Genomic DNA, 279,959 nt, shown 5'->3' with positions numbered 1-279,959 from the left:
ATAACTTTCAGTAAGTAGAGGGTTGAAAAGGAGATCTACAGTTTCTGTTTTTGCATGCTCTGTAAAGGCATTTTGAATGAACAGTTGGTAAAAAAATAAGCAGAATTACAGCAGATGTCGAGAGATCCTGTTTACATAAGGTGTGAGAGCAGTTCCGGGTGTTCCCCATGTGACCTTCATTTGCTTCTTGTTATCTGTAACAGCAGAAGCTTTGGAACCTTGGCCCTTAGAAAATAATTTGGCTACGATCAGTGACTTACACAGATGTACTGCAATGGACATTAAACAGCACAAGAATTTGCTCTCTAACAATCATTAGCACTGTCAAGCAACTCAAAATTGAAAGGCTAGATAGAATGGCTAGGGAAATGGAAGTATGGATCAACAGGGTATGAAATACTGAGAGTGTATTTTGTGATTTATTACTGAGAAAGCCTTAAACAAGCTGTTACATCAAGAGTTCACAATGTATCGGAAGCAGCCTGGCCTCGATGCTGTGCTTCCTCACAGTGATCTGGTCGAAATCAGGAAGTCAGTGAAGTGAAAATCTTACATTTTGTGAGGTTCTGCTCAGGATGCAGTCTTGCTTAATGGGAGTGCACATTCTGGCATCCAGCTTTGCGAAGGCAGCAGGAAGAGGGGGCGTTTAAAATTAAAGATGCATTGCCTGAGTGCAATCGCCTGTGATCGATTGCGCCAGGCAAAGCAGGAAACTTTTTTAAATCTTTTTTTTTTACCCGGTACCACTAAAGAAAGACTTGCATTTATATGGCATCTTTCACGGCCACTGGACATCCCAAAGCGCTTTACAGCCAATGAAGTACTTCTTGAAGTGTTGTCAATGCTGTAATGTAGAAAACGCAGCAGCCAATTTGCGCACAGCAAGCTCCCACAAACAGCAATGTGATAATGACCAGATCATTATTTTTGTAGTAATGTTGAGGCGTAGTGCTAGTAGGCTATTTGACTTTGGGCGCCATTGCACCTAAACCTGATCCTATCTTCATTCAATGTCAGCACACCTATACTTTCCAAGATGAGTTACTTCCTAGCCAACAGGAGTGGCGACTTATTTTACATTGAATCTACAGCACAAACAGGCCATTCAGCCCAGCTGGTCTTTGATGGCATTTATGCTGCACATGAGCCTCCTCCCATCCCTCTTCATCTAACCCTATCAGCATAGCCTTCTATTCCTTTCTCCCTCATGTACTTATCTAGCTTCCCCTTAAATGCATCTATGCTATTTGCTTCAACTATTCCTTGTCGTAGCGGGTTCCACATTCTCATTACTCTTTGGATGAAGAAGTTTCTCCTGAATTCCCTATTAGATTCATTAGTGAAATATGACCATCTCCCATCCCATATCGTAACAATGCTTATCGGTGAAATAATACTATTCCCAAACACTAGCAGTACTTGTGCATGTTACTATCCTCCATATCCTGGCAGTACTTAATGTGAAATCCACCACAGTAACAGGAGGCACCGCTGAAGGAAGATGATGATGAGGAGGTCCTGAGTTTATTCTCCCTCGTATCGTATGATGATGACCAGCCCACTCACCGTTTCGATCTGCTTCATCCTGGCGTGTCTTCCTCTGCCCCAACCCCCGCCACCTTATCACCTGCAGCACTTGCTTCCTCTCCCCCAAGTACCAGCTCAGATACTTTTCCTGGGAAGCAAATTAGATAGTGGTAGTGAGGAATTGGCACCAGGTGATTCATTTGGAGAAGTGGGCGAAGATGTGTCTTCTTCCCAGAGGAGGCTGCTCCTGGCTTTGGAGCAGACCCGAAATCCTGGTAACTCATCTTGATAAAAGGATTTTTGAAGAACATTATACCTACGTGCAAGCTGTCTCCCAGGATGTGCTGCAACTGACAGGTGTGCTTGTTGCATCTTTTGATGTCCGTTGTGACATTATGGAAGCTTTACCTTGCTTGCAGGCTACAATCCAACAAGTTATGTCAGCCCCAGCTAATCGCTGCAGGAGTTCCTCACAGCAACATCCTCGGCCCAACTATGTTCAGCTGCTTCATCAATGACCTTCTCTCCATCATAAGGTCAAAGTTACTCGCTGATGGTTACGCTGTGCAGCTCCATTCGCAACTCCTTATAATTAAGCCATCCACACCCGTTTGCAGCAAAACCTGAACATCCAGGCTTTGGCTGGTAAGTGGCAAGTAATAATATATGTCCGACACAAGTGCTAGGCAATGACCATCTCCCATCTCCAATAAGGGAGCCCAACCACCTCACCATGACATTCAATGGCATCACCATCGTCGAATCATCCACCATCAATATCCTGGGGGGGTCACCATTGACCAGAAACTCAACTGGACCAGCCACATAAATGCCATGGCTACTAGAGCAGGTCAGAGGCTGGGTATTCTGCAGCATGTGACTCACCTCCTGACTCCACTACCTACAAGGTTCAAGTCAAGTGTGTGACAGAACACTCACCATTTGTCTGGATGGGTGCAGCTGCAACAACACTCAAGAAGCTCAACACCATCCAGGACAAAGCAATCCATTGATTGACAGCCCATCTACCACTTCGAACATTAACTCCCACAAAACCCTGAAACTCAAACCACCTAGAACAGGGGCAACAGATGCACGGGAACACCATCACCTCCAAGTACCACTCCAATTCACACACCATCCAGATATCAACTGCACACGGACTGCAGTGGTTCAAGAAGACACACCACCACCTTCCCAAGGGCAGCTTGGGATGGGCAATTGTTGCTAGCCTATCCAGCAACACCCACATCCCGAGAATGGATTTTTAAAAATTGACTGCTTTGAAATCTGCAGATCCCCAGCCACGGACCTCCACCTGCATGGAAGCAGAGATTGCCTCGAAGGCGTCACTAATTGACAGATTGGAGCACAGCATGGAAATAAGACTTGGATTGGTTTTCATTACAACAGAGATGAAGGAGTGATTTGATTCAGGTGTTTAAAAACATTAAGGAATGGACCAAAGTAGATAGAAACAGATTTCCAGTTGTTAATGGGTCATATCTATAAGATTAAATGCGACTTAGGCAAGATCAGGAGCAACTTCTTAAGAACCTAAGAAGTAAGAGCAGGAGTCGGCCATACGGCCCCTCGAGCCTGCTCCGCCATTCAATAAGATCATGGCTGATCATCGACCTCAACTCCACTTTCCCGCCCGATCTCCATATCCCTTGATTCCCCTAGAGTCCAAAAATCTATCGATCTCAGCCCTCTGGGGCAGAGAATTCCAAAGATTCACAACCCTCTGAGTGAAGAAATTCTTCCTCATCTCAGTCTTAAATGACCTACCCCTTATCTTGAGACTATGCCCCCTAGTTCTAGACACTCCAGCCAGGGGAAACAACCTCTCAGCATCTACCCTGTCAATGCCCTTCAGAATCTTGTATGTTTCAATGAGATCACCTCTCATTCTTCTAAACTCGAGAGTATAGGCCCATTCCACACAATCTCTCATCAAAGGACAGCCCTCTTGATATACCTATCAATTCAGTTCATGAAAAGCGACGAGTTAAGTTAGTAACTATAGGTTTTTATTGGCTAAATAACAGAGCCCACCCTCGTGGGTGATCGGATCCAACAAGGAGGAATACCAGCCAGTCGACCACCTTTATACCTGGGCAAGCAGGCTGAGCCATGGGCGGAGTCAGCTGTGGTCAGCCCAGGTATAACAGCGTGGCAAGAGGTGACCTTGTGTAGTGATACAACAGTGTAAACAGTGATAACCATAGTGTAACGATATAAACAGTGATAACCATAGTGTAACGATAGTGAACGATAAAAGTGGTTTACCACATTCACCCCTTGTTTAAATTTGAGTCCGTCTGTCCGGAGGCCTCGTAAGCCTTTCTGATCGGCGCAGCAGCGGCGGCGGTGGTGCAGTATCCGATGTTAATGCTGGTGTCTGCGTGGTCGGCGAAGGCTCGTGGGGTTCCGGCATGCCGTCTACCTGGGCTGGATTTGGGGGGGTGGTGGGGGGTAACGGTGGTGTCTCAGGGGTGCCCGAGGGTGCGAGGTCTCATAAGGAGACTGTGTCCTCCCGCCCGTCTGGGTATGCCACATAGGCGTACTGGGGGTTGGCGTGCAGGAGGTCCACCCTCTCGACCAGGGGGTCCGTTTTATGGGCCCTCACGTGTTTTCGCAGCAAGACGGGCCCCGGAGAAGTCAGCCATGTTGGTAGCGAGGTTCCCGTAGTCGACTTCCTGGGGAAAACAAACATTCGTTCATGGGGGGTGGCGTTAATGGCTGTGCAAAAGCAGTGACCGGATGGAATGCAGCGCTGCCGGGAGGACTTCCTGCCAGCGAGAGGTTGGGAGGCCCTTAGACTTTAAGGCTAAGAGAACGGCCTTCCAGACAGTCGCGTTCTCTCTTTCCACCTGGCCGTTCCCTCGGGGGTTGTAGCTGGTGGTCCTGCTTGCAGCAATACCTCTCGCTAGTAGGAACTGGCGAAGTTCCTCGCTCATGAAGGATGAGCCCCGGTCGCTATGTATATAGTTCGGGAACCCGAACAAGGCGAAGAGGTCGTTCAGGCATTTGATGACCGTGGTACTGGTCATGTCTGGGCAGGGGAAGGCAAAGGGGAAACGGGAGTACTCATCAATAATGTTGAGGAAGTACACATTACGGTCAGAGGACGGGAGGGGCCCCTTAAAATCGATGCTCAAGCGCTCGAAGGGGCGGGTGGCCTTGATCAGGCTTGCTCTGTCCGGCCTAAAGAAATGCGGTTTGCATTCGGCACAGGTTTGGCAGTTCCTGGTCATGGTCCTGACCTCCTCGATGGAGTAGGGCAGGTTGCGGGCCTTAATGAAGTGGTAAAGTCTGGTGACCCCGGGGTGGCAGAGGTCGTTGTGGAGGGTCTGCAGTCTATCAATTTGCGCGTTGGCGCATGTACTTCGTGATAGAGCATCTGGGGGTTCGTTCAGTTTACCAGGCCAGTACAAGATATCATAATCGTAGGTGGAGAGCTCGATTCTCCACCTCAAGATCTTGTCGTTCTTGATTTTGCCCCTCAGCTTGTTATTAAACATAAAAGCGACCGAGCGCTGGTCGGTGAGGAGGGTAAATCGTTTGCCTGCCAGGTAATGCCTCCAGCGTCGTACTGCCTCCACGATCGCCTGGGCCTCCTTCTCGACCGAAGAGTGTCGGATCTCAGGGCCCTGGAGGGTCCTTGAGAAGAAGGCCACAGGTCTCCCCGCCTGGTTAAGGGTTGCAGCTAGGGCGAAGTCGGATGCATCGCCCTCCACTTGGAAAGGGATAGACTCATCCACCGTGTGCATTGTGGCCTTAGCAATGTCTCCCTTTATGAGGGAGAAGGCTGCGCATGCTTCTGCCGTCAGGGGGAAGGAGGTGGACTTCATGAGGGGTCTGGCTTTGTCCGCATAATTGGGCACCCATTGGGCATAGTAGGCGAAGAGCCCCAGGGTTCTCTTCAGCGCCTTTGGACAGTGGGGGAGGGGAAGCTCCATGAGGGGGCGCATTCTTTCGGGGTCGGGGCCGATGACTCCGTTCTCTACTACGCAGCCGAGGATGGAAAGAAACACACATTTCTCCTTATTGTAGGTGAGGTTCAGCCGTTGGGCCGTACGGAGGAATTTCTCCAGATTAACATCATGGTCCTGCCGGTCGCGGCCGCAGATGGTGACGTTATCTAGATAAGGGAACGTGGCATGCAGCCCGTTCTGGTCAACCATCCGGTCCATCTCCCTTTGGAAAACCGAAACCCCGTTGGTGACGCCGAAGGGAACCCTACGGAAGTGGTAGAGGCGGCCATTCGCCTCGAAGGCGGTATACTGGCGGTCCTCAGGGCGGATAGGGAGTTGGTGATAGGCCGACTTAAGGTCGATGGTAGAGAATACCCGGTACTGTGCAATCTGATTGACCATATCAGATATGTGGGGAAGGGGATATGCGTCCAGCTGGGTGTACCGGTTTATGGTTTGGCTGTAGTCGATGACCAGGCGGTGTTTATCGCCGGTCTTAACGACTACGACCTGGGCACGCCAGGGGCTGTTGCTTCCCTCGATGATGCCCTCCTTCAGGAGTCGCTGCACCTCGGAGCTAATAAAAGCTCTGTCCCCGGCGCTGTACCGCCTGCTCTTGGTAGCGACGGGTTTACAGTCGCGGGTGAGGTTAGCGAACAGGGAGGGGGGCGGGACCTTGAGGGTGGATAGGCCGCAGGTGGTACGCGGTGGGCAGTTTAAAAGCTGCTGGTTGTAGACTGTGAGTGGGGGGAGGGGTCCACCATATGCCAAAGTGACACTTTGAAGGTGGGATTGGAAATCCAGCCCTAGTAGGACGGCAGCGCAGAGCTGGGGCAGGACGAGAAGTTTAAAATTTTTATACTCCGTGCCCCTAACCGACAGGGTCACAACACAGTAGCCGCTGATATCTGTAGAATGGGACCTCGACGCCATCGAGGTCCAGTTGCGCGTTGGCCGGACAGTGAGGGAATAGTGGCTCACCGTGTCTGGATGGATGAAACTCTCCGTGCTGCCGCTGTCGAACAGGCAGGTCGTGGCGTGGCCGTTTACTTTGATGTCCATCATGGACTTGGACAGGTGATGCGGGCGAGCTTGGTCAAGTGTGACGGAGGCTAGTGTATGGCTGAGCGAGCTGCTGTAGTCTGCGGGTGAGGCGGTGGACAGGTCTGGAGACAAGGTGGCGGTCGAGTGTGGTGAACAAAATGGCGGCGCCCACGACGTTGAGTAAAATGGCGGAGAAGATGGCCACCCCCACAACTCACATGAGGCACTGCCGGCGTCGGTGGCCTTGATCAAAGATGGCCACCCCCACGACTCACACGAGGGGATACTGGCATCTGTGGCCTTGATGAAAGATGGCCGCCCCCACAACTCGCATGAGGCACTGCTGGCGTCTGTGGCTTTCCCCCTGCAGGCCTTCGCGAAGTGGCCTTTCTTGTGGCAGTCGGAACAGGTCACGTTTCTTGCAGGGCAGCGCGCCCTTGGGTGTTTCGCCTGGCCACAGAAGAAGCAGCCGGCGGCCCGATCGCGGGGCTCCGATGTCGCAGCCGGTACCGGGGGTGGCGGTCCTGATCGGTTCCGGGACACCGACGCTGTGGTAGGTCCCAGAGGCGGCGGTGCGAGGGGTATTGCAGCCGGGGTCGGGCCCGAGTCCCAGGGTCGCGCAGCACAGTGCCTGGAGTACGCCTCGAGGTCCCGATGGGCCACTTCCAAGGAGCGAGCGAGGATAGCAGCTGTTTTCAGGTCGAGGTCCTTTGATTCCAGCAGTCTTTGCCGTGAGTAGTCTGACCGAAGGCCTTTCACGAAGGCATCTCGGATGTTTCCATCTGTATGTTCTGCAGCTGTTACGGCTTTAAAGTCACAGTCCCTGCCGAGTATTTGCAGCGCCCGTAAGAAATCATCAACCGACTCTCCTGGCTGTTGCGAGTGGGATCTTAGGAGATGCCTGGCGTACATTGAGTTTACAGGGCTCCGATACTGTTCTTTTAGCAGGTTGAGGGCGTCCTCGTATGTGGCAATGTCCCGGATGAGTGCAAATACTTTAGGGCTCACCTGAGCGGTCAGAACTCTTAGTTTGGATGCCGGAGGCACGCCGGATTCTCCCAGGTAGGCTTCGAAGCAGCTCAGCCAGTGTTCGAAGTCGAGGGCTGAATTCGCAGCCTGTGGGTTTAGATCCAGGTACGGCGGCCGGAGGGCTCGTAGCCAGGCCGGCTGCTGGGGCTGTTGTGGATGGCCGTTTGGCTGGGGCTGTACGTCTGACTGGTCGTTTGGCTGCTCCGTTGTAGACATTTCAAAATTTAGCCAATAAAATTGATATACCTATCAATTCAGTTCATGAAAAGCGACGAGTTAAGTTAGTAACTATAGGTTTTTATTGGCTAAATAACAGAGCCCACCCTCGTGGGTGATCGGATCCAACAAGGAGGAATACCAGCCAGTCGACCACCTTTATACCTGGGCAAGCAGGCGGAGCCATGGGCGGAGTCAGCTGTGGTCAGCCCAGGTATAACAGCGTGGCAAGAGGTGAACTTGTGTAGTGATACAACAGTGTAAACAGTGATAACCATAGTGTAACGATATAAACAGTGATAACCATAGTGTAACGATAGTGAACGATAAAAGTGGTTTACCACACCTCTCATCCCAGGAATCAATCTAGTGAACCTTTGTTGCACCGCACCCAAGGCAAATATATCCCTTCTTAGATAAGGAGACCAAAACTGTACAAAGTACTCCAGGTGTGGTCTCACCAAGGCCCTGTACAATTGTAGCAAGGCTTCCTTACTCTTATACTCCAACCTCCTTGCAATAAAGGCCAACATGCCATTTGCCTTCCTTATTGCTTGCTGTACCTGCATGCTAGCTTTCTGCGTTTCTTGCACGAGGACACCCAAATGTCTCTGAGCACCAACATTTGAAAGTTTCTCACCATTTAAAAAATGTTGTTTTTCTATTCTTCCTACCAGTGAATAACCTCACATTTCCCTACATTATACTCCATCTGCCACCTTACTGCCCACTCAGTCTATCTACAGGAAACTCTCGTTTAAACGGCACCTAAATATCCAGAATTCTCTATTAATCGGCAAAATTCTCACTCCGAAATCAACACCTCAATAACCGGCAATGTTGCCGAGTCCGAGTCTCCCGCGGTGGCCGAGTTAGTCAGTGGGGGTAGTTCTCCAAACTGCCACTACTCGGCTTCTTGGCGCTGTCAGAAGTCGGAACACCTCAATAACAGGAGTCTGACTCTCCCGCGCTGCTGGTAGCCTCTTCTGATCCGCCATTTTACAGGGGGTACGGTGTGTCTCCCACGCTGCTGGTAGTCATTGCATTGCATTACCCTCAACTGGCAGTACTGTACTTAATCAAGCATCTTCCACCATCCATTTAACACAACATTCTGTAGGTGAGTACCCAATTACTGTATACTGCACATTTCTTGATTTTTTTTTACTTTTCTTTGTTAAAAATAGCTTCGGTAGATAACCCTTTCCGTCATCCAGAATTTTTGATCAACCGGCAACACGCCGGTGCCGGATACCAGTTTCCTGTATATCCCTTTGCAGACAACTTGTGTTCTCCTCACAGCTTACTGTCCCACCTAACTTTGTATCATCAGCAAACTTGGATACATTTACACTCGATCCCTTCATCTGGGTCATTTAGATTGTAAATAGCTGAGGCCCCAACACTGATCCTTGCGGCACCCCACTAGTTAGTCTGCCAACCTGAAAAAGATCAGTTTATCCCTACTCTGTTTTCTGGCCGTTAACCAATCCTCTATCCATGCTACTATATTACCCCCAACCCCATTAGCCCTAATTTTGTGTAATAACTTTTATGTGGCTCCTGATCAAATGCCTTTTGAAAATCCAAATATACTACATCCATTGGTTCCCCTTTATCTACCCTGCTAGTTACATCCTCAAAAAACTCTTAATAAATTTGTCATGTGAAATGCAATACTGGAGTTATTGATGGTAGCAGACTATGTCAACATTAAATACTTAGGTAGAAGTCTGAAGGAAAGGAACACCTTATTTCCACATTAAATAGTAAATCATCTTGGCATTTCTGGATGTCCTCTGAATATACGGAGAATACCGAAATGGCATACAAACCATATACCAAAGCCCTATTGATACTAGAATGCTATTCCCATCATTAGTAACTACCGTGGCATAGAGGCCATTCGGCCCAACTGGTCCATGGGGTTTATGTTCCACACCAGCCTCCTCCCATCTCACTCCATTGTTTAAAAAGGGGGAAAGGGATAGACTGAGTAATTACAGGCCAGTCAGCCTAAACTCAGTGGTGGGCAAATTGTTGGAAAAAATTCTGAGGGACAGCATTAATCGTCATTTAGAAAGGCAGATTAATCAGTCAGCCTGGATATGTTAAGGGAAGGTCGTGATTGAATTTTTTGATGAGGTAACGGAGGGTTGATGAAGGTAGTGCATTTGATGTAGCAAGGCTTTTGACAAGGTCCCACATGGCAGACTGGTCAGGAAAGTAAAAGCCCATGGGATCCAAAATTGGTTCAGTGGGAATGGTTGACAGATGTTTTTGTGACTGGAAAGCTGTTTCCAGTGGAGCTCCAAAGGGCTCAGTACTAGGTCCCTTGCTTTTGGTGGTATACATCAATTATTTACACTTCAATGTAGGGGGCATGATTACGAAGTTTGCAGATGATACAAAAATTGGCCATGTTGCAGAGAGGAAGAAAGCTATAGACTGGCTAAGTGGTTAAATTGGCTAAGTGACAGGAAACATTAGTGGTGAGCGGTTGTTTTTCGAACTGGAGGAAGGTATACAGTGGTGTTCCCCAGGGGTCGATTCTCGGACCACTGCTTTTCTTGATATATATTAATGACTTGGACGTGGGTGTACAGGGCACAAATTCAAAATTTGCAGACACAAAACTTGGAAGTATAGTGAACAGTGAGGAGAGTGATAAGACTTCAGGAAGACAGACAGGCTGGTAAAATGGGCAGACATGTGGCAGTTGAAATATAAATGCAGAAAAGTGTGAAGTGATGTATTTTGGTAGAATGAGGAAAGGACATTTAAACTAAATGGTACAATCCTAAAGGGGCTGCACAAACAGAGAGACCTGGGGGGTATGTGTGCATAAATCGTTGAAGGCGGCAGGGCAGGTTGAAAAAGCAGTTAAAAAGTCTTACGGGATTCTGGACTTCATACAGGTATAGAAACATAGAAGATAGGAGCAGGAGTAGGCCATTCGGCCCTGCTCCGTCATTCAACGAGATCATGGCTGATTATCCAAACCCTAGCACCCGGTCCCTACACCGACAGCCATCCCACCCAAGCCCTATCCCTGTAACCCCACGTATTTAATCCCCCCTTAACACTAAGGGTCAATTTTATCATGGCCAATCAACCTAACCCGCACATCTTTGGACTGTGGGAGGAAACCGGAGCACCCGGAGGAAACCCACGCAAACACGGGGAGAATGTGCAAACTCCACACAGTCACACGGGTCCCTGGCGCTGTGAGGCAACAGTGCTAACCACTATGCCACCGTACAAAAAAGTGTGGAAATTATGAACAACCTGTATAAAACACTGGTACAACCCCAACTGGAGTACTGTGTCCAATTCTGGGCACCACACTTAAAAAGGATGTGAAGGAGAGGGTGCAGAAAAGATTTATGAGAATGATTCCAGGAATGAGGGACTTCAGTTACGTTAATAGACTGGAGAAGCTGGGGCTGTTCTCCTTGGAGCAAAGATTGAGAGATTTGATAGAGATGTTCAAAAACTGTTCCCATTGCCAGAAGGGTTAAGAACCAGGATAGATTTAAGGTGATTGGCTAAAGAGCTAAATGCAACTTAAGAAAAACCTTTTTTTACACAGCGAGTGGTTAAGATCTGGAGTGCACTGCCTGAAAAGGTGGTGTAGGCAGACTCAATTTCATCTTTCAAAAAGGGAGTTGGGTATCTAAAGTAAAAAAAATTGCAGTGCTACGGGGAAAGGGACTAGCTGAGAGTCGACAGAGGCTCTATGGGCCGAATGGCCTTCTTCCGTGCTGTAACCATTCTATGATTCTACTGCAGGATATCAATGGATTGGTTAGCTGGGCACAAAACTGGCAAATGGAATTCAATCCAGAGAAGTAAGGTAATGCATTTGGGGAGGGCTAAGGCAGCAAAGGAATACACAATAATAGGGTACTGAGAAGTGTAGAACTTGTATTTATATAGTACCTTTAACATAGTAAAATATCCCAAGGTGCTTCACAGGAGTATTAAAAGACAAAAAGACACCAAGCCACAAGTATAAATTAGGACAGGAAACCAAAAGCTTGGTCAGAGGTAGGTTTTAAAGAGTGTCTTAAAGGAGGAGAGAGATTTAGGCAGAAAATTCCAGTTCTTAAGACCTAGGCAACAGAAGGCACGGCCACCAATGGTCGAGCGATTATAATCAGGGATGCTCAAGAGGGCAGAATTAGAGGAATGCAGATATTGAGGATTTGTGGGGCTCAAGAGGACAATAGGGAGGGGTGAGGTCATGGAAGGGTATCAAATAAACATTTAGGACTGAGATGGGGAGGAATTTCTTCACTCAGTGTGGTGAACCTGTGGAATTCTCTACCACAGAAAGCTGTGAAGGCCAAGTCACTGAATATATTTGAGATAAGATTTCTAGACACAAAAGGCATCTAGGGGTATGGGGAGAAAGCAGGAATATGGTATTTAGATAGAGGATCAGCCATGATCATACTTAATGGCAGAGCAGGCTCAAAGGGCCTGGTCCTATTTTGCTATGAAAACAAGGATGATAATTTTAAAATTGAGGCACTGCTTAACTGGGAGCTAATGTAGGCCAACATACATGGGTGATAACAAGTGAATGGGACTTGGGTGCAAGTTAGGACTCAGTCATCCAAGTGTTGATGACCTCCAATTTACATAGGGTACAATGTGGAGTGCATTGGAAGAGACTTTGGAATGTATGTCCAGATCACTGAAGGTAGCAGGGCAGGTAGATAAAGGTGGTTAAGGCATAAATACTTCATTAGCAGAGGCATAAGACCAGTGAGGTTATGATGTAACTGTATACTAGTTAGGCCACAGCTAGAGTACTGTGCACAGTTCTGGTCACATTACATGAAAGAAGTGATTGCACTAAGAGGGTTTGGCGGTCCAGACTGAGAACTTTAGCTACAAGGAATGACTGGATAGATGGCAGTTGTTTCCCTTAACAGGAGGATGTGGGGATGACTTGATTGAGGTGTATAAAACTGAGGGGGTCAAGCTATTGAATAGGAAGGACCTATTTCCCTTGGAGGTCAATAACCAGGGGCATAGATTATGGGTAAATCAGTAGAAATATGAGAGTTGTGGATAACTTTCAACTAGTATGGACTCTGGAACTCACTGCTGGAGAGGGTGGTAGAATCAAAAACCTTAGAACACATTGAAAAAGTACATGTAAGCTACAAGGCTATGGACCAAGCACAGGAAAGTGGTGTGTTAGGCTGGATAGCTTTTTTGGCTGGCACAGGCAAAGTTAGTTGAATGGCTGGCTGCCTCTTGCACTGTAAATTTTTGTGATTCTACTGCATCCAACTCCAGCATAACCTAGCTTTGCCTCAGGTCACAAGGAGTGAAAGACATACATGTATAATTGCATCTTCCACTCACTGTCCCAAAGCAATTTATAGCCAATTTAGAACCTTTGAAATGCAAGTCAAAATATTGGAAATCCAGCAGCTTTTGTGCATAGTGAAGTCCCACAAACATGTGATAACCAGATGAATCTTTGTGATGCTGGTCAAAGGTTTTCAGGATTTTTTTTTTTTTTTTTTTAAATAAAACATTCACCTTGTTAGCTAAACTGCATGCACAACAGGCAAGAATGCTACCACTGAGCCACAGCTGACAGTTTCAGGAGTAAAACCAGTTCAGGTCTGCAACAAGCTGAAATTTTGGCTCAGTTTCAGACTGGTTTCCAGCATATGCTGTAATTAAACTGCAAGATTTCCAACACCTTGCAGTATTTTTTTGTTTGACTGGGGTACTCTGGTGACCATCACCCACTGGCACCATGCTTGTTGACTGACACACCTAGTAATCTACAAATGTTTGTGTATACAGCAACTGGAACATGGGGTGCTGTAGAGTAAAACAGCCAATAGCCATTGATACCCCAAGCAAGTTGCCAATTGTGTAAGTTTCCAGATACAAGCTGTCACAACTAGCATGGGTTCAATGAGAATTTGTCAATACATACCATTTTAGGATTACCAAGTGACCATGTCCAGAGGGAAAAGGCCAAAAAAGTACCAACCCTGTTTATGAAACTCTTACCAACATCTTCAAGGTTGGTTGGTTTTTTTAACCTCCAAGTTTAACAGAAAAAGGGCTATCATCCATCACATCTTAACCTGCATGCAGCCAAGTTTAGCATTGAACTAATTCAAACATGTAAACTACATTTAGCTTTCCACAAAAGAGGCACAAGTGGTTATTTCTGGTCATAGGCTTTATTTGAGACCGACAAGTATTCATTCAAAGATTTGGCACTTAAAACTTTACCAAATTCAGTTCCTTAGGTCTTAAATCAGTTTACAGGATAGATTTTAAGTGCACTTATTAGCCAATCCTAATGAAACACTAATGACCAATAGACATGCTGTGTATTTCTTCAATCAACCTCCTCAATTGTTGGACCAGATGTTGCACCTGCACCAGAAGGAGCACTACCAGCACCAGGAAAGCCACCTGGTGGTCCACCAGCCCCCTGATACAACTTTGTGATGATGGGATTGCAGATTTTCTCCAGTTCTTTCTGTTGGTGTTCATATTCATCCTTTTCAGCAGTCTGTGGGGGGGGGGGGGATTAAAAAAAAAGTCAGGCACACTGGAGAATCAAGTTTAACTTTCACTAACTAAAAACAAAACGCTCAGACATCCAAGGAAGATTTGCCATCATAACCCTCAATGGGATTCTGGTGGAAACTACGAATGGTTATTGGTTTCTACTTCATCATAGCGAATGAATCACAGGATTGCCATTTTAAGTTAGAAACACTAACTTGAGAAAATTCTGCCCTGGTAATTTACCTGGTTTTTGTCTAGCCAGCTGATAACTTCATTACATTTGTCTAAAATTTTCTGCTTGTCATCATCACCAACTTTTCCCTTTAGCTTTTCATCCTCAATTGTGGCCTTCATGTTGAAAGCATATGACTCCAAAGCATTTTTTGCAGAGACTTTCTCACGTTGCTGGTCATCTTCAGATTTGTACTTCTCTGCTTCCTGGACCATACGTTCAATATCTTCCTTGCTCAAGCGACCTATTGAAGAAAACTACTATTAGTACAGCACATTGATGAAAAAGGAAGTTCTTATTTGGGGAAAAAACCCTCGCTCAGACATCCAAGGAAGTGTTTTTGCCAACATTGGTCTCAAGACTTCTGGTGGAAACTACGAATGACTTTTGGAATCTATCATCACAGCAGGGATAAATTTCATGAGCTGATTCTAATTAAACTTGAAACAAGACACCTCTACCTTTGTCATTTGTGATGGTAATCTTGTTTTCCTTTCCAGTGCTCTTATCCACTGCAGACACATTCAAGATACCATTGGCATCAATATCAAATGTCACCTCAATTTGAGGCACACCCCGTGGAGCAGGTGGAATTCCAGTCAGCTCAAACTTGCCCAGCAAGTTGTTATCCTTCGTCATGGCTCTTTCACCTTCAAACACCTAAATTGAAACAAAGATGTTCATACTTAAATCAATTTCCATATTTTGTATTTGTATTGTGAGGTCAATTAGTATATTAGAGAAATTAATTGAAATAGAAGTGGCAGGGTTACAAACAGAAACAAATTACCATGAATAGCCTATGCTCTTGAGATTAGACAGTTTACAGGAAACTGATATCCAGCACTGGCAGTGTTGCCGATCAAAACTGCCAGACATACAAAGTTAATGTTGAAGCATACGGAGGTTTTCATCTCTATCAGACAACACTGTTGCTTAGCAACAGCTTCTAAAGAGCTGGCTGCAGCTGCAAGCGTCTCTAGCTGAAGCTGTTGCTATAGCTACAGACCTTGCAGTGCCTGACTGGGGGGGGGAAAAAAACTAAAGTTTTTTTTAGAAAACAGCTCCTGATGTTTGCCGTTAGATCGCGTATTCCGGACATACAACCTCCAGATAAGCCAAATTTCCTGTACTTGGACCAAGCTAGTTAAATGGAAAGCCAAAATTTGAACTTACCTGGATCAGCACACCAGGCTGGTTATCAGAGTAGGTGGTGAAGGTCTGCGTTTGCTTTGTTGGAATGGTGGTGTTGCGCTTGATTAATGTAGTCATAACACCACCAGCAGTCTCAATGCCCAGGGATAGAGGAGTAACATCCAACAGCAGAAGATCTTGCACAGCCTCAGACTTGTCACCAGCCAAGATGGCAGCCTGCACAGCTAAAAAAGTAAATTAAAATGTTATTTCTACTAGGTGAGAAATTCAATGTAGCCAATGTACTGCATGAAAGGGTGGTGGAAGAAGAAATGAAACACCAGATTAAGTTCATCTAAATTGATTCTTCCCACCCACCAAAGCAAGATATTAAACTCAACTACCTGCACCATATGCAACAGCCTCATCAGGGTTGATGCTCTTGTTCAGTTCTTTGCCATTGAAGAAATCCTGCAACAACTTCTGGATTTTGGGAATGCGGGTGGATCCACCAACCAGCACAATGTCATGGATTTGAGCCTTGTCAATCTTAGCATCTCGCAAGGATTTCTCTACAGGGTCAAGTGTGCCACGGAAGAGGTCGGCATTGAGCTCTTCAAATCGTGCCCTGGTGATCGAGGTATAGAAATCAACACCCTCATACAGAGAGTCGATTTCAATGCTAGCTTGCGTACTGGATGACAGGGTACGCTTGGCACGTTCACATGCGGTGCGGAGACGGCGAACAGCTCTCTTGTTGTCAGTAATGTCTTTCTTGTATTTTCGTTTGAATTCAGCAATAAAATGGTTGACCATACGGCTGTCAAAGTCCTCACCACCAAGATGGGTGTCACCAGCTGTAGATTTGACTTCAAAAATACCATCTTCAATGGTTAAGATGGAGACGTCAAAAGTGCCACCACCCAGGTCAAAAATCAGTACATTTCTTTCAGCACCAACCTACAGAAGGAAGGCAACAATAGTCATCAAAAGTTATGATGCTCTGAAGCCACTGATAATTGAACATGAGACAAATGATTGGGGGATCTGAGCAGCTTCTAGCAAACATTATCTTGGTTGTCAAGTTAGCTAGACAGCTCTGGCAAATTAAAATCTCAGACTTCATGAAATACCAATTTTCCATTAAATTTAAATGTAGCTTCACTGCTGTAAAAGATTATATATAGCAGTTAGGGGGTGCAAATGGACAAAAATGGCTATTGGGCCAAGGAAGTTTTAGGCATTGTGACAAAGCTGGGATTCAAAGGGGGTAGAGGTACAGGAGTTTAGGAAGGGAATTCCAGAGTATGGGCCTAAACAGGAGGCACAGCTGCCAATGCAAGTACTGTACAAGAGATCATTCGAAACCAAACAGCACTGGGCTCAGTTGAGGCACAACTGAGATTCCTGCTGAATGTGCCCAGTCACATGCTAACAGATCAGACAGGCTGAAAAGCTTCCAGTTTAAAGAGAAAGCAGGGCTTTTCTCACAGGAGGTCAAGGTGGCCAGATAGGAGCAGAAAAACCAAATACAAATTTGATAATATTAAATGAAACTATTCAGCTGGTCAGTGATTAGATGGCACATGGTACCATATCAAATAGGAAGTGGAAGATTAAGTGGTGGTCTAATTGTGTAGGTGAAAAATTTACAAGTTTACTTTCTATACTCAATACATCCTGGAAACACTACAATTGCTTGCATACAATCAGCACAAGTTGTTCACCATCACATACCTTCTTGTCCAGGCCATAAGCAATAGCAGCTGCAGTTGGTTCGTTGATTATACGCAGCACATTGAGGCCAGAAATAGTACCGGCATCTTTTGTAGCTTGCCGTTGAGAATCATTGAAGTAAGCTGGTACTGTGACGACTGCACTTGTAATGGTCTAGACGAGGAGAAAATTGCATTTAGACAAGATCAATTTTAAATCTCAAAACATTCAAGTCAGTGAAAAGTTACTGTACCTTCCCAAGATAGGCCTCAGCAATCTCCTTCATTTTAGTCAACACCATGGATGATACTTCTTCTGGGTAAAAGGACTTCTTTTCAGCTTTGTACTCAACTTCGACCTTGGGGCGACCACTATCATTGATAACAGTGAATGGCCAGTGCTTCATGTCAGACTGAACGACAGCATCTTCAAACCTGCGGCCAATAAGGCGTTTGGCATCTGTAATAAAAAGGTTAAATCAAAATATTTGTCTATTTAATGCACTGGGAAAACTAGTGTTCACTACTCCATCGTCAACAAGCATCCACATGCCAGCAATACCAACTGCAATTGAGCATAAATCTTAGTTGGTTCTTCTTCCTCAGCTTAAATCTCACATCTTCCTTGATCCCCATAACAATTGCTATCAAACAGAATAATGAATTTTGAAACAGCAAATATTCCAACTGTATTCCAGAATCACAAATTGTTGCATTTATAGAATTTTCCATACAAGTAAGTCCAACTATTAAGTGCTGGTGAATGATAAACCCAACCTTTACTAAAATGGGCTCAAAGATCAACTGGTCAATTAAACTCTTGATTTTCTTGTTCCATAGCTTTCCCCCTCCAGAATTCTATTAACAACTTGGAAGTATCAAATACAACTTTAAACTCAAACTCACCAAAGACTGTGTTGGTTGGGTTCATTGCCACTTGATTCTTGGCTGCATCACCAATGAGCCTTTCTGTATCAGTGAAGGCAACATAGCTCGGTGTGGTTCGGTTGCCTTGGTCATTGGCAATAATTTCAACTTTTCCATGCTGGAAGACACCTACACAGGAGTAGGTTGTCCCAAGATCAATACCAATTGCTGGTCCCTTAGACATTTTACCTAAAAGGAAAAAACAGCTCAATTCTGTGACGGTCCCAGAACCAATGATAATTAAACATATAATTGAGCACAAAGTCCACAATGACAGTCATTTAACTTTTTCCCATTCTGACAAAGGTCATCAATCTGAAACATTAACTTTCTCCACAGATGGTGCATGACTGCTGAGCATTTCTCAGAATTTCAGCATCCACAGCATTTTACTTTAGTACCACATGACAAATCATTGAAATTCTGTACAAGGGAAGCTTCCACAACCAGGATTATATAAAAATATCCAATGAGTAATGATTTCCACAGGTTAGCAATTCATGTTGCAACGTGACTAGTTAAAGCCAACAGCCACACCTTGCTAAGTTCCCTCTAGCCTTGTGCATTGTTGGTTTGAACTGCTACCTAGCAGTCCAGTTACAAGCTGGAATTTTTGCTATAAATATCCAGGCAAGATGAAAAGTAGTTAGAAAAGTTTTTGCAAGCAAAGTCACTTGAATCACATTGGAAGCTCAACTTTGTTCCCCCCCCCCACTATAAGCACGTGTGCCCACACATTGGAGGCTCAACTTCCTTTACAAAAAAATTTCCTTGTCCAGAACCAGGGGTCACAGTCTAAGGAGTAAGCCATTTAGGACAGAGATGAGGAGGAATTTCTTCACCGAGTGGTGAACCGGTGGTACCACACAAGGCAGTTGAGGCCAATTCATTAAATATATTCAAGGAGTTGGATATATTTCTTACAGCTAAAGGGATCTGGGGAGAAAGCAGGGACAGGGTACTGAATTTGGATGATCAGCCATGATCTCATTAAATGGCGGAACAGGCTCGAGGGGCCGAATGACCACCTCCTGCTCCTATCTTCTATGTTTCTGTATCTCTAACATGACAATATATACTACTTTTCACCTAAGTATCATCCTATCCTTCCTATCTTCTATATTTCTGTCCCTCTTAACCCCCCCAAAAAAGCACGTGTTGGATGCTCAATATTGCTCATCTCCCCCCTCAACCACGTCTGAGTCCCCATGTGTTTCACTTGCAACAATACTGAATCACATGGCGTAATAAAAGGAAGTAGAAACGAAGGAAGATTTTTTGGGCTGGGAAGTCTGCGACTTTCCGCCTGGCGAGCGGGTTTCAGTTTCGAGCAGGCCTGCCCGCTTGCTTCTGCTTTCTGGAGAGCGGAGAAAGGCTTCCTGCAACACCCCTTCGCCCCCTCCCTGCAACACAACTTCGACAACTCGAACACTCTCGCTCGATGATGCCGGACCGGCTGTGAGTATCTGCAGCATTTCCTCAGGTTTCTGGGCTTCTCCAGAAGCAGCGTCCATTCCGGTGGGGGGGGGGGGGGGGGGGGGTGCGTTAATGGCGCTAACGGACGGTTCGAAAGCCCATCGATCATAACCCAGATTTTTGAGGGGGGAAATCCGCGTGGAATCCTCTCCTCACACTTTGGACCCGGGGCTGATTGGAGATGCCTCCATTATCACAAAAGTGCTGGGAAGCGAAGATAATTTTTTTTTTAAATCGCCCGGACCCCAAAAATAAAAATGACCGCCAACACTCGGACAGGGGGCCGGGACTGAGCAGCGACAAACTCTCAACCCGCGGCTGGAAGTTAAGAAAAGGAGCGAGAGCGCGCCACAAAAATACATGAAGCAAGGCCTCAAATTTTTACCACTCCGAATGAAAAAAAGTGAGGATTTTTTAGAAAATAAAAGACGCCGCGTGACACCGAGCGATTATTTTATTTTATATATAGAGCGGTTTCCTTTACCTTGTCGGGAGAGGGGGGGGAATGCGTCGGCCGGGAGGAGTAGTGCTGCTGCACGGAGAGCTGTTGGCGATGTCCGCAGCGCCGCAATGAGGCCGGGCCGCGCCCCGAGCCCGGCATTTATAGCTCGGCAGAAAGTTCTAGAAAGCGTCCTGCGTCACCGCCACCCCCGCCGGCCAATCAGCGCCGTGCCCCGCGCCCGCCGGCCAATCAACGCCGCACCCCGCCCGCCGGCCAATCACCGCCGCCTCCCCGCCGGCCAATCAGCGTCGCCCCCCGCCCGCCGGCCAATCACCGCCGCCCCCCGCCGGCCAATCAGCGCCGCCCCCCGCCCGAGCGAGCGGCGGACGCGTCATCCGGGAGAGAGGCGGGAACCGAGGCCAGCCGCTGATTGGCAAAGAGTCCAGGGGATTTTTGTCTGTGTGAAAGAAAGAAAGACTTTTTTTGAATTTTTTTTTGCCTTTATCTTTTTTTTATTTAAAATTTAAACATTTTTACAGTAAATCACATTGACAGAGCCCAGTCTCTACAAATTGATGATGTGACCTCCAAGCTTCTTTTTTTTTTTGTTTTTCTTTTATTTTAAAATTGAACATTTTACAGTAAATCACATTGACAGAGCTCAAGTCTCAGCTCTTTGTACAAAAGTCACAAGCCCTCATGCCAACAAGGCAGGGGTCCCGGTCTCTGCAAGCTTCTTGGTTGTCTTCACTTGTTCATCCGGATAGCGGGCCTCCAGGAATTCACACAGATGAGGGTCGGCGCTCCCAGTGGAGGGGTTGTGCAGATCCGGCAGACTCTTGGTTGACACTCTTCTCCATCTGTGGGGCTCTCTGCATCGCCGAGCGGAGCCTCTCGCTCTCCCGACCGAGCAAGTGGACTGTAAAAAAAGCTTAAAAAAAGAAAGACTTACATTGCGACATAGCGTCTTTTGCAACCACCGGATGTCTCAAAGCACTTTACAGCCCAATGGAGTATTTTTGAAGTGTTGTAATGTGGGAAACGCGGCAGCCAATTTGCGCACAGCAAGATCCCACAAACAGCAATGTGATCATGACCAGATAACCTGGTTTTTGTTATGTTGGTTGAGGGATAAGTATTGGCCATCTTCCTTCTTAGGCAGTCCCTCGGAACCGAGGATGACTTGCTTCCACATTAAAAAAGAGTTCGCAGGTGACTGATGAGTCCAATGCGGGACCTGCCGTCTCTGTCACAGGTGGGGCAGACAGTGGTTGAAGGGAGTGGGTGGGTGGGGTGCTTGGGTTGACGTGTGCTCCTTGCGCTGCCTGCGCTTGGCTTCCGCCAAAGAGACTCGAGGTGTTCTCCTCCACTTTGTGCGGTCTTGGGCCAGGAATTCCTAGGTGTCGGTGGGGATGTTGCACTTTTTCAAGGAGGCTTTGAGGGTGTCCTTGAAGCATTTCCTCTGCCCACCTGGGGCTCTCTTGCCGTGCCGGAGCTCCGAGTAGAGCGCTTGTTTTGGGATTCTCATATCGGTCATGCGGACAATGTGACCCGTCCATCGGAGCTGATCGAGCGTGGTCAAAGCTTCGATGCTGGGGATGTTGGCCTGAGCAAGAACACCGGGGATAACTCCCCCTGCTCTTCTTCGAAATAGTGCCGCGGGATCTTTTACGTCCAACCGAGAGAGCAGACAGGGCCTCGGTTTAACGTCTCATCCGAAAGACGGTACCTCCGATAGTGCAGCGCTCCCTCAGCACTGCAGTGGAGTGTCAGCCTAGATTTTTGTGCTCAATTCTCTGGAGTGGGACTATGAACCTTCTGACTCAGAGGCGAGTGTGCTACCCATTGAGCCACAGCTGACACTGGTGTGTGTGGGTGTTGCACCCTGTTAGCTCCTCCCTTTATCTATTGGGGACTTGGACTTGGCATGGAGGGTGTTGCGCGAGGCAGTTCCGTGCAATAAGGTTTTAAGTAGGTTCACGGACTCCCAGGCCGCCTGCCTTTTCTGCGGCCTGGAGCAGTCCGTGTTCCACGTTTATATGGAGTGTGAGAGGTTGCAGCCCCTCTTCCATTATTTGAAGGGGCTGCTCCTCGATTTTTGGCTGCACTTCTGTCCCACGCGCCCCGATCTATGGTCACCTGGTGCGGAGGGGAGCGGGCAGGTCGGGGGAACCTCCTCGTAGGTCTGCTCCTGATCCTGGGCCTGGCTAAAGTGGCCATCAATTGGTCCAGGCAGCGGGCGGTCGAGGGGTTGTTCGGCCCGACTGCCTGCCTCTCTTCTGCGGCCACGATTGGAACCGGCAAGTCAGCTGACCCGCTCCCAACAATGCACAGACGCTATTTTGCAGCAATTGGCCTTGTTAAGCCCACCCTGCGGGCTTGCCGACCAATTAAGAGAAGGCCGGTGTCAGTTGATGATGCCGGTTTTCTTAAAGGGGCCATGCACAATTTTTTTGACAGCTGATTTTTCAGTGTTTGACAGCATTGAGGTGCTGCAAACACTGCCAATCACTGTGCAAAGGTGAGCCCTTGCACTCAGGCTCTCCAGAGACTCTCTCCTTAGGATAAAACAGATGGCAGCTGCAGGTGAGGTTACAGAAGCGATCTGTTACTGGTGAGAGAGGTTCTCCCAATGAGGCGGGACTACACAAACACTTCAAACCTTATTACCTACAGAAAGGTCTAAATACATTAAAAATGATTTTCCCAACATTTTCTTATGTCTGAAATTCACCAGTGTACCATTGGATCCTTCACACCACTTCTGCAGCTGTCATCGATGAAGAAACATTACAGTAGACTCACAACACACCACACTTACCTGGCGTGTCCGGACGTCGGGAAGCCCAAAGTTGACCTGGCAAAATTGAATAAAGCCTCTTAACTGCCTGTTAACTACCTGTTAACAGGCAGTTAAGTGCCTATAATCCTCTTCCCGCCGCTAGGTGTCAGGTCTCTGCACAAATCGGGGACCCAACACTTGGGAAGATTGTATGGAGGCGGGTTGACAGCAGTCCTGCCTCCAAACCCGCCCCCTGAGCGCCGGCAAAATTCCCCCCTTTGTGTCTGTCTTCACGGAAGAAGATGCAAAAATCTTCCCGGAAATAGTGGACAACCAAGGGTCTAGCGAGAATGAGGAACAGAAAGATATTAGTATTATTAAAAAAGTAGTACTGGAGAAATTAATGGGACTGAAAGCCGATAAATCCCCTGGGCCTGATGGCTTACATCCTAGGGTTTTGAGGTTTAGAGATAGTGGATGCATAGGTTGACATTTTCCAAAATTCCATAGATTCCAGAACGGTTCCCGCAGATTGGAAGGTAGCAAATGTAACCCCACTATTTAAGAAAGGAGGGAGAGAGAAAACTTGGAACTACAGACCAGTTAGTCTGACATCAGTAGAAGGGAAAATGTGAGAATCTATTATTAAGGACGTGGTAACAGGGCACTTAGGAAATAAAAATAGGATTGGGCAGAGTCAACACGGATTTATAAAAGGAAAATTGTGTTTGACAAATCTGTTAAGAGTTTTTTGAGGTTGTAATTAGCTGAATAGCTAAGGGAAACCAGTGGAAGTGGTGTATTTGGATTGTCAGAAGGCATTCGATAAGGTGCCACACAAGAGGTTATTAAACAAAATTATGGTTCATGGGATTGGGGGCAATATACTAGCATGGATTGAGGATTGGTTAACGGACAGAAAACAGAGAGTGGGAATAAATGGGTCATTTTTGGGTTGGCAGGCTGTAACTAGTGGGGTATCATAAGGATCAGTGCTTGGGCCTCAGCTATTCACAATCTACATCAATGATTTGGATGAGGGGACCAAATGTAATATATCCAAGTTTGCTGATGATACAAAGCAGGGTGGGAATGTAAGTTGTGAGGAGGTTGCAAGGAGGCTTCAAGGAGATATAGACAGGCTAAGTGAGTGGTCAAGAACATGGCAAATGGAACATAATGTGGAGAAATGTGAAGTTATCCATTTTGGGAGGAAAAACAGAAAAGTAGAGTATTTTTTAAATGGTGAGAGATTGGGAAATGTTGGTGTTCAGAGGGACCTGGGTGTCCTTGCGCACAAATCACTGAAAATTAACATGCAGGTACAGCAAGCGATTAGGAAAGCAAATGGTATGTTGGCCTTTATTACAACAGGATCGATAAGGGGGAACCAGTGGATATAGTGTATTTGGATTTTCAAAAAGCATTTGATAAGGTGCCACACAAGAGGTTATTACACAAAATTAGGACTCAGGGGATTGGGGATAATATATTCACATGGATTGAGGATTGGTTAATGGACAGAAAACGGAGAGTAGGAATAAATGGGACTTTTTCAGGTTGGCAGGCTGTAACTAATCAGTGCTTCGGCCTCAGCTATTTACAATCTATATTAATGACTTAGATGAAGGGACTGGGTATAACGTATCCAAGTTTGCTGATTATACAAAGTTAGGTGGGAAAGTAAGCTGTGAGGAGGACGCAAAAAGGCTGCAGAGAGATATAGACAGGTTGACTGAGTGGGCAAGAACATGGCAAATGGAATACAATGTGGGGAAGTGTGAAGTTATCCACTTGGGTAGGACAAACAAAAAAGCAGAACATTTTTTGAATGGTGAAAGACTGGGAAATGTTTGTATTCAGAGGGACCTGGGTGTCCTTGTACATGAATCACAGAAAGTTAACATGCAGGTACAGCAAGCAATTAGGAAAGCAAATGGTATGTTGGCTTTTGTTACAAAGTGATTAGCGTATAAGAGTAAAGAAGTCTTACTACAATTACACAGGGCATTGGTGAGGCCACACCTGGAGTACTGTGTATAGTTCTGGGCTCCTTCCCTAAGGAAAGACATACTTGCCTTAGAGGGAATGCCATGAAGGTTCACTAGACTGGTTCCTGGGATGAGGGGATTGCCCTATGAGGAGAGATTACATAGAAACATAGAAGATAGGAGCAGGAGTAGGCCATTCGGCCCCTCGAGCCTGCTCCGCCATTTAATGAGATCATGGCTGATCATCCAAACTCAGTACCCTGTCCCTGCCTTCTCCCCATATCCCTTGATCCCTTTAGCCTTAAGAAATATATCTAACTCCTTCTTGAATATATTTAATGAATTGGCCTCAACTGCCTTCTGTGGTAGAGAATTCCACAGGTTCACCACTCTCTGGGTGAAGAAATTCCTCCTCATCTCTGTCCTAAATGGCTTACCCCTTATCCTTAGACTGTGACCCCTGGTTCTGGACTCCCCCCGCCATCGGGAACATCCTTCCTGCATCTGGTCTGTCTAGTCCTGTTAGAATTTTAAGATTGAGTAGACATAGCCTATATTCCCTAGAGTTTAGAAGAATGAGAGGGGATCTAATTGATCAACATATCAAATTCTTAAGGGGCTTGACCAGGTTAATGCTGAGAAAATGTTTCCCCTGGCTGGGGAATCTAGAAAACGGAGCACAGTCTCAGAATAAGGGGTCGGCCATTTAGGACTGAGATGAGAAGACATTTCTTCACTCAAAGAGTTGTGAATCTTTGGAATTCTCTACCCCAGAGAGCTGTGGATGTTCAGTTGTTGAGTATATTCAAGACAGAGGTCACTACATTTTTGGGAACTGAGGGAATTAAGGGATACGGGGATAGTGCTGGAAGGTGGAGTTGAGGTAGAAGATCAGCCATGATCTTGTTGAATGGCAGAGCAGGGCTAAATAGCCTACTCCTGCTCCTATTTCTTATGATGCTATGATGAGGATTGTAGGTTTTTCTAGATGGATGATATAAAATGGGCCAAATAACCTTGCTCAACCATATATATTCTTTTGCATTTTCCCTCTTTATTATGAAGATAATTAGTATTTCAACAGATCGGTATCAATAGTTTCCATTTATGCCATGTCTGGGAACATATCCCATTATATTCCTGGGCTGGCAGCTCCCGAGAGAGCTCCTTTGCTGTGCAACTCTATCCCTTACCATTGTAGGTGGTTTGCTCTGGTGGTTCGAATCACCTCTCCTACTTAGTTCTAGACGACAGGAATTACGGTGAACAGGATTGGAACACAGACAAGCTTTTCGGACTCAAACATAAGGTTAACACACACACCCGCCTCCAGTACTTAAAATGCCTGGTGGCGTAAAACAAACAGTACAGCAATACAATTTGGCCCATCGAACAGGCCCCTGTCTCATACTAAGACGCCTAAAATCACACTGTGTTGCTATACAGAGTATAACATGGACTTGTCTCACAAACCCCAGAACATACACTATATAATACACACAGAACCTCCCCACTAAGCCCTCTGGATTGGTTGGGACACACAACACCCCCTCACACAGTACCGGTGGTCTTAAGGATGCGTGGGCTTGGACAATGCTCACCCTGATTGTCCGTTTTCTTGCTCGCTGCTTCCCTGTGTAGAGCGTGTCTCCTGGTTCCGTATCGCCGATGCAGTATCCAAGTCCCAGTTTCGAGGTTCGTTCCTACAGTCGTAGAGCAAGGCGAGGCTCTTGTCGCTCATGGTGGTTTCTTCTCTCCGTCTCGGACGGAGTGCTCGGCTCTTGGTTCAGAGATGAGGGCACACGAAGGCGAGAGCAAGCGAGAGAGAGCGAGAATGGCCAAAGCTGCCTTCTCTTATACCCTAAAAGTTCATTAAGGTCTGTGTATTGCAGTGATGTCTTTTTAATCACCCTTCTTTGTCTGGTTTCCTGCCTTTCGGGGCTATCTCATCTAGGTGCTGGTGTTAATGGCAGATGATGGGCCGCACTTCTCACCCGACCCTGGGTTAAGTGGTTTCCCATTACTTTACAATGGCCCTCCATCTTCTGCCCATTGTTTCCCAGAGAACTCTGTCTGCTCAGACATTCTCCGTAATCAGTTTGTAGGCCTGGCTGGAATCACCTGTCCATCATGAACACCTGGGCCCCTCCCATCTTCTCCAAACAGGCTGCTGGTCAATCAGCAGTAACAATCATACAAAATGTCCAATACAAAAAACAATCCTTGGGGCCTGCGCTGATGCTTACACCATTTGTTGTGTCTCCTTGTGTTCTTATTACTATATATATTATAGACACTTGGTATTCGGCGTCTTCTTTCAATAGCTCTCTGAGATTTGTTGTATGTTCCGATATGTGTGGGATGAAAGAACTCATGTATTGGACCAAGCCGAGGTAACTCCTCAGCTCTTTCTTGTCTTTGGGTGGTTTCATTTCAGCAATCGCCGCAATCTTCTCTGGATTTGGCTTGACTCTGGTGTATAAATCATACCGAAGAATTGGCATTCCTTGACTTTAACTATGCACTTATCTGCATTTAACTTGATGCCAGCCTTCCTGGTACTCTCCATGGCCTCATGTAGGTGCATGTCATGGTCTCTTTCATCTGCTCCATAGATCTGAATATCATCAGCTATTCCTATAGCTCCTTCACAGCCTCTGTATGTCTCGTCTATTTTCTGTTGAAAGATATCTTGACTGACCTTTAGCCCGAATGGTAGCCGCAGGAATTTGTAATGCCCAAATGGTGTGTTGAATGTTGTCAGTGTTGTTGATTCCTCATCCAACTTCACGTTCCAATATCCATTTCTGGCATCTAGTTTTGAGAAAACCGTGGCTCCTGCCAGTGATGGCATAATCTCCTCTAGCATTGGGGTGGGATAGTGGTCCCTCTTTATCGCCTGGTTTAGATCTTTGGGGTCCAAACATATTCTGAGATGCCCGGTTGGCTTTTCTCGTACCACAATTGAGTTTACCCAGTCTGTGAGTTCAGTGACCTTTACGATCACTCCCTTTTCTTCCATCTCCTTTAGCTCTCTTTCAAGCTTTGCCTTCAGCTCGATGGGTACTTTTCGTGGAGCATGGATAACGGGCTTTACCTCTGGGTCGATGGTGATGTGGTATTGGAAATCTCCGAAACATCCCACTGTATCATCGAAACATTCCGGATACATGTCTATCAAGTCTTTTTTACTCTTGATTTGTGGGCGGTTCTCCAGTGGGGTGTTGCTGTCTATCTTCAGTGGCGTTTTCGTCAGCTCGTGATGCACTGAGATCAGTCTCAACTTCTCGCAGCTGTTTAATCCCAGGATCGCTGGCCCCTCAGTGTCGGTGACATAGAACATGCAGTTGATGTTCTTTTATGTGTCCCTTATATAAAGGTTATTCCGAGTTGTTTAATCTCACTCCCCCCGTATGCTGTCAGCGTGACATTACTTGCCTTTAAACATCCATTTTTCGGGTAGCCATCTTCTCTCAGGTTTTCGGGAAAGATCTGCTGGTACAGTCTCAATGGGAGAATGTTGCTCTGAGCCCCTGTGTCCAGCTTCAACTTTAAGTTGATGGTTGTGGGCCGACCTTTTACCTTTTTTTTTTATTTGGATGATGGTGTGCAATTCTCTCCTCGGAGTATTTTCCGCTCTGGACATCTTGTGAAGCTGTATCTTTATGGTTTCGATGTTTAGTGCATTGTTGTGATCATCATCATCATCCTGCTCATCCATGGCATGGATATTGTGTTTCTTTCTCTGGTTCTGCTGTCCGTCTTTGTTTTTGACGTATGTTCCTTCTTTCTTCGTTCTACACCTCTTTTCCCAGTGGTTTAGTTTGCCACATGCATTGCAGCTTGTTCCATATGCTGGACACTTCCTCTTGTCTGTGTAATCGTGCGGTCTTCCACAATTTCTGCACATGTTTCCCCCGTTGTCGTGTGCATGTCTTTGTGTGTTGTACTTTTCTCTCACTGCATCCACTCTGTTGTCCGTCTCAGAAGCCGTCCGCATGTCAGCCGTTTGAGAAATCAGCGTTTTCATTTGCTGCTTCATGGCTTCATGAGCTCTCGCAGTATCTATAGCCTCTGTTATTCCGAGCTTTTCTTTTCCTATCGGGGCTTTTTGTACCTCTACATGCGCTGACCCCCATATTAGCTGGTCCACAAGCCTTTCCTCCATTTCCTTAAATTTACACTTGCTGGCTTCATTTCTCAGCCTTGTCAGAAAATTGTCAGCTGTTTCACCGGATTCCTGTCTTAGACTCTGGAATTTGTATCTGTGTATACGGTGATTGGATTTAGGCTCTAGATGGTTGCTGAATTTATCAAAAATTGTTGCAGGGTTTTCCTTTTCCTCTTCAGTCAAACTCCAGCTATTATACAAATCTAGACCTTTTTCTCCTGTCCACAACAGAATGTAACTAACCTTTTCCTCGTTGGTATTACCCTTCAGGAAGCTTTTGAATGTGAGCTCACATTTCTGTTTGAACTTGCGGAATGCTTCTACTATATCGACGGCTTCCCAGTTCATGAGGGGTTGCATTTGCACAGTCAGTGCTGTCATTTTAGTTTCCCGTATGATTCACTCTCAATCACCGCATAAAATCACTTTTCGTCTTATTCGTAGTTCGTATAGCACAATTTTGTACTCACTTATACCGCTGCCACCATGTTGTGTCTCCTTGTGTTCTTATTACTATATATATTTGTAGCCAAGTGGGGAAAATGCAGTGAATATGACTTTTGAAATGAACTTATTCTGTGTTTTCTTGTAAGATGTAACAAGTGATAACGGGACATAAGAATGTATTGTACTATTTGTTTTGTTTTGTATAATGAGTGTTAGCTAACTAACTAACTGCACCTGTGGTTTGCCTCGTGTTCTGTTCTACAGCAAGCCACTGCCGTATTTTATCAACTGTGTTTTCTTGTATTTGCTGTTTTTCCGTCTTTTCCGTATTTTATACAATTAAATGTGGTTTTATGTATTTACAACTACATCCTAAGCCTAGAACCCAAGTTATCAATTCAGAATAAAAAACCCCAGAAAAAAGAAAGTTCTGTGTCCTGTGCTGCTCCATTTCGCCAGGCTACACATTTTGGTACCAGGAGTGGGGTCTGTTAGCTTGGAGTTTCTCAGGCTCGGTAAAGAAAAAATACATAAAATACGGCAGTGGGGGAAGAGCGGTGTGGTGCCAAGTGGACCTGGAGACGGACGGAGAGTGCTGCCTGGGGTTGCTAAGGAGGACCAGACCAGACAGACGGGATCCAGAGGGTGCCAGGACCAATCTGGGAGAGGACCCATCAAGGCACCGAGGAGGGACACCATTGGAGAAGAATCGTCGCAGCTGCCATCCCATTCAGTGGCTTTCAGGGACTTGTGAACTGAGTCAAAATGTTAGAGTCTCCTGATGAGGAGGTTGGAGCTCACACTTCGGATGGCGAGGACAATACCTCTAGTGTGGGTGAGGGCAACCGGATAGATGAACTCAAGTCAGATTTCAGAGTTGAAAAAAAACCATGACCAAGCAATGGCAATTATTGCCACTCTAGGTAATGGGGCAACCAAGTCATATGTGTATGTACCTAGAGAGCGTCAGATCCAACCATTCAGTGGTGAGGTATCTAAAGATAGTCGTTCAGTTGATGAGTTCATTGAAGAGGTTGAATGTGTACTACGAGCTAGAGATCAGACTCCTGCAGAGCAGGTAGATTTCATTCGATCTTTGTTGAGGGGGGCAGCCCTACAGGAAATTAGGTTACGGTTGGGTGGAGAGTCTAAGCAGCCCAGTGACCTGTTCAGTTACCTAAGGGGGGCTTTCACCGAAAAACGCAGTGAGTCTCAGCTGTTAGAAACTTTCTATGGACGCAAGCAAGAAGAGGGTGAAGATTTCCTAGAATACTCACATGCACTCTCTCAGATTATTAGAGCTGTGGTAAAGCAATCACCAGATGCTGTGCCGAACACAAAACGGGTTGTCAGAAACAGATTTGTTGATGGTGTTAGAGATCCCTCACTCCGGAGAGGGTTGCGCAAGTTTGTACGAGGCAACCCCCAGTCTACCCTGTTTGATGTACGTGAGGAAGCTGTCTTATGGTCCTTAGAAGACCAGCCCTGTAGCACTAAAGTTGCAAAGAGCAAGAATGTAGTGTGTGACAGTACGGGGAGGGATCTTCAGTGTTCTGCCATTGGGGTACCAGGCAGCCAGGCTGTCACTTTACAGGATGTTCTTAAAGTGGTGGCGGAGCAGGGTAAAGCTATCGGGGAACTAACAGAGGCAGTACGGGGTCTTGCTCTACAGAAGGAAAACACTGGTAATGACAAGGTTGGGAAACCTAGAGCCAAGCCAAAGTTCACTGATGAAGGTCAGCCTATTTGCTTTAAGTGTAACGGGGCGGGACACATTGCCAAACAGTGTCCTCAGAAGCACAAGGTAGCAAACACATCCACCGATACCGGCTGGGGTGCAGGAAAACTAGCTCCCTCGATTGTCATGAGCCGGGCAATGCGAGGAAAACCTGCAGGCTCTCAGAACAGTACTTGTATTCGTGACAGATTTCTTGACCGTGCAATAGGTAAATGTCCAGTAGTAGATCTCAAGATTGGGGGGTTACTGCTAACTGTTTACTGGATACCGGGAGCCAAGTCAGCACTATTTCTGAAGGTTTTTTCAGAGAGCACCTACTTGGGAGGGATGAGGATATGCTGTCTACAACCAGGTGGCTTAAGATCACTGCCGCCAACGGGTTGGACATTCCCTACTTGGGCTACCTTGAGTTAGACGTTGAAACTATGGGCATAACCTTACCCGAGTGTGGTTTCCTGGTAGTCAAAGAGCATCAGCAGTCACAGCCTGCAGCACCAGGTCTTATTGGTATGAACATCATCAGCCGATGCAGACAACTAGTTCATGCTGAGTTTGACACTACTCTAGGGGGAAAGTTAGATTCAGATTGGAGGGAAGCATTTCAGCAAGTACAACAGTGTAACATCACTCAAGTCATCTTCTGTCCGTGTAGCTGGTAGGGGTTCTGTACATCTGCCTGCGTCTTCCATAGCTACAGTCTATGTAAAGGGACTTAAAACTCAGTCAGGTGACAGCACTAAAATGCTGTTGGAGCCAGGTAACACACCATTGCCCGGTGGCCTGGTAGTTGTCCCCACTCTAGTTGAATCAAAGGGACATTTATTTCCAGTGCAGGTGGTAAATTTCTCTGAGGAGGATGTGTGGTTAAGCCCCAGGACCAGGCTTGGTATTCCGACTCAGGCAGAGTGTGTAGACAAGGACTCCTGTGAGGTGCGATTTCAACGCATCTCCGCTGACACAGAGGAAGTAACTGTTGGCAGAAAAGAAGGACAGATGACAGACCAAGACATTCAGTTGCTTTTGGACAAACTACACATAGGTGGCACACAGGGCCAACAAGCAGAGTTAGGTGCACTTTTAGCCAGGTATTCGGAAGTATTTGCTTTTAAGGATGAGGACCTAGGCTACACTGATAAAGTTGAGCATGAGATTAACTTGGTAGATGACGCACCAGTTACAGAGCCATACCGTCGTGTCCCACCTACACTGTACAAAGAGGTGAGGGACCACATCACTAAGCTTCTAAGAAAGCGTGTCATCCAGGAGAGCAATAGTTCATACGCTTCACCCATAGTGGTAGTTCGTAAGACTGATGGAGACATACGACTATGTGTTGACTTTAGGAAACTAAACTCAAAAACCAGACGTGACGCATTTCCTTTGCCCCGCATTGACGAGAGTTTTGATGCCCTTCATGGTGCAAAGTTCTTCTCGACCATTGATCTTGCAAGTGGGTACCACCAGGTTGCTGTTCGTGAAAGTGACAGGCCTAAGACTGCTTTAACAACTCCTTTTGGCCTTTTTGAGTACCTCAGAATGCCTTTTGGTGTCTGTAATGGACCTGCGACTTTTCAACGACTTATGCAAGCGACTATGAGCGACTTAGTGTTCCACACCCTATTGGTGTATTTAGATGACATCCTTGTGTTCTCTCAGACCTTCCCGGACCATTTAGAGAGGCTTGAGACAGCTCTAAGACGACTGAAAGAGACAGGCTTGAAAGTAAAGCTTCAAAAGTGTCACTTCCTGCAGCAGGAAGTCAGGTTCCTTGGGCATCAAATTTCAGGGGAGGGTATAGGGACAGTGATGCGCTATCAATTACTCATAAAAGACTGAGAGTTAGAAGAGTAACTAAAGGCTTTTATTAACAACAGAATGGAGGTCTGCCTCGAGTGGTCGACCGGTCCAGGATACCAAGGGCTGGGGAGCAGTCACCTTTATACTAGGACCTGTGGGAGGAGTCAGCCGAGGCATGTCCAGGCATGTACACAGTGGAATACAAACAGGACAAACAGGAATACAAACAGTGGTTTACCACATTCACCCCTTGTTTAAAATTGAGTCCGGCGGGGTGAAGTGTATTAAAAGTTAGTGTATTGGAGTCTCTCCGGAGGTCTTGTCTGCCGCTGTGATCGGCGTGGCGATGGCAGGGGTAGTGAAGCTTCCGGCGTCGAGTCCAGCGTAGGCTGTGGCACAGGCGTGTCGTCCTCGTAGATGTCGAGCGGGTCGCGGGGCCCAGGCCTGCCGTCTGCTGGGGCTGGATATCGGATCGTGGGGGGGGGGTGGTAGTGGGTAGTGGGTTACTGTGGTCCCCGAGGGTGCAAGGTCTCTTATGGAGACTGTGTCCTCCCGCCCGTCCGGGTATGCGATGTAAGCATACTGGGGGTTGGTGTGGAGGAGGTCGACCCTCTCGACCAGGGGGTCCGTTTTATGGGTCCTCACGTGTCTTCTCAGTAGGACCAGCCCTGGGGACGTCAGCCATGGCGGTAGCGATGTCCCTGATGTGGACTTCCTTGGGAAGACAAACATTTTCTCATGAGGGGTGGCGTTAGTGGCAGTGCAGAGCAGTGACCGAATAGAGTGGAGCGCATCGGGGAGCACATCCTGCCAGCGGGAGGTTGGAAGGCCCCTAGACTTTAAGGCTAGCAGGACGGCCTTCCAAACTGTCGCATTTTCTCTTTCCACCTGTCCGTTCCCCCGGGGGTTGTAACTGGTGGTCCTGCTTGTGGCAATACCCCTAGTTAGCAGGTACTGACGGAGTTCGTCGCTCATAAACGATGAGCCCCGGTCGCTATGGATATAGCTGGGGAAGCCGAACAGGGTGAAGAGGTTGTTCAGACATTTAATGACCGTGGCACTGGTCATGTCCGGGCAGGGGAAGGCGAACGGGAAACGGGAGTACTCATCAATAATATTGAGGAAGTACACATTGCGGTCGGAGGAGGGGAGAGGCCCTTTAAAATCAACGCTCAGGCGCTCGAAGGGGCGAGTGGCTTTTATCAGGTGGGCCCTGTCTGGTCTATAAAAGTGTGGTGTGCACTCAGCGCAGACTTGGCAGTTCCTGGTCATGGTCCTGACCTCCTCAATAGAGTAAGGCAGGTTGCGGGCCTTGATGAGGTGGAAGAACCTGGTGACCCCCGGGTGGCAGAGGTCATTGTGGAGGACCCGTAGTCTATCGATCTGCGCGCTGGTGCAGGTGCCACGCGATAGCGCATCCGGGGGTTCATTTAGCTTCCCGGGCCGGTACAAGATCTCGTAGTTGTAGGTGGAAAGTTCGATTCTCCACCTCAAGATCTTGTCATTTTTGATTTTGCCCCTCTGCTTGTTGTTAAACATAAAAGCAACTGAACGCTGGTCAGTGAGCAGGGTAAATCGTTTTCCGGCCAGGTAGTGCCTCCAATGACGCACAGCCTCCACAATCGCCTGGGCCTCCTTCTCAACAGCGGAGTGTCTGGTCTCCGGGCCTTGGAGGGTTCGTGAAAAGAAGGCCACGGGTCTCCCCGCCTGATTGAGGGTAGCGGCCAGGGCAAAGTCGGACGCGTCGCTTTCCACCTGGAAGGGGATGGATTCGTCCACTGCGTGCATGGTGGCTTTGGCAATGTCCTCCTTGATACGGTGGAAGGCTAAGCGGGCCTCTGCCGTCAAGGGAAAAGAGGTGGACTTGATCAGCGGACGGGCCTTGTCCGCATAGTAGGGGACCCACTGGGCGTAATAGGAGAAAAACCCTAGGCACCTCTTCAGGGCCTTGAGGCAGTGGGGCAGTGGAAGTTCCATAAGGGGACGCATCCGGTCGGGGTCGGGGCCGATGACTCCGTGTTCCACAACACAGCCAAGGATGGCGAGGCGGTTTGTGCGGAATATGCACTTCTCCTTGTTATATGTCAGGTTTAGGAGTTGGGCGGTGCGGAGGAATTTTTCGAGGTTTGCGTCATGGTCCTGCAAGTCACGGCCGCAGATGGTCACATTGTCCAGATATGGGAAAGTGGCCTGCAACGCATTTTGATCTACCATCCGGTCCATCTCCCTTTGGAAGATGGAGACCCCGTTGGTGACGCCAAAGGGAACCCTAAGGAAGTGATAGAGGCGGCCGTTTGCCTCAAAGGCAGTGTACTGGCGGTCCTCAGGGCGGATGGGGAGCTGGTGGTACGCTGATTTCAGGTCAATGGTCGAGAAGACGCGGTACTGCGCGATCTGGTTGACCATATCAGCTATACGGGGGAGTGGGTAGGCGTCCAGCAGGGTGTAGCGATTTATTGTCTGGCTGTAGTCGATGACCAGGCGCTGCTTCTCGCTGGTCTTAACGACCACAACCTGGGCTCGCCAGGGGCTGGTGCTGCCCTCAATAATCCCTTCTTTCAGGAGCCGCTCCACTTCGGTTTTAATGAAAACCCTGTCCCCGGCACTGTATCGCCTGCTCTTTGTGGCGATGGGCTTACAGTCGGGGGTGAGGTTAGCAAACAGTGGTGGGGGGGTGACTCTGAGTGTGGAGAGGTTGCACCTGGTGCGCGGCGGGCAATTTGGAAGCTGCTGGCTGCGGACTGTGAGTGGGGGTAGGGGTCCACCGTACGCCATCGTAACACTTTTAAGGTGGCACTGAAAATCTAACCCCAGCAGGACGGCAGCGCAGAGGTCAGGCAGGACCAGAAGTTTAAAATGATCGTACACGGTCCCGTCTACTACGAGTGTCACCACGCAGTAGCCGCCGATGTCCGCCGACTGGGACTCGGAGGCCATAGAAATCCGCTGTTGCGCAGGCAGGACTGGGAGAGAGCAACGCCGCACTGTGTCGGGGTGGATGAAGCTCTCCGTGCTCCCAGAGTCAAAAAGGCAGATTGTATCGTGACCATTTACCTTAATGTCCATTGTGGAACTGGCCAGTTGGTGCGGTCTCGCTTGGTCCAGTGTAACGGATGCCAGCGTAGGGGTCGGTGTGTCGCTGCGGGTATCAGATGAGGCGGTGTCGGGGGCCTGCTGCGTCCCGGCTGTCGTCCAAGATGGCGGCGTCCATGATCCCCATGTGGCTGGAGGCGTCCAAAATGGCTGCTGTACCGGTGATTCGCACACGGCCGGGGAGGTCCAAAATGGCGGCCCGCATGGCCCACACGCGGCGCTGCTGGGGTTCGGGGTGGCTTTGGCCCTGCAGACGCTAGCGTAGTGTCCCTTCTTCCCGCAGCCCGAGCAGATCGCGTTTTTCGCCGGGCAGCGCGCTCTGGGGTGTTTTGCCTGGCCACAGAAGTAGCATTTCTGGCCTTGGGGCACTGCTGTCTGGCCTTGGGACACTGCTGCGGTAGTTGGGCCATTGTTGGGGTGTGGCTGGGGTGGCACGGCGCTATGAGGCGGTCCTACCGTGTCCCAGGCTGTCATTCCCCGTGGCGTCCACGGTGCAGAGGAGTAGGCATCCATGCCCTGGTAGGCTGCATCCAACGATAGTGCGAGTTCAGAGGCCTTGTTGAGGTCGAGGTTACTCTGCTCCAACAGTCGCTGTCGTGTGTAATTGGATCTGTGGCCCGCTACAAAAGCGTCCCGGATAAGTTCCTCTGTGTACACGGCGGCCTTTACATCCTTACAACCACAGGCCCGGCCAAGCACAGACAGTGCCTGAAGGTATTCCACGGTCGATTCCCCAGGTTGTTGTTTACGACTCCCCAGGAGGTGCCTGGTGTACACTTCGTTCACTGGGCGCGTGTACTGGTCCTTGAGGAGCTTGATAGCATCCGCGTACGAGGTCGCGTCTTGGATGACCGAGTACACTCGGTGGTTCACTTTGGAGGTCAGGACATCCAGTTTGTCCTCGTCCGATTTGATTGCTTCGGAGGTGGTCAGGAATTTTTCGAAACACTTAAGCCAGTGAGTAAACTTGGTGGATGAGTCCGCCTCCCGATGATCTAAGTCCAGGCATGCTGGTGTGAGGATCTTCTCCATTATAAAAATGTTGTTAATAAAATTGATGCGCTATCAATTACTCATAAAAGACTGAGAGTTAGAAGAGTAACTAAAGGCTTTTATTAACAACAGAATGGAGGTCTGCCTCGAGTGGTCGACCGGTCCAGGATACCAAGGGCTGGGGAGCAGTCACCTTTATACTAGGACCTGTGGGAGGAGTCAGCCGAGGCATGTCCAGGCATGTACACAGTGGAATACAAACAGGACAAACAGGAATACAAACAGTGGTTTACCACAGACAGATCCAGAGAAAATTGCCGCCGTAAAGAAGTGGCAGGTCCCCAGTACAGTCAAAGATCTGAGGTCATTTCTTGGCTTCTGTAGTTATTACAAGAGGTTCATTGAGGATTTTTCTAAATGAGCTGGCCCTCTCCATGACGTAGTCAATGCATGCCTTAGGGAAGACAGCCCAGCAAAAGCAAAACGGTTGTTTGAAGGTTCATGGACAGCTGAGTGCCAAGCTGCTTTCGAACAGTTGAAAGAAAAGCTGATCAGTGGTCCAGTGTTAGGTTACGCAGATTTCACTCAGCCTTTCATTGTAGAGACGGATGCCAGTAACCTAGGATTAGGTGCCATCCTCCACCAGCAGCAGGGAGATAGGAAGAGAGTGATAGCATATGCCAGTAGGAGGCTCCGTAATGCTGAAAGAAATGACAGAAACTACAGCAGTATGAAACTAGAGCTCCTCGCCCTCAAATGGGCTGTTTCAGAGAAATTTCGAGGTTACCTTCTAGGTTCCAAGTTCACTGTCATAACAGATAACAACCCCCTGTGTCACCTTTCTACAGCTAAGTTAGGTGCTGTTGAGCAAAGATGGGTGGCTCAGTTAGCTGTTTTTGACTTTGACGTCAAGTACCGCCCAGGCCGCTGTAATGCAGCAGCAGATGCCCTCTCTAGGCAGCCATTAGCAGGGGAGCCCGAGTCAGACAGTGGGGATGCAGACTATGATGATTGTGTGGCCATATGTAATGTCATTCACAAGGGAACAGCTCTAGGACCAGACTTAGTGACAGCAGGAGTCAAGTGCTGTAAAGTCAGACAGATCCGTGTTTCGGACGCAGAAGAAAGTACTGAGCGTAGTGAGTCGCAGGGTAACACACCAACACTTCCCGGTTACTCTAAAGAGGAAATACGTAAGTTTCAGGACACAGACCCCACCCTCAGCGTGTTTAGGAAGTTTTGGGGTGAGCAGCGAAAGCCAACTTACAAGGAGAGGTCGCAGTTATCCAAGCTAGTATTATCCACGTTAAAGCAGTGGCACCGTATTTGTGAGCAAGATGGCTTGTTGTACCGTGTAATCGAGGATGTCCATGTTGGTGAATGTCACCAGCTACTACTGCCCTCTTGTTTGAAAGAAGTCATGCTTGAAGGTGTGCATGATCGTATGGGCCATCAGGGAATAGAGCGCACACAGAACCTTTTGAGACAGAGATGTTTTTGGGTTGGGATGTATGAGGATGTGGAACAGTGGGTCAAGAAATGCGAGAGGTGTGTTTTGACAAAAATGCCCCACCCCAAGATACATGCCCCTATGAAATCATTTCTAGCCTCCCGGCCCCTTGAAGTAATTGCTGTAGATTTCACCATGCTGGAACCGGCCTCTGATGGTCGTGAGAATGTGTTAGTGGTGACAGATGTTTTCACTAAATTCACACAAGCCTTCCCTACTTGGGACTAAAAGGCTGATACCACGGCAAAAGTCCTTCTCAAAGAGTGGTTCATGAAGTATGGGGTCCCAGAAAGATTGCATTCAGACAGAGGTCGAAATTTTGAGAGTGAAATCATTGCTGAGCTGTGTAAGCTTTATGGTGTAAAGAAAACCCGCACTACCCCACACCACCCGGAAGGAAATGCTCAATGTGAGAGATTCAACAGATCTTTACATGATCTTTTGCGTACACTGCCTCCAGAAAAGAAACGCCGCTGGCCTGAGCACTTATCTGAGTTGGTGTATGCCTACAATGTAACACCCCATGCTACGACTGGCTACTCACCGTACTATCTGCTTTTTGGGGTTCATCCACACCTTCCTGTAGATGCTTTATTAGGTCAGGAGCAAGTGTTAGACAAGAAACATGAGTGGTTGGTTGTCCACCAAGCGCGTTTGAATGAGGCACATGCAAGGGCAAGAGAGTACACTGAAAAGAAATCAGCTCAAAGAATTGAACTTAACAAAGACAAAGTGTACTGTCCAACCATTGAGGTGGGTCAGCTGGTATACTTACGACACAGGCCTTTGGGTAGGAACAAAATTCAGGATGCTTGGGGTCCTACTGTGTACAGAGTGGTGGAGGTACAGGGCACTACACATGCAGTTGAGCCTTTAGAGGGCGGTCCTTTAAAAAGGGTCCATAGAGTTAATCTTAGGCCATGTGTTACCCCTGTCCCTGAGCCTAGGCGGATGAGAACCAAGTCCCCTGTCACCGTACCCCCTGTCACTCTTTTGACAGAATCGTTGCCAGAGCCCTCTGATACTGAGTTTGTTGTGGTAGAGGAAGTCACCTATCCAGAGTTAACTCAGGAGGAAAAAGTAAACAATGATCCTGTTGGTAACGCCCAAGAGGTACAGGAATCAGAGGCTGTTTCTGAGCCAGAGCATTCAGATCCTTCTGAGTGTGGGACTGAGGTTGAGGTACCCATTCCGGCTCCTCGCAGAACTAAAAGAGCCAATGCTGGGGTAAACCCTAACCCGTACCATTTGCCTCAGTCAGCCTGTAATGCAGTCTCACTCAGTCCTGAGGTGTTCTCTCATGTTTTATCTAGTCTGGGTGCTGCATTTTTTTGAGAAGCTGTAAAAGAAGTGAAAAACTGGTGCTAAGTCACTGAGGACGTTGACTTTAAAGCAGGGGAGAATGTAGCCAAGTGGGGAAAATGCAGTGAATATGACTTTTGAAATGAACTTATTCTGTGTTTTCTTGTAAGATGTAACAAGTGATAGCGGGACATAAGAATGTATTGTACTATTTGTTTTGTTTTGTATAATGAGTGTTAGCTAACTAACTAACTGCACCTGTGGTTTGCCTCGTGTTCTGTTCTACAGCAAGCCACTGCCGTATTTTATCGACTGTGTTTTCTTGTATTTGCCGTATTGCCGTCTTTTCCGTATTTTATACAATTAAATGTGGTTTTATGTATTTACAACTACATCCTAAGCCTAGAACCCAAGTTATCAATTCAGAATAAAAAACCCCAGAAAAAAGAAAGTTCTGTGTCCTGTGCTGCTCCATTTCACCAGGCTACATATTACAGACACTTTAGTTCATTTTTAGTTAGTGCTTTTACTCAGCTGTATTTCTGCTTTGTTTCTGTGCTGCCGCATGGTGCGGAGTGATACAAGATGTCCGATGCTGCACTGTGCACTGCCCGTGCACAGTGTGCCACATAGCAATATAACTACACCATACTAAAGTAGTTCCATACCAAAGTAGTTCCATTTAACGATGTGATACTATAACAATGTAACACCATTCTTTGCCGTTTCTCCCCCAATCTCCTCGCTTTCACTGTTTAAGTTCCCCATGTGCTAATAGTGGATGCATTTTAGCCCTAACTACAAGATCAAGCTGCATTTTTAAAGTTACCTTATCCAACTTCCCATCCCCTGACCATGTATGCTCTTTGTTTTCATCAGTGAGCTCTGGATTGTTGCTCAAATTTGACTTCCAAATTCCTGGACTTCTCTGCTGTCAAGACTACACTGCTCCACTGGCCTACACTGTAAGACTCAGCTGCTGTGACTCTGATCTTCTATTCAGTTGCTTAAGTTTTAAGGTAACTTTGTCTAGACAACAACCTATTCCCCACCTCTGTTGTTTCCTGGTGAGCTTATGACTGTCCTACTGGTCTTTCAGCTTTATTTTGCTACAGTGTGGTTCGTGGCCATAAATTCACTATCCTGGCTGAATTCCATTTCTCTGCCGCTTTGGATCTTATAGTGACCTCCAACTTCATCACCATTTTTCTGCCCCGCAATCAATTCTGCACAATTTCTGCTTTTCCTTTCCACGGAAATACCTCCATACTCTCCAATACTCTACCTTTCAGATAGCTTCTGTATTCAATCGCCCTCCACACCTGTCTCTGAACCTGGCCAACATTTTGTCAATGCTCCAAGCTGACTCCACCCTATCTATGTCAGCTTTATCCTTGGGGGATCAAGCAGGAAGAGAAGCCATTACTGCAGATCCTCTGACTATGATCAGATAGTTAAGAGTAGAATCAGGTTAGGACAATCCCACCAAGTTGGAGGATGATGTAGTCGACCATGTCAAAGGCCGCAAAAAGGTCGAGGAAGGATAATGCGCCATGGTCACAATTCCAGAGTATGTAATTTTAATTAGGACTGTTGCAGGGACTTGCGAGCGGAAAGTGATTGGGCAAGAAGGTGGTAGATGGAGTATAATGTGGGGAAGTGTGAAATTATCCACATTGGTAGGAAGAATGGAAAAATAGAATATTTTTTAAAAGGTGAGAGACTAGTTAATATTGGTATTCAGAAGGATTTGGGTGTCCTTGAACATGAATTACAGAAAGTTAACATGCAGGTACAGCAAGCAATTAGGAAGGCAAATGGTATGTTAGCCTTAATTGCAAGGGCATTGCAGTATAAGAGTAAGGAAGTGTTGCTGCAATTATATAGGGTTTTGGTGAGACCACACTTGGGAGTACTGTGTACAGTTTTGGTCTCCTTATCTAAGGAAGGATATATTTGCCTTGGAGGAGGGTGCATCGTAGGTTCACTAGATTGATTCCTGGAAGAAAGGGCTGTCCTATGAGGAGAGATTGAGTAGAATGGGCCTATATTCTCTGGAGTTTAGAACAATGAGAGGTGATCTCATTGAAACATAAAAAAATTCTTAGAGGGCTTGACAAGGTAGATGCTGAGAGGTTGTTTCCCCTGGCTGGAGAGTCTAGAACTAGGGGACATAGTCTCAGGATAAGGGATCGGCCATTTAGGACTGAGATGAGGAGAAATTTCTTCACCCAGGGGGTTGTGAATCTTTGGAATTCTCTACCCCAGAGGGCTGTGGATGCTGAGTTGTTAAAGCCACACCTGGAGTACTGTGTACAATTCTGGTCTCCTTACCTAAGGAAAGACATATTTACCTAAGAGGGAGTGCAGCGAAGGTTCACTAGACTGGTTCCTGGGATGAGGGAATTGCCCTATGAGGAGAGATTGCGTAGACTAGGCCTATATTCCTTAGAGTTTAGAAGAATGAGAGGTGATCTAATTGAAACATATAAAATTCTTAAGGGGCTTGACAGGGCTAATGCTGGGAAAATGTTTCCCTTGGCTGGGGAATCTAGAACACGGAGCACAGTCTCAGAATAAGGGGTCAGCCATTTAGGACTGAGATGAGAAGACATTTCTTCACTCAAAGAGTTGTGAATCTTTGGAATTCTTTACCCCAGAGAGCTGTGGATGCTCAGTTGTTGAGTATATTCAAGACAGAGGTCGATACATTTTTCTGAATGAAGGGAATTAAAGGAAATGGGGATAGTGCGGGAAGGTGGAGTTGAGGTAGAAGATCAGCCATGATCTTGTTGAATGGTGGAGCAGGCTTGAACAGCCAAATAGCCGACTCCAGCTCCTATTTCATATGTTCTTATATTCAAGACTGAGATCGATAGATTTTTGGGCACTAAGGGAATCAAGGGGTATGGGGATAGGATGGGAAAGTTGTGTTGATGTTGAGGTTCAGTCATGATCTTATTGAATTACGGAGCAGACTCGATGGGCTACTCGTATAGCCTACTCCTGCTCCTATTTCTTATGTTCTTTAAGGCAGGTTGGAGACGGGCCAGTATTTTGCAAGGACAAAGGAGTTGAGTGTGGGTTTTTTTTTTGAAGGGTAATGATGCCAGTTTTGAAAGGGAGATAATACCCGAGGAGAGGGAGCCATTTGCAATGGTCAGCCAGCATGGGGGACAGAAAGGGACGTTGGAGTGGCAGCAGGGGGTTGGGTCAAAACAAGACAAACATGGACAAAATAAGAACTTGCATTTATAAAGTGCCTTTCATGATCTCAGGATGTCCCAAAGCACTTTACAGCCAATTAAGTACTTTTAAAGTGCAGCCAGTTGTAATGTAGGGAAACGTGGCTGCCAATTTGCACACAGCAAGGTCCCGCAAACAGCAATGTGACAATGATCAGATGAAGTTTTATTGTTATTGTTTGATGAACAAGCTTGTTAAGTGCATAAGGGGAGAGAGGAGAAAAATTGAAGATGCAGATTCAGGTATAAGCAGGGGGTTGGATTGATAGGCAAGGGGATGAGGAAAACAGACAGCTGAACAAAGTCTCAATCTTAATGATAAAAATCCATGAGCTCCTCTCACTTGTTAGAGGCAAGGGTGGAGAGGGGGTTAAAGAAAATAGCTGGTTGTGGAGAAAAGCAGCTGGGGGTTTACCTCTACTCTCCAAGTAGTGGGCAGTTTTGACAGGTGAAAGGCTACATAGCCCTTTATGTGGACTACTAGATTTGGTGATGGATGGCTAAACCAATTGTGCACGAGATATGCTGAAGTCAGCACTCCTTGGACTTGAAGCAAGAATGGGGCTGTGCTCAGAATACCGAATAAGATGCAAGATAGTAAAGGTTTTGCTGTAACAAGGGTGTTAAAAGGTGGATAAGAGTGGTTAAGCAGATCAATAGCTGCATAAGTATTGTAGCAAACGTTGAATAAAAAGTTTGGCAGTTACAATTTAAAAATGGCAGTTTTAAGTGACGCAGTATTTTTAACCCCTGCCGCCAAGTCAGATACCAAAGTGGGGTTGGAAAGGGGAACAGGCATGCATTTGGAGATGGCCTTTGTGAAATTAAACGCATATCTTGTATTCAAAGAAAAGCCCTTCCTCTTCTCGGCCAAGATTCAAATTCAGGTTCCAACAATGGAAGACACTTGCACTATACTATGGGCCTGAAATTAGTGGTTTCGACAGCTTACTCACAAACCGCGTGCGCCCTGGGATCCATGGGCCTTTACACAGGCGTACGCCTGCAGGCCTGAAGGGAACGCTCTGTCGCCAGGAGGTAAGTACGGAAATATTTCACAGGTCGGAGGCATAATCAGGAGGTACGCTTCCGACAGCAAATTCAGAGCCTATGCTATTTGGTTTATCAGGTTTAAGCTAATCCTTGAATGCATCAAAGGATAAGGGTGTCACAATACAGTGCAATGAACTATCCACAGCAACAAGTTTCTAAGTTTGATTTGTGGGCTGTGGTAAATTATTCTATTTGACTGGGCTTAAAATTGCCCATAATACCCACAGGTTGCAGGCAGAAAGGAAGAACATGTCCCGAGCTCCAATTCTTGATTGGGTTCAGTAAATTCTGCAATAAGTGTACATATGGCATTAAGGGAATACAGGATTGGGCTCAGCTGTAATGCTTTTACAGTCAAATAGCCAATTGCTCACTGTTCAAGCTCAAATATGAAAAATGGCCACAAGGTACTAAGGGCCTTAGGATCACACTGTTGTGAGATTCAAGCCACCACCTTTAACCAGAAGGGATCTCAAGGCTAGGAGTGAAGGAAGAAAGACAACTTTTGGTATATGTATTGCTCTTTTATTAGAAGACGAGGAAAAGTTTTCAACTAGAATTTATTTAACAAGATGCTTTTCAGTCTCATTAAACGTCACACCACATTTAGTTACAGGGCAACAGTACATTTTGCATTCTTAAGTTACAGTACACAGATAACACCCAGTTTTCTATTATTGATGCATTGTACATGAACATTTTTAGTCAACTTCTTCAATGGTTGGTCCAGAAGATCCTCCTCCAGGAGCAGCTCCAGCACCAGGAAAGCCTTCTGGCATCCCACCAGGCATGCCACCAACACCCTGATACAACTTGGTAATGATTGGATTGCAGATCTTCTCAATTTCTTTCAGTTGATGTTCATATTCGTCCTTCTCTGCAGTCTAAAAAAAATTGACAAGTCAGCTTAATACCATGGGTATACATAAACACCATTATCTAGTGCTTTTACTTGCTAATTACATTAAGACTTGAACTGTTTAACTTGATTCTTAAAAAGGATCGGTCAAGTCTGACTCCAGAATAAAGATCCTCAATTCCAGGCAATAGAAAAACATCACAAGCATTTCTATTCACAAGAACCAATGGTCCCTCCTTCATTAAAACCCTTCTCTTCCTCTTCCCCACCGGTCACACAAAATAATTTCCACCAATGTCATTGAACCAAGCAGGAGCTAAGACTCACATTTGTTCAGTGCCTTATTGGAAAAGGCCCAGCTAGATTACTGCAGCTCACTTTGCTCAATATCTTGTGCTCAAGGCTGTTTCATAGCAATAGGCCATTCAGCCCCTTGAGCCTGCTGCACCAAGTGCATCAAGGCTGATATGTACCTCAACTCTATTTATCCGCCTTGGCTCCATATCCGTTGATACCCTTACTTAACAAAAATCTCAATCTTGAAAATTTGAACTGACCCAGCATTTTGATAGGGAGTTCCAAATTTCAGCCACCCTTTGTGGGGAAAAAAAGCAGCTTCCCATTTTCAATCCTAAATGGCCTAGTGCTAATTTTAATATGTCCTCTTGTTCTGAATTCCTCCACTGGACAAAATAGTTTCTCTGTACCTATTCTATTGAATCACTATCATTTTAAAACTCAATTAAAATCATCCCTCAATTTTCCAAACTCAAGGGAATACAAGCCAAATTTATGCAGCCTTTTTACCCTCAAAGCCCTACTATCATTGTTGAATCTGCACTGTACCCCCTTCCAAGGTCAATACATCCTTCCTGAAGTTCGGTTCTCAAAACAGAACGCAGCAATCCTGACGGGGTCTGACCAATCCCCTGCACAACTGAAGCATCACTTCCTCACTTTTGAATTCCAACCCCCTTGACAAAGGCCAACATTTCATTAGCATTTTTGAGCATCTTTTGTACATGTGCACAAGCTGTTAGTGATGTGTGTACCTGGACACCTTTTGTCAGTTAATTTTGTAAGTTGCATTCCTTATTCCTCACTTATCTAATTCTTCCTGAGGGAGACAATCAAAACAACTTTTTTTCCTAACTAGCTCAGTAGTCAATTGCATCATCTGGTATGGTACTGAGCCATAAACAGCAAGAGGGTTCCCAGTTTGAGCCCATGTGTCTGCCAAATTAACACATGCACTACAATTAAAATCGGTCTCAACGTCCTTGCGTGGGACAGGGAGGAAAAAAGCCAGGGTTTTCAGTCAAGATTCCCATCAGCTGACTCCGACTCCAAAGGAGACGTGTACACCTAATTGAGCAGAGACCAATAAGCTTGTGCTTTACTCTCCTCCCACAGGGACTAACTTGTCAACACTAACCTTATGAGCTGGGCAAGCAACAGGAGGGCTGCTGGCACCAATGGAAACATTTTCCAGCAGGAATCAGAAAACAAGAACATTGGGGACAAACAGCTTTGAAGTTCTGTAATATGGGACAGCCAGTGGAAGTTTTGACCCATCATCCACACGGTCAAATATATTTTACGGTTCAAGTTTTAAAAAAAATTCAAGTGTTCCACGTGATGTGAATACAATAATCATCCTATAACAGAATAACCTTCATGAATTTTATTTCTTGTAATTTACCTGGTTCTTATCCAGCCAGCTGATAACTTCATTACATTTTTCTAAAACTTTCTGCTTGTCATCATCACTTATTTTGCCCTGTAGTTTATCATCCTCAATGGTAGCTTTCATGTTGAAAGCATAGGACTCCAGAGAGTTCTTTGATGAGACTTTGTCACGCTGTTGTTCATCCTCTGATTTGTACTTCTCAGCTTCCTGGACCATACGTTCAATGTCTTCTTTGCTCAAACGACCTGTTGATTTAATCCAAATGCTATTTACATTATTCTATATAAATGCTGAGCTACACTTAATCCCTGTTTATGTCCAGCTATAGTGATATCAAACAACACACATAGGATGATTTAAACATCTGCAAGGCCTCAACCAATGTTCTGTATAACGTTTCCGGAAAGAACTGTAAAATAGCTCGGGTTGCTTCAAGGAAGCAGTGGCCTTTTGTCACCAGTCCCCAGGGTAGCACACGCCGTATTCTTGCACTATATCGTGCGGTCATAGTGACACTTTACACTGTAGTTTCAAATCATACAGCATTTGGCAAATGTTTGATGATTTGGATTAGCACAATGTATTTAGTCCATTTATAAACCAAAAGTGAGGAGATTTTTGGCTGTAAGTTTGCTGCAGGATGGCATGAGGCATTTCAAGGTGATATATAAAAGCAAGTTTTCACACCAAACAAAAAGTTTCCAGCGGCAACAGCTGTTGGGCCTGTGCAGGACCTCCCGATCAATGCACAGCCGCGCACCTTAGCGGAAACATTGGTTGTAGGACCATGGTGGGATTTGAACACAAAGATGAGAATTTTAAAATGGAGGCATTACTGGACAGAAAGCCAGTGTAGGTCAGCGAGCATAGGGGTGATGGATGAATGAGTCTTGGTGCGAGTTAGGATACAGGCAGCAGAGTTTTGGATGAGTTAAAGCTTATGGAGGATGGGAGGCCGGCCAGGAGAACAAGGAATAGTTGAGTCTGGAGGTGACAAAAGCATGGACGATAGACCGAGGCAGGGGCAGAGACAAGCCGACCGAGGCAGGGGCAGAGACAAGCAATGTTCCGGAGGTGGAAGTAGGCTGTTTTTGTGATGGAGTGATATGGAGTTTGAAGCTCAGCTCAGGGCCAAATAGGATGTCAAGGTTGCAAATAGTTTGAGGCAGTGGCCATGGAGGGGATGAAACACTAGCTAAGATACTTCAAATACAGTGATGCACCTTTGTCATTTGTGATGGTAATCTTGTTTTCCTTTCCAGTGCTCTTATCCACTGCAGACACATTCAAGATACCATTGGCATCAATATCAAATGTCACCTCAATTTGAGGCACACCCCGTGGAGCAGGTGGAATTCCAGTCAGCTCAAACTTGCCCAGCAAGTTGTTATCCTTCGTCATGGCTCTTTCACCCTCGTACACCTATATTAAAACAGGGATAGTCTTAATTGAAAGTTAATATAGACACACTTCAACTTCCAGCTACATTTTCTACATGGTATACAAATGCTTCCTTTAGTTGGTTCAACAGCTAAATGACAAAGTGTACAATTGTCACTTGGCTCAAGACCAAGAGTTAGAATTGGTTTAATGCATTTTTAAGGGAGAAAGACAAAGTAGAAAACTCGCCCACAGTTGTTCAGGTCAATGTTGGGACTATTTTCATCTTATTCCTGACAAAGTTGTCCCAAACATGAGTGAACCTCTCCTAATGTAAAAGGAACCACCAGGCATCTTGGTAAGCCATGCAGGACGGAAACTCCCAGGTTCACTCCCCAGTCATGCTACATTTGCTCACAGCAAGGCAGCAGCTCAAATGTTAAACCTGGCTTCACCCAGAAACTTAAGGGAGTAACCAAATCAGACTTCCTGCGCTCGATTGCTATTGAGGAATCCCTCCTGTAAAGTGCAACTGTGTGGCTATTAGGCAAGACCAGCTCCAGCTCAGCTGCAGTGCTGGCATTCTAATCACAAGTCCAATAGTCACAGCCCAGGAAAGAGCGACATGGACAAATAACTGGAACACTAGGACTCCATGTGGAAACACACATCAACCTTCAGAAGATGGGGAGGAAACTATTAAAAACTTATTGCCTCACATTAAAGAAATGTACTGTTTTCTAAATCATTACACAATCTTGGCGTTCAATTTCAACACGAGCGGAGTTCAGCTTCTGACCCCATATCATCACGATCACAAATACATACATATTTTCATCGCTGTAGAATCGACCGCCTCCACCTGCCTCAGCCCATCTGCTGCTAAAACACTCATCCATGCCTGTGTCACCTTCAGACAAAACTATTCCAGTGCTCTCCTGGCCAGCCACCTCTCCTCCACTCTCAGTAAACTTAAACTCATCCAAAGCTCTGCGGCTTGTATCCTATCCAGCATCAAGTCCCACTCTCCCATTAGTATGTCTCCCAAGCACCGTGGGATGTTTTGCTACATTAAAAGCACTATATAAATGCAAGTTGTTGTGGTATGGTGCTTGCTGACTTACATTACCTTCTGGTCCCCCAACGCCTCAAATTTAAAATTCTCAATCAATCCCTCCATGGCCTCGCTGCTCCCTTTATCTGTAACCACCTGCATCTCTACAACGCCCGCCTCTACATTCCTCACTGTCTTCTTGTGCATCCCCCCTCCTATCACCCCACTATTAGCGGCCATGCCTTCAACAGTCTGGATTTCCCTCCCTGAACCCCTCGGCTTTGCTACCTCTCCTCTGAAGCATCTCTTTAAAACCCACCTCTTCCACCAAGATGATCAATCAATCCTCCCCATCTTTCTTTGGCTCAGTGTTTCTCTCTCTCTCTCCACCCCCCCCCCCCCACATATATGCCTCAAAGCACTGCAAAATGTTTTTCTACATTAAAGGCACTATGTAAATGCATATTACTGTGGTAGTTAATATCCTGCACATTTATGTGCCCAAACATATTAATGTTTTCCAAAATTTAGTCACACCAAGCTTGAATGCAAAGCAAAAATTAGGTTCTCACCTGGATCAGCACGCCAGGCTGGTTGTCAGAGTAGGTGGTGAAGGTCTGTGTTTGCTTTGTTGGAATGGTGGTGTTCCGTTTGATCAGGACAGTCATTACACCACCAGCTGTCTCAATGCCCAGGGATAAAGGAGTGACGTCCAATAATAGCAGATCCTGTACATTCTCGGACTTGTCACCAGCCAAGATAGCAGCCTGCACAGCTGAAGGCAAGGTCATCAATAAATACAATTACGTTGCCATTACCAAATCAATGACTTGAAAAGTAGATGTTTTAGAACACCAGAAGAGCAACATTTCCCAGTTTCATGATTACAAAAAAAAAATCCCACACCATTCTCCAACCAAAAGGAGATGCCCGCTGATAGACCTCTACCATTATATTTAAGCATCAAGAGAATGGAAAAAGGGAGTGAATACTTCCTGGTACCAGCCGTTGCCAAGAAACTCTAATGTACAAACTTGCATTTTCCATTCATACTAGTTTCAACATTCTCAGATTGCTACAGTCTAAAAATCAACTCAAATATCCTATTTAAGTACAGAAATAATAGCATCATGAGATTTTGCTTCAGGGAACCAAGCATTTCCCCCCCCCTCTACAAAAATAAACTTGGTTACCTGCACCATATGCAACAGCCTCATCAGGGTTGATGCTCTTGTTCAGTTCTTTGCCATTGAAGAAATCCTGCAACAACTTCTGGATTTTGGGGATGCGGGTGGATCCACCAACCAGCACAATGTCATGGATTTGAGCCTTGTCAATCTTAGCATCTCGCAAGGATTTCTCTACAGGGTCAAGTGTGCCACGGAAGAGGTCAGCATTGAGCTCTTCAAATCGCGCCCTAGTGATCGAGGTATAGAAATCAATACCTTCATACAGAGAGTCGATTTCAATACTAGCTTGCGTGCTGGATGACAGTGTACGCTTTGCACGTTCACAAGCAGTGCGGAGACGACGAACAGCTCTTTTATTATCAATAATGTCTTTCTTGTATTTTCGCTTGAATTCAGTAACAAAATGGTTGACCATACGGCTGTCAAAGTCCTCACCACCAAGATGGGTGTCACCAGCTGTAGATTTGACTTCAAAAATACCATCTTCAATGGTTAAGATGGAGACGTCAAAAGTACCACCACCCAGGTCAAAAATCAATACATTTCTTTCAGCACCAACCTGCAAAAAGACATTTGTTTTTATGGTGCTTTATCTCAAACATCCAATTAATTACTTCCAAATGCAGTGCCTCATACTGGCAAATTCTGCAACTATTTAGTATACTGCAAAATCCCACAAACTGCATGAGGTAAATGACCATTTAATCTGTTCTTGGTGGTATGTTTTCAGTTGATCACAATGACCAAAGCCATCGTTTTTGGCCCCCTCTACTTCCTTATGATGGATTCCATCTCGCTCCCCAAGCCTCAGGCTAAACTGGAAATCCCACATCCCATCCATTTGCACCTCAACATTTCCTGCCTTTGAAATCTTTATCCATATATTTTGTCTTGTTTAGACTCGGATATCCTCCTCGTTTAAAACTCTAATTCCTGTACCTCATCCCACACCAAATCCCAGTCATCCTTTATCCAGGTCCTCACTGACCTACCCTGGCTCTCTGACCATCAAAAACACATGAAGTTTTAAATTCTCAAACCCCTCCACTCTCAATCCCACCCTATTATAGGAATTTGCTCCAGCCTTGTATCCCTTCCCATCTATTTCAGTCTCTGACTCTGGCTGTCTATGCATCACCCCGGGCAAGGGGGGGGGGGGGGGGGGGGGGTGGAGGGTGAAAGAGAAAGACACCCTTCAGCTGCTCCGGCTCTACTTTCGAAATTCCCTTTGCTTCTCCACCTTTTAAATACGTATCTCTTCTGTTTCTTTTATTTCTCATTTTTTCTCCACCTTCTGTAAAGTACTCTAAGATTGGTTGTTGGTTTTGTCTCATCTGAAGGATGGCAATTCCAATACTGCAGCATTCCCTCACTGGAGCAGAGTGTCAATCTAGATTAATCCTGCAGTAGGGCACAACCTTCTCACTCAAGCAAGAACACCATCAACTGAGCAAATACACAGTTAACTAACAGATGGTCTTCAAGTTTTGCTGCGGGAGGTCCCTTGCAAATATGGACATTTCCTGGAAGCTAATGCGCCAACTTCTAAAAGGCAGGTTGGATACCCAAAATAAAACAATTACTGCAGAAAGTGTATTCAGCAACAGAAATAATCTATTAAGTCAAAAATACAGAAAAAAAAGCAACTGATGGACTGAAGTCTGCTGCAAGGTGCCTCATAGCAAAGGACGTGATTTTGAAAACCTGTGCATTACATATTAAAAAATTATGTAAATACTACTTTAACGGTCATAAATAGAACACATTCTGCTTTGACATACCTTTTTATCCAAGCCATAAGCAATAGCAGCAGCCGTTGGTTCATTTATAATACGGAGAACATTCAGACCAGAAATTGTTCCAGCATCTTTAGTTGCTTGGCGTTGAGAGTCATTAAAGTAAGCAGGTACAGTAACAACAGCATTTGTAACAGTCTGTAAGATACAGAATATTTAAATCCAGCAATGCAGTACGCTTTAAGATATTGCTCAAGCATAGTCATGCACATGTACTTCAGTATCTGTGTGTTATCTTCAATACTGCCGTGGACCCAAACTCTACCTCACCCCTGCTCCATTCCTACCCAAGCACTTTGCTGTCAATTGCCTTCTGCACTCAGCCCCTCCTCTTGATCTCTCAACACTTTTACATCATGTCCAACCGGTTGGCTGCTACTATTTCTCCTCAATCCTGGGGTGGTAAGACAGGTTAGAGTCCAACAGCTTCCCTCTATTTTAGCCTAGGCATCATCCACTGCATTCATGGTTTCTACTGTTAGCTCTCCCAGGGCAGCAACCTGCATGGTTCTTATTCCCTCATCACAATGCAAAATCATCCACCTTCTCATCCGTGGGCAAACCTCCTCAATCCTCCTCTTCTGTCCCCACTGCTCCCTTACCGTTGCAGGTTTCCTATTATCCATCTACATTACCCTGCAAAACATTTGCTTCTTTGCAAATAAGTTTCTAATCACAATTCCGGATGAAGACCTTGGTTCATCCATCCAGAAAGCCCCTAGTCTCCACATTACTGCAACATACAACTGCTTGAAATAATTTCAGCATTTGTCTCCAATACACTCCATTTATTGGTCACTGGATGGAGAACTGCCTCCATTATCATCAGGTTGGGCAAGTCCAATCAATCTCCTGGGCTTCAACAACACTTGGCACCAACAACTCCCTTCCTCTCAGGTTAGGCTGCTGCATCAAGCTACATGTTACATTATACACCCTTTCCTAACAGGATGATAGCTGCTTGGCTCTCATGTCCCATCTTGACATAACCCCCTTTCATTTAAATACCATCCCCTCTACCATCTTTGCTTCAAAAGTTATTTACCACCCTCCAAACTTGACCAAAATCTCCTCCCTTCCTTGAAGAGTTGCCGCTCAGTATAAACACATTGATTTTTAACTTTTAACTACCTTGCTCAGGTCTTTATCCTCCAATTTCGCTGTAATCCTGGCATCACAATATTACCCTTCAGATCAAGTCCCCCATCGACCTAGTTATCCCATGAGGGTCATCACTGACAAAACCAGCTCCAATTTTTTATTTCTCTCTGCTTGCCTCCAAAATCTATGAATATCATGCCCCCTGGAAACTCCTGTTGGCTCTCAAGCTTCTGCTATCTTCAATCCACCTGAACCCTGCTTCAGCTGTAGACCTGCTCAGCAGATCTGCCTGTGACGGTCTTGAACCCTCCAAGTCCCTCATTCTTTTCCAAACCCAAGATCCATGTGGTACAATTAGCATCCTTTAAATCGGTTTTAGTGCAACTGCCACATGACTGGTCTGGTCAGTTCACTCAACTAATACACCTCCCTCTCCATAGGGAAATTCTCGACCTACCTGGTAGGTAAACACAACTCAGACTCTTTCTCTATGACTAGCCAGCTCCTCGGAGCCCCTAATCAAGTGAGGGGAGCTTGAGGGTGGGTTAAATAATCCACTCAGCTGTCTCCACCTCTGCCTGATCCACCCTTCTTTGACTCCCCTATCTCAATTCAAGCTTCTCGCTTGCCTTCACCAAGCTCATTTCCCACACAAGACCCACCTGCTACAACCTTGTTCCCCTACCAATCCAGTGCTCAGTCACTGGCTCCCTTTCCTCATTCTGTCCCTTCACCAGTCAGGAATGCCTTCAACAAGTTAATTTTCAATTACCCAAGTTCCTCCAATATGCTATTTTCCAGCTTAGTGCTCGGGTTTCCCATCACTCCCCTTTCAAATTTCTTCTGTCCAGCTTCCACCTTGACCATAACAAAACATTGCTTTGATAGCAACAGATGGCATTAGGAAAAAATAGTTCTGAAAAGCCTAAACAAACTTTCCTGCAACATTACTTAACTGCAATACTGGTTGATCTACCATAGTATTGTACACAGAGTCAAGACAAAATATTGTCTTCAGGTGAATTGGTGTATAAGCTCGGGAATAACTGGATCAAGATTCTCAGATGTAATTCAGTCCCCATTTCAAAGTCGCACATTCTGTCTATTTTATATTATAAATTCCTATATCCACATTTATTATAGAAACTGTCTGTAAACTAACCTACGCCTGTTCCTATGTTCCCGATTGTTAGTGCACAGATCAACCATATGAAATACAAAAGTAAACATTTAAAAATTCAGGATCTTGCAGAAGAGGCAAAGGCTCACTAAAGATATCAAAAGCATTACATAGATAGGGTATGGGCTTATCACATAAGTGTTATATACCTTTCCAAGGTAGGCTTCTGCAATCTCCTTCATTTTTGTGAGCACCATTGAAGAAATTTCTTCAGGGTAAAAAGACTTGCTTTCCCCTTTGTATTCCACTTGAACCTTGGGACGACCTCCATCATTTACTACATCGAAAGGCCAGTGCTTCATGTCAGCCTGAACCACAGTGTCTTCAAATCTGCGTCCAATCAGGCGCTTGGCATCTGCAAAATTCAAAACAAGTTTTAACTCAATTAAACAAAAAGTAGTTAACACACATAAAAAACAAGTAATACAGAAAAATAATCTCTCCTGCCACAAGACAGGGCCTTGTACTAGGGTACAGTTCTACAGGTGAAAGCAGTGTTCCAGTACCACTTTACCCCCATGTGAACCTGGACACTGGTCCGTGCCAGCCAGCCAATCATTGTGGGATGCGGGGGAAATTAATCACAGCCAACTGCTATCCTTTCCTCAACCAATGTCCACACATATGCAACAAGGATTCTTTCTGCTCCCCTTCCCCAACCCCTCTTGGGGCACTGATGCCAAATATAGTAATCCTCCACACTCCATCAGCTGCAATCAGTCAACTTAACTCAGACAAGGAATCAAAGCGTGGGTGGAATTACCCAATCTGTATGGCTTAATATTGGCAAGACCAAAGCCATTGTCTTGGGTCCTCGCCACTGACTCCATCCCTCTCCCTGGCAACTGAGGCCAAACCAGACTGTTTGCAACCTTGGTGTTATATTTGACCCGAGATAAGCTTCCTACCACATATTTGTGCCATCACCAAGACCGGCTGCTTCCACTTCCACATCACCACCCATCTCCGCCCCTGCCTCAGCAACCCATATCTATAACTTTGTTACCTCTAGCCTTGACTAATCCAATGCACTCCTGGCCCACATCCCTAGTTCTACCCTCCGTAAACTGGAGGTCATCCAAAACTCTGCTGCCCGTGTGCTAACTCGCACCAAGTCTCGCTCACCCATCACCCCCGTGCTCGCTGACCTACATTGGCTCCCAGTTAAACAACGCATCAATTTTAAAATTCTCATCCTTGCTTTCAAATCCCTCCATGGCCTCGCCCCTCCCCATACTCTAATCACCTGGCCCCATATATCTGTGCTCCGCCAATTCTGGCCTCGAACATCCCAGATTTTAATCACTCCACCATTGGTGGCCGTGCCTTCAGCTGCCTAGGTCCTAAGCTATGGAATTACCTCCCTAAACCTCTCTGCTGCTCTACCTCTTTCCTAGTTTGAGATGCTCCTTAAGACCTACTTCTTTGTCCAAGCTTTTGGTCATCAGCCCCAATATCTCATGCGGCTGGGTGTCAAATTTTGTTTGATAATGATCCTGTGAAGCACCTTGGGACGTTTCATTACGTTAAAGGTGCTATATAAAAGTGTAACTAGTTGTTGGCTCAATACCACACAATATATTTACCCAGTAAGCTGTAGTGTTAATTCGATTAACAGGCCTTTGTGTACTTAAGATCACACCAGCTGTTATCTTAAAAGGCACTGAAATAAAAGCACACTCCAACCCTCATTTTTGGATGCAGTAGATATAAAAGCAGAGGAATTAGTATATCTTATGTTGAAAAACCAGAAATGTGTACTAAAATACCAGAGCAAGAGTATACTTATATGGTATCAGAACTTATTTATCTACACAGCAAAGAATTTTATGTAACTCACCAAAGACGGTGTTGGTTGGGTTCATTGCCACCTGATTCTTAGCTGCATCACCAATGAGCCTTTCTGTATCAGTGAAGGCAACATAGCTTGGAGTGGTGCGGTTGCCTTGGTCATTGGCAATAATTTCGACTTTTCCATGCTGGAAGACACCGACACAGGAGTAAGTCGTCCCAAGATCAATACCAACCGCTGGTCCCTTAGACATTTTGCCTGCAAAAGAAAAAGCGTTTAAACATTAAAAATTTGTGCTTTGTACCTATTCATTAACAAAAAGGTTGGACTTTATATATGATTTGCAAGGTTGTATTAATTTCCAACAGGGAATCTTTGCAACCATCAAGTAGTATTGATGTTATATTTATATAATTGGATGCTATATAACTTAGAATTAGGATACATAATTACCTCAACCCCCTCCCTGCTCCCAATAACAAAAAAATTAAGTCTAAGGTATATTCATGTCAGCACGATCAGGCTCCTTCTCTAACAGTCACTGCCCAGTCAAAAGGAATTACTGAGCGTGAACAAACCACTGTACCAGACCTTGACTGACCTCCAATTAGAGCAGTGTTGGCCAATACATTAGCCACATGTGGCCAATTGGGAATCCAGATGTGGAAAATCACATTTCTTATCAGTTAATTTAAAAGAATGAGCGACAGAAACAGGTCATTGGATATGATTGCAATACCCAGTGTTTGCATCTGTACTTCAACCTATGTGCATTTGTTGGTTAAATGGCAAGACAAAAAGCAGAATGCGCAAGTGCTTTTTGATCAATAGGAGTAGGACATTCAGCCCCTCAAGCCTGTTCCGCCATTCAATGGGATCATGGCTGAATAGATTTCCGTGGCTACTGAATGGTGATGTTTGTTAAGTAAATATACACGTGACATACATTTACCTGTACATCAGTGTATACAAGGCATTTTCTACTAAAATTAGTGCACATGGCTAGTCAGCAATTTCTATTGGACAGCACTGAGCTAGAAAACATCCTATATCAAGAATGGAATACATTTTAAATATATTCCAAATTTTGTGAAAGATGTTTAATTTCTGTAATTTATTTGGGATTGTAATTCTTTAAGTGCAGCCTGAATTGCAAATATACCACCTCCAATCGAGACACATCACATTCCTGCTGATAATGTTTAATAAGTAATTCTTTTATTAACAATCATTCAAATATAGCTACTTAAAAAACAGGGGTTGAAAGAATAGGGGAGCTGAGGCAATTTCCCACACCAAGTTTAAACCATCTGCAACACCGTTCATTAACTAACAAAACAATGAGTAAAAAAAGGGAACAATTAGGGCACCATATGCAATTTTTATTCCATTCATTTAGACATTAAAAAATTGTGCTACTTTGTACCTATTCATTAACAAAAAGGTTGGACCTTATGATTTGCAAGGTTGTATTAATTTCGAAAAGGGAATCTTTGCAACCATCGAGTAGTATTGATGTTATATTTATATAATAATTGGATGCTGTATAACTTAAAAGAATTACAATTCACGAATCACTAGTAGCAATCTTAATATAACACCCCCCCCCTTGTCTAAATCCCTGAATGGACATTATTTGCTACTTAAAAGACGTGTGATCAAAAAACATCTATTGCGTTGAAAAGCCCCACTTCCCCAACCTGCCAGATGCCACTATTTCTGTACGATAGCAAAATACTGCAGATGTTGGAAATCCGAAATAACAACAGAAAATGCTGGAAAAACTCAGCAAGTCAGGCAACATCCGTGGAGAGAAATTTGAGTTGACGTTTTCTGTAGCCTGGTTTCTGAAAACTTGCACGGGGGGGGGGGGTGGGGTGGAAATACAAAACTCCAAATATCTATTGCTAAAATTCACACAGCTCGGGTCCCTCCGCCAGTGCGGATTAAACCCCACCCGACCCGCCGGTTTAATCAAATGGGAAAAGCCACATTGTGAAGAAAGGACAATGGCTCAAGATGCGGAGATGGGCATTGGGTCCAAACAATGTCACCTTGATGTGTCGGCCAGTTTAATTATTTAAAGCCCCAGCCAGATAAATCCGCTCTCCCGGCCAAAATCATCACCGGCCCATTGAAAGCGAAGGAGCAGAAAAATCATCATCTCCCCAACAATAAAAGTATTTTAAACCGGGACATTCGTTCTTGTAATAAATTAGTAGGGGAAAAAATAAAAGTACTTACTTTTTTATTGAAAGAGTCCGAAGGTAACGACAGGCTCTGTTATAATATAAAAAATAATTTGAATAAAAAATCTCCCCACAACCGCTCACACCGAAGACTCAGAAATCGCCGGCTTTCCCTGATCACCGCAGAAGCTTCTGGAAAGAACTCGAAGCTTCCCACCAATCAGAAGCCGCCGCCGCACTCGAAGCTTCCCACCAATGAGAAGCCGCCGCCGCTGCTGCCGCTGTGCGCGCGTCATCCGGCCCCGCCCCTGGCCCCCCTCGCCCCGCCCCGCCGAGCCCAAGCCACCAATCCCAGGCCAGCGTGAAGCCGCCGTGTGCGGCTGACGGTCTCGGGCCGGCCGAGCTCGCTGGAAGCATCTGGAACCGAACTTCCATGTTTCACAATAACAACAGAAAATGCTGGAAAAACTCAGCAGGCCAGGCAACATCGGTGGAGAGAAATTAGAGTCAACGTTTAGGGTCTAACCCTTTTTCAAAACTGGAAAGGAAATAAAATAGATGGAAGGCAGGGCTGTGATAGAACAAAAGAAGTAAAAGAGACATTAAGAGGTATTCAAAACCAGACGAGATGGTAATAGGATAGTGGAGACAAAAGAAGGCTCAGATTAGGTGTGAAGTGTACTGGCAGGAAGAGAGACAGCTGCCATGTGGGAGAGAGAAAAAAAAAGGAAAGGGGGGGGGGAAACCAAAACAAAGGGGTGGAAAAAAATATAAGTAAAAATGTAATAGGGGCCGAGGTTATGATCTGAAATTGTTGAACTCGATATTGAGTCTGGAAGGCTGTAAAGTGCCTAAGCGGAGAATGAGGTGCTGTTCCTCGAGTTTACGTTGAGCTTCCGTGGAACAATGCAAGAGGCCGAGGACGGTGAGGTCCGAGTGGGAATGGAGCGGTGAATTAAAATGACAGGCGACCGGAAGCTCGGGGTCACCCTTACGGACTGAACGGAGGTGTTCCGCAAAGCGGTCACCCAATCTGCGTTTGGTCTCCCCAATGTAGAGGAGACCACATCGTGAGCAGCGAATACAGTATACTAGATTGCAAGAAGTACAAGTAAATCGCTGTTTCACCTAGAAGGGGTGTTTGGACCCTGGACAGTGGGAAGGGGGGAGGTATAAGGGCATGTGTTACATCTCCTGCGCTTGCACGGGAAGGTGCCAGGCGAAGGGGAAGGGCTGTTGGGGGTGATAGAGCAGGAAACGGCCTTTAACTCCACTCATTTCCTCCAAATCAAAGGTGTTGCTATGGGTACCCGCATGGGTCCTAGCTATGCCTGCCTTTTCGTGGGATATGTGGAACACTCTTTGTTCCAGTCCTACTCAGGTCCCCTCCCTCACCTCTTTTTCTGATACATTGATGACTGTATCGGTGACGTTTCCTGCTCTCGCCCCGAACTGGACAATTTCATCAAATCAAAATCAAATCAAATCAACTTTTATTGTCATTGTTAGTGCACAAGTGCAGTACAACGAAATGTAGGCTTGCGGCTCCCGAGAGTGTACAATTTGGATTAGGACACTTAAACATTTCAACATACATTTGTACATATATATTAGCATAAATATGACCATAATAAAGTGCATTGGCAGATGTGCAGGCTTTAGTGTTTATTTGTGGAGTTCAGTAGGATGACAGCCCTGGGAAAGAAGCTGTTCCTAAATCTGGTCGTACGGGTGCGAATGCATCTGTAGCGTCTTCCAGATGGTAGGAGGGCGAACAGACTGTGGCTGGGGTGGGTAGGGTCTTTGATGATGGACCGTGCCCTCCGTAGGCAGTGTTTCTGATATATATGTTCTATGGTCGGTAGCCGGGTGCCGGTAATGCGTTGGGCAGTTTTGACTACCCGCTGCAGGGCTTTCCGGTCATGGGAGCTACAGCTGCCGTACCATACCGTGATACAGTTTGTCAGGATGCTCTCTATAGTGCAGCGGTAGAAGTTAGAGAGGATCGGGGGTGACAGATTACATCCCTTCAGCCTCCTCAAGAAATATAGGCGCTGCTGGGCCTTCTTCACCAGAGAGGAGGTGTTGAGGGACCAAGAGAGGTCTTCCGTGATGTGGACTCCGAGGAACTTAAAGCTGGCCACCCTTTCCACCTCCGCCCCATTGATGTGGATGGGGGTGTGACTTCCGCCTTTGGACTTCCTGAAGTCCACGATTATTTCCTTTGTTTTCTTGGTGTTGAGGGCCAGGTTGTTGTCGGCGCACCACTTCACGAGATGCTGGACCTCCTCCCTGTAGGCTGACTCATCGTTGTTGGTGATCTGGCCTACTACCATGGTGTCATCTGCAAACTTGATGATGGTGTTGGAACCATTAACAGCCACACAGTCGTGGGTGAAGAGGGAGTAGAGGAGGGGGCTCAGCACACATCCTTGTGGGGCCCCCATGTTCAGGGTCGGGGGGGGGGAGGTGTGGTTACCTAATTTGACAGACTGGGGTCTGTTTGTTAGGAAGTCCAGGGTCCAGTTGCAGAGGGAAGTGTTCAGGCCAAGAGTTTGGAGTTTGGTGGCCAGCTTGTTGGGGACGATAGTGTTGAATGCTGAGCTGTAGTCTATAAACAACATTCTGATGTAGGTCTCCTTACCATCTAGGTGATTCAGTGCCGAGTGTAGAGCAGTTGTGATTGCATCCTCCGTTGATCTGTTTGCCCGATAGGCAAACTGGTGTTGGTCAAGGGAGGCAGGAACACTGGCTTTGATGTGGGCTAAGACCAGTCTCTCGAAACACTTCATTATGATGGGTGTGAGTGCGACAGGTCGATAGTCGTTCAGACACGTCACAGCCGCTTGTTTAGGCACAGGAATGATGGTGGCGGTCTTGAAGCATGTAGGGACTACTGCCTGGGCCAATGACAGGTTGAAGATGGCGGTGAAGACATCAGCCAGCTGATCAGCACATTCCTTGAGTACCCGTCCAGGGATGCTATCCGGTCCAGTAGCCTTTCGTGTGTTCACTTTGCGTAGAGCGCCCCTTACGTCGGAGGTCGACAGAGTGAGCACCTGGTCTTCCGGGGGTGGCAAGGCTTTGGTAGCCGGCTCCTTGTTGTCCCTGTCGAAGCGAGCGTAGAAGTTGTTAAGCTCCTCCGGAAGGGAGGTGTCGCTGACCGGGGGACTGGTGTTTTTGCCCTTGCCACATGCGCCGGGGGTCCGAGTTGTTGCGGAAGTGATCCTCTATCCGCAGTGTCTGTTTCCATTTGGCAGTCCTGATACCTTTTTTAGGTTGGTCCTAGCTGCTCTGTAAACCGCCGCGTTGCCAGATTTAAATGCTGCGTCGCGTGCTTTCAACAGTGAGCGAACCTCTCCGTTCATCCAGGGTTTCTGGTTGGGGTATGACCTGATATTTTTGTGGGTCGTGATGACCTCGACGCAGCTGTTGATGTAGAATAGCACTGTGGATGCGTATTCCTCGATGTCATTGTGGGCAAACATGCCCCAATCAGTGCGTTCGAAGCAATCCTGAAGCTCCGATACTGCCCCCTCTGGCCATACTTTCACTGCTCTCATTGATGTTCTCTCTCTTTTGATGAGCGGTTTGTATGCCAGGGCTAGAAACAGGGAGAGGTGGTCAAACTTCCCAAGGTGGGGGCAGGGAATGGCCTTGTAAGCATCTACAATGCTCGTGTAGACTTGATCCAGTGTGTTCTCCCCTCTTGTGGGGCAGGAGACATTCTGGTGGAATTTCGGTAGTACAGTTTTTAGGTTTGTGTGATTGAAGTCCCCCGCGACGATAAAAGCTCCGTCTGGGTGCGCAGTTTGTTGTTCGCTGATGGCCCTGTAGAGGTCCTTCAGTGCTAGTTTGGCATTAGCGTGTGGTGGGATGTAGACCGCAGTGATGATAACATTCGTGAATTCCCGAGGCAGGTAGAAGGGTCTGCACCTTACCATGAGGAATTCCAAATCAGCTGAGCAGGATCTATCAATTATATCACTGTTGGTGCACCAGGCATTGTTGGTGCACCAGGCATTCACTTTGCCTCCAATTTCCACCCTTCCCTCACCTTCACATGGTCCATCTCTGACTCTTCCCTTCCCTTCCTCGACTTCTCCGTCTCCATCTCTGGGGATAGGTTATCGACCAATATTCACTACAAGCCCACTGACTCCCACAGCTACCTGGACTACATTTCCTCCCACCCCGCCTCCTGTAAGGACTCTATTCCATTCTCCCAGTTTCTCCGTCTCCGCCGTATCTGCTCCGACGATGCCACCTTCCACACCAGTGCTTCCGACATGTCTTCCTTTTTCCGCAACCGAGGATTCCCCTCTACCGTGGTTGACACGGCCCTCGACCGTGTCCGTTCTATCTCCCGCACTTCTGCCCTCACCCCTGCCCCTCCCTCCCGGAACCATGATAGGGTTCCCCTTGTCCTCACCTTTCACCCCACCAGCCTCCACATTCAATGGATCATCCTCCGGCATTTCCGTTACCTCCAAAGTGATCCCACCACCAAACGCATCTTCCCCTCCCCTCCCCTTTCAGCATTCCATAGGGACCGCTCCCTCTGAGCTACCCTAGTCCACGCCTCTATCACCCCCAACAGCCCTTCATATTTGAAAGAGAGAGAGAAAAAAAGAGAATGCTTGCAATTTGAAATAAAAACTGAAACCGCAGCAAATGCACAGCTGGTCTGGGAAAGACAAGTTAGCGTCCCATTATTGAGAAAAGCTGCAATATTTAATTCACAATTTGTTTATTGGTTAGTTCACGATTTTTAAAAATTTGGATAATGAATCTTTCTAACTCAGAGATGAAGGGTGGATTATAAACTGCGACAATGAGAAACCGTGGTGAAAAAAAACAAAGTGGGATAAATGATGTTCTAATTTATATGTTTTAGAAATCTTTTCTTTTTGCCTGAGGGGGCTTACACTTGTATTCCTGCAGCTTTTAAACCTCCACCCGCTGGCGGGCGGGCTTTGAACTGACGACAACCTGTGAAACATCGAAATAACAACAGAAAATGCTGGAAAAACTCAGCAGGCCAGGCAACATCCGTGGAGAGAAATTAGAGTTGACATTTCAGGTCGAAACCCTTTTTCAAAACTGGAAAGGAAATAAAATAGATGGAAGGCAGGGCTGCGATAGAACAAAAGAAGCAAAAGAGACATTAAGAGGTATTCAAAACCAGACGAGATGGTAATAGGACAAGTGGAGACAAAAGACGGCTGAGATTAGGTGTGAAGTGTACTGGCAGGAAGAGAGACAGCTGCCATGTGGGAGAGAGAAAAAAAAAGGAAAGGGGGGGGGAAGGGAAGACCTAAAACAAAGAGGTGGAAAAAAATATAAGTAAAAATGTAATAGGTGCCGAGGTTATGATCTGAAATTGTTGAACTCGATATTGAGTCCGGAACACTGCAAAGTGCCTAATCGGAAGATGAGGTGCTGTTCCTCGAGTTTACGTTGAGCTTCCGTGGAACAATGCAAGAGGCCAAGGACGGTGAGGTCCGAGTGGGAATGGAGCGGTGAATTAAAATGACAAGCAACCGGAAGCTCGGGGTCACCCTTACGGACTGAACGGAGGTGTTCCGCAAAGCAGTCACCCAATCTGCGTTTGGTCTCCCCAATGTAGAGGAGACCGCGTCGTGAGCAGCGAATACAGTATACTAGATTGCAAGAAGTACAAGTAAATCGCTGTTTCACCTGGAAGGGGTGTTTGGGGCCCTGGACAGTGGGAAGGGGGGAGGTATAGGGGCAGGTGTTCCATCTCCTGCGCTTGCACGGGAAGGTGCCAGGCAAAGGGGAAGGGCTGTTGGGGGTGATAGAGGCGTGGACTAGGGTAGCTCAGAGGGAGCGGTCCCTACGGAATGCTGAAAGGGGAGGGGAGGGGAAGATGCGTTTGGTGGTGAAAAGGAGACTTTATTATTAAATAAAATACTAAGTGGAATAGAAAAAGAAAGTAACACTACGTGTAGCTATTGAGTGAGAACTGCATTGGACTTAAATGTGATCTGCCGCATTGTTAAATAGCTTGTCCCATTCAAAGTAAAGACTCAATTCCAAACTGGGAGTGCTGCGCATGGAAGTGTATCCCAGTCGTAAGTCAGCAGCTTCTGGAGATGAAAGAACTTGAGAGAGGCAAAAAAAAATGCTTAACACTATCGTAGAGCCTTACGTTGGAGCATTCTATTCTGTTTAGTGCCATTTGCAAGTCCGTTTTGTCATTCCAGCTAGAGGCAAGCAGCAGCTGCCTGTCTCAGAATCCCAGACAAATAAAATGTAAATGTTTTGGGTCCTCTGTGACCTGATGGATGGAGAATTGCTGCCTGCTAAAGGGACATCCATTTCCCCTGTCAGTGTCAGTTCGCTGATTGGTCTAGATGTCCCTTTAAAGCTGAAAAGTCTTGTTTTTCTTGACTTTCCTTGTTAAAAATTCAGGTCTATTATAGATAGATACCTTCATGGGTCAGTGGCATCAGTCGAACAGCCTACTTTCATGTTCGTTCACTCACACTGTCCTTTATCTACTAATAATGTAACCTGGAAGTGTAAAAATAATACCGGTTGAGGTCACCTGAACCGCACATTGTGTTTTGAATATGTGCTTCTTGAATCTCTTGGTGAGAGGAGACCAGGCGCGAATAGGCTACTTTATTTCACAGAAAGGTGAACGTACAGAACAGCAGTTATGATCGGACTCAGTTAATTCGATCTGTACACAATATTATCACAATATACACAATACAAAATAAAGAACATGCCGTACAAAATAATGCTTAACGGTCTTCCAGCAATTCTGACCTCTTAGTTTCAGCGAAAGCCCTTTCAGCTTTCTCTTTAGAAATGCAATTGATTTCTTGTGTTTCTGTCTCTGTATTTTATCTCCCTTTGTTCACGGCTGGCAGGAATCAAAGGCTTCCCAACGCTATGGGTGTGAGATGTTTTCTAATTGGTAAGATAGGTGAATCAATTACTTATTATTTACTGTCGAAGGGGAACATAGGAGTAGGCCATGCAGCCTCTCGAGCCTCTTCAGCCATTCAAATAGATTATGGCTGATCTATACCTCAACCCCATTTAACCACTTTGGTCATCAACACAAAGCTATCTCATTGGCATCATAACCACGTCTTGTCTCACAGCCTCTTTTAATTTAATTTGTGTTAATTCAGTACGTTTAAAAACACAACCAGGAGGGTTGGGCTTCCACCAGCTGCACTCAGGAAAAATAGGCCTACATATGGCCTAACAGACAGTGCTTAAAGGAACCGCTTGTTAGGCCACAACCAAAAAGTTAACTTTTTAAAATATACTTACCTGAATGTGGAGCCGGGAGGGGGAAAAAACACTTGCATTTATATAGCGCCTTTCATGACCTCCTGATGTCCCAAAGTGCTTTATATCCAATGAAGTAATTTTTGAAGTGTAGTCACTGTTGTAATGTAGGAAACGTGGCAGCCAATTTTCACACAGCAAGGTTCCCACAAATAGCAATGAGATGATGATCAAATAATGTGCTTTAGTGGCGTTGGTTCAGGGATGAAGATTGGCCAGGACACTGGGGAGAACTCACCTGATCGTCTTCAAAATAGTGCCATGGGGACCCAACAGGGCAGATGGGGCCTCGGCTTAACTTCGCATCCGAAAGACGGCACCTCCCAACAGTGCAACACTACCTCAGTACTGCACTAGATTTTGTGTTCAAGTCTCTGGAATGGGAGTTGAACGCACCACCTTCTGACTCAGAGGCGTGAGACTCAGCTACCAACTGAGCCACAGCTGACATGAGAGCTGATAGAAGCATGAACGCGGGCCACTGCCGAACACCACATCTTTCCTCTCCACCATTACTTCCCTCCACCCCAGAACATCGCCGCTACTACTCCCATTGCCACAGCTACCCCTCCCTCGATTGTCGCCACTATCTCTCCCCACCCCGGCCACTGCTGCCTCCCCTACCCGTGCCCCCCCCAAAACACCCCTACCTGACAACCTGGTCGCCCTGCTTCCCAACTCAATGTTCCCCCTTCCCGGTCAACCCCTTCCTCACTTACCTGAGGGCCCCTGTGACATCAGCAGCTGCCTGATTTTCAATCATATGAGCTGCCTGTTGCTCTCTGCAGCTCGCCGGCTCGATGGAAATCATAGACTGATACAGCACAGAACACCGGCACGCTTGAGACCTTCCGCGACCAGTGGGCACCGGAGGGACTGGTGCGCATCATCACCCCCTCAAACAGAACTTTAATTTAATTTGTTCAGTGTCCTTTTAATTTGTTTTTGTTAATTTACAGTCTTTATTTGTTGTGCCCTTTAAAAAGGGGGCATATGCTTGACTCTAAATCGGCAATTGCCGGCATTAAGAGTCAGCACAGAAGGAGGCCATTTGGCCTGAGGCCCAATATTGGTAGCCCTTTGGGCTCACCATTCAGGTGCAATGATTGTTACCTGTGCCCCCATGCACCCAAAAATTCTAGGCCATGATGTATACCTACTCTTAATTTCACTAAAGAAGTATGTACTCACTATGCAGCCTCTTAAAATGGTAGGATATTCTTTTCCCCTCAGTGCCACTCCAGAGTGCTGCTGCTGCCAATAGACTGACTCCTCTTGCCTCAGTCCTGCCCCCCCACTGTTGCTGCTAATGGAAGAGTTTTTCGCTTCAGTAAACTCTTGAGTGGAGGCTCTTGCAAGAAAGAAGTAATTGTCGCAGATGCAGGGGTACCTTCCACAAGCAGCAGCAGCACTGAGGCAAAACCTCCCAAAGATGTCGGGGAACATAGGGTCCGATGAAAGGGAGGAACTGATAGAAATCAGTATTTGTAGGGAAATGGTGTTAGGGAAATTGATGGGATTGAGGGCCGATAAAGCCCCAGGGCCTGATAATCTACATCCTAGGGTACTTAAGGAAGTGGCCCTAGAAATAGTAGATGCATTGCTGGTCATCTTCCAAAATTCGATAGACTCTGGAACAGTACCCATGGATTAGCAGGTAGCTAATGTTACCCCACTGTTCAAAAAGGGTGGTAGAGAGAAAACGGGGAATTACAGACCGGTAAGCCTGACATCGGTAGTGGGGAAAATGCTAGAGTCCATTATAAAGGATGTAATAGCAGAGCACTTGGAAAACAGTGACCGGATCGGACAAAGTCAACATGGCTTTACAAAAGGTAAATTGTGCTTGACTAATCTACTGGAATTTTTTGAGGATGTAACTGGTAAAATAGATAAGGGAGAACCAGTGGATGTGGTGTATTTGGATTTTCAAAAGGCTTTCGATAAGGTCCCGCATAAGAGGTTAGCGTGTAAAATTAAGGCACATGGGATTGGGGGCAAGGTATTGACTTGGATAGAGAACTGGTTGGCAGACAGAAAGCAAAGAGTTGGAATAAACGGCTCTTTTTCTGAGTGGCAGGCAGTGACTGGTGGGGTACCGCAGGGATCGGTTCTTGGACCCCAGCTATTCACAATATATATTAATGATCTGGACGAGGGAACTTGATGTAATATCTCCAAGTTTGCAGATGACACAAAGCTGGGTGGGCATGTGTGCTGTGAGGAGGATGCCGAGAAACTCCAGTATGATTTGGACAGGTTGGGTGATTGGGCAGAAGCATGGCAGATGCAATATAACGTGGATAAATGCAAGGTTATCCACTTTGGTGTCAAAAACAGGAAGGCAGATTATCTAAATGGCAATAGATTGGGAGAAGGGGAAGTGCAACGAGACCTGGGCGACCTTGTGCACCAGTCACTGAAAGTAAGCATGCAGGTGCAGCAGGCGGCCGAGAAGGCAAATAGTATGTTGGCCTTCGTAGCGAGAGGGTTTGAGTACAGGAACAAGGATGTCTTGCTGCAGTTGTACAGGGCCTTGGTGAGGCCACATCTTGAGTATTGTGTGCAGTTTTGGTCGCCTTATCTGAGGAAGGATGTTCTTGCCATGGAAGGAGTGCAGCGAAGATTCACCAGGCTGATACCTGGGATGGCAGGAATGACGTATGAGGAGAGATTGGGTCGATTGGGCTTGTACTCGCTGGAGTTTAGAAGAATGAGAGTGGATCTCATTGAAACTTATAAAATCCTAACAGGACTAGACAGACTAGATGCTGGAAGGATGTTCCCGATGGTCGGGGAGTCCAGAACCAGGGGTCACAGTCTAAGGATAAGGGGTAAGCCATTTAGGACAGAGATGAGGAGGAATTTCTTCACCCAGAGAGTTCGGTGAACCTGTGGAATTCTCTGCCAAAGAAGGCAGTAGAGGCCAATTCATTAAATATATTCAAGAAGGAGTTGGATATATTTCTTAAGGCTAAAGGGATCAAGGGATATGGAGAGAAGGCAGGAACAGGGTACTGAATTTGGATGATCAGCCATGATCTCATTGAATGGCGGAGCAGGCTCGAGGGGCCAAATGGCCTACTCCTGCTCCTATCGTCTATGTTTCTATGTAAAAGTAGCCTGTTCCCATGCATTAGTGCCAGCAGTGAGGTAGGAATGGTCCAAAAGGAAGTGAAAATGGATGGCAGTGAAGGGTAGAAAGAAAGACTTGCATTTATACCACGTCTTTCACGACCACCGGACGTCTCAAAGCGCTTTACCGCCAATGGAGTACTTTTGAAGTGGAGTCACTGTTGTAATGTGGGAAAGTGAAGGACTCGGATAGCAATGGAGAGGAGAGGGAAGGAGCTAGAAGCTGGGATTTGTGCTTTGGGGAGTGAAATGCTGGAATAGCTGTGAGGGGTACTTTGGAGGTGGAAGAGGCAGGAGAGTGCTAGCATTAACTGAGATGCAGTGGAGAGGGAGAGTGCCAGCCTTAAATAGGGCGGGAAAGGTGCTAACATGAATTGGGTGTGGCGATCTTCACATCCAACTCTCCAATCCGCACTCCCATCACGCAAGACTGCTCTGAGTCCAAAAAATTACCCCGCAAAGAGTCATAAAAGTGTTGCATTCCCTAGTACTGACATCTGTCACTTAAATTAGGACAAAAAAACATTCAAAATAAATGTATTCCAAAAAGGAGAAAACTTGTATTTAATGTGCAAATAGCAATAAATATAGATGCAACTCTTACGTACAACAAAACCATTTAAACACATATACATTTCACAGTTTGGAAACAACATTTTAAAGAAGATGCATTTCTGATTCACATTCAGTCAACTGTTGTAGTTTTTTTATATATTACAATTTTTCCTAAAATATATGTTGAAATAAGTGCAACAAAGACAACTATTTGCAAAAATGCTTCTAAAAATTACAAAATAGATACAAGTTTTGCATTATAACAAAACAATTTATACTGCGCTCTCCCTTTTCAATGTATTCATTTGATCTTCAGAGATATAATTAGTATATTGCTTCATTTGTTCCTCTGAATTTATTTGAATTGCGTTATGCATGCCAAAATTGGGTTCTGTACAGGAGCAAAAACAAACAAATAGTTAGAACTTCAAATTTGCAAAACTTAACTCAGACTTAACACTAGTGACAATTCCAGCACTCATCACTGTTATGAAGCATTTGTACAATTGCGAGTGAGCAAATTTAGTGCAGTTATCACAAGGCTTATTAAGAATATTAGTGCCAGTAAACTGAAGCAAAAGCCTCATTTAGGCCTACAAGCTTTAGTGTTGTGGTACAGGAAACTTCGCGATATCCGGCACCGACGGGACCGGCGTGATGCCGATCTATGAAAACTTCCGGACAGACCAGCGCTAATGTTGAAGGATACGGAGGTTTTCATCTCCGTGTCTGACAACAAACACTGTTGCTTAGCAACAGCTTGTAAACAGTCGGCCTGTACCTTGGAAGTGTCTCTGTAGCTTAGCAACAGCTTCAGACAGGCTTTCCAGAGACTGACTGTTTAAAAAAATGCTAGGAGAAGAAAAAAAAAGAAAAAAAAACTAACAAAACGGCTGCTGATTTCTGCCGTTAGATCAAGGTTTCCGGACATACAATTTCCAGATAAACCAAAGTTTCCTGTACTGTTCTTGTGATACTTTTAATTCATCACCTCAAATTGGTCCCATCACTATCAGCACCAGTGGCGGATCTGTAATCACCTCAGTGTTACCCAGCAGCTCAAGATGCTCTCTCCAGAAACAAGCCAAGTTGATAACTGCAGTGATTGTATGTTTCACAATCCTGCTATTAATCTTCAATGAAACTCTAATGAAACACTAATGAGTGCAGAATAGGGAAATAGATGGTATTCAATAGTTTAGATATTTCAAATTGAGGTGCATTGTTGCGAGAATAGGTGACCTGAAGTCCTATCATTTAAAGAACTTATGGAAAGAGGCACAAAATTTTCACTTGTAGATGTGCGTCATGAGTAAAGATAATTATAAACAGGAAACTGTACTTGGAAAAAATAGCAAGGACAGTTTCTGCAAGTTGAAAAGAGCTGTGCTGATAAGTACTGGATTATGAACAGAGGAATAATTGTTTTGTCAAGAACACTGACTATAGTAACCAATTCAATTACATTATAAAAAGTATACCAGAGTTTGATTACTCATGTAAAAATAATGTGTATAGATGAAAAGTAGCTCTTTTGAAATTGTCTATTGTTAGATGAATACCAAGGTACCAATATCATTTACAACTTTCATTGCCTAACAACTTTGGAAACGGATTTAATGTTATTGAACAAAATTAAAATTGATTTAGTTTTCTTTCAAAGTTTGAGGTCTACGGAAATGATTTTTTTCAAGTATAAGGAAATGTTGTAATCTTAATGTCATACATGCTAACAGACATGGACTATACCGGTCTCTTTAAACCTTTTGAAAATGAAAAGCTGGTCTTCTGAGAGGCAATCGCTCTCTTATCAATAGTTTTCAATCCCTCCCTCCCCTCCTCCATCTCTTTCTTCCTCTCTCTCCCTTTGTTATCTGTTGTATCAATATTACTATGGTCAGTGCTTCTCTGAAATTTCATTTCTTGTTCCATCCAAGGCCTAAACATGCAATCCTATACACTCTTCCTCCCCTCTACCTGCTCACTGTTTTGAAACAAGACTCTTTACAGCCTCCTACGTGATGTAATTTTCTCCGGAGCTCAAAGCCTTAGAACTCCTTCCCTTCCAAAGGGCCTGAAATTGCTGGAATGGTGTGTTTGGCAGCGCAAGCTGTTATTTGGACTTTTCATCTTCCTGTTCATATCAATTGATATTTACACCGTAATTTGCTGGAACGTCGATCCATCTACGACATGGCAAGGACAGTGGTGAATCAGGGACCTTGTGACGGCACAGCCAGTGGCTTACCCCATAGACCAACCACATGGCACTATAAATACTTGGGAACAGATGCCATAAGTCAGACTGAGGATAGTGGCACTGGGAGGTAAGTGAGCTGCATCTTCTAAAATCAACCTAACTCAACTTTAAAATGTTAATTACTGTTAAAAAAAACCCACATTAAAAGGCTGTAAAAAGTAATCTATAGTGTCCGCACATCCCCGTCGTGAGTGCTTCCCCGATGCTGAGTGGGGTGAGGCTTCACAGTTTTAATGGTCCTTTTGTTGGCCTCCCAGGCTGAGAGTCATGTGTTGGCCATAAATCACGTAATTACCAGGTCACCCATGGCAGTATTTTTCAGTCTAACTGGCTGTGGTCCGAATAATAGCGTAAATCCAGCAAATTGGCGATCACCATTGGCTACAATGGAGGGCTGAGCGGTGAGAAAGGACTTTTATCGGCTTTGGCAAGGCTAACGATGGAGCGCCGCAAATGTGCCAGCAAACTGTGGGCAACGCACCTCATGGCATAACTCGCTTACTCCATTATTTCCTGGAATTTTTACATATTAAACATGGTGCACACCATTAATACATAATTACTATCCAGTTTGCAGCAAATTCAGGCCCATTCTTTCCTTCCTTCAATAATCTATAGGCTTTTGAAATCCAAGCTTGTCATCACTACTCGTTGCTTTGCTTTGTCTTCACTTTATAACTCCATTCAACCTTAGTGATGTTTCATATTATGGGCCTTGGTTTTTCTCCTGATTCCTCAATTTCAAAAGAATAAAGTGTGAATTTAATATATGTATCTCATTTCTTTTTTAATGCTACTTTTGTGCAGAATTTCAAAGACTAAAGCTCCAAATTAAAATTGATCAAATGGAGTAGGACAGTCAATTCATAGTTTTCATGAAGCAAGCCCTAAATGATGTTACATTTGAAATGATACCAAAGTTCTCAGGAGATAATCTTCCCTAGCTTACCTCGATTATTGTTTTCTGGTCGACCATTTTCTTCATTACTTGACTTGTTTGATCTGTTACTTTCCACCGTTAAATCAGAGTCTTCCTTTTCTGAAATAAGTGAAAGCAAATTGTAAATATTTACAGTGGTATCTATAAGTGCAGTGACAAAGTCTTCAGGGTTCTTTTCGTTCTACCATGCATTAGTCCTGAAAAAATAAATTATCCGATCCTGTGCTCTCAGTGGGGGCCTCGCTTGAAAAATGCAGAGGTGGGAGATAAAAGTACAATTGTGCCGAAACTCAGCCCCTTTGAGCAAGACTCCCCTTTGGCAGTGCAGGATCTGTGAATCTATTCATATTGATGGTATTGAGCTTGGCTGTGATGTTCTCCGCAGTTGGATAGCCTGCCAATCCTCACTGTCAAGGCTCACATGTAAAAAATGGGCACCTGGGTGAGGTATTGGAGGGCAACCGCAAGTGGAACTGTATTTCAGCAAGAAGTCAGTACTTATCGTGGGGGTGGGGGACAATAGGAAATTTTCAAAGCTGAAAATTGTATTAAAAATAGACTTACGCTTTCTCCATTTTAAATGCTCCTTCCTTAGTTTCAGCACGAATAATTGGACCACAATGAGTAAACCACAGATCAGGAAAGCTACGAGTATCAGTAATAGGGCACCACTCTGCTTCATTTGTTGTTTCTCATTCTTTTCATTATTTTCCACTGTAAAAGATACAAGCAAAGTTAATAATGATTGCCCGCAAGTAGAAAACATAGAGAAATCCATTTCTGAATTGTCTTTATATTACTGACAATTACAGTAAATAATCCAACACAGAATTCTTTCCCTGCCCCTGCACTTGCTTAAAATCTGTTACATCTCTAACTTTTTCCAGTTCTGAGGAAAGGTCATCGACCTGAAAGGTTAACTCTGTTTCCCTCTCTCCACAGCTGCTGCTTGACCTGCTGAGTATTCCCAGCATTTTCTGTTTTTAATTACAGAATTATTTTATATATATCCCTCCGTCAGCATAAAAACACAGATCTTGCATTCAGCCACCACTTCTGGGTCTATATGAAATGATTTTCTAATATTCAGATCGCTGCACATTTTCTAAGGAACAGATTTGTTGGATTGATTGATACATTTTGAAATATATCTTCTTTATAGATTTTATTTGCACTTTGATTTATTTAGAACCTTGGTTGATTAATTCGCCAAATAGTTGTAAACATGTTTTTATATAATACAGATAAAAAGATACAGCAAGTGCTGAAGAAAAAGCAGACATACACAGCTGATCCATCAGCAGTCACCTTTTTTCCAACTCTGCTGGGAAATTCCTGATCTTTCCGTTTTCAGTTCTGATGAAGGGTTTTCCCGAAACATTAACCTGTGTTTTTCTCTTTACCAGTGCTGACAGGTCTGCTGTGTAATTCCAGCATTTTCTATTTTAGTTTTGTGTTTTATATATATATATATCCCTATTCTGTAAGATCAGTTTTGATTCTTTTATCACCTCGATATGACTACTGCGCTCCTTCATCTAGGAGGGAAAAGCTAGTTGAGGGGTGAAATTGGACTTGGCTGGGGACGCAAAACAGGCGGAATCGCTTTTGCCAACCATTATATCACACGCCCAATATTCAGTTTTATTGAAGTTAATGGAACTGAATATCGGGCGGGGCGTATAACGGGTGACCGATACGATACCGCCTGCTTTGTGTCCCCAACCAATTTCATCCCCTCTGTGCTGTAAGCTTCTTTGTTAATCCCATCAATGCTAAAAGTATGGGTGACAGAACATGAAATTTCTTTGTGCTGGACAAGACTTCCACCAGTTTTCTTCCACTAACTGCTCAAGAGGACATTCTCCATTGTGAAAGGCAACACGTTCTTGTTCACATAAAGTGCAATCAACAGATGAAATGGTATTCTGGACAAGGTAATGGAGGCAAAAATAAAGCTGCTTTTATATTGCATCTAATGAAGTAGATTCGCTCCCGCCGACGGTTGGAAAGGGGTTGCCACTGGTTACATCAAGCACGTGTGTTGGGCTGGCATTTCTAGCACTCCACTAAACCCAATAGAAAATCAGCTTAAGAAACAGTTGAATACTGTCATGAGAAGGGGAGGGAACCTTAGATTTGTTGTGATGGATAAGTTAGGATGGGCCAGAAGGTTTTCCCTGCCCATATTTATCTAGTGATCTTGTGAATCTTGTCGAGGCTTTGCCTAGCAGCCTGGGTGAGCAGTGCTGTCACTCACCCATTCAGGATAGTCAAGACTGAATGGGGATGAAATCGTAGGCAGTAGCGAATCGCCAGCCTGTTTTATACCCTGCCCAATTTCATTGAAGTCAATGGAAAAATAGGGCTGGGTGTAAAACAGACTGCCAATTCGCCATTGCAGGTTTTGTGCCACCGACCAAGACCAGTCTCACTCTCATTGCTATTTGAGGGTAATATTGAAACTTTAAACGCTCTCTGAAAAGGAATTCAACTCTGCTGGTAGAGACAGTGAGCTGCCCCAGGTATCACTCATTACAATTAATAGTTCTTTCTTAAATATAATCTTTCTTCCAGTGTCTTTTTGACTATTTCACTCCTATGATTGTGGATTTTATAATAACATAAAAGTTAGTTTGCAGACCGACTTACTGATTTGATTGTTTTCACATTTTGCTATGGCAGTTGTATTGTCATGTTCCAGTGATGAAGAGTTTGTTATACTCCAGGCAGCTGTAGAATTGAATATGCTCCCTTCTGGAAAATAAATGCAGAATTGCATTTTGTATTATTGCATACATCAAAGTAAAATAATTATTGATTCATGGATACTTAGAATAAATATAAAAATATTGTTCTATATAAGGAGTATTCAGGTTATGCTGTGAAGTAAGATTTTTGGGGGCTTACATCAGCTGAATCAGGACAGTAAAGCTTGAACAGTTTATAACATGATCTGAAGCGCAAGGTTAAACTCATCACTCCATGGAATCTGTTCTTCATAAGATGCACGGTTTTAATTTCCTGTGTTTGTGGTTACAGTCTTCTAATTTGAAGTCATTTTTGCTTGAATTTTTTTTTATCATTCATTAGTTTGAATTAAGCATTTTCATAAAACGGCACTTTTTGCACAATTTCTATGAAATAACATGATATTCTGAATTGAGAAACTTCAAGTTTGAGGAGTAAGCTTTATTTAATGTGTTACGAGGGATTGTCAGCCAATGTCAGTGATTGTTTGCTGTATGATGTGTGATGTCCATTACACAAGAGTATTGTAGCTGTGACTTCTCACTGCAGATATACTGATGGTCACCAGTTAACCAGGAGTAAATTCTACATTCAGCATTTAAAGTTGAAGAGTTTTCTGAAACTGATCAGTCCCTTAGTACGGTTAGCTGCAACCCTTTAAATATTTTATTACTGATAGTTTGAAGATCCAGTATGTTCAAAGGCAAATACAACACTACTGTATATTATGTAATGGTTTTCAAACTTTTCTGTGTGAGGATCCCTTGAAAATATTGACATACTCCCAAAGATCACAGGTCCTAATTTCTGAAAGATAATGTCAGCTACCCAAAGGAAAACAGTACTATCATTGCAGAAGAGGTACCAGTCTCAGACCAGTTGATGTAACACAACAACAACTTGCATTTATATAGGACCTTCAACATAGAAAAAGTCCCAAGGCGTTTCCGAGGTGTAATCAGACAACAATGGATGCAGAGAGAAAGGAGATATTAGAAGGGGGTTGGTCAAAGAAGTGAGTTTTAAAGAGGGCCTTAAAAAAGGTGAGAGAGGCGGTGAGATTTAGGAAGGGAATTCCAGAGCGTCAGGCCTAGATGGTTGAGGACATGGCTGTCAATTGTGAAGTGAAAGGAGGGAGGAATGAACAAAAGATCAGTAAGAGGAACAGAGATTTGGAGGGATGATGGGTAAAAGAAATAGGGAGAGGCAAGGCCTTGATGGGATTTAAACACTAAGATGAGAACTTTAAATTTGAAGTGTTGTGGGACGGTAGCCAATGTAGGGCAGCCATGACAGGGATGATGGGTGTGTGGGACTTGGTGTGGGATAAGATACAGGCAGCAGAGTTTTGAATGAGCTGAAGTTTAGAGGGTGGAGAATGGGAGGTTGGCTAGGAAAGCATTGGAATAGTTGAGTCTGTTTTTGCCATTTCTCTAGAGTTTCTGCCGATTTTCCATTGAAGCAATGGAAGGAGATTGAGGCAACCCTGTGGAATTTCTGGGCCAATATATTTAACAGGTACATATTTAAATCTCCTTTATTAGTCCATGCTTGTCCAAGTGGCTGTTAATTTTCTCCCAGATTATTGTTTCTAAACATCTCTAACTTTTTCCAGTTCTGACAAAAGAACATCAACCTGAAATGTTAACTCTGTTTCTCTCTTCTTGGATGCTGCCTGACCTGCTGAGTATTTCCAGCATTTTCTGTTTTTATTTCATTGTTTCTAAAAGCTTCCCCACCACCGACGTTAAACTGACTGGCCTGTAATTGCCAGGTTTATCCTTCTCCCCTTTTTTGAACAAGGGTGTATCATTTACAATCCTCCAGTCCTCTGGCACCACCCCTGTATCCAAGGAGGATTGGAAGATTGTGGCCAGCACCTTCCGCAATTTCTACCCTGACTTCCCTCAGCAACCTAGGATGCATCCCATCCGGACCGGATGATTTATCCACTTTAAGTACTGCCAGCCTTCCTAGTACCTCCACTTTACCTATTTTTATCTCATCCAGTATCCTGACAACCCCCTCGTTTACCGTAGCTTTGGTGAAGTCTTCTTCCTTGGTAAACACTGATGCAAACTACTAACTTAGTACCTCAGTCAGCCATGCCCCAGCTGGAGTATTCTGGACAGCACACTTTAGGAAGGAAATGAAGGCTTTGGAGAGAGTACAGAAGAGATTTACTGGCATGGTTCTGGGGATGAGGGATTACAGTTATGTGGATAGACTAGAGAAGCTGGGGTTGTTCTCCTTAGAGCAGAGAAGGCTAAGAGGAGATTTGATAGAGGTATTTAAAATCATGAAGGGTTTAGGCAGAGTAAATAAAGAGAAACTGTATCCAATGGCTGAAGGGTCGATAACCAGAGAGCACAGAGTTAAGGTGATTGGCAAAAGAACCAGAGGTGACGCAAATGGTATGTTGGCCTTTGTAGTGAGAGGGTTTGAGTACAGGAACAAGGATGTCTTGCTGCAGTTGTACAGGGCCTTGGTGAGACCACATCTTGAGTATTGTGTGCAGTTTTGGTCGCCTTATTTGAGGAAGGATGTTCTTGCCATGGAAGGGGTTCAGCGAAGATTCACCAGGTTGATACCTGGGATGGCAGTAATGACGTATGAGAAGAGATTGGGACGGTTGGGCTTGTACTCGCTGGAGTTTAGAAGAATGAGAGGGGATCTCATCGAAACTTATAAAATTCTGACAGGACTGGACAGACTAGATGCAGGAAGGATGTTCCCGATGGTCGGGGAGTCCAGAACCAGGAGTCACAGTCTAAGGATAAGGGGTAGGCCATTTAGGACAGAAATGAGGAGGAATTTCTTCACCCAGAGAGTGGTGAACCTGTGGAATTCTCTACCACAGAAGGCAGTTGAGGCCAGTACATTAAATATATTCAAGAAGGAGTTGGATATATTTCTTAAAGCTAAAGGGATCAAGAGGTATGGAGAGAAAGCAGGGACCGGGTACTGAATTTGGATGATCAGCCATGATTGCATTGAATGGCGGAGCAGGCTCGAGGGGCTGAATGGCCTACTCCTGCTCCTATCTTCTATGTTTCTATGTTTCTGTGTGACATGAGGAAAAACATTTTTACGCAACAAGTGGTTAGGATTTGGAATGCACTGCCTGTAGCCTTCAAAAGGAAATTGGATAAATACTTGAAGAAAAAATAATTGCAAGGATATGGGGAAAGAGCGGGGGCATGGGGCTAACTGGCTTGCTCTTCGAAAGAGCTGGCTCAGACTCGAGCTGAATGGCCTCCTTCTGTGCTGTACTATTCTATGATTCTATGAAGTGGAGAAAAGCACGTTGGGGAGGGACATTATGAACAATATTGGGATTTGGTGAGGGGGACATATTGCATTCAAAAAATATTTAGGAGAGAGATACATCGTTCTCCTGGCCCGATTGATTACTACAATGGATTAGAGTGTATAAGTAGATGTTAAAGAAACAATTAATTTTACGGTCACCTATGTGTTGAAAATTACAGAGCACGTTACTGTCATTCACATTTATAAATATTGAGGAAATATATTTTATCAACATAAAGAATGTAACAATTGCATACCATTTGCCTCTGTGTTGTTTTCAGTTGATTTGAGGGGATTGCTGTTACTTGCTGAAAAATTTAGAAAATCAAGTTAAAAAGATATCAGGCCAGAAGAATTACACTTTTTAAAAGAAAATATTTTGTTTTGTAAACAGCTAACTCACAGGCGAATGAATCTGCTTTATTCTGGAAGGTACTTTGTTGAATCTCTGTGACAGGTAACTCCATGCTGGGTGTTGAGTTTAGACTCGATGCTGTCTCACTTACTGCTGGTGGGGAAAAATGTCAGGTTTTAAAGGTCAATCCAAAAAGAGGTGGAAAATGTTTTTAAACAAATAATCTCTTCTTGGTAACAAGTTTATGTAAATATTAGTTTGGCTCGGTTGGTAGCACTCTCGTTCTGGGATTAAAAGTTGTGGGTTTATGTCCAATACCTGGTTTTAGCCCAGAATCTTGGATGACACTTCAGTGTTGTACTGAGGGATTATTGTCAAATGTGCCATTTTTTAGATGAGATGTTAAACCAAAGTTCCACCTGCCCGTTCAGGTGGATTTAAGAGGTCATGCTGCTCTTTTTCAAAGAGCAGGGAGTTCTCAAAGTATCCTGGCCAGCTTTAATCCCTCAGCCAACACTACTAAAAACAGATTATTTGGCATTCATCTCATTTTGTTTGTGGGACCTTGCTATGCACAAATTGACTGTATTTGTCTACAAAACAATAGCAACTACAGTTTTGATAAAGGGTTTTGACCTGAAACATCGACTCTAATTTCTCTCCACGGATGTTGCCTGGCCTGCTGAGTTTTTCCAGCATTTTCTGTTGTTATTTCGGATTTCCAGCATCTGCAATATTTTGCTATAGCAACTACATTTCATGCATAAGACGCTATTTAAATGCAAGCCTTTCTATTTTTAAATTTAGGCTGATACTTTAATGCAATACTGATGGAATGCTGCATTGTTATCCTTTGGATGAGATAACTGCCTGTTCTGGAAGTTCAGGTGGGTGTTAAGGATCTCAGTGGTCTATTCAAAGCAGAGCAGAGAGTGTTCTCAGCATTCATTCCACAATCAGCAATCTGGCAAAAGAACAGATTTACTGAGAGCTCATCTCATTAATATTCATGAATCATCCTTATGAAGAATGGCTGCCTTGTGTGCCTACATAACAACAGTCACCACATTGCAAGAGGTTTTGCCAAGTGCTTTGTGGGAAGTGATTTGTGATGTTTGAGCAGAAATGCTAGTATTACTATTAAACTGTTTTTCCTCTGGTATCAGTTACCGCTCCAATACAATGAAAAGAGGCTGTCCCCTGATACTGCTAACGTGAACACTTCATCAAAAGAGGTTTAAAACAATGTATTAATTTGTACTTGAAACCCTTGAGATCGCCAGCTTGTATTTTTTAGTGCTACTCTGAGTTCTTTTCAGTTAATTCTTACTTTAGATGTGCAAAATGATGCACTATTTTGAAGCTAGTGATGCCATAGGTACAAAATTTCAACAATATTTCATTACTCTGACAAGAGACAGTGCATTGAAGAGTTAATACAATACTGCATTACAGCTACAACTAAACACAAAATAGGACTACCATTGCGTAAGAAAGAAATAATTGCTCAACTTTTTTCTAACTTCACCCAAACATATTTACCAAGGAGGGTAAATTCCTGTTTTAATGAAAAAACAGGAGGATGCCTTTTTTTAACAGAGAATAGGGGAATCCCCGTTTTTCTCAGTAGATAACAGCCCCTAAACATAAGAACATAAGAAATAGGAGCAGGAGTCGGCCATTCGGCCCCTCGAGCCTGCTCCACCATTCAATAAGATCATGGTTGATCTTCTACCTCGTCTCCTCTTTCCTGCACTATCCCCATATCCCTTGATCCCCTTAATATTCAAAAATCTACCGATCTCTGTCTTGAATATACTCAATGACTGAGCCTCCACAGCCCTCTGGGGTAGAGAATTCCAAAGATTCACCACCCTCTGAGTGAAGAAATTTCTCCTCATCTCAGTCCTAAATGGCCGACCCTTTATTCTGAGACTGTGACCCCGTGTTCTAGACTCCCCAGCCAGGGGAAACATCCTCCCTGCATCTACCCTGTCAAGCCATGTAAGAATTTTGTATGTTTCAATGAGATCACCTCTCATTCTTCTAAACTAGAGAATATAGGCCTAGTCTACTCAATCTCTCCTCATAGGACAATCCCCCCATCCCAGGAACCAGTCTGGTGAACCTTCGTTGCATCCCTCTATGTCAAGTATATCCTTCCTTAGGTAAGGCGACCAAAACTGTACACAATACTCTAGGTGTGGTCTCACCAGGGCCCTATATATTTGCAGTAAGATGTCTTTACTCTTATACGCAAATCCTCTTGTAATAAAGGCCAACAAAATTGCAAGAATGAATGGTTTTGAAAAGTGCAATTTCTTTTTTGGACTATTTATTATAGAGAAAACCAGGAGTTCTGCTGTGCTGCATTAAACAAGTAACTTCACTCCTTGAGTCTTTATTTTTATTTTTATATATAGGTCATTGTAATTTGGGCATTGCTTAACACGAGTGTTACAGATAATGCAAAAATAGCCATTTTTAGTTCAGATCTGTGATTTGTTTTCCTCCTGCATGCTCAAGAGAATTCCAGTTTAGATCTGAAGACTACATTCAGACAGGAACTATTACAGTAGGTACATGGTATTCTATAAAAACAGCATTTCAAATGTCATAACTGTTTCTACATTTCTGGAACCCTTCCCCAGCTCTTTATTTGTTCTACATCCTAGAGTACAGTTGGTTCCTGATTGAAGCCAACTATAATTTAAAAATAAAACATTTGTATGTAAAATCATTTTTGTTTCAGATTCAAGCCAACCTGAATGAAAAAAAACTCTACACAAACTAATCTTGTGCTTGATTTAATTGCTTTACATACGGGGGTGCAATGACAAATCTGGTATTGACACTGACACTCTTTGGAAAGTTGGGATACCTGTTGTCTATATGATTTGATGCCTTAATTTTCTTGTTTCGGTTTAGCTTATGAACCAGTCAGGATAATCTGATAGCTGTATCACTTTAAGTGAACTTTTCACCGTAAGTATAATTCAATCCACAAATCCTTCATCATTAATGAGAGGTGAGGATACAATTTCAGATGATCAGAACTGCTTGTTTTAAAATGATCATAACAACAACAACTTGCATTTATATAGCGCCTTTAACATAGTAAAACGTCCCAAGGCACTTCACAGGAGTATTAAAAGACAAAAAAATCTGACACCGAGCCACATAAGGAGAAATTAGGGCAGGTGACCAAAAGCTTGGTCAAGGAGGTAGGTTTTAAGGAGCGTCTTAAAGGAGGAAAGAGAGGTAGCGAGGTGAAGAGGTTTAGGCAGGGAATTCCAGAGCTTAGGGCCTAGGCAACAGAAGGCACGGCCACCAATGGTTGAGCGATTATAATCAGGGATGCTCAAGAGGGCAGAATTGGAGGAGCGCAGAAAACTCGGGGGTGGGAGGGTTGTGGGGCTGAAGGAGATTACAGAGATAGGGAGGGGTGAGGCCATGGAGGTATTTGAAAACAAGGATGAGAGTTTTGAAATTGAGCCGTTGCTTTACTGGGAGCCAATGTAGGTCATTTTAAAATGATGAGATTGGACATTGCATTGGAGTGCCATTGTGCATTGCCATCGAGTTATAGAACATGGGCTTTACATGGAACATGGAACCTGTTTTTTTCACATGGTTAGTGGCTTGCTTTCAGGAAGAGGTGCAATGTGGAGTGCCATTACAAGCCACGGGAAGAGGAAAAAAATATCAGTGTGTGAACCATCAGGGTTATCTCGTGCACCACCTAGTGGCCAGTTACAGAGTAAGCATACAGAAGCCTGGTAACAGGCTGCCTGTCACGTCCAGTGAATGATGGGTGGCATATTAAGACTAGCCAAGAGGAACGGGAGAAAAATGTACAAAATAATTGAAGCCCATGGCCTTAAAGTGGCAGTGGCACCATGGATACGAAATTGGCTAAGAGACAGAAAGCAGATAGGTGAACAATGTTCCCTCTAATTTTTCAGGCCCGCACGGCCCCTTTAATGGGCTATGCGGGACATTCAAAATTCCGTGCATGTGCGGTTTTTCTATTTAAAAGCCAGCTCACCGGCTGCGCGGGACCTCCAGAGCGGCCGCACAGCTTAAAGGGAACATTGGTGGTGAACAGTTCTTTATCAGACTGGAGGGAAGGATGTCAAGGCCTTGGAGAGGACGCAGAGGAGATTTACCAGAATGGTACAGTGGTGTCCCCCAGACGTCGCTGTTGGGACCACTGCACTTTTTGATATATAGGAGTTATCCCCGGTGTCTTGGGCTAATATTTATCCCTCAATCAACATAACAAATAACAGATTATCTGGTCATTATCACATTGCTGTTTGTGGGAGCTTGCTGTGTGCAAATTGGCTGCCACGTTTCCCACATTACAACAGTGACTACACTGCAAAAGTACTTCATTGGCTGTAAAGTGCTTTGAGACGTGTGTTGGTCGTGAAAGGCGCTATATAAATGTGAGTCTTTTTTTATTTATATTAATGACCTGGACTTTGGTATACAGAGCATAATTTAAAGGTTTGTAGATGACACAAAGCTTGGAAATGTAGTAAACAATGAGGAGGATCATAGCAGACTTCAGCAGGACATAGACAGAATGGAGAAATGGGTAGACACATGGCAGATGAAATTTAACGCAGAAAAGTGTGAAGTGAGGCATTTTGGAAGGGAAAAATGAGGAGAGGCAATATAAACTAAATGGTACAATTTTAAAGGGGTGCAGTAACACAGAGACCTGGGGGTCACGTACATCTTTGAAGGTGCCAGTACAAGTTGATATGGCTGTTAAAAACGTATACGGGATCCTTGACTTTATAAATAGAGGCGTACAAAAGCAAGGAAGTTATGAGAAACCTTTATAAATCACTGGTTAGGCCGCAGCTCAAGTATTGTGTCCAATTCTGGGAATTACACTTTAGGAAGGATGTCAAGGCCTTGGAGTGGATGCAGAGGAGATTTACCAGGATGGTACAAGGAATGAGTAACTTCAGTTATGTGGAGCAACTAGAGAAGCCAGTATTGTTCTCCTTAGAGCAGAGAAGGTTAAGGGAAGATTTAATTGAGGTGTTCAAAATCATGATGGGACTTGATAGAATAGATAGGGAGAAACTGGTTCTACTGGCAGGAGGTTCGGAAACCAGAAGACACGGATTTAAGGTCATTGGCAAAAAAAATCCAGGGGGAAAATTAGGAGAATTTCTTTTTATGCAGTGAGTTGTTATGATCTGGAATGCACTGCCTGAAAGGGTGGTGAAAGGAGATTCAATAGTAACTTTTAAAAGGGAATTGGATATATACTTGAAAAGGAGAAATTTGCAAGGATATGGAGAAAGAACAGGGAGTGGGACTAATTGGATAGCTCGTTCAAAGAGCCTGCACAGACACGATGGGCCGAATGGCCTCTCTCTCTGCTGTATGATTCTATAATATTTTTAAACTCTAAAGTAACATCTATTGTGAACCTTTCATCTACTCAGTTTTAACTCTGTATACTGGAGACTTCTGATTTCCGGATCACATTGCATCAACACTCAAGGGATTAATGAGTTTGATGAATATACAGTTAATGATAAAGATGATCCTAGAAGATGTTTTGAAGACACAATCAAAATAACTATTTTTGTAATTTTTTCACAAATATTGACCTGTAGTTTCAGATGCAGGTAATGGCATCGGGGTAAAGTTCTCCATACATCTGCTTGCAGCTTTTGATTGAAAACAGTGTCTTACCCCATTTATGGGACAAAGTCAAATCAGTTTAGATCTATCCATTGTCTTGTATCCCGTTCAAGTAACAGTTTTTGCCTTCAACAGAACAGGGCTCAAACTGAGTTGTCAGTTAGATAATTTTAATGATGCTCTCCTAAAAGGGGCACTTGCAGTACTGATTTCTGTCCAATGACACAGAAGTTCCCAGTGCCACCTCTACTGGTTCAATTAAAATTGGCATGTTTCATATTATGCGGGAGTGGGGGAGGGGGAAATGGAAACAGTAGGGAATTTAATGCAAGCTATTAGCAGTTAAAATCACTAGCATTAGTAGCTGCTTTGCAAAGCCAGCGTGAGATGTGCATGTGTGAACCACAGTAATGGCAAACCCATTAATAGCTTATCACCACACACACTACTACTTAGTAACACCTACTAATGAGAAGGTGGAGAACAATACAACTTGACTTGGACAGGGTCACTTTCATATGAATACTCATGTATTATTATTTCCAAAGCGAGTACTAGAGCTCTGTTTTCCCTGGTAGTACTGTGAGGTGCTTTTATATTATAGGAGTACACTTGATGGGAGATGTGCAAGTTGCACTTCATAATATAGAGACCCCCCACACTTGGTAAACTGACAATCGTGGCAGCCCGTGGACATTTGGGTCTACATATGTGCCATCAGATTCAGCTTACTGGTGCCCTGCATGTCCACTGATACAGCAACTCAGTCCTCACATTCCGCAGAAGAGTCCAGCATGACTAAAATCTATCATTAAAATTAAAAAGAAGAGAGTAACACATGGAGGCCACTCTCTCCAAGCAAGAAGGAAACAATTATTAGGCAAAATAAAAGCATGCTTTGGTCTGTCTGCCCTGCAGCGCTTGTCAAAAGCTAATGGTCTCAGACAAGTAGACACAGTAAAACAACAGCTCAATAGAAATGGGTGAGCAGAATGATGGCTTCTATAAATAATACATTTAACAGGTACACATTTAAGTGGAGGAGAGTCAATAAGTAGATGTTAAACAATTAAATGTACTGTCACCTATGTGCTGAAACTTACAGAGCATGTTACTTATAATACCATTAATATTCTGCTGCTTTTCCACAAAATTCTTTGCATTTATAAATATTGAGAAAATACGTTTGGTTAAAATGAAGATTAGAACAATTACATACCATCTGACTCTGTGGTACCTTCAGTCGAATTGTGGGGATTGCTATTATCTGCTGAAAGATAAGAAAATCAGGTCAAGGAGATGTCAGAGCAATAAGACAATTACATTTTTTTCTAAATAAAATATTTTAACTTACAGGTGGATGAGCCTTCTGCAATCTGGAAGGTGCTTTGTCCTGCCTTTGTTGTAAATAATTCTGTGCTGGATGTTGAGTTCAGACTGGATTCTGTTTCATTATCTGTTGGTGGAGAAAAAGTCAGGTGTTGGAAGTTCATTAAAGGGATCTTACAAATTTTAAAAAAAACAAACAATAACCTTATTTTGTATAAATCTTTATATGTATTGGATTGACTCAGTTAGCGGCACACTTGCCCCTGGATCTGAAAGTTATAGGTTGGAGCTCATAATCTAGCCTAACGATCCAGTGCAGGACCCAGGGAGTGCTTCATCGTTAGAGGTGCTAATCAACAACAACAACAACTTGTATTTATATAGCACCTTTAACGTCGTAAAACGTCCCAAGGTGCATCACAGGAATATTATAAGATAAAAAAATTTGACACCAAGCCGCATAATGAGAAATTGTGGCAGGTGACCAAAAACTTGGTCAATGAAGTAGGTTTTAAGGAGTGTCTTCAAGGAGGAAAGAGAGATAGAGGTTTAGGCAGGGAATTCCAGAGCTTAGGGCCTAGGCAACAGAAGGCACGGCCACCAATGGTTGAGCGATTAAAATCAGGGATGCTCAAGAGGGCAGAATTAGAGGAGCGCAGATATCTTGGGGGGTTGTGGGGCTGAAGGAGATTACAGAGATAGGGAGGGGGCGAGGCCATGGAGGGATTTGGAAACAAGGATGAGAATTTTGAAATCGAGGCTTTGCTTAACTGGGAGCCAGTGTAGGTCAGCGAGCACATGGATGATGGGTGAATGGGACTTGGTGTGAGTTAGGACATGGACAGCTGAGTTTTGGATCACCTCAAGTTTACGTAGGGTGGAATGTGGGAGGCCAGCCAGGATTTCGTTGGAATAGTCAAGTCTAGAAGTAACAAAGGCGGAGATGGGCGATGTTATGGAGGTGGAAATAGGCGGTCTTAGTTATGCTGCGGATAAGTGGCCGGAAGCTCATTTGAGGGTCATATATGACACCAAGGTTGCGAACAGTGTGGTTTAGCCTCAGACAGATGTTAGGGAACGGAGTTTGTGGTGGGGACCAAAAACAATGGCTTCGGTCTTCTCAATATTTAATTGGAGAAAATTTCTGCTCATTCAGAACTGGATGTCGGACAAGCAGTGTGTCAATTTAGAGACCATGGAGGGGTTGAGAGAAGTGGTAGTGAGGTAGAGCTCGGTGTCATCAGCATACATGTGGAAACTGATGCTGTGTTTTCGGATGGTGTCGCCAAGGGGCAACATGTAGATGAGAAATGGGGGGAGGGACCAAGGATAGATCCTTGTGGGACACCAGAGGTAATGATGCGGAAGCAGGAAGAGAAGCCATTACAGGTGATTCTCTGGCTACGATTAGATAGATAAGAATGGAACCAGGCGAGTGCGGTCCCACCCAGCTGGACGACGATGGAGAGGCATTGAAGAAGGATGGAGTGGTCACCCGTGTCAAAGGTTGCAGACAAGTCAAGAAGGATGAAGAGGGATAGTTTACCTTTGTTACAGTCAAAAAGGATGTCATTTGTGACTTTGATGAGAGCTGTTTCGGTACTGTGGCTAGGGCGGAAACCTGATTGGAGGGATTCAAACATGGAGTTGGGGGAAAGATGGGCACGGATTTGGGAGGCGACAACATGTTCAAGGACTTTGGAGAGGAAAGGGAGGTTGGAGATGGGACAGTAGTTTGCAAGGATGGAAGGATCAAGGGTTGGCTTTTTGAGGAGAGGGGTGAAGACGGCAGATCTGAGGGAGAGGGGGACAGTACCTGAGGAGAGAGAACTGTTAACAATGTCAACTAACATGGGAGCCAGAAAAGGAAGTTGGGTGGTCAGCAGTTTGGTGGGAATAGGGTCGAGGGAGCAGGAGGTGGGTCTCATGGACAAAATGAGTGCGGAGAGGTCATGAGGGGAGATCGGAGAGAAACTGGAGAAAGATGTGACTTCAGGGCTTGGGCAGGGGGCAATCTTAGAGGAAGTTTGGCCCGGTGGGCTAGGGGAAAGAAGGGAAGTGGCAGAGGCAGCTGAACGGATGGTCTCAATCTTAGAGACAAAGAAGTCCATGAGCTCCTCACACTTGTTGTTGGAGGTGAGGGTGGAGGAGACAGGGGAGAGGGGTTTAAGAAGACGGTTAACAATGGAGAAAAGAAGCCGGGGTTTATCTTTGCATTCCGGAATGATTCTGGAATAGTGAGCACTTTTGGCAGATGAGAGCAGGACCCGATAATGGTTTATCTTCAAATGAAATATGAAACTGAGGTCCTGTCTCTTGGTGCCTTGGGATATTTAGCATCCATGTGAACTGTTTGAAAAGTAGCATGGATTTCAACCAGCCAACCTTCCTCCCTTATTCAGGCATTTCAACCAGCCAATATTCCTCCCTTAATCTAAACTGCCAAGAAACCCATTTGAACTGGTTTCATTGCCTATTTGTGGGATGTTGCAGGTGCCGAATAGCTGCTTTGTTTACCAATATAGCAACAGTCACTACGACAAAAAGTGGTTTTGTGCAGCACTTTGACTCACTTTGACATGATAAGGCGCTATGTAAATTCAATTATTATTGTATATAATCATGAAACAGGTTTTCCTACAGCTGCAATAAAGTGAAAAGAGGCAGTCAAATGTCTGAAAGATGAACTGACTTAAAAAAAATCCCTTCGCAGTAATAGGGTTTAACTGAACAAAGTAAAAAAAATTCAGGAACAATTCAAATCCTATTCTTTGATAATCCTATTTTATGATATTAGGAGCATAAAAATATTTTTACAGAACTTATGGGTTGAAACAAATGTAATAAAAATGTTTTTTTAAATTAACTTTTTTTGGTACAAATCTTTTTATTTAATTACATTAGATGTACAGCATGTTTTGGGCTGAATACCCACTTAAGTCAATCGTTATAATTTATACCAAATTCAGCAAGAGGACGGGGTCACCAAAAATTGAAAGGCATTTCTAGTGATTTTAGAAATCTTACTGGATACAGATAGTTTCTGACAACATAGGAGCAGGAGTAGGCCATTTAGCCGCTTGAGCCTGTTCCGCCATTCAGTGAGATCATGGTTGGTCTGTGACCAAACTCCATATACGAGTGACATTTTGCAGTGCTGTTTCTTCTGGTTTGGATCTAAGGCTAAATGGGTTAACTTTCCTTTCAGTGTGGAAAGACTAAATTGGTGACATCTTCCTAGATACTTCTTATATGGGAATCCTTAAAAAATTTGCTCTATACGTAATTACTGCCAACTGTTTAACTTAATCACAATGAATTACCATTTGTAAGCAGCGTAGAATCTTCTGTTGATGTGAGGAAATCGTCTATTAAATTAGAAGGAAAATTAATAAGTTTACACACTTTTTCCAATAAAATTCTATTTCTATTTAAATTTTGTATTACAAACCTACAAGTTAGACACATTGCGTACATTATATCTCTTTTTACAAGCAGTTTGCAGAATATATTTATTCATGGGTATCTCCTCTTTGGATTACATTCTTGCTGATGTTCTAGAAGTTTCTGAGTATCATTCTGTCATCACCTAATTGGTATGAATAAATTTGGCTTGTCCAAGTCTGTAATATTACCATCATTAGCAGATCCTAGTGTGACAAGGGTCAATCTTTACAGCGGACCAAATTTGATTTTGTGAATTGTATTCAAAACTTGAGACTAGAATTCTTGAACTCGCCTGCCCTCCCACAACACATATATACAATAATAATGCCCCCTTTATTTATATATACAGCCCCACTGCTTATAGTTGGTGTTAACTGATTTGCCCGCTCTACACGGTGGACGGTAAAACCAAAAAGCGAAGTAACCAACATATTTTTTTAAAACAGGCAATCTCCATTTAGCAACTGCATTTCCTAATAGTTAATAGTCGCAACCGGGGTCGCATATCTAAGGGATAACGAGGTGCGAACAGCTCACTGAAACTGCTTGAAGACCTGACTTTGCCTGAAATCAGCAGAGCTTTTTAACTGGTAAATACAGGGTAAGTATTTATTTAACTGCCCAAAATAGTCAACACGCTTAAATACATAAAAATACATAGAAGTTTATAGCACAGAAACAGACCATTCGGCCCATCAGGTCGACACCGGTGTTTATGCTCCACACAAGCGTCCTCCCACCTTACTTCTTCTCACCCTATCAGCATATCCTTCTATTCCTTTCTCCTTCATGTACTTATCTAGCTCCCCTTAAATGCATCTATGCTAATCGCCTCAACCACTCCATGTGGTAGTGAGTTCCACATTCTCACCACTCTTTGAGTAAAGAGGTTTCTCCTGAATTCCTTATTGGATTTATTAGTGACTGTCTTGTATTTATGGCCCTTAGATTTGGATTCTCCCACGTTATAATACTCACAATTGGTTTTAGTGGTATCTTGGGTGCTTTCTTCCTCTGTGCCTGTTTCAGGTTGCTCACTGTCAGCTGTTGAATCTGGGATGAAGGTTGTGGCAGGGTCTGATCATAAAAAAATGGATTCAAAGATGAGGAAAACTGAAGCAATATCATTCATAGGTTGTTTAAAAAGCTGCAGTAGTGACTTGCTAGTACAGTGAGTTAGTGAACTAGTACACTGCCATGCAGAAGGAGACTGATTCCTGCAATTCCACAATACAATTTTGGAGGATAAGCCAAACAGAATGAAGGCAGTTCCCAAGAAGGATAGTGATCAGAGTGAACATGAGAGGACAGGCCCATCTGCTCCATCCTGGAACACCTTCCAATTGCATTTTAAGAACATCAGTGTCAGAGACCTTTCATTGTCTGTCACTCTCGATCGAGAAATGATAGGAGGACCTCAAGATTTTACGGTAAAGAAAGGCACAAAATGGGTTAAATTAAAAAAAAAATGGAAACGTTAGTATAAATCCTGGAAATTATGGTTTGACAATTAATGGGCAGAAAATACAGGTCGCTCCTTTCTGTTGCAAATGTGATGATGTTGATTAACTCTGTTCAGCCACTAGGTGGCGCATCTTAGGCGATGGGATAGTCTCAGCTCAGGAAAATGCTGTACAAATAGCTCAAATGGGCCGAGGACAAAATCACATGGCCAGTGGGAGTGGAGCATCCTCCTTAATGTTTTGCCTGCGTCACCCTTACAGCCAGTAATCAGCCCAGAGTGGGACGAGTGCTATAGAAGTGGGAGTACAGTATTAACTGCACCCACATTAACACGAGGCTATTTGCAATTCAACCACATTAAAAAAAAAAAAATTTCAGTTCTGTTAAAGTCATTTTAATCATTCATTTGGTCCAAGGGTATTGCCTGTGCCGAACATAATATTCATTATATACAGGTTGAAGAGCCTACATTTTTTTAAATGATATTTGATAAACATATTTAGCTCACAAGTGACACTGAGGTGATGTTTTCATCCACCTCAATCATTTCTGGGGATGCTGTGAGGAGAATGAGAGGGGATCTCATCGAAACTTATAAAATTCTAACAGGACTAGACAGACTAGATGCTGGAAGGATGTTCCCGATGGTCGGGGAGTCCAGAACCAGGGGTCACAGTCTAAGGATAAGGGGTAGGCCATTTAGGACAGAAATGAGGAGGAATTTCTTCACCCAGAGAGTGGTGAACCTGTGGAATTCTCTACCACAGAAGGCAGTGGAGGCCAATTCATTAAATATATTCAAGAAGGAGTTGGATATATTTCTCAAGGCTGAAGGGATCAAGGGGTATGGGGAGAAAGCAGGGACAGGGTACTGAATTTGGATGATCAGCCATGATCGCATTGAATGGCGGAGCAGGCTTGAGGGGCCGAATGGCCTACTCCTGCTCCTATCTTCTATGTTTCTATGTTTCTATGTACAAATATTTGTCGCTGTGAGAGAGGTGACAGTATCAAATAACGCATTGAAACAGATTGAATGTGACCTCTCACTGAGTGCTGCTTTTATTGAGCATCAATTGGTACAGCATTTCTCTTTCCTCAGCCATTAGGTGGAGCATCTGAGGCAAATGTCTCAACTCAGGAAAATGCAGCAATGGTGGCCAAAAACAATCTTAGGGGCGCTAAAACTCAGAGTAGACTCCACATAAGATTCACCTATCCTGAAGGAAGGATGATCAACAGGTTGCTGTCATTATGGAAACTTTTTGAAAAAGGACATAAGGTATTGTTTTCTGCACTAATTCTGACACTGGCCTTAGTGCCAATGAATTAAATTGTATTGCCAAATAACTGGGCTTCAGATTCCTAGTTACTGCACCTACACTTCCTATTTTGGATAGCACTGAGAAAAAATGTCAGTGTACATTCACTATCAGTAGTTTCAAATGAGACAGAATGAATTATTATTGACAATCTGTCACTTGTAAAATCAACAGCAAAAGAAAAATACTTGCATATTGACATTTGAAAAAAAAATTACTTCTACCCCTACTTTTTTGTGAATTTTATGGTCAAAGTTAAGTGATGTTAGTATTGGGGAATGGGACACTTTCCATTTTGTTATCCTGTATCAGTTTCAAGCATTTTGAGGTCAGCTATAGCAGTTAGATGGAAGTAAAGTCTTTGGGCAAGATTGCCAGTTAGTGTCAAATAAGGGGTAATTTGTGCTGTGGGCCCAATACCCACTTGGAACCAAAGATAAACTATCCAAACTCATTTTGCTTTTACAAGGCTGTAAACTCACAGTTGGCTGTGGAAGTATTTTGTGTGCTGTTTTCCTGCGTGACTGATTCAGATAATTCACTGTTGGTTTCTGATTCTGGCATGGAGGTTGTGTTCATTTCTGATCATAAAAACAGGATAAGAAATTAATGTTTAGCTGCCCATCACTAAAATTAGGTATAAACAGGAAATATGCTTGTGGAAACAAAATGCACCTACAGAATAACCCAATGCTTTAACTCAACTATTTAAAAAACAATAGTTAAAATGCTGTAATTATAGAATACATTCTATTCTTTATGAAACATTTTGGCAATGCTTATTGCAATGTAGTAAACAAGGAAAGTGCAAGTAATGTGATTACATTTTTAAAACTCAAGCAGAAAATATATTTTGCTTAGATTTAGCTTAAGTTTATTTTAAATATGCAAATAAGCACTGCCAGGGGGCAACACAGTTCGCTTTGAGCCTTTTAAAAATATATAGTACATTGTTACTAGTGGGCACCAATTATGTTTAAGTCAATCATATGCCGCTTGAGTTATAGTCTTAAGTTGTCATCTCAAATTGCTCCCTCCACGACCACCACCAGTGACAGATCTGTAATCATAATTATTTCACCCTGTGTTAGGGAGCTCAAAATGCCTTCTTCAAACACAGCCAAAGTTTGGAAAGACATGGGCCTAGAAATCCTGCTGACCCTTTTGAAGTGACAGAAGTGCAGGAGGTTGGAACTTTGGCCTGCCGCTGTCCCGATCCAATGGGATGGGATCATTTAAACATGCAGGTTAGGTGCCCATGCCTGTCAAAGGACTGCAGAGCTGACTACCTCACAGGGAATGGAGGGCCACTATGAAAACTATAATTTGGAATCATTCATTTTCTTCATTCATGGAGCCTTCTTAAAGCCCACAGCAGGACCTATGCCTGCTCTTTTATAAGTCGTGCTTGCCTAGTGGTTATGGTACTGGACTAGCAATTCATAGTTACGAGTTCAGATTGCAACTCAGCAAGTTATGAAGCTAAATTCAATACCTTGTGGACAGGAAAAATGACCATGAAAGCTGGTGGATTGTCATAAAAAACCAGTGGTTCACTAATGTCCTTCAGGAAAGAGAAACTACCATCCTTACCTGGGCTGACCTACATGTGACTTTAGTCCTACACTACATCGTTGTTTTCTAGTGGCACATGAGGCAAGCCATTTCTTCTGTTGCTTTATATCTAGGAGATCATGCTCTGGGTCATTTCCGACCTGCCCACGTATCAAAGTCCCTTTTACGTGGGCAGGGCGTTAGCCTGACTCATAACCTCCTACCAAGAGAACTAGCTAGATGTGGTGAGGGGTGTCATTGCCACCTCAGTCCTATTTTACGCAAGTACACTGCTGGATAACCTTCTGACTCAGCCAAGGCTCACTCCCTTACACAATGTGATTGACTCAATCCCCTAAGGGTGACTAGGGATGGACAATAAATGCTGCCTTGCCAGTGCTGCCCACATCCCAAGAACAAATTGGAAGAAAAAAGATCCTGCTGAGTCTAACGGGCCAAGCGTAGTAGAATTACCAGGATAGTCTGGGAATACCCCCCAGAACCCAGTGCTATCTGCGATGTAATGGGGATAGGCTTAAGCAGTGCCTACATGCCCTGGAGTGCAATTTGTGGGGCAAATTCTGAGGGGGGAAGCTGGAGAATTCAGGTTTTGCCACAAATTGTACCCCAGTTTACCCTGCTGTCAGAATTTCTGCTCCATGATCTATAATTGTACCCTTGGGTGTTTATACAATCAGAATTTTACAACACAGAAAGAGGCAATTCACCGCATCGTTCTCTGAAAGAGCTACTTATTTAGTTCAATTCCTTTCCTCATTCTATATTCAATTTTTACTTTTCAAAATGGTTATCCAACTTATTTTTAAAAGCTATTATGGATTTTGCTTCCACCACTAGTAGGGCATTCCATGTCCTAACAACACTTGGCATTAAAAAATTCTCCTAACCTCTCCTTTTGTTGTTCTGCTGATAATCTTAAATTTATGCTTTCCAGTTACTAACTCACTGACCAATGAAAATAGTTTTTCACTATTTACCTTATCAAAAACCTCTCCCCTCTCCCTCTTCATATCCACCAACCCATTCATCACCCTATCCTCCTTTTCCCTCTCTACCCTGATCTCCCCTTCTCTCCCTCTCTCCCCCTTCCCTCTGCTTCCTTCTCCAACGTCCCTCCTCGCTCCCTCTCCAGTCGCCCCCCCCTCCCCATAATACCTCCTACTACAGGATTATAGCCTATGAAACCCAGGCAGAGAGGACCTGCGGGAAGGAGGGAGGAGGACAGTAGGAGTATGTTTGTGTGTGTGTGTGCTCGGCCGATGTAGCAGAGCCTGGTCTCCAATCGTCTTGGATCCCCTTGCCATTGGACCAAGACCTTGCTCTGTCAAGCCCGTGTGGTAGCTGGTGTGCAACGGCCACCCCACGTTAAAAGAATTCACACACAGGCATCTTCCACCCTTTAAAATGAAGTTCGGGACCTGGAACGTCAGGACCCTCATGGACAACCCCAACAGCGACAGAGACTGTAGGTCCCACATTGGACTCATCAGTCACCTGAGAACTCATTTTTAGTGTGGAAGCAAGTCATCCTCGGTTCCGAGGGACTGCCTAAGAAGAGGAAGATGACCTCCTCGACTCGAATCTCCTTCCTTCTACTCCTCCCTTGCTCCCACCCCCTGCCCCACCATCTGGGTCCAGTTATCCCCAGCTTGATCTGAACTGCAGTTGATCTTGATTCCCCATGTGCAAAACCCCAGGAAATAATCTAGTATTTGAAAAAAATTAAGTCATATTTTCTTCCGCACCCTTCAGCGAGTGTGTGGCGTTTTTCGTAAAGTTTACGCGGGGTTTGGCAAGGATTGCAACATACGAGTGGATTGTCTCACTTGACATTTCCCCTGCGTCACTCTTGCAGCCTGCACCTCAAAGCAACTGAGCTCAGAGTGGGCTAGATGCTGTAAAGAGGGTGTGCAGGCATACAGCTTCAATCTGCATCCAGGTTACCACAGGTGGAGGAGGATGTGTGCAGTTCAGTCACATTGATGGGAGGGTGAAAACGTCATTGTGTTAAAGTCTTTGTATACCAGTCTTTCAATTTGAAACAAAAACTCACCATTTGCAGTTTGAGTGTACGACTCGATTGGTCCAAGGGAATTGTCTGTTACAAACAAAATATTAATTATACATAGGCTGTAGAGATAAAAATGCCTGACAAATTTTTTTATTGGATATTTGGTAAATATTTAATTCACAAGTGACAGAGCTGATGTTTTCATTGGTGTTGGTTTCTTTGACATTTGAAAACATTTTGTTGAATCTCACAATGCTTTTGCTAATTGTACCCAGTTCTGGAGTTGGCATATATGTTGCTGTGAGAGAAGAGATGTCAACATGATTGTGTGGCCTGAAACAGCACACAGAGTATATCTGGTCCCTCACTAATTGTTGCACTTACTCTGCATCAATTGGTAAAAACATCTATTTTTATAGATATAAATATAAATCTAAGCACTGTTGATACAATTATGATGATAAAGATTCTACTCACAGTTGTTATCAAATCTGAAGGTTGCTCTAAGCGTCTTGTTCATTAGACTCTCATGACGAACCAAACAGTCAACTCTGGATCCCTGGTCGTGTGCTTTGATTTTCAACGTACTGATTGTTGTAAACTTTGCCCCTTTTTTTCCTGCTTTATATTCTGTGTGTCCTGTGTTTAGAAAAAAAAGATGGATTTGTTGGAAGAGGTTTAGTGAAAGTACAGATCACTGAGAAGTTCCCACAGTGAGATGGCAGGTAACCTTTACTTTCTGCACTTAGAATCCATTCATTAGCAGGACTTGTGCTGAACCTGTAACACCCCCTAGTGTCATGTTCTTTATATTTATTCTTTATTTTGTCAACAGGAATTTGTGGCTTACATCAGTTGGAAAATTAAAGCTGCCAGCAGGCATATAAAACAACAGCAGCTTTTAAAGTGCACACATATGTTTCTGAGTCGTCAAAAAAAGTCCCCGCACAAATCTTTTAAACTATTGAAACAATCTTTATTCTAACAATTGAGCTTGGCTCAGTGGCAGCACTCTGAGTCAGAAGATGGTGGGTTCAAACCCCACTCCAGCAAATAATCTAGACTTCAGTGCAGTACTGAGGGAATTCTACACTGTCGGAGGAGCCGACTTTCGGATGGGACGCTAAACCGAGGCCCCGTCTTCCCTCTCAGGTGGATGTAAAAAACTATTTCAAGGGCTGTGGTACCCTGGCCGATATTTATCCCTCCACCAATATCACTAAATAAAACAGATTATCTGGCCATTATCTCATTGCTGCTTGTGGGAGCTTGCTGTGCGTAAATTGGCTGCCACGTTTCCTTACATTACAACGGTTTATACTTCAAAAGCACTTAATTGGCTGTAAAGTACTTTGGGACGTAAATGCAAGTTCTTTCTTCTGACTCAAATGTTGCTGTCATCTTTAATTCTCTGAAGTACCTCTTGGTTATATAATACATGTTTGGCTTGCAGAAGACTGAAGACATATAAGTTCAGAAAAGATTTATAAGGATGTTACAAGAATTGAGAGGATACAACTATCAGGAAAGATTGAGCACGCTGGGGCTCTTTTCTCTGGAGAAGAGATGACTAAGAGGAGACTTGATAGAGGTCTTTAAAATTGTGAAGGGGTGGATGTGGAGAAACTGCTTCCACTTGTGGATGAGTCTCCTTACAGATGCTGACTGACTAGCGTATTTCGATTTTTGTCTGTATTTCAGATGTCCCGCTTTCCCCATTATGGGTAAGTCACAGAACATACAGTTGTGACGGAGTCTGCCACTGTATCACCATACTGCTAATGGAAGGATGATGGGGTTGAAGAAAAGGGAGAACATGGAAAGAAAACTAAAAGGGATTCAAATATTAAAAAGTTCCTTACCATGCAACTCCAGTCTGTTGTTCAAGAGCCAGGTTATTTGGGGTATTGGCTTGCTTCCAGTGGTGATACAACTGATCACCTTCTGCTCTCTTCCCTTCAGCCAATGTTTGGTGATGTTCAGCACAGGAGGAGATGGCGGTGCTGGGGAGATAAGAAAAGGTGCACAATTACTTTGAAATCCTTCCATGCAAACTAAGTGTCTTATCAAATGATAAAAGCCTGAAAAAATAATTCGCGTTTTCCTCAACACTGGCTTTAACTTCCTTCAATTAAATGATTAAATATTATTACCACTTTCTTATCCTTCCAATATACATACCTAAAACAGTGAGGTACACTTGTTTGGTTACTATTTGGTGGCCATAAAGTGAGCAGGTATACAGGCCGTCATCTTCCACTGTGGTATTGAGCAGGGTGACAATTAACTTTGAGCTTGAGTATTGCACTAATTTGTATCTTCTGTCCCTTAGCCCTGTTGAAAAAATAATTTCTTAGTCATGGTCTTTATTATTAATAGCCAAGCAATCATACAGATATCTGAGAATACGAATGACCTGGCTCCACTGAAAGATGAAACTTGAAAATTCTAAAGTGGTAGAATTTTTCGTCTACAGAATATTTTATTGCTTTTGACTGATATTTGTTTGTCCTGTCCTTTATCCCAGCCATTATACCCACAGGAGGGAACCAATAGATGTGAAAAATGACAGTTTTAAAATGGTGGCTGGTTTACGTGATGGCAACATGAGCCAGATTAAAAATATAGTGGTAGTCTGTTTTTCTAACAGTGTAGCTATATTGCGTTGCTGCAAAACACGCCCAGCTGTGGTCTATTCCCACTCCAAGATCAGTTAGCTTACTAAGTAATTCCAGCATGCTATGTCTTAACGATAACTACCAGTAAACTTATGACTGATACCAGGTTTACTTGCAAACTCATGAGAAACAGCAACAGAAGGATATAATTGTATACTATTGTCCTTCTGAATGAACTGTGTTTATATACTATGGCCTAGAAATTCGGTGGGGCTAGCGCCCAATTAGAGGCGTTATAGGGTCTTGCGCCGGAATTATAGCTGGTAAGGAAATTGCGTTGGGCCCTACCATCGGCGTTAGCCGGTAGCGCTGCGCCGGCACCGATGACGTCATCGGTGTGCGCAGCGTCCCGGTTGCCGTGGTAACCCGGCCCCAAGCCCAAATTCAGTTGCGACCGCCTCGCCCGTGGCAGCCGCAACCAACGAATGTTCAACGGGATGTTACACTCCTTTGCGCCGGCGCATAAAGGTGGAGCGGCGGCCGGCCGCTTTCCCGGCGGCCGCCTGCCCGCACCTCCCTCCCCGGACTCCTCCACCACCCCCCCACAGCACTGATGTGTGTGGCCCGCGAGCCCGGCTCTTCCCCGAGGTGCTGGGCTCATTTGTCGGGCGAATCGACCGGCCAGCGGTCGGCTGCAGGCAGCTCCTCCTTAACAGAAGGAGGAGGCCTGCAGTACCCCAGCCTGCCGCACCGCCTCGGGTGCCGCAGCGGGGGATTAGCGCCTCAAAACTGCACTGAACGCCCATAGTGAGGCGCAAAAACCCTCCATTAGCGCCCGCCGCCGTCTGGGCCTGGGGCAACTGAATTTTCGTCGGGCGCAGTGGCATTAACGCCGGCGCAAAATTTCGGGCGCTAAAGCCCTGGCGGACCCACAACCGAATTTCTAGGCCTATATATATAACAAAAGATGAATTAAATAGTTATTTAGGTAAACAGGCAAATTATATTTTTTTTAGGGATTGGTTCCTGTATAGTTGATGTGCAATCATTGTTGAAATAAAAAGCAAAATACTGCGGATGCTGGGAATCTGGAAAAAACCTCAAACGCTAGAAACATTGAGCAGGTCAGTCAGCATCTGTGGAGAGAACAGACAAGTTGTGACATTTCACATGTAGACCCTTCATCCAAGCGATGAAGGGTCCACACCCAAAACATAAACTTGTCTGTTCTCTCCACAGACGTTGACTGACCTGTTGAATGTTTCTAGCATTTTCTGTTTTTGTTGCAATCATTATGGATAAGGGTTTAGAATGTCTATACTTCAAACATTATCAACAACATTTCAAAGAAAAAGCCATTCAAATAGAAGTAACATCATCAAGTATGATGTACATTTCTGTAATGGTGCTTTCAAGAAAAAACCTCGGTAACAGATTGTACAGTACCTGTCATATTACAGTAATAAGAAACTGACTTTTAAATAGAACTGAATTAGTGGGATAATTTTTTGTGCGGTAGCAATGTAAACTCAAGTCCCCACACAGTGAAAGCTTTATTTCACTAGATCATAATTGACATAGGCGAAGCAACATGGAGAGAGGAGAAATTCAGAGAGCAAGAGAACTGTGTTGATCATATGGATCTAGGTTCAGACTGGCGTTGATTTGTAAAATGACCTATTTTAATGTGTGTAATCTTTAAAAATATAACTTTATATCAGGCTTATATTTATGTTTCTTGCTATTAGTATGTGCTGTGGCACAAAGGAATTGCAGAGGGGGAGGCACTACTAACAAATGGAGGAGAAATGGTGAATATGGTGTAAAAGATAAAGCGGATCATTATTTTGTCATTATGTCTCGAACAAGCTAAGTTGTGTCAGACCACAGCAAAGTCTGTACAATGGTGACATAGGTTTCACAAGCTGTAGGACAGGAAGAGCTTAAACATGCATACACTGCATTCACTGTCCATATACAAAGCCTGCAAGCTAATGTCCTGGCCACAACATCACAACTGAAATACCTAATGTAGCTTGAGAAACATTTCTGCATGACTTTGACCTTAAAACCTACCTCTTTGACCAAGGTTTTGGTCACCCATCCTAATTATCTCCATATGTGGCTCGGCGTCAAATTGTATCTGATAACGCTCCTGTGAAGCACCTTCTACGTTAAAGGCACTATATAAATGCAAATTGTTGCTGTTGGGTTAATCTGATCAATTAATTCAGCACAGACCGAAGGCTGAACCTGGGAATTTCTTGCTCTCTATATATTTCAGTCCCAAGACCTAATAACCTGTGTAGAAAACAATCTCCTAACTGCTCCCTTTGTTGTTTTGTTGCTGACTTTAAATTTACTGATGTGGAAATCATTTTTCCCTATTTCCCTTATCAAAACCCCTTATAATTTTTAACACTTCTATCTCTGTTCTAGTGAAAAGAGCCCCAGTTTCTCTAGTTTCTCCTCATAAATAAAGAGTCTTAGTAAATCTCTCGGGGAACGATAGACCCACTAGTTTGACTTTAGTAATAGGTAAATTGTTCAGAGGGACCATGAGAGATGCTATCCAAGATCACCTAGACAGAGAAGGAGTCATCAGGGACACTCAACATGGCTTCTGGAAAATAAGTTTTTATCGTACTAATTTGATCGAATTTGTTGAAGGAGTGGATGAGGATAAACCAGTAGACATTGTCAACCTGGACTTTCAGAAAGCCTTTGATAAGATACCTCATAATAGGTTTCTCTACAAGATAGAATCTTGCGGAATTTCTCCCCCAAAAGGCTAAGGTTGCTGCGTCTATTGAAATTTTCAAGAATGAGATCGATAGATTTTTGTTAGGTAAGGTTATCAAGGGATATGGATCAAAGGTGGGTAAATGGAGTTGAAGTACAGATAAGTCATGATCTAATTGAATAGTGGAAGGTTCACCAGACTGATTCCTGGGATGGCAGGACTGTCGTATGATGAGAGATTGAGTCAACTAGGCCTGTATTCACTAGAGTTTAGAAGAATGAGAGAGGATCTCATTGAAATGTATAAAATTCTGACAGGGCTAGACAGACTGGATGCAGGGAGGATGTTTCCCATGGCTAGGGGGTCTAGAACGAGGGGTCACAGTCTCAGGATACGGGGTAGGACATTTAGGACTGAGATGAGGAGAAATTTCTTCACTCAGAGGGTGGTGAACCTGTGGAATTCTCTACCACAGAAGGCTGTGGAGGCCAAGTCACTGAATATATTTAAGAAGGAGATAGATAGATTTCTAGACTCAAAAGGCATCAAGGGGTATGGGGAGAGAGTGGGAATATGGTATTGAGATAGAGAATCAGCCATGAACATATTGAATGACGGAACAGGCTCGAAGGGCCGAATGGCTTACTCCTGTTCCTATTTTTTCTAACAGGCTCAAGGGACTGAATAGCCTACTTCTGTTGCTACGAACAATAATGCTCTTGCTTACCTTGGATATTGTTATGGTATATAATCAGCCACCGTGGATTTGTCCACTCAATAAATGACATCTCACTCCTATCCATCAGACAACTGAGATCTACTGATTCCCCCTCGAGCACAGTGATGTTCTCTCTCTGCAGGGTGTGAGAGCTAGCTGGAAGTAAAAACGGTTATGTGAAGATTTTTTTCAAACAAGCACTTGATTTACATGCATTTCATAGGAAATGTGACTCCTTATAATCCTACTGTCTGAAGAAACAATCTCTTTGACAAATCCCAAATGATTATTCTAAGGTCCTTTAAAAAGGCTTGTGAGCCAGAAATTTATTTAAGGGCTAAACAAGGTATTGTAATTTTCAGCGTGCAAGCAACTAGGATCATAGCTCTTTGAAGCTTTCCAAAAATATTGGGGGTAATTTTATTGAAGTCAATGGAAAGGAAAATCAAGAGAGGTGTTTAATGGGCAGCTGATCCGATATTGTGCGTTTTACACTATTGCCAAAAGATAAAAATGACCCCCTCTGAGTTAAGCATAGACTCACTCAGCTACTGGCCGAGAAATTCACTAGCCTTAGCGCCGCTTTTGAGGCGCTAGAGGGACTAGCGCCAGAGTTATGGCCAGTTGAAAAATTCCCTGGGGCCCTAAAGCGGCGTTGCACCGGTAGCGCTGCGCCGGCACCGATGACTTCATCGGTGTGCGCAGCGTCCCGGTTGCCATGCCGACGGGCCCCAGCGCCGAAATTCAGTTGCGGCCGCCTCGCCCGTGGCAGCCGCAACTAAGACTCTGGCAACAGAGTCCAACATGTGTTTGCGCCGGCGCATTAAAGGCCCCGCGGCGGCCGGCCGCTTTCCCGCCGGCCGCCTGCCCGCAGCTCCCTCCCCGGACTTCTCCCCCCCCCCGCCCCGGAACAGATGCAAGCCCGGCACTTGTCCGAGGTGCCGGGCTCATTTTTAAACAGATTTGCGCGGGCCGCGGCCGGGTGCAGGCAGCTCCTCCTTAACGGAAGGAGGAGGCCTGCACTTCCCCAGCCTGCCGCACCGCATCGGGTGCTGCAGCGCCGGAATTGCGGCGCTAAACGGCAGTTAGCGCCCTTTTCCAGGCGCTAAGACCCTTCAGTAGCGCCGGCAGCCGTTTGGGCGCGGCGCTACTGAATTTTTGGCGCGCGCAGGGGGACTTAGCGCCGGCACTAACTTCCGGCACTAAAGCCCTGGCTAAGCCAAAACCCAATTTCTAGGCCACTGTCTTTGAATTAATCATGATTACAAGAATGTATGGCTTACAACCATAAATTCCTGTTAGTAATTTCCCTTTAACAATTGTCCCAATTGTGAAAGAGCAGAACATTTTTGATTTTATAATACATATACAGAAGATGCTAAATAACCATGTTTTCTTCCCCTGAACCTCCTCCCCAAGGAAACTTCTATCAGTATTCAGCAATTCCTCGCATCATGGAGAATTGTAAAAGGGATTCACCATTTAATTCCTTACAGATCTGAGGTAGTTCTGAATATTGGTTTGTTACCAGTTTCAGCGACAATCACCTTTGGTTGTTTAACTCCTTGAAGTCAATCGCCAAAGAGATCATGATAGACATGTTTTACTGTCGGTGTTTCTGGAAGTGAAAAATTGAGGCTCTTTATAATTAGGGTAACAAGCTCTTCAGTAACCTTATGCCCTGTGGAGATGCAGGATGACATATACACATTGGCCTAGAAATTCAGTTGGCGCCGCGCCAGGGCTTTAGCGCCGGAAATTTAGCGCCGGCGCTAAGTCCCCCTGCGCGCGCCAAAAATTCAGTAGCGCCGCGCCCAAACGGCTGCCGGCGCTACAGGAGGGTGTCAGCGCCTCGAAATGGGCGCTGACTGCCGCATTGCGGCGCAATTCCGGCGCTGCGGCACCCGATGCGGTGCGGCAGGCTGGGGAAGTGCAGGCCTCCTCCTTCGGTTAAGGAGGAGCTGCCTGCACCCGCCCGCTGGCCGTTGAAATCTTGAAAAAAATGAGCCCGGCACCTCGGAGAAGTGCCGGGCTCGCAGGCCAGACGCATCTGTTCCGCGGGGGGGGGTGGAGGAGTCCGGGGAGGGAGGTGCGGGCAGGCGGCCGGCGGGAAAGCAGCCGGCCGCCGCGCGACCTTAATGCGCCGGCGCTAACTCGCGTAGGACTCTGCTGAAACATCGTTAGTTGCGGCTGCCACGGGCGAGGCGGCCGCAACTCAATTTCGGTGTTGGGGCCCGTCACCACGGCAACCGGGACGCTGCGCACACCGATGACGTCATCGGTGCCGGCGCAGCGCAACCGGTCTAACGCCGATGGCAGGGCCCCACTGAATTTACAAACCGGCCATAACTCCGGCGCTAGGCCCTCTAGCGCCTCAAATGAGGCGCTAACCCTACTGAATTTTCAGCCCACTGCGTTTGCATAACTGGTTTTTCAACCTTTGCACAACTCACAAATTTTATTCCTCCTCTCCTGAACCCACTGATTCCTGCTAGATACAGTGCCACAGCTGCCACACGCCTCCCCAAGTGGCCATTCTGCATGTGTGACACGAGACAATGGCCCAGAAATTCGGGTCCCAATGCGTGAGTACGCACGGGGTACTCACGCGTAGGCCCAACGAAAGTGCCGGTTTCGTGCATGCACTGCGCATACGTGGGAAACCGGCACTTCCGTTCCCCTGAAAGAAGGGGTTGACAGGTGGAACACGTGCGCTGGAGAGGCAGCGCCTGCACATCGAACTTACGTTTTTTTTTGCAGGTTTCTCCGGGAGGGTAAGTCTCCAGCAGTTACACTTTTAAAAAGCAGGCAAGGTAAGTGGTGAATTAATTAAAATTAAAACATTTTTTCCACAGGTTTATTATTTTTAAATACTTTAAAGAAAGGTAAGTTTATTTTTAGCCCCGTTAGAAAATGTAATTAATTTTTTCAAAAATTTAAATTATTGTTTAAAATAGTTATTTCGTGTAATTTATAGTTATTTTAAAAATGTGATGTTTTAAAAAAAAATTATTTGAAGTTTTAGTGATGTTTTGGGGCTTATAGTATTTATAGGTTTGACAGCTCTTCCTGTCAAACTTATGAATGAAGCATTCCCTGCTACCATTGGCTCTCCATGGCCCACGTGATCCCAGGGGACGCATCGAACTAACTCCGCACCGCCAGTTGGAGGAGGCCCAGGATCGGAATCCCATGCGGGCCCGCAGCTCAACGGCCGGCGCGCAAGGTAAGTGCAGGTCGGGGGCTTGCACCCGCGGGAAGCCCCCGACCCGAATTTCTGGGCCAATGACTGTCGACAAGGCATTTGATCTTGTGGGTTTTACAACAGAGCCTAACCAAATAATTCAGTACACACAGGGAATTGAACTTGGGACCCTTCCTGCTCTATATGTATCTCAGTTCCACATTGAACAGTTGCTTTAACAATTGAACCATTGGGAAAGTAGCACGACTACTGTATCTGCACAGTTCTCGGGGAAACAAACTGGTTGCACATTTTTGGAAAAATCAATATGCTTGATGAATTTAGTAAGATATATCTATATACAATCTATTTTTATGTATTATATATATCCATATATACAGTACCATTGTGACAAGCCATATAAATTAAGACTCTTGGGTAATTTGGGAATTCCCAAAATGTACTTTCCCAAGTTTATATGGAGTACCAAAGTTCTGCAAATTTAGAAAATCACAGAAATTCCAATTTGACAATTTAAAATAGAAATTGTGTAGCATGATGAGAGGAAGTGAGGGAAAACACAGACTGTTTATGGTAGTACAAGCATTGAGGGGAGATCACATGTGCGGAAAATTTGTAATATGACCAGGGTGCAAACTATGACTTTCCAACAGTCATCTTGTCTGCAGAACCAAAACAAAATGGCATTTAAGAAGAATGTTAGCATGTAAAATTCTAATCATTGTGACAAATTGTGAAAAGGAGAAGGAAAAGTAAAATAATGCAAGGATTGTAACGTTTAATGCTTTGATATTTTCTAAAAAAAAAAGGTTGCTATATTGTAACCTTCCCTCCCCTACCCCACCTCGCCTCGCCTCACCTCCCCATACTTCAAACTTGGCGACCACAGTGGTCTTTCCTGTGTGAATGCAACTACAAAAATATATGATTCATTGTTAACACTTAAAAAGCCCCTCTGGAAAATTATTTAGATGTTAGTCTATGGGTTTGTTAAAGTTATGTGGGCTATAACCTTGTGTTATTCACATTTCTATTTTGAACACATTAGGGGGCAGACGACGTTCATTTTGCAATGTTTCACCCCCAGCTATATGACTCAGACAAGACATATGAGTCAATGATACAGTTTAAACCACAAGCCATACTGTAGCTTCACTTAGTGAACCAGTGGAGTCTTTGATAAGACCTTTGTCCCCTCAGAGGGCCAACCGATATCCCTAAATGTAGTCACACCAAAATGACCTAGAAAACAGTCTCAACGGATGAGAAATGGGATGTAATTTCTTGTCAGTAGCTAATTGAAAATCTTACACTACACTGTCACTTCTCAACACAGCTCCATTGCTCGAACTCCTCAATACCGATGCATGCTGGAGGGCTCTGGAGAAGTTGTCGGGTTTGCCCGCATTTTCTGGACATAGATTCAACTGCACAGAAAAAGAATCAAGGCCAATACTCAAATATCTGTTAAGCATTTAAGATTCACCGTGACTTTGAAATTATGAAGAAGACATAAATGATTTTGGATCAAAGTCTGACGCCTTTTCTGCTGAGGAACTGAAGTTTGCCAACAGCCATGTCTCCCATGTACTGGAACCATATATAGTCGGCAACAATTTCAGATCATAACCTCGGCCCCTATTACATTTTTATATATATTTTTTATCCACACCTTTGTTTTGTGCCCTTCCCCCTTTTTCTCTCTCCCACATGGCAGCTGTCTCTCATTCTGCCAGCGCACTTCACACCTCATCTAGAGCCGTCTTTTGTCTCCACTAGTCCGATCACCATCTCGTCTGGTTTTGAATACCTCTTAATGTCTCTTCACTTCTCTTTTGTTCTCTCGTCCCCATTTCCCAGCCCCCAAACTGGCCTTTTAATCTGTTTCATTTCCTGTGTTCAGTCCTGACGAAGGGTTTCGACCTGAAACGTTGACTCTGTTTCTCTCTCCATGGATGTTGCCTGGCCTGCTGAGTTTTTCCAGCATTTTCTGTTGTTATTATAATAGGCAACATGTGGGTGTGGAAAGAAACACAATTTGTAAATGGGGCAAATTGTTTGCTTGACTTTGTTAGATACCAAACCTGATATAAAATCATTGTAAATACTGTTTCAGCACAATTTTATCCAACTATAGATAGTTTGCATTAAAAAATTGGTATTTGTAGGTTAGGCCCATTCACTGGGATAATTGATGCAAACTAAATTACAGCTGTTGGATTTTTCTATTAATCAAAATCAACTCTACTGATTTTTAGGTTGTAGTTATATTTCCACGTTAGTCTCACTGGAAAAGGGTAAGATGCCCCCTCTGAAAGGGCTGTCTTACACGGTTTGATTTTAATACTGCACAAGGTATAACTCCAGCATGTTTTTGAACCAGCTTTAAAACCAACACCACAAAAAACAGATGAACTGGTTATTCATCTCTTTCTGCTTGTGGGAACTTGTGTACAAATTGGTTGCTTTAACAAACACAACATATCAAAGTAATTCATTATTTGGGAAATGCTTGAGCCATTTCTGAGAGATGTGAGCGGACTTGATATAAATGTGAGTCTTTTTTATCACAAAACCAACCAAGTTGCCTTCTCAGAATTTGACTGGATTGCCCTAAAGTTCAATATTGGCTTCCTGTATGGTGATTTACTCCATACTCAAAGATTGCTTTGGTCCTACAGCCATTAATAGATGATTGTATTAGAATGTGGAGAGAGGTGTTTGAATTTGACACTCTAAGCATGATGGCAAGTGTCAATAAAATATTCTTACTATGCAGAAGTTTAGTAAGAATATAAGGAAGGATCTAGCAGGATTAATAGTAGAGTAGGTAAAAGTCAGCAAGTTAAAGGGCGAGGTGGTATTCTTTTCCTGTTACATGAAGGGAAGTAAAAATAACTGTCTGCTGTAGCTTCTCTTCCTGTCATGCTAGGCTGTAATAATGTGAACAAGCACAGTGAAACATGAATTGTCACAAGATATGAATCAAAATCAAGACACAAGAAACCCCTACAACAAAGCAAGTTTGCATGCACTATTTTATTGTAATTCATAATAGCTAGTTTGTCACAGTTTGGTACAAAGCTGTAGTATATTCCTGGAATTTAAATGACTTTATAAATTATTTCAGTTCATGACAGCATCTAAACTCTTTGATGATGTTAAAAGCTTTATGGCACACTATAACTATCATTAATTTGTAATTACTAAACCACGCATAGAATTAATGTGCTGTCATGAATGTGTTTGGTTGTAATCTTCCAAAAATTCCCTTGACTGTGGAAAAGGATTGGAAAACCGCAAATGTAACGCCCTTATTCAAAAAAGGAGGGAGACAGAAAGCAGGAAACTGTAGGCCAGCTAGCCTAACATCTGTCATTGGCAAAATGCTCAAATCCATTATTAAGGAAGTAGTAGCAGGGCATTTAGAAAATCATAATACAATCAAACAGAGTCAACATGGTTTTATGAAAGGGAAATCGTGTTTGACAAATCTATTAGAGTTCTTTGAAGAGGTAACGAGCAGGGTGGATAAAGGGGAACCAGTAGATGTAGTGTATTTGGATTTCCAAAAGGCATTCGACAAGGAGCCACATAAAAGGTTACTGCATAAGATAAGAACTCATGATGTTGGGGGTAATATATTAGATTGGATAGAGGATTGGCTAACTAACAGAAAACAGAGAGTTGGGATAAATGGGTCATTTTCAGGATGGCAATCTGTAACTAGTGGGGTGCCACAGGGATCAGTGCTGGGGCCTCAACTATTTTCAATCTATATTGGCCCAGAAATTCCGTTCCCTGCGGGTGTGTACGCACTGTGTACTCACCCGTAGGGCCAACGGAAGTGCCGGTTTTAGGCACGCACTGGAAACCGGAACTTCCGTTCTTTGAAGAAAGGGCTTCACAGGTCAAACGCCTGCGCCGGAGAGGCAGCGCGTACGGCTGAAACTTCCATTTTTTTTCCACAGTTGCTTCAGTCCAGGTAAGTCTGAAACAGCTGTGCCCGTCTGCCCTCTTGGGTGGACATAAAAGATCCTATGCCACAATTGGAAGAAGAGCAGGGAAGTTCTCCCTGGAGTTCTGGCCAATATTTATCCTTCAACCTACATCATTAAACAGGTTATTTGGTCATTTATCTCATTCCTGTTTGTGGGACCTTGCTGTGCGCAAATTGGCTGGCATGTTTCCTATATTACAACAGTGACTACACTTCAAAAGTACCATTGGCTGTAAAGTGCTTTGGAACATCCTGAGGTTGTGAAAGGTGCTATATAAATGCAAGTTCTTTATTTTCTGTTGACTTGCTGTTGAGGTACAGCTCCACAAGCACTGGGTGCTCTCAGATACCATGAGCAAATGGCCATTGTTTCTGCATGAGCGTTGACAATGAGTGTCAACAGGCTAGTTAAATGTGAGGGGGCATGACAGCTCACCCATCATTCATACATGCCAACTTTCTTTAGGCATTGCTGAACAGTAATCAGGAATAAGAAATCCATTTGATCTTCCTCTTACCAAGCCAAGAGTGTTGAGCCCAATTATCGTGCTCCTACCACTTAAGCTAATTTAACACAGACAAGGGATTGAACCTGGCATCTCCCTACTCATTAGGACCCAACTATGCACTGGATAAACTCAACTGAGGTGTCATGAGAGACACCTGTTTCAACCTTATAAATATACTGGCCGAACTCCTATAGTATTGCTCATGGTCAGTTGGAAGGTGCGATGAGAAAGGTGCTAGAGGAAGTAAGTGTGGTATGTGCAGGAAGTGCACGCTATATGCAAGACTTTTAATAAAAATTATTTTTACTATAATTTTAAAAACACAATGATTAAAATAATTGAGGTGTAATATAAAATACTCCTGTAATTAAAAAAAAAATCACAGTATACTGAATGATTCTCCCTAATCCTTTCAGCTTTCTGAATTGTTTGGTAATAATAACAAAAATGACAATGTTACAAGTGTTTCCACAACACACACAGTGCATATTTCAGATAAATTCCCCTTGCTGAAGGCTAATAAAAATTTGTTTTATAAAAATACCAGGTGGAAAGACTATCAATGTGGTTAAGAACAATGCCCATAAGTTGAGGGCCTTTCATGCTTGTTAAAGAAAAGCATTATGGTTTTATATTCAAGAAATTTTTCTAGTCCTTTCCTGAAGGCGTTCATTCTGCCTGGGACACAGTTCCACGGGTTGGTTTTGGCAACATTGCTCAGGGAGCCAGTATTCATGTGTGAGCCCTGCCAGTGAGTGTTAGTGGGATATTTTCCCATGGGCGCATCATAGCTGAGCCTGATCCTGACCTCACCTGATGTGCACACTTGCAGTAGGGTTTACACACGAGTAATTGGGAACTAGAAACCTGGCTGATTTTACTCCGGCACGTACACCAATTGCAGCACCCTTAATGCTGCTCTAGCTGACATAAACTAACTCCGCACAAACTAAAGATTGAACTTGGGACCTTCCTGGTGCATATGGGTTACTTACTGTATTAACTCACCGTGCTGTCTGAAAAAGATTTTATAAATAATTTGCACTTATTCCTCTGAGGAGGATTTTCTCAACCTAAGGTATCATGCAGATAGCTTGACTGTTAATTAACCACAGCAAATCACCACTTTTAATCTTACTATCAATAAATATAATTGATATGAATGTGCAATGAATAAAATATCAATATTAACCAATCGCACTTTCACAGAAAAGCTCCTCTAGCTCAAAACACCTCTTTCTGTATTCAAAATCAAATATTAGTTTGCATTATAAAAAGCTTAATATAAAAGTTCTCCAACTAAGTACATCTGCACTTCAGCCTCATTATACACATTTATTCTGTGGTTTTCCAGCATAGTTAAAAGTAAAATTACTTTAGTTTGACTTCCGAAAAGTAAAGTAAAGCTTTTGATTTACCTTGCAGCGCTAAAAAGGCTAGAACATACAGCACTGAACGAACAGCCATGGTATCCTTTCACAAACCGTACACTGTCTGGTCTCTTCCTCTGCTGCTGTATTTAGTAAAGTACTCCCGGTACAAGACAGGACGTGGGTTACCGTGATGTCACAAAGCCACAAGTGACAATGGACTTTCCACTCAGTTTTAAGTCTGTGTAGTGCAGACAGCAGCCTGAGTAAACATTACAATGTTTCGAAAACTTTTTGTTTCAAAAAGAATGTGACTATCTTCATCACCAAAATGTTAGCAAGAATGGCTGCAATTTTTCCTCGTGTTGTTCGGTGCAAGAACGGCGCAGGTACAGAATTAAGCATCAGCGCAAAAGATTGAGGAAATTCGGGCGTAAGTGATTTAAGCCTGTTTTTACGCGATACCCAACTTTCCTCGCTCTTTAGCAGAACCACCACCCCAACCCTCTGCTCATTGGTATAACCCTGCCCCAGCACAAAAAGATCGGAGAACGCTAGTTTCCTGCATCTATATATGTTCTGAAAAGGCTGTAAATTTACGCCTAAAATTTTAGGTACCGCAGGACTCAGTCATATGTCTAATTTTTTTTTAAGGATTTTATTTTAAAATTTTGCCTCACTGAATCCTACACATATGTATCTTCTGGATCTCTAGATGCATTTTCAGAATGAGTTACACTAAAAATTGAAAAGCTTCCATGATTGTGTTTTCCTAAACATGCTGCGCCTAATTTGGATCAATGGCATAAAACTTTAATTTTCATACATAAAGAGGGCTTTAAATAAGGAATATTGGGCAAGTTCTGCGCTTTCCTTGGGCCCTGATTTCTGCGGCCTAGAAATTGGGTTGAGGCGCCAAGTTCGCCTGAGCGCAGGATTTAGCGCAGCGTTCGAGGCTTTAGCGATCGTCAGATATTCAGTTTCATTGCCCCTAGAGGCAGACGGGGCGAGGCTTGAGGCGCACCGCGTCCCTCTTAGGGCGCTGAAACTGAATATCGCAGCGCAATGTGCCGCAGCGGTACTGCAGGCCTTCCTCCCATTGTTAAGGGGGAGGGGCCTGCAACAGCGCGATCCCCGATCGCGAGTGCCGGCAAAAGAGCCCGGCACCGAGGAGAAGTGCCGGGCTCTCAGGAAACAGCCGGCAATGCCGCGGGGGGGGGGGGGGTGTGTGTCAGGAGGCCGGGGACGGAGGTGCTGGCAGGCAGCCGCCGAAAAAGGCGGCCGCCCCACACCTCCACCTTAACTTGCGCCGCTGCCGGCACAGTAAGGCCCCGTGAACCGGGCGCAGGTAGCGAACGGCGCAACTGCGGCTGCAACCAAATATTGCGAACGGGGCGTGAATGGGGCGCTGCGCACACCGATGACGTCATCGGTGGCGGTGCAGCGCAAAAGGCTAATGCCACCATTATCGCCCCAACTCAATATTGCGGGAGGCGCAGCCAGTGGCGCTACAGCCACTGCCTGCCTCTTTAGGTGCTAACAAGTGGCGCTACTCACCCAATTTCTCCCCCTGCTTGTTTTACACCAGCTTTTATGGTCCAGCATATGCTAATTAGATTCTCAGGAAAATTTCAACCTAAATTGCCATTGGCAAGTTTTCTGTAAAATTTTGGCATAAATTCTGGGGTAACTAGTTGGTTACAACTTTGTCGGAAATTCTGGTCCATAATAATGGGACAATTTTTATTGCCCCTGCCGGGTGGTAACAAGGCAATTCGCTCCGAAAATCACGTTGCTGAATTTACTGGCCAGTTCTGATTCACCTACTGCCATTTTACTGACATTCAGAGGATCTTGACGCTGTTTTCAGGTACCAGTGGGGTGAGTGTGTGCCGTGAATGTTCCGCCCACTGGTACTCAGCGTAGAGTGGCCTAACCAGCGGTCCTTAAATGGACTGCTGCAGGCTGCTCACAAATGCTTGGAAAAGAATGCTCCTCCTGGCCCCACAAAAATCTTCGGGTCCACCGGCGCTCCTTTCATTGCCCCCCTGGAGAGTGCCTACCCTCCCTTCAACCTCGGCTCAGCGAAGGGGCTGCTGGATTTCCCACTGCCCCCGACCAGCAAGCTGCCTCCTTGGTGATCTCCTTTCTAAGGATGTCATTCCAATTCTACGTGCTTGTTTTGCTGGTGGTGCAGTGGATGGGTATTAGGTTTTGACTTTCAATGTTCCAAATAAGGAAGGAAAGAAAATGACCTGGAACACGCTGCTGACGGAAGTGGTGGAAGCGGAGACACTCAATGTTTTCAAGGGGAGACTGGATAGGCACTCGAGGAAAATAAACTTGCAGGGCTATGGGGATAGAGCGGGGGAATGGGACTGACTGGATTGCTCCACAGAGAGCCGGCACGGACTCGATGGACCAAATGGCCTCCTTCTGTGCCGTTATGACTATGATTTTTAGGGCTAAATAAAATTAGAGGCTACTCAATATACGCATCAGTCGTTTGCTGAATTTCCCACATGTTACATGGAAACTGGACTTGAGCGAAATGCCCACACTGTGCTTAGATTGTGGCCGTGGTCTGGAACAAGTTACTGTAAAAGCGACAGCCAATGCAGAGTGATTTTGAAACTGATGTAAGTGTTGGCGGTGAGAAGCACTGTCCACCAATGACCTTAAGTTGTGCCCACAAGCAATGGAGTCAGAGTTGAGTTGCTATCGTTTAAAATCAAGAGTGAGCTAAAGCTTCACACCCCCCCATTGGTTCTCACTAAGATCGTCTAACCCACAAGGAAAGTAGACACAAACAAATAGCCACAGAGTTACTCATAAGTGGGGGCAACCTCTCCATAGCAGACTGCTTCCTGTTCTGCAGGTTAATTATACTGCATAACATGTATCAGTTTGGTTTAAGCAAAAAGTGTACATAATGAATACTTTCCAAAAAAGCCCAGAGATACTTGATGTGACTAATATGTAATTGGCTAATTTGATAAGTAATGTTTAATCTAAGTCTGGCTGTAAGTATCTTTTGTCTATATCTTAATCTGTTGTATGTGACATGATTGTGCTGTTTATCTTTCTCTATATCTCCACTTAATCATAGTTTTTGTTCAAAATTAACAGGTTGTCCAAGACTAAGAAGTTCATTTTTCACAGACTTACTGTGGCTATCTGGTAACTCTGATAAGAGATATCAAGGGAAAGTATACACAACACAAAGACGAGGCAGCAGGGAAAATGAAAAGAGATTTTAAAAAAAAGGATAGTGGAGAAGTAAGAAAGGAGGAATGAGGCATAGCTGTTAAATCCGTGAATCTTAAGGTATGGTATTCTTCAATAAATAGACGGAGACTGCAAATGAACAATCAACAGGTGTTTACTGGATTAGGGTATTCTAAAAACTAACAGTACAGATCCCTACTCAGGGTTTATATACAGGTGTGGTCACTGCCGGTACTACAGTATACAGGAGCTGTAAAAGTAGTTCTCCTCTTAAAGGTACATACACTACAATTCCTCCCCTTTTAGATTAACAGTACCATAACATTCAATTAACAGTTAACACTTTTAACATGCACATTAACTGAAATAGTCCATTTATAGATTCAGTCTTTGGGGCGGCTTCCTGATCCTTTCTGGATAGCGCCTTTCCTGAGTGTCTTGCTCTTGGTGCGGAGGCGATTCTGGCCCCCTGTCGTCGGTTAGTTCATCAGCTTCCGATGCTACTGTTTCTGGGGTAGGTGCTACCGGTATGTCGGGTTCATCACCAGGTACGCGAGACATGGGGTTGACTCATTCCTGTGACGCTAGGATCTGGTCGACATGGCGTCTCACAATGTTCTCCCCAACATCCACTGTGTACATTAGTGGCCCCTGCTGTGTGCATATCGTTCCTGGTTGCCATTTCTCTGTTCGGTAGTCGCGGGCCAAGACTGGTTGTCCTACATTGAAGCTTCTTGTCGGCTTCTCATTGATGTGCTGGAATTGCTTATTCTCAACATCTCTTCGTACATTTGGTCTGAGCAAATCCAGACGAGACCTCAAGCTTCGGTTAAAGAACATCATGGCCGGGGTCTGGTTGGTAACTGCATGTGTCCCATTTCTGCAGGCTAACAGGAAATTGTCCACCTTATGCTGCAGTGGAATGTCGTCATCGCACATGGCCCTTACTGCCTTTTTAAAGGTTTGTACGAACCTCTCAGCCAATCCATTTGTGGCTGGATGATACGGGGCGGATGTGTAATGCCTTACCCCATTCCTTCTCATAAATTTCCGAAACTCTTCGGACACAAACTGTGGTCCGTTATCAGAGCAAATCTGTTCTGGCAAGCCGTTCCTGGCAAATATGGTCCGTAGGACTGCAATCATTTTCTCCGTAGTGGTGGAAGACATTTTGATCACCTCAGGCCATTTCGAGTGCGCATCCACTGCTATTAAGAACATTGAGTCCATGAATGGACCAGCAAAATCAATATGCACCCGTTGCCATGGAGAGGAGGGCCACTCCCATGGGTGTAGAGGGGCATGTGGTGGTGCATTTTGGACCTTCTGGCATCCTGAGCAGCTCTTTGTTAGGTCCTCGATTTGTTGATCGATCCCCGGCCACCACACATAAGCCCTAGCAAGGCTTTTCATTTTCACCCCTCCCAGATGGCCTTCGTAAAGCTCATTTAGCACTCTCTCCCTTAACTTGGGTGGAATTACCACTTGGGATCCACACATCAATGTCCCCTGGCATACTGACAGCTGTTCTCTTCTGGATGAGAATGCTGGCAACAGTGAGTCACCATGTGTTGGCCATCCCCTCACCGTCAAATCATATACCCGAGACAGTGTCGGATCATTTCGGGTCTCCTTCTCTATATCCGTGTTAGTTACTGGCAAGCGTTCAATTATAGTTGAATAAAATATTTCGACAGGGTCCACTGCTGGTACTTCCTCCGCAGTAGGCAGTGGCAGGTGTGATAGCCCATCAGCGTTTCCATGCTGTTTCGTGCCCTTATACTCTATTTCATATTGGTTCGCCCCTAGAAAAAGGGACCATCTTTGTAGCCGTTTCGCAGTCATCACCGGAACGCCCTTCTTTGGATTAAAGATGGAGACAAGTGGTTGGTGATCAGTCAGCAAGGTGAACTTCTGCCCGTGCAGATAGTGGTTGAACTTTTTCACTCCCCATACTAGGCTGAGGGCCTCCCTGTCAATCTGGGCGTAGTTGCGCTCGGCTGAGGTTAGTGACTGAGACGCAAAGGCTACTGGCCTCTCCAACCCATCTGGGAATTTGTGCGACAGCACCGCTCCAATACCATAGGGTGATGCATCACACGCCAACCGAATTGGTAGTGCTGGGTTGAAATGAGCCAACACCTCCTTTTGATGTGATCAATTCTTTGCACTTCTGGAAAGCTCGTTTACATTTGTCATTCCACTTCCATGGTACCCCCGTTTGCAGTAGGGTGTTCAGTGGGTGTAATACTGTAGACAAATTTGGTAAGAACTTATGGTAGTAGTTCACCAGCCCGAGGAACGACCTCAGTTGTGACACATTTTCCGGTGCTGGAGCCTTGACTACTGCCTCAATCTTTTCAGGGGACTTATGTAACCCCTCCTCATCAATAACGTGGCCACAATACGAGATCTGCTTCTGGAAAAACTCGCATTTGTGGCGATTAGCTCGTAGCCCATATTCCTTCAATCTAGTGAGCACCTGCTCCAGGTTGGCGAGGTGATCACTGTCATTTTCGCCCGTGACCAGGCTGTCGTCCAAATAACACTGGGTCCCTGGAATCCCTTGCAGGACTTGATCCATTGCCCTTTGCCAAATAGCCGGAGCTGATGCTATCCCGAACACCAGCCAATTGTATTGGTAGAGACCTTTGTGAGTGTTGATCGTGAGGTATTGTTTCGAGGCTTCTTCTACCTCCATTTGCAGGTACGCCTGGGCCAGATCAATCTTAGTGAAGCGTTTTCCTCCAGATAGCGAGGCGAAAATATCTTCAATCCGCGGAAGCGGATATTGTACCGTGTGAAAGACTGGGTTCACTGTCACCTTAAAGTCCCCACAGATGCGAACCTTCTTTGGTTCCCCAGGCATATTACTCAACGACCTCTTCATTACAGGAACGATGGGTGTAGCCCACTCGCTCCAGTCCACTTTGGACAGTACTCCTGAACGTTCCAAACCTTCCAGCTCTGCTTCGATGGCTGGGCGGATCGCATAAGGCACCGGTCTGGCCTTAAAAAACTTTGGGCTTGCATTTTCCTCTATTTTGATCGTCGCTGTTATGCCTTTTAGTGTTCAGAGTCCCTCCTGGAACACTTCTTGTCCGTCAGTTAGCATTTTTGACAGTCGTCCAGGTGTGACGTCGTCATCCTTTTTGGCCTCTACCGTCAGTGCCTGTATGGAATGCCAATCTAACTGTATCTTCCGGATCCATTCATGTCCTAGTAGTGGTGGTCCTCCATCTGGCAATACATATAGATCCATTTTTGGTGTTTCCTTGCCGTTGTATATCACGTTCACCCTTATTTTTCCTTTGGGGTAGACTTTTTGCCCCGTGTATGTCTTCAAGACAATCTCTGTATCTCTCAAGGGTATATGTGAGAATAGCCGCTTGTAGTCCCTTCGGTTTATGACTGTTAGGGCTGATCCTGTGTCCAATTCCATTTTCACTTGGACTCCGTCTATCTTGAGCGTGACCCAGATAGTTTGGTGATCCTCCATTTTGATTACATTATGTAGTTTCAGACAACCCAGCTCCTTGCTTCCGGAGTCTGTATCACTTTTCTGTTCGTCTGAACTACTCTCCGTCACCTTATGTACCTTTTTGCACTTCTCCTGTGGAGATTTCTTGCTGCTGGTTTTCTTTCCCGACCTGCAGACTCTTGCTATGTGTCCTGCTTTTCCACACTGTCTGCACACTTGGTCCTTGAACCAACAATCCTTCTGGTCGTGTGTTGTTCTGCCGCAGCGATAACACTTCACTGCTCCATATGACATTTCATTGGTGCCATATTCTTGCGGTCTCCGTTGTATCTCTGCAGCGCCCCGTGCGGCTGCTTCGTGTGATACTGCCATGCTGAAAGCCTTGTCCAGCTTAAGATCCTTTTCTGATAGAAGCCGTTTCTGGGTTCCTTCACTTTGAAGCCCACACACAAACTTGTCCCTTAACGTATCTGCTAGTCCCATTCCAAACTGGCAGTGTTTCGATAGCTTGCGCAGTTCCATTAAATACTCAGCATTACTTTCATCTTTATGCTGGTTCCTTTTGTGAAACTTAAATCTTTCTGCTATCAGCAGCGGTGTGGGGTTTAAGTGGTCCTGTAGGATTGCCACTATGCTTTCAAAATCCTTATCCACTGGCTTCTCTGGGGTTACTAGGTTTCGCAGTAAGCCATATGTTTTTGCACCCATGGAATTCAACAATACCAGTGCTTTCCTGGCATCTGGCACTTCATTCGCCTTGCAGTACACTTCAATGCGTTCCACATATGTCGCCCAATCTTCGACTTCATTGTCGAACGCTGTGACACTGCCACTCTTCGGCATCCCTGGGTGTGGTTAGACTGGCTAAAATGGCGTCTCCCGCGCTCTCCCTTCTTCTCCGCTGGCTCAAAATGGCGTCTCCCGTGCTTCCCTTTCTTCCCGCGCTCGCCCTTCTTTTCTGCTGCGGCTTCAAAATGGCGTCTCCCGCGCTCTCCCTTCTTCTCCGCTGCGGCTCAAATGGCGTCTCCCGCGCTTCCTTTCTTCCCCCGCGGACGCTGCTCAGCCCTTGAGCACTGGCTGCACTCTGTGCGTTTTCCTGCGCACCTCTCTCGTTGCCGCCGCTCTGTCCTGAACCCCGGCTGTGCTTTACCCTCTCTCTGTTTTTGTTTTCCGTCGACGCCGCTCGGTCTTCAACCTCCGGCTGCGCCCTGTGCGCTTTACCCTCTCTCTTACCCCGTCGACGCTGCTCGGCCTTTTCTGTGCCGTCGGTCGGCTCCAGCCGCCGCTGTCCGGGAAGGGTCTGCGCCGTACCTGTTGCCAGCCTGTTGCGCTGGATCGTCGTGACTGGAGAACCAAGCCCAGCTCTCAACAGCCTCCCCTGCGATGCTCACTCTCTGCTGGATGACTGGGCGGTTGCTTGTGGTCGACGCCCGTGCTTCTGGCCTCGACTTTCTTCCACTGTCCTCCAGGAGCGAATCCCTGGGAGGAAATGCAGAGTTGCAGGTAGGTTCGAATCGGCCTCGTCGCCACTGTTAAATCCGTGAATCTTAAGGTATGGTGTTCTTCAATAAATAGACGGAGACTGCAGATGAACAAATCAACAGGTGTTTACTGGATGAGGGTATTCTAAAAACTAACAGTACAGATCCCTACTCAGGGTTTATATACAGGTGTGGTCACTGCCGGTACTACAGTATACAGGAGCTGTAAAAGTAGTTCTCCTCTTAAAGGTACATACACTACAATAGCGACTGTGGAAAAGAAGGAAAATAGAAAAGAGTAGCTGAGGGACAGAAAATGGGATACAGCGAGAGAAGGTAAAGGGAGAAGGTAAGTTAAAAGAGGAGGCAATGAACAGTACATAGACAACAAGATAACCCAGAAGGAAAAGGGAAAGATGAAGATATGCCAAGTGACAATAGAAAAAGTAATGAGATTGAAGGAAAAGCGCCTGGAAAAGACAATAAGAAAAAGTATACAGAATGTAGGGAAAAAAGACAATAAGGAATAAGACAATAAAGCGCTATAGGAAGAACGGTAGGAAAAGTTAAAGAAGAGGTTTGGGAGGTGAGATACAGGCATGGAAATTTCCTTAGGCCTGTACTCAGAACTGAAATGGGAACAGAGCATGCGCCCCAATCAGGAGGCCCATGGCTGGCCCGAAATTGGGCCTTGGACCTCATTAACATTATTTGTCTGAGCTGCCAGCGCCTGCTGTGCCTCCAGAAGCAGCTCTCCCATTTCATAAAGATCAATTTTGAGCCGCTTGCCTCGCCCGCAGTAGCTCAATGGTAAATCCTGGGGGTGGGGGAGGGGTGAAAAGAGAGGGGTGGGGGGAAGGAGTCGATCATGGGCCAGCAGTGGCCCTTGGGAGTGCTGTGGAGCTGGAAGGAACACTCCTGATCCTTCCGGCCCCATATGAAACCTAAAAAAAAAGTATCTTTTTGGTGGTGGCCGTTTGCTAGACCCCATCCATGCCTGGAAAACCTGAGGGGAGGAGGCCTAATGTCTGTTCCACTCAGAGAAGCCCAATTTCCAGGAGGGGTTCTAAAACAGGCATTTAGCCCCTCAGTAACAAATGCAAGGCCCTAACACCTGTTTTAGGTGGCCATCTTAGAAGCCTGAAAAATAGCCTGCTCCAATATTGGGGCACAGAGCACTGGTCCCCGAAATTGGCCCTTGTTGCTGTAAGCATCGAATGTAGGCCCCAAGTTCATTTCAGACTTTTTGAATGACTGTTACTGCTGATTTAACACCAGCAGCCTGTTTGGAGAAGATGGACAGGAGATTCCAGCCAGGCTTACAAACTAATTATGGGAGAATTTCTGGGCAGACAGAATTCTCTGGGTCCGAGTAGGTGACGTAACAGTAACGAGCACCTAGATGAGACAGCCCCGAAAGGCGGGAAGCGGACCAAAAAAAAGGCCATTGTAAATCAATGGGAAGCCACTTAACCCAGGATCAGGTGAGAAGTGTGGCCCATCATTGGCCATTAACAGTAACGAGCACCTAGATGGGATCGCCCCGAAAGGCGGGAAACCAGACAAAGAAGGGTGATTAAAAAGACATCACTGCAACTACACAGACCTGAGAGGTTATAGAGAAGGCAGTTTTGGCCTTTCGCGCTCTCTCTCGTGAAGAGATCGCAAAATCTCTGTTTGAAGAATGGACTCAGTCGAGAATATTTTGTGGACTTTATGGGATTTTTCTGAGGGTATTTTCCCTGTGATGGGATCGCCCTGTGCAGATACGTGAAAAACTGATTTGTTAAAACTCCAGAGAATGCATGGCAGTTGGCTGTGACAAAAGAACTGTCAGTCATCCAGAATGTATGGGTTCGCCCGACAGTCCTGGAAAAAGGAAGTGGGGGGGGGGGGTGTGGTAAACCACTGTTATTGTTATTCACTGTTGTTGTTGTTGTTGCACACTGTTGTACCTATGCATGCCTCAACATGTCTCGGCTGGCTCCACCCACAGGCCCAGGTATAAAGGTGATTGACCTGCAGCCCCCTGCCTTCTTGGAACCCAGTCAACCACGAGAGGCATGCTCTGTTCTTTGCTAATAAAAGCCTTTAGTTACTCTCCTAACTCTCCATCTTTTATGAGTAATTGATAGCGCATCAATTTTATTAGCAAAAACAAAATGTCGACAAACGCTGAACAGCAGGCTGCTGCACCAAACGCTGAGCAGCAGGAGCTGCTGCGAGCCCTCAGACCAACATGCCTGGACCTAGACCCCCAAGAAGCGGGTTCGGCTACCAAATTCGCGCATTGGCTGCGTTGCTTCGAGGCCTACCTGCAAGCCTCAACTGTGACCCTGGACGAAAACAAGTTGGAAATCCTGGCCTCAAAGGTGAGCCACCAAGTTTATACAATAATCCAGGACGCGACGACCTACGCGGCGGCTATCGATCTGCTAAAAGGGCAATACGCACGCCCGGTAAATACGGTCTATGCCAGGCACCTCTTAAGATCCCGCAGACAGCAGCCCGGGGAATCGGTGGAGGCCTTCCTATGGGCACTACGGATACTCGGCCGAGACTGCGATTGCAAAGAAGTATCAGCCGCAGCACACACGGAGGGACTGATCCGAGATGCTTTCGTTGCGGGTCTAAGGCCCGACTACTCCCGGCAGAGACTGTTGTTACTCTCTCCCGGTCCTGCCGACGCGACATCGGATCTCTTTGGCTTCCAAAGCCCAGTCAGCGGACGTCGGTGGCTACTGTGTAGTGACCCTTTCAGTAAGGGGCACAGAATACAAAAATTTTAAACTCCTGGTCCTGCCCCATCTTTGCGCTGCCGTTCTACTGGGGTTGGATTTTCAGTGCAACCTTAAGAGTGTCACATTAGCGTACGACGGACCCCTCCCCCCACTCACAGTCTGCAGCCAGCAGCTTTTAAATCGCCCGCCGCGCACCATTTGCAGCCTCTCCACCCTTAAAGTCCCCCCCCCCTCCTTGTTCGCTAACCTCACCCGCGACTGTAAGCCCATCGCTACCAAAAGCAGGCGTTACAGTGCCGGGGATAGGAGCTTCATTAAATCCGAGGTAGCAAGACTCCTGAAGGAAGGGATTATTGAAAGTAGCACCAGCCCATGGCGAGCACAAGTGGTGGTAGTGAAGACTGGCGAAAAACAGCGCCTAGTTATTGACTACAGCCAGACGATCAATCGCTACACCCAGCTAGATGCATACCCACTCCCCCGCATATCTGACATGGTCAATCAGATAGCACAATACCGGGTGTTCTCGACGATTGATCTGAAGTCGGCATACCACCAGCTCCCCATCAGGGCTGAGGACCGCCAGTACACAGCTTTTGAAGTTGACGGTCGTCTCTACCACTTCCTCAGAGTTCCCTTCGGCGTCACCAACGGGGTTTCAGTCTTCCAACGGGAGATGGACCGGATGGTTGACCAGAACGCGCTCCAGGCCACTTTCCCCTATCTAGACAACGTCACCATCTGCGGCCGCGACCAGCAGGACCATGATGTTAATCTAGAGAAATTCCTCCGTACGGCCCAGTGGCTGAACCTAACATACAACAAGGACAAATGTATGTTTCGTACCGAGCGCCTTGCCATTCTTGGCTGTGTAGTGGAGAACGGAGTCATCGGCCCCGACCCCGACAGGATGCGCCCCCTTATGGAGCTCCCCCTCCCCCACTGCCAAAAAGCACTGAAGAGATGCCTAGGGTTTTTCTCGTACTATGCTCAGTGGGTGCCCAACTATGCGGACAAAGCCAGACCCCTCATCAAGTCCACCTCCTTCCCCCTGACAGCAGAGGCCTGTGCAGCCTTCACTCTCATAAAAGGAGATATTGCGAAGGCCACAATGCACGCAGTGGATGAGTCCATCCCTTTCCAAGTGGAGAGCGACACATCCGACTTTGCCCTAGCTGCAACCCTTAACCAGGCGGGGAGACCCGTGGCCTTTTTCTCAAGGACCCTCCAGGGCCCCGAGATTCGACACTCCTCTGTCGAAAAGGAGGCCCAGGCCATTGTGGAAGCTGTGCGACATTGGAGGCATTACCTGGCCGGAAAACGATTTACCCTGCTCACTGACCAGCGTTCAGTAGCTTTTATGTTTAATAATAAGCAGAGGGGCAAAATCAAGAACGACAAGATCTTGAGGTGGAGAATCGAACTCTCCACCTACAATTACGATATCTTGTACTGGCCCGGGAAACTCAATGAGCCCCCAGATGCCCTATCACGTGGTACATGCGCCAACGCGCAGGTCGATAGACTGAAGACCCTCCACAATGACCTCTGCCACCCGGGGGTCACCAGGTTTTTTCACTTCATCAAATCCCGTAACCTGCCCTACTCCATCGAGGAGGTCAGGACCATGACCAGGAACTGCCAAATCTGTGCCGAGTGCAAACCGCATTTTTATAGGCCAGACAGAGCAAGCCTGATCAAAGCCACGCGCCCCTTTGAACGGCTGAGCGTCGATTTTAAAGGGCCCCTCCCCTCCTCCGACCGCAATGTGTACCTCAACATAATTGATGAGTACTCCCGTTTCCCGTTTGCCATCCCTTGCTCAGACATGACCAGTACCACGGTCATTAAATGTCTGAATGACCTCTTCGCCTTGTTCGGTTTCCCTAGCTATATTCATAGCGACAGGGGCTCATCCTTTATGAGCGACGAACTCCGGCAGTACCTGCTCTCGAGAGGTATTGCTACAAGCAGGACCACCAGCTACAACCCCCGGGGGAATGGCCAGGTGGAAAGGGAGAATGCGACGGTCTGGAAGGCAGTCCTTTTAAACTTGAAATCTAAGGGCCTTCCGACCTCTCGCTGGCAGGAAGTCCTCCCTGCGGCGCTCCATTCCATTCGGCCACTGCTCTGTACAGCCACCAATGCTACCCCTCACGAGAGAATGTTCTCCTTCCCCAGGAAGTCCACATCGGGGATCTCGTTACCGACATGGCTGACTTCTCCAGGACCCGTCCTACTGCGGAAGCACGTGAGGTCCCATAAGACGGACCCCCTGGTCGAGAGGGTGAGCCTCCTCCATGCCAACCCTCAGTATGCTTACGTGGTGTACCCGGACGGGCGGGAGGACACAGTCTCCATACGAGACCTCGCACCTTCGGGTGCTCCCGAAACACCTCCCTCGCCACCCACCACTACCCACGCCTACCCCCAGTACGCTTACGTAGCGTACCCGGACGGGCGGGAGGACACAGCCCCCACACGAGATCTCGCACCTTTGGGTGCCCCTGAAACACTACCATTGCCATCCACCACTACCCACAACCCAACCCCGCTAGACGGCATGCCGCAGCCCCAGGACCCGTCATTGACCACCCAACCACTCAATGAGACGCCAGATTCAACGTTGGATGCTGCACCATCACCGCCGCCACCACGACGATCAGGACGGCATACAAGGCCACCTGATAGACTTACTTACACGAACCTTTAGTACACTTCACCCCGCCGGACTCAATTTTAAACAAGGGGTGAATGTGGTAAACCACTGTTATTGTTATTCACTGTTGTTGTTGTTGCACACTGTTGTACCTATGCATGCCTCAACATGTCTCGGCTGGCTCCACCCACAGGCCCAGGTATAAAGGTGATTGACCTGCAGCCCCCTGCCTTCTTGGAACCCAGTCAACCACGAGAGGCATGCTCTGTTCTTTGCTAATAAAAGCCTTTAGTTACTCTCCTAACTCTCCGTCTTTTATGAGTAATTGATAGCGCATCAGGGGGCCATTGACTAAGGGGCTGAGGACCCTGAGGCATCCGTTGAACTTGAACTTATTAGAAAGCCACTCTAATATGCAAAAGCACTTCTGAGAAGAGAAGCAGAACAATGAACCCAGTAGCCTAGGCAGCCGAAGAGGAGCCAGTTTTTCCCAACACAAAAACTGAGAGATGTCCCAGACTTAGGGTTATTAATCCAATCACGGAATACTCATGGGGTCCGATGATGGTCTATCACTAACTAAGCACCGGTGTGCTTAGAAACAAAAGGATTTTAAAGATTGGCGGGAAAGATAGGGGTAGCAAGACTCCTCTAAAGATAGATCCTTTTCCACCATTCTCTCTCTCTCGCTCCACCAAGATCGACCTAACAAGAAGTACCAGAGGAAGAAGCCACTGAGCAGAGCGATCGAGACCGACTGTGTGTGGTGGTAAGCATGGTCTCGAGTCCCAAGCCAGTAACCAGATATCCCAGGCGAGCTGGGTCAGGTGTAAGGGCTCAGGGTTTTTCTCAGAAGTTTTTGGGCTATTCCGGGGTGGAAGCTTCGTTTGGTTCAGCCAGGTGAAGGGGTTTATGCGACTGGGTAATTCATTGGTAGGGGTGGAGTTAGAGTCCACCATAGCAACAAGTGAATTACTGCATGTTATAGTCCCCAGATGTGTACTGTATGTATGTTGTTTGTAACCTGGATCTTATTCTCCACAGAGACAGTGATTTTGTTTAGTAGTGCATGTTTTAGCCAGTGTATGTTAGACTAAATAAATATAAGTCTGATTTTTCACCGAAGCATTCCTGTCCGTGACTTATTCCATTTACACTCTGAATAATAATTCCCGGGTATAGAACTTTCGTAAGGCGGGGGCGATTTAAATCGTCTGTCTAGCAATTGGGCTAGGATTAAAAACCACTTACACTCGCTTGCTCTAAACCACCACGAGCAACAAGAGCCTCGCCTTGCTCTTCGACTGTAGGAACGAACCTCGAAACTGGGACTTGGATACTGCATCGGTGATACGGAACCAGGAAACACGTTCTACACAAGGAAGCAGCGAGCAAGAAAACGGACAATCAGGGTGAGCATTGTCCAAGGGCACACATCCTTAAGACCACCGGTACGGTGTGAGGGGGTGTTGTGTGTCCCAACCAAGCCAGAGGGGCTTAGTGGGGAGGTTCTGTGTGTATTATATAGTGTATGTTCCGGAGTTTGTGGGACAAGTCCATGTTATACTCTGTATAGCAACACAGTGTGATTTTAGGCATCTTAATACGAGACAGGGGCCAAGTTGTATTGTTGTACTGTTTGTTTTACGCCACCAGGCATTTTATGTACTGGAGGTGGGTGTGTGTGTTAACTTTATTAAACACCATACGGTTGAGTCCGAAAAGCTTGTCTGTGTCTCCAATCCTGTTCACCGTAATTCCTGTCGTATAGAACTAAGTCAGGGGCGGGGGGGGGGGGGGGGTGGGGCGGCGGGTGGGGGGGTGATTCGGACCACCAGAGCAAATCACCTACATTGCACAGTTTTATGCCCATAAAATGGATCGAGATCCAATTTCTACACCGTAGTGTCCCAATGCAATAAAAACATGAAATTCAGCCTTGAATGTATCAACCTTAGTTTTGAGTCATAGTTATGTCTTTCTTCATAGTATTTTGACACTAAGAATTGAACAGGACTGTACTCAACGAAAACTACCAATCTCGGACATGTTCTCTGCACAAGACTTGGCAAGTAAATGATCAAGCACAGGTCTGGAAATACCGGAAATATACGCTGGGAACACAACCTCTTCTCAATGGCTACAGGTGGCAATACCATATCTCTTTGACATAGTCACACAGGGATTTTGTTTCTTCTCTGTTACTTTCACGGCCTCTATTGAATACCCACAGAGAATAACCTGAGTCTGTTCTTCATGGGTGACAAAATACAACTGTATGAAGAGCAAAGCTTTCAAGAATAAAAAAAAAAATCTGCAGCTATCACCGAGAATGAACAGTATCTGTGCAACTGTTGAGAATTTCGGTCATGTGTCAGTGTCATTGGGAGAACTCCGTATGGTCGGGGAAAATCTATTAAGCTAACCTTATGTAACTTGGGTGTATGTTTTCGGGGAATATAACAGCCTTGTGATGTGAAATTCAATTAGAAACATGGAAAGGGGAAGTTTAAAGATTAGCATGTAGCTAATGAGAAATAAGTATATGTGCGGCGATTAAAAATTATTTAACTGGTTTCATTATCCAATGGCTAGGTGTTGAATTTGAAAAGTATTCTGCACTGTGACTGACAGACTAGAGTGTTAATTATCTGGGTGCTGGAGAGGGAAATTATCCTTTACCCCTGTAGAATAAATTAGGAATTTTATTTGAGCCAATGAATTACATTGTTCCCCAAATGTTACAAACCATCAATTCACAAAGGCACGTCTTACTTAGAATTAGAATACTACCAGGGATAAGAGGCTCCACTTATGAAGAAAGAGTCAAAACTTTGGGGCTTTTCTTTGGAATAGTGAAGTTTAAGAAAAGATTTAAGCGAACTTTACAAAATGATGGCAGGTTTTGAAAGGTTAAATAGTGAAAGATTTTTTCCATTGGTTGGCAAATCAGGCATAGATTTAGGATCATCACTAGAAGAACAAAGAGGGAAGTAAGAAGGTTCTTTCTCAGAGTTTTTGGGACATATAATACTTTATCACAAGTGGGTATTGAGGAAGAGATTATCACATCATTTAAAAAGGAAATAAATATGTATTTGAAAAGAATGTAAAAGGATAAAGGGAAAGGGTATGGAAATAGGGTTAGAGTAGGTAGCTCCAATTAAAGAGTGAGCATCTGCACTGACCCAGTGAACCAAATGGACTCTTTCTGTGCTGTCATTTCCATTATTCTATGAATCCATAAAAGGGCTGATCTTTCTTGGTGGAGCACTCCTACTTCCACTGGCCCCACAAAGGACAGTTTAAGACATACTTGGAAAGGCCTCTTCGGTCGGCTGATCAGGTTTCAGCTGTCAGGGCTGCCACTGCAGGCGCCCCGCTTACTTCCGAATAGAGTTTGCGTCAGGGTCCTATTGACCTGATAGGAACCCGATTTTCATCAACGTATGAGGCCCCTGCCTGATGGTGGTGGTGAGCCGCCTTCTTGAACCGCTGCAGTCCGTGTGGTGAAGGTGCTCCCACAGTGCTGTTAGGGAGGGAGTTCCAGGATTTTGACCCAGCGATGATGAAGGATCGGCGATATACTTCTAAGTCAGGATGGTGTGTGACTTGAAGGGGAACTTGGAGGTGGTGGTGTTCCCATGCGGCTGCTGCCCTTGTCCTTCTAGGTGGAAGAGGTCACGGGTTTGGGAGGTGCTGCCGAAGATGCCTTGGCGAATTGCTGCAGTGCATCTTGTAGATGGTACACACTGCAGCCACGGTACGCTGGTGGTGGAGGGAGTGAATGTTTAAGGTGGTGGACAGGGTGCCAATCAAGCAGCTGCTTTGTCCTGGATGGTGTTGAGCTTCTTGTGTTGTTGGAGCTGTGCGCATCCAAGCAAGTGAAGAGTGTTCCATCACACTCCTTACTTGTGCCTTGTAGATGGTAGAAAGGCTTTGGGGAGTCAGGAGGTGAGACACTCGCCACAGAATACCTAACCTCTGACCTGCTCTTGTTGCCACAGTTTTTATGTGGCTGGTCCAGTTAAGTTTCTGGTCAATGGTGACCCCCAGGATGTTGATGGTGGTGGATTTGGTGATGGTAATGCCATTGAATCAAGGGACAGTGGTTAGACTCACACTTGTTGGAGATGGTCATTGCTTGGCACTTCTGCGGCGCGAATGTTACCTGCCACTTATCAACCCAAGCCTGAACGTCGTCCAGGTCTTGTTGCATGCGGGCATGAGCTGCTTCATTATCTGAGGAGTTGTGAATACCACTGAACACTGTGCAGTCATCAGCGAACATCCCCATTCCTGACCTTATGCCAGAGAAAACAGCGTGTTTAAACTGCAGGCAAGCATGGATGGAATGGGCATTTCATCCGCTCTATTTTAATTGCTCCTCACCCCGGTTTCTGCCTGACTGGGAAAGTTAAAATTCCCACCTTCCTCAGTTGAAGTAAATACTTTTGCATTATAGTTTCATGGGCTGACAAGGATAATCTCTCAAACCTTTAACTTCTTGTAATTGACTAGAGATTTAGTATTGTCTTCAGGAGTTGCAGATCAGTCCAATATATTTGGTCTCTAGTTCTCAGGTATTTTTGTTTTCAAATTATTAACTAAATTCTAGTGGGCTGGTGCAGTTCAGCTGCAATCCTCCCAGTGAACTCTATTTTACCAAGCAGGAAGTAAGCCTTCAGCACTACAAAAGACTTGAGGCCCAATTTCAACCGGGAGTGGGAATTGAGTAGGCAGTGTGGGGGTGGGTGCGAGGTGAGTGGCAAACACCTTGACCTCGGCAGTGTGAGGCCCAGGCGATTTGAACACCTGGGCCTCATTTGCACACTGCCACTCAGCTGCCTGGCCAAAATGGGTGGGAAGCGGTAGCTGGGCAGCAGGCGGGTAGTGGAATTTCAGGTAGTGGCATCTAAGGAATAGTCGGTAGGCCTAAACTTTCCTTACGGGCTCGGAGAAGCACTCCTGCTTCTCATGGCTCCACAAGGAAAATAAAGTAATAAAACTTACCTGTTTAGACTCTACTGGCCACAGATCCTCTTCCTGCCGTCTTCACCTGGCCGGAAAGCCACGACGTCTTCCACATTCAGTTAAAATTGCAGTAGGGGCCTGATGATGTCATTGGACCTTGATCTTCCTGTATAAAGAAAGACCTTTCTGGATTAAGGTGGGCATCCTTGTTACCTGCTCAGAATAACAGGTTAAAATAGAAAACAGCGGGATTGGTGTGGGATGTTGGCGGGTAAGTCACCAGGCCGATTTTAACTGTCCGTCCAGTTTTCGCCGGGCGGGTAGGGTTAAAATTGCTCCTTTGGTCGTCAACCAAAAAGTAGCTTTAAAGAATTTATTTTCTGGTCAGACACATGTTTTGAAAAAATTGTTACTGAAATGCATTTAACTTGTTTTGTCTGAATGTTCAAGCCTCGATAGCACCCATCTCCGCCCCTGCCTGAGCCCAGCTGCTGTTGAAACCCTCATCAATGCCCTTGTTACCTCCAGACTCGACTATTCCAATGCTCTCCTGGCCAGCCTCTCCTCTTCCACCCTCCATAAACTTGAGCTCACCCAAAACTCAGCTTCCTGTATCCTAACTTCCACTGTTCCGTTCTCCCATCACCCCTATTCTTGCTGATGTACCTTGGCTCCCGGTCCAGCAACGCCTCAAATTTAAAATTCTCATCCTTGTGTTCAAATCCTTCCCTAGCCTCGCCCCTCACTATCTCTCTAACCTCCTCCAGCTCTACAACCCTCCGAGAACTCTGCGTCATTCTTAAGCAGCCCCGATTTCCTTTGCCCCATCATACCTTCTGTTGCCTGGGCCCTAAGCTCTGGAATTCCCTCCCTAAACCTCTCCGCCTCGCTACCTCTCTCTCCTCCTTTAAGACACTCCTTAAAATCTACCTCTTTGACCAAGCTTTGGTCACCTGTCCTAATATCTCCTTATGTGGTTCGGTGTCAAATGTTATCTCATAACACTCCTGTGAGACACCGTGGGATGTTTTACTATGTTAAAGGTGCTATATAAATGCACGTAGTCATTGTTGTTGATTGTATACAGTGATAAATTAGCATTCTTACTGCACTTTTAGTCTTGCACATACTCTCATGAAAGTTCTGATGTACCACACCTGCATCAGTAAGTTCTAGTTTTAAAAGATCAGAGCCTGGAATTTTATTATATTGTACTTGTTTTTCACTACTTCTTTGGAAATCCCCAATAGGACAATGTTTTGTTTCTATAAGGAAGAAGTTATAATTAGATGGTGTGAACACGCAGAGAGGGAATCTAAAACTGAATCTAGCTAAGGGAAATAGCTGATGCAGCAGAGAGTGTAATTCTTCATTTAAAATTCTTTTTTTTGAAAATCACCAAAATTGTTTTGTAATTAAAAAGCTATTATGAGAATGGATCTATATTTCATATCAGTTTATTTTCTGTTTTACATTTTATGGTGAACTTTGTGCTCACCAAGGTGACAGGTACTGCACTGGACAAAGGACCCCAACCTTAAAGAGCATCCTCCTTCTGCACTATGAACGCTCCATTTCTCATACAATCCATATCTATGGATGTATTAATACCCACTAGCAACTTCTCAATTCATTTCACTTAGAACTCTTACAGCCAACAAAGAAAGTAGATTTTCATCCCATTAGTCAGGTCTGGACTCAAACCCCAGGTTATAGAGGTAAAAGGGACAGTGTTCTAACCTCTGGGGTAGATTTAAACCAACCTGCCCGGCATGAAGGGGTTGTTAAAATAGTGGGGGGTGGTTTGTGCCATGTTCCTGATACGTTCTTGCATCCCACCCCCCTGCCATCTTAACTCCCCTCAAAGCAGGCATGCGAGAGCTGTCCGCCCTAGGCAGATGGGGGCCTACTTTACATTCGAAAGTAGCAGCTTGATGATGTCATTGGTGCCGCGATGCCATTTTAACTCAAAAATTTGGGAGGCCTACATGGGGCTAAAGCAGACAGGAAGAACTGGTGACAGCCAGCTGAATGGCCTGAAGAGGCCAATAATTTACCTTTTCTGAGGCGTTCAACCCCCTACCCCGCAAGGAATTCTTGGGCCTCCACAGTCTTGGCCTTCCCTCTCCCTCTCAACAGCGGCGTCTCCCGTAAAACCCTAAAACCCAGATTTAACATCTAGCCATAGACTGTTCCCTTGGATACCCAGTGTCCTCATGCTGCCCCCACCGGCTCTGGTGTCACACCAGTCAAGGAGACCGCTGTACCACATGCTAATGAGGCCTTGGCTTCACATTCAAATCTTCCCACCCTGCAGCCCACCCGTCCGCCCGACTTAAAATCGACCCTCCCTGTGTCACAGTCTCCTTGTTTAATCAACATTCAGCAAAAATATTAAGAAACATAGGTGAACTTTTTTCATAAAATTGCCAACAAAAACTAATATAAAAGCTAATCCTAAAACAAAGCTAAAAAGCATTTCATAGTTCCATCTCTCATGAAACTCCCTTTAGGCCTATTACAGATGGGCCAATTTTAGTCAGTTATTATTCACCAATATGCCACGTTCTGATGGTTGTACAACAAGGGTCCAAAATTACTGAGATCTTGCTCTGATGCTGAAAGTGTAACGAGTTGGGACTTCTTTCTGCTGCTTGGAAAAGAGGCTAACCCCATTCCAAATCCCAGGATGAGGGCATTTTAATGTTTGGGGTGGGCAGCACTTAATGGACCAAAGAGTAGAATCAAAAAATTCTTCTTTCCCCACAGAGAAACAAGGGCGTGCATTCTGCGGTATTCCTGGCCGGCCTCCCACCTTGCCCACTGCGTAAACTTGAGCTCATCCCAAACTCTGCTGTGCGTATCTTAACTTGTACCAAGTCCCATTCACCCATCACATCTGTGCTTGCTGACTTACATTTGCTCCTGGTCTGGCAATGCCTCAATTTTAAAATTCTCATTCTTGTTTACAAATCCCTCCATGGCCTCGCACCCCTCCTATCTCTGTAACCTCCATCAGCTTTTCAACCGTCCAAGATCTCTGTGCTCCTCCAATTCTGGTCTCTTGCACATCTCCGATTTTAATTGCTCCAACATTGGCGACCGTGCCAATTGGCTTAGGCCTTAAGCCCTTGAATTTCCTCCCTAAACCTCTCTGCCTCACTACCTCTCTCTCCTCCTTTAAGACATTTCTAAAAACCTACCTCTTTGACCAAGCTTTTGGTCACCTGTCCTAATATCTCCTTCTGTGGCTTGGTGTCAAATTTTGTTTGATAATCGCTCCTGTGAAGTGTCTTACCATGTTAAAGTCGCTATATAAATGCAGGTTGTTGCAATTGATCCCCTTGAGGTTGATTAATACAATAAGTTATGAGTTAAATTCAGCGAGGATGCAGGGTGGAGGAAAAGTATGTGCCAGTAGTTGGCACTTTGGGCGAGTGGGGGATCGCTTATTAATAACCAGCCATTTACATCATCAAATTGCAAACAGGAAACCACGATGCAATAACTCATCAGAATATGCATGGCACACTGCTTCCTGAGGCGCTTTGCTAGTCAAACTATTTGTGTACTTGCACAATGTAAAGATTGTAAATAGAAAGGGTTGAGGCAGGCAGTTATCATTTATACATCACTAGACCAGCCAATATTTACATATAATTATCATTCTCTAGGGGTCCAAGCGTGGCTTTCTGGATTACAATTTAACTGTAGACAACAGAATAAACATTTCCCTGCATTTAGGCAGATAGTCTTGAGAGAAAAGATATATTGTGAGTACAATTTGCTCTATGCTGTCAAATCAGATAATTGTAGTCCAGGTGTTGTGTTTTGCCTTAGTGTCTTGGATGGGTATTACACAGTCTTTGCTTGCAAGTGAAAATTAGCTTTCTGCAAATACTTTGCAGCAGTTTTGATGATGTGTATTTGTATATGTGGAAATTAACAGAACACTGGTTTCTACACCGCAAAGGAATTTAAGGATATGGCCAGTGACTTTGCATACCTAGTGCAATTCTCTATTCCCATTTTGTGGAGACGGACAAACCCACGGCTTAAATGTGAGACACACACAGTCAATTACTATTGCATGAAACCCCAGTGAAAGTGAAAGTTTTTCCTTGGCTGTGATGGTTTCAGGGTATAGAAATGTGGCAAAGATGAGGTACTGTAACTCGTCTACAGATCTATCAGCTTGAAACATCTGTTTGTGGGTGTGAAAATCAAATGTGTCCAGAATTCTGTCTGTTTTTCGAACAGTTGTTGACTTGTTTTGGGTCAATACACCTACGCAAGAGTCATATCGCCTTCCTCCCCAGCAAGTTTCTCCGTCCTGAATAGGGAGAAAAAGCTTCCAATTTTACTGTAGTTTCATCAAACTGTTTTGCCCACAGTTATCAACAGTGTGCTATTAGCTTGCCATGTGCAAATAGACAACCAAAATTGGATGCAAATGGAAGCACCAGGCTCAACAAGCATGGGATGCAATGGTGGTTTCATTCATACTAGAAAAACTAAATTTGGGATGAATGCAAGGTCAGATCAATACTAGGGTATTAAACGCAATTTCAAATCGGACTTAGCATCTTTTTGCCACCCCAAAAAAGTGGGACAACACCAGCCTGGCATATTCATATTTTATCTGCTCAGTAATTATCTGAAGTTAGTGTTTTCGTCAACTTGACTTGTTTTGTTAATGCTGATTTCAAAGGTTTGTATAAAATGCCCAACAGTGACATTTGCTTTAAATACTGGAATTACTGACCTAATCATAATCAGACAATTTTATACTTGATATTTTCTCTTCCTGTATATACACACACAAATATGAACAGATCAAGGAATGGTATGGGAATAATCAAATGTTAGATAAAATTAAATAAACTAAATATACAAAACCATTTTCAGATCATGGGCAGATTACATATTTTTTCCTGTATTTCATTTTGGGTAGATTACTTGCTTTTGAAACAAAATAAACGGCAAATGCTGGGAATCTGAATAAAAAACAGAAAATGCTGGAAGCAAACAAGATATCAAACAGTTTCTAAAAGAAGAAAGACAGGTATCACAGGACTTGAGTACGTAAGGAGGAATTCAGCGATACAGAGCTCCAAGCACAGAGCTGTACATAAAGGGACTGTGGGTTGGAGATGATGCTACAGTGTTTGATCCCTAGCTGTAACCCGTGCCTCCTTTGGGTATGGCTCCCCATTGGGAGCATGGGATTGCTCACCTTACCGTATATTTTAGGTTGACACTCCATTGCGGTCCTGAGAAAGTGCTGCATTGTTTTGAAAAAATTTAAACCGAGGCCCAATCTGCCTGTTCGAATGGTTCAGCTGGATGGTAACTTGTCACATGGCATTGCTGTTCATGGGAACTTGCTGCGCACATCTTGGTCACCACATTTGTCTACTTAACAACAGTGAAAGCACTTCAAAGTAATGGAAGTGCTTTGAAATTATGTGACAACGCCTCAATTTTAAAATCCCCATCCTTGTTTTCAAATCCCTCCATGGCCTCGCCCCTCCCTATCTTTGTAACCTCCTCTAACCCAACAGGCCTTCGAGATCTCTGCGCTCCTCCAATACTGGCCTCTTGCGCAACCCTAATTTGAATCGCTCCACCATTGGTGGCTGTGCTTTCAGCTGCCTTTTCCCTAAACTCTGGAATTCCCTCCCTAAACCTCTCCGGCTCTCTATCTATCTCCTCCTTTTAAGATGCTCCATACCCAAGCTTTTGGTCATTTGTCCCGATAGCTCCTGTGGCTTGCTGTCAAAAATATTTTTATTGATAATGCTCTTGTTAAGTTCCTTGGGATGTTTTGCTACATTAAAAGGTGCTATATAAATGCAAGTTGTTGTTGAGAGATTTAATTTTTTTTTATTCATTCAGGAGATGTGGGCGTCATTTATTGCCCATCCCTAATTTCCCTAGAGAAAGTGGTGGTGAGCCACCTTCCTGAACCGCTGCAGTCCGTGTGGTGACGGTACTCCCACAGTGACTTTGTCGTAGCGGTTTGGTACAACTGAATGGCTTCCTTGGCCATTTCTGAGGCCAGTTAAAAGTCAACCACATTGCTGTGGGTCTGGAGTCACGGCAGATTTCCTTCCCTAAAGGACATTAGTGAACCAGACTCTTTTTTTTACGACAATCCGGTAGTTTCATGATCACCATTACTGATACTAGCTTTTTAGTCCAGATTTATTTAATTAACTGAATTTAATTTCCCCGGCTGCCGTGGTGGGATTTGAACTCATGTCTCCGGATCATTAGTCCAGGCCTCTGGATTACTAGTCCAGTAACATACCGTACCCTATAAGATGCAATATGAATGTGTCTATCTTTAATGTTTTGACAGAAATTATTGAGGTTTTCTGTCCTATATTTATACTGTATATCAGCTATATATCAGTGTATATGGGAGCACTCCAATGAGCCTGTGTGGACATTTCTAGTGACAAAGATGATAGGTGCAAAAAATCTTCCAAGATTTTCAGACTCTGTATATTCTGCAAAGTTACCGGAGCTTTCGTAACATGTTGTATTTTCAAAATTGTGCTATCTGAATAGATGTGAAAATCGATCTCTTTTGCCCTCTAGTGTTTACATGTTGATAACACCATCCCTATTAGAAGATACTTCAGCCTGGTCTGATTAGCATCAGCTATTCAGGATCAACCTAGTATCTCATTGTTGGTAGATTAAGAGGCATCAGCTATTCTCTAGTTTTAAATGTACATCAATGCTTGAATATTAATTTGAGGCCGATAATGGATATGCAGGTTCCTTTGCATGGTAAAATAAAGCTAAATATATATCATGAGAATCAGTATTATTAGAAGGGATACAGTTGTGTATGACAATGTTATATTATAATCCATTATGTCTCTGTTTCATACTGCAACTTGCTCAAGCCTCGATTATATGGAGTGCCCCAGTTTCAGAACCTACGCTCATTTTGATTTTGATTCTGAATCTATTCTGAACTTGTAAAAATTTAATTGCAGCATTCTAACTTTTATAAGGAAATGGATAAATATTTGAAAAAAAAATTAAAAGGGCACAGGGAAAGCAGAAATGGATAGCTCCTTCAGAAAGTCAGCGCAGGTGTGAAGGACCCAATAGCTGCAAAATTCTACACACGGATATGGGTTTCAGAGTAGAACTAAGTTTCAATGGCTCTAGTTGGTTGAAGTTTGCAATGAAATTTCAGTAAATTTTGCAACTACTTTATCCAACTTATTTTGTAATTTCTATATTACCTTCTCCAATTCCACTGCCCCATCTAGTTTAGTGTTATCTCCAAGTTGGACGACTTTGCATTGAGCTTCTGAATTCAAGTCATTTATGCAAGTTAGAGACAATAATGGTCCTCATAGCAAGCCTGGAGGAACCCCACCCTGTACTTCCCCCGCCCCATGACATAATTCCTCTAACGAGTATATGTGTGTTTTTTTTACCTTCAGCCAAATTCTTACCCATCCCCCGAGTTTACCTTGACTCCGACAGCTTTGAGTTTAACTATTAGCCTTTCATATGAAACTTTGTCAAATGCCTTTTATAAAGTTAGCTATACCAAGTCATAGGGCACACCACAGTCCAATTGGGATGCCACTTCCTCAAAGGATTCAAGGAAGTTCTCAACTGAATTCATGTTGACTGCTGTATACAGTACTAGGTAATTATTGTATCAATAATTCTGAAGTTTACTCCAAATTATTGATTTCATTGTTTTACACAAGAATGGAAGCAAAACCAATGGGTTGTCTGCATGAGCTTTGTCACCCACACCCTCCCTTTTTTTGAATGTGGGCACTATATTAGCATATTTAGAGTCCAATGGTACTTCAACAGTGTCCAGTGTCTCCTTAATGATCTACTTCCTTCTCAAAAATCTACTTCCTAATCTCATTTAACACACTGGTGATTGATTTATATTGAGCCCATTCAGCCTATATCAAAATCATCGATTTTACTTTGATGAACAAAAATTCAGGTGTTAATCTTTCTTGGAGCTTTAGACCAGTTAGATTTACCCAAGCAATTGAGTAGAGAAAGAGACTGACCTTTATCTCTTGTTCTGCCTTCAAATAGTCACTTAAGTTAATTGATGACGCCATTGCTGGAGATGTGCTGCCCTGTTTTTAAACGGGGGAGAAAAGTGGTAGGAACATGCTTCTGAAGAAGAAAAAATTATTGAAATGTTTGAATATTTGCATGAGCTAAAACTCAGAATTCATTATACGATTAATCTGGATTCAATATTAAGCTGCTGTTGAGATACCGCGGCAAACGTGGGAGTCGAGGCCAGAGCTAGTAAAACACAACTGCTTTTATTCTACCTCATGGCAAAGAGAAACTGGAAAAGCCCGCGCATCCACTTAAATACTCCCCAGACAGGAAGTGCTCCCGGCAGCCTGTCCCTGCGGGAAACAAGTTGCTGGAGGAAAGGGCCCCCAGCTGGGGGCGTCTGCTTAAACTGTCTGTGCCGCCGTGAGCGGATTATGTCCAGTGGTGGCGTGTCGCCACAGAGCTCCCCCTAGAATCCGCTTAGGAGGAGTGGACGAGTCGTGACGGTGGTCTGATGGTTCTGCCGCAGCGGCTGAGTGGTCGCCGGTCTAGTTGGTGGGGCCGGGCGGTTCGCCGCCGGCTGTGCTGGCTTGCTGGCGGGACGGCCTCTAGTTGGAGGCCGGGCCACGGGGACCTGTTCCCCTGGTTCTGCGTGTGCTGGTTTGAGCCGGTCGATGGAGACTGTGTCGACCCTGTCGCCGAGTCGCAGCTTGAAGACCTTGTCCCCGGTTTGTAGTACCTCGTACGGTCTGTCGTATGGGGGTCGCAGGGGCCCACGGTGCGCGTCGTGTCGCACGAAGACGAAGCGCGCCTGCTGTAAATTTGGCGGGACATGAGGTGCGAGTTCGCCGTGTCGGTTGACCAGAAGTGGGGCGAACTGCTGAGCGGAAGAGAAAGAGTTGAGCCGCTGCTGTTCGGCCGACCAAGGCGTGGTAGCCTCCGGAAGGAATTCGCCTGGGTCGCGCAGCGGTTGTCCGTAGACTAACTCCGCTGCCGAGGACTGGAGGTCTTCCTTGACCGCGGTGCGTAGGCCTAGTAGCACCCACGGTAGGCGGTCAGTCCAGGTACTGTCCTGCAGGCCGGCGCGGAGTGAGGCCTTGAGTGACCTGTGGAAGCGTTCACAAGGCCCGTTGGCCTACGGGTGGTACGCCGTGGTTCGGTGGAGCATCACCCCGAGGTTGCGTGCTGTGGCCGTCCAGAGTTCGGAGGTGAACTGGGCGCCTCTGTCGGAGGTTATGTCGGCCGGTACACCGAACCTCGCAACCCAGGTGTTAACGAACGCCCTGGTGATGTCGGCTGTGGTGGTGGAGGTCAGCGGCACTGCCTCAGGCCAGCGTGTGTAGCGGTCGACCATCGTGAGGAGATAAGTTTGGCCTTGCGATGGCAGCAGAGGACCGACGATGTCGACGTGTACGTGGTCGAAGCGGCGGCTGGGTACCTCGAAGTCTCCCAGGGGTGCTTTTGTGTGCCGCTGTACCTTAGCCCGTTGGCAGGCGAGGCAGGAGGTGGCCCAAGTCCGAACATCTCTGCTGAGGCCGCGCCAGACGAAGCGCTGGGAGAGGAGTTTGACGGATGTGCGGGAACCCGGGTGAGAGAACCCGTGGAGCGCGTCGAAGATGCGGCGGCGCCAGGTTGCAGGGACGACCGGCCTGGGTTGGCCGAGTGAGACGTCGCAAGTGACTGCCGTGGCTTCGGGCCCATGTGCGACCTTGGCTAGGCGTAGCCCTGGCAGGCTGGTAGCCGCCGAGAGGAGGTCTGGGTCCGTGAGCTGGGCCGCTGCTAGTTGCGCGTAGTCGACCGCGAGGTGATTCGCGCAGATGGCGGGACGGGAAAGGCAGTCGGCGACAACGTTGTCTCTACCGGAGATGTGCTGGATGTCCGTAGTAAACTCGGACACGGCCGCGAGCTGGCGTTGCTGCCGAGCGGCCCAGGGTTCGGTGTGCTTGGCCATCGCATATGTGAGCGGTTTGTGGTCCACGTACGCGGTGAAGGGGCGGCCTTCCAGGAGGAACCTGAAATGGCGGACCGACAGGTGGAGTGCGAGAAGCTCGCGGTCGAAAGTGGAGTATTTGACCTCCGGGGGGCGCAGTTGGCGGCTGTAGAAGGCAAGTGGCTGCCACGCGCCATTGACCCACTGCTCGAACACGGCGCCGACCGCGTGGTCGGAGGCGTCGGTGGTGAGCGCGACCCGGGCATCTGCCCTCGGGTGCGCGAGCAGGGTGGCGTCGGCGAGCGCGTTTTTGGTGGCGTCGAAGGCGGCTGACGTGTCAGTGGTCCAGGCTACGTCCACCTTGCCGGATTTACCTCGGAGGGAGTCGTATAGGGGCTTCATGAGGGCTGCAGCTCTGGGGATGAACCTGTTGTAGAAGTTCACCATCCCGAGGAACTCCTGGAGGCCCTTGATGGTTGTGGGGCGGGGGAATTGCTGGACGGCCTGCACCTTGTTGGGCAGGGGGACGGCCCCAGCAGGGGTGATGTGGTGACCGAGAAAATCGATCTCGGTTAGGCCGAATTGGCACTTTGCCGGGCTGAGGATGAGCCCGTGTTGGGCTAGGCGCCTGAACAGGGTGCAAAGGTGTTCCTGTTTGGAGGAGCTGGCCACGAGAATGTCGTCTAGATAGACGAATAGGAAGTTCAGGTCCCGGAGGACTGAGTCCCTAAGGCGCTGGAAAGCCTGGGCTGCATTCTTGAGGCTGAAGGGCATCCTCAGGAACCCGAACAGGCCGAATGGGGTGATGACGGCCGTTTTGGGGATGTCCGCGGGGTGTACGAGGACTTGGTGGTAACCGCGCACCAGGTCGACCTTGGAAAAGACGGTTCGTCCGGCCAGTCGGGCCGAGAAGTCCTGGATGTGTGGCACCGGGTATCGGTCGGGGGTGGTGGCGTCGTTGAGGCGGCGGTAGTCCCCGCAAGGGCGCCAGCCTCCGCCGGGCTTGGGGGCGATGTGGAGGGGCGAGGCCCAAGGGCTGCTGGAGCGGCGGATGATGCCGAGTTGTTCCATGGTGGTGAACTCGGCCCGCGCGATTTCCAGCTTGGCCGGGTTGAGTCTGCGGGCGTGGGCAGAAACTGGGGGGCCGGTGGTGGGGATATAGTGCTCCACACCGTGTTTGGCGGCTTTGGCCGAAAAGGTCGGGTTAGTGAGGGCGGGAAACTCGGCTAGGAGTGCCGAGTAGTCGTCCGTGGCTCTGGCGAGGCAGTAGGTCGTCAGGCCGGCCGAACGGGCCGGGGTGAATACGCCGGGGATGGGGGCCATAGTGTTGACGTCGACGAGGCGGTGCCTCGGAATGTCGACAAGGAGGCCGTGGGCGCGTAGGAAGTCGGCGCCGATGAGTGGGCAGAGGACCTTGGCTGTGAGGAACTCCCAGCGGTAGCGGCGGCCCGCGAGGTCGAGCGTGACCATGCGGGTGCCATATGTGCGGATGTCAGAGCCATTGGCTGCGGCCAGCGTGATACCCCATGTGCCGCGTTGGATTTCGAGGGCGGAGGCGGGGGTGATGCTGTGCTGGGCCCCTGTGTCGCACAGAAATCGGCGGTTGGTTCTGTCGTCGGTGACGTACAGTAGAGGCCCCTTTTGCCCCGCGGCCATCGCGGGGGCCAGTGCGGGGGGGGATTTGAAAGTACACGGTGACGTGCAGCGTTGGGCCCTAGTGCCAAAACGGGTGTGGTAGTAGCAGTGACCCGGAGTGGTAGGGCGGTCGGGCCTAGTGGGCCGGGAAGACCGCGTGGTCGTTGCCGTGAGGTCGGGCGCTACGTCGCGAGCGGACTGTGCAGAGAGCAGCTGGTCGGCCTTTTTGGCTATGTCATTCAGGTCCGTGGAGCCAGACTCCACAATGAGCGGGCGGATGCTGGCGGGGAGCTGCCGAATGAAAGGCGTGCGAAAGGGCGCCGGTGTTTTTGTCGTCCGAGAGGGACAGCATGTGGGAAAGCAGATCCGAGGGTGAAGCGTCACCAAGGCCGGGGAGGTCAAGGAGTTGGCAGTTGCGCTGGTAAGAGGACGTTTGAAATTTTTTAAGGAGCGCAGCCTTCAGATGTTTGTACTTGCCTTCCGGTGGTGGATCCTGCAGCGCTGCCCAAACCTTGGGGACTGTGGCGTAGGTGAGAGAGGAGACGAGGTAGTCGTACTTTGTGGCGTCGACTGTAATGTGTTTCAGCCGGAATCTGGACTCAGCTTGAACAAACCAGGCTTCGGCCAGGTTCTCCCAAAAGTCCGGTAGTTTAACCGTGGCTGCGTTTGTATCCGCCATGCTAGCTTAGGATTTGTCCTGAGCGTCGGGGTCACCAGTGTTGAGATACCGCGGCAAACGTGGGAGTCGAGACCAGAGCTAGTAAAACACAACTGCTTTTATTCTACCTCATGGCAAAGAGAAACTGGAAAAGCCCGCGCATGCACTTAAATACTCCCCAGACAGGAAGTGCTCCCGGCAGCCTGTCCCTGCGGGAAACAAATTGCTGGAGGAAAGGGCCCCCAGCTGGGGGCGTCTGCTTAAACTGTCCGTGCCGCCATGAGCGGATTATGTCCAGTGGTGGCGTGTTGCCACACTGCAACCATTGATCAGAAGTTGCTGGATGGTGAGGGAACGGTAGCATAGTGGTAATGTCACTGGGCTAGTAATCCAGTAGACCTGGACAAATGATCCGAGAGACACGAGTTCAAATCCGACCACAGCAACTGCAGAATTTAAATTCAGCTAATTAAATAAATCTAGAATACAAAGCTAGTATCAGTAATGGTGACCATGAAACTGTCAGATTATCGTAAAAACCCATCTAGTTCACTAATGTCCTTTAGGGAAGGAAATCTGCTGTCCTTACCCAGTCTGGCCTATATGTGACTCCAGACCCACAGCAATGTGGTTGACTCTTAACTGCCCTCTGAAATGGCTGAGCAAGACATTCAGTTGCACACAACTGCTACGAAAAATAAGAAGAATAAAACCAGATGGAAGAGCCGGCATTGAACTCGGCACCGGCTTCGGACACGACAACGGCACACCCAGCCCACTTGACACTGCAAAGTCCTTCTCTCTGGGGACTTGTGCCAAAATTGGGAGAGCTGTCCCACAGACTAGTCAAGCAACAGCCTGACATAGTCATACTCACAGAATCATACCTTTCAGCCAATATCCTAGACTCTTCCATCACCATTTCTGGATATGTCCTGACCCACTAGGGATGGTGGCAGAGTGGTATACAGTTGGGAGGGAGTGGCCCTGGGAGTCCTTAACATTGACTCTGGATCCCATGAAGTCTCATGGCTTCAGGTCAAGCATGGACATGGAAACATCCTGCTGATTACCACCTACCGCCCTCCTTCAGCTGATGAATCAGTTCTCCTCCATGTTGAGCACCACTTGGAAGAAGCACTGAGGGTAGCAAGGGCACAGAATATACTCTGGGTGGGGGACTTCAATGTCCATCACCAAGAGTGGTTCAGTAGCACCACTACTGACCGAGCTGGCCAAGTCCTGAAGGACATAGCTGCCAGACTAGAACTGTGGCAGGTGGTGAGCGAACCAACACGAGGGCTTAACCTCATCCTCACCAATCTACCTGTCGCAGATGCATCTGTCCATGACAGCAGTGACCACCGCACAGTCATTGTGGTGATTAAATCCCATCTTCACACTGAGAACACCCTCCATCGTGTTGTGTGACACTGCAACTGTGCTAAATGGGATAGATTCAGAACAGATCTAGCAACTCAAAACTGGGCATCCATGAGGCGCTGTGGGTCATCAGCAGCAGCAGAATTGTACTCCACCACAATCTGTAACCTCATGGCCCAGCATATCCCTCACTCTACCATTGCCATCAAGCCAGGGGACCAACCCTGGTTCAATGAGAAGTGTAGAAGTGCATGCCAGGAGCCACACCAGCATACCTAAAAATGAGGTGCCAACCTGGGGAAGTTGCAACACAGGACTACATGCATGCTATAGACAGAGCTAAGTGCTCCCACAATCAACGAATCAGATCAAAGCTCCGCAGTCCTGCCATATCCAGTCGTGATTGGTGGCGGACAATTAAACAACTAACGGGAAGAGGAGGCTCCATGAATATCCCCATCCTCTATGATGGCGGAGCCCAGCACGTGAGTGCAAAAGACAAAGCTGAAGCGTTTGCAACCATCTTTAGCCAGAAGTACCGAGTGGATGATCTATATCAGCCTCCTCCTGAAGTCCCCACCATCACAGAAGCCAGTCTTCAGCCAGTTCGATTCACTCCATGTGCTATCAAGAAACAGCTGAGCACACTGGATACAGCAAAGGCTGTGGGCCCTGACAACATCCTGCCTGTCATGCTGAACACCTGTGCTCCAGAACTAGCCGCGCCTCTAGCCAAGCTGTTCCAGTACAGCTACAACACTGGCATCTATCCAACAATGTGATTAACTGCCCAGGTATGACCTGTCCACAAAAAGCAGGACAAATCCAATCCGGCCAATTACTGCCACATCAGTCTACTCTCGATCATCAGCAAAGTGATGGAAGGTGTCGTTGGTAGTGCTATCAAGCAGCACTTACTCACCAATAACCTGCTCACCGATGCTCAGTTTGAGTTCTGCCAGGACCACTCAGCTCCAGACTCTATTACAGCCTTGGTCCAAACATTGTCAAAGGAGCTGAATTCCAGAGGTGAGGTGAGAGTGACTGCCCTTGACATCAAGGCAGCATTTGACCGAGTGTGGCATCAAAGAGCCCTAGTAAAATCGAGGTCAATGGCAATCAGGGGGAAACTCTTCACTGGCTGGAGTCATACCTAACACAAAGGAAGATGGTTGTAGTTGTTGGAGGTCAATCATCTCAGCCCCAGGACATCACTGCAGGAGTTCCTCAGGAAAGTGTCCTAGGCCCAACCATCTTCAGCTGCTTCATCAATGACCTTCCCTCCATCATAAAGTCAGAAGTGGGGCTGCTCACTGATGATTGCACAGTGATCAGTGCCATTCACAACTCCTCAGATAATGAAGCAGTCCATGCCCAAATGCATTCAGGCTTGGGCTGATAAGTGGCAGGTAACATTCGCGCCACACAAGTGCCAGGCAATGACCATCTTCAACAAGCAAGAGTGTAACCACCGCCCCTTGACATTCAATGGCATTACCATCGCCGAATCCCCCACTATCAACATCCTGGGAGGTCACCATTGGCCAGAAACATAACTGGACCAACCATATAAATACAGTGGCTATAAGAGCAGGTCAGAGGCTGGGTATTCTGCGGTGAGTGTCTCACCTCCTGACTCCCCAAAGCCTTTCCACCATCTGCAAGGCACAAGTCAGGAGTGTGATGGAATACTCTCCACTTGCCTGGATGAGTGCAGCTCCAACAACACTCAAGAAGCTTGACACCATCCAGGACAAAGCAGCCTGCTTGATTGGCACCCCATCCACCACCTTAAACATTCACTCCCTGCACCACTGGCGCACCGTGGCTGCAGTGTGTACCATCTACAAGATGGCAACTTGCCAAGGGTTCTTTGACAGCACCTCCCAAACCCACGACCTCTACCACCTAGAAGGACAAAGGCAGTAGGCGCATGGGAACACCATCACCTGCAAGTTCCCCTCCAAGTCATACACCATCCTGACTTGGAAATATAATGCCAATCCTTCATCGTCGCTGGGTCAAAATCCTGGAACTCCCTCCCTAACAGCACTGTGGGAGTACCTTCACCACACGGATTGCAATGGTTCAAGAAGGCGGCTCACCACTACCTTCTCAGGGGCAATTAGTGATGGGCAATAAATTCAAGATTCAAGATTCAAGATCATTTTATTGCCATATGTAACTAGTACAATGGAATGCTTACTCCCCACTCACTCCCAGGTAACGGCACAATGGTTGTCTCCTTGAAGCACACTGGTACAACAGACTGCTGCAATGAGATGTTAAAAATGTCCGTAAACACAGGAGCCAGCTGGTCTGCGCAGGTCTTGAAGACACGGGGTGAAACCCCGTCTGGGCCGGCTGCCTTCCGTGCTTTCACCTTCCTGAAGGTTCTCCGGACCTCGGATTCAGTCAGCTGCAATGTGTAATCCTCTGGGTGGCTGGGGGTTTTGATGGCCGGCTCAGTGTTCTCCCTCTCAAAGCGAGCATAAAAAGTATTCAGTTCGGCTGGTAGGGAGGGATCGGTGTTGGTAAATGCTGGTCTTGCCAGCGACGCCCACATCCTGGAACGAATAAAAAGAAATCGCAGATGAGGTAGCCATGACACCCCAAACTCCTTTTGTGTTCAATTATTAAAGCAGCAATGTCTCATGAAAAAGTGTTTGGTAAACCTTCTTTATACTTTTTCAATTATGATGCGAATTACTTCCAATTGTGTCACTGCACATACCATGATGAAAATGACGCGTGGTTCTTCACACCCTTGAAAAGAAGTTTGGCAGACATTTGAAGAGTGTCTCAGAGGGTGTGATCCTACTGCACCGTTAGCCTTGCAGCAATACTAAAGTTTCATTATAATTCAGGAGTCTGGTTCTGACCTGCTTCAGGGGCCAGTGTGGTACGATGCCTCTCTGGAGAAGGTAATTTTACACTGTCGAGCTTCACACTGCAAGGAGTATAACTCCAGTGTGGGTGTCAAATTGGGTGTACAAAGTGCTCATGAGTGGGTCCTTTGGACCTCTTGTACACTTTTAAAACTTATTCAGAGCGCTTATAAATGTATGAAGAGTGTCAATGCTCCTACCTGTGTTCTTAATACTTTTAAAATGTAATGGCCTGAAGTGGAGGCTAGTATATGTGCGTCAGCCCATGGGTGCAGAGCTCACGCCTGGAATTGATGTTCCAAATTGTAATCAAGCAGTATAACCAAGGGTGAACGTGGATACTATAGCTGCCAGACTGAAATCAGTAGTTGCAGTATAACTGTATCCTAAGATTATAAAAAAAATAGATGTTCGAGCTTTAAGCTTGGAGAAAATGTACCCTAGTTTTATGAATGTGTGCTCTTGATGTGGAGCCTCATTGGGAGCAAATATCATGGAATTTATGTGCATGATTTGCCTCCCCCCGCCCCATGATTTTCTGCTTTGTAAAATTAATGGAGGTGCTGCTGCTGGGCATTTATAACATTTACAGGGATGAGTAGAACTGCAATCCACCGAACACGCAAAACAGTCAAATTAATGAGAAGAATGAGGAGAGCAAGCGAACAATTAATTGTCCAATGTTGATACCTGATTCCGGTAATTCTGCACGACCAGGTTTTTGCAGTGCATTTTACTGTGTATAAATTGAAAGATGAACCACAGGTGACTTGTAAATAGGTAGCCACTACTTGCATCAGATTGGTAATTATTAGAGGCGTTTGGGATTTTATGAACCATTCATTTCATTTGCCTCTCTCTCTCTCTCTCGTGACACTCAGACGTTGCACGTGGTGTCCGCCGGCACGCTCGAGGCCTTCCGCGACTGGTGGGCACCGCAGGGACTGAAGTGCAGCATCACCCCCCTGACAACCAAATTGTAATTTAAGTTGTTCAGTTTCATCTATTGTTTCTTTAAGTTACAGCTTATTTGTTTATGGTCCACGCCAAAAGAGCCTACTGAAAAGATGGACACTCAGACGTGACAAAGGGTGAGCCCTCTGCTCAGTGCACATGTGTGCAATTAGCCATGGTTTGCTCCAGTAAAAGTGAACCATTTCAACTTTAGGATTAGGATTCATAGGTGTCTGAAACGGCAATGGGAGGGTCTTGCCCAACTTCAGCAACCCTGGGCTAGGGAGTGGAAAATTAAGCCAGAATTCCCTGGGGTGGGAATTGGTATGCTTGGCACCCATTTTTCAGGCATAAAATGGGCACAAAACATGCCAATTTAGCAATGGGAGGACAGCGCCCAATTTACGCAGGAATTGCTCCCATTGCTAAATTTTTGGGGCCCTTTTTTAGGGTGTCCCAGACGGACGCCTAAGACAGCAATTAGGCCCCTGTTGAGATACCGCGGCAAACGTGGGAGTCGAGACCAGAGTTGGTGGAACACAACTGTGTTGAGTCCAAAGATGTGCGGGTTAGGTTGATTGGCTATGATAAATTGACCCTTAGTGTTAGGGGGATTAAATACGTGGGGTTACGGGGATAGGGTGGGATATGTGTTGGTGTAGGGGTTACGGGGATCAGGTGGGATATGTGTCGGTGCAGGCTCGATGGGCTGAAATGGCCTCTATCTGCACTGTGGGGCTTCTGTGATTTCTGTGATTTCTGTGAACTGCTTTAATTCACATCATGGCAAAGAGAAAGCTTGAAAAGCCCGCGCAACCACTTAAATACTCCCCAGACACGAAGTGCTCCCAGCAGCCTGTCCCTGCGGGAAACAAGTTGCCGGAGGAAAGGGCCCCCGGCTAGGGGCGGCTGCTGCCGGCAGTGCGCCTGTGTAAATTGTCTGTGCCGCCGTGAGCGGATTATGTCCAATGGTGGCGTGTCGCCACAGAGCTCCCCCCAGAATCCGCTTAGGAGGAGTGAACGAGTCGTGATGGTGGTCTAATGGTTCTGCCGGAGCGGCTCTGAGTGGTCGCCGGTCTAGTTGGTGGGGCCGGGCGGTTCGCCACCGGCTGTGCTGGCTTGCTGGCGGGACGGCCTCTAGTTGGAGGTCGGGCCACGGGGACCTGTTCTCCTGGTTCTGCGTGTGCTGGTTTGAGTCGGTCGATGGAGACTGTTTTGACCCTGTCGCCGAGTCGCAGCTTGAAGACCTTGTCCCCGGTTTGTAGTACCTCGTACGGTCCGTCGTACGGGGGTCGCAGGGGTCTGCGGTGCGCGTCGTGTCGCACGAAGATGAAGCGTGCCTGCTGTAAGTTTGGCGGGACGTGAGGTGCGAGTTCGCTGTGTCAGTTGACCGGAAGTGGGGCGAACTGTTGAGCGGAAGAGAAAGAGTTGAGCCGCTGCTGTTCAGCCGACCAAGGCGTGGTAGCCTCCGGGAGGAATTCGCCTGGTACGCGCAGCGGTTGTCCGTAGACTAACTCCGCAGCTGAGGACTGGAGGTCTTCCTTGACCGCGGTGCGTAGGCCTAGAAGCACCCACGTAGGCGGTCGGTCCAGGTACTGTCCTGCAGGCCGGCATGGAGTGAGGCCTTGAGTGACCTGTGGAAGCGTTCACACAGCCCATTGGCCTGCGGGTGGTACGCCGTGGTTCGGTGGAGCGTCACCCCGAGGTTGCGTGCTGTGGCTGTCCAGAGTTCGGAGGTGAACTGGGCGCCTCTGTTGGAGGTTATGTCGGCCGGTACGCCGAACCTCGCGACCCAGGTGTTAACGAACGCCCTGGCGATGTCGGCTGTGGTGGTGGAGGTCAGCGGCACTGCCTCAGGCCAGCGTGTGTAGCAGTCGACCATCGTGAGGAGATACGTTTGGCCTTGCGATGGCGGCAGAGGACCGACGATGTCGACGTGTACGTGGTCGAAGCGGCGGCTGGGTACCTCGACGTCTCCCAGGGGTGCTTTTGTGTGCAGCTGTACCTTAGCCCGTTGGCAGGCGAGGCAGGAGGTGGCCCAAGTCTGAACATCTTTGCTGAGACCGCGCCAGACGAAGCGCTGGGAGAGGAGTTTGACGGATGCGCGGGAACCCGGATGGGAGAGCCCGTGGAGCGCGTCGAAGATGCGGTGGCGCCAGGTTGCAGGGACGACCGGCCTGGGTTGGCCGAGTGAGACGTCGCAAGTGACTGCCGTGGCTTCGGGCCCGTGCGCGACCTTGGCTAGGCGTAGCCCTGGCAGGCTGGTAGCCGCCGAGAGGAGGTCTGGGTCTGTGAGCTGGGCCGCTGCTAGTTGCGCGTAGTCGACCGCTAGGTGATTCGCGCAGATGGCGGGACGGGAAAGGCAGTCGGCGACAACGTTGTCTCTACCGGAGACGTGCTGGATGTCCGTGGTAAACTCGGACACGGCCGCGAGCTGGCGTTGCTGCCTAGCGGACCAGGGTTCGGTGTGCTTGGCCATCGCGTATGTGAGTGGCTTGTGGTCCACGTACGCGGTAAAGGGGTGGCCCTCCAGGAGGAACCTGAAATGGCGGACCGACAGGTGGAGCGCGAGGAGCTCGCGGTCGAAAGTAGAGTATTTGACCTCCGGGGGGCGCAGTTGGCGGCTGTAGAAGGCAAGTGGCTGCCACGCGCCATTGACCCACTGCTCGAACACGGCTCCGACCGCATGGTCGGAGGCGTCGGTGGTGAGCGCGATCCGGGCATCGACCCTCGGGTGCGCGAGCAGGGTGGCGTCGGCGAGCGTGTTTTTGTGGCGTCGAAGGCGGCTGACGTGTCAGTGGTCCAGGCTACGGCCATCTTGCCGGATTTACCTCGGAGGGAGTCGTATAGGGGCTTCATGAGGGCTGCAGCTCTGGGGATGAACCTGTTGTAGAAGTTCACCATCCCGAGGAACTCCTGGAGGCCCTTGATGGTTTTGGGGCGGGGGAATTGCTGGACGGCCTGCACCTTGTTGGGCAGGGGGACGGCCCCAGCAGGGGTGATGTGGTGGCCGAGAAAATCGATCTCGGCTAGGCCGAATTGGCACTTCGCCGGGCTGAGGATGAGCCCGTGTTGGGCTAGGCGCCCGAATAGGATGTGAAGGTGTTCGAGGTGTTCCTGTTTGGAGGAGCTGGCCACGAGAATGTCGTCTAGATAGACGAATAGGGAGTTCAGGTCCCGGAGGACTGAGTCCATAAGGCGCTGGAAAGCCTGGGCTGCATTCTTGAGGCCGAAGGGCATCCTCAGGAACTCGAACAGGCCGAATGGGGTGATGACGGCCGTTTTGGGGATGTCCGCGGGGTGTACGGGGACTTGGTGGTAACCGCGCACCAGGTCGACCTTGGAAAAGACGGTTCGTCCGGCCAGTCGGGCCGAGAAGTCCTGGATGTGCGGCACCGGGTATCGGTCGGGGGTGGTGGCGTCGTTGAGGCGGCGGTAGTCCCTGCAGGGGCGCCAGCCTCCGCCGGGCTTGGGGGCGATGTGGAGGGGCGAGGCCCAAGGGCTGCTGGAGCGGCGGATGATGCCGAGTTGCTCCATGGTGGTGAACTCGGCCTGCGCGATTTCCAGCTTGGCCGGGTTGAGTCTGCGGGCGTGGGCAGAGACTGGGGGCTGGTGGTGGGCATATAGTGCTCCACACCGTGTTTGGCGGCTTTGGCCGAAAAGGTCGGGTTAGTGAGGGCGGGAAACTTGGCTAGAAGTGCCGAGTAGTCGTCCGTGGCTCTGGCGAGGCAGTAGGTCGTCAGGCCGGCCGAACGGGCCGGGGTGAATGCGCCAGGGATGGGGGCCATAGTGTTGATGTCGACGAGGCGGTGCCTCGGAATGTCGACAAGGAGGCCATGGGCGCATAGGAAGTCGGCGCCGATGAGTGGGCAGAGGACCTTGGCTGTGAGGAACTCCCAGCGGTAGCGGCAGCCTGCGAGGTTGAGCATGACCATACGGGTGCCGTATGTGCGGATGTCAGAGCCATTGGCTGCGGCCAGCGTGATACCCCGTGCGCTGTGTTGGATTTCGAGGGCGGAGGTGGGGGTGATGCTGTGCTGGGCTCCTGTGTCGCACAGGAATCGGCGGTTGGTGCTGTCGTCGGTGACGTACAGTAGGGGCCCCTTTTGCCCCGCGGCCATCGTGGGGGCCGGTGCGGGGGGGCATTTGAAAGTGCACAGTGGCGTGCAGCGTTGGGCCCTAGTGCCAAAACGGGTGTGGTAGTAGCAGTGACCCGGAGTGGAGGGGCGGTCGGGCCTAGTGGGCCGGGGAGACCGCGTGGTCGTTGCTGCGAGGTCGGGCGCGACGTCGCGGGCGGTCTGCGCGGAGAGCAGCCGGTCGGCCTTTTCGGCTATCTCATTCAGGTCCGTGGAGCCAGACTCCACAATGAGCGGGCGGATGCTGGCGGGGAGCTGCCGAATGAAAAGCGTGTGAAAGAGGGCGCCGGGGTTTTTGTCGTCCGAGAGGAACAGCATGCAGGAAAGCAGGTCCGACGGTGAAGCGTCACCAAGGCCTGGGAGGTCGAGGAGTTGGCAGTTGCGCTGGTAAGAGGACGCCTGAAATTTTTTAAGAAGCGCGGCCTTCAGATGTTCATACTTGCCTTCCACTGGTGGATCCTGCAGCGCTGCCCAAACCTTGGGGACTGCGGCGTAGGTGAGAGAGGCGACGAGGTAGTTGTACTTCGTGGCGTCGACTGTAATGCTTCTCAGCCGGAATCTGGACTCGGCTTGAACGAACCAGGCCTCGGCCAGGTTCTCCCAAAAGCCCGGTAGTTTAACCGTGACTGCGTTTGTATCCGCCATGCTAGCTTAGGATTCGTCCTGAGCGTCGGGGTCACCAGTGTTGAGATACCGCGGCAAACGTGGGTGTCGAGACCAGAGTTGGTGGAACACAACTGCTTTAATTCACATCATGGCAAAGAGAGAGCTTGAAAAGCCCGCGCAACCACTTAAATACTCCCCAGACAGGAAGTGCTCCCGGCAGCCTGTCCCTGCGGGAAACAAGTTGCCGGAAGAAAGGGCCCCCGGCTGGGGGCGGCTGCTGCCGGCAGTGCGCCTGCGTAAACTGTCCGTGCCGCCGTGAGCGGATTATGTCCAATGGTGGCGTGTCGCCACACCCCTTTGAATATTACGTTGGGGGCCTAACAGCTGTTGAAGGACCTCATTAAGAAATTTGTTGCCGGTGAGCGGAGGAGGTGTTGGACTTGCCACACTTGGGATTCTTCAGTGATGTCAACGAGAGGTAGGTGAAATTGTTATTTAAAAAAACCATTCCTTTGGAGCCAGAAAGAGCAGGTGCGCGCCGTCCAACCGCACAGGAGTCGTGATCACCCTCACATCTCCCCTCCCATCAAAGCCTGCTCCAAACCCCCAACCCCCCCCGGGACTTATCTGAGCGCCACTGCTGGCGAGGCTGGCAGCCCAATATTGATCTCTTCGCTTGGGCGAGCTGCCTGTGGTGGCGTGACCAGTGCTGGCTGCCGAGTATGCTACTGAGGCCCGAGGAACAATTTCCATCGATTCTCAGTTCAGGTGGAAAACAGGCCGAGATCAAAATCTACCCCCTGTCTTTACTGCTATCTTGTGACTGTTGCTGGAAGGAGTGGATGTGAACTTCAGGGGAGAACAGAATCATGTTTTGCTAATGCCCTCCACATCTGATAGACTGCCGACACTCACAGACCAGGCTTACACGTGAAGAATGGTCATGAAAGAGGAACAGTGCGCTTCACTTATCCTTGTACAAATACAACTCAAAACCCACTTAAATTAAAAAGAATCTTTGAATGCTATTTGTTTTTATGATTTTTTTTAACAATGTTATGTAACTCAATATCCTTCATATAATTTTTATGTTGCGTAACTCTTTCTCAATGACAATCTTTCTCAGTTCAGTAGTAAGGTTCTGGCAGGCTGTTGGTGCCTCTGGAACTGTCCCCCAGCCAGAGTTGATACCTTCAGGAGAAAATTGTGTGGCGAGGGATGGGGGGAGCAGGGGGAAGAAACATGATTAATTTCCCCCCCCCACTCAAGGTTGCTTTGTGCTGCTGTTCACAATGTTCCCAGTTAAAAAGTCTGGTCAGTGTATTTGTGTAATGCAAAATTTAGCTGAATCAGTCTTTGGATACCACAGTAAAGTAAGAATTTTGTAGGAAAACAGTACACACTAAAAGAATACTGAATAGGCAGGCATGCTCAGAGAGCTCATTGTTCTCATCCTCTCACAGGGGCCAATCCTGTGATGCAGAAATTGCTCCGTCAAATGATGATGAATGAACTGATGGTGATGAATAATGGTACCACAGTGCATTCCAGGTGTTGTGGAACACTTGTATGGAAGTGACAAAGGATGGTTGAAATGATCTCCTATGGAAAAAAAAATGGCCACAGTATTTCTGAGTTAACCATTTAGATATGCTGACTGTTATTGTGTCATTAAATGTGTATATATATCATCCAACACCGCCTTCAGTGTGCCAGTGCAGCCTTCGGTCACTTGAAGAAGAGAGTGTTTGAAGACCAGGACCTCAAACCCGGCACTAAGATCATGGTCTACAGAGCAGCAGTGATACCCGCCCTGCTGTATGCCTCAGAGACATGGACCATGTACAGCAGGCACCTCAAAGCACTGGAGAGGTACCACCAACGCTGCCTCCGCAAGATCCTGCAAATCCATTGGCAGGATAGGCGCACCAACGTCAGTGTTCTTGCTCAGGCCAACATCCCCAGCATCGAAGCTTCAAAGCTTATCAGTTCCAATGGACCATTGCCCGCATGCCCGATATGAGACTCCCAAAACAAGCGCTCCACTCGGAGCTCCGAAATGGCAAGAGAGCCCCAGGTGGGCAGAGGAAACGCTTCAAGGACACCCTCAAAGCCTCCTTGAAAAAGTGTAACATCCCACCGACACCTGGGAATCCCTGGCCCAAGACTGTACAAAGTGGAGGAGAAGCATCCGGGAAGGCGCCGAAAACCTCGAGGCTCTTTGCAGGGAGCAAGCGGAAGCCAAGCGGAAGGAACGCACGTCAACCCAAGCACCCCACCCACCCGCCCCTTCAACCACCATCTGCCCCACCTGTGACAGAGACTGTAGGTCCCGCATTGGACTCATCAGTCACCTGCGAACTCATTTTTAATGTGGAAGCAAGTCATCCTCGGTTCCGAGGGACTGTCTAAGAAGGAAGATATTCCCCTTTTAGTTTAAGAAAAGGCATACAATTCATAAATTCACCCGTGTTTTCCCTTCCCATTCAAGGGCCTTAGGTCATTCCTTCTCCTTGTCCATGTGGGAGGGTGGGACTAGCCGAGGTTTTGATGTCTGTCATGGATGTACTTGGTTGAGTGACTTGAGAAGGGCAAGCTGGGAAATGGCAGTTGTCCCCTTCTTCACAACCTCTGTCCTAAAATGAAACGACTCACCACAACTTGACTTTAGCTTTAGTGCGGTGACTGAGAATTGATAATTTGCCAGACTGAGGCATCCACTTTTACTTTATTGTGAACCTGAAACATTTCAGAGTCATTCTAATGTGGAAGAATAACTACCATCTGTAGTGATCAATAACATGTCATTCTATAGTGGACACTAGGTGGAGCCGTAGAGCTGCGTAGAGCTGTATATAGCTGTATGTATAAGACTACACTACCCAGCTGTATATATATTAAGACTACATTACCCATGAGGCACTAGGCGATCCACAAGGCAACAGTCAAGATGGAAGCCTCTGCAGATACTGTACCAGTCCACATGTGCTCAATAAAGTAACTAGCAATAGCTAGCTGTGTTCATAATAAGAATGTCTATTTATTAATGAACATAAGATGGTACCAGGGTGGTGAAGATCTGCTGAAAATTGTGAAAAGTGACATGGAGAATTTGAAGCCACCAGAGTGTTTGAATCTCACAGAAAAAATCGACTACAATTGGCAGACTTTTAAACAACAATTCGAACTCTACATTGCAGTCATCGGATTCGGTACGAAGCCAGACGCAAGGAAGATAGCGTTGCTGCTTACGGTTGCAGGCCCACAGGCGATAGAGGTATTTAATACATTTGTATTTAATCCAGAGGAGAACAGAGGAAAATTAGAAGATGTGCTAAAAAAATTTGATGCACATTGCTCTCCCAAAAAGAATGAGACGTATGAAAGATACATCTTCCGTTCTCGGACACAGCAACAAAATGAGACTTTTGATAGCTTTATAACTGATCTGAAACTGAAAGCACAGACATGTAATTTCTCTGAGCTGAAATCATCCATGATTCGTGACCAGATTGTGTTTGGTATTCATGATAAAAAAGTCAGGGAACGTCTGTTGAGAGAAACCGAACTAAATTTGGAAAATGCGGTGAAAATATGCCAAGCCAGCGAGCTAGCTCGAAAGCACGCGAAGACTTTCAGTGAAATCAATAATGATGCGATTGTAATGAGTGATAATGCTGCTGTCGGTGCTGTGTCCTACAAGGGGAAGAAACGTGGGCAGAACAGAAATGAAAAGCAATCGGAGGATGAAATTTTTCATTGTAAATGCTGTGGTTACAAACACCAGTTAAGACAATGCCCAGCGTTTGGAAAAATATGCACAAAGTGTAATGGAAAGAATCACTTTGCCAAACAATGCTTTTCAAAAGTAAAAACAACGAAAGGGCAACAAGTTAATGTGATTGAGGACACTGATTTAAGTGAGACATTTTTTGTAGGAATGGTGTCATGTGACAATATCAAAAAGGATACAGAAAATGTGCAGCCCTCAGAAATGGACAATGCTGAACATAAAGTTAATGCAGTAAAAGAGGACAAATGGATGATCCCACTGCAGGTAAATGGAGCATTAGTTACCTTGAAACTAGACACTGGGGCAAAAGCAAACTTAATCAGTATGAGTGACATAAAAAATATGAAAGAAAAGCCCAAAATACAGAAAAAGTCAGTACTACTGAAGGACTATAATGGACAGAAAATAGATAGCTTAGGTGTATGCAGACTTAAAGTGACAGTCAAAGACAAAGTGCATCATCTCATGTTTTCTGTTGTGGCTGAAAGACTTGATTCGATACTAGGTGACAAAGCTTGTGAAGACTTAGAACTGGTCAAGAGAGTCTACTGTATAAACTGTGCCATAAGCAGACCAGATGACTCAGATGATGAAGCAGACAGCCCATCAAGGATGAAAAGGCCAAAGGGTATCCATGTCTTCAAAAAGCCTAGTTTCTCCAAGAAGAAAGAAAAAGACTTTAAGGTCAAAGAGAAGCCAAAGGAAGAAAAGCACAAAGAAAAAAAAAACAAGGAGAAAAAGTCCAAAGATATGACCGCAGCAGATGTTGTTAAGCAGTGGAAAGAGAAAAAGAAAAAGAAGAAGCCTGCACCAGAGCAGGAAGCAGTTCCGGTGGATACTCCTTCTTCCCTCAGGCCAATCTTTGGTGTTCCATTAGCCGAGGCTGCTGAGAGGACTATGCTGTATGATGGGATCCAGCTGCCAGCAGTTTTTCGAGAGTGCATTGACTACATTGAGAGTTATGGCATGAAGAGTGAAGGAAACACTGAAACCCTCTCCAAGCAAAGATCGCAAGGAGACCTCGATCAATACAAGAGCAGATTGATGACAATGCCGCAACTGCATCTTGTCATTCACCGCCAGAACAATCTCATGAAGACACATCAGACTTACCCGTGTTGAGAAGATCCACACATGAAGTAAAAAAGCCGGATAGACTTAATCTTTGAGTACAATGTAAAGCTTTGAAAATGTGTTGACTGTTTTGAAAATGTCTATGTTTATAGAGCACTAACAAAAGTGTTACTGATATTATCTTTATTGTTTTCTTGAAAGTTGATTGATATTGATTTTGTTAAACCTCAAAGAAAGGGGGATGTAGTGATCAATAACATGTCATTCTATAGTGGACACTAGGTGGAGCCGTAGAGCTGCATAGAGCTGTATATAGCTGTATGTATAAGACTACACTACCCAGCTGTATATATATGTTAAGACTACATTACCCATGAGGCACTAGGCGACCCACAAGGCAACAGTCAAGATGGAAGCCTCTACAGATACTGTACCAGTCCACATGTGCTCAATAAAGTAACTAGCAATAGCTAGCTGTGTTCATAATAAGAATGTCTATTTATTAATGAACATAAGACCCTCCAGGGCCAATTTTAACTACAGTTGGAGAAGGGGTGGGTGGGAAGGAGCATCTTACAAGTGGCCTGTTGGACCTTACCCAAGATGCCAGTGGCCATAGCAACAGTGTAAATGGGGCGGCAAGTGATTCCATGCCATTTTCAGGCCGTTACCGCCCTGTTTACATCCGGCGGAGGGAGTTAAAATCGGCCCTGGAAGATTTGCTCACCATCTGGAAAATTGTGGCAAAAACTGCAGGGATTTTCCTAATTTCTTGTAGAGAAAAATGACAGGCTACTGGGGACATGTATGGGTACTCTTTGTTGCTAAAGCTAACTGAAATGGTTTTCAAATTCAAAATTATTTGCTAGAGATCCTGGTTACAACGCTGTGCTTGTACACCGGCACAGGGCTTAAGCTGGATCCCCAAACAATAAAGCAGCAGGGATGGAACATAGGAGCAGGAGGAGGCCATTCAGCCCCTCAAGCCTGCTCCTCCATTGAATTGGATCATGGTAGATCTGCACCTCAACTCCATTTACCCGCCTTTGCTCCATATCCCTTGAAACCCTTATCGAACAAAAATCTATCGGCCTCAGACTTAAATACTCCAATTGTCCCGGTATCCGCAGCCTTCGGGCGAGAGAATTCCAGATGTCTACTACCCTTTGTGTGGAAAAAGTGCTCCTGAACGGCCGAGCTCTAATTTTAAGATTATGTCCCCTCGTTCTTGATTCCCCCACCAGAGGAAATAATTTCTCTGTATCTACCCTATTGAATCCTTTTAACATTTTAAACACTTAGATCAGATCACCCTTCAATCTTCTATAATCAAGGGCAGAGAAGCCAAGTTCCTGGGACTAGGGACAGGGTCACTGGTCAAGGCTTAGAAGCTAAGTAGAGCCTGGCCTGGTTAGTACCTGGAGGAGTGACCATTAGGGAAGACCAGGTGCAGAAGGTCACGGAAGGAGCCCCGGGAGGGGCGGCTGGTGAGCAGGCCCGGGCGTTGGGCTGAAGATTGTCGGAATGGTGGTGCTGTTTACGTTTAATGTTAATGTTATTTGTACTGGACTCATGGGAGCTTGCAAGATCACATTTCGTTGTGCATTGTACAATGACAATAAAGTTGAATTATTATTATGCAACCTGTCCTCAATAGTTAACCCATTAAGCCCCGGAGTCAGGGGCAGCAATGAGATGCAGATTGGGGGTGGAGGACAATAATTATTGATTTCCACGAGAGTCAAAGGGCTGGATTTTGATTGAGGAGGCGTGTAGGAGGCGGGACTACAACTTTCGGGGTTGTAGTCCCGCCTCCATCGAGTTGTGGCCAACCCACGCGATTTTGACTTGATTGACCTTGTTGAGCCCGCCCAGTGGGCTCAGCAGGCCAATTAAGGGTCACCCGGCAACAGGTGACATCACAGATTGACATTTCATCTGTCAAAAGCTTTGGGCAGATGAAATATCAGCATTTGACAGCTGTTTGAAGCTGTCAAATGCTGACAAAATCTGTACACTAAGTTAATTCCTTCCTCTCGGGCTGATTTAGAGATCTCTCCAGAACAGAAAGCTGAAAGTCCAAAGATGTGCGGGTTAGGTTGATTGGCCATGATAAAAATTTGCCCTTAGTGTTAGGGGGGATTAAATATGTGGGGTTACGGGGATAGGGCTTGGGTGGGATGGCTGTCGGTGTAGGGACCGGGTGCTAAGGGTTTGGATGATCAGCCATGATCTCGTTGAATGGCGGAGCAGGCTCGAAGGGCCGAATGGCCTGCTCCTGCTCCTAGTTTCTATGTTTCTATGTTTCTATGAATGCTGCAACTTTTGACAGCTCGCGGCCATTCTGCTTTCTGTGCCGATGAGATGAGGGACTCCCGAGACCTGAAGGAAGGAAGGCTGTAAAGGTAAGTAAATGTAAGTAAAACTTCTTCAAACACTTTACACACACCAAACACACTTACCTCTGAACTCATGCACCCATCACTCACCTGAACACCGGACATCTCGAACCCTCCAAGCCCTTCAGCCCGACGGCCCGCCTCGCTAACTTGCCGTGGTTTGGAGCCGTCGGGAATCCCACACTTCAGCAATAAAAATAGGGATTCGGCTAAAAACTGCCTGTTGACTACCTGTTAACAGGCAGTTAATTGGCACTAATCCCCTTCCCGCCTCGGGGAGGCGGCTCCCAGCACAGGTCGGGTACCCGCCTCCTTTGAAACTGGCATGGGGGCGGGATGGGTTCGTGCCCCCCCGATTTTGAGATTTTAACCCCCCACACGCCTCCAATCCCAGCTCCACGGCCCAATGAAAATCCTGCCCAAAATCTTTCCAGTGGTTCTGCTCATGATCAGTGCTTCCATTAAACTGAAATATTAGAGTGACTGCTCACTTAACCTATATATGCAAACCTGATGCATTCAGATTCTAGTTCAATCAATTTTTTGAACATCATTCATTTTTATGATATTTGTTATGTAACTCCATGAACTACAGTGTCTCCTAGTTCATAGAAGAAGTATATTTTGGCAATAACAACAGAAAATGCTGGAAAAACTCAGCAGGTCAGGCAACATCCGTGGAGAGAAATTTGAGTTGATGTTTCGGGTTGAACCCTTCTTCAAAACTGGAAAGAAAAGAAACTAGATCGAAGGCAGGGCTGCGATCGGACAAAAGAATAAAAGAAACAAAAGAAGTAAAAGAGATTGGAAGCTAGACGAGATGGTAATAGGCTGGGATTAGGTGTAAAGTGTACTGGCAGGGCAAAAGATAGCTGCCAGGTGTGAGAGAGAAACAAAAGGAAAGGGGGGGGGGGGCGGAAAGGAGTGGAACAATTACAAGAGAAAATGAAATGGGGGCCGAGCTTATGATCTGAAATTGTTGAACTCGATATTGAGTCCGGAAGGCTGCAGAGTGCCTAATCGGAAGATGAGGTGCTGTTCCTCGAGTTTACGTTGAGCTTCCGTGGAACAATACAAGAGGCCAAGGACGGTGAGGTCCGAGTTGGAATGGAGCGGTGAATTAAAATGACAGGCGACCGGAAGCTCGGGGTCACCCTTATTTTGGCTATTGATTTGAGCCACTAACTATGACTGAGTTGTATTTTGCTCCTCTGCTTTCTGCAACACAGCAATTGTAGCGAATTCATTCTATTAACTGTGTAAAAGTTCATTGATTTCAAACTTGCTGCAAACGCATGGTGTAAATAGACTGTCACTCACAAACCTCTTAAGATACCACTCTTTCTAATTCTGTCCTAACCAAAGCAATTAAAACCGGGACTATCGAATGAAACTTAATTGAAATTGCAAGCTGAAAATGTAGAAAGATTGAAATTACTTTACGTGACTCATGATGTTATACCACTCATTAAGAACACAAGAATTAGGAGCAGGAGTAGGCCATATGGCCCTTTGAACCTGCTCCGCCATTCAATAAGATCATGGTTGATCTTCGAGCTCAACTCCACTTTCCTGCCAGATCTCCATATCCCTTGATTCCTCATCAGTCCAAAAATCTATCGATCTCAGCCTTGAATATACTCAACGACTCAGCATCCACAGCCCATTGGGGCAGAGAATTCCAAAGATTCACAACCCTCTGAGTGAAGAAATTCCTCCTCATCTCAGCCTTAAATGGCTGACCCCTTATCCTGAGACTCTGCCCCCTTGTTCTAGATTCTCCAGCCAGGGGGAATAACCTCTCAGCATCTACCCTGTCAATCCAATAAAATTCCTGACTTAAAAGCATCATTCTGCTGCAGGCACCAATTTGAGATGAACAACATGGGAGCCAGGAGTGTAACTTGGGTCATCCCATAGTGAGGGAGCGAAGACAAATTGAGGGAGACAGTCACTCAGGGCTGCCCTCACGTAACCCTTGGTGGGTGGATTTGCAGGGGTGTTGGCAGAGGCCTGGGAGCAGAGTTGCCAACTTGGTCTCTTGGTTGCAGTTATGTGCAGAATGGGGAAGCCAAGGGAGTCAAAAGGGAGAAAATAGCTTTTTAAAAAAAGGGTGAATGTATCTGTGGAACAGTTCGACGAGAGGTTAATGCTACTGGAAGGGTTGCGACAAGCCAATTATTTTTGCTGAAAAGAAGGAAGTTAAATGAATCAATCTCAATGCTTCAAGTATCACTATTACAAAGAGATTAATTCTTGCTTCTTTTCAAACTGTAATTAGCCAATCCTCATATTTTTTAATATGATGCACAATACACTTCCAGATTGGAACATATTGATCTATCACATTCTTCAGTTAATTGAGCAGCCCCCACCTTATTTTCCAATTCTTTTTCACTTCTGTCAGCGAGTGATTAAGCCAAGCTTTCTCAGAAAATATAATAAGGCAACAGTCCACATTATTTATGGAGGGGACAGCAATTAGACTTCACATAATAATTAGATTTTTCTTGTGTGATGAGCTCGTCAGTAATTCTCTAATTAAGATAAAAGGTTATGTTGGTTTGAGCTTAATGCACCACCGTCCATTCAGACACCCACGATAAGAGAGGACTGTTCAGGGAAGGCAACAGGGCCTGTCAGCTCATTTGCACGCCGAGGCAGAATGAGCTCCATCAGTTAATAAACTGCCAGAAGCTGTGGTGACGAGATGCTCCCAATAAATCTATCATGTGCTGCTACTTGGTGTGAGGTACAGGTGCATGCTCGGTGACCCTCATAAATCCAGACTTAAGAGCACATCCCGCCATCCGATTCCCTGCCTGTCAGCTGTTGTCAATCGCTCGACTGAACAGCTGGTGTCTTTCCGCATTGTGGGAGTTCTGAAACCCAGTGACGGCTCTTGGAAGGCTTTTTTTTAATAGCGTGTCATTAGGAAGACTTCATTATACAGTGCAAAAATGTATAACTTTTCCTTTATGAAATTATAATGACTTCATTAAACAGAGTGTCCAGTTACAGTTCAGCCTCACGCTGCATACAGTTAGTTTCTTTTATGTGCACGGTGTGTTCTATATAAAGTATTGCAAAATCAAGAATAAAAGAACCCTAAATAGATTTGGCAGATCCATTGTTTTCTCTTGCAGTCCCTTTTCCTTGGGATTTTTAATATATTAATTTGACATCATTATAATTTTATTACCATATACCAGTTACAGTAATTAGTTGGCTGAAAGCTAGCAGTTAATTTGTTGTAAATTAACTGCCGATTATTTTTAAAAACTGTATCTGCATATGCCAACATGGCCAATGTTTGATAAAGCTTTAAACGTCAATGTCTAGTTAAGAAGGAACACCTGCACCCGGGTGCCACATCCATTTACCTTTTCACCCCCTGGTTTTTCTCCCCTTTTTGTGTCCTGGGCCAATATTTATCCCTCAACCAACATCACTTAAAAAAAAATCATCCGGTCATTATCACATTGCTGTTTGTGGGAGCTTGCTGTGTGCAAATTGGCTGCCGCGTTTCCTACATTACAACAGTGACGACACTTCAAAAATACTTCATTGACTGTAAAGCGCTTTGAGATGTCCGGTGGTCGTGAAAGGCGCTATATAAATGCAAATGCAAATGTCTGCCTGTGTCTCTCCCTCTCTGTCTCCCCCTCTCTGTCTCCCCCTCTCTGTCTCCCCCTCTCTGTCTCTCTCTCTCTCTCTCTGTCTCTCTCTCTCTCTCTCTCCCTCTCTGTCTCTGTCTTTGTCTCTGTCTCTCTCTCTCTCTCTCTGTCTCTCTCTGTCTCTCCCTCTCTGTCTCTGTCTTTGTCTTTGTCTCTCTCTCTCTGTCTTTCTCTCTCGCTCATTGGGATAGTTCCACAGATACCCTCCGTCCTCTGGCACCTTACCTGAGTGACCATCCTTCATGTGTGAGCGAGTGTTCGACAAGCTATTTTTTTAGGGGGAGGGGAGTACAGCTGTCTGCATACTTTCCAGTAGAGGGCACTGGCTAACAGCTTGCAGTAGGAACCCCGGCCTACTTTTATTTTGTTCTATGCCTGAATTTCTGTCCTGGCTGAGATTAGGTCATTTATTGCAGGCTGGGAATTTTGTTGGCATAGATTTTCGTCTTCACTGTCTGGGCGATAATCTGGTGGAGCCTGCCCATTTTAGAAGCTGCTCAGTTTTCAGTCTATTGATTTCAATGAATATTAGGTGGCTTTTATGTTGGATTGGCACTGCCCTCTGCCAGATTACCTCCCAGGTGGTAAAGATGAAAATACTCCATAGATACCATCACAACATAATTACATTCAGAGATCTAATCGTTTCATAAGGAAAATAGTCCAAGAAAGTAAAGGCACATCATCCCTTATTCCTTTATTTTCACTCTTACTCCTGCGAATAGCGACATTAACTGTTAAGGCCTAAATTCTGGGAATTGATGAAATAACTAGCGTCCTTAAGTGGCTTAGTGGGAGCAATCACGATGTGAGTTAGATCCTCACACTTTAGTGCAGATGCTTACATCTACACACTTTTTTGTATGTTTCTCCCACGGATTTCATTCCCATGAGAATTGCCCAGGTACAGTTGGCATTAGACTGGCACAAAAAATAGTTGGAATTGTCTCGGTCTGCAACCTAGAAAGAAATGGTGACTGTGTTACGTCAACATGCGTCGCAAGCTGTAATTACTGACTATTTTATTGACTCACTTCAAAAATCACTATTTTGAATTTAGAGTAACCGTTAGAAAAATCCACACTACTTGCAGTACAGCCCCTTAAATAAACACCATTTAGAAAGCAGGAAAAAGAGACATTTACAGAGCTACTAAGGAGGAGGCTTAGTTCAATGGCAGATCCACCCCTCACCCTCATAACCCTCAACTCAGCTGGTTGGAACAGCAGGTTAGCGTGGTATACAAATGAAATGCAGGTTCAAATTTAAACCATACTGATGGGATAAGGGTTTCTTCCTGTGCCTGCTATAAGGGCCCTACTGGGTCATCTCAACCCAATTACTGAGAGGCGTGGACCTACAGCAAATAATTGCTTCTAATTTGGCACTGAATTGGCAGTTTCAGTCAAGAATGTTTTTTTTTTACATATTTGTTCTCAGGATGTGAGTTATGCTGGCGAGGCTGCATTTATTGACCATCCTTAGTTGCCCCGAGAAGGTGTCGGTGGGCCTTCTCCTTTAACAGCAGCACTCTTTGTGGCGATGGCAGTCCCAGAATGGTGTTACGTAGGGAATTCCAGAGTATTGATCCAGCATTGACGAAGGAACGCTGACATAGTCCAAGTCAAGATAATGTTTGACTTGGATGGGAACGTGGAGGTGATGGTATCCCTGTGGTCTTGCTGGTCTTGCCCGTTTTGGTGGGGGAGGTCACATTGGAGGGAGGTGCCGTCAAAATGGAAATGTCATTGTCACAATGGCGTGTTAAGCGGTATTCTTCTGAGGTTGGGAATGGGGCTTGCTAGGGAAGGTTTTATTTTCCTCCAGCCCCACAACCTGCCGAGCTATCTGCGCTCCTCTAATTCTGGCCTCTTGAGCATCCCTGATTTTAATCGCTTAACCATTGGTGGCCGTGCCTTCTGTTGACTAGGCCCTAAGCTCTGGAATTCCCTCCCTAAACCTAACCTACCTCTTTGACCAAGCTTTTGGTCACCTGCCCTAATAGCTCCTTATGTGGCTCGGTGTCAAATTTTGTTTCCAACGCTCCTGTGAAGCACCTTAGGATGTTTTACTACGCTAAAGGCGTGATATAAATGCAAGTTGTTATATGCTAATAGTGTTAATTTTTAAAATTTTTGTCCTGTGCAGGTTGATGCTGTTAACATTGTATTCCACCACGCTGCTATTTCTTTCCTTGATGAATAGATAATATACATAGGATTTTTTTTAAAAAGCAAATCAAAAAAAAAAAAAATTAACCCCGGAAAGTGATCAACAACACACCTGGCTTCTCTGAGACCACCTTTTCCATCTTCTTCCAAAGCAGTTCAACTCATTTTACGACTGAGATTGCTTTTTGTGAAAACTCTTGGGGGGTGAAATTGGGTATCACCCCGTTTGGGGCGCTAACTTTTGAAATTTTGAAAATTTAGCGCCAGGTGGTAAGGATTCTGAACTACTGAATTGGGTGTTAGCGCCCCAGGAAGGAAGTGGCGCGCTAAATCCAGTGCTAATGACCTCAGTGGGGCACTACAGGGGCGCTACCAGCAGAGCGCTAATGAATTTCAGGTGCAATGCATTCAGCAATGATCCTTCACACTGGTTCCTTCCAGCTCTTAAAGGGGAGGTTGCATCATTGTGCAGGTGCTCATTTTCAGCATTGCTGGCTTCGAGGCGACCTGCAAGCGAGTGAATCCCCTGATGGCTGCGACTGTGCCCACTCCCAGGGAGAGAGCTCATCGGTTTACCGACGTGGCCTTGTAGGCATTGGTGGCTGGAGTGGAGCGAAGGAGGGCAGTGCTGTTCCCGGCCACTGGAAGGAGGCCATCGCCTCAGATGTTTAGGACAATGTAGAGGAAAGTGGCCCAGGAGGTCTCGGCCAGTAGTGTGGTGGAACGCAGCCTGACACAGTGCCGGAAGAAATTCATCGACCTCGCTTGGGTGGTCAAGGTGAGTACATGCTTCAACAGCTCCTACATACCAGCATCTGAACCTCAGTCTGTGCACACTGCGCAAAGAACCACACCGCCACCACTCACCCACTGAACATCTTCACTTACTGAAACCCACATCCACATCTCACGCCTTGCCTACAATTACAGCTATTCAACGATGGTAGGCATATCTCCCAAACACATAGCTGGACTCTGACTCACACACATTTGTTTTTCTTGCAGGCTAAGATGGCCCACAATAGGAGGGAGCAGCAGACAACAGGCGGGGGTGCTGCACAGCTCCAGCAGCTCTCAGACCTTGAGGAATAAGTGCTGCGACTCATTGGGCAGCAGGTGGTGGGCGCCATGGCTGTGGGTGATGTCGACTCCACTGGGGGCAAAAACGGTACTTTCAGCCCCTCTCCTTCTCTCATCCCACTTCCCCCTCACACCACAAACCTTTCCCAATTTCCAGCTCCTGATACTGTCTGCATTCCTTACTCCATTCCTCCCCCCCTTCCCTCGAGAGTATTGTGCCTTTATGCTTTCAGATAATCAGCAACCAGATGACCAGCCTGTCCCTGAGCCCCCCACTGAAAGTGAGGAAGGAGAAGAGGAGGAGGAGGAGCAAAGCACCGCGTCACTGCATCTCACCCGCAGGCACCACCTCAGATACTGGCACTACGCGATCTTTAGAGGCAACTTTAGTAGAGGGGTCTGCACTGGGTGATGCACCAGGGATGAGTGGGCTGCAGCAAGGCCAGGGGGAAAGGGTAGCTCTGGAGCCAGCTCAGCAATTGTAAGGAGTATGGAGCAGTCCACCTCCAACATTGCACAGAGCTCTTTGCCATTCATGGAGCCCATCATTTCCACTGTGCAGGCGACCTTGCGGATCCAGACCTCATGAGTGATGGGCGATGTGGCAGCTTCCATTACAGCAAAGGCGGAAGCGATGCAATGTCTTAGTGCTGTAATGCAGTCAATGGTTGCTGTCATCAAGTCCCAGACTGCTCTCATACAGTCTCAGCTTGATGCCACGAAAGGTCTGACTGCTGCCATCATCGTTGGGTCCACCACAATCCACCGGGGATCTCACGGTGTCACAGCAGGCCAGCAATCTGTGCTCCAGCAGATTGCTAGGGATGCTGCGGTGCTGCCCTGGGGGAGTGGAAGTGGGTCAGTGGAGCAGGAACCTGCTGTCCTCTCTCAGGATGACAGCATTCCTGATTCCACCACTGCCACTCCGCCATTGCACTTGTCGCTGCCTGTCATCCAGCCAGCCCAGACTGCCGCTGCCCAGCCTGAGGTGGTGCAGTGTACAGCCAGGCCTTCCAGGCCCAGAGCTGGTCGAGGGCATCCTGCAAGGCCATCTGTAGTCGCTGGCACCGATATTCAGCAGCCTTCCACCAGCCCTGCTGCAGCCACTGGGGAGACACTACGTAGGAGCACTGGATTAGGAAAGGGGACCGTAAAGAGGGGAGGCAAGGGTTTGCACAAGGGTGATTAGTCAATATTGTTGTATATATGTGGTTAATAGTTTTTGATAAATTTATTACTGGAATGTTGCAGATTTGGTGCTGTGTCTCATTTCAGTTCTGGGGTTTGATGGAATCACAAAGTGATGGCATGATGGCGACGTGCTCAGCAACCGGAACGAGGACTCGAAATCACTGGAAACAAAGTCTGATGAGGCGGTCACGGACTGACCTTGCAGAACACCGATAGAGTGGCTGCCTCCTCCGTCACTGCTGTTCGTCCTCCTGCTCCTCTTCCTCCTCCTCCTCCTGCTCCTCGTCCTCCTCCTGAGGTGCTGTGGCTATGCCTGGTGGCAATGGCTGCGCCCTCATAATGGCCAAGTTGTGCAGCAGGCAGCAGACAACGCCGAAAAGTGACACCCGCTCAGCCGAGTACTGGAGGGCTCCTCCCGCGCGGTCAAGGCAGCGGAACCGTTGCTTGAGCACTCCGATGGTCTGCTCAATGATGTTCCTGGTGGCAGCATGGCTCTCATTATATGAGTGCTGGCCAGGTGTGTTGAGGTTGCGGAGGGGAGTCATGAACCAGGTGGAGAGCAGATAGCCCTTGTCTCCCAGCAGCCAGCTGCAAGCTTGATGTGGTGGCTGGAATAGATCTGGCACACCGGCCTGGCGCAGGATGAAGACATCGTGGCTGCTGCCAGGATAATGGGCATTGACGGTCAGAATTTGCCATGTGTGGTCGCACACCAACTGCACATTAAGTAAGTGGTGGCCTTTGTGGTTACGGAATACCTTAGGATTGTTATGAGGTGCCCGCAAAGCAATGTGGATGCAGTCAATGGCGCCCTGCACCATGGGGAAGCCCGCTATCCTGGCAAAGCCACATGCACACTCACGCTGCTTCTCTCTGGTCATGGGGAAGGAAATGTAGTCCCTTCTTCTTCTGTACAGAGCATCTGTGACCTGGCAGATGGAGCAATCGATGGCAAACTGGGAGATGTCGGAGATGTTGCCTGTCGCACACTGGAATGATCCGCTGGCGTAGAAATTGAGGGCGATGGTGACCTTGATGGCCACTGAGAGAGCCGTGGTGGTCCTGATCTGAGGCTCGAGGTCTGGCTGCACGAGGTAGCAGAGCTCTGTGAGCACATCCTTGCTGAAGCGGTGCCTTCTAACACACTTGTCCACAGTGAAATTCATGTAGGAGAACTGCTGCTGGAATACCCTGGGTGGGTAAGGCCTCCTGTTGAGAGCCCTGTTGGCCCTCCTACCTCTGGCCACATTTTGCACTCTTTCTCTGTGCCTCAGTTGCCTCCGACTTTGACGCTGGAGGGTGAGGTCCAGTGCCAGTACAGACCCCATGAAAGGATACAAATATTGCACTTTCAAATCTCCCCTCAATGAAACTGAAGAATCTTTATGTGCCAGAACACTCGTTAAAATGCAAAACGCTCAAATCGGTCAAAAGGCCTCTTTGCCTGTGTGAAACTAACAACGCAGCATTGTCGGCCGACAAAAACTAAACCGGATGTGGACATCTTTAAATAAAGGAGACTACGATGGTATGAGGTGCAAGTTGGGTAGGATTGATTGGGGAATGTCACTCAAAGGGTTGACGGTGGATGGGCAATGGCAAACATTCAAAGATCGCATGGATGAACTACAGAATTTGTTCATCCCAGTTGGCATAAAAATAAAACAAAAAAGGTGACTCAACCGTGGCTAACAAGGGAAATTAGGGATAGCATAAGATCCAAGGAGAGGACATATAAATTGGCCAGAAAAAGCAGTAAACCTGAGGATTGGGAGCAGTTTAGGATTCAACAAAGGAGGACAAAGGGATTAATTAAGAGGGGGAAAATAGAGAATGTGAGTAAGCTTTCAGGGAACATAAAAACTGACTGTAAAAGCTTTTATAGATATGTGAAGAGAAAAAGATTGGTGAAGTCAAGCGTAGGTCCCTTGCAGTCAGAATCAGGGGAATTTATAATGGGGAACAAAGAAATGGCTGACCAATTAAATACATATTTAGGTTCTGTCTTCACAAAGGAGGGCACAAATAACCTCCCAAAGATGTCGGGGAACATAGGGTCTAATGAAAGGGAGGAACTGATAGAAATCAGTATTTGTAGGGAAATGGTGTTGGGGAAATTGATGGGATTGAGGGCCGATAAATCCCCAGGGCCTGATAATCTACATCCTAGGACACTTAAGGAAGTGGCCCTAGAAATAGTAGATGCATTGCTGGTCATCTTCCAAAATTCGATAGACTCTGGAACAGTACCCATGGATTGGCGGGTAGCTAATGTTACCCCATTGTTCAAAAAGGGTGGTAGAGAGAAAACGGGGAATTACAGACCGGTAAGCCTGACATCGGTAGTGGGGAAAATGCTAGAGTCCATTATAAAGGGTGTAATAGCAGAGCACGTGGAAAAAAGTGACCAGATTGGACAAAGTCAACATGGCTTTACAAAAGGTAAATCGTGCTTGACTAATCTACTGGAATTTTTTGTGGATGTAACTGGTAAAATAGATAAGGGAGAACCAGTGGATGTGGTGTATTTGGATTTTCAAAAGGCTTTTGATAAGGTCCCGCATAAGAGATTAGCGTGTAAAATTAAGGCACATGGGATTGGGGGCAAGGTATTGATTTGTAGGGGTTCGCAAAATTCCCCTATTTTCCCTGAAGATTGAAAATATTGGTCCACATCGTGGACGAAGAATTGGGTGATGTGAATTGTCTACAATGTTTTAAAATGTGCCCAGAACCGCAAAAGACTGCTCTGAGATGGACAGCACGTGGACAACACCGGAGACGAGGAGCTCTGTGGAAAATATTCACACACCTTAAGACAGTACTTTTATTAATAAAATTGTTCCCTGAGTTTGGTGAATCAAAAGGGGTTTTAAAATGGCCATCAGCAAAAGCATGGCAGAGACAATGAGGCTTGAAAAGGCAGCTCGAGTTGTCTGTGTGAAAAAGTGGGAGGATCCAACAGTGACAGGCAGGCCTATCAATCATCAAAGGGAGTTTCCCTCTCAGAAGCACTCAAAGTTGTTTATTGACATAAGGAATTATCCACTTGAGACTAACCGCAGAGACAATCGATTGAAAATGCTGTCTGTTGACACAGCACTTAAGGGTGGTTTCAGTCAAACCAGAATCAAAGGCTTCTATTTACACAGAAATCCAAACCCATTGAAAGCACTTACACACAATTGAGGCACATTTAAAACTCCAGAAAAGGACTTTTGAAAGAGATCAGTATGGATGCGTTTGAATCACTCAGACAATAGGGCAGTTGTATCCCTTTTGTTTTAGCCAGGGGAACTCCGGAAGTGGGCGGGAACATCCCGGCCCCAGAGTGTAGACACATTCAATCACTCCAACCATTTTGAATCAGCCAATCACGGTCCTTCTCTTGTATATTGGAACCTTTGGGCGCGAATTTTGTAGACAGCAAAACAGCAGGAGCTCACCAGGTATAAAGATAGCTCCCGAGAAGCTATCTCTCTCTCTTACTTCGCTGGACCACAGGTGAGCAGAGTTTCTGACTCCTCAGCCAGGCAACCTAGTAAGGAATTAGGGGATGGTAATTAGGGGAAATTGCTAAGATTGCTTAATCAACATTGTAGCCACTTACCCCTCGTTTTTGCCGTCTGCCTTCCCCCATTTAAGCAATTCTACTGTAATTACTGTGTTCATGTGGTATAGTTTAATATTTGATTATAGTTTCTTTTAGTTTAATAAAAGTTTGACTTTCTCACACCCAGACCAGTTGTCCGTTTTAATATATCATTAATTATAAGCCCTCCAGTCAGAACTGGAAGGTGGGGTAGCGATTCGAAACTGCTGTTTGGAAATTGGTTTACAGTGTAGCAGCAAAAGGCTGCTGACCAGGTGAATTACCGTAAACCAGGTAAAAGGTTGGAATTGGTCAGAGTGCAGGCAAAGCTACCTGACCAGGTAAATTACCGTAAACCAGTTAAAAGATGCCCCCCTACAACTTGGATAGAGAACTGGTTGGCAGACAGAAAGCAAAGAGTTGGCATAAATGGCTCTTTTTCCGAGTGGCAGGCAGTGACTAGTGGGGTACCGCAGGGATCGGTCCTTGGACCCCAGCTATTCACAATATATATTAATGATCTGGACGAGGGAACTAGATGTAATATCTCCAAGTTTGCAGACGACACAAAGCTGGGTGGGCGTGTGTGCTGTGAGGAGGATGCCGAGAAACTCCAATATGATTTGGACAGGTTGGGTGATTAGGCAGAAGCATGGCAGATGCAATATAAGGTGGATAAATGTGAGGTTATCCACTTTGGTGTCAAAAACAGGAAGGCAGATTATTATCTAAATGGCAATAGATTAGGAGAAGGGGAAGAACAACAAGACCTGGGCGTCCTTGTGCACCAGTCGCTGAAAGTAAGCATGCAGGTGCAGCAGGCGGTTAAGAAGGCCTTCGTAGCGAGAGGGTTTGAGTTGTCTTCATGTAGTTGTACAGGGCCTTGGTGAGGCCACATCTTGAGTATTGTGTGCAGTTTTGGTCACCTTATCTGAGGAAGGATGTTCTTGCCGTGGAAGGAGTGCAGCGAAGATTCACCAGGCTGATACCTGGGATGGCAGGAATGACGTATGAGGCGAGATTGGGTCGATTGGGCTTGTACTCGCTGGAGTTTAGAAGAATGAGAGGGGATCTCATCGAAACTTATAAAATTCTAACAGGACTAGACAGACTAGATGCTGGAAGGATGTTCCCAATGGTCGGGGAGTCCAGAACCAGGGGTCACAGTCTAAGGATAAGGGGTAAGCCATTTAGGACAGAGATGAGGAAGAATTTCTTCACCCAGAGACTGGTGAACCTGTGGAATTCTCTGCCAAAGAAGGCAGTAGAGGCCAATTCATTAAATATATTCAAGAAGGAGTTGGATATATTTCTTAAGGCGAAAGGGATCAAGGGATGTGGAGAGAAGACAGGAACAGGGTACTGAATTTGGATGATCAGCCATGATCTCATTGAATGGCGGAGCAGGCTTGAGGGGCCGAATGGCCTACTCCTGCTCCTATCTTCTATGTTTCTATGTTAATAGCGCCGCCTCCTCCAGGGGACATCCGACTGAAAGCCGCCTCCTCTACCTGTCATTGTTAACGGCAGGCACACAAGCAGGGGGCGAGAGGGAATTTTTCATCTGGGGCGCTGCGCACGGCAATGGCATCACGATCTCCGGGCGTCTTACCGCTGCCGCAAAACTCATGCTGAATTTAGCGGGAGGCATTGATATTGTCACGCCTGGTCGCAAACCCATTTGCGCCCCGTTAGTGCCCCCCGGAGACGCTAACGGGGGGCGCAAAGGTACCCAATTTCTAGCCCTTATTATTTGCCTCTTCCAGTTTTTCTTCAGAAGAGAAGCATTTGTAACACTTAATACGTTATTTTCAGTACACAACTATTAAAAAAAACTGTTTTTGCAAACCAGCAAGCACCTGCAAAATCCCTGAGGCAAGCAGATTAAGAGCTGCTCTGTCCCTGTTACTAACGGGGCTGGTTAGTTCAATCTCAGTGTAAAATGCACACACAGTCGTGTTCACTGTGATGTACTCTGGTGGACATCAGATCCCGTAAACACACAACTTTGACAAGAAGATGTATGCCCTCGGTAAAAAAAAACCTTTTTCAATGTATACCATTTAATTACCCATTCAGTAATTGCATCTAAATAGAAACAGCAAGATAGATTGAACTTAAATATACATTTTGCATAACTGTGATTGGACTTAAAACGTCTAGTTCTCATAAGGCAAAATTCGGATATGGATTGAGTATAATTAGCGTTAGGACCATGAATAGCAGGGTAATTGGGGGAAATGTTATGCTTGGATCAGGCATCCAGTCTTGAATGGTCTGCTTGTCACCGAGAGGGAGAAGGCACTTTTCCTTGCAATAATTCTATTGTGCTTTTGCAGCGATGTTATCTTTTTAGTATACTGGCCTCTATCACTATGGGAAAAATTTGTGGGGAGTCAGTGGGCGCGATCGATGGTGGGTCGGTTGGGAAATGTTTTTTTTTGACAGTGGTTCGGGACCCCGCTGCCACACACCTGTCAGAGCTGAGCAGACCCGACATGCAGCGGCGGGGGAGGCAATTAAAATCATTAGTGGCTTCTTTACAGCCACTTATCAATGTTTTTTTCCCCAGATTTTTGAATTTGACAGGTTGTCCACTGGTTTCCCGCTGTGCCTAGACCTCATCTGTGATGCTGAGGCGGAAGGTCACCGGCCATTGTTTCAACTGATGAGTTGACACCTTCAAATGTCAAGTCAAAGCTCTCAGCTGATTGAGAAATGTTTCCTTAGCCACTAGCTTCTCTAAACTGCATTTCCACTACAGATTTAGAATGCTACAAGTCTCAATCCAGTCTGACCTCATTAGCTCTCCCACCATTGACAGATCGCTTCTCTTATCTCTACTTCACCTGCCATCTATTCCATCAGCATCAGTGCACCTTATACTCTCTCACCTTGGTCCTCAGAATCCCACCACAATCAGCCCCAACACCAGCATCACCAGGCACTCCAGCAGCAACACCAACCTTCTCCGCAATCAATTGATGCTGCACAAGACACGGCATCAGCACCCGACCACATTGCTGCCCGGGAGGCCAAGGATGGCCTCACCATAGCCAGATTTGCTTCACTTGATGCTGTACACCCTGGCTGCCACATGATGCACCAGGTTGGCACCACCCCACACCAACACCATAAAGCATCCCTACAATGCCCAAGCCATTCCTTTCACATTCATGACCATTGTGGGGGGGGGGGGTACCATTATGTCTCACCATTCACTGCAACTCACTAAGCCACTTCCAAAGGTGCACACAAATCTGTCCAAGAACTCAAAGTGTTGAAAATAAAGGTTTAAATGTTTGACAGAAACTTTACATGAACATGCCAACCTTGTGTGTTGTTAGTTGGTATGATTGCACTAGGCTGAGGGTGAGTGTGAGGGGTGGCTAGTGAGATGGGGATGTGATAATGTAGATAGAGAGGGAAGGGTGGAGGTGCAAGGTAAGTTCGCGTCAGTAAGGGTGTGCAGGAGTAGGGTAGGGAAGGCAGAGTGATGGGGATGTGATCAGCAGGATGAGATTGAGTGTGGCTTTGTACTAACATTTCGTGATCTACTGAGATCATGGAAACATTTGCGACATTGCACTCAGGTCCGCCTGACCACATCCCTGCTTGTGACCTCCTGTACAACTTGCAACCAGGCTGTGTTGATCTCCTAGGGAGATCTTCTCCACCCATGGGAAGGGAAGTGGACCTTCATTTGTGCTGTGACTCCCTCCATAAGCATATGGAGGGAGTCATAGGAGAGCCTAGGTGCAGCCCTGCACCTCTGTGCAGTGCTTGTCTGTGTTTGTAGCACCTCAATGCTATAGAACACTGACAGCACAAATATCAAATTAAAGTTGACCATGGTCCCTTTAAGGAAACCGGCTGATGACTCGTCATCAAATGACGTCATCAGACCCGCTTCCTTCAATTGGCCGGGAAACTGGGCGGGCTTAACACGCCCGATCAATGTAAAATCGTTTTTGGACAGCGGGCTGGAGCCAGCAGCGGGGTCAGGGCCCGCCACGGTAGGGGAAATCGCGGCCAAAATGTCTGTTTCTCATTACGTTGAAATTTGGATATGGATTGAGTATAATTAGTGTTAGGACCATGACTAACTGGGGGAAATGTTAAGCTTGGATCAGGCATCCAGCCTTGAGTGGTCTGCTTGTGTCACAGAGAGGGAGAAGGCACTTTTACTTTTCTGTGATACCAGCTGTTTTTTTGCAATAATTCCACTGTGCTTTTGCAGGTATGTTATCTTTTTAGTATACTGGCCTCTATCTCTATCCCTTCCCATGTAAGAGTGCTTCCTTGCTTGATGCCCCAATTACCCTGCAGCATGCCCCTGTTATTACAACTGCAGTTTACCACCTTGTACAGAACATACATTATTTAACAGAATGCTGCTGGACAGATATCCAATTTGAGGGAAAACCTTCCAAATGCTATCCTTCAGTGTTCCTTTCACCAATAATATAGTGATGCTTTTAGGTCAATTTTATATATTACAAATCATTGATCAAGTGATTTCTGTTCCCTTAGCTGAGTTGGTAATTGGGACCATTTATAAATAGATTATAGCAATGTGAACTAAGTAACTTTTAAAATGAAAATCATTTTCAAACAAAATAAGCATAGAATTTCAGTCAGAGGAGTAATCTACCTTCCATTATATAACTATATACAAGGATACTATAACTTTAATTCAATTTTATGGTCATGTTTTAAAATGTATTCATGCTTTTTATGTGTTTCTCCAAATCCCAAGTGCTGCTAATCATAGCATCAATTAGCATTATTAGAATAAATGATTCCCATTCTAATGAAATGCTTCGATTGCCAACATAACAGCAAATCTGCCAACTCTCCGAGGGGCTGATGCAAAGCATCCAAACAGCAATTACTTCCAACTTAAAATTATTAATTACTGTCAGAAGTTGTGTTTGAGAGAGCACAGGGAAAAAAATAACTATTACACACCACCCAATGGGAACAGAGAATAAATTGCTTGTGCATTGTGTTGAGGGTTCATATTTCATTGTGCACTCATCACAATCTTTAAATGGGATGTTAAGTGCAGGTCCATTTTTCATTCCATAATTGCTCAAAGTATGTGAATGGGAATAACATTTTTAAGCAATAATGACTTTTATTGGACTGGGAAATTACAGGTAGGAGGTTGAGTGAAGGACAGGACCATCAAGCAAATTCTCCAATCAGTCCGTCTATTCTCAATTCCCTGGTATAGCGTACATCGCTGTCCATCATCATTGACTTGTAATTTGTAGCATTTTGGAGCAACTCCTTTTTGATTTGTTTTGATTTTGCACAGTTTCTCCCAGTCCTTGTTGGCATCTGGGTTTCTTTACTCGCCACTCCTAGGGTCATTTTACATGATGGCATCCTCGGTTGCATTTCAAAGTGCAGCATTCAATTAGAAAACAATAACGGGTAACGATGTGATTGCGTATAATCTAATACTGAAAAATGACACTTGGAAAAACTGCTCTCAAATCAGAAATGAATATAATTTTGTTTCAGTAGATTTCAAAATGACGTCTGTTTTGAAAATGGTTATGTTGTTATGTACTTTTCTAACACTGCAAATGTAATTTATAGAAAATATTTAGTTCAGCTGCTGTTGTTTTAATTTTGAACGCTAAAGAGGTCCTTTCTGTTTAGGGTTAATAACGGAGAAAGGGCAAAGACAATGGCCCAGAAATTCGGGTCCCAACGCGTGAGTACGGATGGAGTACTCACACGTGGACCTGATGGAAGTGCCGGAATCTTGCATGCACTACGCATGCGCGGGAAACCGGCACTTCCGATCCTCTGAACCAAGGGGTTCAGAGGTCGAACGCGTGCGCGCGGGAGTCTGCGCGTGCGCGTTGAACTTCCTTTTTTTTTTACAGGTTTTAACGTGCGGGTAAGTCTGTACATTTTAGAAATGTAAAAAGCAGCCGTAAGGACTTCATTTTCAAAGGTAAGTGGTCAATTATTTAAAATTAAAACATTTTTTCCACAGGTTTTTTACTTTTATTAAGTTTATTTTTAGCCCTGTTTTTTTATAAAATTATTTTTTTCAAAAATTTAAATTTTTGTTTAAAATAGTTATTTAATGTCATTTATAGTTTATTTACAAAGTGTGATGTTTTTAAAAAATTTATTTGAAGGTAAAGTACAGTTTTACAGCCTCAGCATTTATACGTTTTGACAGGTCTATCTGTCAAGACTTATGAATGGAGCATTCCCTGCTCCGATTGGCTGCCTGTTGCTCACGTGATCCCAGGGGACGCATCGCACTAACTACGCCCCTGGGACAGGCCAGCATAGCACGCCAGCCTCTGGGACAGGCCTCGGAGAGGAATTCCACGCAGGCCAAGAGGTCAACTGCCGGTGCGCTAGGTAAGTGTAGGTCGGGGGCTTGCACCCACGGGAAGCCCCCGACCCGAATTTCTGGGCCAATAACTACTTGTGTTTTATTGCCTTTTGTTGAAGGAAGATGTTAAAATACACATGAAACAGGGTAATTTAACAACTCATGGGTCTGTTTATTCAAGCGGGGATTGACGCTAAGATAATGAGCCAGAAATTCGGGTCGGAGGCTTCCCCGCGGGTGCAAGCCCCCGACCTGCACTTACCTAACGCGCCGGCCGTTGTGCTGTGGGCCCGCGTGGGATTCCGATCCTGGGCCGCCTCCAGCTGCCGGCGTGCAGTGCTTGTGTATCCCAGGGGCGCAGTTAGTTCGAAGTGTACCCTGGGATCACGTGGGCCACGGAGAGCCAATCGTAGCAGGGAATCTCTATTCATAGATTTGGCAGGAAGACCTGTCAAATCTATGAATAGAGATCGGCCCCAAAACCTAACTAAAACTTCAAATAAATTTAAAAAAAATAATAAAATCACATTTTAAAAATAACTACAATTTACATAAAATAACTATTTAAACAATAATTTAAATTTTTGAAAAAATTAATTCGTTTTTAACGGGGCTAAAAATAAACTTACCTTTCTTTAAAGTATTTAAAAATAATAAATCTGTGGAAAAAATGTTTTAATTTTACTTAATTCACCACTTGCCTTGTTAAAAGCAGGCCTTGCGACTGCTTTTTAAATGTGTAGCTCCTGGAGACTTACCCTCCTGGAGAAACCTGGAAAAAAACCGGAAGTTCCAGTTGTACGCGCTGCCTCTCCGGTGCACGTGTTCGACCTGCGAACCCCTTCCTTCAAGGGAACGGATGTTCCGGTTTCCAGCACATGCGCAGTGCATGCACGAAACCGGCACTTTCGTTGGCCCTACGCGTGAGTACCCAGCGCGTACTCACCCGTGGGGACCCGAAGTTCTGGCCCAATATTGTCAGAAAACTGAGGAGAGTCACCTCCCCTCATGAGTAGCATCGTTGCTCCTACATAAAGCATAAGGGAAAATAGTAAGGATAACATCTTCTCCTTGGATCATTTGCAGGAGCATATTGTCCTGAATCAACAACAATAACAACTTGTATTTATATAGCACCTTTAACGTAGTAAAACGTCCCAAGGCGCTTCACAGGAGTATTATAAGACAAAAAAATTTGACACTGAGCCACATAAGGGGAAATTAGGGCAGGTGCCCAAAAGCTTGGTCAAAGAGGTAGGTTTTAAGGAGCGGCTTAAAGGAGGAAAGAGAGGTAGAGAGGTTTAGGCATGGAATCCCAGAGCTTAGGGCCTAGGCAACAGAAGGCACGGCCACCAATGGTTGAGTGATTTATAATCAGGGGTGCTCAAGGGGGCAGAATTAGAGGAGCGCAGATATCTGTGGGGTGGGGCGGGGGCGGTAGGGCTGGAGGAGGTCACAGAGATAGGAAGGGGCTAGACCTTGGAGGGCTTTGAAAACAAGGATGAGAATTTTGAAATCGAGGCATTGCTTAACCGGGAGCCAATGTAGGTCAGCGAGCACAGGGGTGATGGGCGAACGGGACTTGGTGCGAGTTAGGACAAGGACAGCTTAGTTTTGGATCACTTCAAGTTTACGTAGGGTGGAATGTGGGAGGCCAGCCAGGAGTACATTGGAATAGTCAAGTGTAGAGGTAACAAAGGCATGGATGAGGGTTTCAGCAGTGGATCAGCTGAGACAAGGGCGGAGACAGGCGATGTTACGGAGTTCGAAATAGGCGGTCTTCGTTATGTTGCGGATATGTGGTCGGAAGCACATTTCAGGGTCAAATATGACACCAAGGTTGCGAACAGTGTGGTTCAGCTTCAGACAGATGTTGGGGAGAGGGATGGAGTGAGTGGCTAGGGAACGGAGTTTGTGGTGGGGACCAAAAACAATGGCTTAGGTCTTCCCAATATTTAATTGGAGAAAATTTCTGCTCATCCAGAACTGGATGTCTGACAAGCAGTCTGACAATTTAGTGACCGTGGAGGGGTCGAGAGAAGTGGTAATGAGGTAGAGCTGGGTGTCATCAGCATACATGTGGAAACTGACCCTGTTTTCGGATGACATCACCAAGGGGCAACATGTAAATGAGAAATAGGAGGGGGCCAAGGATTGATCCTTGGGGGACACCAGAGGTAATGAAGCGCAAGTGGGAAGAGAAGCCATTGCAGGTGATTCTCTGGCTATGCTTAGATAGATAAGAATGGAACCAGGCGAATGCAGTCCCACCCAGCTGGACGTCGATGGACAGCGTTGGAGAAGGATGGAGTGGTCACCTGTGTCAAAGGCTGCAGACAAGTCAAGAAGGACGAGGAGGGATAGTTTACCTTTGTCACAGTCACAAAGGATGCCATTTGTGACTTTGATGAGAGCCGTTTCGGTACTGTGGCAAGGGTGGAAACCTAATTGGAGGGATTCAAACATGGAATTGTGGGAAACATGGGCACGGATTTGGGATGCGACAACACATTCAAGGACTTTGGAGAGGAAAAGGAGGTTGGAGATGAGGCGCTGGTTTGCAAGAACGGAGGGGGTCAAGGGTTGGTTTTTTGAGGAGAGTGGTGATGACGGCAGATTTGAGGGAGAGAGGGACAGTACCTGAGGAGAGAGAACCATTAACAATGTCAACTAACATGGGAGCCAGAAAAGGAAGTTGGGTGGTCAACAGTTTGGTGGGAATAGGGTCGAGGGAGCAGGAAGTGGGTCTCATGGACAAGATGTGCGCGGTGAGGTCATGAGGGGAGATCAGAGAGAAACTGGAGAAAGATGTGAGTTCAGGGCTAGGGCAGGGGCAAACCTTAGAGGAAGTTTGGCCCGGTGGGCTCGGGGAGGAAGGGAAGTGGCAGAGGCAGTTGAACGGATGGTCTCAATCTTAGAGACAAAGAAGTCCATGAGCTCCTCACACTTGCTGTCAGAGGTGAGGGTGGAGGAGACAGTGGAGAGGGGTTTAAGAAGACAGTTCGCAGTGGAGAATAGAAGCCAGGGTTTATCTTTGCATTCCAGAATGATTCTAGAATAGTGAGCAATTTTGGCATTCAGTATCCTCTAGCTTAGAAAGCTGTCTCTCTCGCTGTGCCTCTTGTTTGTGATTTTTTTTTTGTCGCAAGTTTCTCATCATTCTTAAATTTTTATTTTAGGTATATATTGCACGCGCACCCCCACCCCGCCCCGTCCACCCCATGTCACTTCCTGATTCAAGATGGGGTATGAATAGCTGCTCTCTGGCGACAGATTGTTCGTCATGTGCAATCTGCTTTCATGCATCATCCACACCCATGCATTTTTAGCAAGAGTTGTTCAGCAATGGCTAATTTGAACATTGGTTATATTTTTCTCTCCTAATTAGCCCAGGGATGCTGAGTCCTGTTTAAGCACTCTAACCATTGCCTGTTCAGAAATCTGCAATTTAAGCATAGATTGGGGATTGAACCTGGGACCATCCTGTTCTGCATGTCTCCATTTCACACTGGCTAGTTCCACGTACCAACGGATGCACCAGGGAGATGCTTACATAATGTAAACATCTTTGATGTAGTTGTTGGAGTGATGACATCAATGTGCATTGCCTTTTACTGTTCTGATGAATTTTCTGCAGAGTCACTTTACCAAATGGCAATGGGCCTTTAATAATAATCATTCCAGCATACATTTGGCCATCCATTCTTTTTGCTGCAGGAATACCTGACTGTAAAATAGGCATTTCTGGTTACAAAGGCAGCTGATGCTTTATACTTGAGCTGAAAATTTATTCATGATGCTCAAGTATTACTTAGAACTATCAGTTAATTTTGTCAGAGGTGATCTCTCATACGTGTTTGATGTGATGTAAACAACATCTGTTCCTGTCTTTCTGCATTAAGTACAGACACAGAAGATCAAATATTCCATGGAACAATGGTTCCTCCACTGCTAGGTCCTTGAAAATGCCATCTCTGGAAAGCAACAGGCCAGGGTTAAATAATGGAGGTCCTGAGGTTAGATAGATGTTCTTGAGTTTTGCGCAATTACATTTTGGAGGTCAGGGAAACAAAATTGCAATATATCCCCCCAGGCAAATAAATTGGTAGAGTTCGTGATTGGGCAGATTGTACATGCGCGTTAGAAAAAATAGGCTTGATGGACATAAATGCCCTTTGAACTTTCTCATGTCATTGTTTTCCTATCCAAACTTGTTCAGGCTTATCACCTTTCTCACTTTGTGGGTCATGCCTTTTTTTAAATTGCTGTTTGAGTTAACTCAAAGTACCCTTCAGTGTTTACTTTAAATCCAACTATGAAAAAAGGTGAAAAATTAAACCTGGGCATGAATTGTGCTTATGATATATGCATGTTGATTGTTTTTTCTGCATTCTATTGATAATACCCTGAGAGCCCCACCTCAGTATCTAATGTGAAGCACCTTGGGATGTTTTATAACTGCAAGTTGTTGTTGCTGTCTCCAAGTCCAGTGTCATTAATGCTCTTTGACCTGCATTGCATGTTACTACTGTCACGCTCACATAGCATCAGAACCCCCCACGCTCCGTAAATGGATGTTTGGACTGATTTAAGGGAAGGAGAGTAATTTAAAATGAATAGTAGTTGTTAGCAATAGTATCAACAATTGCAATATTTCAAAGTGAATTTAAGGCATACATTTTAATTATGATGTTTGTAAACTGTTTAAGCCTCACCTGACTGAATGCAAATCCATCATTTGACTCACTGACTGACTAATAATTCACTTGAAGATAGCCATTATGCTTCAGGGATCTAACTTTTTGCTTAAGCTAGTAACTAAAGTGAAGGAATTATAATAATTGTACTATTTATATGGTGATTTTAATCACTTGATTATCAGCTATGCAGGGAGGTAGAATAATTCTTAACAAATGCCCCTTTTCTGAATGCCACAGAGAACCGTATGAACAGTGTTCCGATCCCGTCTTCCGTGGCTATCCATTAGAGGGCACTGCAACACCATCCTTTTGATGCTATTGGGTTATAAAGGATTTTTAGAATGATAACATTTCAGTTAGTGTTGAAGATATATTAAAAAGATTTTGCAGCTAGAAACAGTTGTTGTAATATTAGCAGATGAACGCTTAATGGTTTTGTTTGTTATTCCTCTGCCAGCTATTTTAATGGGGGTTTAAACACATTTTAATTTAAAGAAAAGAAAGACTTGCATTTCTATAGCGCCTTTCACGACCACCGGACAGCCCAAAGCGCTTTACAGCCAATGAAGTACTTTTTGAAGTGTAGTCACTGTTGTAATGTAGGAAACGTGGCAGCCAATTTGCGCACAGCAAGCTCCCACAAACAGCAATGTGATAATGACCAGATAATCTGTTTTAGCAATGTTGATAGGTGAACACCTCTATTAAAATAGCAGACAGGGGAATGTCATTTGAATGGGCTAAGCATTCATTCGCTAATATTGCAACAATGATTTTTAGCCTATATTCTTTACATGGTTCAATCAAAGTAGTATGCCACCTACTGACTGATACATAAAACTATTCAATTAATGGTCCTAGGAAATAAGAATATGCATTGAGTAGTGTGAAATAAATGTTAAAGTACTATTTATGTGCACTCATTGATGACCTGAGTCAGAGTATTCTCTTCCATCCCCAAATCCTTGTTATTTGCATTTTACTATTAGAAAATCATGTAAACTGCAATTTGTACCAGACCTCCGATCTACTATCCAGAGGTGGCATCTTCCTAAGCCATTGCTCCCACTTCCACTGAGTATAATTGATGAGTGAGATGTCATCTATCCCCAGATGATATGGAATAATGCAGGGAGTATCAACTCTAATGTCGCACTGGAGACTTCTCCAATTCAAAATAATTAATAAAATATGTCTTGCTCTCAATAGATTGTTCTCTACGGGCTCAAGACAATGCTAGACATGTCATGATAAAAGTGGCTTCCATTTACCTAATTAATATAATGGACATCTGGCTGTGCTGAAACAGGGGAATTGTAGATGAGCAAGGCAATCGGATGGAGGAGGTTACAGGTCAAATGTTTTGATTGGTTTGCTATTCTCAGTTCCTCGGTCCATTTCTGGCCGAGCTCATCGTTACTATCGAATCACCATTTCACCCAACAACGTTGTTTCAGGGTCCTCTTTCGTTTATTTTTAAAATCAGGATTAAACAACAGTACTGCCATTCTGAAGCAGTGGTTGACTGATTCACTCATGGGAGGTGATCTGATGTGTAAAGGGTAGAACAAGTAGTTCTATTGGACCTGATTGAAACATAGAAAAATGGGAGCAGGAGTAGGCCATTTGGCCCTTCGAGCCTGCTCCGCCATTCAATATGATCATGGCTGATCCTCTATCTCAATACCATATTCCCGCTCTCTCCCCATACCCCTTGATGCCTTTTGTGTCTCGAAATCTATCTATCCCCTTCTTATATATATTCAGTGACTTGGCCTCCACAGCCTTCTGTGGTAGAGAATTCCACAGGTTCACCACCCTCTGAGTGAAGACATTTCTCCTCATCTCAGTCCTAAATGTCTTACCCCGTATCCTGAGACTGTGACCCCTTGTTCTAGACCCCCCAGCCAGGGGAAACATCCTCCCTGCATCCAGCCTGTCTAGCCCTGTCAGAATTTTATACGTTTCAATGAGATCCCCTCTCATTCTTCTAAACTCTAATGAATACAGGCCTAGTCGACCCAATCTCTCCTCATATGACAGTCCTGCCATCCCAGGAATCAGTCTGGTGAACCTTCGCGGCACTCCCTCTATGGCAAGTATATCTTTCTTAGGTAAGGAGACCTAAACTGCACACAGTACTCCAGGTGTGGTCTCACCAAGGCCTTGTATAACTGTAGTAAGACATCCTTGCTCCTGTACTCAAATCCTCTTGCAATGAAGGCCAACATACATACCATTTGCCTTTTTGTCCTCAGGCAGGTTTGAAAATATTGGACTAGAAATTTATTGGCACCCTGCCCACTTTATAGTGCACCGCCTGCCACATTGGATCAGGCTCCTCCATAGGTGTCCAGGGTGCATGCCAGAACAATTCAGGGAGCTCATGATAATATTTAAATAAGGGTCCTACACTGGTTATAGGACCCTTTTGTGAAATAGATGTTCCCCAGCGTTTGACTTGCCAAGTACTCGCGGTGCTAAGAGGCAGCAAGGACCCTTCAGCAGTGCTATTTAAAGGGCTCATCCACTACATACAGGTTAGCTGTTGGTTTGTCCTTCAAGGCTGCTGGTTAACTTCTGGGCATTAATTCTGTCTTCTGATAAGTTTTGGCTTTTGCTGGACTGCTTGTGTCTGGCTTCAAAACAGTTTTACTGCAGTCATGGACAATCTGTTGGAGGTGTGGGGCTGGAGGAAGAGGAGAAGCAGCCAGTAAGGCAAGAGAGAGCAGGAGCAGCTGGGAGACGAGGGAGGAGGAGGAGGAGGAGGAGGAGGGTGAGGAGGAGGGCAGTGTACAGGAGGCCAAACCCACAGTGGGTCTTCAGGGAGCACTTCTCCTACCTGAACTTCTCTGAGGAGCAATGTCTCGGAAACCTCCGCTTCTCAATGGAGCCTATCATCGAGCCATGTCACTTGCTGCTGCAGTCACAACAGAAATCCCAAATCAGGTCATGGACAGCACTGCCCGTGGCTGTCGAGGTCACCGTGACTGTTAACTTTTATGCAAAAGGCTCCTTCGAGGCTGCAGTAGGTGGCATCAGCGACGTCTCACAGTTTGCAGTCCACCGTTGTATTAGGCAGGCCACTGAGTGTCTCTACGCCGTGAGAAACAGATGTACACCGGTTTCCCCATGGACAGAGCAAAGCAGGACAAGAGAGCACTGGGCTTCACCTGAATGGAAGGCTTCTCTAGGGTGCAAGGCAATGTTCCTGTTAAGCTGCACGGCCGTACAGTCATCTGCAAGGTCCCCCGCAGGCTGCTCACTGGCTTTCACATTTGTAGATACCGCGCATGCCCAAAAGTTTGAATGGGCCGTGCAGTGGGGGCGGCAGGCCGCGCAGGAGGCTGTGTGGCTTATGGGGTACATTGGTGCAAGGTGCCATAGAATGCACCGACATTGCCGTACGTGCTTCCCAGCACCACCCTGGCAATGTTCTGAATAGAAAAGGATTCCACTCCCTCAGCGTCCAGCTTTTTTGCGACCAGAGGCAGCACATCATTCAGGTCTGTGCTCAGTTTCCTGGCAGCAGTCATGATTCATTCATCCTGCACCAGTCCCCTCTGCTGCCTTTATTGCAACCGGGCCGTCCAGTCATAGGCTGGCTGCTGGGCGACAAGGGGTGACCCTGTTAACATTCAACTATTAGTCAACCTCTTTCCTTCTATGGTTCACAACAACACGCTTCGAGTAAGCACAAGACACTTGATGATGGAGTATACGGAACAGACTGTTTTGATGCCTAGTACAAGAGATCGGCTTAACAGCGAGTGTCTTTCGGTTCCTCTATCTTTCGAGCCTTCTGAAGAACCGTTGAAAACCGTGCTCCTTTATACACCATATATATTTTGCCTACATCAAAGATACATGTCGCAGATACGACTGATGTGCCTCAATAATTCCGAGACTCGAAGGTAGCAGAACAAAACAAGGCTTTTATTAACTTAGAACGAAACACGTAAGCGAGAGAGATGTCGTCCTTCTGGAGATTGGGGCTAGACTGAAGCTAGCTTACAAACGGGGCCAGGTATGGGCGGAGCCCTACACACAGCACATTCCAGCACATTCCAGTATACAATACAGCACATTCCAGTACACAATACAATGAGGTCTGGGGGAAGGGAAATGACACTGAAACCGATCTCAGTCACAGGCAGTGATGAATGGAAATATTTCATCACATTCACCCCTTCTATAGATTTAGTCTGTTCGGGGGTTTGATAGTCCTCTGCGACCGACGTGGCTGTTGCGGTGCCGCGGGTGTCGGCTGGGTGTCCCCGGTAGCCTCCTGGGTCTCTGCCGGGGGTGCCGCCAGGGTTGTTGAAGGGGTAGTTGGTGGGGGTGCCGTTGGTCGGTGTTCTTCCGGGGGTGATGAAAGAGTAGTGGGTGGGTAAGAGTTGCTGTGATCGTCGTTGCCGCTATTGCCGTGGTTGTTGTCGATGCCGGCTGGGGCGACGTCTTTTATGGACACGGTGTCCTCCCTTCCGTCGGCGTGCCGGACATATGCGTATTGGGGGTTGGCGTGGAGTAGGTGTACTGGCTCCACAAGAGGGTCCGTCTTGTGGCCCCTCACATGCCTTCGCACGAGTACCGGACCTGGGGTGGAGAGCCATGACGGCATGGATACGCCTGAGGTGGATTTCCGGGGAAAGACAAACATTCGTTCATGAGGCGTGGTATTAGTGGCCGTACACAATAGCGACCGTATCGAATGGAGCACATCCGAGAGGACTTCCTGCCAGCGGGAGATAGAGAGGCCCTTGGTCCTTAGAGCTAGAGTGACTGCTTTCCATACTGTCCCGTTCTCTCGCTCCACTTGGCCGTTACCCCGGGGGTTGTAGCTGGTGGTACGGCTCGTGGCGATCCCCCTGGACAGCATGTACTGGCGTAGCTCTTCACTCATGAAGGACGCCCCCCTATCCGTATGGATGTAGCTCGGCATACCGAACAGGCAGAACAGGCTGTTGAGGCATTTAATGACCGTGGCGCTGGTCATGTCTGGGCAGGGGAAGGCGAATGGGAACCGGGAGTATTCATCCACAATGTTCGGGAAGTAAACATTGCAGTCGACGGACGGGAGGGGGCCCTTGAAATCTAAGCTGAGCCGCTCAAAGGGCCGTGTAGCTTTGATTAAGTGGGCTCTATCTGGGTGGTAGAACCGAGGCTTGCACTCAGCGCAAGTGCGGCAGTTCCTGGTCAGGGACCGAACTTCCTCAATCGAGTAGGGTAAGTTACGGGACTTTATGAAGTGGAACAGCCGCGTGACCCGTGGGTGGCAGAGGTCGTTGTGGAGGGTCTGTAGCCGATCCCCGGTGGCGCTGGCACACATCCCTCGTGAGAGGGCGTCAGGGGATTCGTTAAGGGCCCCTGGCCGGTAAATGATGTCGTACTCGAAGGTGGAGAGCTCGATCCGCCACCTAAGAATCTTATCATTTTTAATCTTCCCCCTCTGTTTATTATTGAACATAAACGCTACCGACCGCTGGTCGGTAAGTAGGGTGAAGCGTTTGCCGGCTAGGTAGTGGCGCCAGTGGCGCACTGCCTCCACGATGGCTTGGGCCTCCTTTTCCACGGAGGAGTGTCTGATCTCGGGCCCTTGGAGGGTCCTCGAGAAGAAAGCTACGGGCCGCCCCGCCTGGTTGAGGGTGGCCGCCCAGGCGAAGTCAGATGCATCACTTTCCACTTGAAATGGAGTGTTCTCATCCACTGCCTGTAGCGTGGCCCGCTCAATATCCTGCTTAATGCTTTTGAAGGCGGCGTGGGCCTCAGCAGAGAGCGGGAAAGAGGATGCTTTCAAGAGGGGGCGGGCTTTGTCGGAGTAGTTGGGGACCCATTGGGAATAATAAGAAAATAACCCCAGGCATCTTTTCAGGGCTTTGGGAGTGTTGGGCAGGGGCAGCTCCCGTAGGGGGCGCAATCGGTCGGGGTCTGGTCCGATTTCCCCATTCTCCACCACGCTGCCTAGTATGCAGAGGCGCGTGGTGTTGTAAACGCACTTGTCCTCGTTGTAGGTGAGGTTGAGTTTTTGTGCGGTTTTCAGGAACCTCTCGAGGTTCGAGTCGTGATCCTGCTGGTTGTGACCGCAGATGGTGACGTTGTCGAGGTAGGGGAAGGTTGCCTGCAAGTGGTGGTCATCGACCATGCGGTCCATCTCCCTCTGGAAGACCGAGACCCCATTCGTCACCCCAAAGGGGACTCTGAGGAATTGGTAGAGGCGTCCGTTCGCCTCGAAGGCGGTGTACGGGCGGTCCTCTGGTCTGATAGGGAGCTGGTGGTACGCTGACTTGAGGTCGATGGTGGAGAACACCCGGTATTGGGCGATTTGGTTCACCATTTCTGATATGCGGGGTAGCGGGTAGGCGTCTAGTAGGGTGTACCTGTTGATCGTTTGACTATAGTCGATCACCATCCGTTTCTTCTCGCTACCCCTTACCACTACCACTTGGGCGCGCCACGGGCTGTTGCTGCGTTCAATAATGTGCTCTTTCAGGAGCCTGTCTACCTCGGTCGCGATAAACCGCCTGTCCTCCCAGCTGTACCTCCTGCTTTTGGTCGCTATTGGCCGGCAGTTAGGGGTAAGGTTCGCGAATAGCGAAGGCGGCTTTACCTTCAAGGTAGCCAGACCGCACACTGTGAGGGGCGGCTGGGACCCACCGTACTTGAGCGTGATGCTTTGGTGGTTGCACTGGAAATCCAGGCCCAAGATCACGCTCGCACATAGGTTCTTCATGATTAATACTTTAAAATGATCATATACAGTTCCGTTAACGCACAATTGTACCGTGCAGTAACCCAGAATGGTCGATGTCTGGGTTTTGTCAGCCATAGAGATGGTACCCTGAGTAGGGACCACCTTTAGGGAGAGTTGTTGTGCCAGTTCTGGGTGGATAAAGCTCTCCGTGCTTCCACTGTCAATTAAGCATTTAACCCGGCACCCGTTTACCTCGATGTCCACCATTGATCTGGATAGCGGGTGCGGCCTGGTCTGGTCCACTGTGACCGATGCCACTGTAGGGCCCTGATCGATACAAGATGGTGTCCATGCTGTCTGCTCACAAGATGGCGGACCCCACGAGGTCGGGCAAGATGGCGTCCAAGATGGCCGCTCCCACGGCGCACACGCGGCGGTGGCGGGTTTTCCGGCGGGGTTCCCTCTGCACACCTTCCCGAAGTGCCCCTTCTTACCGCACTTAAAGCAGGTGGTGCCTTTCGCCGGGCACAGGTTTCTGGTGTGCTTTGGCTGCCCGCAGAAGTAGCAGTTGGGTCCCTGACGCGTCGCGGCTGTCGTAGGGCTTCTGGGGGGAGAGCGGGGCCCAGCCGGTGTCGGGCTGTCGGGCGGGGAAGATGCCTTCCAAGATGGCGGCGCCCTCGGTGCACACGTGGCGGCGTGGACGGCGCGGGCTGAAGAGTAGGCGTCCGAGTTTCTCTGGGCCACATCCAGGGATCGCGCGGTGTCCGCAGCCTGTTTCAGGTCCAACCCCGTTTTTTCCAGCAGTCTTTGCCGGATGTAAGTGGAGCTGAGGCCTGTGATGAAGGCATCGCGAACAAGCTCGTCAGTGTACACCGCGGCTTTTACATCTCGGCACTTGCAGTCTTTGCCAAGCATTTTCAGGGTGCTTAGGAACTCCTCCACCGATTCCCCAGGTCGCTGTGCGCGGGTGGTGAGCAGGTGCCTAGCATACACCTCATTCGTAGGCTGCTGGTAATGCGCCTTTAAGATGTCGCAGGCGGCCAGGTACGTCTCGGCGTCTTGGATGAGGGGGTAAACCCGGTGGCTTACCCAATTCCGCAGAATTCCGAGTCTCATCCTTGCAGCGTCCGTAGCGTCTTTGACGGCTGCGGAATTGTCCAGGAAGAATTCCATACACTCAAACCAGTGTCCGAAGCATGCTGATGCGTCCGGAGCATGTTGATCCAAATCCAAACGTTCGGGTTTCAGGAGTTGATCCATAGTGTTGAAAAAATAAGTTAATAAAATTGATGTGCCTCAATAATTCCGAGACTCGAAGGTAGCAGAACAAAACAAGGCTTTTATTAACTTAGAACGAAACACGTAAGCGAGAGAGATGTCGTCCTTCTGGAGATTGGGGCTCGACTGAAGCTAGCTTACAAACGGGGCCAGGTATGGGCGGAGCCCTATACACAGCACATTCCAGTATACAATACAGCACATTCCAGTACACAATACAATGAGGTCTGGGGGAAGGGAAATGACACTGAAACCGATCTCAGTCACAGGCAGTGATGAATGGAAATATTTCATCACAACGACCTCATGACATATCTGTTCCTGAATCCCTTGAAAACCATCTATTCATATAAACGGTTATGTTGTTTACTCCAAAGCTACTTCCCTCAAACAAGACTTCCTGACATAACTGTTCCCAAACCCTTTGAAGAACAGGTTTTATTCCTTCTATACTATAGTTAATGGATCCCTCTACCTCTGTTTATTGCCCTAGCCACTAAAGTTATACCATAATCACTCATGACTGTTGTCATTACTGTCACTTATTTCCTTGCACAAGCACTTCTCATATATAACACTCAGGCTCTGAAAGCAGAAGACGAGCTATGCTTTCTTCTCACGACTCTTCAAAGCCATCCTGTTTATAATGGAAAGTCTGTTGCTCCATGATACAAAGAAGTTCAACTATTAACCTTTACTGCCCCAAGATGTCCAACATCCAACTCTCCAGGATGTCCAACAATCCCCTCTGGACATGGCTCATGACTCCTGTGAGGAAACCCGGCACAGCAGCAGAGGTGGCATACGAGATACATGCTGCCACCAGAAACATCATCAAGCAGACAGTCAGCATGCTGAAGCAACATTTCCGTTGCCTGGATCATTAGGGAGGAGCTTTGCAGTACAGCCCTGACCGTGCGTCAAGACTTGTGGTCTGCTGCATGCTGCACAACCTTGTCATGACGAGGGATTAGCCCTTACCACCACCTGGGCAACAAGAAGTGCAGCAGGAGGAGGAAGAGCAGCACAAAGAGGAAGAAGAGCAGGAGCAGCATTGACCACCAGTGTCCCTAGCTGCCATAGCTCTTAGTAAGCAGCTCATCCAAAAGCATATCACATGAATTATCCCTCCCATCCCCAAAATATCAACGGTCCCGCTATCCTTATCAGCACCGTCCTTATTACCACCATCCAATTGCTTTTCTTCAGTTCAGCATTATGTGTTTTTCCCTCACTTCACTACAAATATTAACAACAATACCAAATGCAGAAAAAACTAATTGATCCAACAACTTAATTCCATTTGTGTCTAATATTTAACAGGAATAATTAAGAATCACCCTTGTACAAGCCCTTAATCCCTGTCTTGTTAGCTTGTTTACCTATCCTAGTGCTCCTATGAAATGTGCCCCCAGTGGCTACAGCATGGTAAGTGGAAGAGAGCTGAGCTTCCACTGAGGATACCAGATAGCCTAGCTGGTCAATCTGGAGCAGTTCTGGGCCTTGAGGGCCCGGCTGCAGACTGCAGAATCTCTGTGTGGGCTGGGGTAGTCTGGCCCAGCTGGCTGTGTGGCACTAACAAGGGCACTAGTGGATAGGATGTTAGTGGGGGTAGGCATGCTACTGTACTGACAGGGCAGCAGGTGCCTCTCTTATTGAGCCCAGGTCTCTTTCCTGGGACTGCACTTTAGCACTCCCAGTGCTCTGCGTGAGTGCAGGAGTGATGTGATGCTCTGAAAGCCCAGGACAACACAGGCCTCCAGAGCCAAGATGGCAGCCATCTGAGCTTCCATGCTAGCAGTATGAGCTGCCATTGTAGCCCTATGAGCATCCATGGTGGAAACAACAACAACATGCATTTATATAGCACCTTTTAACATAGTAAAACATCCCAAGATGCTTCACAGGAGCTTTATCAAATAAAATTTAACACCGAACCACATAAATACTTAGTCCAGGAGGTAGGTTTAGAGGAGCATTTTAAAGGAGGAGAGAGAGGCAAATAGCAGAGAGGTTTAGGGAAAGATATCCAGAACTTGGGGCCAAGGCAGCTGATGGCATGGCTGCCAATAAGGGATGATGGAAATCTGGGATGCACAAGAGGCCAGAATTGGAGGAGGGCAGAGATCTCGGAGGGTTGTAGGGCTGGAGGAAGTTACAGAGATAGGGGGGGACTTGGCCATGGAAAGATTTGAACACGAGGATGAGAATTCAAGGCATTGCAGGATCAGGAGCCAATGTAGGTCAGCGAGCACAGGGGTCATGGGGAAACGAGACTTGGTGCGAGCTAGGACACTGTGGCCGTATGCCTTGCCATAGTAGCTGTCTGAGCTTCCTTGGCAGCAGTTTCTTGTGGAAGGGGTGGGTGTGCTGACTGGCTGCAGGTTTCACTGAGAGCTTTGGTGGCCCTCGCGAGGGTCCTGCATCTGACTCGGTCTTATCTGATCCCTCCTGCTTTCTGCCACTTCTGCTGTCACTTGTGCAGATCAATTTGATGGCCAGCGTGATGTCGTCATGACGGCCAGCCAGCCATCTGATCAGTGACTACTCCAGGCATGCCTCTGCCGCTGGGCAGTCACTCAACATCTCCACAGCCCTGTCAGTACAGTAGCATGCCTACCCCCACTAACATCCTATCCACTAGTGCCCTTGTTAGTGCCACACAGCCAGCTGGGCCAGACTACCCCGGCCCACAGAGATTCTGCAGTCTGCAGCCGGGCCCTCAAGGCCCAGAACTGCTCTGTGTGAGCGTAGAGCATTAGGCGACGGTGTGATCAGTAAACCTGGCTCCCTTTACTGCGTAACATTCAATTCTTCAGCAATAAACAGCTACCCTGGCCTCCCAGTGCTATTTCAGTTGTTTAAACGGCTCCTAATTGCAGTTCACAGCTGATTGTCAGGATGATTTCTTCTGCTGTTTTATTGGATAGACCGCTGTGCGGGTGATAAAATGAATGTTTTAGCGCAGCTCCAGAACACTGTAAAATAGAGGAGGATTAACATCGCTGAAAAACCATAAGCAACCATCAGTTAACCACTCAATGGCACACAAACAGTGTAGTAAACAAAAATATTTAATGGGGGGGGGGTCAATACTAAAAATCCCCCATGGGATGAGTGCACTGCTGTAATCTACACAAGGAAGCAGGTGAGTTCATGATTCACTGAGATTAATATACATTGAGTTCCAGTGTTTTACCTGATGGTTTGGGTGCTCTAGAGTCCTAGCTACAGAAATTAAAGAAGTATTTAAAAAAAACATTAGAACTGTCATATTACAAAATTAGTAGGGACAGTTTTCCTCACACAAATACCTCGCGTATAATCTTTGCATTGCTAATCGTGTGGTTTTATCTCATCCCATTCTTGCCCTGCATGTCACAGCACTGGGTGGGTTACAGTGCTTCCCGAGATGCCTTGGTTCAAAACTCCAGACTAAAGGCGTGAAGGTTTTCCTCGCTCTAATAATTCGAATGAGCTGGATCAATCTAAACCCATCCTGCTGTGGACAGGATTAATCCATAATTCTGCACTAACTTCCATCGTTTGATTCAGGAATAACGTAAGGCGGTTTTTAATAGAAAAACTCTGCTGGTGCGACAAGTGCGGCTTCTAACACATATCCTTCAATTAAAAAATTTCCCCTTTTTTGGGGGGATGGTTTTCCTTCCCTTTGGTGGCCCCACACCATCTTTGACCGAGAGATTGGCCATTTTTCTATAACGAGTGTGAGGTACATGCCAACATTTCCTTCCCTCCTGATGACAAAATGCAGAATCGTGGACTCCAACGTGCATGGCACCCACAGCTTTGTTCCTGACTGTGCGGCATCCAAGGCCAGATTGTTACACGGGGCCTGTGATAGGTACAACTAAATAAAACGTGCTGATTCACTGAGCAAATGAATAAACAAACAAAATTCTAATTACATTGTCATGTTATTGCACAATTGCTATTCCAGCCCTCAAAGGATGATGCAGTTCAATTAATTGACACTTTGCCATGCTATTATACAACTTTAAAGTGGCAATGCAATATGATTTTGGTCCATTCATGAAATGATACTTGCTGTAATCAATTGTCTTGCATGCTTGCTCATTCCCTGCTATATTAATGTGTTGTACCATGGAAAATACATTTATCCTCTGTGCTTTGTTGCTGTACTACACAAATGTTCTATATTTTAAAAGGAATATAAATTATATGTTATGTGAATGTGATGTGCTTTCCATTAATGGATTCCTGGTTAATGTTACAAAATGTCAGCTGTAAAATATTATAATGTCCTTTTGAATCCCCATTACTGCAACCTACATGTTAAATACCTAAAACTCTTTAGATATTTAGATATATCTATATCTTTTTATGATTTCTTCTGTATTTTGTACTAGCAGTTGGTTTTCATTACCAATATATATTAGAATATTGCTTTAAAAAAGCTACCTTAATGAAAATGAATACAGCAAATAACATCATTTCGTCTGGGTATTATGCTCATTACTGGCCCTGGGGTATTTATTATGAGCACTTCAGGACCAGTAATGACCAAAATGCTCAAATAAAATGATGCTATCATTACCATTATTATCAATCAAAGTGTCCTTATCCTGACTTTGTAGCAGTGGAACTTTTTGTTTTGTTTATCAGTAGCTTTTAGCTTTTCTGCGGCAGTCTTTGATGTATTTGCAGTCTTGTTGGTTACTGCTCCTTTGTCAATTTCTTGATGCTCCAACACTGAGCCCAGCTCAACACTAGTTGAGCTGCAACTCCCTTTGCTGATTAATCTAGGTGACAGGTCAAGAACAGGACATGTCAAGGTTGAAAAGAATAGGAGAAAGAGTAGGAGTGTTACTGTATGTGTAGGGAAATTGCTCAATTTGTTAACTTGATATGATTGAATAACTCTGACTACCTGGAATCTTTTTTTAAAACCAATTTATCATTTTGCCACCTTGATTGACGATGATGAGAAGCTGAAGCAGACACATTTTGAGTGTTGCTTCTGTGCAGCCGTTTTCATACCTCTAAATATTTCTGCCGGTACTCTCTCACCAAAATAGGTAAGCAGGCCAATGTCCTGCAACACGGTTCATGAGCAGGGTTTCCAAGAGGGGAGATGGTCCAAGTGATCATTTTATCCTATCGTAGGATGCTACACCATGTGACTCAAATGAAAATGGATAAAATGCGTCATACTTATAGCTAACAGTTTGGGAAGTCAGCAGACCTGTCAAGTTTCACTCATCAGATACACGATTCATGCATTTTGAATCCATTTTAGGCTCTCCTGACAAAATGTTCCTGTCTCATCCCAAACTATTCATGCTGAAAATGCTTTTCAGAACAACCGTTGGGAAGTCGGAGCTTGAATCGATTGCAGCATTTAAAGACATTGCTTCCCCATCTTCCCATTTTCCCCCAAAAGGAAAGATTGTTGTCTCTTTGTACTGCCCCACTACCAGACAGCTTCTTCAAGATCTCTAGGGGGGGAAATTGAGTCCCGCCCCTTTTGGGGCGCTGACTTCACCGGGGCGCATCTGAAAAAATTAGCGCCCCCGCGGCCGAAATTCATTGGTAGCGCCCCAAGGGAATTGAATGTTTGTGTCAGATTGCAGGCTGCAGAGTTAAGATACATTTGGAATAACATAGAAGGATTATGTTAGTGGTCTGCTGTATATCAGTAAATCTATGCATTTTCTGGAAACCGTCAAAAGTCTATTGTCACCTGAGCACTCCGTCATTCCAGACAATCTCGGTTTGAAGTATGTTTCAACATAATATTGTAGAAAACATGCACCAAGACCAGAGAGAGAGGTGGGAAAGTGCCTCTACCTATGCTTGAACATAGGGGCCTAGAAATTCGGTAGGCTTAGTGCCGCATTTGAGGCGCTAGAGGGCCTAGCGCCGGAGTTATGGCCAGTTGAGAAATTCCCTGGGGCCCTAAATCGGCGTTGCACCGGTAGCGCTGCACCGGCACCGATGACGTCATCGGTGTGCGCAGCGTCCCGGTTGCCGTGGTAACCCGGCCCCAAGCCGAAATTCAGTTGCGCCCGCCTCGCCCGTGGCAGGCGCAACTAAGACTCTGGCAACAGAGTCTTCCCCCAGTGTGCGCCGGCGCATAAAGGTGGAGTGGCAGCCGGCCGCGTTCCCGGCGGCCGCCTGCCCGCACCTCCCTTCCCGGACTCCTGCATTCCCCCCCCGCGGCCCTGATCAGTGTCTGATGCGAGCCCGGCACTTCCCCGAGGTGCCGGGCTCAGATGTCGGGTCAATCCGCCGGACAGTTGTCGGCTGCAGGCAGCTCCTCCTTAACAGGAGGAGGAGGCCTGCAGTTCCCCCGCCTGCCGCACCGCATCGGGTGCCGCAGCGGGGGATTAGCGCCGGGAAACCCAAGTTCACGCCCGTTTTGAGGCGCTAAAGGAGGGTTTTAGCGCCCGCCGCCGTCTGGGCCCGGCGCACCCGAATTTTCGTCGCGCGCTGCCGCATTACCGCTGGCGCAAACTTTCTGGCGCTACAGCCCTGGCAAGACCAAAACCCAATTTCTAGGCCAGGATCACTAGGCACAGTTCATAGAGGGCAATTGGGTGGGTAGGATTGTATGACCGTAATGGACCTCATCCAAATTTCCGGCCATATAAATGAATGGATGGAAAATAAGTCCACTTGATTTTCCTCTAGATGCTGTGCCCAGGTGACCCTTCCAAGTGCAAGTAGAAGAAAATCTGCTGAGTGTTAGATGGGCTGTTAACAGCATTTTGGGAAGTGAGTGCCTGCAAGATTCTTCATCTTTTTAAAAAATAAATTGTGGTACTTGGTGAAGAGAGCTGGTAAACCAGGAGGTAGTGATTAGTCAGCACTAAGCTTATGTTTTAAAAGATTGTAGAAGATTTGAAAGGCTCATATGCCTTTGCAAGAAAAAAAATTGTCATCTCAAGCCATGTATTTAAATAAGTGAGCACCAAGCACTTTAAAGGAAGATACAATCGCGAAGAAGCCTTCAAACTAATGAAAAGAGCAAGGATATGTTCCCCAATGCCTGGACATATTAAGTGCCAAGTCTACTAACACATCTAGATCTCATTTGAATTCATCCAAAACTATTTCCATACTCATCTCATAATATGGGGTAGAGTTTCTGCTTTAGGCGCTTTGGGTGATGGTAATGCCCCTGACATTCAACGGCATTACTATCGCCGAATCCCCCCAACATCAACATCCTGGAGGTCACCATTGACCAGAAACTTAACTGGACCAGCTACATAAATACTATGGCTACAAGAGCAGGTCAGAGGCTGGGTATTCTGCGGCGAGTGTCTCACCTCCTGACTCCCCAAAGCCTTTCCACCATCTACAAAGCATAAGTCAGGAGTGTGATGGAATACTCTTCACTTGCCTGGATGAGTGCAGCTCCAACAACACTCAAGAAGCTCGATACCATCCAGGACAAAGCAGCCCACTTGATTGGCACCCCATCCACCACCTTAAACATTCACTCCCTCCACCACCGGTGCACCGTGGCTGCTGTGTGTACCATCTACAAGATGCACTGCAGCAACTCGCCAAGGCTTCTTTGACAGCACCTCCCAAACCCGAGACCTCTTCCACCTAGAAGGACAAGGGCAGCAGGCGCATGGGAACACCACCACCTCCAAGTTCCCCTCCAAGTCACACACCATCCTGACATAGAAGTATATCGCCGTTCCTTCATCGTCGCTGGGTCAAAGTCCTGGAACTCCCTCCCTAACAGCACTGTGGGAGTACCCTCACCACACGGACTACAGCGGTTCAAGAAGGGATGGACCTCGCCAGTGACGGCCACATCCCAGGAATTTTTTTTTTAAATAATCAATGATCCGGGTGAAAATTGCACCCAAAATTGCGCTAGTTTTGAGAAGTGTTTTTTTCCCTCAAGTTTCTGCTCAAAACTATTTGCATATCAATGAAGGTAAAATCTGCCATGAACCAGTGCACTCGGGCAGCTTTTTGGAAACTAATTTTTTTAAACAAAATTTTGCTTAAATATATCAAGGAATATTTTTTAAAGAGTGGTAACTTGGTGCAATTTGATTAATACGGCTGAAAATGAGTTTATCACAAAAAATAAGCATTTTTAATCATTGTCTAGTCCACTTCGAAGATCTCCTTAACTGAGACTCTGTCTTCAACGCGAGTGTCCTCAACTCCATCCCGCAGCATGCTACCCGCCACCATCTCAGCACAACCCCAGCCCGGCATGAGGTTGAAAAGGCCATCCGACAACTGAAGAACAACAAGGCCTCAGGAGCAGATGGAATCCCCGCCGAGGCACTACAGCATGGCGGAGAAGCACTACTGGCGTGAATTCATGAACTAATTTCTCTTATCTGGAAGGAGGAGAGCATGCCAGGGGATCTCAGAGATGCCGTAATTGTGACCATCTTCAAGAAAGGTGACAAATCCGATTGTGGTAAATACAGAGGAGTTTCCCTGCTGTCTGCCAGAGGGAAAGTCATCGCAAGAATCCTCCTCAATCGCCTTCTCCCAGTGGCCGAAGAGCTCCTCCCAGAGTCGCAATGCGGATTCCGCCCACTAAGGGGCACAATGGACATGATCTTCACTGCACGCCAATTACAACAGAAATGCAGGGAACAGCACCAACAGCTGTACATGGCCTTCTTTGATCTCACAAAGGCTTTCAACACTGTCAACCGTGAGGGATTATGGAGTGTCCTCCTCAAATTCGGCTGCCCTCAAAAGTTTGTCACCATCCTCCGCCTGCTTCACGACGACTTGCAAGCCGTAATCCTGACCAACAGTTCCACCACAGACCCAATTCATGTACGAACTGGGGTCAAGCAAGGCTGTGTCATCGCACCAACGCTCTTCTCGATCTTCCTTGCTGCAATGCTCCATCTCACCCTCAGTAAGCTCCCCGCTGGAGTGGAGCTAATTTAGAGAACAAACGGGAAACTGTTCAACCTTCGTCGCCTCCAGTCCAGTCCACCACTTGTGAGTAACCCGATTTTAACAACTATACAGAACCATTTTCTAGTTGTATTGGTGTGCAGTAGTCAGTTTCTCAGTAAATTAAAAAAAAAAAATAATGTTCAAAAGCTTTTAAAAGGTGGCTATTAGTGACCTTGCGCTTAAAAAAAGAAAGGTTTAATTTTAAGAGCCCCCTCGAAGGGCTGCAAATGAGTGCAATTAGCGGAAACTCGCAATGGTGATTAATTCGATCTGGGGGCGTGGCCAGTTTTGTGGGTGGGGACGACTTCTAGCACGATGTTTTTTAAACTAGCGCAAAAGATCGCGAAAACATGATTTGCATTGAAGGCAATTTGCGCTTAAAATTCCGCGATCTTTTGCCCTGGTTTGGCTGACTTTGGGCAAATTGCGCTGAAAAAAAAGCCGGCGCAACCGTGCGGAAACTCCAGGACATTGACCCAGAACTTCGGGTCTCCACGGGTGAGTACGCATGGGGTACTCACCCGTAGGCCCAATGGAAGTGCCGGTTTCCTGCATGCACTGCGCATGCACGGGAAACCGGCACTTCCGTTCCCCTAAAGGAAGGGGTTCAGCGGTCGAACGCGTGCGCAGTAGAGGCTGCGCGTGCGCATCAAACTTACGTTTTTTTTGCAGGTTTTCCCGGGAGGGTAAGTCTGCAGGAGTTACACACTTAAAAAGCAGTCGCAAGGCCTGCTTTTTACTAGGTAAGTGGTGAATTAATTAAAATTAAAACATTTTTTCCACAGGTTTATTATTTTTAAATACTTTAAAGAAAGGTAAGTTTATTTTTAGCCCCGTTAGAAAATAAAATTATTTTTTTCAAAAATTTAAATTATTGTTTAAGATAGTTATTTCATGTAATTTATAGTTTATTTTAAAAATGTGATATAAAAAAAAATTTATTTAGTGATGTTTTGGGGCCCATAGTATTTATAAGTTTTGACAGCCCTTCCTGTCAAACCTATGAATGAAGCATTCCCTGCTCCGATTGGCTCTCCATGGCCCACGTGATCCCAGGGGACGCATCGAACTAACTGCGCCCCTGGGATACGCAAGCACTGCGCACCGGCAGTTGGAGCAGGCCCAGGATCGGAATCCATGGGGGCTCACAGCTCAACGGCCGGCGCGCAAGGTAAGTGCAGGTCGGGGGCTTACACCCGCGGGAAGCCCCCGACCCAAATTTCTGGGCCATTATGTTTACCTGCCCAAGAACACTTTGCAAGTAAGTAATTGAATGTGAAGTGCGGTGGACCATCCTGAGGATGTGATAAGCTGCCAAGAAATACAAGTTCTTCTTTACAAATGTTATCCATTTTTTTTCTTCCCAAGGTAGTCCCACATGAGTACTGTACTTGTACTGAATTTCATCTGCCACTGTTCTGTCCATGTACAGATTTCATCCAGCATCTTTTGTAGGTCCCTGGCTGCCAAATTTAATACATTTTTAGCATTTTACTTTTAATACTTACATTTGGATTATTTTACCAACTGCCATATAAAAATGTCATGTCACGATACAACAGTAGGTTGAGACTAGGTCAGTAAAATAATTGATACCTGAGGCGGGGGAAATCAGTGTGTGAGCAAACCCCATAGCCCCATCCTCACCTCTTCCAGTGCAAAACTATCTTCCACCTGAGTCAGAAGTTGGTAAATGGATGAAATTTACCGTACTTGTATATTATCACTCTTTCAGTGAATGAGTATTAAGAATATATATTTCTAAATTTATGCGCTGTTTTCTTCTCTTTATGCATAATTATGAATGAATTATTCTGCACTTCATTTTGTAATTCTTCATAATTATATAATACCTGAACTCAGTAATGTAGTATGCACAATGAATCAAATGTTAAAGGTGGGAGGAGTGGGGTTCAATCAAAATTAAAAGGTGGGCTCCCTGAGTAATGTGTGTATCTTACATAATGAAATCCTTGCCTTCAAAGGAGGGCTAATACAGTCAAGGATGAGATGTACCCAAGTCATCAACTAGATGTGAGGTTTGAGCAATAGGTGGGGATATATCAATTTATGTTCATGCACCATAAACCATTTATAATTATTCATTTAATTGCAGGTTAAGGATTTCTTATCAGCTCTGAATAATTAAGTTTCTGAAGGGGAAAAATGATGTCATGAAAGTACAGAATATATATGAACGAGAATTAAGCATCGTATGTAACAGTAATGGGAAAAGTATATGAATATGCGTACTATATATAGCATATAAAGATAACAGAAAGAAAGAACTTGCATTTATATAGCGCCTTTCATGACCTCAGGAATTCCCAAATGCTTTACAGCCAACAAAGTACCTCTAGAAATGTAGTCACTGTTGTAATGTTGAGAAATGTGGCAGTCAATTAGTGCACAGCAAGCTCCCACAAACAGCAATGAGATAAATGGCCAGATGATTTATTTTTTAGTGGTGTTGGTTAAGGGATAAATGTTGGCCAGAACACTGAGAGAACTCCCCTGCTCGTCTCCAAATAGCCCCGTAGGATCTTTTACTTCCACCTGAAAGGGTAGGCAGGGCCTTCTTTTAACATCTCATGCAAAAGGCAGCACTCCCACAGTGGTGCATTGAAATGTCAGCCTAGGTTATGTGTTCAAGTCTCTGGGTGGGGTTTGAACTTGTGACTCTCTGACTCGGCTGTGGCTCAGTGGGCAGCACTTTCACCTCGGAGTCTGAAGGTTGTGGGTTTCAAGTCCCACTCCAGAGACTGGAGCACATAAAGCTAGGCTGACACTCCTGTGCAGTACTGAGGGAGCGCACTTAAAATAAACCTTAGGAAAAAAAAAAGGTTCACACCTTTTCAACAATGTTTCCTGCGGAGGGGTGGGGGGAATTTATTTTTGTTAGTCTTGGCTGGTATCCAAGTGGCTTAAGCTACCAACCGAACCTACAATTCCATGGGCTGCTGGAGCGTAACCCTCAGAAACATAAATATTCAGCTGTTCCATATTTTCATGTCCAGATTAGAAAAATGAAAATGGTCTCCTGGTTCTGAACACTGTTAAGCACCACATCAAGTATTTATGGATTAGAGCATTAATTAAAGGGTGAATGATTTATTCCCAAAGCAAGGAAAAAAAACAATTTCAATTTGAAGTGAAGTAATTAATAAATCCTGGCATTTACATCCCTGTTCGCTGTGTAATTACTTTCCTTCATGGAAACAATATCCATTGTCTGTCAGGAGCACTGACTGTTGTGTGCAATGGGAAGTAATAATGGTAGGACATTCTCCAGAGTTGACTGGAGAATTGCCACATGGTTATAGGAAAGTATTCTGGCAGTTTCATAAATCTTACTGTTGTAAACTTCCTCATGGATCTACTGCTAAATTGTTTTTTTCTCTGTCTTCCACATTTTTAATTCCCTCAAATTAGCTTCTGTCTCTTTTTCTCTCCTCAACCAACTCTGTCTATTATTGACCTTCGGCAGGTGGTGGTTTGGTGCACAGACATCTCCCTTAATTTCTTTCTTTCTTTCTTTCTTTCTTTAATGTTGGCTGTGTTACTATGGTCCATCCACCCAAAAGGTAAGCTTGAGTAGAAAGGGATAGACAGCTAAGGGTAAGGGGTAACATTCTCCCCTGAAACTTGTGGTAATTGTGCAAATGCTGCAATCCTTCAAGTGCAAAGTCAGTGCTGGGTCCCCAACTCTTTACAATCTATATTAACGATTTGGAGGAGGGGACCGAGTGTAACATATCAAAGTTTGCAGATGATACTAAGATGGGAGGGAAAGTAGTGAGTGAGGAGGACATAAAAAACCTGCAAGGGGACATAGACAGGCTAAGTAAGTGGGCAGAGATTTGGCAGATGGAATACAATACTGGAAAGTGTGAGGTTATGCACTTTGGCAGGAAAAATCGTAGAGCAAGTTATTATCTTAATGGCAAGAAACTGGAAAGTACTGAAGTACAAAGGGATCTGGGGGTCCTGGTGCACGAAACTCAAAAGGTTAGTATGCAGGTGCAGCAAGTGATTAAGAAGGCCAATGGAATGTTGGCTTTCATTGCTAGGGGGATAGAATATAAAAATAGGGAGGTATTGCTTCAGTTGTACAAGGTATTGGTGAGACCGCACCTGGAATACTGCATACAGTTTTGGTGTCCATACTTAAGAAAGGACATACTTGCTCTCGAGTCAGTACAAAGAAGGTTCACTCGGTTAATCCCGGGGATGAGGGGATGGACATATGAGGAGAGGTTGAGTAGATTGGGACTCTACTCATTTGAGTTCAGAAGAATGAGAGGCGATCTTATTGAAACATATAAGATTGTGAAGGGGTTGGATCGGGTGGATGCGGGGAAGTTGTTCCCAATGATGGGTGAAACTAGAACTAGGGGGCATAGTCTTAGAATAAGGGGCTGCTCTTTCAAAACTGAGATGAGGAGGAACTACTTCACTCAGAGGGTGGTAGGTCCATGGAATATGCTGCCCCAAAAAGCTGTAGCAGCTACATCATTACATAAATTTAAAACAGAAATAGACAGTTTCCTAGAAGTAAAGGGAATTAAGGGCTACGGGGAGCGGGCAGGAATTTGGACATGAGTCCAGGTTCGGATCGGTCATGGCCCTGTGGGTAGCGGAGCGGGCCCAGGGGCTGTGTAGCCTGATCCTGCTCCTATTTCGTGTGTCTAATTCTGTTAGATTCAAGAGATGGTTCTGTGATAGTGGATTGGCGGTTAGGATCAGATCAGCCATGATCTTATTGAATGGCGGAGCAGGCTCGAGGGGCCGATTGGCCTACTCCTGCTCCTATTTCTTATGTTCTTATTTGACAAGTTCTTAAGTAAGGAGGACATTGGAACATATATGTGAGTTAGTTAAGTTTGCCTGGTGATGTACAGGAAACTCTCTTTTAACCGGCACCTAAATATCTGGAAATCTCTCTTAACCGGCAAAATTCAGGAGTAGGTTCAGGTAAGTTTTACTATATATTAGTGGCTGTGTAACCAGGGCTCCTGCACCTGTGGCCGTGCAACAGGGACTCCTGGATCTGTGGCCGTGTAACCGGGACTCCTGCACAAGTGCCGTGTAACCGGGGCTCCTGCACCCGTGGCCGTGTACGGGGCTCTCGTAGCTTGGTAAGTATACCTCTCTGTAATCCAGACTTTTTGATCAACTGGCACCACGCCGGTCCCGTCGGTGCCGGATAAAAAAAGAGTTTCCTGTATCAAGGGTAACCATGGTCTTGTGGAAATTGCTTAGTTTCCTGTGGAATTGGGGATGCCTGGAGTTTCCTTCCTGAAATTGGATACAGGCTTGTTTTTGTTACCTTCACGAGTCAGCACGACTCACGTTTGGGGAGGCGGAATGCATCTGGTAGTGGATAGAGTGAGCATTGATAGACCCAACAATCTTTCCTTGCCCTTTTTATATGTTCCTATCAACCAGTTTCTTTCCCTCCTGGAATGACCCCAGATATGCTCGCCCTCTTCAAGAAGCCCCTGTGCCAATGCCAATTGATACGGGGATTTGAATTTGAACTCTGGTCTTTTCATTGACAGCCTGACACTTTAGTGCTGTAGTTGCCAGTTCTAAGGCACTAAAGAATTTCTCTGCACTGTTGTCTTTGTACAGTTATGTCTCAGCTGCATTTAATGATTAGATATACACTGGATTTCAGCAAGCTGATTTGGTGAATTTCCCAACTTTAGTGCAAATGTAATTAGCAGCCATACTTCAAGATTGTTATCGAGTCTTTGTATAATGGAAGAAAATTGGCAATTACATTTTTTTTTAAGGTAAGGGCTTTATTTAGCAAAGCTTGTGTGAGGTATTGTGTAGGTTACAGATACATGCAGTCACATTGAAGATTTTGGAAAGCCCTGCACCTTTTTTAGCAGCACTACGTATTGATTGTTAACATGGTCAGGATCTTTCCTTAAGAGTAGCAGAGCTGAAAGCTCAAGTCCCAGTCTCAACTGACATTAACACACTGGCTCTTGAATTTCTGCTGGGTCATTCCAGGAGGGGGTGAACTGGATTCACAGAGGGGAGCGTAGGTCAGGCAGAGCAGATGGGTCAGGGAATTTAGTGGCGTTGGGTGTGAGCGAGTGTTAAACAAAATGTCATGTCTGAGGACGCAAATGAGAACTGTGGGGAAATGGGGTCTCCTTGGTGATTGAACAATATGGTGCTCCCTTAGTTGAGGGGGGAGACAGTTGTGATAATGGCACCATTGCTATTTTCTTTGAGTTGGTAGCACTCTCACCTCAGCATCAGCAGGTTGTGGGTTCAATTCCCACTCCAGGGACTTGAGCACAAAAATCTCGGCTGACACTCCAGTGCAGTGCTGAGGGAGTGCTGCACTGTCAGAGGTACAGTTTTTGGGATGAGACGTTAAACTGAGGCTCTGTCTGCTCTCTCAGGTGGAACACTATTCGCAGAAGAGTAGGGGAGTTATCCCCGGTGTCCTGGCCAATATTTATCCCTGAACGAACATCACAAAAAAAACAGATTATCTGGTCATTATCACATTGCCGTTTGTGGGAGCTTGCTGTGCGCAGATTGGCTGCTGTGTTTCCTACATTACAACATGACATTACAACATTAGAACACTTCAAAAAGTACTTCATTGGCTGTAAAGTGCTTTGGGACATCCTATGCTCATGAAAGGCGCCATACAATTGCAAATCTTTCTTTTCTTTTTGAATGCAGGCAGCTAACTGGTTAATGCCAGTGCTAGATTGCTCATTTTTTGTGTGACTATAATAAAACCACAGGAAAGAAAAACCGAACCATTTTCTATGATTAAATTGTTAGATTGGAACATGTAAAATACATTTCAGATTCTCTGCTGAATTATGACATATCCATTCATGTACAGGACTTGTTCTAGTAACGTCTATAGGATCCTGTAAGGGTGCATTTATACTGTCATTTTTGCATTGATGCAAAATCATTTTGGGTGCACTTTAATGCAAAGATGTCACTATAACTCTTCAGATTACAGAGCATAATGTTGTTTCCCGCAACACAATTGGGTGCTCTGGGTAGGAGAAAGACTATTTCAGACATTGTGTAAATCTTCCTCTACTGTTACATTGATTGAAATTGGACTTGAAATGGTGGAGAAGACAGGAAAGTAATTTGTATTACTTCTGGGAAAGTGTGTGTGTGCTTTTTTAAAAATATATATGCTCATAGTAGTTTGCAAGAAAGCTACCTGTGTTCATTGTAGGAGTGCACTTTGTTTCTCTATTATGTCTGAGTCACATTGTCGTCTTCACCATAATTCTCGAGGAGGCAGGCCCCTTGAGAATTGTAAACAATTTGCTGTACACCTGGATTCAGGAGAGTCCCTCCATGTGTAAAGGTGAAGAGATATTCCTCTCTCTCAGTATATGTTTAAAATCTTTGCTATTCCCATGCTAGGGGAAACCAGATGGTAAAGGTACTGGTAAAGGTCTCTCCATCTCTCCCTCTTACATATGTCTCTGTTTGTCTATCTCTCTCTGGTTTCTTTCTTTATCTTTCTCTGTCGCTGTCTTTCTTTCAATTCTGTCTATTTCTGCTCCTTTTTCTTTTATTACTTGACATACACTGACATCATTGTCCCTATGGAAGGAGAATCCATGCCCAAATTTCCAATGGGCATTCCCAGCACTCCATGCAGGGAGCATGGCTCCACCACATAGCTCTGAACATGTGAAGGCAAGCAGATATAAGGTGACATGATGAAGTAATAATAAAAATCATTGCGGTCTAATGTGCTGTACAAAGTTTAGAAGCAAAAGAAATGGCACATCCAGCAATTTGAGACCCTGTGCCCATTATCTTTTTCCATAAGGGTTCCACTTTTAGATAGAGGTGACACTTCTACTTATAAAGTTTTGGTCTGAAGGAAAAACAGTGCAATATTGGTTTGCCCATTCGAGGATATTAATAGAAAAAAAATCAAACCAGGAGCTTTTGTAATATCCTTTACAGATTAAACCAGACTCATTTACCTGTCCTTATAAACAGTGTATACTCTAAATGCATAGGAAAGGAATGGAGAAGTACCACACAGTGAGCACTGTCCCAGCAATATCTGAGCTACAGGGAACTCTTTATTATCCGGCACCAACGGGACCGGCGTGGTGCCGGTTTATCAAAAAGTCCGGATTACAGAGAGGTATAGTTTAAAAGGTACGAGAGCTCCGTACACAGCAACAAATCCAGGCTTCCCTGTTGCTTAGCAACATGTGCAGGAACTCCGGCCACAGACCAAGTGTCCCTGTTGCTTAGCAACAAGTGCACAAACCCCAGTTACACAGCCACAGATCCAGGAACTGCCACTAATATGAAGTAAAACTTACCTGAACCTACTCCTGAATTTTGCCGGTTAACAGAGGTTTCCGGTTATTTAGGTGCCGGTTAAAAGAGAGTTTTGCCAAGTCTAAAGGGATGGACCTGAGTTGAGTGAAACCTGGGACAACCCAGGACAAAGTTTTTGACAATTCAGTCGAAACGCTCCAACAATATCGGCTATTAGCCAATTTCCTCTGAGTAATCCAAGGTCAGACTTCTATGTCATTGAGTCTGGAGTAATGCTCCTTTCTAGACTAAACCATTCAATGAGAAGTTAAGAGCTGATTCAGTTGAGCATTCAGCTCTGGGACGCCCACGTTTAGTCCTGATTTCCCGATTGACATTATTTAGTGTCTGTGTTCACCCATGGATCAACACTGGTGTTAAAATAACAATAAATGGTAATTCAAATCATGCATAGTGTCTGATTAGTTTCTCTAGGCTTATTATGTATAGAGATTTTAAGTGTGTGAGTTACTGGTGGCACCATTTGGAAAAGCACAGCATTTGAAGGCCATGGTCATAACAATTATATTTTGCTAGAGTGTTAGCTCTCCAGAGTACATCTGCTGTTTGATGGGTTTTTTCCACTGTCTGCTCTGGGGGTATGAAGCATCTGGTTATAACAGTTCACTGGGCCTGTGCCAACTGATGATGGAAGTAATTGGAGCAGGTGAGAACTCAAGGACAGCAGAATAGATTGATGGCTCCTTGTCACTGTGCCTTTACAGCTCACAAGGCTGCAGGATTGCAGACATGGCAAATAGGACAGATAAAGTGGGTGGAGTTACTGAGATTTGTTTGGTATGACTTAGAATCCCAACGGAAATGGATGAATCAGAATGTAATGGGGTGAAACCTAAATTGGTTGGTGAAACTGAGGGTCAGTTCCTGGACCAAGAGTCGAAAGGAAAACTAATTTTCTCTGATGCAGTTTTGTGTCATCTGCAAATTTTGAAATTGTGTCCTGTACTCCCAAGTCCAAGTCATTATTGTATATCAAGAAAAGAAGTGGGGAACACCACTGTATACCTTCCTCCAATCTGAAAAACAACCGTTCACCTCTGCTCTCTCTTTTTTGTCACTTAGCCAATTCCGTATCCATGCTGCCACTGTCCCTTTTATTCCATTGGCTTCAACTTTGCTGGCAAGCCTATTATGTGGCACTTTATCAAACGCCTTTTGGAAGATCACATCAACCGCATTGCCCTCATCAACCCTCTCTGTTACCTCATCAAAAAATTCAATCAAGTTAGTTAAACACGATTTGCCTTTCACAAATCCATGCTGGCTTTCCTTAATTAATCTACACTTGTCCAAGTGACTGTTAATTTTGACCCAGATTATCGTTTCTAAAAGCTTCCCCACCACCAAGGTTAAACTGGCTGGCCTGTAGTTGCTGGGTTTATCTAAGGAGGATTGAAAGATTATGGCGAGTACCTCTGCGATTTCCTCCTTTAACCTCCCTCAGCATCCTAGGATGCATCCCATCCTGGTGACTTATCAACTTTAAATTCAGACAGCCTTTCTAGTACCTCCTCTTCATCAATTTTTATCTCATCCAGTATCTCCACTAGCTCCTCTTTCATTATGACTTTGGCAGCATTTTCTTCCTTTTGTGAAGACAGATGCAAAGTACTCATTTAGTACCTTAGCCATGCCCTCTGCCTCCATGCATAGGTCTCCTTTTTGGTCCCTAATTAGCCCCACCTGGCCTTACTACCCTTTTACCATTTATATGCCTAGACAATAATTTTAAATTCCATATTTGGCCTGATTCTCACTCTTATTCTCAACCTGACATCTGTCATACACGCTCTTTTTCTGCTTCATCTTACTCTCTATCTCTTTCGTCATCCAGGGAGCTCCGGCTTTAGTTGCCCTACCTTTCCCTCTCGTGGGAACGTACCTCGACTGTACCTGAACCATCTCCTCTTTAAAGGCAACCCATTGTTCAATGACAGTTTTGCCTGCCAATCTTTGATTCCAATTTACCCGGGCCAGATCCGTTCTCGACCCACTGAAATTTGCTTCTCTCCAATGAAGTATTTTTACTCTAGATTGCTCCCTGTCCTTTTCCATAGTTAATCTGAACCTTATGATACTATGATCACTGTTCCCTAAAGGCTCCCCTACTGACACTTGCTCCACTTGACCCACCTGATTCCCAAGAACCAAATCCAGCAATGCCTCCTTCCTCATTGGGCCGGAAAAGTACAGATCAAGAAATTTCTCCTGAAGACACTTCAGAAATTCTTCCCCATCTCTGCCCTTTACATTATTATTATCCCAGCCTATATTAGGGTAGTTGAAGCCCCCCATTATCACTACTCTATAGTTCTTGCACCTCTCTGTAATTTCCCTGCAAATTTGCTCCTCTATATCGTTCCCACTATTTGGTGGCCTACAGAATACACCTAGTAGTGTAATGGCACCTCTATTATTTCTTAACTCTAACCAAATAGATTCTGTCCTTGACCCCTCCAGGACATCCTCTCTCTCCAGCATTGTAACATTCTCCTTAACCAATACTGCCATCCCACCTCCTTTCTTTCCTTCCATATCTTTCCTGAGCACCTGGAATATTTAAAACCCTTTTTTGAGCCAGGTCTCCATTATCGCCACAACATCATATTCCCATGTGGCTATTTGCGCCTGCAGCTCACTAATCTTGTTTACCACACTTTGTGCATTTACACATATGCACTGTAAACCTGTCTTAGACCTTCTTGTATTCTCTCTTAACCTGACCCCACCTAATACCGTACTATTTCTTACTCTAGTGCTATCTGTTTCTCCCCATCCTTTGTGCACATTGTTTCTCCTTTCTAATGCTACACCCTGGTGCCCATCCCCCTGCAAAATTAGTTTAAACCCTCCCTCACAGCACTCGCAACCCCCCCCCCCCGCAACGAAGACATTGGTACCAGCTCTGTTGAGGTGCAACCCATCCGGCCTGTACAAGTCCCACCTCCCACAAAACCGGTTCCAATGTCCCTAACTATTGAATCCCATAGTGCCGTGGACTTGGCTCTGGCTGTACTCTCCGAAGGAACCATTGCCCTCACCAGTATTCAGTACTGAATACTGGTTGGAGAGTGAGATGCACTCAGGGGACTCCTGCAATACCTGTCTGGTCCTCCTTGTCTGTCTGATGGTCACCCATTCCTTCTCTGCCTGCACACTCTTACGCTGCGGGGTGACTATCTCCTGAAACGTGCTATCCACATAGCTCTCGGCCTCAGGGATGCATCGCAGTGACGCCAGCTGCTGCTCAAGCTCTGAAACCCAGAGCTCGAGCTCCTCCAGCTGATGACACTTCCTGCACATGTGGTTGACCAGGACATGGGAAGCATCCTGGATTTTCTATATGGCACAGGATGTGCATTCCAGACTGAGGTTCCCTGCCATGCCTCTATTTATTCGACTATTAACTAATTTACAGAAGTAAACTTAAGACTAAGGGGGAAAAATTCAGTTGGTTAGCGCCTCCAGTTAGCGCCTGGCGGGGGTGCTAAAAGGGCACTGATGCAGTAGCACCGGGGCGAGGTGAATCCAGTGATGCATGCCAAATCCCGCTGCGAGTTACCACCGGGTACCCCCGTGCCATGCAGATCGTGGGTGCCCGATCTGCAAAATTAATTGTTAGCCCCCCTGCCTTAGCACTTTGCCCCGACAGCGACATGGAGAGGAGGCATCAAGCAGGTGGATGCTGGCTCCAGGGGCACTACTTAAAGGGATCATGAGTAATGAGCCACAGCTGTCAGGTTAGTGCTGTTTCACTGCTTCCTTGTCAGTTTGACATTGAATTAAACTGTTGCACAGTCATTTGAAGGTTGTTTAGTATCAGGGGTGTTGTGGCTACTAACAATTAGTTACATTTATTCTCACAACATATCAAAGTGCCACACTTGGTTACATTAATGGGGGCTGTGCTGGGCGTCGACCTCACCCTCCAGGATCTATGGTGGAGGGAGCGGAGGCAGCGAGAAAGACGGGAACATTGCCCAGAGGGAGGAGAAGGGCCATGAGGGCTCTCAACAGGAGGCCTTACCCTCCGAGGGTTTTCTGAGAGCACTTCCCCTACCTCCAATTAAGTGAGGAGCAGTATATTAGAAATATCCACTTTTGCAAGGAGGTGGTCACAGAACTCTGCCACCTCGTGCAACCAGACCTTGAGCCTCAGATGAGGATGATTCTCTCAGTGGCAGTCAAGGTCACCGTTTGCCCTCAATTTCTTCACCAGTGGATCCTTCAAGTCTGCATCAGGAGATATAGCTAACATCTCGCAGTTCGCTGTCCATCGCTGCATCCGAGAGGTCACAGAGGCTTTCTACAGTCGGAGAAGGGACTACATTTCCTTCTCCATCACCAGAGAGTCATAGAGTCATAGTTATACAGCACAGAAAGAGGCCCTTCAGCCCATCGTGTCTGCGCCGTCCATCAAGCCCTGTCCAATCTAATCCCATTTTCCAGCATTTGGTCCATAGCCTTGTATGCAATGGCATTTCAAGTGCTCATCCAAATGCTTCTTGAATGTTGTGAGGGTTCCTTCCTCTAACACCCTTTTAGGCAGTGAGTTCCAGACTCCAACCACCCTCTGGGTGAAAAGGTTCCTCCTCAAATCCCCTCTAAACCTCCTGCCCCTTACCTTGAATCTATGCCCCCTTGTTATTGACCCCCCTACTAAGGGGAAAAGTTCCTCTTTATCTACCCTATCTATGCCCCTCATCATTTTGTACACCTCAATCAGGTCCCCCCTCAGCCTTCTTTGCTCCAAGGAAAACAACCCCAGCCTGTTCAGTCTTTCTTCATAGCTGAGGCGCTCCATCCCAGGTAACATCCTGGTGAATCTTCTCTGCACCCCCTCCAAAGCAATCACAGCCTTCCTATAGTGAGGCGACCAGAACTGCACACAGTACTCCAGCTGTGGCCTTACCAGCGTTTTGTACAGCTCCATCATAACCTCCCTGCTCTTATATTCTATGCCTCGGCTAATGAAGGCAAGTATCCCATATGCCTTTTTAACCACCTTATCTACCTGTTCCGCTGCCTTCAGGAATCTATGTACATGTACACCAAGGTCCCTCTGACCCTCTGTACTTCCTAGGGTCCTACCACTCATTGTGTATTCCCTTGCCTTATTTGTCCGTCCAAAATGCATCACCTCGCACTTTTCAGGGTTAAATTCCATTTGCCACTTTTCCGCCCATCTGACCAACCCGTTTATATCGTCCTGTAGCCTGAGGCTTTCCTCCTCACAATTTACCACCCCACCAATTTTCGTGTCATCTGCGAACTTACTGATCATACCTTTTACATTCTCCTCCAAATCATTTATGTAGATCACAAACAGCAAGGGACCCAGCACCGATCCCTGAGGTACCCCACTGGACACAGGCTTCCAGTCACAAAAGCAACCTTCGACCATCACCCTCTGCCTCCTGCCACTCAGCCAGTTTAGGATCCAACGTGCCAAGGCACCCTGGATCCCATGGGCTCTTACCTTCTTTACCAGTCTCCTATGCGGGACTTTGTCAAAAGCCTTACTGAAGTCCATGTATACCACATCCACAGCATTTCCTTCATCCACACACCTAGTCACCCCCTCGAAAAATTCAATCAGATTGGTCAGACATGATTTACTCTTGACAAAGCCATGCTGACTATCCCCGATTAATCCTTGCCTCTCCAAGTGGAGACTAATTTTGTCCCTCAGAATCTTTTCCAATAATTTCCGTACCACAGATGTTAGGCTCACTGGCCTGTAATTCCCTGGTTTATCCCTGCTACCCTTCTTGAATAATGGTACTACGTTATCTGTTCTCCAGTCCTCTGGTACATCCCCTGTGGCCAGAGAGGTTCTGAAAATTTGTGTCAGAGCCCCTGCAATCTCCTCCTTTGCCTCACACAGCAGCCTGGGATACATCTCGTCCGGGCCTGGGGATTTATCCACTTTTTGGCCTGCTAAAACCTCTAGTACCTCTTCCCTCTCGATGCTAATATGTTCAAGTATATCACAGTCCCCTTTCCCGATTTCTATGTCTACATCGTCTTTCTCCATAGTGAACACAGATGCAAAAAATTCATTTAAAACCCCGCCTACATCATCTGGCTCTACACACAGATTGCCACTTTGATCCCTAATGGGCCCTACCCTTTCCCTGGTTATCCTCTTGCCCTTAATATGCTTATAAAACATCTTAGGATTTTCCTTTATTTTGCTCGCCAGTGTTATTTCATGGCCCCTCCTCGCTCTCCTAATTTCTTTTTTAAGTATGCCCCTGCACTTTTTATACTCCTCTAGGGCTTCCTCCGTCTTAAGTCTTTTGTAACTGCCAAAAGCCCCCCTTTTTTTCCTAATGCATTTTTGTATATCCCTTGTCATCCAAGGTTCCCTTTGCTTGTTGGTCCCACCCTTGACCTTTACGGGAACATGTTGGCATTGTACTCTCTCTCTATTTCCCTTCTGAAAGTCTCCCACTGCTTTGATGTGGATTTTCCTATAAGTATCTGCTCCCAGTCCACTTTTGCCAGATCCTGCCTTATCATATTAAAATCGGCCTTCCCCCAATTTAGAACCCTTATTTCCGGGCCGTCTTTGTCTTTTTCCATGACCACCTTAAATCTCACCGAATTATGGTCACTGTCGCCAAAATGCTCTCCTACTGACTCTTCCACCACTTGCCCGGCTACGTTCCCTAGAATTAGGTCCAGTACCGCCCCCTCTCTTGTAGGACTTTCTACATGTTGGCTCAAAAAGCTCTCCTGGATGCACTTTAAGAATTTTGCACCCTCTAAACCTTTCACACTCTGACTATCCCAATTAATATTGGGGAAGTTGAAATCCCCCACTATTATTACCCTATTATTTTCGCACTTCTCTGAGATTTGCCTACATATCTGTTCCTCTATCTCCCCCTGACTGTTTGGGGGCCTATAGTACACTCCCAGCAAAGTGCTTGCCCCCTTTTTGTTTTTAAGTTCTACCCATATGGCCTCATTAGAGGAACCCGCTAATATATCATCCCTCCTTACAGCAGTAATTGACTCCTTAATTAATATTGCAACACCCCCTCCCCTTTTACACCCCCCTCTGTCTCGCCTGAAGATTCTATACCCCAGAATATTGAGCTGCCAGTCCTGACCCTCCCTCAACCATGTCTCCGTGATAGCAACAATATCGTACTCCCATGTGTTCAACAACAACTTCAGTTCATCCACCTTATTTGCAAGACTCCTTGCATTAAAATAAATGCCTTCCAGCCTTGCCATATTGCCTTTTGCCTTCACATATTTGCTCTGCCTTCCCAGCTGACTTGTTTTTTCCTCCGTATTTGGCTGTAAATCACCCCCTACTATAGCTCCACTCTGTATCCCATCCCCCTGCCAAGTTAGTTTAAACCCCCCCCAACAGTGCTAGCAAACCTCCCCGCAAGGATATTGGTCCCCCTCTGGTTCAGGTGTAAACCGTCCGACTTGTACAAGTCCCACCTTTCCCAGAAGCAGACCCAGTGATCCAGGAAACTAAAGCTCTCCCTCCTGCACCATCCCTTTAGCCACGCATTCATCTGTTCTATCTTCCTATTCCTATACTCACTAGCACGTGGCACCGGGAGTAATCCAGAGATTACAACCTTTGAGGCCCTGAGAGAAGCAGGACGAACATGCATGGGGCTTTGCCAAGATAGTGGGCTTCCCCATGGTGCAAGGCGCTATTGACTGCACCCACGTGGCTTTGTGGGCACCCCATAACAATCCTGAGATCTTCCGTAACCGCAAAGGCTACCACTCACTAAATGTGCAGTTGGTGTGTGACCACAGACAGCGAATCCTCAAATTAAATGCCCGTTATCCTGGCAGCAGCCATGATGCCTTCATCCTGTGCTAGACCGGTGTGCCAGCACTCTTCCAACCATCACGTCAAGCTCGTGGCTGGCTGGTCGGAGACAAGGGCTATCTGCTCTCCACCTGGCTGATGTCTCCCCTCCGCAACCCCAACACTCCTGCTGAGCACTCATATAATGAGAGCCAGGCTGCCACCAGGAACATCATCGAGCAGACCATCAGGGTGCTCAAGTAACGGTTCTGCTGCCTGGACCGCTCAGGAGGAGCCCTCCAGTACTCAGCTGAGTGGGTGTCCCATTTTGTCGTGGTCTGCTGCATGCTCCACAACTTGGCCATCATGAGGGCCCAGCCCTTGCCACCAGGGATTGCGGGACCACTTCAGGAGGAGGAAGAAGGAGAGGAAGAGGAGGATGAGGAGCAACAGGAGCGAGGGAGGAGGCAGCCACTCAATCGGCCTTCTGGAAGGGCGGTCTGTGACCGCCTGATCAGACTGCGGTTCCAATAAATTAAACCCTGGATCCCCGTTGTTCACCACATCCCCATCATTCCATCCCTGTCGCAGGCCAATATCACAGCGCAAAGCTGAAATGAGAGACACCACAAAATAATTCAAACTGAATTAATAAATTTATCAAATATCAGTGAACACATATTTACAACAACAATATTACCTATTCACCCTTGTGCAATCCCTTAGTGCCTCTCATTACTGTGCCTTTGCCTACTCTAGTGCTCCTATACTCACCCACCAACCACCTACCTGTGACGTCACTCCTTGCTTTTGCTGTTCTTTTGGAATTTGCTGGGTTTGTATCTGCCGCCTCCTCCTCCGCTGCTGCTGCCGACCCCTCGCAGCCCCGCTGCCTCTGCCTCCTGCGCTTTTTAATCCTCTGCCTCCTCCTCCTCCTCCGCTGCTGCTGCTGCTGACTCCTCGCAGGCCTGGAGTTCCAGAGCGGGAATGGCCCACACCTGTTGCCCATGCTCGCATACATTTCTGGCAAGATTTACTCCTGGAGCGCAATTGACAGCAGGAACTCTGGATGAGATTTGTTTGCTCTGCTAGGCCAGGGACACAGATTATGTAGCTGCTGGCACCATGGTCGAAGTCAGCTAACTCTGTTGCAACCTGGAAGTCAAACCTGGAATCTTAGGGGTCTCCACAGCTTTGATTCGCATTCGGCAGCATCCTGACTAGCTGAGCCATCGGTGAGCCCTGTGAGGCTGTTTGAAGTTCATCTTTGTTTGTACCAATGAATATTTAAAATTGTACTTTAATAGTCTTCACTTAGCTACATCTGTTACATGTGTTTTTCATTCACAGAATGGCACACAGCTGTTAAAACGTGATCAGTGCACCGTAAAGGAAAATAACAGCTCAAATTTAAATAAATTAATGCCATCCTGGTGGCATTGTGGTCAAATCTATCCAGATTTATGACAGTAACTGGATTAATGCAACAATCTGGGTGCCACTTGTGCTTGAGCTGCGAAGAGCTGATTCAAAGCCCAACTTTATCTAGTGCCAGCTTTTAGCAAGACACAGATTTAAACCCTGCTCCTGTAACAAACTCAGTTTCCAAAGCATGGGGAACTCAACAGTTCTGCCTGGGATGAAGGATCCTGGTCTGAGAGGGAGATCTTTTGTGAAACCTGGCGAGGCGACAGCGAGATTTGTGTTTCAAAAGCCTGTAGGTTGCAGGAGGAAGGAAAGGCTGAGGGAAGGAAGGACATTCACAGTTTTGAGACCCTGGGAGAGAATGAAACAATGAGCTTTGATTTCAGTGCAGTGAGGGTGCAGAGGAACAATTGGAACATAGAAGGAACAAGTGAGGCAAGTCTCTGGTTCTGATGGCATCCCTTCTATTGTCCTAAAGACCTCTGTGTCTGAGTTTCCCCTGCCTCACACTATCTCTTCAGTCCACCATTTCTTCTTGGAAATTGAAAAGTGGAAGGAAAAGAATGTTAACCTGAAATATTTTGACAAAGAAAAATGATGTTAACCTTCCTTTGGATGCAACTGTTTTACTTCCATAGAAATGCCAACAAGGTTTTGAGACTACTTCTGTATCCCAAAGTTTAATGCCAAAGTGTTGACTCGTGGATCTGTGAATGAAAGAATAAACTGAAGTACAACTGCCACACAGTACCTCGTAGCCTTGACAGACCCTAAAAAACTCTTTGCAGAACATGCATTTGCAACTGGCTGTCCTTCTGGTTATACTGGAAGTCTACATCACTCACTGTCAAAGATGGAGTGCGTGCACTGTGAGGTACATCGCATCCAGGCTGAATCATTCAGAATCACTGTAGCCTGCAATGCCTCATTAGAAAGCCAGACACTGGAATGACAAATTGAGTTTATTGCAGGCTTGGATAAACAGGAGGAAAGCGTGAATAAAATGTAATGCTTGTATTTCAGTTGCAGGAGGACATAATCTGAAACTGCACAAAATCTGCATCAGCAATAGAATGGCAAACAGCTGCCTTTGATAACTGGACATGGTAAAACTGATGGCAAAATAACGGAATATTGGGACGCACCTGTCAATGCATGGCAGTCTGCAGCCTTCCGGTCTCAATATCGAGTTCAACAATTTCAGATCATAACCTCGGCCCCTATTTCATTTTCACTTATATTTTTCCACTCCTTTCCTTTCCCCCCCCCCCTTTCCTTTTGTTTCTCTCTCACACCTGGCAGCTATCTTTTGCCCTGCCAGTACACTTTACACCTAATCACAGCCTATTACCATCTCGTCTAGCTTCTAATCTCTTTTACTTCTTTTGGTTCTTTTATTCTTTTGTCCGATCGCAGCCCTGCCTTCGATCTAGTTCCTTTTCTCTCCAGTTTTGAAGAAGGGTCAAACCCGAAACGTCGGCTCAAATTTCTCTCCACGGATGTTGCCTGACTTGCTGAGTTTTTCCAGCATTTTCTGTTGTTATTTCGGATTTCCAACATCTGCAGTATTTTGCTATCGTACTAGTGTTTGGTTCACTGCCACACCTCTTCTAGGAATGCCTACCTTGAAGAAGTTCTGCTCTTCTCTGCGACGGGATCTCCGTTTGGCTCTTCAACCTTGTTCATCTTCATTACTTTCAGTTTCCCTTCTCGTGTTTGATCAGGTATCTGCCGATTAGGCAGTCTGCAGCCTTCCGGTCTCAATATCGAGTTCAACAATTTCAGATCATAACCTCGGCCCCTATTTCATTTTCACTTATATTTTTCCACTCCTTTCCTTTCCCCCCCCCCCTTTCCTTTTGTTTCTCTCTCACACCTGGCAGCTATCTTTTGCCCTGCCAGTACACTTTACACCTAATCACAGCCTATTACCATCTCGTCTAGCTTCTAATCTCTTTTACTTCTTTTGGTTCTTTTATTCTTTTGTCCGATCGCAGCCCTGCCTTCGATCTAGTTCCTTTTCTCTCCAGTTTTGAAGAAGGGTCAAACCCGAAACGTCGGCTCAAATTTCTCTCCACGGATGTTGCCTGACTTGCTGAGTTTTTCCAGCATTTTCTGTTGTTACATGGCATTTCATTGTTGCTTCTGCATATTCTAACCAATCTCTGGGTAAAGAAGTTTCTCCTCAATTCCCTATTTGATTTATTAGTGACTATCTTATATTTATGGCCCTTAGTTCTGTTCTCACCCGCAAGTGTCAACATCTTTACGTCTACCCTATCAAACCCTTTCATAATCTTAAAGACCTCTATCAGGTCACCCTGTCTGTGTGAGAGGGTAGGCATGTATCTTGTGCTCTGTTCTCGAGTCAATGGTGCCTTTGAAATGACTTTTGTGGTATGTATGAGATTGGCAAGGTTTGAGTTGGCTTTCAATTTTATCCTCGCTGTTAAGAAGCACCTCATCTTACTTCCAGTTAGTGCCTACCTTGTTGTTATGTGGAGAATCATGCCCACAGGCTATTGCTGTTTGATGCTGTGCACCAATATAACTCGTGCTTGGGCCAAGTTGGAAGGGGCTGGCAAAGAGTTATGGGGATTTTTAATTGATTACCACTCAGTAATCAGTAATACAGAAAATACGTGAATATAGTGGTGTTTGATTATTGTATGCAGCTGTGTAGCATGATGTGTAAGAAATGTAGAGATTTTTGCTTATTGGTATAATTCAGTTCCGAATGGTTAAGAATTAGTGCAAATCTAGCCAGTGTAGTTGTGTGCTAGCACACAATTTTCAGGGATCAGCCCATTTTTATAATTATTCATTGCTCCAAGTGCAGATTTGGACATGTGCAGTGAAGTAGTCTAGTGGTGGGACCAGAAAATTGCATGCAGATGAAGTCTTAACTGGAAGTGGTAGAATTAAAACATATGAGAAAGAGCAAGTACAGATCAGCCAGTTCATTGAGTCTGTCTGTTCTGCCATGGTATAACTTCTGTGCACCATTAGCCCCCCGTTGCCCTGTCCACGCAGCCTGGGAGAGGTGAAAAAACAGAACAAAAACCTTCGGTCAGCTGAGGAAAAAACTCAATGGGTCGATTTTCAGTGTGCCGTGAGGCGGGCTTTCAGGCGTGCGGGGGGCAAAAATCCCGAATTCGGGGGTCCCGACACCACCCCGCCCAAAACCCGCCTCCACGTAAATGTAGCCAAGTGGGAAAATGCAGTGAATATTTAAGTCCACTAGATGGCGCGGTTCATTTTCCCCTTTAGAATTTGAGAAAAGGGTTATGGGTAAGGCCATGTGATGCCAAAGGAACCTCCCCTTTCTTCACAGCCTCCATTTTCTAGATCCAGCGTGGGGGGTGTGCTCAGGAGAGTTGGGGTGAATATGACTTTTTAAATGAACTTAGTCTGCGTAAAGTACAACTAAAACAGCATTTAGTGCAGCCAGACATAGTTTTAAAGTGATATTGTTTCCCAAATCACTCGATATCACGGGGATGCTTGTAGATTGTCCCACCATGTGCTGGTGTTAACCTTTGTTAAAATTGTTGTTGAGCCCTTGGGGCTACGTTTCGAACGAGTTTAATACTTTCTGTTTGCTTGTAAGAGGTGACAAGTGATAACGGGACATACGAATGTATGGTATGATATGTTTTGTTTTGTATAATGATTGTTAGTTAATTAACTGCCTTCACCTGTGGTTTGCCTCATGTTCTGTTTTGCAGCAAGCCACTGCCGTATTTTGTCGACTGTGTTTTATGTATTTACAATTTCATCCTAAACCCAGACCCAAGTTATTAATACAGAATAAAAAACCCCAAAAACGAAAGTTCGTGTCCTGTGCTGCTCCATTTCGCCAGGCTACACATTTTGGTACCAGGAGTGGGGTCTGTTAGCTTGGAGTTTCTCAGGTTTGGGAAAGTTACATAAAATACGGCAGTGGGGGAAGAGCGGTGTGGTGCCAAGTGGACCTGGAGACGGACGGAGAGTGCTGCCTGGGGTTGCTAAGGAGGACCAGACCAGACAGACGGGATCCAGAGGGCGCCAGGACCAATCTGGGAGAGGACCCATCAAGGCACCGAGGAGGGACACCATTGGAGAAGAATCGTCACAGCGGCCATCCCATTCAGTGACTGTCAGGGACTTGTGAACTGAGTCAAAATGTTAGACCCTCCTGAGGAGGCGGGTGGAGCTCACAATTCGGATGGTGAGGACAATACCTCGAGTGTGGGTGAGGGCAACCAGATAGATCAACTCAAGGCACAGATTTCAGAGTTGAAAAAAAACCATGACCAAGCAATGGCAATTATTGCCACTCTAGGTAATGGGGCAACCAAGTCATATGTGTATGTACCCAGAGAGCGTCAGATCCAACCATTCAGTGGTGAGGTATCTAAAGATAGTCGTTCAGTTGATGAGTTCATTGAAGAGGTTGAAAGTGTACTACGAGCTAGAGATCAGACTCCTGCAGAGCAGGTAGATTTCATTCGATCTTTGTTGAGGGGGGCAGCCCTACAGGAAATTAGGTTACGGTTGGGTGGAGAGTCTAAGCAGCCCAGTGACCTGTTCAGTTACCTAAGGGGGGCTTTCACCGAAAAACGCAGTGAGTCTCAGCTGTTAGAAACTTTCTATGGACGCAAGCAAGAAGAGGGTGAAGGTTTCCAAGAATACTCACATGCACTCTCTCAGATTATTAGAACTTTGGTAAAGCAATCACCTGATGCTGTGCCGGACACAAAACGGGTTGTCAGAAACAGATTTGTTGATGGTGTTAGAGATCCCTCACTCCGGAGAGAGTTGCGCAAGTTTGTACGAGACAACCCCCAGTCTACCCTGTTCGATGTACGTGAGGAAGCTGTCTTATGGTCCTTAGAAGACCAGCCCTGTAGCACTAAAGTTGCAAAGAGCAAGAATGTAGTGTGTGACAGTACGGGGAGGGATCTTCAGTGTTCTGCCATTGGGGTACCAGGCAGCCAGGCTGTCACTTTACAGGATGTTCTTAAAGTGGTGGCGGAACAGGGTAAAGCTATCGGGGAACTAACAGAGGCAGTACGGGGTCTTGCTCTACAGAAGGAAAACACGGGTAATGACAAGGTTGGGAAACCTAGAGCCAAGCCAAAGTTCACTGATGAAGGTCAGCCTATTTGCTTTAAGTGCAACGGGGCGGGGCACATTGCCAAACAGTGTCCTCAGAAGCACGAGGTAGCAAACACATCCACCAATGCTGGCTGGGGTGCAGGAAAACTAATTCCCTCGATTGCCATGAGCCGGGCAATGCGAGGAAAACCTGCAGGCTCTCAGAACAGTACTGGTATTCGTGACAGATTTCTTGACCGTGCAGTAGGTAAATGTCCAGTAGTAGATCTCAAGATTGGGGGGGTTACTGCTAACTGTTTACTGGATACCGGGAGCCAAGTCAGCACTATTACTGAAGTTTTTTTCAGAGAGCACTTACTTGGGAGGGATGAGGATATGCTGCCTACAACCGGGTGGCTTAAGATCACTGCCGCCAACGGGTTGGACATTCCCTACTTGGGCTACCTTGAGTTAGACGTTGAAACTATGGGCATAACCTTACCCGAATGTGGTTTCCTGGTAGTCAAAGAGCATCAGCAGTCACAGCCTGCAGCACCAGGTCTTATTGGTATGAACATCATCAGCCGATGCAGACAACTAGTTCATGCTGAGTTTGACACTACTCTAGGGGGAAAGTTGGATTCAGATTGGAGGGAAGCATTTCAGCAAGTACAACAGTGTAACATCACTCCAAAGTCATCTTCTGTCCGTGTAGCTGGTAGGGGTGCTGTACATGTGCCTGCGTCTTCCATAGCTACAGTCTACGTAAAGGGACTTAAAACTCAGTCAGGTGGCAGCACTAAAATGCTGTTGGAGCCAGGTAACACACCATTGCCAGGTGGCCTGGTAGTTGTCCCCACTCTAGTTGAATCAAAGGGACATTTATTTCCAGTGCAGGTGGTAAATTTCTCTGAGGAGGATGTGTGGTTAAACCCCAGGACCAGGCTTGGTATTCCGACTCAGGCAGAGTGTGTAGACAAGGACTCCTGTGAGGTGCGATTTCAACGCATCTCCGCTGACACAGAGGAAGTAACTGTTGGCAGACAAGAAGGACAGATGACAGACAAAGACATTCAGTTGCTTTTGGACAAACTACACATAGGTGGCACACAGGGCCAACAAGCAGAGTTAGGTGCACTTTTAGCCAGGTATTCGGAAGTATTTGCTTTTAAGGATGAGGACCTAGGCTACACTGATAAAGTTGAGCATGAGATTAACTTGGTAGATGACGCACCAGTTACAGAGCCATACCGTCGTATCCCACCTACACTGTACAAAGAGGTGAGGGACCACATCACTAAGCTTTTAAGAAAGCGTGTCATCCAGGAGAGCAATAGTTCATACGCTTCACCCATAGTGGTAGTTCGTAAGACTGATGGAGACATACGACTATGTGTTGACTTTAGGAAACTAAACTCAAAAACCAGATGTGACGCATTTCCTTTGCCCCGCATTGACGAGAGTTTTGATGCCCTTCATGGTGCAAAGTTCTTCTCGACCATTGATCTTGCAAGTGGGTACCACCAGGTTGCTGTTCGTGAAAGTGACAGGCCTAAGACTGCTTTTACAACTCCTTTTGGCCTTTTTGAGTACCTCAGAATGCCTTTTGGTGTCTGTAATGGACCTGCGACTTTTCAACGACTTATGCAAGTGACTATGAGCGACTTAGTGTTCCACATCCTATTAGTGTATTTAGATGACATCCTTGTGTTCTCTCAGACCTTCCCGAACCATTTAGAGAGGCTTGAGACAGCTCTAAGACGACTGAAAGAGACAGGTTTGAAAGTAAAGCTTGAAAAGTGTCACTTCCTGCAGCAGGAAGTCAGGTTCCTTGGGCATCAAATTTCAGGGGAGGGTATAGGGACAGATCCAGAGAAAATTGCCGCCGTAAAGAAGTGGCCGGTCCCCAGTACAGTCAAAGATCTGAGGTCATTTCTTGGTTTCTGTAGTTATTACAGGAGGTTCATTGAGGATTTTTCTAAACGAGCTGGCCCTCTCCATGACGTAGTCAATGCATGCCTTAGGGAAGACAGCCCAGCAAAAGCAAAACGGTTGTTTGAAGGTTCATGGACAGCGGCGTGCCAAGCTGCTTTCGAACAGCTGAAAGAAAAGCTGATCAGTGCTCCAGTGTTAGGTTACGCAGATTTCACTCAGCCTTTTATTGTAGAGACGGATGCCAGTAACCTAGGATTAGGTGCCATCCTCCACCAGCAGCAGGGAGATAGGAAGAGAGTGATAGCATATGCCAGTAGGAGGCTCCGTAATGCTGAAAGAAATGACAGAAACTACAGCAGTATGAAACTAGAGCTCCTCGCCCTCAAATGGGCTGTTTCAGAGAAATTTCGAGGTTACCTTCTAGGTTCCAAGTTCACTGTCATAACAGATAACAACCCCCTGTGTCACCTTTCTATAGCTAAGTTAGGTGCTGTTGAGCAAAGATGGGTGGCTCAGTTAGCTGTTTTTGACTTTGACGTCAAGTACCGCCCAGGCCGCTGTAATGCAGCAGCAGATGCCCTCTCTAGGCAGCCGTTAGCAGGGGAGCCCGAGTCAGACAGTGGGGATGCGGACTATGATGGTTGTGTGGCCATATGTAATGTCACTCACAAGGGAACAGCTCTAGGACCAGACTTAGGGACAGCAGGAGTCAAGTGCTGTAAAGTCAGACAGATCCGTGTTTCGGACGCAGAAGAAAGTACTGAGCGTAGTGAGTTGCAGGGTAACACACCAACACTTCCCGGTTACTCTAAAGAGGAACTACGTAAGTTTCAGGACACAGACCCCACCCTCAGCGTGTTTAGGAAGTTTTGGGGTGAGCAGCGGAGGCCAACTTACAAGGAGAGGTCGCAGTTATCCAAGCTAGTATTATCCACGTTAAAGCAGTGGCCCCGTATTTGTGAGCAAGATGGTTTGTTGTACCGTGTAATCGAGGATGTCCATGTTGGTGAGTGTCACCAGCTACTACTGCCCTCTTGTTTGAAAGAAGTCGTGCTTGAAGGTGTGCATGATCGTATGGGCCATCAGGGAATAGAGCGCACACAGAACCTTTTGAGACAGAGATGTTTTTGGGTTGGGATGTATGGGGATGTGGAACAGTGGGTCAAGAAATGCGAGAGGTGTGTTTTGACAAAAATGCCCCACCCCAAGATACATGCCCCTATGAAATCATTTCTAGCCTCCCGGCCCCTTGAAGTAGTTGCTGTAGATTTCACCATGCTGGAACCGGCCTCCGATGGTCGTGAGAATGTGTTAGTGGTGACCGATGTTTTCACTAAATTCACACAAGCCTTCCCTACTCGGGACCAAAAGGCTGATACCACGGCAAAAGTCCTTCTCAAAGAGTGGTTCATGAAGTATGGGGTCCCAGAAAGATTGCATTCAGACAGAGGTCGAAATTTTGAGAGTGAAATCATTGCCGAGCTGTGTAAGCTTTATGGTGTAAAGAAAACCCGCACTACCCCACACCACCCAGAAGGAAATGCTCAATGTGAGAGATTCAACAGATCTTTACATGATCTTTTGCGTACACTGCCTCCAGAAAAGAAGCGCCGCTGGCCTGAGCACTTATCTGAGTTGGTGTATGCCTACAATGTAACACCCCATGCTACGACTGGCTACTCACCGTACTATCTGCTTTTCGGGGTTCATCCACACCTTCCTGTAGATGCTTTATTAGGTCAGGAGCAAGTGTTAGACAAGAAACATGAGTGGTTGGTTGTCCACCAAGAGCGTTTGAAGGAGGCACATGCAAGGGCAAGAGAGTACACTGAAAAGAAATCAGCTCAAAGAATTGAACTTAACAAAGACAAAGTGTACTGTCCAACCATTGAGGTGGGTCAGTTGGTATACTTACGACACAGGCCTTTGGGTAGGAACAAAATTCAGGATGCGTGGGGTCCTACTGTGTACAGAGTGGTGGAGGTACAGGGTACTACACATGCAGTTGAGCCTGTAGAGGGCGGTCCTTTAAAAAGGGTCCATAGAGTTAATCTTAGGCCATGTGTTACCCCTGTCCCTGAGCCTAGGCGGACGAGAACCAAGTCCCCTGTCACCGTACCCCCTGTCACTCTTTTGACAGAATCGTTGCCAGAGCCCTCTGATACTGAGTTTGTTGTGGTAGAGGAAGTCACCTATCCAGAGTTAACTCAGGAGGAAAAAGTAAACAATGATCCTGTTGGTAACGCCCAAGATGTACAGGAATCAGAGGCTGTTTCTGAGCCAGAGCATTCAGACCCTTCTGAGTGTGGGACTGAGGTTGAGGTACCCATTCCGGCTCCTCGCAGAACTAAAAGAGCCAATGCTGGGGTAAACCCTAACCCATACCATTTGCCTCAGTCAGCCTGTAATGCAGTCTCACTCAGTCCTGAGGTGTTCTCTCATGTTTTATCGAGTCTGGGTACTGCATTTTTTCGAGAAGCTGTAAAAGAAGTGAAAAATGGGTGCTAAGTCACCGAGGACGTTGACTTTAAAGCAGGGGAGAATGTAGCCAAGTGGGAAAATGCAGTGAATATTTAAGTCCACTAGATGGCGCGGTTCATTTTCCCCTTTAGAATTTGAGAAAAGGGTTATGGGTAAGGCCATGTGATGCCAAAGGAACCTCCCCTTTCTTCACAGCCTCCATTTTCTAGATCCAGCGTGGGGGGTGTGCTCAGGAGAGTTGGGGTGAATATGACTTTTTAAATGAACTTAGTCTGCGTAAAGTACAACTAAAACAGCATTTAGTGCAGCCAGACATAGTTTTAAAGTGATATTGTTTCCCAAATCACTCGATATCACGGGGATGCTTGTAGATTGTCCCACCATGTGCTGGTGTTAACCTTTGTTAAAATTGTTGTTGAGCCCTTGGGGCTACGTTTCGAACGAGTTTAATACTTTCTGTTTGCTTGTAAGAGGTGACAAGTGATAACGGGACATACGAATGTATGGTATGATATGTTTTGTTTTGTATAATGATTGTTAGTTAATTAACTGCCTTCACCTGTGGTTTGCCTCATGTTCTGTTTTGCAGCAAGCCACTGCCGTATTTTGTCGACTGTGTTTTATGTATTTACAATTTCATCCTAAACCTAGACCCAAGTTATTAATACAGAATAAAAAACCCCAAAAACGAAAGTTCGTGTCCTGTGCTGCTCCATTTCGCCAGGCTACATAAGTTTCAAAGGAGGCGGGTACCTGCCCCGCACTGGGACCTGCCGACCCGAGGCGGGAAGGGATTAGTGCCAATTAACTGCCTGTTAACAGGTAGTTAACAGGCAGTTTTTAGCCTAATCCCTATTTTGAAGGGTGTCGTGTGGGATTCCCGACGGCTCCAAACCACGCCAGGTTAGAGGAGGCGGGCCGTCGGGTTAAAGGACTTGGAGGGGTCGCGATGTCTGTGTTCAGGTGAGTGATGGGTGGATGAGTGCAAAGGTAAGCGTGTTTGGTGTGTAAAGAAGTTTAAATGACCTGTACTTACCTTTACAGCCTTTCTTCCTCTAGGCTTCGGGAGTCCATCATTCAGCCGGCACAGAAAGCAGAATGGCTGCGATCTGTCAAAAGTGACAGCCTGCAGCTTTCAGTGCCGGCGAGAGTTTTAACTGAGTCTGTGTAGAAGGACTCAGGTTAGAAGTAAGACTGTCAGTGTTTGCCAGCTTCAAACAGCTGTGAAACATTGATATTTCATCTGCCAACACATCTTGACAGATGAAATTTCAGTCTGTGACGTCACCTGTTGCCGGGTGGCCCTTAATTGGCCTGCTGAGCCCGCTGGACGGGCTCAACAAGGTCAATCAAGGGAAAATCGCGTGGATTGGCCGCATCTCGATGGAGGCGGGACTACAACCTGAAAGTTGTAGTCCCGCCTCCTTCCCGACTTCTGAATGAAAATCCAGCCCCAAATCTTTACAGCTTTCGGAAAGGCTCAAAAAGCATTTTGACCATGCTTGGGGGGGGGGGGGGGGGGAAATGGCTAAGAAGAGACTGGCAAAAATGAAGGGACAGGAAACCCAATGTTGTGGGGGGGGGGTGGAAATGGCTAAGAAGAGACTGGCAAAAATGAAGGGACAGGAAACCCAATGTTGTGGCATTGCAGGCAAGCAAGGGAGTGGCCCACCACCTGAGCACCTGTTTGATGGCCAATGAAGTGGAGCTGGTGCTCTATAAGGTGGTTGTTACAAGGGTGGCCCTGTTTGTCACTTTGAAAGCAGATGGCATAGATTCCTCAGACAAGGATACTGATGGACGAAGATTTGCTTGAATGGGTCCCAACTGGGAGTAAGGAAAAATTTGTATTGATGTAACACTTTATGCCATCTTTCACAAACTTCTCAAAGGGCTTCACAATTAATTATGTTTTGAAGTGCAGTGACTATTGTTCTGTAGTCAATGACAGCCAATTTGAACACAGCAAGGTCTCATAAACAGCAGTAGATGAACGATCAGCTAATCTGGTTGTGATAGTGTTGGTTGAGAGAGGAACGTTGACCTGGACTTTGAATAGTCCACTTCAACCAACAAAACCGAGTCTCTCTGCTTAGACCTGTACCTGAAAATGAAACATTCTCTCAATCCTGCACTACAGTGCCAGCCTAGATTTTGTGCTCATGTCCTGGGGGAGAGCTTGAAACCACAGCCTTCTGACTCAGGCAGGCAGCCGGAGGAAATGGCAGAGGGTTGAGCATGACAATAAGGTCTTGTAGCATCTCTGGTCAATCTGGTTACGACTGACCTTGGAATGATGTATGGATGTTCAGCCGTAATTGACAGGCAGAAATAAACTTAATAGGAAGGGAATTAAGTAAGATATGAACAGAAATAGTTGGCTAAAAGTGCAGATAACATCAGTTTTGCTTTTATGTATAGCTAAGCTTTGCTGCTGACACCAGTTGTCGATCCCTCAATGTCATCGCATATCAACAACATATAGAGCAGTCTGCTTGACAGCAGTGGCATTGACAGCTGCTGTCAGCAAATAAAAGACACAGAACTGACTAAAAGCATCCTATGAACTTCACAGTACAAATCATAAAAAGCAATACCCTTGAGTGGAATTCAAGGCTATAATCTCATCTGAGGGTTCAGGCATCACCTGAACCCCTTGTTGAATTTATTACCTCGTAATCACTCCGAGCTATCCATTGTTCTCTATTTTTCACAGTTAGATTTTAAGTAAAGGGAATTTACTGTTATACCAAACATATGGACTAACTGGTTCTGTAGGCACAGCACCCGTCTGCTCACTCTGTTTGTCTTGATAGTCTGTCTGGCAGCAACAGAATCAATAATATGTTATGTCATTAGTTTACATTTGTCACCAAATAACTTGGAATTGGTCACCAGTAGATTATTTGTGTACATGTACACAGCGTATATATTGCACTGGGGCATTGAAGCTTTAGTTGGCTAATTAATGATCCACATTTTCACTTTGCAAAGGCCATTTTTGTTTATTGCTTAATGATTTACTTGCTTCCCACTATATTTATATTCAAGCTTGTTTCTCAATCATTCACTGAGGTATTATTGTAAAGTATTATTTCATGTAAATCACTTTTTGTACCCAGCCTATTTAGTAGGGACCTACTCTTTGTATACCCTGATAAGTATAGAAAGGAGAAATCAATGTCGAATTTGGAAGGAATGCTGTACACTAAAAGCTAAACGATCCATTTGAACCATTGACAAAATGTTAAATTGAAGTAATTTATTTTACAATCTACTGCCATTATATAATTGTTTTATGCACAATTTAATTAATCACAACACTTTTCCTTTATGCAAATGAATTGTTCATTGTGTCGCTGTGCTCATTTACCAGAAGATTTACATTTCTGAAGCCTTATAATATAAAAAAATTAGTTGCCCTGGGTTTATTTACATTCGGTGCCAATCTTTCTGTTTTGAAAACCAAATTATCAAGTGCCCTTTATCCTCGCATCTCACTTTAAATTATTAGTGGCTCACTGCACAATGTTTCCTTTGTGGTTTTAAGAATTAATTTTTTTATAGGTCTTGATTTATTCATTTTGCCCAGGTGCAAGGCACAACCCCCCATAGAAATATTGCTGGATAGCTAGTACAGCCTTGATCCGTTCTTGCAATGCTGTGGACAAGCAAATTATTCACGACTTGTTTACTCATTCACCAGCTGGCATAGTCTGTTCGCTGAACTACTCTCACTGCAACATTACATTCCGGCTGATGGAGACTTCCCTTTGCAGCTTTTCCGTTTTATGCTGACAATAAGTGTATTTGTATTTGATTTCTGGTCTGTGCTGAGCTAACGGATTTCAGCCAGAACATCCATTGCAGTGGTCCAGTTAGTTTGAGAGCCTCAGGGAGGGCAATGATTGGCCAGGTGATTTGCTCCTGATCACCATCCAGTGACCCCGCTGGAAATTGTGCGCATGCGGATGCGGGCTCAGCTGTGATGTAGTTCATGAGTGAATAGTTTGCTAGCACTTGCTGTCTCGGCTTTCATGTGAAGAATGCCCACTTGGTTAAGTGAAGGGCAAAAGGTGACGGCAGAGACTATTGCTTGTCAGTGTGTGAAAACTATCCATTGGCTGCATTGGTCAGCCCACAGGAACATGCTCCTAAACAATGACCCCAGGATTAATTTTCTGAGGATTGGGAGGATTTTAGAATTCAGCAAAGGAGGACCAAGAAATTGATAAAGAAAGGGAAAATAGAATATGAGAGTAAACTAGTGAGAGACAAAAAAACAGACTGTAAAAGCTTCTATAGGTATGTAAAAAGGAAAAGATTAGCGAAAGTAAATGTGGGTCCCTTACAGGCTGACACAGGAGAAATTATAATGGCCCAGAAATTTGAGTCAGAGGCTTCCCGCAGGTGCAAGCCTCCGACCTGCACTTACTTAGCGCGCCGGCCGTTGTGCTGTGGGCCCGCGTGGTATTCCAATCCTGGGCCTCCTCCAACTGCCGGCGTGCAGTGCTTGCATATCCCAGGGGCGCAGTTAGTTCGAAGTGTCCCCTGGGATCACGTGGGCCATGGAGAGCCAATGGTAGCAGGGAATGCCCATTCATCAATTTGACAGGAAGAGCTGTCAAAACTATAAAAAATACAATTCAGCTCCAAAACATAACATAACCTGTGGAAAAAATGTTTTAATTTTACTTAATTCACCACTTACCTTGTTAAAAGCAGGCCTTGCGACTGCTTTTTACAAGCGTAGCTCCTGGAGACTTACCCTCCCGGAGAAAGGGCAGACACGGTGGCATAGTGGTTAGCACTGTTGCCTCACAGCACCAGGGACCGGGGTTCAAATCCGGCCTCGGGCGACTGTCTGTGTGGAGTTTGCACATTCTCCCCGTGTTTGCGTGGGTTTCCTCCGGGTGCTCCGGTTTCCTCCCACAGTCCAAAGATGTGCGGGTTAGGTTGATTGGCTATGATAAATTGACCCTTAGTGTTAGGGGGATTAAATACGTGGGGTTACGGGGATAGGGTGGGATATGTGTTGGTGTAGGGGTTACGGGGATCGGGTGGGATATGTGTCGGTGCAGGCTCGATGGGCCGAAATGGCCTCTATCTGCACTGTGGGGTTTCTGTGATTCTGTGAAAGCTGCAAAAAAAACGTAAGTTCCAGGCGCACGTGTTGCCTCTCCAGTGCACGCGTTCGACCTGTGAACCCCTTCCTTTAAGGGAACGGAAGTTCCGGTTTCCCGTGCATGTGCAGTGCATGCACGAAACCGGCACTTTCGTTGGGCCTACGCATGAGCACCCAATGCGTACTCACCTGTGGGGACCCGAATTTCTGGGCCAATGAGGAAATATTAAACAAATATTTTGTGTCTGTCTTCACGGAAGAAGATGCAAAAAACCTTCCCGAAATAGTAGAGAACCAAGGGTCCAGCGAGAATGAGGAAGTGAAAGAAATTAGTATTAGTAAAAAAAAGTACTGGAGAAATTAATGGGACTGAAAACCGATAAATCCCCTGGTCCTGATGGCTTACATCCTATGGTTTTAAAAGAGGTGGCTATAGAGATAGTGGATGCATTGGTTGTCATCTTCCAAAATTCCATAGATTCTAGAACGGTTCCTGCAGATTGGAAGGTAGCAAATGTAACCCCACTATTTAAGAAAGGAGGGAGAGAGAAAACGGGGAACTACAGACCAGTTAGCCTGACCTCAGTAGTACGGAAAATGCTAGAATCTATTATTAAGGATGTGGTAACAGGGCACTTAGAAAATAATAATAGGATTGGGCAGAGTCAACACAGATTTATGAAAGGGAAATCATATTTGACGAATCTGATAGAGTTTTTTGAGGTTATAATTAGCAGAATAGATGAAGGGGAACCAATGGATGTGGTGTACTTGGATTTTCAGAAGGCATTCGATAAGGTGCCACACAAGAGGTTATTAAACAAAATTAGAGGCTCATGGGATTGGGGGCAATATACTAGCATGGATTGAGGATTGGTTAACGGACAGAAAACAGAGAGTAGGAATAAACGGGTCATTTTCGGGTTGGCAGGCTGTAACTAGTGGGGTACCGCAAGGATTAGTGCTTGGGCCTCAGCTATTCACAATCTACATCAATGATTTGGATGAGGGGACCAAATGTAATATATCCAAGTTGCTGATGATACAAAGCTAGGTGGGAATGTAAGTTGTGAGGAGGATGCAAAGAGGCTTCAAGGGGATATAGACAAACTGAGTGAGTGAGCAAGAACATGGCAAATGGAATATAATGTGGAGAAATGTGAATTTATCCACTTTGGTAGGAAAAATAGAAAAGCAGCGTATTTTTTAAATGGTGAGAGATTGGGAAATGTTGGTGTTCAGAGGGACCTGGGTGTCCTTGCACACAAATCACTGAAAGTTAACATGCAGGTAGAGCAAGCAATTAGGAAAGCAAATGGTATGTTGGCCTTTATTATAAGAGGATTTGAGTGTAAGAGTAAAGACGTCTTACTGCAATTATATAGGGCCCTGGTGAGACCACACCTGGAGTATTGTGTACAGTTTTGGTCTCCTTACCTAAGGAAGAATACACTTGCCATAGAGAGAGTGCAACGAAGGTTCACCAGACTGCTTCCTGGGATGGGGGGATTGTCCTATGAGGAGAGATTGTGCAGACTAGGCCTATATTCTCTGGAGTTTAGAAGAATGATAGGTGATCTAATTGAAACATACAAAATTCTTACAGGGCTTGACAGGGTAGATGCAGGGAGGTTGTTTCCCTGGCTGGGGAGTCTAGAACCAGGGGGTCACAGTCTCAGAATAAGGGGTCGGCCAGTTAGGATTGAGATGAGGAGCAATTTCTTCACTCAGAGGGTGGCGACTCTTTGAAATTCTCTACCCCAGAGGGCGGTGGAGGCTCAGTCATTGAGTATATTCAAGACAGAGATCGATAAATTTTTGGATATTAAGCGAATCAAGGGAATTGGGGATAGTGCAGGAAAGTGGAGTTGAGGTAAAAGATCAGCCATGATCTTATTGAATGGCAGAGCAGGCTCGAGGGGCCGAATGGCCTATTCCTGCTCCTATTTCTTACGTCCTTATGTTCTTCATATAAGGTCATATAAGGCCACATAATTGATTTGAACAATAAAACACTACCCTTTTCAGACTAACATTACCAAGGGTTGCACCCTTGAAATGACTGCTCAACTCAACCTTCCACGTTCCTCCTACTTGTGCACCTTCTGCTTTGGGTTGCATGTATCTGCACAGCTCTGCTTTGTGGCAACTGGCAGCTGGTTAGATTTTCATAGGTGACGATTTCCTCTACGCCATAGGTGTAGTGAAATTGTAACTATTCTTTATAAATGCATTCATGATTGTGTTACAGCTGGTAGATAGAGGAACTCATCCCCTCTCTCCCCATCACCACCATGTTCAGAGAGAGGTGCTGGAAGAGTCAGCTCTCTGTCAACATTCGATGGATTGCCGTGGAACTTTCTAAAGCTGCTTTTACACTAGTGTGAAGTTGTACGACATTAGATGTGAAGTGGTGTGGGACTACTCCAGGAGAAGATCTCATTTCTTGGCGATGTCTGCTTTACACCCAAGTTACACTGCACATACAGGAAACTCTTTATTATCCGGCACCGACGGGACCGGCGTGGTGCCGGTTTATCAAAAAGTCCGGATTACAGAGAGGTATAGTTAAAAGGTACGAGAGCTCCGTACACAGCAACAAATCCAGGCTTCCCTGTTGCTTAGCAACATGTGCAGGAACTCCGGCCACAGACCAAGCATCCCCGTTGCTTAGCAACAAGTGCACGAACCCCAGTTACACAGCCACAGATCCAGGAACTGCCACTAATATGAAGTAAAACTTACTTGAACCTACTCCTGAATTTTGCTGGTTAACAGAGATTTCCGGTTATTTAGGTGCCAGTAAATCGAGAGTTTCCTGTAACTGCACAGTGTGTGTAATACAACTTGTTCTTAAGCGTGTAAAGAATGTTGAAAAATAATAGTACACGCTAATTTTAGTTGGGATGAGTTTCAGTATGTTGGTACCTTTCCTGGGCTATGTGGCTCGCTTGGCTTGTAGCTCTGACTAACAAAATGCCATCGAGGTAATGGTAAAAACAAAATACTCCACAGCCACCGTTCTTGTTTCCATTAGAAATTTCTCCAAATTCAAGATCTGTTTTTTTTTTGGTATGTGTTAATTTTCACTCTCTTAGCACTGTTAAAGGCTCTCTATTTTCAATGAACAATGCAATTTAATTTCAAGCACGTCCCCTTGATAAAGGTCTGAAAACAAATTCAAATGCCAGGAAGCTGACTCCACAGACCATTAATCTGAGTAGAAATTAAAAGTACATTATTTGACATTTTCACAATAAACAAAGTACACAATAAATATGGAGCATTCCATCAATACGCTCTCATGAGCATGAAAGGCTCATAACTCAAAAAGCAACAATGAGCTTCAGAATTACAATGAAATCTGAATGGATCAGAAATTAAGCTAATTTTCATTCTATTTCAGTCTAATTCCAGTGGTGAGAGTGGAAGATTTCATACAAGAGCAAGTTAAAGGGATGGGGGAAAATTAAAGGGAAGTAGGAGAAAAGGCTCAAATCAAAGCCTTTGGAAAGGCTTAAAAGACAACTCAACCCATGAGCAGCATTTGCCAAGGCTTAAGGGCTAAGTAGTGACATAAAATGAAAGGAAAGGAAACCTAAAGTGCAGGAATAATTCTGCAGACGAGTGATGGTGTAACCCTCGATCCACTTCATTGATGACTGCTGAAGTGGAGGTGGTGCTGCCTGAGGTAATTGTGAAGAGGGTGTTAGTTCCCTCCCCACACCCCACTCCCCCCAATCCCGATATGCATACCATTGTAGGGGGTGGTGTGTGGGTCAGCCTTACCACTGACTTATGAATGGTTTGAATCGCCCCCACTCCCTTGATTCTAGATCTTGGGCTTACTTGGGGGGGTGTGACAAAAGTGCAGCAGACAACTGGTTTTGGTGCAAGAAACTTTGATCTTTATTCAAGAAAGAAAATACAACATAACAATCTTATACTCTAATAAAAATGGGGAACATTTTAATACATACAAAGGAAATACAGTAGAAAATACCTCACCCCTCCCAATCCCACTTCCTAGCTAAGTTGAACTCTAGAGGACCAGGGATAATGCTTGACAGTTGAGCTGGTTCGCGGTTTCAGGGTTCGCTGGATGTGTTGGTCGGTGTCTGCCGTACCCCAGACGCGGTAGAGGACTTCGACTGCTGGTCAGTCTCTGCGAGTTCGCTGATGCGGTAGGGTGCGTTTTGGATTTATGGGGTGAGTACCCACTTTTCTTCTGTAGAGATAGGGTTTAGAGTTCCTTTTAAGTAAAAATCTTACCCGGGGGTAAGTCAGGAATAGATTGTAGAGTGGAAAACTTTCGAATCTTCGGTTTTCTCCTGAGTTTTTCTTTGGTCGCGGTGGCTCGATATTACCAGGTTGGTTGGTGGTAATATTTTGTTGGTAGTTTCGTAAGGCTCTTGTTGCCGCGAAGTGTCCGATGATGTCCTGGGTCACTGAAGCTGTTGAACCTGGGTGTACGGTAGAATGCTGCCCCGTCGCGATGCTCCGGTTTCTTCTTGTGTGTTGCTTCTAGAGAGAACTGTCTTCTTGAGAAAACAGGCCTTCAATTATACTTTGAGGGACCTTCTAATCTGCGCACCAAATCAGTCTCGGTTTATTGTTTGATTTGGGCGGGCTCGTTAATGGTAACTTGATTAAAAATGTGTAAAATGGTTTCGGGATGCTGTACTGATTATTCAATGAGCTGTTGATCGCCTAGTTCATTGTCATAGCTATACTCCGGTTTCGAGTCTCCTGTCTGAGCCCGAGATTTCTATGTAGGTTGGCGAGGTGATTTGCATTATGCATGTTTTGGATGGGTCCTGTGTTTTGGGTGGGGACTGCTCCTCTGTGGGTCGATTGTTAGGATGTTAATGCCTGATGGGGGCTGAGTGAGGTTACACAGTTCCCCAGACAATTTGATTTACTCCAATATCCAAATTGTCTTTACAGAGGTTGATCCCATTCCCTGTTGCAGCCTTTTCTCCCTTTACAGGCCCAACATGCCTTTTAAAATGCCAAATCTTGGTTTTACGACCTGGAATCTCCCTCTGTTAGGCCCAATGTGTATTTTATCATCCTGAAGCTTGTTAGAAAGAGTCCAAAGTCATTTTCCTTCGGGTTTTCTTCTAGCTTTGGGGAGATCTGCGAATTTTGAGAATCTTACACCATGTGGGCCTGGCGACTTTTCTATTTTAACTTACAATAGCTTTTTCAATACAGTTTCCTTTTGAAGCTTTTTCTCTCTTGGCGATTCAACCACATCCTCTCAGGTATTCCTCCGTTCCCACTTTCACTTTCCTCTGTATAAACTGAGGCAGAAATATTTATGAAGAATCTCTGCCTTTACCTCACTTACAAATAGAAACATACATAGAAACATAGAAGATAGGAGCAGGAGTAGGCCATTCGGCCCCTCGAGTCTGCTCCGCCATTCAATGCGATCATGGCTGATCATCCAAATTCAGTACCCTGTCCCTGCTTTCTCCCCATACCCCTTGATCCCTTTAGCCTTAAGAAATATACCCAACTCCTTCTTGAATATATTTAATGAATTGGCCTCTACTGCCTTCTGTGGTAGAGAATTCCACAGGTTCACCTTCTCTGGGTGAAGAAATTCCTCCTCATTTCTGTCCTAAATGGCTTACCCCTTATCCTTAGAAATACAAGTTAACTTTATTCATTTTTAATTGGTCCAACCCCTTTCTTGATTATTCTTTTAGTCATTAGATGTATGTAAAGGTTCTTGTTATATCCATTATGTTGACCACTAATCTTCTTTCATATATCATCTTAGCCTTCTTGATCTCCCTTTTTGCTTCCCTCCTATATTTTTTATAGTTTCTTAGTTTTCTTCTGTATTACCCCTCTATATTTATAATGTTCCTCTTTTACAAGCCTCCGTTTTGCTCCAATCTATCTATTTATCCATGGAACTTAACCTTTGATGTATTCCCTTTACTCTGGAATGTATTTAACCTGTACCTCGTCCACCTTGTATTTAAGTAACTCCCACTGCTGAGCCACTGTTTTAATTTACCATTTTTCCAACCAATTAACCTGGCCTAGGTTTCCTTTCATCCTAATGAAATGAGCCAACTTCTAGTTCAGCATCTTAAACATTAATTCCTCTTTTTCTTTATCTATTTTCATCATGCTAATTAGGTCATTATCCTTATTTCCAAATGTGTTCCTTCCTTCAGGTTGCTGTCTTGTTTTTCTTCATTAACTGGAACTGCACCCTTCCTTGTTGCACATTAAAGAAACTATCCTGACATTCTCAGAACCCCTCCCCTTTTTGACCGCAAACTTTTGTCTTATCCCTATCGATATTAGAATAGATAGAGTCCTCCATTATTCCAAGTCTGTCCCTGCTGCAGATCTCTCTGAATTGCCTGTAAATCCCATTCTCAGTTTCTTTCCCACTATTTGGTGCTCTATAGTATGCTCCCAATAGAGTAAACATAGAAACATAGAAGATAGGAGCAGGAGTAGGCCATTCGGCCCTTCGAGCCTGCTCCGCCATTCAATGAGATCATGGCTGATCATCCAAATTCAGTACCCTGTCCCTGCCTTCTCCCCATATCCCTTGATCCCTTTAGCCTTAAGAAATATATCCAACTCTTTCTTGAATATATTTAATGAACTGGCCTCCACCGCCCTCTGTGGCAGAGAATTCCACAGGTTCACCACTCTCTGGGTGAAGAAATTCCTCCTCATTTCAGTCCTAAATGGCTTACCCCTTATCCTTAGACTATGACCCCTGGTTCTGGACTCCCCGGTAACAGAAACATCCTTCCTGCATCTAGTCTGTCCAGGCCTGACAGAATTTTATAGGTTTCGATGAGATCCCCTCTCAATCTTCTAAACTCCAGTGAGTATAAGCCCAATCGACACAATCTCTCCTCATACGTCATTCCTGCCATCCCAGGTATCAGCCTGGTGAATCTTCGCTGCACTCCTTCCATGGCAAGAACGTCCTTCCTCAGGTAAGGCGACCAAAACTGCACACAGTACTCAAGCTGCGGTCTCACCAAGGCCCTATACAACTGTAGCAAGACATCCTTGTTCCTGTACTCGAACCCTCTTGCTACGAAGGCCAACATACCATTTGCCTTCTTAACCGTCTGCTGCACCTGCATGCTTACCTTCAGCGACTGGTGCACAAGAACACCCAGGTCTCTTTGCACTTCCCCTTCTCCCAATCTATTGCCATTCAAATAATAATCTGCCTTCCTGTTTTTGCCACCAAAGTGGATAATCTCACATTTATCCACATTATAGTGCATTTGCCATTTTTCTGCCCAATCACCCAACCTGTCCAAATCGTACTGGAGTTTCACGACATCCTCCTCACAGCTTACCCTCCCACCCAGCTTTGTGTCATCTGCAAATTTGGAGATATTACATCCAATTCCCTCGTCCAGATCATTAATATATATTGTGAACAGCTGGGGTCCTAGGACCGATCCTTGCGGTACCCCACTAGTCACTGCCTGACACTCGGAAAACGACCCGTTTATTCCAACTCTTTGCTTTCTGTCCGCCAACCAATTCTCTATCCAAGTCAATACCTTGCCCCCAATCCCATGTGCCTTAATTTTGCACGCTAATCTCTTATGTGGGACCTTATCGAAAGCCTTCTGAAAGTCCAAATACACCACATCCACTGGTTCTCCCTTATCTATTTTACCAGTTACATCCTCAAAAAATTCCAGTAGATTAGTCAAGCATGATTTACCTTTTGTAAATCCATGTTGACTTTGTCTGATCCTGAGCTTTCCAAGTGCTCTGCTATTACATCTTTTATAATAGACTCTAGCATTTTCCCCACTACCGATGTCAGGCTTACCGGTCTATAATTCCCTGCTTTTTCTCTACCACCTTTTTTGAATAGTGGGGTAACATTAGCTACCCTCCAATCCATGGGTACTGTTCCAAAGTCTATCGAGTTCTGGAAGATGACCAGCAATGCATCTACTATTTCTAGGGCCACTTCCTTAAGTACCCTGGGATGTAGATTATCAGGCCCTGGGGATTTATCGGCCTTCAGTCCCATCAATTTTCCTAACACCATTTCCCTACAAATACAATCAGGCCATCTTAGACTGGGTATTATGTAACGAGAAAGGATTAATTAGCAATCTTGTTGTACGAGGCCCCTTGGGTTGGAGCAATCATAATATATATGATCGAATTCTTCATTAAGATGGAGAATGAAGTAGTTGACTCAGAGACTAGGGTCCTCAATTTAAATAAAGGAAACTACGATGGTCTGAGGAGCGAGTTGGGTAGGATTGATTGGGGAATGGCACTCAAAGGGTTGATGGTGGATAGGCAATGGCAAACATTCAAAGACCGAATGGATGAGCTACAGAATTTGTTCATCTCAGTTTGGCATAAAAATAAAACAAAAAAGGTGACTCAACCGTGGCTAACAAGGGAAATTAGGGACAGCATAAGATCCAAGGAGACGACATATAAATTGGCCAGAAAAAGCAATAATCCTGAGGATTGGGAGCAGTTTAGGATTCAACAAAGGAGGACAAAGGGATTAATTAAGAAAGGCAAAATAGAATATGAGAGTAAGCTAGCAGTAAACATAAAAACTGACTATAAAAGCTTTTATAGATATGTGTGAAGAGAAAAAGATTGGTGAAGTCAAGCGTAGGTCCCTTGCAGTCAGAATCAGGGGAATTTATAATGGGAAACAAAGAAATGGCAGACCAACTAAATTCATACTTTGGTTCTGTCTTCACAAAGGAGGACACAAATACCCTCCCAGAGATGCCGGGGAACATAGGGTCTGATGAAAGGGTGGAACTGAAAGAAATCAGTATTTGTAGGGAAATGGTGTTCGGAAAATTGATGGGACTGAAGGCCGATAAATCCCCAGGGCCTGATAATCTACATCCCAGGGTACTTAAGATTCCTTTTCATTTCATAACACAACCCAGGCAGACTCAGTTTGAGCACCACCATCAATAAAACTTTCCTTTTTAAAGCTGTGGTCATGTTCTTAACTTAATAAGGCAACTTCGCTCCTCTTTTTCCTTTTCTATCTAACCTGTAAATTTTTATAGCCTAACGTACGACACTTTAGTCTGTCAGGCACCAGTCTTTGTGGGCTGTTACAACAGTTATGGTTTATGAATTTGCTAAATGTCAGGCAAGTCAGAGATAAACCCGTGACCAGAGCATTGCAAATCATGTAATTTGCCAGCTTACAGGTCAGCAAGCAACTTCCAGCGAACGTTAGCATCCAGTAGTCTGATAGTAAGTCACATAATGATATACACCGAGTTTGTGTTGGGTGCTGAACGCTGGAAAACAAGCCACATTCAGATCATACAGTGTGTTTGATAGGCAGTCTGCTCTTAGTGACAAGGTATGTGTGTGCACAGATAGACCACGAGCAGAGAGGGGAACCTAGATAAAACAGGAGGAGGGGTAAGCAGCAACAGAAGAAAAACCCTTGAACACGGAAGGATTTATTGTGCCTCATCATACGAATAACATTTAATTGAGAGAAAATTATATACTGTCCTATCCATTGCCTACTATTCCTGATGTGTGTTGTAAAGGAAGAACTTGATTTGCTTCTTTACACTCGAGCCTTCTACTTACTTGGGATATATTTTGAGGTTATATTTGGAACTGGGTTAGACAGGGGAGTAGTTTCTCAGCTGAATAATTTATTCTGTTGTGAGGACTGTAACTTGTGTTCTATGGTCTATATCCCAGATGGTGGTGTGAAGGCTGTTTTGCTGCCACCTGCACTCGTCATCTCTCCTTAGCTCAACCGGACTTGAATGGCGTGTAAGCCTCTTCTGTGAGCAGGTACTTCATGAATAATTGCAAGAAGAAGTGATAGTTGCAAAGTAAACTCCCCACCTTCCAATAAATATTTTATCAAAGGGATTATTTTAATTGTGAGGAAGCGCCACCAACATGTCGAATGTTTTCAAATGACAGTAATGTAGGAACTGGGGTTCCTAGCTGAAGAATTGAGATCGACTCAGAGAATCAAAAACAATAAAATTTAATGAACAAATGAAGCTGTACAGTAAACTGTACGATACAATGCAAATAGGTCTGGTCTGCTTGAAAGCCTCTCTGGAACTGCTAGAAGGTTCCGAGCTCAACTGCCAGCAGGTTCCGAGCTCTACTGCTAGAAGGTTCTGAGCTCTGACATCATGACGTCATCACGTTCTTCCCGCCGTTGAGAGATCACGTGACGGACGGCATGATGTCATCACGCTGAGTACAGGAAAGAAGCCCTAGTACAGTTAACAGATATATTAAAGGTGCAGCCCCCAGCTGTACTACATTGCTGTAAACGGAATTATATACAATTGTCCGTAATCCTCTGGTGGTTCCGCCACATGCGCCCCCCCCCAAGAATTGCTTTTTACAGAAAAGGTAAGGCGAGAAGGGGGTCTGACAAGTCTGTCCGACCGACTGCAATACCCTGGCAGCTGGAACGGAGTGCTAGAAGATGAACTGGCCGTTGGCTGTGGTTGGGATGACGCCGCAGGCGGAGGAGAAGAGGAGGCCGGCTGTGGTCGACCCGGTGAGGCGGGCACTGATGACTCGGCAGATGACTGTGGCTGTACTGGACCGGCAGTCGACGGTGGATGACCACGACGAGGCGGCTGAGTGGTGATGACTGGTTCGCTCAGATCCAGATGCGCCGGTTTCAACCGGTTGATGGAGATGTGGTCAGGCTTGCCGCCGACGTCGACTGTGAAGGACTTGTCACCTGACGAGATGACGCGGAACGGACCTGTGTAAGGCAGTTTGAGCGGGTCTTTGTGAGCATCTTGCCGAATGAACACGTATTCTGCGCTCTTCAGATCCACTGGGACATGGGAGCGTTGCAGGTCATGATGCGACGTAGGCACCGGGATGAAATTCTTAGCCGCTTCCTGGTGGCTGACGAGCTGCTGAGCTGGGGACCAGGGTTCTGTGTGAGGAGGAAGAAAATCGCCCGGCACTCTGAGTGGTTAGTCGTAAACCAGCTCCGCTGACGAAGATTGCAGGTCGTCCTTAGGCGCCGTGCGAAGACCTAGCAGCACCCAAGGGAGCCTGTCCACCCAACTAGGCCCATGGAGACTAGCACGCAGTGCCGCTTTAAGGGACCTGTGGAATCTTTCACACAGACCGTTCGCCTGTGGATGGTAGGCGGTGGTACGATGCAGCTTTGTGCCCAATCCTTGGGCTACGGCGTTCCACAGCTCAGAGGTAAATTGAGGCCCCCGGTCGGAGGAGATGTCAGCCGGTACCCCAAACCGAGCTACCCACGATGAGATGAAGGCTCTGGAGACGTCTGCCGCTGTGGTGGCAACCAAAGGAATTGCCTCTGGCCACCTGGTGGTGCGGTCTACCACGGTGAGGAGGCGAGTGTACCCCCGAGAAGAAGGGAGAGGACCAACCAGGTCCACGTGCACATGGTCGAATCGGCGCTCCGGAACCGGAAAAGTGGCGACTGGGGCCTTAACATGGCGTTAGATTTTGGACTTCTGGCAACTCATGCAGGTATTGGTCCAGTCACGGACGTCGAGATGCATGCCCTTCCAGACGAATTTCTTTGCCATGAGTCATTGTGACGCTCTCGTGCCAGGGTGTGACAACCCGTGGATTGTGTCGAAAATTCTCCTGCGCCATTCGACTGGAACGATTGGACGGGGGACTCCCATCGAGATGTCACAAAGGAGTGTGGTCCCTGCTGCCTGGAAACTGACATCAGCCACTTGTAAGCTGGAAGGTGCGCTCCGGTATGCCTGCACTTCAGGGTCTGCCTTCTGGTCTTTTGCCAAACCAACATAGTCGACTCCCAGGTGTACTGCGTGGAGCTGGGCGCAGGAGAGACAATCCGCCACCAGGTTGTCTTTGCCCGAGACATGCTGTATGTCGGTTGTAAATTCAGATATGTACGTAAGATGACGTTGTTGCCGTGCCGACCATGGTTCCACCGTCTTGGCCATCGCAAAAGTAAGTGGCTTGTGGTCTACAAAAGCCGTGAATGGGCGTCCTTCCAGTAGGAAGCGAAAATGGCGGATGGCCAGAAACAATGCCAACAACTCCCTATCAAAAGTACTATACTTGCGTTCATTTTTCCGCAATTGGCGGCTGAAGAAAGCTAGTGGTTGCCATGTGCCGTCGACCCACTGCTCCTGTACTGCCCCGATGGCATAATCAGATGCGTCTGTGGTAAGGGCTATGGTTGCGCCCGGAAGGGGATGTGCCAACATGGTCGCAGCAGCCAAAGCGTTCTTAGTGTCGAGGAAAGCCTGGTCCATCTGGGGTGTCCCATCGATCGGGTCTTTACCTGATTTACCTCTGAGGGCCTCGTACAAAGGTTGCATCAACAATGCCGCCTTGGGGACGAACCGATGATAAAAATTGACCATCCCCAGAAATTCCTGGAGGGCCCTGACGGTCTGAGGAAGAGGGAACGAGGTGACTGCTTCCACCTTCGTGGCCAGCGGGACGACGCCCTCTGAGGTGATTCTGTGTCCCAGAAAATCAATGCTGTGCAACCCAAACTGGCACTTGGCCGGGTTGATAAGGCCGTGTTGGCTGAGACGAGAAAAAAGGGTACACAAGTGCGTAATGTACTCTTTCATGCTGTTACTGGCGATAAGGATGTCGTCCAGGTAGATGAAGATGAACGGCAGATCGCGCAAAACGGAACCCATGAGGCGTTGGAAGGCTTGTGCTGCATTCTTCAGCCCAAACGGCATACGAAGGAACTCAAAGAGCCCGAAATGTGTGATGACGGCAGTTTTGGGGACGTCCTGAGGATGCACGGGCACTTGATGATAACCTCGGACGAGGTCTACTTTGGAAAAGATGGAATTCCTTGCCAGATGGGCCAAAAAATCCTGAATGTGAGGAATAGGGTACCGATCCAGTGTGGTAGCTTCATTCAGGCGTCGGTAGTTGCCGCATGGTCGCCAACCGCCGCCCGGCTTAGGAACAATGTGTAATGGTGAGGACCAAGGACTATTCGAACGTCGAATAATTCCAAGGCGTTCCATGGTATGGAATTCCGCCTTGGCGGCCGCGAGTTTACCAGGTTCCAGATGTCGAGCTCTCGCATAAACGGGGGATCCTGTCGTGGTAATGTGGTGTGCCACACCGTGCCTCGTGACTGAAGAAGAAAATGTGGGCCTGGTGAGCTCAGGGAACTCACTGAGGAGACGAGAAAACTCATTTGGAGAAGGGACTGCACAGGAAACTGACCAAGACATTGCGGTGCTTCGGTGGCAGGGGACCGAGTGAAAAGTGGAGGCGCTGATTAGCCGGCAGTGTCGGACGTCGACAAGAAAACCGTTTGCGCAGAAGAAATCTGCACCCAAGATGGCCTGTGAGATTTTCGCCGTGATGAACTCTCAAACAAAACGTTTGCCGCCAAATCTCAGCTGGACCCTGCACTTTCCGAACGTGCGGATGGCCACACCATTTGCTGCCTCGAGGGAGGGACCTTGACCGCCGGATTGAAGATCGAGCTTCGATGCTGGTAGGATACTGCACTGGGAGCCAGTATCGCAGAGAAAACATCGCCCTGACAGGGAGTCTGTAATGTATAGGAGTTTCCCTGTGGACCCGACAGCCATTGCAACTCCGACGTGTCCCTTAGGGCTTATTGATCTTCTCAGAAACTGCTGGTTTGAGGTAGGTTTTTTTTGGGGGATAAACTGCAGGGTGGACGGCAGCATCTGGCTCTCGCGCCAAAACGAGCGTGGTATGTACACCAGCCTGCAGGAGGAGGAGTCGGCTTCGCTGTTGTGGGGGATGGCCACCTCGTGGCTGCACAACACTGCTGTGCGACGGAGCATGTTGTATCCGCCTCTGCTGCAAGTTCAGCATGGTTTTGGCGTCTCGTGGCTGCACAAGATTGTTGAGACAGTGAATATTTTATCCGCTTCTGCAGCGAGTTCAGCACAATCCGTGATCGCGGAATTGGCCAAGGCCGTCTGTACTGGCTCTGGCAGCTGACAGAGAAACAGCTCGCGGAACAGAAAACATTGCGATTCCGAGCCCAAAAGCGTGAGCATTTGGCTCATGAGCTCTGAGGGCTTTGAGTCCCCGAGGCCGGGCATGGCGATAAGTCTGCGAGCGCGCTCTAACTTGGACAGACCGAAAATCTGCAGTAACCGTGCTTTTAAAGCTTCGTACTTGCCATCGTTTGGTGGACTCTTGAGGAGGCTGACGACCCGCGAGGCCGTGGCGCTGTCGAGGGCGGAGACCATGTAATAATAACGGGTTGAATCCGCTGCTACTCCCCGGATTGCAAATTGGGCTTCCGCCTGGAAAAACCACGCGGCCGGTTGTTGCTCCCAAAATTGCGGCAGTTTGAGGGTGACGGCGTTCGTGTCCATGCTGTAACTTCAACAAATATTGTTCGAAGAAATCGGGGTCACCAATGTAGGAACTGGTGTTCCTAGCTGAAGAATTGAGATCGACTCAGAGAATCAAAAACAATAAAATTTAATGAACAAACGAAGCTGTACAGTAAACTGTAGGATACAATGCAAATAGGTCTGGTCTGCTTGAAAGCCTCTCTGGAACTGCTAGAAGGTTCCAAGTTCTACTGCTAGAAGGTTCCGAGCTCTGACGTCATGACGTTCTTCCCGTCGTTGAGAGATCACGTGACGGACGGCATGACGTCATCACGCGGAGTACAGGAAAGAAGCCCTAGTACAGTTAACAGATACATTAAAGGTGCAGCCCCCAGCTGTACTACATTGCTGTAAAAGGAATTATATACAATTGTCCGTAATCCTCTGGTGGTTCCGCCACAATAATGTATTTACATATATGTATGTAAAAGATAAGGCTGAAAACAATGTTTGTTTTTTTAAACATGGTGGTTTTATTAAATAGTATATAGGGTATGGCTGTCAGTGAATTACGAGATGATAATCTAATCTAATCCAGGGGTTCAGATAATCTGCCAGTTACTCGAACTTACTGTCTTGCATTTACTAATAACTGTTTATAATAGTAATAGTAATTCTCACATTTTTAGGATAGTGGATTTTTAATACTACAGTAGTAATAATAAATAGTATTGGTGGCAGACAGTTTGGTTCATGTCAATGTGTCTTTCTTAAAGCAATGCTCTGTAATGTCAGATGTCACAAGATGTGACTTTTATGACATAAAACTTCTTGCCAGAATCCCAGGTCACATTTGACTGCATTAAACAAAAATTCACTGTCTGCGACATAAAGTAGAATATATTGTACCTCCCTGTAACATGCAGCGAAAGAAAATCCCCAAATCAGTAAAATATGACAAAAGTGGAGATATCCTGGTTCCATTGCTCAGGCTGTTGGACTGATGTGCTGTGAGCTTTGTGCTTCCCTGAACTAGGAATGGTTGCCTTTGCTAATTTTCCTGTTGTTGGTCCTCCGTTCATATTGCAACTCTGGCCTGGCTTTGGCCTTGGACTGGTCGCTCACAGAAAAAAGGAGGTGGCATATCTGCCACATCACTAGTCCTTAAAGGGCTGTGACTATGATTGGAAGGAATGTGACCACTTAAAGGCTGCATGTGGGGAACATTTTATGGTTGCCTTTCGCAATGCCGTATGGGGCAAAATAGAGAGCTGACACAAGTCGAAGGAGTACCAAACAAATATGGAGGCAGGAAGCTGAGTCTGTGGGCAAGTGATGAAGAGGTGCAGCACCCTTCTTCCCTGATTGATGGCTGGTGAAGTGGAGGTGCTGCTGCAAGATGTGGATCCCAGAACATTGCCTGCTGTAGGAAGTGGTGACACCATTGCCAGTGCTACATACTTGAGAACACATACAAAAGAAGATAGCAGACTTCAATTGCTGTTTTGTATGATGGGAAAAGCTTATAATGGGATGTCTAGCTTGGCTATCCATTTGATGGCCTCCTGAGATGCCAAGTGGAGAAATGAGGTGCCTCCCGCAACACATCTCAGTGGGCAGGTTGATGTGATGTGTTCCATGTTCTGGGACTCATGGCCACAGTCGCACTTCGGGTCATCCCTCATCTTCCACTTGTGGGGAAGCTAGCCGCATCGTCCACGCCCAACGAAGTTGCCAAGGTAGGCGCTATAACAGTATTATATACCAGGTAGATAGCCCAAATATGCATGCTGCAACGTGTTGCCTGTCAGCACATTGGCTGATACTGCAGATGCCTGGAAGGAGATAGAGGCAGAAAAATTCAAGGCAGTGGTGACCTTGACTGCCACTGGCAGTGTTAGCCTTTATGACTGCAGGCATCCTTGCAGCAAATGGCACAGCTATGGAACTGGCTTTAGGCCGACTAGACCCTGTGGAGGCAGGTTATTGGCAGGTAGATGTGCCAGAGCTTATATTTACATAATGTCATCTCAGTGGATCACTGATCTCCCTAGCATGTCTTCTTTTATCCCGTACCATTTGAACCATGAAATAATGGGTTGTAATTTCACCAAAACAACGGCGTAAGTGCAGTGTAATGCTGTTATTTCAGCACAAAAAGCTGAGGAAATTTGCATATAAGTGAAACGCCTGGGTTTCCTTGATCTTTTGCACCTATTCGGCGAAAAGTTTGCTGAAATCCTCTGTCGCTCATCAACATAGGCTCTTCTCCCTCCCCTCCCAACCGCCCCCCCCCATTCGAAAGAGTTGAGAATACAAGTTTCCTGCAATTATGCCAGTTCTGCACAGGCTGTAAATTTACACCCAAAATATTAGGTGCAGCAGGATCCACAGTAATTTCTGGTGTTTTATGATTTTTTTTCAGTGATTTATTCAGAAAATTCTCATTGTGATCTGCACTGCATTTCCTGTATCTTTGAATGCATTTTAATGGCATCAGAATGAATTACATTAAACATTAAAAGCTTCCGTGATTGCATTTTCTTAAACATGGGGAAGGATGTTCCTGATGGCGGGGGAGTCCAGAACAAGGGGTCACAGTCTAAGGATAAGGGGTAAGCCATTTAGGACTGAGATGAGGAGGAATTTCTTCACCCAGAGAGTGGTGAACCTGTGGAATTCTCTACCACACAAGGCAGTTGAGGCCAATTCATTAAATATATTCAAGAAGGAACTAGATATATTTCTTAAGGCTAAAGGGATCAAGGGATATGGGGAGAAGGCAGGGACAGGGTACTGAATTTGGATGATCAGCCATGATCTCATTAAATGGCGGAATAGGTTCGAGGGGCCGAATGGCCTACTCCTGCTCCTATCTTCTATATTTCTATGCTGTGCCTAATGTGCAGAAATGATAGTTTGATGGCTTCAAACTTTCATTTTCATACCTGAAGAAGGACTGAAATAAACAGTATGGCGTAGGTTTTGTGCTTTCCTTGGGCCCCCATTGATTATGCCACTTTTTACATTGCAGCGTATGTACCAGTCAGCAAGGTCGGCGTAGAAACCAGTGTAAATTTTGGTGTAGCATTCAAAGGCTTCGATTTTCCTGGAGCCGTCAGGCGGGGTTTCAGGCGTGTGGGGGTGGAAAAATCGCAGAAATAGGGGGTCGCGACCCCCCCCGCCCGATTCCCCACCTCGTCCGACTTTCGCCCCGGCGTTTCAAAGCGACCCGAATCAGTCCCACCCGCAGCAGGCGGGACTGGTCGTCAGGAGCCTAATCAGCAATAATTGGCATCTATAATGCCATTTTAAGGTGCCCTTGCAATTTTCAGCCTTTCCCCACGTAAACCACACCTGGTGGGAACACCGCTGATGAAACCTGGCGTGAACAATGTCGGCTTGCTTACTTTCAGCTGCAGGTCAATCGGGAAAGAAGAGATTTACTCAGACAGCATTTGTAGGTTGCAGGACCTTGTTGTTTCAGGCTTGGGGCAACTTGTTCAAGGCTTTGGCACAGCTGTGGAAGGTTGGAGCCTCACACACTTCTCCAGTGTGAGCTCCTGGGAAGCCCCTCTCACCACCCTAACTCAGCGCTTCCTCAATGGAGGCATCTGCCAGAAGCATGGGAGGCCTTTTGTTCCTTCCCTTCTTGGCATTAGAGGATCTCCAACAGCAGAGGAGGCTGCAGCAGATCCAGCAACAACAGCAGCACCAGCAACAGCAGCAGCAGGAGCGACAGGCTGCGGCTCAGCCACCTGAGGCAGCACAGGCCAGAAGGGGCCAGCGCATGGAAGGCCGTCGGCGCAGGAGATACCCCCCAAACAGGGTCTACAGACACAGGGTGAGCTACCTCAACATGACTGAGCAGCAGTGCCAAAGGCGGCACCGACTTTCACGAGAGGTAGTGACTGACATCTGCGCAATGCTGCAGCAAGACCTGGAGCCCAGAGCACCAGGTCGACACTCCTTACCAGTGGCCATCAAAGTCACCACCGCACTCAACTTTTTTGCCTCAGGCTCCTTCCAGGGATCAGCAGCAGACATCAGCAGCATCTCCCAGGCGGCCACACACACTTGCATCACTCAGGTGACCGATGCCCTCTTTGCTCTCGCGCACAATCACATCCATTTCACCAGGGATCGCACAAGTGTGAGGGCGTGAGCCCTTGGATTAGCTCAGCTGGCAGACTTTCCAAGGGTGCAGGGCATCATTGACTGCACACATGTGGCCCTTAGGGCACCCCATCGCAATCCAGGAGTTTTTGTCAGCCGCAAGGGCTTCCACTCCCTTAACGTTCAGCTGGTGTGTGACCACAAGAAGGAGATTTTGCATGTTTGTGCCAAGTACCCTGGCAGCTGCCATGACTCCCTCATACTGCGCCAGTCTACTGTGCCTCCGCTATTCAGTCCGCCAAATGAACTTCAGGGATGGCTACTTGGAGACAAGGGATATCCCCTGCGCTCCTGGCTAATGACGCCGTTGAGGAGACCAGCCAACGAGGCTGAGGAGCGCTACAACTCCAGCCACATTTCCACCAGATGCATTATCGAGCAAACCATCGGATTGCTAAAGATGTGCTTCAGATGCCTCGATAGATCAGATGGAGCCCTACAGTACTCAGCAGCCAGGGTCTCCAAAATCGTCGTGGTTTGCTGTGCGCTTCACAACATGGCACAGCGTTGTGGCTTGCCGATTCCGCAGGACCAAGAGGCTCCTCACAGAGCCGCCTCGGATGAGGATGTTGCTGAGGATGATGCTGAGGAGGAGGAGGCCGGAAACGAGCATCCAGCAGAGGCCCGTCAACCAGCGGTACCAGTGCGCGAGAACATTGTTGGCCGGAATGCAAGGAACGCACTCATCCTGGCCAGATTTGCTTAGCCTGGTACATCAAACACTGTAGCCTCACTGCTTCTTAACTGACTGTGACAGTGGCCCATCCCTGCGCATTTCTATCTATTTGACCAGCTTGCTGACATCTGCAAGTAATCCTAAGGCCTCAATGTGAAATCCCCATTCGCCAAATGACAGATGCCACAACTGCAGCAGTTGCCAGCAGATTTTTTATGTACAAGAAACTGATGGGTGAAAAGTTTTGTATATAGTTTTAATGCCAAGTGTCTACCCTAGTGATTAGTGTTCTTTATTTTTCTCTTACGCGTGCTCCTACGTAGTGGTACCCCTGTGGCTTCAGCAGATGTGGAGGCCCCTTGCTCACTTTCCTGCTGCTCCTGTCTCGACACCTTTGGCGGGCGTCCTCTGGGGTGGCTGGCCTGTGACGGCTTGCCAGCAGTCTGCTGCTCCTGTGGCTGTGCAGAGGTTGAGACGCCTATCTCACTTGGGTGTAGACTCCGGTGGGGCTCTGACCGAGGGCTCTGAAGTGCCATGGAAGTGTGAGCGCTTGGAGAGGAGCCCCCACTTCCTTGAGGTGTGCCAACAACCTCCCTCTCATGGGTCAGCTCCCCCTCAGCGCCTACAAGTGGCTGGAGAGCACCTTGCTGCACATCAGGGGGGCCATGGGGACCCGTATCTGCACTGGAAGTTCTGCTCAGAAGGACTTCCATGAAGGCCTGGTTTCTGTGCTCAATAGATGCCCATCGCTCTTCAAGAGATGTCATTCTATTCTGAGCACTCACCATTTTTTCCATACCCTGGAGACTAAGCTCCTCCATGGCCGTAGCCCTCCTCTCCTCGGCCGTAGCCCTCCTCTCCTCGGCCGCAGCCCTCCTCTCCTCGGCCGCAACCCTCCTTTCCTCGGTGGTAGCCAGCCTTACTACGGAGGTAGCCATCCTTTCTGTGGTGATGCTTTCATGCGCCAATGACGCCAAAAAGGCTCTGCTCATGTTCACCATGGACTCCTCCATTTGCTCCACACTCGCAGCAACCCTGGAGACAAATTCTGCCAGAGACTCCTGCATCTGTGCATGGAGATCCATCACCTCCTCTCTTGCGGATGGACCCAAAGGCATAGGGTCGACATGCAGCAGAGCTGAGCTGGCAGAGGCCTGTGCCCTCCGACGAGGACTCTCCACTGCTGTCGCTGTCTCCACAATCTCCTAATGAACTGTGAAACACCAGGTGACAACACTACTCTATGTCCCGAAGGCCCCCCCGAGGTGTGAGTGTCTGCGCTGGTGCTGGGTGCGCTTACTTCTGCTGACGCTGCGCCCTCAGAGGTTGGAGCTTCCTCTGAGGAGTCTGGCTGCACAGCCTCTTCCTCCTCGACAGTGGGGATGGGGACTCTGGATGGTCCTGTGGGGGAGTAAAGGAAAGAGTTAGAGATGTGCTGTCAAGGCTACTTGCACATTGGATTTTGTAGATGCTCATAAGTCCAAATGATGTAGCTTCAGAAACATAACAGCGACTCATGCTATGTCAATGAGAGAGGTGAAAAACTATTCTGTCACCAGCTTGCGGACTTGCTCCTGTCTCTCCTTCCCTAGCTTCCGCAGCCACGTCAGCCCCGACAATCTCCATCACTCCTTCCTCCCAGGGGGTCAGGTGGGCGATTGAGGGTGGGCCTCCTCCAGTCCTGGCTCGCTCTCTCCTGTTGTGAGCTCTCTTTTCCTGCAATGAGGGAGACAAGTGGAGTTTGAGTGAGAGTGCAGGAGTGAGTGTAGAGATTGCATAGCATAGATACTTAGAAGGAGACAAAGATGGTGTGAGGCTGCAAGACCAAGGGCCCTCCCTGTGTGTTGTCAGTTGTGTCCCAAGCATCAGAGTGAAAGCGAGTGTGAGGGCTGCATGGTGGAATAGTTATGTGAATGTGAGCATAGAGAGAGAGGGAATGGGTAAGGGTGCATGGATGTGACTGTGAAGTGGGATGTGGAGGAAGAGAGTGCTGAAGCTGAGTGCTGTTGGGGAAAGGCAATGGGGATCAGGTTGAGGGTGATGGAAACTTCATACTTACTTTTCCTGCACGGTGAAGGTCATGGAATCGCTTCCTGCACTGCATCCAGGTCCTTCTGGTGACTCCCTGAGAGTTCACCTCTGCTGCCACCTCCATCCAAGCAGCCCTGGTCTCATTGGGAGGCCTCTTCCTCCCTGAGCTAGGGAAGAGGACCTCCCTGTGGATCCTAACCCCATCCACTAATGTCTGTAGTGAGGTTTCGTCAAATTTGTTGGCAGTTCGGGCTCTGCCTCTGACAACAGCTGCTGCAGGCTCCTCTGCCATACTGGACGACTCGTTGGGAAGCCTGCAGAGGTTGAAAAGCTTGCTGTAGACTTTAAAAGCACCACGAATGATGACATCATACTGTGGGGCTTTCTGACTGGAAATAGACAATTAGCAAGGGTGCCCACACGCTGGAAATTAATTGGCCATTTGTGCGAAAATTGCATCCAGCTGGCTGACCCATTTAGATTCGTGTCGGAACCCGACATTCGGGGAACCCGACAATTCCCCGCACCTGCGGGAAAATCGGCCCCAAAGAATTTCTGGGTCAATGTGTTTTTTTATTTCCTCTCATTAATTTAAACTTGAAATACCAACGGACATGGGGCGCTGTAGCTTTCAATTAAGGAGCTCTTCACTCCCTGAGCTGAAGGGAAAGTTTGTATGGTACGAGTGCTCTTTCACGACCCCTTGTCTTGTTATGCATTTCCTGCTCCACTGAATTCTTCTACATGCTTCTCTTGCATTTGCTTTACTGGCCAGTTTTGCACACAGCATCTGGCTTTTCTTAGTTCGAAATAAACATTTCGGCATTTTCTGATGGCAAATAAAATACAGCACAAAACAAAAACAGCCCTAGAAAGCCACTGGTAAAATTAAAATCAGAACATTTATATTTTAATACGGGTATGGACTTTCACTTTTCACCACATGAGCAGAGCCTGCAGCTCAATCCTTTACTAAATGGATGGAAAGTCATACCTGGGACATAATCAGGCAATATATTAAAGTGGGGCTTTCACACGGAATGTACAATCCCAGACTTTGCTTCTGCTTGCTCTGAAGGGACTGATCCCACCGGCTGGAAAATCTATCCTAATAATGTTTCAGTCAAAGTCCCGTGCTGCCACTCGTTATTGGCATATGGAAGATACAAAGATACTGTAGGAATTGATGTATTCCTAACTAATAACTGAGGTCGACTCAGGAGAACAATCAAACAGGTCTTTAATGTTGGATTTGACGAATTCCAGAAAACAACAAAGATCGATGCAGGAGAGCCATGGAGCAGGTCTTCACCCAACGGGGATGCCACGAGGACTGCCTGGGCAGCCCCGTGGATTGCGTCGTGACGTCATCGCGTTTTCCCACGCTTGGGTGGTCATGTGATGTGCGACGTTACGTCATCGCGTTAGCCCGCGTTTGGGGAGTTACGTGATGTGCGATGTGATGTCATTGCGTTAGCCTGCGTTTGGGTGGTCACGTGATGTGTGACGTAACGTCCTCACGTTTGCCCGCGCTCTTAAAGGAGCCACGCCCCGTACATGCAAAACACTATATACAAAACCCAATAATGCCCAACACAATAGTACAGGTTTAGGCTGGTGTTAGAACATCGTTAAAGGGAATGATATACAATTAGCTAGATTAACTCAGTGGTACCGCCACATGCGCCCCCCCCAGAATTCGCTTTAACGGACAAAGTCAAACGATGAGGTGGTCTGACGAGCCTGTCCGAACGACTCCTGTAGTCTCGAGGCGGAGGCTGCTGGGCGTCTGGCGGCCTGGCGGGCGGTCGCACCTGGTCTGCCGTAACGACGATGGGTGTCCGACCCTGTCTTGGCGGTTGTGCTGTTCCGACGGGGCGGTGGAGGTCTAAATGTGCTGGACTTGAGCGGATTCGTACTTGCGCCATGGCGAATAAGAACGTATTCAGCTGTGTGAAGGACCGTGGAAACGTGTGACCTCTGCAGCCCGTGGTTCGAAGCGGGCACCGGTGCGAAAAATCTGGCCGCCTCTTAGTGACTGGCAAGCTGGGCAGAAGCGGACCATTGCTCCGTCGACGATGGTAGGAAGTCCCCAGTCTGACGAAATCTGTGGGGAACACCGAAACGGGCGATCCAGGAGGAAATGAATGTGGGTCTTGCCGGTTGGGGAACTCGCCGAGCTGGCGAGCGGACTCTTCAGAAGTCAGGAACGTACTGGAGACGGTGCGCGACGTAGTGCTACTACGGTAACAAAGAGAGTCAACAGTTGCTGCGTTGATCAATGATCAGGGATGGTCAGCAATAGTCCCGCGTGGCCGATCGCGGCCATAGGATGCCCGTTAGACCCGTACCTCGTTGGTCGCAGTGTCAGTGGTTGTAGGGAGGGCGGCAACGCTTCGCCTCCGCGCCGAACTGCGCGTGGTAGAAAACACCGACCAGCAGGCTGACGGTCTGGTGCGGCGTTGACAAGGGATGGGTCCTCGTGGTTTGCGAGGGGTGAGTCCTCGTGGTTTGCGAGGGGTGAGTCCTCGTGGTTTGCGAGGAGTGAGTCCTCGTGGGTTGCGAGGGGTGAGTCCTCGTGGCATCTCCGCCGGGGTGCGCTCCATTCTTGTGGGCCCGAAAACCTGCAGTACCCGCGCTTTGAGGGTTTCATACTTGCTGTTCCGTTGGGGGTTGTCGAGGAGGCGGACGATCCGAGAGGCGGTAGAGCTGTCGAGTACGGAGACCGTATACAGGTACGTGGTCTGCGCCGCATCGATGTTGCACAGGGCGAACGGGGCTTCTACCAGAATAAAGCATGAGGGTGGTTGTTGCTCCCAGAACTGCGGTAGCTGTAGCAAAACGGCGTTTGCTTCCATGGCGTGCTTCTTTTGTGAAAAACGTTCACAAAAATCGGGGTCCGGCTGTGCTGCTTTCGTGAAAAACGTTCACGAAAAACGGGGTCACCAATGTAGGAATTGATGTATTCCTAACTAATAACTGAGGTCGACTCAGGAGAACAATCAAACAGGTCTTTAATGTTGGATTTGACGAATTCCAGAAAACAACAAAGATCGATGCAGGAGAGCCATGGAGCAGGTCTTCACCCAACGGGGACGCCACGAGGACTGCCTCGGCAGCCCCGTGGATTGCGTCGTGACATCATCGCGTTTTCCCGCGCTTGGGTGGTCACGTGATAGGCGACGTGATCACGTTAGCCCGCGTTTGGCGAGTCATGTGAGGTGCAACGTGACGTCATCGCGTTAGCCCGCATTTGGGTGGTCACGTGATGTGCGACGTGATGTCATCGTGTTTGCCCGTGCTCTTAAAGGGGCCACACCCCGTACATGCAAAACACTATATACAAAACCCAATAATGCCCAACACAATAGTACAGGTTTAGGCTGGTGTTAGAACATCGTTAAAGGGAATTATATACAATTAGCTAGATTAACTCAGTGGTAACGCCACAATACGCTAGCCAGGAGGTCTCCGGTTCAATCTCCAGTCTTTGCTGAGCTAGCTGAGTCAGGGCAGCAGCAGGGCTGCCACAATAGCTTTCATACACTAGCTGAAGAAGGGAACAAACTGTCCGGGTTTCCAATCCAGATCATGAGTGTCGAAGCTATTTTTGCATTTGTGCGTAACTCTATTTCTCAGTGGTAGAGAGGGATTTAGAGTGTCACACGCCTGTCTCCATTTTGTTTACACTGATTAAGAGGATCGGACGTGACACACGCTGCACTCTGTGCAAAGTCGCTGTTGGCTCTTGGTTGCCAAGGATACCGGGCTGTGAGGGCAAAGTGGGGTGAAAACTTTCCATTGTTAGCTACATTCCTCCTGATTGGCATTCAGTGACCCCTGCTGGAAAGGGCGTGTGTGTAAGGATACCTGCAGACAGCACGCACCATAAGGATGGCACTGCCAGTCAAGGTCACCACTGCCTTGAATGTTTCTCCTTCTATGTCCTTCCAGGCTAGCATGGGGATTGTCTGCAGTATAAGTCAATGGGCTGACAGGTGAGAATGGCATTAGGCTCCACTGTGACAGAAAACCTTGCCTAGGCTCTCATGTGAAGAATGAAAAGAAAGACTTGCACATTTCACGACCACCAGACGTCCCAAAGTGCTTTATAGCCAATGGAGTACTTTTTTGAAGTGTAGTCACTGTTGTAATGTAGGAAACGCGGCAGCCAACTTGCACACAGCAAGCTCCCACAAACAGCAATGTAATAATGACCAGATAATCTGTTTTTTAGTGATGTTGATTGAGGGATAAATATTGGCCAGGACACTGGGGATAACTCCTCTGCTCTTCTTCGAAATAGTACCATGGAATCTTTATGTCCACCTGAGAGAGCAGACGGGGCCTCGGTTTATCGTCTCATCCGAAAGACGGCACCTTCAACAGTGAAGCATTGCTTACGTACTGCACTGGAGTGTCAGCCTAGATGTTTGTGCTCAAGTCTCTGGAGTGGGGCTTCAACCCACAACCTGCTTACTCAGAGGCAAGAATGTTACGAATTGAGCCATGGCTGACGCACATGGCTAATTGTATTTAGGTACCTGAGGGTTGTTGATGGCTTGGAACTCTATCCTAACAAGAGTTAAATCATTCAGTGGAGGGAGAGGCAGATTTAGAAAGGAAAACATTTCAAAGAAAATGTTTGATATAAAACAAAGTCCTAAATTGATGGAAAAGCGCCCTCAGGAACTCCATATGAATGTATTATAAACAATACTGTAATCGGTGGAAGCACACTTCAAGGCTGTAACAAATCTCAGGGTTATGATATAAATTGACAACAAAGCAAACTTTCTTTAATATAATGAATGTAGAGATAGTCAAACCTGCTTGTTCTAAATTCTTGAGAAATTATTAGGCAGAGATTCACCTCAAGACTTGAGCTTCCCCACTGTCTATAATAGGGCTTCTGCAAAAAAGCAATGAGATGCTTGTAATAAGAGAGTTTATATGAACAAGGTTTTGCTTTGTGGCTAAGTACAGTACTATGTAGGTCACTCAGTATAAAATATGGATTAGCAACATGGAAATGAAGTTCCTTTTGCACATCTTTAAGGTCCATCAATCTGACACATTGATGCTTCTTGTCATCTGCATGTTGAATATTTTGAACCATTGTACCTGAAAATGTATTGCAGCTGTGCAGCCATCCTTCTATCTACGGACTCAGTCGACCGGTGAATACATGCTCTGCAAGTAAATACCAGCAGTGAATGAGAGCTTGATGCACAACTGAAGAACTCTGTGAAAGTTTCAGCCCCTCAAAACCAGATGCATTTTATATTTTTTTAGGAAGGGAGCATGTTTGCCATCATATCTCATTTTTTAAAATGATATTCTGCATGCAGATAAACTAGCCACGGGGCTCTGATGCACCCTGAGCTCTAATATGACCTGTAGGAGGGGAAATTGGCCTTCGTTTTCCAGGCAGAAAATGGATGCAAAGAGGCCCAATATAGTGGGCCAACCTCCCGTGCCTGAACAAGGTCGTAAACACGTCCGACGCCATATTGGTTTGAGTGCTGTAGAAGCATTTCTGGTGACCACCTAAAACAGACGTTGGGCCCGTTGAATATGCTAATAAGTGACCTAATGCCTGTTTGCAGACCCAAGCTGGAAATTGGTTTCCGTTGGGCCTGCTGCATCCAGGATTACCTGGTCTACGTACAGCCTAACTAGTGATCTTTAAAAAGATCACTGGAGGCTGCCACCAAAAAGTTAACTGTATGTGGAGCCAGGAGAAGCAGGAGTGCTGCTGCCAGCCCCCGCTCGCTTCTCTCCCGATTGCCTTATTCCCCCATGTTCCAGCCAGCTGAATTCATTCCTCCCCCACAAACGTCAAGCTGCCTCTGGGGCCACAACTGGCTCCTACAGCTCGCTGATACTATCCGAATGAGGTTGCTGGGCCAGTTAGTGTCAGCTGTGGCTCAAGGTTGTGGGTTCAAAGCCCCACTCCAGGGACTTGAGCACATAAAGCTAGGCTGACACTCCAGTGCAGCACTGAGGGAGTGCTGCACTGTCGGAGATGCCATCTTTTGGATGAGACGTTAAACTGAGGTCCCGTCTGCTCTCTCAGGTGGATGTAAAAGATCCCATGGCACTATTTCGAAGAAGAGCAGGGATGTCCTGGCCAATGCTTATCCCTCAATCAACAAAACAAAAACAGATTATCTGGTCATTATCACACTGCTGTTTGTGGAAATCTTGCTGTGCGCAATTTGGCTGCCGCATTTCCTACATTACGACAGTGACTGCATTTCAACAAGTACTTCATTGGCTGTAAAGCGCTTTGGGACGTCCTGAGGTCCTGAAAGGCGCTATATAAATGCAAGTCTTTTTTCTTTTTTAATTCAGGCACAATCCAATTTCCAGGCTTTATTGTTAATCCAGAGATTCCCACTTCCTCACTTGAACAAACTTTTTGTGTGGCTCCCAGACAGGAGGTAGACTGCACCGTGAACAGTCAAGCGCTGTTGAAATAACATCCTGTTTTCTAGTGACCCTGTTCCGAGGTCACCCGCGAACTCTGGGCAGATGATCTTTCCCCAGGTCTCTGGCAGTGCCACTTTGTAATTGGTTGGTAGAATGTTCACGAGCTGACGATTAATCTCTATTTTGTTTTCATCCTTAAGGGGAAACACTTCGGTTTGCACACTGTTGAGATCAGGGGCTCGCTGTGTGGGAATTTAAGGGTGTGAAGCCATAATTTAACTTCTGTGACAGCCAATTGGACCGCCACACCACTCTGCACCTCAATAAATCGTTTTAATAAAGAAACTGTCCCCATCAAGAGTTGGTCTTCACTGAATTAATTTTTTTATTGAGCATGGAAATCCTAAAGCAAACTCCGCTAATTCTACCTTCGGCTTTTCTCTCCTTATTTTTGCTTCCTTTCCTTTGGTGACTTTTTCTTTGCTGCTGATACTTCTGGTACTCTGTTAATTGCCCCGCTTCTGCAGGTCTTTATGCAGCATAAATCTTAGTGACAACCTCTGCCACATCTTCTGCCGGTGCCTGCCTGTATGTCTCTCTTTCTGACTCTAGTTCTGTGGCTCTATGTACCTCACCTTGCATGAATTTAGCTGTGCCTTATGTGGTGCAAAGGAGTTAGAGGGGGGAATTTTGACTTACCGACGTGCTGGGAGCGGGCAGGGGGTGGTTGTCTGGTAGTGCATGGGAAACCCGGAAGTCTGGCTTCCCCCGCATGTTGTGGAGATTTAAAAGTGCTAAAATGGAAGAAATTATAAAAAATCAAAATGGAATGGTGTTTGATAGAGTTTTTGATCCAATTCAATTGTTGTGCAGTATTTGTTGGCCTGCGAATTGTGGTCGGAGGCTTGCTGCCCGCGTACTCCTCCGAACCGCAAGAAAACTCGGGGAGCATTCCTTGTGGGCCAAGAGGAGCATGAGTGCTTCCTCCTGGCCTCCATGCTGACCCCCCTTCAGACCGCAACCCCCCCACCCCCGCCACATGCAAGGCCACCCTCCTACCACTTCCCCCCCAACCCCGGAATCAGACCCTTCCCGCACCAGGTCAGGGATCGGATCCAGCTTGAGATTGGACTCCATGGGCTGGATTTTGTCAGCCCCGAGGAGGCGGGACTGCCGGTAAAGTTGCAGAATTTGGGGGCGGGTGGCAAACCCGCCCCAACCCGCCTCCGTGCCCTCTTGCCAGGAGGCAGGAAGCCGTCCTGCCCCGGGTCCCGTTTCCTCGAGGCAGGAAAGGGATTAAAGCCTATTAACTGCCTGTTAACAGGATTATCCCCATTTTTCATTCCGAAGTGTAGGCTTTCCGACCTGGGGGAACCCCGCCAGGGTGTAGGAGATGAGTAGGAGGTCTGCGGGGGTCAGAGGGGTCTGAAAGTGAGATGTAGAGGTGAGTGATGGGTGCAAGTGTGGAGTAGTAAGTATGTAAGGTGACTGTAAAGTGTTAGAAAATGTTCACTTACCTTGTTTCTGCCTACAGCCTTCAGCCGCTGTGGAGCCAGAGTCCCGACATCTCCATTGTAGATATCACAGACTGGCTGTTGGATCCTCCGAACCAACAGCCAGGTGATTTCTGCAAAGTTGAAAGGTTTGATGAGTCCTGAACACAAGGAATCATCAAACTACAGAGAATGTCGGTGTTTGACAGCTTCGCAGAGCTGTCAAGCGATGACATTTCTTCTTTCAAAAGTTCTTGACAGATGGCACGTCATACGTTGACGTGCTCTGTCACTGCCTTCACCCTAATTGGCCTGCTGAGCCCACTGGGCGGGCTTAACAACGTCAATCAGAGGAAAATCCCATTGGTTGGCCAGAAGCTGATGGAGGCGGGATTGAAAGCCGGCAAGCAGCAGTCCCGCCTCCAAACGCTTCCCATTGAGAAAATCCAGCCCCTTGTGTCTCCGGAGCTTCGGACTCCTGCGGTCCTGGGCCTGCAGGTGTACGCCTGTGTAAAGGTCCACGCACTCCAGGGGCACAGGCAGTTCACAAGAGTGCCTGGGATCACGTGGGCCAGACCAACCAATGACAAAGGGGGATTCCTATTATACTTATGTGGATTCCATTTACGTACGGAATCCCCGTAAGCATAATAGAAATCACCTAATAAATAAAATTTCACACCACTGAAATAAAAATAAATGATCACAGGTTCAAAATTAATTAAAATACCCTTTAACTAAACACTTAAAATAAAAATTACATTTTTTGAAAAACAAATGTAAACATTTTTAAACGGGAGAAAATTTACCGAAACTAATTTTAAAAGTAAGTGAATATTTCAATCATTTAAAAAAAATTATTTTAACATTTATTTTAACCCTTACGCTGGTAAAGGTTACCCTCGCTACCTCTTTCCTCCTTTAAGACGCTCCTTAAAACCTTCCTCTTTGACTAAGCTTATGGTCACCTGCCCTAATTTATCCTTTTGTGGATCGGTGTCAAAATTTTTGTCTTAAAATACTCCTGTGAAGCACCTTGGGACGTTTTACTACGTTAAAGGTGCTATATAAATACAAGTTGTTGCTGTTGTTGTAAAAGGCCTTGTGCCTGCTTTTACCAGGCGTAAGGGTTTCGTGGGCATTCGTTGGGCGAATAGCCCAACTCTGCGCCAGCGAAAGTGAATTTACAGCGGCCGCGGACGATCTGTCAAGGAGAAACTTGGCAGATCACAAGTTCCGGGTTTTTGTGCATGCGCATCGCATGCAGAATCCCGGAACTTGCGGGGCCATTCACAGCACTTACAATGGCGTACGCCGTTATAGGCCCTGTCAAATCCGGGCCATTACTCACCACTTACTGGCACATTCTGGTTTCTTACAGAGGAGCTTGTTTTCTCCATGACACGAAGCCTGGATGTCCAGTTATTCCTTGCTTGTCAACTATATTTCAAGCCAAGGGTTGAAGAAATGAATTAGCTTCGAAAAGCTGGTCACCATATCTACCATTCTCATCCAGCCTGCCTCCATCATCCAGGGCGACTGAGGGGAAGCTAACAGGCTTGCGCCCCTTCTGTTGGGATTCACAGGCAGTATTTTAGGATTAATATCAACAATTGGTTCATTAAAGGTATTTAGCAATTCAGCATTACAAACAAAGGCCCAGAAATTCGATAAGACCCGAAAACGGTATTGCCAACTTTCGCGATTCCATCGTGGGACACGTGATTTCGGAGGGAAATAAAGCTTCACTCGCGTTCTCGCGGTGGAACGTCTGAATCTCTGGATTTTTTGTAGAAAACAAATAGACAATTTGTGCATGGGTGAAAAATATGCTACAGGAAACTTTTTTTTATCCAGCACGGACGGGACCGACGTGGTGCCGGTTCATCAAAAATTCCGGATAACCGAAAGCTATAGTAAAAGATACGAGAGCTGAGAGCTCCGTATAAAGCAACAAACCCTGTTGCTTAGCAACAGGTTCAGAACAGTGGCCACAAGTTGCAAGCGTCTCTGTAGCTTAGCAACAGCTGCAGCCACACCCTTGCACAGCAACAGATGGAGGAAGGCAAGTAATAAAAGTTACCTGAACCTACTCCTGAATTTTGCCGGTTAACCGAGATTTCCGATTATTTAGGTGCCGGTAAATCGAAAGTTTCCTGTATTTGTGCATGCGCAGAAAAATTATATAGCAGTTTCAGAGGGCTTTCCATAACGGCCAATCGACCGAGCGAGCCATCTCCTCCGGAGTCGCGCTCAGCTTCCTCCCCTCCGGCCCCGGCTGATGACAGCACCGCGGTCTCTGGTGTGTTGTTTGGCTCCATGACCTCGGACCCCTTCTCTCTCCTTCTCACGAATGCCAAGAGATCTCGCGATAACTTGTGCCTCCTGCGGGGTCGCCGTGGTAACAGAGAGGCAGCGCGAAGAGGCCGGAGCATGAGGTGGGGGAGCGAAGGAGCCGAGGACGGGCGAACAGAAGATTCCCACTTCTGCTCACTGTCAAGTGGCTCCTTTCAGCTCGCATGCGTGAGTGCGAGCAACAGGTGAGGGCTCAGCTTCCACAGTCGAATAGCCTGTACTGTCTGCCTCATGCACAAATAGGTACTTGAGCGAGGTACAAGGAAATGGGCAACTCTTGTGGAATTGCACCCCAGAAAGAGTTCGCACTATCCAGAGAGAAAGGAGGCGGGGTGGGGGGAAATCCCAGAGGTGATTGGAATAAGGGAATAAGTAATCACAGGTTTTCGGAGGAGGTTTGAGGGGTGTGAGGGCTTACCTGAGTTAAAGTAGTAAAAAGCAGGACAGTGCATGGTCCTTCAGACTGCTGTGTTTGAATAACCGTGTAGAGTTCTGCAATAGGCACGGTAAGGGTTTAAATAACCTTGGGATCCTGGGGGCTTTACAGATTTGCTTTGATCGTGTGTTGAGTGATCTCCTGTCTAACCCATGTTCTAAAAGCAGCTGTTAAAAGAAGTGGTTTTCAAACACTTCTGTGTGAAGCAAAACCCCATGCAAACACTGGCACGCTCCTGGGGAGCCCCGGCAAGTTTTAACACTGTCCCTGGGACCCCCTGTACATTTTCACACTGTCTATGGACCCCTTGTTCTAATTTCTATGACTGTGTTAGCCACCCAAAGACAAACTGTGACGTGGATAAGAAAGAACCTATGTTTATATAGCCAAAGTGTTTCACAGTCACTGAACAAACTAAATTACTTTTGAAGTACGGTCACTGTTCTTATAGACAGATATTTCAGGCAAACCGAATTTGCAGTAATAGTGTGGAGGACGAGTTCATGGAATGTATACAAGATAGTTTTCTAGATCAGTATGTTGAGGAACCAACTGGGGAACAGGCTATTTTAGATCTAGCGTTATGCAATGAGAAAGGGTTAATTAATAATCTTGTAGTAAAGGGCCCTTTAGGGAAGAGTGACCATAATATGGTAAAATTTTATATTGAGTTTGAAAGTGATTTAGTTAAGTCCGAAACTAGGGTCTTAAATCTAAACAAAGCAAACTACATAGGTATGAAAGGTGAGTTGGTTAAGGTAAACTATATTAAAAGGTATGATGTTAGACAAGCAATGGCTAGCATTTAAAGACTTAATACATAATTTACAACAAATATATATTCCTTTAAGGCACAAAAATCCCACAGAAAAAGTGGTTCAACCGTGGCTAACAAGAGAAGTTAAAGACAGTATTAGATCAAAGAAAGAGGCTTATAATGTTGCCAAAAAGAGTAGTAAGCCTGAGGAGTGTGAGTAAAGGAGGACCAAGAAATTGATAAAGAAAGAGTAAAAAGCATATGAGAGTAAATTAGTAAGAGACATAAAAACAGATTGTAAATGTTTTTATAGGTATGAAAATAGGAAAAGATTAGCAAAAGTAAATGTGGGCCCATTAGAGGCAGAGACAGGAGGAATTATAGTGGGCAACAAGAAAATGGCTGAGACATTAAACAAATACATTTTGTATCTTTCTTCATGGTTGAAGACACAAAAACAATCAGGAAATAATGGGAAACCAAGGGTCTAGAGAGAATGAGGAACTTAAAGAAATCAGTATAAGTAAAAAAGATAGTACTGGAGAAATTAATGGGACTAAGTGGCGACAAATCCTCTGGACCTGACGACCGACATCCTAGGGTTTTAAAGGAGGTAGCTGCAGAGATAGTGGATGCATTGGTATTACTCTTTCAGAATTCCCTAGATTCCAGAACAGGCCCCAAGGATTGGAAGGTAGCAAACGAAACCCTGCTATTTAAGAAAGGAGAAAGAGAAAAAACAGGGAACTACAGGCCAGTTAGCCTGACATCGGTAGTAGCCAAAATGCTAGAATCTATTATTAGGGATGTGGTTATAGGGCACTTAGAAAATCGTAATATGATTAGGCAGAGTCAACATGGTTTTATGAAAGGGAAATTGTGTTTGACAAATCTGTTAAGAGTTTTTTGAAGATGTAACTAGTAGGATCGATAAGGGGGAACCAGTGGATATAGTGTATTTGGATTTTCAAAAAGCATTTGATAAGGTGCCACACAAGAGGTTATTACACAAAATTAGGACTCATGAGATTGGGGGTAATATATTAGCATGGATTGAGGATTGGTTAATGGACAGAAAACAGAGAGTAGGAATAAATGGGACTTTTCCATTTGGCAGGCTGTAGTGTAACTAGTGGGGTACCACAAGGATCAGTGCTTGGGCCTCAACTATGCAATGTTAGGTGGGAAAGTAAGCTGTGAGGAGGATGCAAAGAGGCTGCAGAGAGATATAGACAAGTTGACTGTGGGCAAGAACATGGCAAATGGAATACAATGTGGGGAAGTGTGAAGTTATCCACTTTGGTAGGAAAAACAAAAAGCAGAATATTTTTTGAATGGTGAGAGACTGGGAAATGTTTTCACTCAAAGGGACCTGGGTGTCCTTGTACATGAATCACGGAAAGTTAACCTGCAGGTGCAGCAAGCAATTAGGAAAGCAAATGGTATGTTAGCTTTTGTTACAAAGGGATTAGACTATAAGAGCAAAGAAGTCTTACTACAATTATACAGAGCATTGGTGAGGTCACACCAGGAGTATTGTGTACAGTTCTGGTCTCCTTACCTAAGGAAAGGCATACTTGCCTTAGAGGGAGTGCAACGAAGGTTCACTAGACTGCTTCCTGGGATGAGGGGATTGCCCTATGAGGAGAGATTGAGTAGACTTGGCCTGTAGTCCCTAGAATTTAGAAGAATGAGAGGTGAGCTAATTGAAACATATAAAATTCTTAATGGGCTTGACAGGGTTAATGCTGAGAAAATGTTTCCCCTGGCTGGGGAATCTAGAACACAGGGCCACAGCCTCCGAATAAGGGGTCACCATTTAGGACTGAGATGAGGAGAAATTTCTTCACTCAAAGATTTGTGAATCTTTGGAATTCTCTCCCCCAGAGAGCTGTGGATGCTCAGTCGTTGAGTATATTCAAGACAGAGTCGATACATTTTTGGGAACTAAGGAAATTAAGAGATATGGGGATAATGTGGGAAGGTGGAGCTCAGGTAGAAGATCAGCCATGATCTTATTGAATGGTGGAACAGGCTCGAAGGGCCAAATGGTCTACTCCAGCTCCTATTTCTTATGTTCTTATGCAGGTATGCATGGCAGTCAATTTGCGCACAAATAGTAATGACATAAATAACCAGTGTTTAGATGAGAGATGGTTGTTGACCAGAACACCAGGAGAGCTCATCTGCGCTAAGAATGGTGCTATGGACTCTTTTACATTCACCTGAACTGGCAAGTGGGCCCTCAGTTTGACATCTCCTCCTCCCAGTGCTGCACTGAAGTATCCACCTAGACTAGGTGTCAGCCATGGCTCAGTGGGTAGCATCTTCGCCTCTAAGTCAGAAGGTTGAGGGTTCAAGTCCTAGGCTGACACTCCAGTGCAGTACTGAGGAAGTGCTGCACTGTTGGAGGTGCTGCCTTTAGATATGCCGTTAGGGTGGGAGGTGAAAGACTATTCCACTACATGTTAAATCTGTGTTGGATATGTATTTTATGAAATCACCTTTGTATTAACCAAACATGTACCTGATGTCTACTAACAGATTGTAAGCACTTGTTATAACCTCACACATGCACTTTGATTCATTGTACCACATGTATTTTTGATATGTAACTTTTACAGTTCTTTATATAATCACCTTTTTCATACTAATCAAACAAGTATACAGCAGTCATAAAACCTAAAATTTGTCAAGCTTTGCCAAACTGTGAGAAAAATAAGCATTCTGCCTTAACACAATTAACACAGTGTGAGAATCAACTAACTGGTCTTGGGACTAGATAAGACACTGGCCTAGAAATTGAGTGGGGTCAGCGCCCATTTAGAGGCGCTAGAGGGCCTAGCGCCGCAATTATAGCCGCTTCTGAAATTGACTAGGGCCCTACCATCGGCGTTACACCGGTTGCGCTGCGCCGGCACCGATGACGTCATTGGTGTGCGCAGCGTCCCGGTTGCCATGGTAACGCGCCCGAACGCCGAAATTCAGTTGCGGCCGCCTCGCCCGTGGCAGCCGCAACCAACGATTTTTCAGAAGTGCCTTCATGGTCCTAGCGCCGGCGCATTAAGGTGGCGCGGCGGCCGGCCGCTTTCCCGGCGGCCGCCTGCCCGCACCTCCCTCCCCGGACTCCTCCACCACCCCCCCGCGGCACAGATATGTGTGGGCCGAGAGCCCGGCACTTCTCCGAGGTGCCGGGCTCATTTTTTCCCCAAATCCAACGGCCAGCGGGCGGCTGCAGGCAGCTCCTCCTTAACAGAAGGAGGAGGCCTGCAGTACCCCAGCCTGCCGCACCGCATCGGGTGCCGCAGCGGGGGATTAGCGCCGCAATCCTGCAGTCAGCGCCCATTGGGAGGCGCTGACACCCTCCAGTAGCGCCCGCAGCCGTCTGGGCGCGGCGCTACTGAATTTTTGGCGCGCGCAGCGGGACTTAGCGCCGGCGCAAAATTTCCGGCGCTAAAGCCCTGGCGCGGGCCCAACTCAATTTCTAGGCCACTGTCTTTACAATAGGGTCTTAAAATTACCAGGCTCGGACCAGACAATGTCTGTAAAACAGGTTGTGAAGTTGCTGGCTAAGACCTTGAGAAAAAGCAAGAGCCAGATAAGATGGAGGAACAGCCCTCTTCCTCTGTTGTAGGCCAATGATTGATCAGCCATAAAGGTTTGACATCTTGAGGACCAGTCAATCACCCCTTGTCCATCAAAGGTAGGGATGGGGATTGGGCTGACTCTTCTTTCCTTTATCTGAATATACTCGACACCCAATTGACCACCCCACCCATTGGAAAGGCCCCGATAAGGTAGATACCTGTATCAGTATCGACCCCTGTAACCACTCTCAAAAGTGGCATAAAAGGGGGACCACTTAGGAGAGTTAGGCTGTAGAGCACCAGGAGCAAAGGCTGACCCTGGAGAGGAACCAGGCAGCAGTAGCCCACGAGAAGAGGATCTGGATCCAAACAGAGGTTACTCCAGGCGGGGTGAGGCCAAGACAAGGGCCAACGATGAGGTTACCCCAGGCGGGGTGAGATGGAAGAGACCCTAGGTGGGGTGGAAGCTTCCTTCAAGCCTCCTATCAAGAGGGCACTAACTCTACCCAGGACAGCGTGGGTGATATAATTCGCGTTCGGTACTGTAAACTACTGGTGAGGCATATATAAGTGCTGATCTTTGTGTAATACCCAACAAAATAACACTGTACCATATTGGAGTCATGTTGAACAATTGGGAAAAGGTGCAGAAACCCTGACAAAATCTGGCCACTGCGGCAGGATGTAACTAAATGGTGGTGTTTGTTTGGTTTTACACAAGGCCCTAAGGCTGACCTATTTTGCTGGTACGTAGGTCTAGGAAGGATAACCGCAAGGGAGTGCGGGCAACGTTGTACACCTGCCAGTAGTCATAGTGCCCCAGAATGGCTGACTGATGCAGAGAGAGCCCTAGAGCAGCACTTGGACAAGTTGAGTGGGACGGATGTAGTCGAGGTGATTATGTCCGGTAATGATAAAAGCAGCCTCGCGTTCAGCCAAAAGCGGGTGGGTGACAAAATAATCAAGTTCGAAAAGGGTGGACAGTTGGTTGGGCTCTGCTGCCTTTGTTTGCACGCAAAAAAGTGAGCAGCTAATAACTGATCGAGGGAAAGAACTTAGCCGGACAAAGCAGACTCTGGAGGCACAGCTCACAAGGGTATAGGACCTGTCATATACAGGAATCCTGCCCCAACCACGGTTTTGCCATACGCGGATTTCAAGTATACATGGTTTCCTCTCTGCGACAACTTTTGCCAACCGCGGCAGTGAATTTTGCGTATACACGGTTTTTAATTTAGGATTAAGGCAAATAACATGATTTTATTGCTTTTATATATTTTTTTATTGTGTTATTTGAACATTTATATTGTACTAGCTGGAGAGCCCAGCGTTGCCAGGGCTGTTTTGGGGCAGGCGGTTTAAATCGAGTGCCAGGCTTTGGGGCCCTGTCTGTGTCCCTTTGTGAATCTGGTGCTGGGCAACATTTTAAATCGAGTGGCAGGCTTTAGGGCCCTGTCTGTGTCCCTGTCTGTCTACCTTTTAAAAGCTTGAAAAATGAAAGTGAAAGTACTTATAAAACGTTTTTGGTAAATCTTATGTTATTTTTAAAAGAGATACTAACTTTCAAAGTAGTTTTAGCTGGAAGCTGAAGTCAGAGCTGGTAGTGAAACAATGGCTGGCACATCCCCGAGATGAAAACGAATAGTCCCGCCCACACACACACCGATTGGCCAACCATCAGGGGACCGTACTGTAGGATTGGTCAATCGTGACGGAACAGGATTGGTGGAACCTTGATGTCAGTCAATCAATGCTAGCAGATAATGAGTTTAATTTTGAAGGTTTTTTGCATAAGGCGCGAACAATTTTCGTCTGACCGAAAAGTAAATATGCTTAAAACCGTACTGGAAGCGTAAGCTTTCTTTGGAGTTAACGCGCGCGTAGGTACGCCCTGTAACTTTCGAGCACATAGCCCGACAGACGCACAGGCGATGACAGACAGAATGACTGACAGAATGACAGAAGTACCGCTTTATATATATAGATTTGCCAACCACGGTTTTACTAACCACGGGGGTTTTCAGGGATGTATCCCCCGCGGTTGGGGAGGGATTACTGTATACTGCAGCAGCAGCAAACTCAGGGGTAGGTCTCAGCTGCACTCACAGTCGGATCACGAGTGAGGAAGGATAGAATTAGAAAGCGAAGTTCAAGTCTTGACCCAACAGGTGGAAGATGCGAGAGGAGTTTTAAGAGAAATAATGACCAAACCAGCTCAGAAGGCCGATCATACCCAATGTGAACTTAAGGTCTACGAGCTACAGGGCAAACCGGGAGGCCAGAATGCCGTGGTTTCAGCTCGTGTGGAGCATAAACGCTGGCATGGACCTGTTGGGCCGAATGGCCTGTTTCTGTGCCGTACATTCTATGTAACTCTGGTTTAAAAAAAAATTAGTTTATGGATGTCGGCATCGCTGGCAAGGCCAGCATTTATTGCCCATCCCTAATTGCCCTTGAGAAGGTGGTGGTGAGCCGCCTTCTTGAACCGCTGCAGTCCATGTGGTGAAGGTACTCCCACAGTGCTGTTAGGGAGGGAGTTCCAGGATTTTGACCCAGTGACGATGAAGGATTGACGATATACTTCTAAGTCACGATGGTGTGCGATGCCGTTGAATGTCAAGGGGAGGTGGTTACACTCTCGCTTGTTGGAGATAGTCATTGCCTGGCACTTCTGTGGCGCGAATGTTACCTGCCACTTAACAGCCCAAACCTGGACGTCTTCCAGGTCTTGTTGCATGTGGGCACGATGGAGCAAATAGTCTCCATCACTGCTGGTTTTATAGTTCAAATTAAAGTTGTGCAACATATTTTATGGTCAGAGCGGAACCTATCTTCTTTTGGAACTCAGACAAGTATTGAAGCCTTAAATGAATCTGGTTTATGGAGAGTACAGCAGGCCCTGACCCCCAGCAGCACTGAATGCTGAGCCTTGTGAGGTAGGAGCCCAGGTCGGGAGCACTGTAATTTGCTGCCATGTACTAGCTCCAAATAAGTTAGAGGTTTTCTCACTCCAGGTTAAAGAGGAATCTAATAAACGGTTTGAAAACATTGAACAGTTTTGAGAGGGTAAATAGTGAAAGATTGATTGGTGAATTGGTAACAATCGTAATTATTAATATCAAAGACAAAGTTGGAGATGTTTTCATACAGGGTTATTGCAACATTGGGCGCTTTACCACAAGTGGCTATTGAGATAGGCACTGTTAACATTACTTAGGAGAAAATTAGATAGGTATTTTAAAAGGAATGAATACAAAATCATATGGGTAAAGGAAATGGGATTAGGATAGCTCCAGTTGAAAGGTTAGCACTATGATATGGCACAATGGAGCAAATAGTCTCCATCACTGCTGATTTTGTAGTTCAAATTAAAGTTGGATGGATAGGCTAGGGTTCTAGAGGGATGAGCTTTTATGGGCTGAATATGTTTGGTTAGCAGCTGCAGGGACTGCATAGAGTGGTGCTTGTATTGGGCACCAAGTGAGGGATGCTGATAACGGGTTGGATTTTTAAAAAGTTTTTTGTAAAGCATTATCAGATGCAGTAATATGGTTTTTGTAAAGAGCTGTGACCTGTTAGAGATGAAATAAAGCCACAAAATCGTAGTGGTGCGTCAAATCAGGCGACTCGTGCCGATTGACATCACGATCTGCACATTTGCATTTGAGAGGCGAGCGCTGGCAACAGCAGCGCTACTGACCTCTCCAAAATGGCAGCCGCCGCGTCCCACGCCGGAAGCGTGCGGAAGCGAGGCAGCCGCCATTTTTTGCAGAAATACGGTGTTAGCGGCCGTCGGTGAGGTAGGGATTTTCCCAGCCATAGTCTTCATTGGTAGAAACAATTCATCAAAAATGGCAAAACTTTGAACTTGCTGGATGGGTTATTTTATTCGCTATTTACTCGAGGAATTTTAGATCATTACAAAGAGAATCACAAAGTCATAGAAATTACAGACAGAAAGGGGCGAATTTTACCCCCCAAAAATGGGTGGGTTGGGGTTGGGTCAGATGATAAAAGTTTAAAAATCTGAAACCCGACCCCAACCTGTTTCCATCCCGCCCAATTCCGGGATTAATGGAGGTGGGTGGGGTGGGGACAAGGGGCAGGCAGCCAATCCGCTCCCAGGGTTTTTAATGAGGCTGGCAGCCTCTGATTTGCAGGTTTAACAGTGGGTAGCCGGGTTTCCCAGGCTTCAGGAAACCCAACAACTGAAGTGAGACCTGAACAACTTCAGGGAAAAGGTAAGTGCCTTTACAGCACTGCTTGTGGGCCAGAAGGAGCAGGAGCGCCGCCCCCCCCAAGCTCCCCCCCACATTAGACTCCCCCCATACAAAGATCCCCGAGATCAGGGATCGGAACCACCCCAGGATCGGACTCCCTGTACCCCCCTCCCCCCACCCTCCGGGGTCCTGGATCCGACCTACCTGTTCAATGGCCTGCTCCGGAGTCCTCCCTGCCCGACTGGAAGCCAAGTCTGTCAATCAGCGTGACTTCCGGGCAGGGAACCTGTCGAGAATAAAAGACGCACACTTGTGTGGAGTTAAAACGCCACAGCGTGCAACTCCACACCCCCCCCCCCACCACCGTCTACTTAACCCGCCCCTGTTAATAACCAGGCCAACGAGTACATCGCACCCATGTTAGCTTTTCAACTGGAAATATCTTGCTTCGTATATGTGTCCTTCCTTTTTAAACACAGCCTCTTTTAAACAATGCCATCGTCTCGCAATAGTCACTTGTGGTGAAGCATTGCATGTTCCCTTAACCTTCCATGTAAAACAAAATTTCTTCTAACTACTCCTTCCGAATAATTCAAACCCGCCAATAGCCTCCCTCTAAAAAGAACTGTTAACCATCAAGACAGACGCAACATTTGGAGATACCCGCTGTAACAAGAGGACATTTATAAATGGCTATCTGTCTGCCTTGCGAGCGTCGGCTACACTTCAAAGCGTCAAAAGAAAGTCATTTTATGCTTCAGGCAATTACGAGGGGAAATTTACAGATTGATTTGGGAGTGAAAATTTCCAAACATCTGGCAATCTGAAAACATCCGGCACAAAAGCGAATGAATTGATTAATCAGAAGCTGTTTGCAGTAGAGACTTTGTAGCCTGAAAAGGGCAATGCCATATTAAACACATCTTCACCTTAGCAACAGAAATGTGCACAGTGTGTTACGTTGCACAAGGCTCCATTTGTTATAAAACTGCACATCATCTGACTTACCATGAATAGCACCATGAAAGACCCACCAGTAATTAAGCTAACATGTTCCAACTTTGATTTAATTCAAAGAATCCTTCAAAAAAGCAAACATTGTGGGTCTGCATATATCTATGTTGCATTCAGTACTTTCGACTTGCAGAATATTGTATTAAGCTGCTCACAGAAAATATTAGTATATTTTATTCAGTTGGAATTTTGTGTAAACTTGAATGTTAAATAATAAATGAACTAGTTGCTCTGCAGTGTAGATCAGAGATCGTGAATCTATGGCACATATAGGTAGTTCTTTTCTTTCCAGTTTTGAAGAAGGGTTTGACCCGAAACGTCAACTCAAATTTCTCTCCACGGATGTTGCCTGACCTGCTGAGTTTTTCCAGCATTTTCTGTTGTTATTTAGGTAGTTCTAATGATGGGTGCGAGGTACATACTCCAAATTAGGATTGAAGGAAAATAAAACTGGAAGAACAAGAAAAAGTCATAATTGTGCCCATAGTATTCAACAGCAGTTGCTGCACCACAGCATATTTACCCACGGGTACGGTAGCATAGTGGTTATGTTGCTGGACTAGTCAATCCAGAGGCCTGGATTAGTAATTCGTGAGACGTGAGTTCATAATCCCACTACAGGCCGCTGGGGAATTTAAATTCAATTAAATAAATCTGGAATTAAAAAAACTAGTATGGTGACCATGAACACTACTGGATTGTTGTAAAACCCACCTAAGGTCCTTTAGTGGAAGGAAATCTGCTGTCCTTACCCGGTCTGGCCTATATGTGACTCCAGACTCACAGCAATGTGGTTGACTCTTAACTGCCCTCTGAAATGGCCGAACAAGCCACTCAGTTGTATCAAAAACCGCTATGACAGAGTCAGCACTGTGGGAGTACCTTCACCACATGGACTGCAGTGGCTCAAGAAGGCAGCTCACCACCACCTTCTCAAGGGCAATTAGAGTTGGGCAATAAATGCTGGCCTTGCCAGTGATGCCCATGAACAAATAAAAAAAAAAAGGCTTGTTAGTTGATTAATTTTCCTGACTGGTCGCCCATTTCCTAGTCCACATGGCTTTTTGGAATGGGAACATTAGTGACATTGGAGCGGGCAAAGAAAGAAACAAGGAATGAACTTTCTATACCACCTTTCACAACAGGATGTCCTAAAGCTCTTCATGACTGTTGAAATAATTTTGAAGTAGAGACACTGTTGTTGTGTTACACAGCAAGATCCCACAAACAGCAATTGAGACAAATGACCAATTAGTCTATTCTGGCGGCATTGGTTGACGGATGAATGTTGCCCAGGACATTGGGAGAACTCCCCTGCTCTTTTTCACGAGTGCTGTGGGATGTTTTTCTTCCAGCTGAACGGGCGGACAAGGCCTTGTTTGAACATCTCAGCTGAAGGAAGAGATTGCGATTTGTAGGCAGCCTCCCGATAAATCTACTTTTTAAAGCTCAATAAGGTTCACCATTACTGGTAGAGACTCATATAATCTTTTTATGTCCATCGAAGGAGCCATATCATGAGATATTGTGAGGCTGTCTCCTGCCTTTTTCAACTATTATGATTTGGGTATTATTGTCCTGCCTCATGTACGCATCACTTTGTTTCAACTAGAATTGCAATCAAGTCTAAATAAAATGCCAATCCTCCTTTTAAGGACTGCGGTATTATTTCTGCACCATAAGCAAAATAGAGCCTCAGTTTCAATGTTTCATTTTCTACAGTGCAGTGTGGAGAAGGCGCAGCCCTGTCACTTCAGCCTGTTCTTGCTGGAATTCTGAAAGGACCAGCTGTGAAGAGCATTAAGTTAGCACCAATGATTGCCCCTGTTGTCGAGCACGTCTTCACGCTGCTAACCATGGTGCAATGATGTCAGCAGAAGCGCAGCCAACCAATCAAATCAGTGAAAGAGATAATGCTTCACACTGAAAACCTTTGGCTTACTTAGGCTGTTGGGATTGACAGCACAATTATATCTCCCGTTAAAGCCAAGTTTCACTGTAGGGCTTGCATTACAGGTGCCTATTTGTTCTCATGCTGTTATGTGAAGTGTACTGTTATGTTTTGGAAGAATATTATTGCTGTAGATATAATATGGCCACAAAGCTATTTCCTTATTGAAATGGAAAGACATAAAATATGCCAAAATAGGCACAAAGTATTGATATTGATAGAATGCAAATACAGTATATGTAAACAATGGCAGCACTTTTCACAACAGGATGTTCTAAAGCTCTTCAGATGAGATGTTAAAACAAGGCCTTGTCTGCCTTTTCAGCTGGGATGTAAAATATCCCACGGCACGAGTAGTAACAAGTTCTCCCAATGTCCTGGCCATCCCTCAACCAATACAGCCAAAATATACTAATTGGTCATTTGTCTCATTTGCTGTTTGTGGGATCTTGCTGCGTAACACAACAGCAGGGACGATACTTCAAAATTATTTCAACAACCATGAAGAGCTTTAGGACATCCTGATGCTGTGAAAGGTGCTGTTATTGTTTACATATATTTGCATTTCATTAATTAACAACGTTCCACAAACAGCAAATGAGGTGAATCTGGTAAATTGTTTTTGGTGGCATTTGAGGGAGGAATGTTGGCCAAGACATTGGGACAAATCCCTGCTCTTTTATTTGTTCTCAGGGTAAGGACGACGCCGGTGTTTATAGCCCATCCCCAGTTGCCCGAAGAAGGTGGTGGTGAGTCCATTCCTTGAACTGCTGTAGTTCTCATGATGATGGTGCTCCCAAAATAGTGTTAGGCAAGAAATTCCAGGATATTGTCTCGGGGACAATGAAGGAACAGTGATGCATGCCCAAGTCAAGATATAGTGTCATGACATCTTTTGCATCCACCTGACCAGGCAGACTTGAAGGAAAACTCATTTACAGAACCAACACACTTCTGACTGAAGAGATAAAAGTATTACCAACTGAGCCATTTTGTAACGTAACATTTTAATTTTTATATTCCGCCACTCACCCCCACCCAACACCATCTGAAACATTGCAGTTGGCCAAAAGGATGGACAAGTGCCTTACTCGTGAACCATTTTACTAATCCTATTTTATATGTATTCCTTAAGTGAGGCACAATCGGAGACCAAGCTAGTACCTTTCACCTTCATGCACCTCTCATGTCTGTAACACACTTCACCAGTGTCAGCCGTGGCTCAGTGGGCAGCCCACTTGCTTCTCAATCAGAAGGTTGTGGGTTCAAGTCTCGCTCCAGGGACTTGAGCACATAAATCTAGGCTGACACTTCCAGTGCAGTGCTGAGGGAGCGCTGCACTGTCGGAGGTGCCGTCTTTCGGATGAGACGTTAAACCGAGGCTCCGTCTGCTCTCTCAGGTGGACATAAAACATCCCATGATACTATTTCGAAGAAGAGTAGGGGTGTTATCCCCGGTGTCCTGGCCAATATTTCTCCCTCAACTAACAAAAACAGATGATTTCATTTTCATATTGCTATTTGTGGGAGCTTGCTGTGCGCAAATTCGCTGCTGCGTTTCCCAGATTACAACAGTGACTCCACTTCAAAAAGTACTTCATTGGCTGTAAAGCGCGTTGAGACGTCTGGTGGTCATGAAAGGCGCTATATAAATGCAAGTCTTTCTTTTTTACCATGGTGCACTAGGTTGGCCATTGTGTGAGAACTGGTATGGACTCGGATGCAATGCCCTGTGCAGTTGAATAGCCCACCATAACTCACTATCTAGGCTCACCCATTAAGAATAACCATCATCATGTTTGAACCTAATGAGCTAAGGGCACCTGCTGCACATGGAGTTATATCCTAGCAAGGAGAGGGAAAGAAAAATTATATGGAAAAAAAGGGAAGGGGAAAGATAAGTCACTTAGGCAAAGTACTGGAGGGCTGCTGTACCCTTACAAAATTCAGTGTCTTCAGAAGAGGAAAAGAGTGTAGAAAATGGGGAAGCAAATTGGGGGAGCAGCAGAGGCTCGTCACAGAGATTCTGTAACTGTTGATGAATGAAGAGTTAATCAGAACATTGCACTTTCCTTTTGCTCCTTCAGTGCTCAGCACAGCACTGCACCTGGAGGTGAAATGTTATTCACTGTACAGCAGCTTACCATTTTGTGCCACAGTAACCTGGCAGAGTGGTTGTACAGCAAAGATCAGTTAACAATTTGAAGACTTGCATATTCTGTTTTTACCCAGGATGATGCCATACCATTGGGACAGTGCTGGATTTACTCTCTTTTAATGCTTCTGTAATCCTTCTGTGCCGAAACAAAGATTAACCTTTTCGTTGGCACAAATATACATTTGGGTTTGAACAAAATGGCCCCTAGTTGAAAAATCTGGGTAGGCTTGAAGTAAGATTTGTGAAAATGCAGCTTTCCAGTGGATAATGAGCTAGGATACAAGAAGGATGTGATTACTGGTATTTCAGGTGACGAGAGACAGATTGGTGACATTCAGAAAGGTAAGAGGAAATCATGAAAACCATTTATAAAGCACTAGCTGAAGTGCCCGGTGGTGCCAAGGCTTTTTCGAGGGCATGTTGTTGTTGGAAGAGAGGGAGAGAGAGCGACTGGGGTGGGGGGGGGGAAGAGAGAGAGAGAGAGTGCGACTGGGGGGGAAGAGAGAGAGCGACTGGGGGGTAGAGAGAGAGCGACTGGGGGGAAGAGAGAGAGAGACTGGGGGGAAGAGAGGGCGGGGGGGAGGGGAAGGGAGGGTGGGGGGGGAGGGGGGGGGAAGGGAGGGGGGAAGGGAGGGCAGGGAGGGGAAGGGCAGGCGGGGGGGAAGGGGGGAGGGAGGGGGGAGGGCGGGTGGGGGGGGAAGGGCGGGGGGGAGGGGGGGAAGGGAGGGCGGGGGGTGGGGGGGAAGGGAGGGCGGGGGGAGGGGGGAAGGGAGGGTGGGGGGGAAGGGAGGGCGGGGGGGAGGGGTGGGGTGAAGGGAGGGCGGGGCGGGGGGGAAGGGAGGGCGGGGGGGAAGGGAGAGCGGGGGGGAAGGGAGGTCGGGGGGGAGGGAGAGCGGGGGGGAAGAGAGGGTGGGGGGGAAGGGAGGGGGAAGGGAGGGAGGGGAAGAGAGGGAGGGGAGGGGGGAAGAGGGAGGGAGGGGGGGAAGGGGAGGGGGGGAAGGGGGAGGAAGGGGAGGGGGGGAGGAAGGGGAGGGGGGGAGGAAGGGGAGGGGGGAAGGGGAGGGGGGAGGGGGAGGGGGGAAGGGGAGGGGGAGGGGGGGAAGGGGAGGGGGGAGGGGAAGGGGAGGGGGGAAGGGGAGGAAGATGGGGGGTGTGGGGGGAGGTGAAGTGGGTGGGGGGGGAGGGGAAAGGGGTGGGGAGGGGGAGGAGGGGTGGAAGGGGGTGAACGGGAGGGGGAAGGGGGGTGGAAGGGGGGGTGTGGGGGGAAGGGGGTGTGGGAGGGGGGTGGGGGCTGGGGGGGGAGGGGGGTGGGGGTTGTGAGGGGGGTGGGGGCTGGGGGGAAGTGGGTGTGGGAGGGGGATGTGGGGGGAAGGGGGTGTGGGAGGGGGATGTGGGGGGAAGGGGGTGTGGAGGGTGGTGAGGGGGAAAGGGGGTGTGGGGAGGGGAAGGGGGTTTGGGGGGAAGGGGGTGTGAGGGGGGGGTGGGGGGGTGGAAAGGGAGGGGGGAGATAAACTTAAAGTACAGGAAACTTTGTGCTATCCGGCACCCACTCTTCAGAGTTAATGTTGAGAGATACGGAGATTCTTATCTCTGTATTTAACAACAAACACTGTTGCTTAGCAACAGCTTCTAAACACTCAGGTGTGGCCCTGAAGCCCTCTAGCTAAAGCTGTTGCTATAGCGACAGACCTTGCACAGCTACACAGTCGATTGTCTGTCACAGACACAGATCTGGAGCACAGAAGCCCCACCCACTCTATGTTCCTGTACTAAGATGGCCGCGCATGCACTCTGTTACACACTGAATCAAAATGGCGTCGCACTGAAACTTTTTGCCCTCCTTGACAAACATGGCTGCCGTTAACCCGGGGGCTGTCTGCAGAAGAAATTTCCTCAGCTGCAAACACAGGATCTTCAGATTATTATTTGGGGCTTGCAACCTACCCCAGTTGCTTATGAAGCCTCCCCACCTACTGACCCCGGGAATGGAGCTGAGGCAGCACACCCTCTCTGCCCTCTGCCAGTGTTTGTCTCTGTCTAGGCCGGGAGCCTGGGTCTAGAGTTGCAATGCTGGCAGTTGGAGAAGCCTAGGCCCCGGGCCTGGAAAAACGGTGAAAGGTAGGAGAATTATAGAGGTTAGACAAAAGATTTACAAATTAATTAACTTTTTTAAAAAACAATTTGTGTTTTAAAAACAACTTTTTTTTTGCTGGAAATGTATATTTGAAAAGAAAGACGCAGAAAGCAGGAAAAAGAATGGAAGCAAGATGGCGGCGACTCGCCTCGGTTCAGAACGATAAGGCCCGGCCACACACGCACCGATTGGCCCGGCGGCACACGCCAGCAACCCGGCGTACGATTGGTCGAGCTCGAGGTCACTCTGTCGCTAATGAGCGGATAATGAGATGCTAATGAGCAGAATGTTGAAGGTTTTTGGGATACCACGGGCGCGATTTTAGCCCGGCCGAAACGTAAATACGCTTAAAACCGTCTCGGAAGCGTAAGCTTTCTTTGGAGGTAACGCGCGCGTAGGTACGCCCTGTAACTTTCGAGCGCATAGCCCGACAGACGCACAGGCGATGACTGACAGACAGACAGACAGACAGACAGAAGTACCGATTTATATATATAGATTTGCAAATGCATGTTACTGACGTAAATCCTTCATTTCAAAAGTTGCTTAGGACACAATGCTGTGAAAATCAGGTGGAAAGATGTCCCAGCAGGAAGGAAACCAAAAAGTGCAAACTAGGCTTCTTGGAGCAGCCAGTAGTCAATCAGTGTATAAGTGATGAAGAGCAGTATAGTTGAGCAAGATGGGACATAATACTGCAAAAGTTAATGAAAAATGACTATCAATGTCATAAAACTGTTTTCTAATAGACATCATTCAGCTGTGGGATGATCATCTTCCTGTGAAATGCATTCTACTCACTCTTTTATATATACAGCTAGTCTCTGACACTGTCAGCATATTTGTTAATGCAATCTCGGAGGCTATTTACATCACTATTGACTTTTCCAAGCAATGCATTTCTTTATTTTTTTTCAGGAGTACCTTTTTTG

At 46.1% G+C, this 279,959-nt stretch overlaps 3 protein-coding genes across 16 annotated transcripts; all 3 read right to left on the bottom strand.

Moving 5' to 3' along the window:
• Positions 1–14,001: 14,001 nt before the first annotated feature.
• On the bottom strand, positions 14,002–20,434 carry LOC147100334 (heat shock cognate 71 kDa protein-like). Its single transcript, XM_085967940.1, has 9 exons — positions 20,326–20,434; positions 18,345–18,554; positions 17,693–17,898; positions 17,461–17,613; positions 16,128–16,683; positions 15,766–15,968; positions 15,051–15,249; positions 14,601–14,833; positions 14,002–14,358 (listed from the first exon to the last, which is right to left on the bottom strand). The coding sequence occupies exons 2-9, from the start codon at positions 18,547–18,549 to the stop codon at positions 14,182–14,184; spliced, it is 1,932 nt and encodes a 643-aa protein (XP_085824066.1). The 5' UTR covers positions 18,550–18,554; positions 20,326–20,434; the 3' UTR covers positions 14,002–14,181.
• Positions 20,435–44,908: 24,474 nt separating this feature from the next.
• Positions 44,909–58,845, bottom strand: LOC147100333 (heat shock cognate 71 kDa protein). Its single transcript, XM_085967939.1, has 9 exons — positions 58,692–58,845; positions 56,496–56,705; positions 54,805–55,010; positions 52,360–52,512; positions 50,582–51,137; positions 49,961–50,163; positions 48,178–48,376; positions 46,967–47,199; positions 44,909–45,289 (listed from the first exon to the last, which is right to left on the bottom strand). The coding sequence occupies exons 2-9, from the start codon at positions 56,698–56,700 to the stop codon at positions 45,107–45,109; spliced, it is 1,938 nt and encodes a 645-aa protein (XP_085824065.1). The 5' UTR covers positions 56,701–56,705; positions 58,692–58,845; the 3' UTR covers positions 44,909–45,106.
• Positions 58,846–69,639: 10,794 nt separating this feature from the next.
• LOC147100332 (uncharacterized) lies at positions 69,640–216,247 on the bottom strand. Of its 14 annotated transcripts, XM_085967927.1 has the most exons (20): positions 138,115–138,163; positions 137,897–138,008; positions 129,864–129,990; positions 126,102–126,222; positions 102,186–102,332; positions 98,279–98,431; positions 97,960–98,100; positions 96,575–96,736; positions 96,140–96,184; positions 92,994–93,092; positions 90,704–90,802; positions 89,602–89,646; positions 86,304–86,405; positions 86,169–86,219; positions 79,325–79,429; positions 79,179–79,229; positions 75,511–75,615; positions 73,423–73,572; positions 72,868–72,957; positions 69,640–70,049 (listed from the first exon to the last, which is right to left on the bottom strand). In XM_085967927.1, exons 4-20 carry the CDS (start codon positions 126,193–126,195, stop codon positions 69,931–69,933), a joined length of 1,758 nt encoding a protein of 585 aa, XP_085824053.1. In that variant the 5' UTR covers positions 126,196–126,222; positions 129,864–129,990; positions 137,897–138,008; positions 138,115–138,163; the 3' UTR covers positions 69,640–69,930. The 14 variants fall into 14 exon arrangements, with proteins under 14 accessions (XP_085824053.1, XP_085824055.1, XP_085824061.1 ...); XM_085967929.1 differs by lacking the exons at positions 137,897–138,008; positions 138,115–138,163 and adding an exon at positions 216,007–216,095; XM_085967935.1 differs by lacking the exon at positions 126,102–126,222 and having other exon boundaries at positions 138,115–138,160.
• Positions 216,248–279,959: the final 63,712 nt, after the last annotated feature.

The sequence above is a fragment of the Somniosus microcephalus genome, chromosome 26 (genome assembly GCF_052327205.1).
Source record: "Somniosus microcephalus isolate GS21.2 chromosome 26, FLI_Smic_1.0, whole genome shotgun sequence".
Lineage (NCBI taxonomy): Eukaryota > Metazoa > Chordata > Chondrichthyes > Squaliformes > Somniosidae > Somniosus > Somniosus microcephalus.
This window is presented reverse-complemented; position numbering and strand designations above follow the sequence as displayed.

Bases quoted from the DNA above. Each gene is read 5' to 3' on its own strand.
- LOC147100334 (XM_085967940.1), bottom strand. From the start codon at position 18,549: ATGTCTAAGGGACCAGCAATTGGTATTGATCTTGGGACAACCTACTCC. The intron at 16,684-17,460 runs GTATGTGATGGT...TTCCTTCTGTAG, and splicing joins CTTATGGCCTGGACAAGAAG to GTTGGTGCTGAAAGAAATGT. The intron at 15,969-16,127 runs GTAGTTGAGTTT...TTACTTTTTTAG, and splicing joins GGCTGTTGCATATGGTGCAG to CTGTGCAGGCTGCCATCTTG.
- LOC147100333 (XM_085967939.1), bottom strand. From the start codon at position 56,700: ATGTCTAAGGGACCAGCGGTTGGTATTGATCTTGGGACGACTTACTCC. The intron at 51,138-52,359 runs GTATGTCAAAGC...GTCTTTTTGCAG, and splicing joins CTTATGGCTTGGATAAAAAG to GTTGGTGCTGAAAGAAATGT. The intron at 47,200-48,177 runs GTGCATCACTGT...TTAAATCAACAG, and splicing joins TACCATCACAAATGACAAAG to GTCGTTTGAGCAAAGAAGAC.
- LOC147100332 (XM_085967923.1), bottom strand. From the start codon at position 216,238: ATGTATGCGAGCATGGGCAACAGGTGTGGGCCATTCCCGCTCTGGAAC. The intron at 102,333-216,006 runs GTAGGTGGTTGG...TTTTACTTCCAG, and splicing joins AGCAAGGAGTGACGTCACAG to CTAGCTCTCACACCCTGCAG. The intron at 93,093-96,139 runs GTGAGTTTTTGT...TTTTATGATCAG, and splicing joins GTACACTCAAACTGCAAATG to AAATGAACACAACCTCCATG.